We start from the raw sequence: 236,120 nt of genomic DNA, 5'->3' as shown, positions 1-236,120 counted from the left end.
GAAATCGGATAGTTGGGCGGGAAGGATCCTGAGTACTTATACTCCAAAGGATTCCATTCCCTGCTCCTACTCCCTTACTAAGTTCTGGTGATCCCTTCTAGCGGAAGGGAAGCAATACCACCGCTACCCCGCTTCTCTCTAAGCGTTAGCGGGTGCTTCCGGTTCCGAAGGCAACCACCCTTAGTCAAAGCCTTTGTAACACCTGCAGTCTTGATTGTCGCACAACCGGGACCTGCATGAATGAGCTACGCTCAGGCGTAAGCTTAATCATTGCTGTAGAGCTCTTCACTTATTGTAGACTTTCCCAGGCATAGTCCTGCCACTACCGGCGGACTTATCATGCTCAGAGGATGTAGAGGATCGCCGAGCACTCAGAGCTTCACTCTGGCTGGCCTTCTAATCATTGGCGAGGCATAGACTCGTCAATCATTGCTCCCATGAATAGATCCTCTTCCTAGCGCTCAGAATGTAGTTACTCTGACAGCTGGTAGCTAACCACACTGCCGGTACTTGCATGTCACTGTGCAACTGGCTTCTATCAATAACTCTCAGCATGTAACCGGGCCCTGTGTGTACTCATACACCAGACAGTTGAAATGGCTCCGTTACACTCTATTTTTTGCATCCATTTCTATTGACAAAGGAAACCTCAAGTGAAACGTGTGACCTAACAAGGGGAGACTCGTTTTCTCCACGCTTATCCCAGAACACTCCGTCGTCTCGGTTTCCCGCACTTTCCTGTATTACCATGCGTCCCATGATTTTCGGGGATACTTCGCATGGAACTCTCGGAGTGGCTCGTCTGCCATTCCTTACAACAATTTGTACGGTTCCCAAGAGTCTTCTGAGAGATAACCCTCCCAGGTAATCCGATATTGCACGAACTTCTTCCCACGACCAGCCTGCTGTCATTGGCTATCGGCTATTTTCTTGAGAACGTAACTGCCTTCCCCTTGAACCTCATCCGGAGGTGGAAGCAGTATAGCTCGTTGAGGGTCCAGCAGAGATATATGGAAGATATCATGAATGTTCCACTGAGTGGGTAGATTCAGCCTGTAGGACGCGACGCCAAGTTTCCCGACAACCTCAAAGGGACCCATTTTTTTTTTGGTGGTCTAGCTTATTTGAGGGTCACTTGGTTAAGATGTTGCATCGGTCCAGCATCACCTCGTCCCTAACCTTCAGTTCTGGAGCACTCATCTGTTTCTGATCATACCATTCTTTCTGCTGTGCTTGTGCCGCGCTGGACGCGTCGAAGTTGTCTAGTTTCCGTTTAAGTGAGGGCCAAGTGGAATCTGGTTGAAACCTATAGTTCGCGTAGAATGGCGATGCTTTGGTTGACTCTTGGGTGGCCGTGTTGTAGGCGTACTTGGCAAGCGGGAGTAACTCTGCCCAATCGTCCCGCTGACAGAAGCAATAGTTTTTTGATATACTGTTCTAGCGTTTGGTTGACTCTCTCAGTTTGCCCGTCAGTTTGAGGACGATATGTTTCGAATCTAGAGTCCTGATCGGAGATAATCTCCTCAGGAAGTCCATGCAGTCGCCATATCTCCCGGAGGAAGATTTGAGCAAGTTCTTCGATGGTTGCTTTGGTGATAAAGTCCATTGAAATGGAACTCCAAGGAATAGAGAGGACCTCTAAAGGTTGCAAAATCCCTTTCTTCTTGTGTGTTTGAGGCTTTAGCGCGTTGACATGTATCGCAACTCTGAACGTATTCTTCCACATCGTTGTCCATCTTTTGGCAAAGGACAGTGCCCGAAGGCGTTCTGCCGTTTTGAATTGTCCAAAGTGACCAGCAGTCTTCGAATCATGTAGGGCGCTCAGGATCTTGAGCTTCAGTTCCCGATGATTTGGAATGTACCACCTTTCCTTATAGAAGACGTGTCCGTCCTTTAAAGTCAGGTATCGGTTCACCAGATTCCCAGAGGTGTTCTCAATGGCTTTTTTCAAAGAGAGGTACTCTGGATCTAAGGCTGCTTGAGCCCAGATTTCATCCAGGAGCACCGGTGTGAGTTTGCAGATTTGGGCTGATCTTGCACATGCTGAGTTGATCATAACGATCGGGTGTTGGACAGAACCCATTATAAGTTGTCCTGGCTTAAACAAGAATTTCAGGGTCTTGATGAGCCTTACCCCCCTCTTTAAGGGCGTGGTCCCAACGCCGCGACAAGATGTCTGGTTTGGCGTTTTTAGTTTTCCAGGGCGGTATACAACTTTGAAGTCAAACTCCGCGAGGTTGGCCGCCCATCGAGCTTATCTCGGTTTCAGCGCCCCCCCCCTTTTTTTTTTTTTTTTTTTTTTTTTTTTTTTTTTTTTTTTTTTTTGCTGGTTGGTGACGACCGTGACCGTATCTTTGTAGGAACGCAGAAGGTGACTCCGGGGGTGGTGTACCTCTATGGGATTCCGGGGACAACCCCTTGGCGAACCCAGGCTGGAGGAAACCCAGAGGTGTAACGGAGGTAAAGCGAGCCCAACTCATGCCTAGGTTCGGAAATATGGGAACTGAGGATCTTATCATCCACTAACTGACCCTTGGCTGTGAGGGTAAGGGCCTTCCATTGGGCTGCCGCATCATCCCTAGAGATAGCTTCGCCAAAGGCTGCTCTGAGAGCATCCACAAAGGAATCCCAGCACTTCCATTTCTCATCTAACACCACAGACATCCCAGCTATCCGGTTGGCAGAAGCTTGGTCAATGGAGCTGTGGTAAGCCTCATACCAGTTGGCTGGGGCTTCTCCTTCCATCAGGTTACCAGCATATCGGATCCTAACCTCTTCGTAGGTAAAGAACTGGCTTTCAATGGAGAAGACATTCTCACATTGCCGATGGAGGTCCCACATTATTGCTTTGCCATTGAACTTGGCCTGAGGGTGTGCCTTTGGTTCTCGGGCCCTGGAGGCAGCGGAGGGGTGTGAGGGGGCCGGAGGTCTCATGAACTGTGTCATGGAGGCCAGGAGCTCTGTCTGCTGCTTCTCCAGCATCTTCCTGAGGTATCTCCGCCATCCTCTCCTATCTCCATACTCAGGCTCCGAATCTGAACTATCTGAGTCCCCTCCCGGGTTGGGATCGCCACCAACCGGGGGGACTATTCCATTTTGTCCACCATTACCCGCTGGTTCTGGGTTCTGGTTTTTTCTCCACCGGGGGTTTCCCTCCGGCTGGAGGTTTCCCTCCGGCTGGAGGTTTCTCCTGGGAGACTTCGCTCGTTGAAGCATGACACAATGGCACCTAACTCCTTGTCGTGAACGTCATAATTCCGTTCGGCTTGTGACATCATTTTGGAGTAAAAGACTCCTGGATACCACTTGTTGTCATCTCGGTGGAATTGGGACGGTATGCTAGATTTAGCGAAGTTGGAGGCATCGGTCTCAATCTTGGTAGCTAGCTCGGCATCAAAGTGGGCTAGTACGGGGGCGGATGGAAGGCCTCTTTCAGGACTTCGAACGCATGCTCCTATCCCTCAGACCAGGTAAACTCGGTGTCCTTGTCTCCTTCCACGGTTAGTGCCGGGTTGGTTAAAGCCGGACCGAACTCCTGCTTCGGCTAACCACGCTGATTCTCGGAACTGGAATAGGAGTTCGCTTATAAAAGCGGGGTATCCGTCGAACTAAGGAGGGTAAGAATTCTTTTCCTTCTATTCATTCTACACTCCAGGGAGTTCGATCTTTCCACACCCAACACCAAATTTATCACCTCCTTTCAGCAATAATGTTTTTCTTTATTCTATTCCTCTCTTTGTTCATTGCGATCAATTCGTCTATTGTACAAGCGTTTTTATCTAACGCTAGTCGATCTCGGCGGGGGACAAGGCTTAGATCCTCAACTGGTGCGGTTGTTACTGATCTCCTGGAGCTGGATGGTGGTAACACCATCCACGCTCGGAGAGTTGCTCGTAAAGCCGTCCGATCACGGAGTGCTATGAGGTAGGCATGATCCAGCGAGTTGTGTAACCTCTTCTTACTACCGCTAATGCTTCCACAGGCATGCTGTTCCTCGGAGTTTGGAGACCTCGACCTTCGATGGCCATTTCAACCAGGTCCCATTTCTGACTCGGGAGGATTACCGTCGTCCTTATCCCTTCTCCCAACCAGGGGACAGAAGTGTTGGTCAGGCTCGTGTCCGTGCGGCACTGATGGAGAAACGGGAACAGGTGCGGTGGATGCGGGATGAGATTGCGCGAGATGGAAGGGGAGCTGAGTGGATGCGGCAGCGAGTGGTCCAAGAAGAGGCAAGGGAGAGACAAAGACTGGCTCTCCAAGCATATTACGAGGCATGGTGGCGCCAGAAGAAAGCCAGTTATCTCCCTCTTCCGGACTCTTCCTGCCGTCATCGTGGACGAAGTAACGTTGACTTTGGTTGGGACTGGGGCCCAGATGGGGAATGGGGGCCGTTGGTCAATGGGACTATCAGGATTTTCTAGGAGCGATCCTGAATGTGGTCTCCTTTCCGAGCGAAGCTGGGCGCTATAACCCTTTGAGCGAATGTGGGCGCTATAACCCTTTGAGCGAATGTGGGCGCTATAACCCTCTGACGGATACAGTGGAGACCATAGTAAAGTGTTAGCCTCTCCCATGCCAGCCTGAGCTGAAAAAAAAAAGCTAACTGCTCGGTTATTTCAGCCTTGAAAGTGGTCCTAGGTGTTCAGGTAGGTTTTTTTCTTTCTCGTGGGGTTCTTTAAGCGAGGAGCTTAAAATTATACTGTAACGGGGGTGCCTTGAAAGGGCCGACCGTGACTTCGATCAGGTAGATAGGCAGAAAGGAATTCGACAAGCTATCCTTTCGGCTCGTTCGATGGAAAGATAGAGTTTCATTTGTTTGATCGTTATTTGTAGTCTAGAAACTTAATAACTTTAAGGGGGCTCCTCGCTGGTAAAGACTCGCTGATCCCCCCGAGACCAAGCTGGGGCAACCGAGTTCCTTTATGGAAGTTCGGCGCCCCTTCCTTCATTACCTCTTTCCTTTTTTCACTGGCCGTCCGCCTTTCAAATAATCTGGGGGCACCACCTATTTTCTATCAGGGGGGAGGAGAAGAGTTGCTACCACACCGCGGACGAATTTTCGTCCGAGTCAAATCTCGCAATCCTTGCCAAGAAAGGGTCGGGATCCTAGGAACTAGAGGAAACAGCCGACCAGACAGCAATTGCTTATTCAGAGTATTTAGAATAGATTTGGGTGTTTTTAAAGCAAAGGTTTGCTTTGGTAGTTTGGGTCGCACTCTTACTCCCCCCAAAGATGCACCGGGCTGAAACAGGAGGGTTCCGGCGGTTCGACGCTCCGGGGGTTATTTTTGGGGGTCTAAAACGTGTTTATTTTGCAGTGTTTCCTCAACTCCGCAATGCGTTCATTCAACCACCCCAAATGGACCGGAGCATCGCCAGGATCCTTTCTGACGTGGTAAAGCATATTTTCCGGGCACCGGCTGCAAAGTTATTGCGCCTCAAAGGTTGAATGCCAAGGTAGGGTAACTTATGTTTGGGGTTACCCTTCCTTATTTGGCCTGCTCGTCCTGCTGCTCTAGTTTTGGTCCAGTCGTCTAGCTTGACTTGTAAGACTTCTTGCTCGCCAGGATCTCTACCCTCTATACCAATAGAGGTAGGGGCTCATCTGCCCTTCTCTTCACCCATCGATGAAGAACCAGCTGCGGTTAACCTAGGGCCGTATGGCTTGACTGGTAGAACAGGTATTTTTGTAACAGCCCTACTGTGGCCCTGTTACACCGCTCCCTGGTTGAAAGGAAACCAAACTTGGACCAAAACTTGTCTATCAAGGACGGCCTCATCTTTTACAAGAATCGATGGTACATTCCCAAGGACAAGAAGCTCCAGATGGATATCCTGACCGATACCCATGACTCTAAGGTGGCAGGCCATTTCGGCCAGTTCAAGACATTAGAGCGGGTGAAAACTTCTTTTGGCCCAACATGGATAAAGATGTTGAGGAATATGTCCGGAGCTGTGACAGCTGCCAGAGGAATAAGACCTCAAGACATAAGAAGTTTGATATGCTCCAACCACTGGAGATACCTTATCGGCCATGGGCTTCCATCTCTATGTACTTTATTGTGGGATTACCGGAGTCAAATGGGTTTACTAAGATCTGGGTAATAGTGGACCGCTTCTCAAAGATGGCACATTACATCTCACTTCCTACACTCAATAAAACGGAAGATCTGGCTAAGTTGTTCTTGAAGGAAGTCTGGAGACTACATGGGTTACCTGATGACATAGTCTCGGACAGAGATAGCAGGTTCATCTCTCACTTTTGGCAATCTCTCATGAGCCTCCTCAATGTGAAGCTGAAGATGTCCACTTCTTTCCATCCCCAAACGGACGGCCAGACAGAAAGAGTTAATCAGACCCTGGAACATTACTTGCGAAGTTATTATTCATATCAACAGGATGACTGGGCGAACCTCTTGCCTTTGGCAGAGTATGCATATAACTCGGCGGTCTCTGAGTCTACCAAAGTATCGGCTTTCTATGCCAACTATGGATATGAACCCAGGACCAATTGGCCGGTACCATGGGAAGGTGTTGAATGGAACAATCCAGCAAGCGAGGTCATGGTATCTCAATGGGAATCTATCTGGCAGGCTATGAATGCAAGCTTGGGAAAGGCTAGACTAAGGATGGCCCGGTGGTATGATGCACATGCCCTGGCACCGCCGGAAATCAAGCCTGGAGATGAAGTTATGCTAGACCGGCGCAATGTGCAAACAAAGCGGCCATTGGGAAAATTGGATCAGAAGAAGATGGGACCCTTCAAGGTCCTAGAAGCTATTGGTACCCGTGCCTACAAGCTCTCTCTTCCCCCGCAAATGGGAATCCACCCTGTCCTCCATGTCTCTCTCCAGGAACCCTACAGAGCGCCAGCGAACTCTGAGAGAAGAGTTCCCCCCCGGAACCTGAGGAAATTGCAGGAGAACAGAACTGGATCGTCCGGGAAGTAGCTGATAGCCGAGTCAATAAGAAGAGGAGAAGGGTGGAATACCTGGTGCTATGGGAAGGTTATGAGAATAAGGACGCTACATGGGAACCCTGGGAACATCTCAGAAAGAGTGCTGAAGAAGCCCTCCGGGATTTCCATATGAGGTATCCTAGGAAGCCCAGAGACAAGAGGACTCTAGGCCAGTAGCATTTCCTTGAAGATTTCTCGTTCCCTTCCACACCAAAAGGAGTTTCTTGTTATATAGTATTGCAAAGAATAAATAGATACAGATTATAGATCTCGGAGACCAAGATCCTGGAAGAGGGGAGTAGTGTAACGGAGCCATTTCAACTGTCTGGTGTATGAGTACACACAGGGCCCGGTTACATGCTGAGAGTTATTGATAGAAGCCAGTTGCACAGTGACATGCAAGTACCGGCAGTGTGGTTAGCTACCAGCTGTCAGAGTAACTACATTCTGAGCGCTAGGAAGAGGATCTACTCATGAGAGCAATGACTAACGAGTCTGCGCCTTGCCAATGATTAGAAGGCCAGCCAGAGTGAAGCTCTGAGTGCTCGGCGATCCTCTACATTCTCTGAGCATTGGAAGCCCGCCGGTAGTGGAAGGGACTATGCCTGGGAAGTCTACAATAAGCGAAGGCTCTACAGCAATGATTAAGCTTACACCTGAGCGGCAGCTCATTCATGCAGGCCCCAGTTGTGTGGCAACAAAGGCTGCAGGTGTTACAAAGGCTTTGACTAAGGGTGGTTGCCTTCGGAACCGGAAGCACTCGCTGACGCTTAGGGAGCAGTGGGGTAGCGATGGTATTGCTTCCCTTCCGATAGAAGGCAGCACCGGAACTTAGTAAGGAAGTAGGAGCAGAGAATAGAGTCCTTTGGAGTATAAGTACTCAGGGCTATTCCCGTCCAACTGTCCGGATCCTCATCTTCGAGTAGACCATTATCGGTAGCAGAGCCCTTAAAGATTATTGAGTTCTAGCGATAGTATTTTTGAATAAATCTGCACCTGATTTCTATCTTGCACGGCCGCAACTATTCTATTGGATTCTAGCGATACATAGAAGAGAGTGCCCCCGTTACAGAGACCGCCGAGTTGTATGCATACTCTGCCAAAGGCAAGAGGTCCGCCCAGTCATCCTGTTGATATGAACAATAACTCCGCAAGTAATGTTCCAGGGTCTGATTAACTCTTTCTGTCTGGCCGTCCGTTTGGGGATGGAAAGAAGTGGACATCTTCAGCTTCACATTGAGGAGGGTCATGAGAGATTGCCAAAAGTGAGAGATGAACCTGCTATCTCTGTCCGAGACTATGTCATCAGGTAACCCATGTAGTCTCCAGACTTCCTTCAAGAACAACTTAGCCAGATCTTCCGTTTTATTGAGTGTAGGAAGTGAGATGTAATGTGCCATCTTTGAGAAGCGGTCCACTATTACCCAGATCTTAGTAAACCCATTTGACTCCGGTAATCCCACAATAAAGTACATAGAGATGGAAGCCCATGGCCGATAAGGTATCTCCAGTGGTTGGAGCATACCAAACTTCTTGTAACGGGGGCAGCCTATCTATGTATCGCTAGAATCCAATAGAATAGATGCGGCCGTGCAAGATAGAAATCAGGTGCAGATTTATTCAAAGATACTATCGCTAGAACTCAATAATCTTTAAGGGCTCTGCTACCGATAATGGTCTACTCGAAGATGAGGATCAGGTCAGTTGGGCGGGAATGATCCTGAGTACTTATACTCCAAAGGATTCTATTCTCTGCTCCTACTTCCTTACTAAGTTCCGGTGCTGCCTCCTAGTGGAAGGGAAGCAATACCATCGCTACCCCGCTTCTCTCTAAGCGTCAGCGAGTGCTTCCGATTCCGAAGGCAACCACCCTTAGTCAAAGCCTTTGTAACACCTGCAGCCTTTGTTGCCACACAACTAGGGTCCTGCATGAATGAGCTGCCGCTCAGGTGTAAGCTTAATCATTGCTGTAGAGCTTCCGCTTATTGTAGACTTCCCAGGCATAGTCTCTTCCACTGCTGGCGGACTTCCAATGCTCAGAGGATGTGGAGGATCGCTGAGCACTCAGAGCTTCACTCTGGCTAGCCCTCTAATCATTGGCGAGGCACAGACTCGTCAGTCATTGCTCCCATGAGTAGATCCTCTTCCTAGCGCTCAGAATGTAGTTACTCTGACAGTTGGTAGCTAACCACACTGCCGGTACTTGCATGTCACTGTGCAACTGGCTTCTAACAATAACTCTCAGCATGTAACCGGGCCCTGTGTGTACTCATACACCAGACAGTTGAAATGGCTCCGTTACACTACTCCCCTCTTCCAGGTTCTTGGTCTCCGAGATCTATAATCTGTATCTATTTATCTATGCAATACTATATGACAAGGAAACTTCTTTCGTGTGGAAGGGGACGAGAATGTTAAAGGAAATGCTACTGGCCTAGAGCCCTCTTATCTCTGGGCTTCTTAGGGTACCTCATATGGAAATCCCGGAGGGCTTCTTCAGCACTCTTCCTGAGATGTTCCCAGGGTTCCCATGTAGCGTCCTCATTCTCATATCCTTCCCACAGCACCAGGTATTCCACCCTTCTCCTCTTCTTATTGACTCGGCTATCAGCTACTTCCCGGACGATCCAGTTTTGTTCTCCTGTAATCTCCTCAGGTTCCGGTGGGGGAACTCTTCTCTCAGGATCTATTGGTGCTCTATAGGGTTCTAGGAGAGAGACATGGAAGACAGGGTGGATTCCCATTTGCGGGGGAAGAGAGAGCTTGTAGGCACGGGTACCAATAGCTTCTAAGACCTTGAAGGGTCCCATCTTCTTCTGATCCAATTTTCCCAATGGCCGCGTTGTTTGCACATTGCGCCGGTCTAACATAACTTCATCTCCAGGCTTCATTTCAGGGGGTGCCAGGGCATGTGCATCATACCACCGGACCATCCTTAGTCTAGCCTTTCCCAAACTTGCGTTCATAGCCTGCCAAATAGATTCCCATTGAGATACCATGACCTCGCTTGCTGGATTATTCCATTCAACACCTTCCTTTGGGGCCGGCCAGTTGGTTCTGGGTTCATATCCATAGTTGGCATAGAAAGCCGATACTTTGGTAGACTCAGAAACCGCCGAGTTATATGCATACTCTGCCAAAGGCAAGAGGTCTGCCCAGTCATCCTGTTGATATGAACAATAACTCCGCAAGTAATGCTCCAGGGTCTGGTTAACTCTTTCTGTTTGGCCGTCCGTTTGGGGATGAAAAGAAGTGGACATCTTCAGCTTCACATTGAGGAGGCTCATGAGAGATTGCCAAAAATGAGAAATGAACCTGCTATCTCTGTCCGAGACTATGTCATCAGGTAACCCATGGAGTCTCCAGACTTCCTTCAAGAACAACTTAGCCAAATCTTCCGTTTTGTTGAGTGTAGGAAGTGGGATGTAATGTGCCATCTTTGAGAAGCGGTCCACTATTACCCAGATCTTTGTAAACCCATTGGATTCCGGTAATCCCACAATAAAGTCCATAGAGATGGAAGTCCATGGCCGATAAGGTATCTCCAGTGGTTGGAGCATACCGAACTTCTTATGTCTTGAGGTCTTATTCCTCTGGCAGCTGTCGCAGCTCCGGACATATTCCTCAACATCTTTATCCATGTTGGGCCAAAAGAAGTTGTTTTTTACCCGCTCTAATGTCTTGAACTGACCGAAATGGCCCGCCACTTTAGAGTCATGGGTATCGGTCAGGATATCCATCTGGAGCTTCTTGTCTTTGGGAATATACCATCGATTCTTGTAGAAGATGAGGCCGTCCTTGACAGACAAGTTCTGGTCCAAGTTTGGTTTCCTTTCAACCAGGGAGCGGTGCAGTTCCTGCCAGATTCCATCCTCTTTAGCTGCCATACATAGGCGCTCTAAGAATGTGTTCTGCAATTGATTCACCCTGACAGCCGCTAGCTTAACAGGATCCAAAACCAATTGACCTGGCCTAAAAAACATCTGTGGCTCCGGCCGCAAGGTTTCACTCCCCTCTTCAGCGCGGTGATCCCAACGCCTTGATAGCACATCAGGTTTGCCATTCCTTTCTCCCGGTCTGTAGACAACTTTGAAATTGTAGCCTGCTAGGTCCTCAGACCATCTAGCTTGCCGCCTAGTGAGAACCTTGGTAGAGTTGAAGTACTCTAAATTCTTGTGGTCTGTGAAAACCGTGATCTCCTGCTCGCAACTCTTGAGCATATGCTCCCATTCCCGGAAAGATGCTACGATAGCTCCCATTTCCTTATCATGAATGTCATAGTTGATCTCAGCCGGGGAGAACTTCTTAGAATAGAAAGCTACCAGGTGTAGTTTCCCATCTTCCCCATACTGAGAGAGCACCGCTCCTTTGGCAAAGTCACTGGCATCAGTTTCGACCACAGTTCTTCTGCTAGGGTCAAAATGGAGAAGGATTGGAGCGCTTGTGAATAGCCTCTTGAGTTCCTCAAATGCTTGTTCACAGGCTGCGGTCCAATACCATTTCTTGTCATTTTGCAAGAGGTCGGTCAATGGTTTGCAAACTTTACTGAAGCCTTCAATGAAGCGGCGATAGAAGTTTGCAAATTCCAGGAAACCTTGCACTCCCTTAATGTTTCAGGGTACTGGCCATTCCTGAACCGCCTCCACCTTATCCTCTGACATAGATAACCCATTCTCTGAGATGTGATAGCCAAGGTATTCTACTTCTCGGACATGGAAGGATGTCTTGCTGATGGAGGCACACAGTTTTGCTTCTCTGAGCTTCTGTAGAACCTTCTCAACCAGCCTTTCATGCTCTTCCTCAGTCTCTGAGTAGATGAGGATGTCGTCGATATAGACAACCACTCCTTCATCCAGTAGTTCCTTTAGCACATCATTGTAACGGGGGTGCCTTGTAAGGGCGCGACCGTGACTTCGATCAGGTAGATAGGCAGAAAGGAATACGACAAGCTATCCTTTCGGCTCGTTCGATGGAAAGATAGAGTTTCATTTGTTTGATCGTTATTTGTAGTCTAGAAACTTAATAACTTTAAGGGGGCTCCTCGCTGGTAAAGACTCGCTGATCCCCCCGAGACCAAGCTGGGGCAACCGAGTTCCTTTATGGAAGTTCGGCGCCCCTTCCTTCATTCCCTCTTTCCTTTTTTCACTGGCCGTCCCCTTTCAAATAATCTGGGGGCACCGCCTATTTTCTATCAGGGGGGAGGAGAAGAGTTGCTACCACACCGCGGGCGAATTTTCGTCCGAGTCAAATCTCGCAATCCTTGCCAAGAAAGGGTCGGGATCCTAGGAACTAGAGGAAACAGCCGACCAGACAGCAATTGCTTATTCAGAGTATTTAGAATAGATTTGGGTGTTTTTAAAGCAAAGGTTTTGCTTTGGTCGTTTGGATCGCACTCTTACTCCCCCCGAAGATGCAAAGTTATTGCGCCTCAAAGGTTGAATGCCAAGGTAGGGTAACTTATGTTTGGGGTTACCCTTCATTATTTGGCCTGCTCGTCCTGCTGCTCTAGTTTTGGTCCAGTCGTCTAGCTTGACTTTTAAGACTTCTTGCTCGCCAGGATCTCTACCCTCTATACCAATAGAGGTAGGGGCTCATCTGCCCTTGTCTTCACCCATCGATGAAGAACCAGCTGCGGTTAACCTAGGGCCGTATGGCTTGACTGGTAGAACAGGTATTTTTTCTAACAGCCCTACTGTGGCCCTGTTACACTACTCCTCCCTCCGGTAGACTCGTCCCGAGTCTAACCTAGGGTTTTTGGTATGGTACGTTATGAGCATACAAGAAAATGTAGCTCTAATAATCATTCCATACGAACTCAATGTAATGGGGACAGCCTTTCCTCGTATCGCTAGAATCCGAGAGAAAGGATTTGGCCGTGCCAGATGGAAATCAGGAAATCGGATAGTTGGGCGGGAAGGATCCTGAGTACTTATACTCCAAAGGATTTCATTCCCTGCTCCTACTCCCTTACTAAGCTCTGGTGATCCCTTCTAGTGGAAGAGAAGCAATACCACCGCTACCCCGCTTCTCTCTAAGCGTTAGCGGGTGCTTCCAGTTCCGAAGGCAACCACCCTTAGTCAAAGCCTTTGTAACACCTGCAGTCTTGATTGTCGCACAACCGGGACCTGCATGAATGAGCTACCGCTCAGGCGTAAGCTTAATCATTGCTGTAGAGCTCTTCACTTATTGTAGACTTTCCCAGGCATAGTCCCTGCCACTACCGGCGGACTTATCATGCTCAGAGGATGTAGAGGATCGCCGAGCACTCAGAGCTTCACTCTGGCTGGCCTTCTAATCATTGGCGAGGCATAGACTCGTCAATCATTGCTCCCATGAATAGATCCTCTTCCTAGCGCTCAGAATGTAGTTACTCTGACAGCTGGTAGCTAACCACACTGCCGGTACTTGCATGTCACTGTGCAACTGGCTTCTATCAATAACTCTCAGCATGTAACCGGGCCCTGTGTGTACTCATACACCAGACAGTTGAAATGGCTCCGTTACACTTTATTTTCTGAATCCATTTCTATTGACAAAGGAAACCTCAAGTGAAACGTGTGACCTAACAAGGGGAGACTCGTTTTCTCCACGCTTATCCCAGAACACTCCGTCGTCTCGGTTTCCTGCACTTTCCTGTATTGCCATGCGTCCCGTGATTTTCGGTGATACTTCGCATGGAACTCTCAGAGTGGCTCGTCTGCCATTCCTTACAACAATTTGTACGGTTCCCAAGAGTTTTCTGAGAGATAACCCTACCAGGTAATCCGATATTGCACGAATTTCTTCCCACGACCAGCCTGCTGCCATTGGCTATCGGCTATTTTCTTGAGAACGTAACTGTCTTCCCCTTGAACCTCATCCGGAGGTGGAAGCAGTATAGCTCGTTGAGGGTCCAGCAGAGATATATGGAAGACATTATGAATGTTCCACTGAGCGGGTAGATTCAGCCTGTAGGACGCGACGCCAAGTTTCCCGACAACCTCAAAGGGACCCAATTTTTTTGGTGGTCTAGCTTGTTTGAGGGTCACTTGGTTAAGATGTTGCGTCGGTCCAGCATCACCTCGTCCCTGACCTTCAGTTCTGGAGCACTCATATGTTTCTGATCATGCCATTTTTTTGCCGTGCTTGTGCCGCGCTGGACGCGTCGAAGTTGTCTAGTTTCCGTTTAAGTGAGGGCCAAGTGGAATCTGGTTGAAACCCATAGTTCGCGTAGAACGGCGATACTTTGGTTGACTCTTGGGTGGCCGTGTTGTAGGCGTACTCGACAAGCGGGAGTAACTCTGCCCAATCGTCCTGCTGATAGAAGCAATAGTTTTTGAGATACTGTTCTAGCGTTTGGTTGACTCTCTCAGTTTGCCCGTCAGTTTGAGGACGATATGTTTCGATTCTAGAGTCCTGATCGGAGATAATCTCCTCAGGAAGTACATGCAGTCGCAATATCTTCCGGAGGAAGATTTGAACAAGTTCTTCGATGGTTGCTTTGGTGATAAAGTCCATTGAAATGGAACTCCAAGGCATAGAGAGGACCTCTAAAGGTTGCAACATCCCATACTTCTTATGTGTTTGAGGCTTTAGCGCGTTGACATGTATCGCAACTCCGAACGTATTCTTCCACATCGTTGTCCATCTTTGGCCAAAGGACAGTGCCCGAAGGCGTTCTGCCGTTTTGAATTGTCCAAAGTGACCAGCAGTCCTCGAATCATGTGGGGCACTCAGGATCTTGAGCTTCAGTTCCCGATGATTTGGAATGTACCGCCTTTCCTTATAGAAGACGTCTCCGTCCTTTAAAGTCAGGTCTCGGTTCACCAAATTCCCAGAGGTGTTCTCAATAGCTTTTTTCAAGGAAAGGTACTCTAGATCTAAGGCTGCTCGAGCCCAGATTTCATCCAGGAGCACCGGTGTGAGTTTGCAGACTTGGGCTGATCTTGCCAATGCTGAGTTGATCATAACGATCGGGTGTTGGCCAGAACCCATTATAAGTTGTCCTGGCTTAAACAAGAATTTCAGGGTCTTGATGAGCCTTACCCCCCTCTTTAAGGGCGTGGTCCCAACGCCGCGACAAGATGTCTGGTTTGGCGTTTAGTTTTCCAGGGCGGTATACAACTTTGAAGTCAAACTCCGTGAGGTTGGCCACCCATCGATTTTATCTCGGTTTCAGCGCCCCCTTTTTTTTTTTGCTATCAAAGTAGGTCAGGTTGTTTTTTTTTTTTTTTTTTTTTTTTTTTTTTTTTTTTTGATGGTCGGTGACGACCGTGACCGTATCTTTGTAGGAACGCAGAAGGTGACTCCGGGGGTGGTGTACCTCTGTGAGATTCCGGGGATAACCCCTTGGCGAACCCGGGCTGGAGGAAGCCCAGAGGTGTAACGGGGGTAAAGAGAGCCCAACTCATGCCTAGGTCCGGAAGGAGGGAACTGAGGATCTTATCATCCACTAACTGACCGTTATAGCCAGTCTTGGCTGTGAGGGTAAGGGCCTTCCATTGGGCTACCGCATCATCCCTAGAGATAGCTTCGCCAAAGGCTGCTCTGAGAGCATCCACAAAGGAATCCCAGCGCTTCCATTTCTCATCTAACACCACAGACATCCCAGCTATCCGGTTGGCAGAAGCTTGGTCAATGGAGTTGTGGTAAGCCTCATACCACTTGACCGGAGCATCTCCTTCCATCAGGTTACCAGCATATCGGAACCTAACATCGTCGGGGGTAAAGGACCGGCTTTCAATGGAGAAGACATTCTCACATTGCCGGATGAAGGTCTCCACATTGTCTGCTTTGCCATTGAACTTGGCCTGAGGGTGTACCTTGGGTTCTCGGGCGCTGGCGGCAGCGGAGGGGTGTGAGGGGGCCGGAGGTCTCATGAACTGTGTCTTGGAGGCCAGGAGCTCTCTCTGCTGCTTCTCCAGCATCTTCCTGAGGTATCTCCGCCATCGTCTCCTATCTCCATACTCAGGCTCCGAATCTGAACTATCTGAGTCCCCTCCCGGGTTGGGAGCGCCACCAACCGGGGGGCTATTCCATTTTGTCCACCATTACCCGCTGGTTCTGGGTTCTGGTTTTCTCCACCGGGGGTTTCCCTCCGGCTGGAGGTTACTCCTGGGGGACTTCGCTCGTTGAAGCATGACACAATGGCACCTAACTCCTTGTCGTGAACGTCATAATTCCGTTCGGCTTGTGACATCCTTTTGGAGTAAAAGACTCCTGGATACCACTTGTTGTCATCTCGGTGGAATTGGGACGGTATCCTAGATTTAGCGAAGTTGGAGGCATCGGTCTCAATCTTGGTAGCTAGCTCGGCATCAAAGTGGGCTAGTACGGGGGCGGATGGGAGGCCTCTTTCAGGACTTCGAACGCATGCTCGTATCCCTCAGACCAGGTAAACTCGGTGTCCTTGTCTCTTTCCACGGTTAGTGCCGGGTTCGGTTAAAGCCGGACCGAACTCCTGCTTCGGCTAACCACGCTGATTCTCGGAACTGGAATAGGAGTTCGCTTATAAAAGCGGGGTATCCGTCGAACTAAGGAGGGTAAAAATTCCTTTCCCTCTATTCATTCTACACTCCAGGAAGTTCGATCTTTCCATACCCAACACCAAATTTATCACCACTTTTCAGCAACAATGTTCTTCTTTATTCTATTCCTCTCTTTGTTCATCGCGATCAATTCGTCTATCGTACAAGCGTTGTTATCTAACGCTAGTCGATCTCGGCGGGAGGCAAGGCTTAGGTCCTCAACTGGTTCGGTAGTTACTGACCTCCTGGAGCTGGACGGTGGTAACACCATCTACGCTCGGAGAGTTGCTCGTAAAGCCGTCCGATCACGGAGTGCCATGAGGTAGGCATGATCCAGCGAGTTGTGTAACCTCTTCTTACTACCGCTAATGCTTCCACAGGCATGCTGTTCCTCGGGGTTTGGAGACCTCGACCTTCGATGGCCATTTCAACCAGGTCCCATTTCTGACTCGGGAGGATTACCGTCGTCCTTATCCCTTCTCCCAACCAGGGGACAGAAGTGTTGGTCAGGCTCGTGTCCGTGCGGCACTGATGGAGAAACGGGAACAGGTGCAGTAGATGCGGGATGAGATTGCGCGAGATGGAAGGGGAGCTGAGTGGATGCGGCAGCGAGTGGTCCAAGAAGAGGCAAGGGAGAGACAGAGACTAGCTCTCCAGGCATATTACGAGGCATGGTGGCGCCAGAAGAAAGCCAGTTATCCTCCACTTCCGGACTCTTCCTGCCGTCATCGTGGGCGGAGTAACGTTGACTTTGGTTGGGACTGGGGCCCAGATGGGGAACGGGGCCCGTTGGTCAATGGGACTATCAGGATTTTCTAGGAGCGATCCTGGATGTGGTCTCCTTTCCGAGCGAAGCTGGGCGCTATAACCCTTTGAGCGAATGTGGGCGCTATAACCCTTTGAGCGAATGTGGGCGCTATAACCCTTTGACGGATACAGTGGAGACCATAGTAAAGTGTTAGCCTCTCCCGTGCCAGCCTGAGCTGAAAAAAAAAGCTAACTGCTCGGTTTTTTCAGCATTGAAAATGGTCCTAGGTGTTCAGGTAGGTTTTTTCTTTCTCGTGGGGTTCTTTAAGCGAGGAGCTTAAAGTTATACTGTAACGGGGGTGCCTTGTAAGGGCGCGACCGTGACTTCGATCAGGTAGATAGGCAGAAAGGAATACGACAAGCTATCCTTTCGGCTCGTTCGATGGAAAGATAGAGTTTCATTTGTTTGATCGTTATTTGTAGTCTAGAAACTTAATAACTTTAAGGGGGCTCCTCGCTGGTAAAGACTCGCTGATCCCCCCGAGACCAAGCTGGGGCAACCGAGTTCCTTTATGGAAGTTCGGCGCCCCTTCCTTCATTCCCTCTTTCCTTTTTTCACTGGCCGTCCCCTTTCAAATAATCTGGGGGCACCGCCTATTTTCTATCAGGGGGGAGGAGAAGAGTTGCTACCACACCGCGGGCGAATTTTCGTCCGAGTCAAATCTCGCAATCCTTGCCAAGAAAGGGTCGGGATCCTAGGAACTAGAGGAAACAGCCGACCAGACAGCAATTGCTTATTCAGAGTATTTAGAATAGATTTGGGTGTTTTTAAAGCAAAGGTTTTGCTTTGGTCGTTTGGATCGCACTCTTACTCCCCCCGAAGATGCAAAGTTATTGCGCCTCAAAGGTTGAATGCCAAGGTAGGGTAACTTATGTTTGGGGTTACCCTTCATTATTTGGCCTGCTCGTCCTGCTGCTCTAGTTTTGGTCCAGTCGTCTAGCTTGACTTGTAAGACTTCTTGCTCGCCAGGATCTCTACCCTCTATACCAATAGAGGTAGGGGCTCATCTGCCCTTGTCTTCACCCATCGATGAAGAACCAGCTGCGGTTAACCTAGGGCCGTATGGCTTGACTGGTAGAACAGGTATTTTTTGTAACAGCCCTACTGTGGCCCTGTTACAATCATTGATCATTGCCTGGAAGGCGGAAGGGGCGTTGCATAGACCGAATGGCATCACATTGTACTGATACAGTCCATAGCGGGTTCTGAAAGCGGTTTTCCACTCATGACCTTCTGCTATCCTGATCAAGTTGAAGCCATTCTTCAGGTCTATCTTTGTGAAGATCTTGGCTTTGAACAACCTATCCCTGAGCTCACTCATGATAGGCAGCGGATACTTGTCCTTGACAGTGACCTTGTTCAACCCTCTGTAATCAACACAAATTCGCCATGTCCCATCCTTCTTAGGTATGAACAATATGGGCGCCGCTGCTGGGCTGCTAGATCTAGAGATCTTTCCTAGAGACAACTCTTTGTCCAGGTACTCTCGGAGGGCTTTCAGCTCTGGAGCGGAACATGGGTATAGTGGGCCAAATGGGGGAGCGGTACCAGGCAAGAGGTTGATCTTCAGATCATTTCGGGAGTGTGGAGGCAGCTCCTGTATCTTCTCTTGACTGAATACGTCGGCCCATTCCCTATAGCGGAGAGGTATCCTTTCAGAGATATCTCCTCCATCCTCATCATGCCATACTGAAGCGGCCAGTTGATACACTACATCTTCTTCTTCCATCAGTTGGTATGAAGAGATGAGTTCAAACTTGATCGCTGCTGGGAGACAGTTCTGCTTGCAGTAGTCACTTCGCCAGCTTATGGTATTGAGTTCCCAATTGATATCCGGGTTGTGCTTCCTTGCCCATGCAATTGGCAGGTAACCTGATATTCCTTCTTCCAAAGTAGCCACTTCCCATCGGAGTGTCTCCTTATGATCTCCCATGTTCATGTGGACTGGGTGAGTGTAATACTCTCCTCCGCCCATCATGACATCTCCTTGAGCATCATACATTGTCAGAGGTTGATCTCGCCGCACTAAGGGAACTCCATGCTTCCTGACAAAACTCTGGTTGAGGATTGCTCCTGTACAACCGGTGTCAAAGAGGAATGTCCCTTGGGCGTCTTCAACTTTGTTCTTGACCGTCCATGACAGTTCTGCTTTCAGTATTGGCCTCTTGCCATGTACTGGTAAGGATGGAAGTTTCTGTTCCATTCTTCTTCGCTTCTGTGCGAGTTCTGGGCTTGATTCTCTTTGTCTTTTCTCCATTGCTACTAGCTGCGGGCACTACTAAGATCAAAAGATCCTTTGGTTCTATTCCCAAGCAATAATATAGCAAGTGTATTGTGTGGAAGTCTGGTAGCGGGCTGGAAGTGTCTTTGTAGCAAATGTAACTTTGGCAGAGCACTTACAGACCAGCTGTTTCGGGTCATAAACCCATCCTCAGAGTGCTTGGAATCAATCAAATAGGCGAAAACACAAAAATTTATTCAAGAGAAACAAAGAAATCGAGACCCAAAAGAAAACTAGTAAACATAGACTCTAAACAGACATTTCTTACCAGATGATTTCATTGTCCGAGTCTTGCTCAGGCTGAAAGACGAAATCTTCTGTCACCTCTGGGAGTACAACAAGTGGTTCCTCTGCTACAACCGCAGCCACTTTAGCTTTCTTCTGAGGATTGGTCTTGCCATTTCCTCGTTTCCGCTTTTGTACCCTCACTGCTGCCACTCGGACTACAGTAGGTTCCCTGGACCAACAGTCGGTCCATTTGTGTCTGGACTTGCCGCACTATTGCACAAGTCAGTCTATGTACTCTACCAATAGGGAGTACCGGAAGGTCATACCTTCAAGCATACTTCTGCTTTCCTTCTTTCTTCTAGGATATCCCCCGGGATACCCTTCAGCTCCATCGCTTTGTCCTTGGAACTGGTTTCCTTCTGAGGTTTGGAGGAGCTTGCAGCTTCTCTCTTCCCCTTGGGATGCCGTTCCTTCTCAGCAGGGGGATCTCTCTTGGTCCTGGCGGGTGTTTTCTCAGCGGCTACCGTCTGGTACCTCTCATGGGTGTGTCCTAGCTCTCTTAGAGCAGCTATCCGCTCCATCAAGGACTTGGGCTTGGGGGTAAAGAGAGCCCAACTCATGCCTAGGTCCGGAAGGAGGGAACTAAGGATCTTATCATCCACTAACTGACCCTCGTAGCCAGTCTTTCACATCAGCTGAATAATACTATTCAGGAAGGAGTCTATTCCTCCCTTAGCTGTGTGGGTAAGGGTGTTCCATTGGGCTACCGCATCATCCCTAGAGATGGCTTCACCAAAGGCTGCTCTGAGAGCATCCACAAAGGAATCCCAGCGCTTCCATCTCTCATCCAACACCACAGGCATCCCAGCTACCCGGTTGGCAGAAGCTTGGTCGATAGAGTTGTGGTAAGCTTCATACCACTTGACCGGAGCATCTCCTTCCATCAGGTTGCCAGCATATCGGATCCTGACCTCTTCAGAGGTAAAGGACTGGCCCTCAATGGAGAAGACGTTCTCACATTGCCGGATGAAGGTCTCCACGTTGTCTGCTTTGCCATTGAACTTGGCCGGAGGGGGTGCTTTGGGTTCTCGGGCCCTAGAGGCAGCGGAGGGGTGTGAGGGGGCCGGAGGTCTCATGAACTGTGCCATGGAGGCCAGGAGTTCTTTCTGTTGCCTCTCCAACTTCTTCCTGAGGTACCTTCGCCATCCTCTCCTGTCACCATCCTCAGGCTCCGAGTCTGAACTGTCTGAGTCCCCTCCTGGGTTGGGAGCGCCCCCAACTGGGGGGACAATTCCATCTCCTCCACCATTACCCGCTGGTTCTGGGTTCTGGTTTTCTCCACCAGGGTTTCCTTCTGGCTGGAGGTTCCTCCTAGGTGACTCCGGGGGTGGTGAGCCTCTGTGGGATTCTGGGGATAACCCCTGGCGAACCCAGGCTGGAGGGAGCCCGGAGGGACCACTCCTGACCGGTGTCTGGGAGTAGTAATCGTCGTCTCCTATAGGTTGTCGGGGGGCCTTGCTAGGCCGCCTGCCAACGGGCTTGATGGGGCTCTCTGAGGAGGTAAAGGTGAGCCTCCAATGGCCGGTGGCATCATCAGGGGAAGTGTCCTCTGCCTGATAGACCTGACTGGAAACGCTGCAAAGGGGTTCACCCTTTGGTGGAAGGTTCTCAGGGCCGCTCTGGATGAGGCCCTGGAGTTTTGCGGAGGTGCGGGATTGGGGACAGGTGCTGGTGTAGGCATCCTGGCGATGGAGAGCCTTCCTTCATTAATGGCTCTCTGGATGTCTTCCAGGAAGTTAGGGGGCATCGCCGGGTTTGTCCATTCAATGTCCTCCATCTCATCCGCTCCTAAGTCATCTCTCTGAGCATAACTCTGGAGTTGTGCCTGGACTGAGGAGACTTGTTCTTGCATATAGCCGAAGGCATTCCGGAGCAGGACTGCCTCAGCTTCTTGTCTTTCTTGCACCAAGGCTAGCGCATTGCCGGCCTTGATGACTTCCTGTTGCAGGCTGTGCTTCAGGTAGCGCTGCAATTCCGCAAAGAAGTCCTGTAGGGTGACTTCGTCGGTATCTTGCCAGGTGGGCTCACATCCGGGGATGTAAGACTGGAGCGCCGTCCTGGGCTTGTGGATCAACTGTGTCTGTCCCTCTTGGAATTCTAAAGCTGCCGGTTGCCATTCAATCTGAAGAGGCGCTTGGGGAGCCGGGAGGGCGGACATGTTGTGAGAGGAAAGAATAATCTGAAGGTGATTTGAGCACTAAAGATTATCTGTAACGGGGGCAGCCTATCTATGTATCGCTAGAATCCAATAGAATAGATGCGGCCGTGCAAGATAGAAATCAGGTGCAGATTTATTCAAAGATACTATCGCTAGAACTCAATAATCTTTAAGGGCTCTGCTACCGATAATGGTCTACTCGAAGATGAGGATCAGGTCAGTTGGGCGGGAATGATCCTGAGTACTTATACTCCAAAGGATTCTATTCTCTGCTCCTACTTCCTTACTAAGTTCCGGTGCTACCTCCTAGTGGAAGGGAAGCAATACCATCGCTACCCCGCTTCTCTCTAAGCGTCAGCGAGTGCTTCCGATTCCGAAGGCAACCACCCTTAGTCAAAGCCTTTGTAACACCTGCAGCCTTTGTTGCCACACAACTAGGGGCCTGCATGAATGAGCTGCCGCTCAGGTGTAAGCTTAATCATTGCTGTAGAGCTTCCGCTTATTGTAGACTTCCCAGGCATAGTCTCTTCCACTGCTGGCGGACTTCCAATGCTCAGAGGATGTGGAGGATCGCTGAGCACTCAGAGCTTCACTCTGGCTAGCCTTCTAATCATTGGCGAGGCACAGACTCGTCAGTCATTGCTCCCATGAGTAGATCCTCTTCCTAGCGCTCAGAATGTAGTTACTCTGACAGTTGGTAGCTAACCACACTGCCGGTACTTGCATGTCACTGTGCAACTGGCTTCTAACAATAACTCTCAGCATGTAACCGGGCCCTGTGTGTACTCATACACCAGACAGTTGAAATGGCTCCGTTACACTTCTTATGTCTTGAGGTCTTATTCCTCTGGCAGCTGTCACAGCTCCGGACATATTCCTCAACATCTTTATCCATGTTGGGCCAAAAGAAGTTTTCACCCGCTCTAATGTCTTGAACTGGCCGAAATGGCCTGCCACCTTAGAGTCATGGGTATCGGTCAGGATATCCATCTGGAGCTTCTTGTCCTTGGGAATGTACCATCGATTCTTGTAAAAGATGAGGCCGTCCTTGATAGACAAGTTTTGGTCCAAGTTTGGTTTCCTTTCAACCAGGGAGCGGTGCAGTTCCTGCCAGATTCCATCCTCTTTAGCTACCGCACATAGGCGCTCTAAGAATGTACTCTGCAATTGATTCACCCTGACAGCCGCTAGCTTAACAGGATCCAAAACCAATTGACCTGGCCTAAAAAACATCTGTGGCTCCGGCTGCAAGGTTTCACTCCCCTCTTCAGGGCGGTGATCCCAACGCTTAGATAGCACATCAGGTTTGCCATTCTTTTCTCCCGGTCTGTAGACAACTTTGAAATTGTAACCTGCGAGGTCTTCAGACCATCTAGCTTGCCGCCTAGTGAGAACCTTGGTAGAGTTGAATTACTCTAAATTCTTGTAGTCTGTGAAAACCGTGATCTCATGCTCACAACTCTTGAGCATATGCTCCCATTCCCGGAAAGAGGCTACGATAGCTCCCATTTCCTTATCATGAATGTCATAGTTGATCTCAGCCGGGGAGAACTTCTTAGAATAGAAAGCTACCAGGTGTAGTTTCCCATCTTCCCCATACTGAGAGAGCACCGCTCCTTTGGCAAAGTCACTGGCATCAGTTTCGACCACAGTTCTTCTGCTAGGGTCAAAATGGAGAAGGATTGGAGCGCTTGTGAATAGCCTCTTGAGTTCCTCAAATGCTTGTTCACAGGCTGCGGTCCAATACCATTTCTTGTCATTTTGCAAGAGGTTGGTCAATGGTTTGCAAACTTTACTGAAGCCTTCAATGAAGCGGCGATAGAAGTTTGCAAATTCCAGGAAACCTTGCACTCCCTTAATGTTTCAGGGTACTGGCCATTCCTGAACCGCCTCCACCTTATCCTCTGACATAGATAACCCATTCTCTGAGATGTGATAGCCAAGGTATTCTACTTCTCGGACATGGAAGGATGTCTTGCTGATGGAGGCACACAGTCTTGCTTCTCTGAGCTTCTGTAGGACCTTCTCAACCAGCCTTTCATGCTCTTCCTCACTCTCCGAGTAGATGAGGATGTCGTCAATATAGACAACCACTCCTTCATCCAGTAGTTCCTTTAGCACATCATTGATCATTGCCTGGAAGGCGGAAGGGGCGTTGCATAGACCAAATGGCATCACATTATACTGATACAGTCCATAGCGGGTTCTGAAAGCGGTTTTCCACTCATGACCTTCTGCTATCCTGATCAAATTGAAGCCATTCTTCAAGTCTATCTTTGTAAAGATCTTGGCCTTGAACAACCTATCCCTGAGCTCACTCATGATAGGCAGCGGGTACTTGTCCTTGACAGTGACCTTGTTCAATCCTCTGTAATCAACACAAATTCGCCATGTTCCATCCTTCTTGGGTATGAACAATATGGGCGCCGCTGCTGGGCTGTTAGATCTGGAGATCTTACCCAAAGACAACTGTTTGTCTAGGTACTCCCGGAGGTCCTTCAATTCTGGAGCGGAACATGGGTATAGCGGGCCAAATGGGGGAGCGGTACCAGGCAAGAGATTGATCTTCAAGTCATTCCGAGAGTGCGGAGGCAGCTTCTGTATCTTCTCTTGACTGAATACATCAGCCCATTCCCTGTAGCAGAGAGGTATCCTTTCAGAGATATCTCCTCCATCCTCATCATGCCATACTGAAGCGGCCAGTTGGTACACTACATCTTCTTCTTCCATCAGTTGGTAGGGAGAGATGAGTTCAAACTTGATCGATGCTGGGAGACAATTCTGCTTGCAGTAGTCACTTCGCCAGCTTATGGTATTGAGTTCCCAATTGATATCCGGGTTGTGCTTCCTTGCCCATGCAATTGGCAGGTAACCTGATATTCCTTCTTCCAAAGTAGCCACTTCCCATCGGAGTGTCTCCTTATGATCTCCCATGTTCATGTGGACTGGGTGAGTGTAATACTCTCCTCCGCCCATCATGACATCTCCTTGAGCATCATACATTGTCAGAGGTTGATCTCGCCGCACTAAGGGAACACCATACTTCCTGACAAAACTCTTGTTCAGGATTGCTCCTGTACAACCGCTGTCAAAGAGGAATTACCCTTGGGCGTCTTCAACTTGGTTCTTGACCGTCCATAACAGTCCTGCTTTCAGTATTGGCCTCTTGCCGTGTACTGGTAACGATGGAAGCTTCTCTTCTAATCTTCTTCGCTTCTGTGCAGGTTCTGGGCTTGATTCTCTTTGTCTTTTCTCCATTGCTTAACAGTTACGGGCACTACTAAGATCAAAAGATCCTTTGGTTCTATCCCCAAGCGATGATAAAGCATGTATTTGTGGGGTAGTCTGGTAGCGGTTTGGAAGTGTCTTGTAGCAAATGTAACTTTGGCAGAGCACTTACAGACCAGCTGTTTCGTGTTATAAACCCATCCTCAGAGTGGTTGGAAACAATCAAATAGGCCGAAACACAATAATTTATTCAAGAGAAATAAAACAAGACCCCAAAGAAAACTAGTAAACAAAGACTCTAAACAGACACACTTTCTACCAGATGATTTTATTGTCCGAGTCTTGATCAGGCTGAAAAACGAAATCTCCTGTAACCTCTGGGAGTACAACAAGTGGTTCTTCTGCTATAACAGCAGCCACTTTAGCTTTCTTCTGAGGATTGGGCTTGCCATTTCCTCTTTTCCGCTTTTGTACCCTCACTGCTGCCACTCGGACAACAGTAGGTTCCCTGGACCAACAATCGGTCCATTTGTGTCTGGACTTGCCGCACTATTGCACAAGTCAGTCTATGCACTCTACCAATAGGGAGTACCGGAAGGTCATACCTTCAAGCATACTTCTGCTTTCCTTCTTTCTTCTAGAATATCCCCCGGGATACCCTTCAGTTCCACCGCTTTGTCTTTGGAACTAGCTTCCTTCTGAGGTTTGGAGGAGCTTGCAGCTTCTCTCTTCCTCTTGGAATGCCGTTCCTTCTCAGCAGGAGGATCTTTCTTGGTCCTGGCTGGTGTTTTCTCAGCTACTACCATCTGGTACCTCTCATGGGTGTGCCCTAGCTCTCTTAGAGCAGCTATCCGCTCCATCAAGGATTTTGGCTTGGGGGTAAAGAGAGCCCAACTCATGCCTAGGTCGGGAAGGAGGGAAATGAGGATCTTATCATCCACTAACTGACCCTTATAGCCAGTCTTCCACATCAGCTGAATAATGCTATTCAGGAAGGAGTCTATTCCTCCTTTGACTGTGTGGGTAAGGGCATTCCATTGGGCTAATGCATCATCCCTGGAGTTGGCTTCGCCAAAGGCTGCTCTGAGAGCATCCACAAAGAAATCCCAGCGCTTCCATCTCTCATCCAACACAACAGGCATCCCAGCTATCCGGTTGGCAGAAGCTTGGTCAATGGAGTTGTGATAAGCTTCATACCACTTGACCGGAGCATCTCCTTCCATCAGGTTGCCAGCATAACGGATCTTAACCTCTTCGGAGGTATAGGACTGGCTTTCAATGGAGAAGACATCCTCACAGTGCCGGATGAAGGTCTCCACATTGTCTGATTTGCCATTGAACTTGGCCGGAGGGGGTGCCTTGGGTTCTCGGGCCCTGGAGGCAGCGGAGGGGTGTTATGGGGCCGGAGGCCTCATTAACTGGGCCATCGAGGTGAGAAGCTCCTTCTGTTGCTTCTCTAGCTTCTTCCGGAGATATCTTCGCCATTCTCTCCTGGCTCTATCCTCAGGCTCCGAGTCTGAACTGTCTGAGTCCCCTCCCGGGTTGGGAGCACCACCAACTGGGGGGACTATTCCATTTCCTCCATCATTACCCGCTGGTTCTGGGTCCTGGTTCCCTCCACCGGGGTTTCCTTCTGGCTGGAGGTTCCTCCTAGGTGCCTCCGGGGGTGGTGAACCTCTGTGGGATTCGGGGGATAACCCCTGTCGGACGCAGGGTGGAGGAAGCCCAGAGGGTCCACTCCTAACCGGTGTTTGGGAGTAGTAATTGTCGTCTTCTACGGGTGGTCAGGGGGGCCTAGCTAGGCCACCTGCCAACGGGCTGGCTGGGGCTCTCTGAGGCAGGAGAGGTGAGCCTCCAATCGCCTATAGCATCATCAGGGGGAGAGTCCTCTGCCTGATTGACCTGACTGGAAACGCCGCAAAAGGGTTCACCCTTTGGTGGAAGGTTCTCAGGGCCGCTCTAGATGAGGCCCTGGAGTTCTGCAGAGGAGCAAGGTTAAGGACAAGTGCTGGTGTGGGCATTCTGGTGATAGAGAGCCGTCCTTCGTTGATGGCTCTCTGGATCTCCTCCAGAAAGTTAGGAGGCATGGCCGGGCTTGTCCACTCAATGTCCTCCATCTCATCCGTTCCCAAGTCATCTCTCTGGGCATAACTCTTGAGTTGTGCCTGGACTGAGGAGACTTGTTCTCGCATGTAGCCGAAGGTATCCCTGAGCAGGACTGCCTCCGCTTCTTGTCTTTCTTGCACCAAGGCTAGCGCATTGCCGGCCTTGATGACTTCCTGTTGCAGGCTGTGCTTGAGGTAGTTCTGCAATTCCGCAAAGAAGTCCTGTATGGTAACTTCGTTGGTATTTTGCCAGGTGGGCTCGGCTCCGGAGATGTAGGACTGGAGCGCCGTCCTGGGCTTGTGGATCAACTGTGTCTGACCCTCTTGGAATTCTAAGGCTGCCGGTTGCCATTCAATCTGAAGAGGCACTTGGGGAGCCGGAAGGGCGGACATGTTGTAGGAGGAAGAATAATCTGAAGGTAACTTGAGCACTTAAAGATTATCTGTTACGGGGACAGTCTTTCCACATATCGCTAGAATCAGATAGAAAGGTGTGGCCGTGCAAGATGGAAATCAGGAAATCGGATAGTTGGGCGAGAAGGATCCTGAGTACTTATACTCCAAAGGATTCCATTCCCTGCTCCTACTTCCTTACTAAGCTCTGGTGATTCCTTCTAGGGGAAGGGAAGCAATACCACCACTACCCCGCTTCTCTCTAAGTGTTAGCGGGTGCTTCCTGTTCCGAAGGCGATCACCCTTAGTCAAAGCCTTTGTAACACCTGCAGTCTTGGTTGTCGCACAACCGGGACCTGCATGAATGAGCTGCCGCTCAGGTGTAAGCTTAATCGTTGCTGTAGAGCTCTTCGCTTATTGTAGACTTTCCCATGCATAGTCCCTGCCACTACCGGCGGACTTATCAAGCTCAGAGGATGTAGAGGATCGCCGAGCACTCAGAGCTTCACTCTGGCTGGCCTTCTAGTCATTGGCGAGACATAGACTCGTCAGTCATTACTCCCATGAATATATCCTCTTCCTAGCACTCAGAATGTAGTTATTCTGACAGCTGGTAGCTAACCACACTGCCGGCACTTGCATGTCACTGTGTAACTGGCTTCTAACAATAACTCTCAGCATGTAACCGGGCCCTGTGTGTACTCATACACCAGACTGTTGAGATGGCTCCGTTACACTCCTGATGTTCTCCTGAGAAATCAAAACGGATTTTGATTCTCTGAAAACACAGGAGACCCTTTACAGAAATAGTTAAGCCTGCTGATGAGTCATCACCAGAACTTAGGAAGGAGGTAGGTGCAGGGAACAGAATTCTTTGGAGTATAAGTACTCAGGATCCTTCCCGTCCTAATATTTGACTTCTCCAGTCTTCAGAGATTGCCAATCAAGTATGCTATTCGATAGCAGAGCCTTTAAAGATTATTGAGTTCTAGCGATAGTATCTTTGAAATAATCTGCACCTGATTTCTATCTTGCATGGCCGCACCTATTCTATTGGATTCTAGCGATATATAGAAAAGGCTGTCCCCATTACACAGAGAATACAGTGGATTATTGGGCACTCAGAGCTTCACTCTAGCTGGTTTTCTATTTATTGGCGAGATACAGACTTGTCAGTCATTGCTCCCATGAATAGATCCTCTTCCTAGGGCTCAGAATATAGCTACTCTGATAGCTGGTACGTAACCACACTGCCGGTACTTGAATATCACTGTGCAACTGGCTTCTAAAAATAACTCTCGGCATGTAACTGGGCCCTGTGTGTACTCATACACCGGAGAGTTGAAATGGCTCCGTACAAACATAATAGAAACCCGATTCCAAATCCTGACTTTTCTTCTAGTTTCTGAAACCTAAACCTGAAGCGCCTAACGCTTACACTCATTCCCGAACCTAATCTTAATCCAGCAAACAAAACTGAAGCCACACTGATCTCTCATCCAACAACCCGATTCTGGAGACGTCTCGTCGGCAGGGCATGCAGCGGTGGTTGGGCCGTGATAATTACTGATGGTCAGAGCGGGGGCGGCCTTGATGGCCGCCCTGTGCGGGCATAGTTCAATTATTGGTATGGTATTGGGATGGTATTGATACAGTATCCCTCAAAATTTATTATTTTCGGCCATACAGTATCAATTCCAACTAAATATAGCACTTTATTTAACACGTCTTCATAGAAATAAACTATTCCCAACACTCTTGGTTTAACTTCGGGGCGCCTGAACTGCAAAGCATTGATTGCGCGACTGTATCAATGCTGTAAGCAGGACACCCCCGTTTCCGGTATTGTAGGCATAACGGTTAAGGGTAGTCTTGTTCCCAGATGTGCGCTGGATCGAAGCAAACACAGGCTGGGCACGAGACTAGGTTAAGGGCTATCTCTTGACATACCTCATGATATTCGGCTTGTCTGAATTAATCAATCAATCAATTCGACTTATATGGATCATCTAGTATCACTCGATTCATTGCATTACAGCTATATCTAATTAATTTTTGCCTTTTCTGACTTGATGGATTCTCCTCGTTTCCCGTATATCCTCAATACAAACATACAGGGAGTACCCGATAATTACGAATATCAGGTCCACTAGACACATTCGGAGAAAACCATGGGACCTTTCCCTCAACATTCTAACAATTCATCGATTTGAACCGGCCGACTATTAACTAAATTTCCTAAAGAACGCCTTTTTTTGCAAACTGATCCTCTCCCCGCTCCTCTCATATCCACGATAGAGAACAACATGAAATATACCGAATTATGTAATTCAAAAGGATTAGAATGTTTTTATCCTATAAATCACTCTTTTGCACCGATAAGCTAGTGATTTCGAAGGCTAATTCTCCGAGGCAAAATTGTGGAACTGCCAAATTGCAGTGGGTCCAACCCTGCAGATGGTGAAGAGGACCTGGTTGGTACTAGAAACGGCAGTTCATCAAGAAGAGTGCCTGCCATTGTAAGCGGTGGTGGTGAAGAGGGTGGTGCCGTATTTATATCGTCGCCGTAGAAAAAGCCACAGTACTCATCGTGAGCATTTCTCTCAGTGCTTACTCTCACCAGGGACGGCGGAAAAACCGAGAGAGGCTGTGGAGACGCCTCGGGAAGTTGCAGGTGCGATATCGGAATTGCAGTCTGGTTTGTCTGCACCTTAAAGAGTGCTACACGGAGGCGAAGACGAAGTGCTGTTGCTGCCGCTGCTGCTGAACTGGAGAAGGCCTCGGACACTGGAGCCTCCGGGTTGACCGATGTCTGCAATGGATAATCCGATCTCCCCGCCCGCGGGAACACCAAAGAATCTAATCGTTGCCTGCTTTCGAAACAACCTTTATCTACCTCTGCGAACCTTTCTTCTTGATATCGGTACTCCTGCCCTTCGTTTATCAATGGCTCCGAGACTGAATGGCAGAAGGACCGATCCCTCCCATCTATAGTCTATTTAATCCCTGTCAACAACTAAAGCTCCTAAAACAGCAACCCCTTGCGTCACTACGAGCACCAAAAACTTACAAGCTGTCCAAGCACTGCCGTGTCATCGTCATGAGCTGATGAACACGACAGACCTCCATCCACAACGCCATCCTCCAACCAGTGCTCAATTCCTAATCTTTTGTCGTGGGTTTCGGTATACCGGGCAGCTTTAGGTATTTGTGCGTCGTCCAGGAAGTCAATTGAGTGCTTTCCCAGCACTCTAACCTGGCCTTCTCTCCTGAGTTTTTCATGGTCAAACTCACTGTCAATTCTGCGCGGAGTGGCGGCTCGATGAGTGGAGACATTTCCATTGAGGAGGCCAAGTGCTTGGCGCCGTTGGAGACTTGCTCGTGTAGCCATCGAATCGTGAATTAACATACCGGAGAAATATCGTTTCTCGTGCGTAAAAGTAGTAGTTAAAAATAAGTAAACTGTGGAGAGATTGGTGAGACTGATGGTGTGCGAGCGACCAGCCTCGCTGGCGAGGGATGAAGAGGGATGGAAAAGTCCTGGGATTGGACCAATAAAGGATACAAGTCCATGCATGGAACAATTCAATAAGCATTCGTGACACCTATTGGGAGGCTGGACTTACGGCTGACCTCTGGGACAGCCCTAACCCTGAGAATTTATTATCCTTATTAAACCCGCACCCAACGAGATGATAAAGTACACATATGTGCATGTGCTTTACCTAGAGTACAATCCTCATTTTCGTGCTTCCACAGGAAGATCTCCATTAACTTTCAATCCGCTCTGGCTGCTCTCAAAATTTAAATAGAAATAACTCAAAACGTTCAATTCAAACAGCGGAAATTTTTAGAGTACAGAATGAAGAAAAATATAAGGAAATGAAGGACGCCATAAGAAATTATACCGATTTCGGTTACCAGCTCGACCCTTGTCTGTCGGCCAGAAAAAAATCAGCAAAGAGTTTATGTACCCGTAATTTGTTTGTTCCTTTGTTCCCACTCAAGCTTTGCTCTTCTTTTTCTCCTTCTTCTCCTTCTTGGACTTCTTCTTCTCCTTCACCTCTTCGACTTCCGCATCATCCTCTCTCCGCCTCTTCTTACTTGACTTTTCTTCTTTGTCCTCCTTGGCTTCGTTTTTCTCCTTCTTCTCCTTCTTGTCCTTCTTCTCCTTCTTATCCTTCTTGTCCTTCTTGGACTTTGGCTTGACAATGTCCTCCATTTCTTTATCAACCTCTTCTTCGTCATCATGATCAGCGTCAACATCAATTTCTGCCAAAACAGCATCCATTGCAGCTTTCTAAGCAAGTATTAGCCATAACCGAATTTCCTCTCTCGTTAATTACAGAGCATACCATGGCATCCTGGTTCTTGGTAGGGGCGGAACCGTTGGCGTAGAAATCAAGGCGCTCCTCAACCTGTTTCCTCAGAGCCTCACCGAACTTTGTTGTAGGGACATCCGAGAAACTGTCGATTCTGGAGGCAATGGAGCACTTGTTGGCCAAAAATCGGGAAATTCTTCCCTTGTTCTTGGCGCCAGCCCTACCGATGAAAGAAGAATGGTAGATGAGACCGTATTTGGGGGTGTTGCCCTTGGTTTTTAAAGCTCTGCGCCTCGTTAGAAGACAAATCATTGACCGTAACCCACCCGACTCTTAATTTTGGTAATACCTGAACAAAGCCTTCTCGGCACCAAGAATCTGCACTGTAGACGCAGGGTACTTGGAAAGGTTGGTCAAACTTCCAGCATGTGAAATCAATCTAGCACCAACAATCTCCCCGATAAGCTGCGCCAAATTAGGGGCAACGATCGCCATCTTGTCCACCAGGTATCCGTGCAAAGTTTTTCTATAGTCAGCGAGTGAAACAACCTTCTCAGCGAATGAGCAGATGTTGGTCATGTCGGCATCAGAGATGTCCTGGCCCATGGAGACCTTAGCAGCGTCAATAACTGCCTGGGCAATCTCCGCGTCGTCGTCAACGAGGGCAGCCAGTTCATGGAGACGGTCGTCAGACAGTGTCTTCTTGTCCCGGACGAAAAGAATAAGGCGGGCATATTGGTGGTTATCAGACACAATCTTGATCATTTCCGGAAAATGCCAGGAGTACCATTCCCTGTAAAATTTAACTGAGTAAGCAGGCGCTTGCTTTTGCGCCAGAATTTAAATTCTTCGGCACCAGTAAGAAAGTCCACAAACCTAACTCTCATGGCAAAAGTGTTGATATCCTTATCCAGGGTATCCAATAGCGCGATTGACTGAATAATGTGGTTGTCGTTCTTCTGGACTGAGAACTTTACCTTGGCCCTGGAATATGCGTGACCCAAACCTAGCTGAGCGCGGTCCATATCACCCTCCTGCAGCTGCTTGAGAAGCTTAGGCCCATGAAGCCTCAGCCCACGGAGCAAGTCTTGGACAACCTCGTTTGTCTCGCAATCAACACCGGGGAAAGCAGCCTTAATTGAACCAGCCAAGTTCTTATCGGTGATACCAAGAATCACCTTCTTCTTCTTCCCACCCTTGGGGAGATTGACCTCAAGGAGAGCTTTAAGGTGGTCGCTCGCGATACCCTCAGAGATGTCGTTTGCGTTCTCAAGTGCCTGCGCCGCACCTCTAATTTTCGCAATTGCGTTAACGACTATTTACAAAAAAGACACCTGCCCGGTATAATTGCCAAATTGAGCGGCAGGTTAAGAGACACTCACTGGAAGGGCGCGAAAGAGACAAGTTTGACCATCTTCCCGAATTTGGACAACTCAGTAGCAGCTTCTTGCACCTCTTTAAGGCGACTACCAATAGTCTCAGGCTGCAAAACGACCTGGTAAAGGCCGTAGCCTACCGAGGTCTCTTGGAGAAGGTAATCGACAGCAGACATTTTGGGCAATTCCGTTGTAGCAGTTTCTGTTTCGAGGCTGCTTGGAGGAATCTGAGAAGTTGGTTGGTGGGTGGAGTGGTTGCAGCGATGGATTGTCGTTGAAAGTTTAGAACTCGCTCTCGAAAATTTCAGATGGATACGCTAGCTGTTTGTGGAACTTAGGGTACAGGGTTTGATTTTGGCGGTCGGGGGGGTCTTTAGTAGTAGAGTCTAGTAGTGAACCACCACTCCTGGGAGTATCACCCAGGACCTAGGCGAGAAGAATTTATCTATTTATACTCAATTGGTCACCGCAGTTTAAGAATATTCCATTTCAGACGAATACCAAAGATGGGAAACGGAGTCTCCCTCATCATAGAGGGCTTGTGACATAACTTTTATAGTATGTCATAATATTCGCTATCATTACACATATCGCCAGCTATCGTAAAAAGTTTCGCAATAAACTGCTACCGTCATGCCTTGTCTTATACTGGGTTCAGTGCATACTTCGCCAACCAACACGAAATTCCTCTCGCCCCAGCCTAAAAGTCGTACCACCCTATCCAACAGCTTCCACTGTTGAATATTGACACTATAGTGTCTATATGTAATGGTGACCATCATATATATATTCTCCTAGGCTCGGAAGCCATATATCAACCAATGGGGTTGAATATTGGATTGAGTGATATGTCATGATTCACACCACAAAACCCTGGCCCGAGATCAGTACCGTCATATTAAGGCCTAAATCAGTAACCACGTGACACCAACGAGAATATATCGTTTTGTTTAGGGATCTATAGAATCTCAATATCATGTGTGTGCGGGTAGGCATACTGAACTATGCTGTTTACCATGTGGGCCATGCAAGTAACCAAAGTTGAATCGAGGGAAACCCATTCAGTGGGGTTTACCTATGAACCGTACTCTAGATATCCTGTAGCTCCAAAAGACAAGGCCTTAACTAGGTTATATTCAACATGAACTATTCACAAATTAGAATAGACGGACGAGAGTACTTTTATACCTCAAAGTCGGACTCACAACCACATTAGTCCGTAAACGCGGGTGCCTTGATACATGTATGTCCTATCAAGAAGCATTCCAATGGCAGCAGAATCTATGGGCACATCAATCGATCCGAAATAATCGTTAATAAAAACCACCTTTGATTCTAGTAGGATGATGGGTCAAATGCCCTTATACTTGCTTAAACCGTTAAGGCCACTATCGTTTCGTTGCATTACTCAACAAACTTTACTTACCCAATTTTAGATCGTATGAGTCTACTTTTTCCTGCAACTGTACTGTACTTTTAATATCCCAACTTCATCTCGAGATATCAAACCCACCTACAGGCTGTATTCTCAACCAGTGTGGGTCTGTGGATAGTGATCAATTAGTACCTTCGTAGCACTAAACGCAGCGCACGTACCTACATGCATCGCTCGATAGATACCTCAGGTCTAGAAAACAACAGGCTAAATATTTCGCAACGCCCAATATTGCTTACAGGCATGGTCCCACGTCACTGATTAATATAGAGCCGCAAGTCACCTCCGGGGTAGCAAGCCTCCCAGTTGGAATAAGATCGTTATCCAGCACCAATCACCGGGGGCTTCCAGCACTAAAGAGTAGAATAGCCCCATTTGATTCACAGGAAATCACTCATACATGCAGTCACCTACATGAAGATCTAGATCATCTACCCCGCACTCTCGCCATTTGGTCCGCATGATAGCTAAATCTTAGATTCTATTTCCGCCCCGCCGTGGATATTTATTATACAAAAGAACTCCGAAACCAAATACTAGATACTAGTTATACAAAAAAGAATAAGGAAATACTGCCACTTGTTTACAGTCCCTGTCGAACCTCAATCGCAGACTTTTATATCCAACACCATTCAAACAGTAAAGAAATATAACGAAAAGACCCGCCAGCCCGTCCACCCCCGAACCCGGAACCCCATGTATTTATGCAGACAAGGAAAAGAGAAAACACGATTCATAAACGAGCGACATATTGATAGACAAGGAAAAATAAAGAGAGAGTGTTTATGCGTATGCAGTTATAAGGGAAAAAAGGTGTCACGGAATTAATAAATCCTGATCCGATAACATATTAGAACAAGGGTTGTTGGATCTGGAGGGTGCTGTTACTCCGGAATACGGCACAGCACCCCACGATACCCTTCAAGTCCAGCACCATCAACAATGGGTTATAGGCACATTTCTCCGCCTTTCATGCATACACGTGAAATGGGAGAGAAAAAGTCTCGCATTCCCGTTGCCCCCATTGCTTCCGTCATCGCGACACCGCTGGCATTTTCCAGCTAACCAGATCCTCCCTTGCGCGCACCTCGTCAACCTCTCGTTCACTCATAGTGCTCCGGATACTACTTCTGCCGCTTGTTCTCCTTTCCGTAGGTGGTATAGCAAAGCTAACAATGCTTAGTGTATCACCGTCCCGCTTTCGTCGTAGATCGCTGGTACCGAGGTGTGTGTTTCCCGTGGTTGAATTCCCCCCACCGCTGCTCACAGCGCTCAACGAATCACTATCACTACCGTCCATTCCTCCCCGACTAAGCCCCCCCTCATATCTGACTGATTTGGGTTTCCCACGGAATCGTTCAGAGCGGGGGGTCCAGCCGTCACCGCCGGCAAAGATATCATCTATGCATTCCTCCGGGTTGAGTTCACCTGCCTGAAGTTGCCACGAAGCTGCGAGGGTACTGCGGTACATGTCGTGGATCGCGCTTCTGTCCCGCTTTTGAAATCTGGAAATAGAACGATCTGTACGTGATTAGGCAAGCTCAATGCTGGGGGTTGATTGCAAACTCACGTCCGGGATCTTCCACATCTCGAGCTTCTCCGATTATTCCTGCTATGCCCCCAAAAACCTGGGCGCCTTGTAATTGTGGGCTATGGCTTTCCGTCAGTATATTGGACAGGCAAAAACACTGGAGAGAACAAAGCTTACGCTATGAAATTCTCATCTCCTCCAACCTGGGTCAGCGCAACAGTGATCTAAAGGCGTCACATCCACATTAGCCATATATCGATATTTTGGGATCAAATATCGAACGACGTACCTTCAAAGTCGAATTAATCTTGCTATCCTGCATCAGATACCTCCTTGTATCCCTATGGACCTGCGTATACTCTGCCAAATTGAGCTGCACCGTCCCCAATGCAATGCGCTCCCTCGCGCCCGCATACTCCTGGCAGACCTCAAAGATGAGGAGCTGTTCCTGCAGCATCCCATTTCGCCCAATGGTCATCCGGATCTCTTCGCAGGTATGCGTGAAGTGCCATGCGACTTTATGGTCCTTTATTGTTTCCTTCGTGGTGCGCCCTCGGGCTTCGGCGCGATTTGAGCCCTGGAGGTGCCATTTGACGTAGGCTTGACCGGAAACGAGCGGGACATTGTTGAGGTCGTGAATCTGCGAAACATGTCAACTCGGGCCCCTATGTCTAAGAAACAAAATGTTTCGCCAATACTCGGGGAGTGGCCGGGGGGGTGGGTTTCTTACTTCTATAAAAAGATCGAATCTAGGCTGTTTGTAGAATAATCACATGTCAGCACTCGAAAAGAGAAAGAAAAAAATGGTTGTTAAGGACACAGTTCGAGTAGAATGGGTTTGATTTGAATGCATACCCGGCGGTTTTTTGGCACTATAATATCGTCGAATGAGAAATCCCTCGTCAGCACACCTCGTCGTAGCGATGAAGAGGACGATGAGGTGGAAGAAAAAGTGTAACTGGAGACGGGGCGGGGGGGCATGTGTGGTGCTTGTGTAGAGACCGTAGGAGACGGGGGAGACGATGATCCAGAGGAGGAGGAGGAGGAGGAGGAGGAGGATGTGGTGGAGGTTGAAGAGAGGGAGTGGGAGGAAAAAGAGGGAAATGTGGAGGAGAACTTCATACCAAATGTCTGCATTGCTGCTTGCACCTAGCGTGAGATGGTGGGGGGTGGTAGTAGAGATATAGTCAAGATCGGGCAAGAGGGGAGCAAAAAAGAGTGACCGGAGTATTGGCAACGGTCATGACATTTAAGCAAGCATGCGGGAAAGTCGAGTGAGGGAGTGAAGAGAGCTTGTTCGTATGGTATGGTATGTAGTATGGTATGGATTGTATGTATTGATCGCTTTCTACTGCCTACTCTATGTAAGTAACGGTCAGAGGGGTGTGGAGTCAAAAATAAGGGACAAGGCCCGGGGGGGGGGGGGTGGAATGGGTGAAATCCGTAAGCGGCAGCAGTTGTGATACCGGAGAGCGGATGACGGGGGGGAGGCCAAGGAGAATAAAATGGGAAATGGGGATGGGGCTACTGGTTGGGTGTGAGTGGTGGTTGGCCAGGCTGGGGTCGGGTTGGGTTGGATGGATGGATGGATGGATGGATGGATTGAATGAGCGGTGGGATGGGATTCAAGAGCTGTGATAGGCTGGGTGGGGTGTGGCTTCTTGACTGGAAACACTCTCCTCGAGGAATATATCTCTAGTGGTGTGAAGGAAAGAAGTAATTACATGTACATACAGATATACCGGAAGAGCGACACTCGACACACCCGGAAAAGTGGTGTTCCTGAATATTGCCGGGGCCGAGAGAGGAAGATCTGATCTAAAGGAGCGACTTTTGCAAGCTTCAAACGAGCGGTGTCTTGAAATATAAAAATACGAAGTGAAAAATAGAGTGGGTTGCCTCTTGTCCCGGTTGTTGGAAGGAGGGTTGGCTGGCTGAGCGAGTGTGATGCTTCCGCTTCTGCTGTTAGGTGCTGCTAGGTACTGCTGCTTGTTGCTTGGGACCAAGGGAGGAGGGTTGTGGCAGCTCCTGGGGGACCTTACAGGCTTGGGACTTGATTTCGCGGTCCTGATTCGGATCTGCAAGCAGCAGTTGCCAAGCGTGCTGACGTCCTCCTGTCCACAAGTGACCTGAACATTGTGCCACGCGTATAATTCTGCACGGCGTCCTTGGCGTGATAAGCGATGAAGCATTCGAGTCAGTCCTGGGCTTCATCCAGCAGCGACACATGCACTCAACCCATCAGGTCCCCTAAATTAATAATGTCACTATCACAACAACCATACACTCGCTTTGAGATTGAGCTTGAGGTCCTCCTCCTCCTCCTTTTCCTCCTACTCCTCCACCCTACTCGTATTCTCACTTTGTTTCATATGTAGCTAGCTAGCTGGCTGGCTGGCTGGCTAGTTAACATACCCGCGCGCAAATCAACTAACATCATCTTGCAGTTCGTTCAATGCTTGGCCAATCCCTTCTACCTGAACTTTCTCGCACATTCAAAGGTCCTCGACGATGAGCGCTTCGTAAACTACGTCGTCTATCTCGAGTACTGGCGCAAGCCCGAATATGCCAAGCTCCTGACGTCCGAATACTCCCCTCTTTTGCCGCGATCATTATCTGGTCGTCTAGCTGACACTTAGCTCCTCTAGCTACCCCGTGCACTCCCTCGCCGCTCTTACACTCCTTCAACAGCCACAGTTTCGTGCAGACATAATGAACCCGGGGGTCGCTCAGGAAATGCTCAACGACGTTGTCACTAGCATGAACCCCGAGACCGACCCCGGCCCATTGCCAACCAACGAGATCGTGGTCCAGCAGCAGCAGAATGGCAACTAGAACATTCCTTCTTTCCGCCTGACACAACTACATGAAATTATCACAAAAAAAAATGATGTGTCTAGCAGCGTAATTTATAATGCCTGGGAATATCCCGATTGACACTACTATGTTGCGATTGTGTTTGAGGCCTTTTTGCGATAGACATACCTAGCTACCTGTCGTCATTTGGACGGATATATTGATTGTTCATCAATGTTACTAGCGTGCGGTGCACGTGATCTCGTGGGACTTTCGTGTAGAGTGTCAAAAGTACCTTCCCGAGCGAGCTATCACGCCATGGGTCATAAGCTTCCACTCGAACTAAGGGGCTCGAGGGCCTGTGCATAGCAGCTGCGGTTCTTCAATGACACAGAAACATCGCCTCCCGAGCACCCCACATTTTAAAATGAAATGAAGAAACCCCCAAGATAGAATTTCGTGTTCGAGCTCGTAAGACTACAAGTAGCACGACGTCTGTTCGTCTCCTCATTTCAGCGGGATTTCACGATTTCACACAAGCCGAAGCCCCCGCAACCGGGCTTCGTGAGAAACACCACTCCGTTAAGGAAAGATCTCCATCCGCGCTCAGATGCATTGTGATAGTTCCAGAAGGACGTCCGCTAAAAATACCTCCTGCCTCATTTCTTCTCGATTCGATTGCTTTCTTTGCTCGATATCAGAGGAGTATCGTGTGGAAAGTCAAAACATGTACTCCTATTTCTTTAGTTACCACCGCAGAGTATGTTGTAGTAGTAGTAGTACTTGAGGCCAGCAAAAAACGAAATGATAATGGTTGACACCAATACACAATGAAATGATACTCATGAATGCCATGTGAATTTAAGATGGGCGTGACCCTTCCAATGCTCTCAACAGTTCAACAAAAACAAAAACAAATCAAGAAACCGCAATGTTCCGGAAGAAGCTCATTGAAAAGGTAGATAGATAACACATACGTAACGCGCACACAGGAACATATCATAAAAATAAAAGAAGTCAAAGCCAGCCCTGTTCGTAAAGTAGGCTGTAGTCTCGTATCCGTTCCCCTACTTAGCAGCAGGCTGCTCAGCAGTAGGAGTAGGCTGTACTTATCGCCTAGAGTACATACATGGTACTTTGAATTGCCATTCTATTTTGCACCACCACCACATCTGCAAATCTCAAACCAGATTAACGTCACACCCCAGGAGTTTAGTTGTTTAGAAAGAAGATGATGATACAGACCCTCCACCGCCTCCGCAACCTCCGCCGCAACCGCCTCCACACGCACTATTAAATTCTCCATGTCAGCTACTCTACTTCCAAGCTAACGCTGCAAAGAGGTTGTCGGTCGGTCGGTCGGTCGGTCAGTCAGTCAGTCAGTAACACATACCCTGCTTCCTTATCACACGCAACCTCCTTTGCATCCCAACCACCGTCAGAGTTGCAGCCACCCCAGCGGCTGGGGGCGTGCTTATGGCAGGCCGTGGTAGCAGCAGTGGTGGTGGAATTCTTCTTTGAGGGCTTCTCGGACTTGAGCTTTGTGAATATGGAGAGCATGTTTGCAGTCGGTGTATATTATAATGTAATAGTGTGGGGGATGTGGGATGGGGATGGGGAATGGAGGTGTAGAGTATATTCAGAGCTTCGTTCACTTTAAGTACTCGACTAGGTACCTGTACCTACACAGTCTACGTGGGGTATGAGCTCAAACTAGCTCATGTATGCATGCCTACATGTTTTATGGATGCGCGTATTGCCTGCCTTGCGACCAGCTGACCCCTGAGGGGAAGAGATCCATTGCTTGCAGACTTGCAGACTTGCAGACTTGCGGTGTCACTCACCCACTGCTCGTCTAACCCCCGCGCAGTCATGGACAAGCACTCAAACGAGATGTTCACGGTGAGAGACCTCAGAACTGTCTGACTGGCATACAGCACCTACAGCACCTGTGCAGTAGAGGATCGTGCTTATCATCGAGGTGCTCTTTCTGCACAACTTCACTTCACTTCTCCTGCAAGGGATGAAGCCAGCAGCCAGGAAAGTTCCGTGATGGGAGATAGGTTCTCTTACAGTTCAGAGACTCTGCACTTCCCCTTCCCAAGCCTCTCTCGCCTCCACTGCACGGCGTCTGACATCTGCCCGCTAACGCACCACGATCCCGCAAAGTGCACTGTTAATTGCAACTCCCCCAACCCACCCGCCAAGCCGCCTGCCTGCCAAGCTCTCGCTTCACCCGCAAGCAGCAGCAGCATCCCTTTCCCTTTCTCCCAGCCATCACCGACGACGACCGCAAAAGACCAGACAGACCCCAATGGCGTCCCCCCCACCACCACTCCCCATGAGCGAGCAGCAGCAGCAGAAGGAGGAGCACCAGCGCGCTATCGATCGTATCGAGAAGGAGCAGCGCGAGATCCAGGAGGACATCGGACGGAAGCGTGCAGAGAAGGCCACGCTGCAGGCGGTGCACGACAGTCTCCAGAAGAAGGAGAGCGAGAAGCAGCAGCGCCAGGGCGGAAAGAAGTGATTGATGGGCCCTGGCGGGGGCTGGAAGTGCGTTAGCATGTAGGTGCCATGCATGATTTATACTCTACCATATATACCCGGTGTTGGGATGTGGGGATGCTTATGCGGTTTGTAGTTATAGATAATGTTTGTTTCTTAATCGAATACCATTCATGCGTGGGCTTGTGTCCCTGGGCTTTGAGGAAATCATAGTATTATTGGCGTCTCATTCCGGGATATAATGCTTTAAAATTACCGTGCTTGGATATCTATGTATCTACCTGTGAATTGCCATCTTACAAGATGCAAAAATTATGTTTCTACGATCCCTCGATTGGACCCCCGCGCAAGAAACCGGTCGCCGATCATTGACCCTTACACAAATCATTGGCCTCCGACCCCAGTACTACTCCATCATCCCAAACTCCCCGCCGCCATTCCTCTCCCACCCGCCCAGCACCTCCCTCGTCTCCTCCTTGGCCCTCCTCCTCTCCACCATCCACTCCCCGCTCTTCACCCCCTCATACGTCTCCTTCCCCACCGCCCCCACCAGCGCCCTCTCCCCCAGCACCCCCGCAACAACACTAACCGCCTTCCAAACCCTCGCCTTACAAACCCTACTCGCCCCCGCCACCCCCGCCCACTGCTTCCTTCCTTGCAACACACCCCCTATCAGCGTCTCACCACCCACCCCCCGCACCCACACCGCCGTCACATTACTCCCGATAGCCTTCCCGGGCGTCGCCCGCTCCGCCTCCCTCTTTGAGCACGCAAACACTACCCCCGTCGTTCGCACCGCAAACGGGCAGAACGCATACCCGCCGCGCCACCTCCTGCCCACCAGCGGCCCCATGCGGCCGGTAGCGCTAAACGCGCGCTGGACAGCGGTTGCGGAGTATTCGGATGCGGGCAGGACGACGATAGAGGCGTAGGCGTGGCGCGGGGTGATAAGGAGGGCGGCGGGAGTAAGAAGGAGAGAGGTGCATTGGCGCAGGGAGAGCTTGTCGCTGCAGGATTTGGAGAGTGTGGGTGGTGAGTCGGCGCGGCCGGGCTTGGTGCGGACGGTGCCGAGGGAGGAGAAGTAGCCGCGGCCGCGGAGGAGGGTGGTGGTTGGTGTGGGGGAGGTGGGGTGGTGGGGGTGGTGGGGGTGGAGGTGCTTGTAGGGAGGGCCCAGGGAGTGGCGTCGGACTGGGCGGACATGGTTAGTTCCATGCTGCCGTCGCCGCCTGTGTTGCGTGAGATTTTGTACTACGAGCTTATCTTAAAAGGAGAGGGGTAATGATCGGGACGGGGGTTATTTACATGGTGCTTCGGACGAGTAGAAATGGACCTTCACATCAGAGCGGATCGTGAAGGGCTGCGGTGAGTCTTCGGTGATATCTTCAGCACTGCGCCGATGTACGAATTGGGAGATGTAGGTACTGTCGCTGGCGAGCTTGAAGCATTCTTCGATTATGAAACTATTCGTAGATAGTTATCTAGAGTTTAGTATATAGCGTAGTTATTATTATAATATAAAGACCGGTTGGGACTCACCAATTAAACGCTCTAATCGCAATAACTATACACCGCAGCACCCTCCATCAGTCTCTAGTCTCCAGTCTCCAAACCCCCCCCCCCCCCCCCCACCACCACCACCACCACCACCACCACAATGCACAAAGCACAAAGCACAGAGCGCATGAGAACTCAACTTCAGCATGGCAGTCATGCAACACCAATCCCTTCGCCAGCGGGATCTTGGAGTGCGGAAGACACTTCATCCCGGTCCTTCACAATCCCATCCTTATTAAAATCTAGATCCACCCATGATACATCCATACATCTAGGATCAGCCAGCACTCACCCCAGCGCAGCACACACAACCTCGCCCTCCCCCGTCTCCAGCACCACGCCCGACAGCGGGACCCATTCCGTAGCGTCGGGGCGGGGCTTGGGCTTGCTCTTTGCCGGGAGCGCATTGTAGGCGCTGATTACGGCGCGGGCGATTGTGTCTTCGAGCTCGCCCATGGTTGCAATTAATTAATTGGCGAGGGATTTGGCACTGGTTGCAATGATAATTTTGTCGGTATGATTAGTACCGCCGCGCTCTACCGGTGTTACAGGTTGTAAGTAGTTGGTAGAGTACAGTAGTCTGCATTTATCCTAACCCTGCCGGTGTTGGAGGGGCTTGATTAAGGGCCTTTCGGGGTGAATTAGTCATTGACATCGAGGAACTAGCCCGAGGTGCCGACGTCCAAGACTTTGGGATGGATTTAATAGCAGATGGATGGGATGGATGGGATGGATCCTGACAGCTGAGACAATTCAATTGCATATCTCATCTCTCATCTCTCATCTCTATAGCGACTGTCGGATTTGTCGAGGTTGATCAGCATCTGCTTTGCTTTACTAAACTCCCTTACAAGGTGAGTTAATATTTGCTATTATTTGCTACTATTGCTATTGGCAAGGTTGCGGTGATATCGATATCTCGGCCCAACCAGGCCCTCCCCCGCAATTTACCCCCGGCCCGTGCCCACAACACTTCCATCCACTCCTCCATCCCTCCACCTGCTAATAGTATCATTACCTCAACCCATAGTATCTCCCCAGCGCAACACCCAAAATGCCCACCTTCCAACTCACCACCACCCTTCCCTTCACCGCCTCCCAGAAGGCCACCCTCGCCGAAAACATCACAAACATCCACTGCACGCTCACCGGCGCCGACCGCGTCGCCGTGCAGGTAATCTTCCGGCACCTGGCCCCCGAGGATCACTACCACGGGGGCCTACCCACGGCTGCCGCCGTCGGAACCCTCATCTGGGTGCACACCATCTGCAAGAGCGGCCGCACGCAGGAGGCCAAGGACAGAATCATGAAGGATGTGCTGGAGATGATTGCCAAGGAGGCCGGTGTGGAGAAGCGCCAGATCCTATTCTATATGCAGGAGATTGATATTGAGAATACGTTGCAGTTCTTTGACGAGCTGAGTTTGGCGAGGAGGGAGTAGGAGGGGTGCGTGTATATATATGTGTGTGGATGGATGGATGTGGGGAGAGGTGCTTGGATGGCGGGATACCCGGGTGAGGGAGAAGGAATACCTTGTTGAATCACTATGGTGGCTAGTATAGAACAATTATTTGCCTGTGTGTGCACTCTTCTTCTTCCCTTTCGTTTTCTGAGGCACAAACCTTCCCAATGATGAACGAGTGATATTACGTGATTCAAATTCTAGTGCAGTTTATAACAAAAGCAAGGGTGTCGAACACTCTGGCGGGAAGTCATCAGGGGGGTAAACCGCCTTAATCTCTATGTATATTGATATCTTCTATCGTACCTGAATGTACGTCCACATTACATTATGATTAGATTACACGAATAATCGACATAAGTCTAGAATAAATACAAAATTGACTATAAATTAAGGGGAGGGTGAAACAAAACATATAAACATCCCATTCATTAATCTAATACAATACCCTCCCAGCCTATGAGTTTCCCAATTCAAAATGCTATATTAGCAACTTCTATAATGGCCTTGTCCTTGGTCCCTTCTGGTACGGGGATAGTAATTATCGTTGCCGCTAGTCTGTAGTCCGTTCTATACTGGCCAATATAGCCACCCTTTTGGTCCTTGATGCTCACCGAGTAGTGTTTGAGATCAGTGCCTTGGTCATGCCAGATGACAATAGTATACGTGTCCCCCACGTCTGGCCTTGCGTCATATTGGTCATGCTTATTGTGGATGGTGACCGTACGGGATGAACCATTTGTAATCTGTAGATCATAAAGTATGAGAATCTTATAGAAAGGTAATATGGATGCGTGTCGGGAAAGAATTACCTGCTTAATACTGACTTCTCGATATTCGTCATTTGCCGTTATATCACAATCGCCTTCGTCAAAATCATCTTCAACCATGACGGGTGACGCATATTGCGGTAAGATACTAGGCGCACTGCTCCGGCTCACCCCATCGTCAAGATACATCTCATAGGTCTAAAATATGGGTTTAGTTACATGTAGGCATACATCAAGTTAGGGTAAGGAACCTACATTATCTCTTCCGGGATAGACATGAATTGTTATAGGGTTTATCTTGCCATCACCAATATACTGACGAGGCTCAACTTGAGGAATAATACCACCTGAATACACGTTAACGGCTCGTCTTATTAATCAGGGAGATAACCTTGATTACCTTCTCTAATGAAAATCGGTGTGATGTAAGGGATATGAGATATTTCGCTCGAGATATGTGCATCAAAATCCAACATGGTGCCTCCTTCGATAGCTGGTTCCAATGCAACTCCCAGGCTTCCATCGATCCTTAGGTTGAATGTGTACCATTTATTCGGTGCCGGGAGGTACACGACTGTGTGCCCATGATTTAACGTATGACTGTCCATGATTGGCGCAATAAGCAGATCCCGACGAACAAGATACTGGCTGTCCAGGAAATCTTGGCACTCGTTGTAAAATGATGCATCAAGTGTATCGGTCATCAACTACATTCGCAAGTTTTGGTCAGCTTGACTGTTCCCACGCATGGTCAATTCAAACCTATCCATCTGGGGTATTATATTACCATAGACCTCGCAATTGGCAGACCATTGATCTGATTTTCGAACATCGCATCGTAAAGAAGTTGAATGAGACTATACCTAAGTTTCACATAGTATCTGCAAACAACCTCTACGGAGCGGTAGAGCCACCCTTGTTCTCTCTCAAGCTCAGGATGCTTATTTATGAAATCCGTATACGCATAAGGTTCCTAATCATGCCACACCCGTTAATACTGCTTATCTCAAACGAAAAGCCAATGATACACATGCCTGAAATAACTTTCCACCATTCTTTTTTACGTAGTGGTTCCTAAACCATGGCAGTAAAAATGCGCCAGAGTACCAACGGATGAGTAGATCCGGGTCACAAAACTTCTCATTCCCATTAGGCATGAAACCGCCGATATCGGAGCCAACAATGCTGACTCCACTGAGTCCAAGAGATAGTACTTGTGAAATTGAAATTTTCCAAAAGTCCCATGTGCTTCCATTGTCTCCCGTCCACAGCCCAGAGTAACGATGCATGCCAGCAAAACTTCCACGGCCAATGATAAAATTTCGTTTATTCCGACGTGAAGGAAGATTGTTAAGACCCTGAAATGTCGCTTTGTGAAGATTATAAGAATAAAGAGCCCAGATCTCGATTGCCGGTTGTTTTTTCAATTTGGTCGCACATATTGCGTCCGATGTTAGGTTTAAACGTGAAGGAAAGCTAAGAATAGGTCATGAGTTTTGGGGCCCAGAAAACTATAATGATTTCACCACATACCCTTTCATATCACCATACGCTGTAGCAATAGAGGGAGTTGTCATATCTTGCCAGACGAATTCAAGACCCTGGTCAAAGAGATATGCGTACTGCTCTCCCCACCACTTACGAACAACAGGATCGTTGAGGTCCGGATAGTAGCCTGCCTATAGTGCGTCATTTTGTCAACAGCTGTATCCTAACCTAGAACCTTACAACTATTTCAATGAGGTTGATAACTTACAGCACCAAGGTCACCCCCGTAACTCACTCCTCCATGATAAGGATTCTTACTATTCCAGGTTTGCTCAAAGTTGCTGTAAAAAGGTTAGTATAATATGCCACAACTATTTTTAGATCTATTTATATGGAGTGGGTTGAAACATACTAGTCATCTCCAAAGCCAGGACGCTGGTGGACATCCTTAGGGTCAATGGTAACCTTCGATCCCCCCGAGTAACAAACATATTTAACATCGGATGCTTTCCCACTCGTGCCTTGAGTATATCTATCATCCGTTACGAAGTAGCTATTACGAGGGGAAAATATTGTTAGCCCCATAAACATCTTATATGTTGGCTAGAGCAAAGATCGAGGGGTTACAAAGTACTAGTCAGGAACCAACACTTACTTCTTTGCCAATCCCTCCTTCAGGGTAGGGTAGTCATTATTGTCGGGTCCACCATTCAGACTGATTATAGGTGTGATGTTAGTACAGCATTTGAAACCACGGTGTCTTAATCCTTCAAACATTTCCTTTGGGTTAGGAAACGCTACTGGATCAATAGTAAACGTTCTGTATTGATTTTGAAAGTCGACGTCAATGTGTATCCCATCTAAAGGAATTTCGTGTGCACGATAGCTTTGAGCGGCCTGTTCAATATCGTGTTGGTTCATGTAGCCATAACCTTACGTAAATTCAGATATTAGCCAATAGATATAAATATTACTGTGAAACCAGGACCAGTGTACTTCGACACGTCCTAGTTCGCAGGATAAACTCACAGCCTTGGTGATGTCCTAAAACATACTTGGGCTTAAGCCTCGGCCTTCCAAGGATGCTGGTATAAAGCCTAAGTACATGTTAGCTCAGCGCCTAATATATCTATACCAACAGATGATATATCGATAGTACGCAATAAAATATATCTAAAACCAGATGACCACATACTTTACAACCTCTGGAATATCCTTGGCACTCATCAAATAGACATCCATCCCACCGAACCTTGTTGCAAGTTTTATACGACCTGCATTGGTTTTTGCAAAGTCAATGCAAACTTGAGAGTAATTATCGATGAATGTCGCCGTGACATTCTGATAGGACGGATTCGAATTTACATCCAAGAAATACGGATCTGAATGGTATCTAATCCCCAACCAAAATTATTGTCAGCCCTATATATGGCCGTAATAGGCAGGCATAGGTTATATCCCTAAATGATAAGTGAGTGCTTACAATGGCTCACGGTTATCAAGAGCGCCTACGTTATATGTCTGGTTATAGAGCATATTGTCGAAGTCTACAGCGTAATTGGATTAGTAAAATGGAACGGGACAGAATAAAGGCCTAGGATGAGAAGAGATCCCATAAGACTGACTGTAATAATTCATGAAAGAGGGTTTCTTCAAAAAGTTCTTTCCTCCCTGTTCCCCAAAGCCTAGAAATTCGCCGGGCCCAGCCTTCACTACGTCCAAGACTATATTTTTGACCAAAGGTTCTTCAAATTTCCAACGGAAAGTTTTCTCTGAGGTCTGCCAAACAACCTTTTCTGCTTCGCGAACTACCGAGAGAGTAGGGTGGCTTGCAGGGATTGGGTAGATATCTGGAGCAGCATGCAATCTACGAACAACCTACTAAATTCAGCAACGATAGAGGTACTATGAATGCATCTATTATAACGCACCTGGATGCGGAAAGGGTGTTTGTACAAATATATCATGGTGATCACCTTCCCATTTCTACTAGCCATGAGGTCCTCTGGCGAGTTATACCTAACGGACTATCAACAGGGACGCGATATAGAAATCAGCGGAAGTATTATAAAAATCAAAATTAAAAATCAAAACCAAGCTATTATTTACCGAGAAGATGTAATGTTTTCCATCGCCGGACATGCTAAGAGTGGTATTCCAGTAGCAGCTTTCTTCGAGATCAAGCTGGTGAGTAAGCCGAGACATATAATCCTGGACGATAGTCCTACTGTACGTATTTTGGCGATCAAAGTCAGCAAAACTAGGACTTTGTATGCATATTCAACAGACAAAGTTGAGCAACTTACGTATTTTCGTCTCTATACCCATTTAGATTTTTGACTGTGGGGTCATATCTAACTCTCCAGAGTGTAGGTCTGATGAATTGAATAACACAAATAGTTCTGTCGTCAAAAAGGAGAGCGATTCCACGTTCCAGGATAATAGGATCGGTGGGCCTTCGAGGATTTGATGAAATTTGAACTTTTTTTATCTTTGTAGGTCCGGTGAATCGCTGTGCTGACGCAAAGAAGTCCTCTGCGCGAATGAAATTGAGAGGATCATCCAAGCCTGAGACCGACATCTCCTAATATATGCACTCTATATCGATCTACTGAGAACTCCTCAAATGGTGGACTGAAAAACTTGATGCAAGTATATTGAAACTGGATGTACAGTGCTTTCAAGCAGACTCGCCGAGAATTTATAGAAAAGGGGACTGCGATTATCACTAAGGTGCCCAAGCTTAAGGGCAGGCGGATCGGAGCCCAAGGATTTGGATTTGTACGAAGTTATCAAAGATAATTCCACCAGTAGCCTCGTGTACCTGGTACAAGGATGTTTGAGCGCGTCTCCCCACACACGTGTCACATAAGGAAGCTAAACAGATCCAAAGGAAATTCTTTCATGCGAAGGCATTCGATTTGAAAGATTTAAATGGTCTAGAAGAAGCTGCCAATTCCGTGTCTGTGCCCAATCGGCTATTACGCACACTTGCTCGGTCCTGTTCAAGTTGCAAGACCTACATTCGATGCTAGACATGGCGACAAGGCTGTCTTAGTTCCTCTCCTTTCGCTTTGCAGCGTTGCCTGGATTGGATTAGACGTCAAGACTCTTGGGCTCAGACTGCCAGAAGGAGGCCCCTCACTGCTTTTATTAGCGAAACTGATTGTTTTGACCTGGATTGTGCATGCACATGCACACAGGCAGTTGGTACTCGACCAGCCGACGATACTCTAGAGCGTCGTAGCCTCGCTCATCTACATGTTACCCGAGCTAGGAAAGATTATGAGTGGAGTACCTAGGGCTACAGAAACATTGAGGGAACAACTCCTATCAAATAGTACTCTATCCCTGAGTATAGCCTCGTGTGATAGGGGTAGTAGAATTCGGTCACTGGAGAGTCGAGTGCTTTACATTAGGTAGACACTCATGACAGTGAACCATGAGCACCTCTTATGTGGCATGTGACATATACATGTATGTTTGTACATATCTACATATTGTACCTATATGTACTTGCAGATGCGCTATTCTCGTTTTTCAAAATGCTAGCCTACAATACGTCTACGACCTACGCACATGTATGTAATTATCGTATTCAAAACAGGTGACTCTGAATTACTGCTTGCCAAGGCGGCTGATTCGACCGGTATTTAAGCTTAAAAGTGATCTCGTGCGAATACAGATTTCTTCCGAGAGCCTTCTAGATACTTTCAAGATCCAGAAGCGTTGTACTGCACGTTTTTGTGTGACTTCCCGAGCCCCTTAGATGATGTGGCAACGAGATTTGGTGGCTTGGTCAATGCCTTCTATGGTGATACCGAATCGAGTGATATCTTGTGATTTGAATTATTAAAATTGCGGGTTGCACATGGTGCTAGGTATGGTGCGCCCACTCCTAAAGGTGACAAAAATCGGGCGAAAAGTCAAAGGCTTATAACTTTGCCAAAAAAGAGATTTAAAAAAATCGGTAAATAAAAAGTGTAGTACTAGTGATGAACTTTAGCTTTTATTTCCAGATTTTTGATATCTACTTTAGTTAAAAAGTTACAAGAGTTTGAAGTTGCGGATTTTTGTATGTAAAAGGCGCCAAGACTGAGCAAAGTGGGACAGTATTATACCCATTTATACCTCCTCAAAAGTGAATTGCGGCAGGAATGCAGCAAAGTGGCTAGGAATAGGCCCTCTCATTGGCCTTGGAGTTCATCTTGCAGCCACGATTGTTCCACTTCCAGATACCGCCGTGTCACCTTCAAGAGTGTGCGCACCATACATGTACAGAAGGTACCTTTTATACTAGTAATTATAAATATATTACCAACCGGCTATGATCATAATAAACCAATATAAAACGAGTCAACCGCATGCGCAGTACCCTGGAGATTCGGTACGATTGCTAGTTTATAAACCTAGTGGTACTTTACAATTAATTAGTACACCGGCCACGGTGTTGTTGGCGACGCCAGATCACGAGAAGTCATTCAGTTAAGGCCTACTAGTTGAACTGAATATATCCGCTAAACACAGTATCTACACATTAAACTCTTTATATTACAGTGCTGAGTATTGAGGCTTGGTCAGTCAGCGTTAGTAGGTGACGGTTTGTCCATATCAAGAAGTTTGATACCCGGGGGACATGTCCAACCGCAATCACGGAATATCAGAACGTTCCGTTCCGTACTGCATGTAGTAAGGTGACTATAGGCAGAAATCATTGCCCAGGCCGCGCTCGCCGCCGCATATCTGGTTGATTTACATAATTATCAAACTATGAACTACTGAAAAATAAAACATCCAAGTATTATTAATATTAGTATTCCATAAACATCTATTACGTGAGCTGTTTTCACAACCAAGCTATCATTCATTACATTAACTTACTCTTATACTGACCAGTGATACTTAGAACGTGTGAAACCATCATTATTCATTAAGTACATATATTCTTTTAAAGCCCAAACAAAGCATATATGATGTATAATATGTGTATTCTACAGGCCCAACCTGATCTGCGTTCCTCTAAACAGTCTGGCCATGTATGTATGTGCATTATGTACTCTACGTCGCCTCCAGTACAATACTTCCAAGTTATTGTCTAATATTGACAGCAACTGTTAGGCATTCGGCGGGGAAACAGCCCTCCTAGCTGATCTGACAGGTGATGTGAAGTAGATGCTTTCCTACCGCGGATCAGGGAGAGTCTGTGGAAGTGGCTGTGGTGGCGCCGGCGTTTTGGGCGCCACTGTTCTGAAACTCACCCCACTTGAGCACCCGTAAGCGAATGGATGGTGACACAGGCTAGAGGTAATACAAGGCTTGGCAACAATCTTGACCTTGGCCCATCTTCAACGTCAACGCGTTTCCCAACAGAGCTTCACAGCTTCATCTGACGATCCATCTTCTCTGACGAACCTTCCAGAAATTTTCAAAACTGCACTCAATTTCACCAATTTTTATCACTATCACAGAGAAATAGCTAAAACAGAAAAAAATTACACTCTTACACTATGTCATCGTTACAGGATCTCCTCAATCCTGTTTCGTCTGGCCCTTCGTCCCCCGTCACCACACGTCTCCCAAGCCCTCCACCTGTGCACAAATATGGACTCGCGACCAATACTCAAGAAGCTGCCAGCGCTCTAGTATTATTTGCGGATCACCATCATCGCAATTCCTTTAGTCTTCCTAATCATGAGCACGACGGTGATCGGTCTCCTGTAACCCCTATAGCGACACACCATGATTCCTCGTCTTCTGATACGGTTTCCTCCTCCCCGGTACCACCTGTTTCTCCACGTCGAGTGGCTCCTATGAGAAGCTCTGCGGTACACAAATCAAACGATTTCACCCAAATTCTTCGTGCAAGCAGCTCAGAGCGAGATGCTGATGGAGATGAGGAAGATGAAGAAATGGGCGAGGACAATGTTAAACCACAGGGCTTGACGGACTACCGTCTTTCGCCGACTCCAATGGTCCAGGAGGGCTTGCGTTCTTCGCCACCTGCGGCATCAGCATCCCCCCCACCTTCTACCGTTTCGCAAAATCTTAAAGATGTTGTTGTAACCACCAGTATTACTACCAAATCTAAGAAACGCCCATCCACAAAAAATGTCCCCGCAAAGAAGAAGGGAATTGCAAAGCCCCAAAAGAAGAAGCGGAAGGTTGACGTAGAAGAAGATGATTTGGAATCCGAGATTCCTGTAAGACCTGCTGCTTCGTCTAGGAAGAAGAAGGGCCTCGCTTCTAATCCGAGCCACGCTCAGGTCAATGGCCAGCGACCCGCCAGTATTCCACCGAGACGCGAAACTGAGTCCCCGCCGCCAACAAAATCATTACCACCTCTCCCATTATCACCCCTCCCGAAGTATAATGCCGAAGGTATGGAACTTTATTGTGTCTGCCGGAAACCTGATTCTGGAAAATGGATGATTGGTTGTGATGGCTGTGAGGATTGGTTCCACGGGGAATGCATTAATGTTGCCGAGAAAGACGGGGATTTGATTGACAAATACTTTTGTAAGCTTCGTGGCCGCGCTTCCCCCTTTATGCCCCACTAACATTGTCTAGGCCCTCGCTGCGAGGTTTCTGGTCACGGGATTACCACATGGAAACGGAAATGCCGTCTTCCTGTCTGTCGCCGCCCTGCACAAGTGGATAAACGCCCAAAACCATCAAAGTACTGCTGCGATGAACACGGCGTTCAATTCTTCAAACTTCAAACTGCTGCACAATCGTCTCGCCCCGCCATCTCATCATCTGAATTAGCCGTCGTTGCTAATGGTGTCTCTTCCGCGGCTGAGTTCCGTCGTATTGGTTACCGCATGCCAACACCACCACTATCCGACGAGAATTTCCGTGACTATCCGGAAGAGATTGAACGTCTTGTAGCAATCGCCAAGGAACGTGAGTCGTTGAAAAACCAAAGGCATCTTGTTGAGGATCGTAGGCGTTATCTTGAGTGGACACATCAGCGGGCAAAGCGCATTCATGAAGAGCTTAAAGCAGATCCAGAGGCTAGAAATGTCGGGAAAGAGATCTGCGGATATGATGAGAGATTTGCACTTGGTGAGGTTGAGTGGGCTGCATGGAGGAACTCCGACGAAGGAAAGGAAGTCTTCAAGGAAGAGAGGATACCTGGAAGGGAGGGCGTTTGTCTCAAGAAGAAGTGTGAGAAACATGGCCTATGGAGACCGCTCTTCATGGAAGAAGCCCAGCTTCATGAGAGACTGCATCAGGAGAGACTTGTCCAGCTTAGACAAGAAGAGAAAAAGATCAAGGAGCGCCAAAAGAGAAGGAGTGTAAGAGATAACCGCGAGGGAACTGTTGAGAAGTTAAAATGAAAGTAGTTGTGCGAATCGATAATAGTTAGGTCTCTTTTATCACTAGTAATTTTGGGATATTATAGTGTTTTATCATTGTATTTATAACGTTGAACGATGTTAATGGAATCATATTATGATATATATAATGACATTTGTTCACGCGTTTGTTTGGAAAATACAGTTGCAATACTAACACTGCAATTGACGGCTTATGTCCCCTGGGTTGGATTTCACTTAAGTTAAGTCATAGGGCCCACAATGTTTTTCCGTTGAGCAGCCGTGATGCTGGACTCCGAAGTAGGAAAGTTGATGCTCAGGTAGACGCAATCCTGGGGGTATGGTTAAACTGGGGTATGACTATATGTAATTTCACCTAAATTCAAGATGGAATACAGGAGAATTCCTGAGAATATGCTCTGCTATTCTTTGCAAGAATATGGAGAATCGTTTTGATTGTTAGGAGCCGCCAAGAGTGTTGTTTACTGGAAGTTCTTTTCGATTTTGTGAGGAGTTGGTCGTACCCCAGTTTAACCATACCCCTAGGATTGCGTCCACTAACAATATCCTTTGGCCGTCACTTCCTGGCGCGCCTATCACCGGGGTTAGGGTTCGAAATACAGAGAGACATGTACATGTGCGCATACCGGATGAGGCAGTAGCATTTTACCCGCTACGCCCAAGGATAACCCGAGTAATGATATCTGTACCGTCGAGATTGTAAACCCCAGCCCTTGGCAGTGAACCCTTTGTGATCGACGACTAGGTAATAAGTGCATGCTTACATGCCGTCTTTTAGCAAGTACTAGAACATGCATGTACATGTAGTTAATTATATGATGTAGATATTTACATTCCAATTGGAATTAAGCCACATACTACATTGCAATTTACGGTACTTCTAGCAGTACAGTAGCCTTAAATTGGAACTTACTACAACACCCCAATTAAATAACTACATGTAGTCTCTACCATTAGTTGGAATTAATCTCCGTTTCCAGCATTTTACCAAGCCTTTCAATTTGCATGCAATTAATGAATTAAACAAAAAGAAAAAAAGAGCCCTTCAATTGTATGTGCCCAGGTGTATAGGTATTCTCACGGAAGGAATATTCGAAATGATCGGGGTCGACTCGTAAAAGATCATGCAGCATCCTTCGATGATCATCTTAGCAGCCTTGCAGAATTATGGGAAGGCCTCGGGCCTCAATGGATGAAGAAGAATTAAATTGAGCTGTCAAGTTCATGTACAGTCCTTAGTCGATCCTGTACCTCACTCTATATGTGGCTAGCTGCTCTATGTATCCCATAATCCGGTGCTTAGATGCTGTCTATTTGACAGAATATTATAATTACTAAAAGAGGAAGGGTGGTAGCCGAATATGTGTGTGATCCAGACACAAGCCACAGCTGAAAATACGCCGCCCGAATCAATAGGCAGCTTTAACGGACTATGGGATAGTCAGACCGAATTGGCCCTACAAACCTCTAATCGTAATAGTAATAAACCTTCTCGGTTTCCATGTTTTAGATGAAGCACACGTTGTTGGCCGGCTGTTGTGTTCACTCTCTGTTTCTATTCTCAACGACGATTCGAGACGAAAATACGTAGAATGAATAAAACGTCTATTAAGAAAACCGAGAGCAACAAGATGATGGTCTGATGAACAGGAAGGTAGCTAGCTACAGTAGTTATACGGCCCTTTTCACTTCGGACACCTTTACAAAGGGATTGTCCTTTTCTGCACTGACTAATGTATGACAAATTGCTTAGCAACAAATGTGCCCAACAACGAAAACCCCTCTTCCTTCCCTGCCTTCTCTTTCCACCTGCCTCAGTACACTATCATTTATCCCAACTACCGCACCAGCAACAAAAGAAATAAGCAACAACCGTATCAGGGAGATGTCTTGTACACAGGCGCGCAAGCATAGTAAGCAAATCATAAGCACGATAGACGCAGTAATCAATACGCAGTAAGCAAAAATAAGAGATAAGAAAGAAACCCGCTTTCAACCACCCCCCTTTTTCTCAATTGATATGCCCTCCAGGCGCTTGTTTCCCCTCCATCGCGGATAAGAAATGAATGATACCGTGAAGCCCGCAGGCCCCGAAACGAAACGAACGCTTCTCGGCGCATGATTTAAACGTTTCTAGGCGCTCTACTCCTCCTCTGCCACCCTATCCTCCCCGCCAGGGAATATCACCGTCCTACTGCCCCATTCTCTGACTCCTTCCTCTTCGTCCTTCCCCAATGCCTCACACAGTCCCACGAACCTCAAGTTCCCCCGCTCTTGTCTATCCTCCTCGAATCCCAGCTATTGATCTTCTCGAGGAACGAATATCTTCAAGTCATCGAGGTGCACCCTCTCGTGAAGCCCCGTATTCTTAACCCTTGCCTACTCGCCGGTGATTAGATCGAATACCCTTCCGGTCCTTCCATGCCACGATATTTTGTCGAGTTTGTACGGACCCTCCCACTTGGCTTCAAACTTGCGGCCATGCTGTCTGTCGATTTCGAATCTGCGGAGTAAAACGAGGTCTCCCATTTGAGGCGCCTTCCATCTTGCCCTTCTTTGCTTTTGCGAGCACTTCTCCAGGGTTTTGGTTCTTACTGCCTCCCGTATCTCCTCTAATTTTGATAGCCTTTGGTGGTATGCCCATAGCTCCATTGGTTCTTCAACACTAGCACTAGCAGGTGCAGCATCTTCACCTATGCTGTCGGTGTACCGCTCAACTATCTTGACTATCGCTTCCGATATTACCGCAGAGGCTAGTTGATCCCTCGGCGTGGCGTCTAGGCGGCTCCTCCGGAGGTTGAATACAAATAGCAGTTGGCTAGGAGTATATCCGTGCGCACGTATCACGCGTGTATTTATGGCATGGGTTACCCCAGGCAACATTTCGTCCCAAACATATCGATTGGCGATTGAGGTCGCTATTAGAGTGCGTAACCCCACTACTACCAGCTGTACGTAGCGCTCAGCCAGGCCCACTGATTGGGGGTGCGACTTAGGCGCCGGGAATTGTTTGACCCCTCATCCATCTAGTAGTTGTTTGACGCTCGCGTTTACGAAGTGCGAGCCATTGTCATTGTATATGGCGCGCGGCCATCCGATGTACTTTCCGATTTCCGAGATTAGCACTACAACTGCCGCGCTATCCGCTCTCGCTACCACGCTTGTGAAGAGGTAGCGGGTAAAGTAATCGACGACGATCAAGATGTATCTGTTACCCGATCTTGATATCGGAGCGATCGGCCTGATGAAGTCCATGCCCCACAAGTCCATTGTCTGCAACTGGAATATGGGTAGTAGCGCTTGCGAAGGTTTTAATGGGCCTACCCGCTGGCATGAATCGCAAGATCGGCAGTAATATGAGGTATCGCGGTGGCGTGTCGGCCAGTAATATTTGCGGATTAGCTTCTTCAACGTGATTGACTCCGCAAAGTGTCTATGTACGTTATGCGCCCAACATAGGATTTCCTTGATGTTCCTTTTTCTGATGCAGATTGCCAATTCTCCGTTCTTTTCTCGGTATAGGAGTCCGTGCGGTCGGTCCGGCGCTTCGGGATCGACTATCACAAATCGCGCCGATTGGTATTTCAGATTCCACAGCCACCTCGCTTTATCCGTTTCTGACAGCTCGTTTCCTTCCTTCCCCGCCTTACCCGCAATCTTGCCCGCCGGCAACGTTCCCGTCAGTTTATACTCCACCATCACGCCATACCAATCATCTTCCAGCCAATCCTTCCATCCCTCTATATCCACCACCGCCACCTCTATCTCTCCGTCTCCCCGCCTCGTACTAAGCCTCGACATCCCGTCCGCTATCACATTCTGCGATCTCGGCACATGATAGATCTCCTTATCATATTCTGCCAGCTGCATTTGCCACCGCGCTATGTGTCCTTTTGCCTCGTCACCTTTCAGAACCGACAGAAGCGCTTGTTGGTCCGTGTACACCTTTATAGGGTATGGCGACCCCAAAACCAACCAGCGTACCTCACTTAGCGCCCTCACTACTGCAAGCGCTTCATGCTCCGTGGTGTGGTAGCGCGTTTCCACAGGCGCGAATGTTTTGGAAGGGAAGAGGACGATTCGCTCACTTTCCCTGTGCCGAGGTCCCGCGATGGTGCCTGGAGGTGCATCTTCCAGCTGAAACAGCACAGCACCTATGCCTAGGTTTGATGCGTCTGTGGAAAGGTGGTACTGCATGGTGGGGTCGCCTCCCCAAACGACGTTGTTGACGATGCACTCCTTGATGTGTTTGAATGACGCCTCGTGCTCTGGCTTCCAATGCAGCACTAAATCTCTGCGCGCACCTATGCTATTGATATTGCACAGTATTGCCGTCTTTAGAATCTTTGCGTGATCAGATCTTCCCGGTACCCACTGCCTCAGGTACGTGCTGATATGCAAGAAGCGCTCAAGCGCAGCCACATTGCTTGCGACTGGATAGTCCCTTATTGCCGCCACTTTATCGATCGATGGGCGGAGTCCGCCTTCCCCGCTGCCCGCAAACCCCAATAGTTTAAGGTTCCTCGACCAGAAGTGGCTCTTTGCAGGGTTGAGCCTCAGCCCCGACCAGGCGATGTGGGGGAAGAATTTCTCATGGAGAAAACGGTACTGACTATCGAATGACGTATGGGTACTGTAGTCGTCTTCCATGAAGTACTCGAATGCGGAGTCATCCCCGGAGCCTGAGATAGCCGCCTCAGCGAGCAGGGATGGTATCGGTCCCGTCAGGATGTCTTTCATTCTTGCGTATATATGCACTGCACCCGATAGTCCCATGCCCATGCGCAGATAACAAAACTGACCCAGCGGGGTGTTAAACGCGGTTTTGTAGGCGTGCTCCCTTGCGAGGGGTATGCCCCAGTACCCTATTGACGTGTCGGCCTGCCAGTAGCATTTGAATCGACTTTGTATGAGATTGTGCAAGATTGGTTCAATTCTCTTCATCGGGATATTGAACTTAATAGTCGCCTTGTTCAGCCTACAGAAGACATGGACCATCCTCAGACTATCATTCTTCCAGCGTACAAACTTTGGCTTGCTCGACCATTGCGAATTCGATACCGTCAGTATGCCCGAATCGCACATCTTCGGCAGGTTTTCCTACATCCAGGCCATTTCCTCCGCCGTGTAGAGCGGGTTGGTCGCCTTATGTGGTATTGAACCAAGGTATGTCGGGATGTAGTGCACAGCTATTCGGCATTCCGGTATATTGCCCAAGTTGTCCCCGAAGATGTCACGCCAGGTGTAGATTAACCTCTTAGCACTTGTTCTTTCGACCTCGGTTTCCGCGGCGTTGCCTATTGTAGTGCGGCATTCTTCAAACCACGCTTCTATCTCCGCATCGGTCGTGTGTGAGTCCACCTCCCTGTGGTAGCTCGTGGGCCTCTCTTTCGTCAGGTACCCTATCGTATTTATGCCGTATACGCGGTCGTCCTCATTGATCAGGTCGTAAATTTCGCCATGATGATTCTTGACCTGGCGGCGATCGTGAACCTGTGCTAGCCGCATCGTCTCGTCTTGTGCCTCTCTCTCCTCATGCTCAGCCCACAATGTTTCACATCCTTCCCCGTACCCGGTTCCGCCCCAACATTCTCCTTCTTCTTCTCCTCCGGGTTCGTTTTCCACGTCACTGCTAGGCCCCGGGCGACTAGCAGTGGGGTCCTTTTAAAGCCTCACCTAACTGCAGTGAGCTTCTCCAGGAGTCCCGAAACCCTTCATTCCATTTGGCCGCCCGCAGCTCTTCCTCGTTCCCTCCCCGCTTCGCACCCTTCTCCTCAAACTCTCTCCTCTCGAGCTCCAACTCCCACCTTTCTTGTTCATCACTCTCTCTTGATATCCTCTCGACGATGGCAGACATGGTGTCGTCTTCCTGTTCGATATCTTCCGCCATCTCGTCGTCGATTTCGATCCTCGTGGACTCAGCGCTGATGAAGATCCTCGGGGACTCCTCATGCCCGCCTCTAACTGCGGGCACCAGGAATTCGTTGCCTTTCTTATCTTTGATGACATACGTGTCCAAGCGGTAGTCTCCCCGCGCTTGGCACTGACGGAGCCATCGCCTACTTAGCAGAATCGAGTAAGATGGCGTTCTCAGCCCTGGTACAAGGTGGCAGGTAATTCGTGCAGTAACCCCCACCACATTGAGGTCGAAGGACACCACGGACGAAATTGGAGCTAGTCCCCCGTCGGCGGTCTTGATATTGAATCCCGGCCCGCGTTCTTTGCGTAGCCTCATCTCGTCCGCGATGCTCTCGGGCATGAGATTTACGACGGAGCCGGCGTCGACGAGTATTTTCTTTACTGTGAAGAAGCCAGCGGGCATCCCCGGTACTCTAACCTTCCCGTCGGTGTAGAAGTTTACGACCGGGCCCTCGTCCTCACGTGCTCTGTTTACTGCTTCGACTGCGTGGGTTTCGTCCGGCTGGGTAGTCTTCTCCTTAGGGACTCTAGCAATACGTTCTAGTACTAGGCCTTTTGCCAAATCTCTGCGGGCAGCCGGGCAAGGTCGAATAGAGCACCCCACGTGAGTCCTTCGATTTTAGTATCTCTCAACCTCTGGACCACGTCTTCGGGGATAACCCCTTTCATCATCCGAATGGGCCGCTTAGACTCGGATGGTTTTGGTGTCTGCCTGGAGCTCATGCCGGGGGCTTGGTACGCCTTAGCTTTGCCTTTGCCCTTGTCGGGAGCGGCAGCAGCATTACCCATCTCCTCATCTTCCTCTTCGACCCTCGCCTTCCTCTTGCTCGCGGGTCCTTCCGCTCTACTGCTCCACCTCCCAAACGCTTCCTCACTATCCTTCTTTTCCACCTCATCAGCGTCAAACTACTCAACCAAGCTCGCCTCAGGCACCCTGATGCCGCCAACCTCTCTGTCTCCCGCACACACCTCTACCGCATTTGCACCCGCCGATGCCGCGTTTCCCTATTGCGCTGTGCGTACATCTCCCCCTGGGGCGCCTCTGGGCCTGATCCCGAGTGGTACCAGGTTTGCACCCTGCGCTACTGTGTATTGCCCACCGGTGGTTTGATTTGGGGTAGCCCCTGGGGGCCCGACTGAAGGCTCAACTGTGCGCGTATCTTCTCGATTTGATCCTCACCTACTCGGCGTCTAACCTCCTGCTGTTCCATGATTGATAGTGGAGGGTTTATGCATTCGGGGCTGTAGTGTCCTGTCTGACCACACCGGAAGCACGTGACGACTGGTCTGGCGTCGTTCTGAATAGTGTGCCTCCTCGGCATGTACCCCGTGGGCGGGTAGCTTTGCTGTCCCGTCGCCGCATAGTGCGGGGGTCCCATTGCGTGTGGGTTCAGGAGTTGCGCTTGATTAAACGTGGACATCGAATTCCCATAGCCGCTCGGGTACTGGGTGCTGCCCATAACTGGCGCTTGGTTGTTCGGCTGCCTCGGGTGACCGTAATATCCACGGTTTACCGCGAAGACCTCCGTCTCTCGGGTTGCGGGTGGGATATCGTAGGGGTTATTGTATTGCTGCTGTGTAGAGAGTCTCTCTACTAATCTTCGCAGGTTGGCAACCTCGCCGGTGAGTGTATCTTCTTTCTCTTTACGCTCTTTCTCCACCATCTCTTGCGCCTTCTTCTCTTCCACGAGGGCCTTATTTGCCTTCCTCTCCTTCTCTAATGCCTCCCTAATCTTGCTGCCTCCTACCCTCCTCTTGCTCTCCTTTCCCACCTCACTGAATTCCTCCGAGTCTGAGCACTCTTCGCTGTCGCTCGTGTCGTCATCACTACTCTCGCTGCCACTGCGATGCCCACTTAGCTCCCTGGTGCCGGTGGCGAGCACCTTCTTTGCCACCTCAATGGCTTGTGATAGGGTGTAGTCGTCGTTGATGTCGAACTTCCCCAGGCTGAGGAAGTTACACCGGGTTTGCTCGCGGGCCAGGCCCACGTAGAACCTTCTACTGGCAGACTTGTGGAGGTCAGACGCTATCGGGAGGTCAATGTTAACCCTCTCCCTCTTGCGTATGTATTGTTTTAGTGTGAGCTTCCCTTGCTTGAGATTGGTGACTGCGTTCTCGGCACGTCTTTGCCTTTCATCCCTCTTGCTCTTGTTGTTAAATCTCTTCTTGAGGGCTTCGGTGAGTTCACTCCACGAGGAGGCTACCTCTTCGTTTTGTCTTTCCAGCCATCTGGCCGCCTTTCCGCGGAGATTCGCACTGAGGATTGCCACTCTGGCAGCGTCTCTTCTTCCGGCGGCACAGAGCTTCTCTTTAGGCTCAAAATTGAGGATCAAGGATTCGATGAAGGCTTCGACTCTTTCTCCAGTGCGTCCACTGAAGGTCCTGGCCGGTACTGATTCGACGAAGATAGAGGCCATTTCATTTTCAGAACTAGAGGAGGAGGGTGCTTGGTTTGTAGTGAAGAAAGGTCTGTCTAAGATGGAATTCCCTGGCTTATGAGCTCTTCGGGAGGGGGTGCTGTTCGTGCTTGGTAAGGCAGTGGCTTCAATGGAGTCCGCCTGTGGATGGACCATCTGCCTGATATTACGTATAGTTGTTCGGGTATGATACCTCCGTCGGTTCGACCTTGACAATGTAGGTGCGGGGATTCGTTTGGTTGATGACACTTTTGGCAATTTTGAGCGAGATCTGGAGGTTTCGTTTGCTTTGATGATGCGGTGAGCAGTGAGGCTGATTCCATTTGCTTCGGGGATGCGGGCGATGAGGTTGTATGCAGGTACTGTGATGAGACTGCAAACAACAAAACGCCAATCACCCTTCTTTTTTTTTTTTTTGAGGAGTGCAGAGAACGAAGGGGTCATGTAACGGTGATATTATGTTCCGGCTCGGTTGATAAATGAGATCGTGATGAGAAGGTATTGCGCAGTCGAACTAGGATTTGAAATGAGATTTCTGTTATGTTCTTTTGGTTTCTGTTACTCGGAGGATTAGTCATCAACGGACCAGGAGCTAGATATATAAGGGGGCATTGTCTCGTATCTTTTCATGTTTTCCTTTCTTCCCTTTACTCTCTCACGCAACCTCCTGTACTTACTCCACAAATACTACTTTTGTTGCACGTCTCGTCATAGGGTCCAACTGGTTGTCGTACCAAGTCGAACCACCCTATAGTTCACAGTTAAGGATACCTATTGCTACGTCTTGCCTCGGTTGTATTCCTTGGCACCATAGTCTCTACGCCCATAGACCCCCGTTACAGGTCACTATAACGGGGCTACTATCAGACCATTATAATAATACCTGTTCTACCAGTCAAAGCCATACAGCCCTAGGGCAACCGCAGCTTGTTCTTCATCGACGGGTGAAGACAAGGGCAGGTGAGCCCCTACCTCTATTGGTATGGAGGGTAGGGATCTTAGCGAGCAACTAGCCCCATGAGTCAAAACAGGCGATTGAATAAAACTAGAACAGAAGAACAAGCATGCCAATAGGAAGGGTAACCCCTAACATAAGTTACCCTACCTTGGTGGTCGACCTTTGAGGTGCAATAACATTGCAACCGATGTCCGGAAAATATGCTTTAGCACGTCAGAAAGGATCCTGGCGGCGCTCCGGTCAATTTGGGATAATCTAATGAACGCGTTGCGGATGTAACGGGGGCAGCCTCTTCTAAGTATCGCTAGAATCCAATAGAATAGATTCGGCCGTGCAAGATAGAAATCAGGTGCAGATTTATTCAAAGATACTATCGCTAGAACTCAATAATCTTTAAGGGCTCTGCTACCGATGATGGTCAAGATGAGGATCCGGACAGTTGCGCGGGAATGATCCTGAGTACTTATACTCCAAAGGACTCTATTCTCTGTTCCTACTTCCTTACTAAGTTCCGGTGCTGCCTTCTAGCGGAGGGGAAGCAATACCATCGCTACCCCGCTTCTCTCTAAGCGTCAGTGAGTGCTTCCGGTTCCGAAGGCAACCACCCTTAGTCAAAGCCTTTGCAACACCTGCAGCCTTTGTTGCCACACAACTGGGGCCTGCATGAATGAGCTACCGCTCAGGCGTAAGCTTAATCATTGCTGTAGAGCTTTCGCTTATTGTAGACTTCCCAGGCATAGTCCCTTCCACTACCGGCGGACTTCCAATGCTCAGAGGATGTAGAGGATCGCCGAGCACTCAGAGCTTCACTCTGGCCGGCCTTTTAATCATTGGCGAGGCGCAGACTCGTCAGTCATTGCTCCCATGAGTAGATCCTCCTCCTAGCGCTCAGAGTGTAGTTACTCCGACAGCTGGTAGCTAACCACACTGCCGGCACTTGCATGTCACTGTGCAACTGGCTTCTAACAATAACTCTCAGCATGTAACCGGGCCCTGTGTGTACTCATACACCAGACAGTTGAATTGGCTCCGTTACAGCGGAGTTGAGGAAACACTGCAAAATAAACACGTTTTAGACACCAAAAATAACCTCCGGAGCGTCAAACCGCCAGAACCCTCCTGTTTCAGCCCGGTGCATTTTTGGGGAGTAGGAGTACTACCCAAGCTACTAAAGCAAACCTCACTTTACAAATAAAACAAATTGAATAAGCAATTGCTACCTGGTCGGTCGTTTCCGCTAGTTCTTAGGACCCTGACCCGCTCTTGGCAGAGATTGCGTGATTTGACTCGGGCGGAAGTTCGTCCGAGGTGTGGTAGCAACTCCTCTCGCCCCTAATAGGAAATAGTCGCTGTGCCCCCGACTACTGACAGGTAGTCTGCCCGTCAGAAACAAAAGAACCTGAGCAAGGGAACCGAACTTCTATAAAGAACTCGGTAATGCCCCAGGTTGGCCTCTCATAATTATCGGATCTTTACAAAGCGAGAAGACCCCTTAAAGTTATTAAGTTTCTAGACTACAAATAACGATCAAACAAAAACAAACTCTATCTTTCTGTCGAACGGGTCCCATCATAACTCGTTCGCACTCTTTATCATTTCTACCTGATCGAAGTCACGGTCATGCCCCATCATAGCACCCCCATTACAGTCACCATGTTGTTGGCCGGCTGTTGTTTTCACTCTCTGTTTCTATTCTCAACGACGATTCGAGACGAAAATACGTAGAATGAATAAAACAACTATTAAGAAAACCGAGAGCAACAAAATGATGGTCTGATGAACAGGAAGGTAGCTAGCTACAGTAGTTATACGGCCCTTTTCACTTCGGACACCTTTACAAAGGGATTGTCCTTTTCTGCACTGACTAATGTATAAATTGCTTAGCAACAAATGTGCCCAACAACGTATATGCTTGATCGAGACAACCCTAATATTTTCTCTTTTGGTTTCATACTAGACTTGACTTTAATGGTTCATTCTCAGGAGAGCTCTCAGCGCACGGCCCACTAACCCAAACATTTAATTACGCATTCCCTAGTCTGACACGGTACCAGATTAAACGTTAAATTTTCTTCCTGTTTTCTAGATCTAAAAATACTCAAAAATGCATCTGACCTGCTTATCTTATCGGATCTCCGCGTGTAGCGTCGCCCCGCTCGGAATATTCCTTTGATTAAGGGGTGTTACCTTGGCTGATCAATTCTCCATAGAACGAATGTGCAGGAGCAAGATGTCTTAACTGTATCCCAAAGATCACTAATCGAGCACATAGCCAGCAAACTCACTTCAACATCCCAGGTTCTTGAGTCAATTTACAGAGTCTGGTAGAATTATTGCGAAAGTGGGTTTCCGTGACCCGATAGTCCCATTGGCTCTTGAAACGACCTTTGCTGTGAGCACGGACCAAGAAATCCACTCCTTTAGCGCTGACTTTCGCATTAATTCTACCAGACTCTGTATGGCAGTCTGCCAAACACATCAATGGTTACAAGGAGTCCCCAAACTGGCCAAATCTTTGATGACGGATTGGCTATAGGATGCACGTGTCGATTACGACGCTTTTTCTAGATTTTTTCAACACGTAAGGTACACGTATAAGTAGGAAGTAGTATGGACAAGTTTGAGGCTCCACCTCCTTGGCAACTCCTTTTCTTGATAACAACTCATCAGAAAATCTCAATTCCCATTAAAACATTCTGCAGCAACCGATTTACCAGAATAAAGAACTTCTTGGTTTATTTGCGCAGAATATTACATGCCTAGGCATTACTTATACTGTTGAAACCGACGACACAAAGTCGCAATGAGTTTTCTTGCGAGTCTTCCATCCCCTGGTTTACCCTTTCGGTCTCCCGGCCTACCGCCAATTGGATTCAACGCTGCCAAGGCATATGCCAATGGTTCAGGATCCCCAGCATCTGCTGTACTACTTCTGGGACTCAATTTTTTGTGCTCAGTATGGAAAATTGACCAGCACTCGCTATTCGCGTCAGCACTAACATGGGGGATAATATGGGGTGTCTGTACAAGGGTTAAGGCTAGGCGGTATTCGGGAACCGAAACGGGACGTCGAAAAGCATATAGTATTAGTGGTGGGGGCGGATGGTCTGGTGGAGGAATTCCAATAATGTTGGCGGGGAGTATACTACTTGCAGGTATCTGCGAAAGCGCTAGCGGTGTTGAGAGTCCTTGGTTGAAGGTTTGTGAAATGTCTTTCGTTAGTAATGTGCGCTCGAGGTGCTGATTAAGGATCCATAAAAATTAAAGGCAGGTATTCCTTCAGCGGCATATTTCATACGATCTTCCTGGAAAATTGATAATGCCAACGGATTACCGCTCCGCGGGATGAGAAGGGTTATGGTGCTAGTCATGATGGCTTCAGCAGTAGCTTTACAACCGGCATTTGTGAGCAGTTCTGTATTGGCACTTGGTGTTTGTAGCGCTGTATTTTCAGCCTTAGCATTGGTATTACTGGAGCGAAGTCTGGTAGAATTGTCAGATGTTTCTGGGGTGCCCAATTCGAACTCTACAGGGAGCTTTGGCCCCTGGAGAAACTGTGCATTGATTGGGAAGGATTTGGGGATGTATTTGTCCCTTGGGTTTTTGGGGGCAAGTCTCACGCTCGAACGGTTTCCCTTGAGAATCTTGGGGCACATGGGCGTATATTTTGAAGAAGGTGTAATCTTATTGGCATTGAAGCTGGTTGTTATATCTGCGCTGGGCGCCGCTCAATGGGCTCTTACACTGTTTGTGGTGAGTACTGCTATTCTTCATCTGATCTGGGATGAAATCACTAATTTATCAGGTGATGAGATACTCCGCTGTCAGTGTAGGGTTTCTAGAATTAACTACGACGCTCCTGATGGGAATATTTTCGGTATTCTCGGGGATAAGGCTTCTCGGCACGGTTGGTGCTTTCGTCGGGATGTCTGGCTACTTCACTGCAAAACCTGGCACCGAGCGTGCAGCTATCCTCTCGCAGCTATTCCGCACACGTTCAGCGCAACTTGTGACGACCCTTGTATTTGTTCTCACTGCTCTGGTGATGTGGGGGTTTGCGTACTTTAGCCAAAACATTGGAATGTTTCCGAAAACACCCAGTGCATCGGTGCATGTGCATGTACTTAACTCCGGGCATCCAATTCCAAAGCTTATCCAAGATGCTGAGGCACGCTACAAGCAAATGCAAGAAAGCCAATCAAACTCGCTTTCAGAGGCCGTCATGGAGTATCGGCGACGCTATAATATGAATCCTCCACCAGGCTTTGATAAGTGGTACGAATATGCGAAGAACAGAGACTCCATCATAATAGATAACTACGACACCATATATCACTCGCTCAAACCTTTCTGGGGGCTTCCACCACAAGAAATTAGGAAACGCGCTAGGGAAGCTATAGGTTTCAACGACCCCATCGGACTCCATGATAATAAGCTTCTGCATGCATCTATCCGAAATGGTGCTATCAACGTTGGCGGACAGGGCCCAGATTGGCAAAAAGAGGCAACTCAGCTCATGATAGAGAAGTTTGTCACTTTCTTACCAGATATGGAACTTGGCTTCAATATACACGATGAGCCGCGAATTGTTGTTCCGAGCGACATGTTGACCCAGTACCTCGACCGCGCAGACACCGTGTTGTCCAGAATCAAGAGCTCCGATCCTCTCAGCGATGATTTCACACCATTACCAGCCGAGGAGCGCGGATCGGTACCGGACTTTCCTCGAACTCTGTTCAATGTTTTTGCCCATCAACCCACTTGGAATGGAGCTCAAATGTCCTGCCCAGCTGATTCACCTGCCAAATCGATTGATATTGACGTCAAAGACGACATTGATCGATTTTCAGTCCAGCCACTTGGGTTCATTACCAACACAACAGAAGCGTCAGATATCTGCCTATCCCCTAGTCTTCAGAGTCGCCATGGTTTCTTCGACCGTCCCAACGCATTTAACGTCGCGCATCAACTTATTCCTGTCTTTTCTCAAAGCAAGCCCTCCTCTTTTAATGACATCTTGTACCCATCTCCCTGGTATTGGGCCGGTAGGGTTGAATACGACGACGCAAAAGACATAGATTGGGACCAAAAACATTCAAATCTCTACTGGAGAGGTTCTACCACCGGTGGATTCTCCCGCAATGGGGGTTGGAAGCGTCAACATCGCCAACATACCGTCACAGTTATAAATAAGAATGAAACCGCCAAAATCTTGGTCCAAGAACATCACGGTGTGTCAGGTGATTGGAGCGTCCGCGAAGTGAAACGAGAGAGCTTGGCAGGCCTATTTGACGTCCGCTTCTCCCATGTGGGCCAATGCGATGCGAAGGACTGCGACGATCAGCGTGAGTTCTTTGACATCGCGCCCAAGGCCGATCAAGACGATGCATGGCAATGGAAATATCTCCTTGATATGGATGGCAACGCTTTCTCAGGACGATATTACGCATTCCTTGAAAGCAACAGTGCCGTATTCAAACAGGCGATATTCCGTGAGTGGCACGAAGAGTGGATTGTGCCCTGGGTGCATTACGTTCCTGTTTCGATGGATCTCGAGGAGATTGCAGAGATGATGAGGTACTTTGAGATGGAGCAGGAAGGAAAACGAGCCATTCAAAAGATTGCGCAGGAGGGCAGGAAGTGGGCAAAGGCGGTGTTAAGGAAAGAAGATTTTGAAGTTTGGTTCTTCAGGCTGTTGTTAGAGTAAGTCGGGCTAGCTCCATCCTTGAAAAATCAGCGGCTAACAAATGGTATCCAGATATGGAAGAGTCATAGATGACAACCGGGAGACGATTGGGTTTCTAGGCTAAAAAGTGTAAACGTCAAAGGAGGTATAGACAAGGGAGAATGGTTAATGACAACTTTTCTTTTGGATCATGATTATATTACTTACCTGGGAGGGGTTTAAAGGATTATACCTACAAAGCGCTTTTAGAAAAAGAGTAGAAGACTGGGAGAAGGGGGCGTTCATTTTGCATAGGTGTCAACGGTCTTAGCTGGCAGTCTTATAGCACCTACTCAGTAATATCTAACTATAATGTATCGTCGTTTTTCTTTTGGATGTATCAAAGCTCCGGGAGGATCTCGAGCCCGGCGGTGTTTTTACCCCCTTTAATGCATTAGGTCCTATACACAAATGCATCTAGTTGAGTTCCCTCGGGCCTATTTTTGATCTTTATCATGATACCAGATGTATAGAAACTGTTTATTCTCTTGAGCAAAGAGAAAACCTCCGAGATCAAGGATTTGGGTTTCTCTGGGGGAAACCCCTTTAAACAAAGACTCGTTCGTCGCCAAAGTGCACGATTGGAGCATGCTCCAGTCTCGTAGAGACAATACGGAGGGCAGCCACTTGGTAGTAAATGAAAGGAATCTTGGAATGTAGCTCAATAAACATGAATTTATATTAATCACACCAACTACACTTGAATGACATTTGATGCCAGGTGGATGGGGGCGCGGCGGCGTGGGACGGGCCAGGGAGTTTTATTGCGGGCCCTTTATGGTTGTACTTGGCTTCATAGCCCGCAGGAACCCCCACGGCGCAGCGGAAAAGTCCAGGCCTAGGGTGTAGTTCAATTGCTGAAATGCCTGACCTACACAATCATGACCGGTCACTCGCTCGGTTGACTTGCCCAGCATTTCCTGTGGGCTAGCCTAGGACTTTTTTTTTCATTAATTACATGCAGGCTAGCCTAGGACCTTCACCGTGCTAGTATGATTTTTCGGAGGTCTTCCCCGAAAAGCTCCGGCCGGAGGAAGGGAGAGAGCTTAATCTCCTGAAAGATGATCCGGCTTTAGGGGAAATATCGATATCTAAGGGAAAGCTTGACGAAATCCGCACTAAGTGTCTCTAATCGACCCCTCATCGCCCTGGTCGCTGCATGAGGAGTAGATGAATCTGTGAAATCGAGGAGTCTTAGATATCTATAGCTCTTGAGATGAACGGGCTATATCGTACTCAATTAGACCTCCTTGGATTTATAGACATTCAAGGAAGGTCCTACTGTCTGAGTAGCTAGCCCACCGCCTTGTGTCTCTGATTGGAAGTAGTGTGCCTGTTCGAAGTCAATATCTGGCCCCCCCATCCGGTCCTCGGATGGGAGAGATTGAAGGTACGTACCTGGAAATTTACCTCTATCAGTACTTAGAGCTGTTATGTAGGCATACTAATAAGCCTCTGAGGAAGTCCGGGTGAGGGATACTTGCTCTAGTTTGGTTCTTCCGTTCATCCGACTCTCCATTCCGGGAAGATGTTAAGCTGTTGTGAGAATTACAAAAGTATCGTACGGTAGCTTCTTTTCTCCGGGAGGGAATGAGGGAGTGGAAAGAACCTGTAAGATATGGGCACCGGCATATCGATTCGATACAAGGCTAGGACAACGGTGTACCCGACCCTTAAATAGGTTCTTCTGTTGTAGTGGTATGGAAGAGGTGGTTGCTTGCATCGGGATAGAGAATCTCTGTAGCTGGCCATTGTCTCTATGAAAAATCTGGCCGAACTGTGGAGAAACATGCGGCGTACATGTAGTTGACAACGTGTCAGTTGTAGAGAGTGGTGGATCACCAACTATCACTCATGTAGTCCACTTCACGCTAAACAAACACGGCTAGCTACCGAGCCCATATAACAGAAATTTAGCTTTCCTCAGGTAGCTCTACATGTAGATCTATGTCCTCTGAGTATTAGAATACAGTCATTTTGATTACACGACAAGAGCGATACTGCAAGATGCCTTAGGGCCGATAAACTTTCCATCCTTTTCGGAAGTAAAATTTACTGCCTCTCACTTTGGGCTTGGCCGTCGAATGGGATATCATCTCATATATATCCAGGGCTAGAAAGTTATTTTATTGACTCAGAAAACTCCGCAAATCTTTCTGACAGCGATAAATGTCCAAGTTCTGGTAACTGACATGTACTTTGTATCCATGATCCAAAGACACCTTAGCACATTTGCACCACCCCCTAAACCAACCTAATTAGCTAACTCAATTCGTGAGTGCCTAGAGTTATTACTCAGTTTTACAATCAGCGAAAAGCCAGATCTTGGTATTCTTCCCCATCTATATAAAACAATATTCTCCCACCACTTCTCTTTTCCTCCTTACACTGCGTTGATCTTCAGGTAACTCGACTGAAATTTATTTTCCTTTTGGGAGCAGTTATCATTATGCTTTTGCCCTACCCCTAAAATTAGGGTTAGGATTGTAATTAGAACAATTTTCGATTGGTTTTTTCAATAGGTTTTTTCAATTAATTGATTCCCTCTCGTTCTCTCTTATACCCCTCTTTTTTGTGCGCCCCTCCTTAAATACATGTACGCATGCTAACTTTACTTCAATGTAGCATGATTGTAACCCATGATTATGTAGTATTCCGTACGTATATAGACGCCGACATTCTAATGACCCTATCCAGTCCGCCCAACCTCTTCGCCGTAGCGCTAGCCTTTTACGAACCTAACGCGACGGACATGTTTTTATTTGTTCTTGGTTCTATGCGCCACGTTCTAGAGGACATCTATTATAAACCAGATGTCATGCTCCGGTCACTGCTTAGGTTATGATTATCGGGACATTAAATTCTCTTTACTTAAGGTCATGTCAACGAACTCGAATACCTCCATTCCGAGTCCCCGCGACGTTACCCCCAGCGCGCCGGGTGGAAAGCAGTGAGAGACTTGACTGCCGAGCTTTGACAGTCTTTTTTCAGCAAAAATATCTTTAATTGTTTATTACGACATAGGTAGGGTGCTCAGAGTGGCTGCGTTACTTTTTACCTCCGTTTTTTCGGCAACGTACATGACAGCGAACACTGGCTGTGCAGTTCTTAGGTCATGTTATATCACTCGTACAAACGTCCGTTACATAATTGTGGTGTGGTTTTTTTTTTTTTTTGTTTAATTCATTAATTGCATGCAAATTGTGGTGTGGTTAGTTGGCTTTTGCGGTTTCAAACTACGACGAGAATATCTAATTCCGGCCTTATATATAGCAAGTGTTATTTCTTGTGTAGTAGTGATTTAGCTTCGACCAGCTAACGCACCACATCTGTGGTTTCGTATTCGGCATCTATACCAGACCATCAAGACGCAATATATTATTTTATACGGAAAAAGTCTAAAATTACACAGTTTTCGGTAGGCGTGCTCTACAATAACACATGAACGCAAGATGACACAGTTCGGTATAATCCAAAACGAATACATCAATTAGTATAAGTACGTATTGGCTAAACAATAATAATATCGAAGGATCAGGGTTCAAGTTCAATCTTCATCTTGGCACACTGCCAAGCTAGCTCAAGTATCACTTCGGGCACAGCATCAACTATGGGCGGGTGGTCTAGTGGATAGACTGCTCGTCAGGTGAGACACCGAGAGTACCCAGGATACAACCAATCACACATAAGGTCCTGGGTTCAAACCAGGGGTGGGGGTAGCAGTCGTAAATGTCTAAATAAGTCGCTGTAGTACCTTTTGTAGATTTATAGAACGCTTTGATATTTTTTTCTTCTCTTTTTTTACTTGTAGTGACAGCGAACTGTGTCTTTTTGCATCATGTGTTATTTCGGAGCACGTATACCGAAAACTGTGTCATTTTAGGCCTTTCCGTATCTTATATAGGATACCCAGTCCCACGAAGGATCAGTGCTACAAACAAGCAGCATTGATCAGAGTCAATGTTTACTAATTATACCCAAAGTGCAGGCTTAAGGACGACATCTCATGTGCAACAATTGATAACTTTAACCAACCCCACCCAAAAGCCCCATAGATACATGTAGCTAGATCTGCTGTTACTCGTACCACGAACCAGAAACCATGTTGATGGAGGTCACTGTCTCTAATTATACTCAAAGTACAAACACTGTAAAATTAGTGGTACCTAGCTAATTCAACCAACCAGAAAAAAGCAAAACCCATTCTATTCAAAGTTCTATCCATAAACATAACTAAAGTTCCACAAGACAATCACCCACGCGACAAACTAGCAGCCATGATGAGAGTCATTACATGTATTTACTAATTATACACAAAGTGTAAAAAACATTTCACGTGCAAATGGTAGAATTGATGGTTAAGACCAACTAAGCCAATCAATTGAAATGACTAGAATTCTATGTAAAAACGTCCAAGGTCTTACGAACCAGTCAAGTCATTATTTCCTTATTTATACTCAAGATGTAAGGCAAGGTTTTCACGTGAAACAAATGACAGGCAAATTTTATCTTTTCGTGGGCAGTTGAACTGCTTAAATTCGATCACATTCTCTTTATTAACAAGAAAGAAATAGTGATGCTAGTACTACTAATACTCCTATAGAGGGCTACTTCGGTTGAAAGATAATCCGAATGAAGACTAATCCGAATGAAATAAAAAGATTAGAGGGCTAAGAAAAAGAGAAAAAAGAGAACAACGCCTTATGACCAGTGTAGTAAGAAGAATGAATACAAATACAAATGCCGAGTTCCCAAATAAGACCCCTAAACCAAATGAAGAAAAAAGAAAAGAGATATACCTGAAGTAATATTTACTTCTTGAAAACCGTGGCCACATGTCCTCACCCAACTTTTGGTGTCCGCCAAGAGAGTCGAAAAAAAAAACCCCCCCATCAAAAAAAAAGAAATATAAACCCGAATTGAAACCTATCCAGTAAGAAAAGATAAAAGAAGAAAAAAAATGTAACATTAATGTGTATGTGGTTAAACCCTCAGTTCAAACCCATTCGCCATAGCCCAATTCCTACCACCCAAATCGATGCTGCTAAAAGACGGATCGTTATCCCACTCCACTTCCTGCAACAAATCGTCTACCATATTGGCCCCGTCCCCAAAGTGGTTCCAATCCTCAAAACTTCCACCCATGCCTTCAATAACTCCCTCAAAACCTTCAGGACCAGACGACCCCGGGGTGTATGCGGGGGTAACAATGGCAGGGTTCATAGTTGACAGATATAAAACCCCCTCCCGGACACCGCCAAAGCACTGCCCTACCACATCCGGAGACATAGAAGAGCTCTCCCATGGATTGGTGCTTGGGGGAGTAGGAAGTTGTTCGTTTGCATTCCCTTCCTTTAGCTGAGATTTAGAATTCGGGGTAGGTTTTCCGCCCGGCGTCTTGGCGTTAGACAATTGTGGTGTCTTGAGTGCAGCTGGAGACCTTGCAGGAGCAGGAGTGAGCCCGGAACCTCTATTAATGGGCGTTGTGCTAAGAAGCGGTGTTGATCCGGGCTTGATCTGCGGCGTTGAAGCAGCTTTCGTCGGCATATCATCCTTCATGATCTCATCAGGTCTTCCTTTGGGCTTTCCATCGCTATCGAGACATAAAGCTTCCCGGGCCGAACTCAAAAGGTAACCTAGTGGGTTCTCTATCTTATGCTTGTTCCTTCTCTCTTCCTCCACTAATCTTTGCCTTTCCCTTTCATGCCACTTCTGGTGCTCCTCCAGCTCTTCCTTTGTTTCGAATTCCTTCACACCACTACCGCAATTCACCAGGGGACATTTGTGAAGCAACTTCGGGGCCTCTTTCACCTTTATGGCCTCTGGCTCAACCTCCCGCTGTCTCTTCTTTCGGATAGGAAGCTTCAGATCTTCAGGACCAAACTTTCCTGGAATCATTGTCGGCGGGCTTCCGTCTGGTGACATTGATCCTAGTGGATTGGCTTGCCCGGTTATTTGTTGGGTTTTCTGCGATTGAATAGATCGCGATCTTTCTAGCGCTAACTTTTGGGTGTGTTGCTCAAGATTGCTAGCACTAAGGGGGTTTGGCGGGGACTGGGGGTTAGGAACCTGAAGCTGTGCCCGGCCCTGCATTTGTGGCTGAGGATGAGCTGGCTGCTGCTGTTGCTGCTGGGCCTGCTGCTGGGCCTGCTGCTGGGCCTGCTGCTGGGCCTGCTGTTGCTGCCTTTGCTGCTGCTGCTGAGCCTGCTGCTGCCTTTGCTGCTGCTGCAACTGTTGCTGTTGCTGTAACTGCTGCTGTTGTTGGAGTTGTTGAAGCTGCAGTTGCTGAGCGTGTTGCTGGGCCTGCTGTTGGGCCTGTTGTTGGGCCTGCTGTTGGGCCTGCTGTTGAGCTTGCTGTTGAGCTTGCTGGCTTGCTGTTGAGCTTGCTGTTGAGCTTGCTGTTGAGCTTGCTGTTGTTGTTGGGCCTGTTGAGCCAGCTGGGCCTGTTGCTGTTGAGGAGTAGATATACGAGGTCCAGGTCCGGTAAGCGTCAAATTAGGAATAGGAATAGTAAATCTATGTGCCTCGATTTGAAGATCCTTTGCCTTTTTCTCGTCCCTGCTCACCAATTGTGCCATGTTCTGTTTCACGAAACCAAAACACTTAGCCAAAGACGCCCTCGCTTCGGCCAGTTGTGCCATGTTGATGGTAAAAGCTTCTTTAGGCTCCCCGTTTTGTTGATATTGCGATGTAAGCAAGTTTTTCTAGGCGATATATTAGTTAAAAGAAGACACATGACCAAGATCAGCGGAAAATACCGTTTTTATCAGCGACCTCGTGTCAACAGCTTTTCCACCCAACAAAACAAACATCGGCAACAACTGCGTCATACGCTGTATCATGCTCTTTGTATTTACTTCACACAGCTGCTGGCGAAGGCGTTCCTTCTCCTCTTTCTGAAGTGCTAGTATCGGCCGGCCCTCGTGACTACCCCTTTCATCCATGAGCATTTTGGTAAGATTGGCGATCATAGTTTTCTGTTCCATAGCATGCTTCGCATCTAACTGCTGTTGATCAGGATTCTGTTTCACAGTGGGAGATTGCTGTGTTGACGAAGGGGCAGCGTTTGGTCTCTGTCCCTGTACTGCCGGGTTTGCAAACTGTGACTGCTGGGGAGACTGCTGGACTGTACGTGCAACAGGAAGTTGTTGGTTGGTCTGTTGCGGCGCCGGTCGTTGATCAAGAAGAACAACTTCTTCGCTCGTATCCCTTTCCCTTTTCAACTTCTTTGCAGCCGACGGCGAGTCAGAACCGGCTGATTGCATAGGTCGAGCAACAGCAGGCGGCTGTGGAGCAGGCGCCTGGGGAGCAGCATTCTGCTGCGCTGCCGCCGCCCTTTGTGCCATCATCCTACGTTCCTGATGTTGTCTGATGGCAAAAAGCTGTTGGCTTTGCTGAGGGTTAAGTTTTCCTTGCTGAGCTAATATTTGGAGTTGTTGAAATTGGGCCATCGTCATACCGGCAAGTGGGTGCTGGACAGGAGTTTGGCCCGCTGGATGTGGGGCAGAAGGCTTCTGCGCAACAGCTGGAACAGTGGGGGCGCCCTGGGATTGGGGAGGCTGAGATATAGGAAGCTGCTGCTGTTGCTGCTGCTGCTGCTGTTGTTGTTGTTGTTGCTGCTGCTGCTGCTGCTGCTGTTGTTGCTGCCGCATCTGTGCCTGGATGTGGGCTTGCATCTGAGCCTGTTGCGCCTGGATTTGCTGCTGCACGTGTTGTTTCTGCGCTTGTTGCTGCTGCTGCTGGAGCTGTTGCTGTTGGAGCTGCTGTTGCTGAAGTTGTTGAAGTTGGAACTGAGCGTGTTGAGCTTGCTGGGCTTGTTGAGCCTGCTGCTGCTGAGCCTGCTGTGGGACCTGCTGCTGGCCTGGCTGCTGCTGAGAAGCGCCTTGAGCCTGCTGCTGCTGTTGTTGTAATCTCTTTACCATCTGGGCTCTGACTATCATCTGGTAGTGCTGAGCTTGCTTCGTCCGTATAGACTCAATATAATGTGGAGGAGCATTGGCCAACGTGAGATAATTTTTGACTTGACCCCATGTTGTGTACTGTGCAGGGATTGAGTTACCTAGCTGTCCTAACATGGGTCTTGGAAACGGCTTAGTATCCATCAGAGCCACCCGCTCATCGGTCAAGACCATATCCGGATTGAGAACTGGTATGCCTGGGACCTTAGCCTGCGCATTTGCTGCAGGCGGAACACCAGTTGGCTGTTGAGCTGGCCCTTGCTGCGCAGGGTTTTGTGCCATTTGTTGCATCTGAGGCTGGGATCCTGGCATTTGTTGAGCAGGTTGGCCTGGTCGTGACATAGCACCGACCGGTGGCTGAAAGTTGGGCTGCTGGGCTTTTCCACCTTCTCGCTTGTTAAGATGTTCCTGATACCTCGCTTTAACAAGTGCAAGTGCTTCGGTGGATTTACCTTCGGGAATAGCTCCTGGACCAACCATGGTAGGCCGCTGCTGGTTCATAAGTGGCTGCATGGGAAACTGCTGTGGATGGCCTGGTTGCTGGGCGGCTGGGTTAGGTGTGCGCTGAAGGCCAGGCGCGTTACCCTGGTTTGGGGACGCACTAGGAGCCTTCGCTGCTTGTCCCACGCCCACACCAACGTTCTGGAGCGTTTGTCCCGGAGAACCTTGAAACTGCGCAGCCTTTTATGGAAAATTGTCAGTTTCTTCAAATTAACGTGCCATTAGGTGACCTGGAAGGAACACACCTGTAAGCGGGCATTTTGCAATGCAGCATTCCGTCTTAGTTGCTCTGCCTGTGCCTGCGCCTGCGCTTGTGTCTGCGGACTAGAATTCCTCATACCAGGACCAGCGGAAAACTGGGGATTGTTTTGTGAGACCGGGACAACTTCATCGCCGGTATCCGCCCTCTGCTTTGCGTCGGCCTGTTGGGCTTGGTAGCTCTCTGCGGTGGTGAGGAGGGATGGATTCCTCATCACTTGCGCTACCCCCCCAGGCATAAGATTGGCGGGCATTGGCCGGGCCTGTTGCCCTGCGGCACCTTGGGCCATCTGCTGTTGTTGTTGCTGCTGTTGCTGCTGTTGCTGCTGTCGATCCTGCAACATTTTCTGCCTATAGAGATTCATGGCCTGCTGCCTCAGAAAAGCCTGGGCCGGTTCCATATTCCACTTTGCGGCAAGCTCTCGGATGTCCGGATTCGGGTTTTGGTTCATATTTGATAACATGGCCGCACCCACTTTCTGGGCTATTGAGGCCATCAAATTACTTATTATGCGATTCTGGTCTGCCAGTTGAGGATTAATTGGGGGGCGCTGCTGCTGCTGTTGCTGCTGCTGCTGCAGCCCAAGCATCATGCCCTGTTGCTGCTGTTGCTGAGCTTGCTGCAACTGCAGCTGCTGCTGTTGTTGCACCTGTTGCTGCTGTTGAATCTGTTGCTGGATCTGTTGTTGCTGGGCCTGTTGCTGCTGAAGCTGCTGAAGCTGCTGCTGCTGCTGGAGGCTGTGGCCCTGCTGCTGCTGGTGAAGTTGCTGGGCTTGTTGGGCTTGCTGTTGCTGGGCCTGCTGCTGACGCTGCTGTAGGATCTGCTGCTGTTGCTGAATGGTCAACTGCTGTCCGTCTGGCATGCCCGGAATCTTTTGCAGAGGATTAAATGGCATCCCTGGCTGGTTGTTTCGCATCTTCAGTTCTTCGGCAGCCATCTGTCTCCGTCTCGATTCCCGGATCTGGAGAAGTTTTGATCGGCACTGTATTCGGTAGTCTTCCTACGAAAAAAAAGGGCAGAAGGAGTTAACAACCGAATCTGACGTCACTATTCTAAAATACGCCCTAAGACGCTTGGGGCGATGATAATCCCGTGAGGAAATAAGCTAGACGGAAGCGTACCTTATCTACTGCTTTATCATATGTTGCCTGTTCGAAGGTTGTTGCGATCTTTATAGCGTGTTCTTGCTCTACGTCGGTCCGTACCAGTCGTAATGACGAGGCGCTGTTTATGTCATGAACTTCTTAGCCCTCACGATCCAGGGAAAACGCAAGAAGAAGAAAGAGAACGAGGATATCCGGGGAGAACAGGTCACACCTCTCCCCCCTCCCTCCAAAGAAAGAGGCAAGAGAGTGCGCCCCCCCCCCCCCCCCCAAACCCCCCCCCCCAAAGCTCCCAAAAAGAAAAAAGAAAAGAAATAGAATGGAATTAATCAAAGGCGCAGCAAAGCGGAAGGGAGAGAAAAAAAAAGAAAGAGAAAGAGAAAAAAAAGTCTATACATTTGAAGGATAGTATTCGCACGCTCGTTAGGCGTCATCTCTTGCTGCCACCCCTGTGGGTTCCATTTCGACTTGAGCTCGTGTAGCACAATCTGCGAGAGCCTACTATTCTCCTGCCCTCCCGGCATTCCCCCTCCTGCTCCTCCGCCGCCCCCAGCTACTCCTCCGCCCATTCTTACGCCGCCAAATCCGCCGGCTCCTTGGCCGTTCATGTGTCGCGTAATGCTTTGTTGCTTCTCCTGCGATCGTCGCCGTTGTCGTCGTTGAACCGACTCAGCTTGTTACAGTGACACTGGAACTTTTTAGTTGTTACTCTTTGGTAATGATATGATATCGTTTTTCTTTTCTCCTCGCGCGCGTCAGAAAAAAATAGTTGTTTAGAAAATAAGGTTGTGAATAATGTTAAAGTGGGAAAACGTTTTGCTGATGGTTTGACTATAGTAGTAGTAGAAGTGACAAAACTCCCTGTAATCAGAGGCAAGCAGTCCAGCAGCAATGAGTGGTCAGTTAGCCCCCAAACACCCCCGTTCTCTTCACACTCAAGCAACTGCAATCCCCACAGAAGCAAACGAACATAAGCCGTTGTTGCGTGAATCCCTTCTCCGTCTTATTCCTTCCTGCGTTGCGTTTCCTTTTGTTCCCCCCAAGTACCCCGTGCTGCGAAAAGCGAATAGTATAGTTAATGGGGGTAGTAGGTGATGTGGGTGGATGGGAAGTTGCAATGCAAAAAAAGTCACCCTAGGTGCCCCGTCGTAGTCAAGTTATAACAGATGGTAGTAGGGAGGGGGGAGCGGTGGGTGGTTATATGGCTGACTGGCTGGGCTGGGCTGGCTGCTGCTGCTGCAGTTGTTTCGCCAGGTTCGAGGATCGGATCGGAGACTAGGGTTGTTGAGGAGGGAGGGTGGGGTGTGTGTGGTGGGTGTGGTGGACAGGTATCGCACAACAGCAGGTACAATTAGGTCACAGGCACTGATCGCTCTGCAGCAAAAAAACGAAGTCCTAAACTGCTTACCTACCCACTTAGGGATGTAGGTCTCGCGAATTCAATGAGAGAGAGGGGGGTCAGGACCGGAATAAACTGGACTGGCACTGGCAGAGGAGAAGAAAAGAAAACAAATGACACTGAGCCCCCGAGGCAATGATACCTATGGCACGTATGTGTATGTACCTACGTAGGGATTGACGGCAATGACACCCACAGCTTGAACAGAGGAAAAGATGAAGTAGAAGCTCTACGCTGCTGTTACTACACACACAAAGGAACGAGAGAAATGGGGGAAAGGCAAGGCAGAAAAGCGAGTGTGAGGTGGGTGAGTGTGAGGTAGTGGTGCCGGTATTAGAGAGTACCTCCCTTCTAGAGATAGAGAGACGCCAGATTGATTTTCGCGGGTAAAGGAGTGTACGTTCAAGTTGTTCACTTTTTCAACGGGAAGGGGATCCCAGAATGAAAGAAAAAAAAGAACAAGAGTCCAGGAGGAGGGAGGTCAGGTCAGCCAGGGAAGGGAAGGGGTGATCAAAAAAAAAAGCCATGACCACCAGTACGTCCTAAGCAGGCCTACAGGCTACAGTAAACTCTGGAGTCTCTACATACAGCATACATGCTCCTACTCCTCCTACTCCAGCTCCCACCTACACATACCTACTTACCTGAGCTACACACAGGTTTCAATCCTTTATTTCACTACTTCCCTGGCGGCCCTGGTCCGTCTATCTGTCTCGTAGACTGCTTGTCTGTGTCCGCCCATCTATCTGGTTGGGAATGCGGAGTGGATGGGGCAGCCACAAAATCCCTGGCCTGGCTATTTCGGTTTCGTCGGGGGGCAGAGGGCAGAGGGGGGTGGAGGTCGCCATCTTACTGGCCCATGTCCGTCTTCGGTAAGTGATCCAAATAACGTCTCCTAGTGACATCCTGGTCCGCTGCCAAACCTGATGCATCCACCAGGGCCCAAAAGATCCGTTAGCGCCACCACCCATCCGTAAGGCGCACTCGCACTCGCTCACTCACAAACTCAACCCCTAGTGCAAGTAGTGTTACAGCGAGCAGCGACTCGACTGTAGATGCTTTGCGGCTCCAACAACCAACTCGGTACAATCAATAGGCATACCGCCTGGGTGACCTTCCCTCCAGCTACCCTGACAGACAGACAGCTACGTAGGTAGTGGTGACCCTCTGGCTGATCATGACGGGGGAACAGAAATAAAAGAAAGGGAAAAAAAAAAGCAAGAAGAGCAAATAATAAAATAAAAATATCTGATTTGCTTCGCACCACTCAACCTTCTCTTCTCTCCCAATCAGGACTGCTAATAGCAGATCATTGTTTGGCACCCGCGCCGTAGAAAAGAGTAAACTGGCACGCGCATCGCGCACACTCCCCCTACCTTGGGGTAAAAGCCCTTTTTTCTTTTTTTTCCTTTTTTTTATCTTTTTTTTATCTTTTTTGGGGGGGGAACGCCAGTGCCAGTATTATGGTGGTGGTGGTCGTCTTGTCTCGTCTCGCCCTCCCCTACCTAACCTGCCAGCCAGATCCCATAGATCCTGTTGAGCACTGATCATCTTTGTGATTTGATTTTCTTTCCCTTCTTCGGGATATGGGGTAGGGGAGGGAAGGGAAGGGAAGGGAAGGGAAGGGAGGGAAGGGAAAGGTCCTAATAACGGCGGCGGCGGCGCGCGCGCGGTACGGTACGGTGGTTATGACCAGAAGAAATATCTCCGGGTTTGACATAAAACTGGTGATGGTTAGACAAGACAGACGGATGGCCAGGATGGGATGGTCATGGCACACACACACACAGACAGACGAGTAATCGATTGATCCGGTTGTTATTTCGACTCTTCTTTTCGAAAAAAAGAGCGCGCACAGGAAATGGAGTCAACCTAGATCCTGGAGAGAACTCTTTTCTGGAGGATTGAAGAGAGATCACTCATAGAGTAGGTTCTCTACTACCTATTGTAGTAGCAATCATAGACGCATTCCTCCTACGCCTTTGAGAACACACATTCACACATTCACTCACTCGCCCAAGGCACCCATCCCATCCCATTCCCAATTCTCGCCCATCCCATCCCATTCCCCCAGTCAGTCAGTTCGGTCAGTTCAGTCAGTCACCTCTGTAGAACTCCCTCCTCCTCTCCATAGCCAATATCCCCATCTCCCCACCAAAACCGGGCGCAACCAACCACCTCCGTCAGTCCCTCCAGTTCACTCACTCACTCACACTTCACTCACACTCACTTCTTGACCCAGACCTAACCAGGCATGGGTACATACCCGTCCGTAGAGTACATGTAGCTACAGTAGGCCAAACTGGGTTTGGGGGGGGCGTGGACTTGACACATCCGGCCCACCTACTCTACCACTCATCCACAAGGCACCCTCTCTTACTCTTGCGTAGGAATATAACTTACAGAAATAAAAACAAACCCTAACCCACTAATCAACGTGCGCTGCGCGGAAGAGGGAGTTGGTGATATTGGCTCCAGCAACCCGTCGTTTGTCACGCGATCGCACGGCGGGCGATACACGTATCGATGTGCAGTTACATAGCCAGAAAAAAATATGTGACTGACCCAAGTCTACCTATGCTGCCTAGCTACGCTGTCTACGCTACAGAGAGAGGGAGGAGATAGCACGTGCGGACCATTGACTCGTTCGCTGAGATGATTTGGGGGGTGAGAGGGAGAAAAAAAAAAGTGATGGACGGGCGAGGTCCATCGCAGCCAATTGTGAGAGCGCAAACCCGAAACGCGGTGATGTGGGTGCGTTATCGCCCCATGGCTTGTTGCGATGATATGACGGAGGAGGAGGAGGAGGAGGAGGGTGGAAGAGCGAACTGACTGAGCGGAGATTAGGGTGGGATGGGAACAAGGTAGCGGTTACTCATCCAGCGGTGCTCTTCTCTCTACTCAGGCAAGGATGGAAAGGAAGGGAACGCCTGCCAGCTGAGGGAATCATGGTCATGATTCGGAATAGGGTTTGAACCTTGGGTAAAATGTGGTGGTGGTGGATAGTGGGGGATTGATGATTGAGGTGCGTTGCCAGGATTGGGGGGATTGCATAAATAGATGCATAGATGAGATTAGATTAGATGGATTGCATCGTGGGATATCTGCATCGCGCATCCGCAGGATCTACGACGAGCTAGATCTATGCAGTTCGGATTCTTATATTCTCATGAGAGATAGATGGACAGGGGGCTACACTGCAATATTGGGGGGCCGGAATGCTCTAGGGTAGTGATGGGGATATATACGGGCAGCACCGTAAGTACAGTACCAGCAGCGTAGCTACATACATGATGTAGCTAGAGACTAAGCGCCCATCTAAATACTCTCTTCTCGTACGCAACACAGAACCAGCCAGCCCTGGTCATGAGTATCATCACCATCATCATCATCATCACTACCACCTCATATTCCCCATCCCATCCCAACTCTACACAGACACCCTACACAGACGCCCCCCACACGTCACACCCTCTGTCCAATATCCCACCGCACTCGTAGCAGCAAGCAGCACGTGCCCTCGCACCCTCACAGGGCATCACTCGGTCCACAGCCTTCTCTTCTCATCCCACCCCACCCCCTCTGCCCTACCACTACTGCTACTACCACCGCCTCACCCCCTTAGCGCGCAGTGGCACAGACAGCCTCCAACCCTCCCCCTCCCCCCTCCCCCGCTACGCTACCCGCGCGGAACACCCCGGCTAAACCATACACGTGCACGCCCTGCTTGGTTGGCGAAACGAAACCTTGCGCGCCGTTTGGGAGCGAAAGCTTATTTAGCCGGGTCTGTGTTTTTCACCGGTGGGTTGGCTGTGACGTGACTCTCGCTAGTTGTACCTATATACTGTACCTACTGTGTTCTGTGTAAATGGTAGAACAGAAGCGGAATACCCAAGAGAAGAGAAGCTCTGTAGAGGTATGTAGAGAAGAGTAAAAAAAAAAAACCTACGTGGAACCACTCCACCGCCGTGATAGCGGGCCCGCTTCAAGGCAAGGAAAGACAGCATGGCGCCGGATGAATTGGAAGAAACGAGCTGTCTGTTCCAGAGGCTTAATTCTGGACCAATACTAGTCTCTACCTCTCTCCCCGTCGAAAACAAAGGCTATGGTAGCTAATAGGGAGGCTTCAACCCGTAGAGTAGGGCCAGAGTAGAGTACTCTGGGGACCCTGTGCATGGAAGACTCCTCACTAGCTACAACTCCAATTCGCCGTTTCGAACCCCGACGGAAACAATAGAACTAGAGTACTCTAGATGCACAATATCGATGCATACTGCGCGCCATACATTGAAACCCCTTCTTCTCGCAAAAAGCAAAATTCCCGTGATGAGCAGGATACATGTAACTGCCCTCTGCGCTCCGCATGCAGCAGCGGCCATAGCGGTATTCTCTGACACTGGTTGGCCGCTGGTTTTTCACCATCGTTGATCCAACGTTTGAGAACCGCTGGTAGTGGTGGTGGTGGTGGTGCTAGAACAATGGATGGATGGTTGTAATGCGTAATTGGGGAGTGGTGAGGTGGAGAAGGGGGCAGACGCGCGAGTGATATGTTATGATCTACAACCCCCGTTTCCTTCCAACGCAGCCCACCCGCGCGCCTCCCCTCTTCGATCCGTAGCAAGAAAAAAATAAAGGAAGGGGAAAAAGGAAGGAAAAAGCAAACCTCCGACCACCACCACACCTTCCCGAACCAGTAATCACGCCCCATGCCCATCCATCCCATCCTCCGAGACAAACATGTTCCAAGACAGAGTCAGAGACACAATCCATACACTCCATAATCTAAACACACAAAAAAACAAAACAAAACAAAAGAATAGGTACATGTGTAGATAGGGAAATCTAGAATGTGTGCGTGAGTATAGGATGGTCTAGGCGTCAACGTCCCGGAGAATTCTCTTGAGCGAGGCTAGAGGGGTGCAGTGGCGCTCGGACATTGAGGAGGCAGTGGTGGTGGAGAAAAGAACGGGGGGGTCTAGAATTCTGAACCGGGGGTTTGGGTGCATGTTGGGCATGGGGTGGGAGATTGGGTTTTGGGGATAGGAGATTGGGGATCTTGACGAGTTAAGAGTGAATGGAGGGGTTTATCTTATTTTTAGATGTTTCTTAATCTCTGGGACGGATTGTGGGCTGTGAGTGTGAGGCATGGGCCGTCACTCGGCTGGTCTAGGTGTATGTATCATGCGTGGTCACTTATGGCGCTGGGAGCTGTAAAACAAGCCGTTCGGCCATGTTAAATTGGGCCCTTTGCAGGCTCATGTATAATCACTCGAAACCACAAGAACATGCGTGTAACCGGTTGTATTATATTTACTTTCGCTACAAGTACCTACTCAAAATCCAATAAACCCAGTTCTGACAACTCACTATTCGCTTGAGATGTTCAAACTATAAAGAAACATCTACTCCCAGGTATATCTTCCATCCGCCTGTGCCACGCTCGTCAAAATAACCGACCAAAATGCAGTCACATCACAGCTCCTCGGGATCTTCACAAGAGTCTCAACCAGCTCTCCCGGTGCTCCCAATTGCTCTCCACGAACCTCATTGACCTCCTGGTTTCTGGGCCTCTTGAGCGTCCTTCCGACTTGATCGTCGTCGTTGCACGATACATGCACACGAACTGTCTCAATATCCCACGAAATCTCGTCAGTAGGCAGGATTGCTGCAAGAGCGACTGGGTCATGTAGTGGTGGCCCGTCGGTAATACCAAACACTTCGACATAGGTCTTGGAGAAGAACGTGAGAAGATCGTGGAGCATCTGGCGGAGGTTTGATGGCTTCTTAGTCATGTCGCCGTCGGGGTATAGAAGGGCCTCGAGAATGTGTGGACCAGCGAGGACGGTGTGTGTCAGGTCGAGCGGTGCAAGTGTTATCCTCCCGGAAAGCAGAGGATTCGAGAATATCGATTGGGCGGATTCAGGATCACACTGGGAGTATGGTTAGAAGCTGTCGGATTAAGATAGGGCTGATACATACGTAAATGTTAAACTCAGCGCATTTCGTGATGTTACCCTTTGAGTCGCTACGCTCTCCAAAGGCACCTCCCATAATTGAAACCTCTTTGATATGCCCTACCGTCTCCGGGAACGTCGCGAAGCACAATGCAACATTCGTCAATGTTCCTGTCGCAACGATCACACAAGTGCCTTTTGGCGTCTTCATGATCGCATTGTACATCGCCAACACCGCATTCTCCGGCTGTACCTTGATATCCGCCGGGGGTTTTGGAAGGAGAGTTGTTCCGTCGATACCAGAGTCGCCATGAATATCCGGGGCGTGGACAGCAGGGCGCATAAAGGGTTTGCACGAGCCGGAGTAGACCGGAATATCGGTGCGGCCGATGGCGGTGAGGAGAGAAAGGGTGTTGATTGTTACCTTGGGGATGGAGGCATTCCCGTGAACGGTGGAGATCTGGTAGATTTAGCTACTGCGTTATAAAGAGTGGAATTGGGTATATTTTACCCCCAGGAGATCGAAGCTTGGGTGCTCTGCGGCGAGAATAATGGCAAACGCGTCCTGAATGGTTGATATATGAGTTTTTGTTTCTAATGGGACATTTTACGGCCAGCTAGGGAGTGAATTTGATTGAGATAAGGTGTATATTTACATCGTGACCTGGGGAGGGCAGTATTGTCAGATTATCTCGCAGCAACAAGCTTAAGAGATATGTGCATGGGGGGAACTAACCGGGATCGCAGTCTAGCCAAAGGGGAGTTCTCGTAGTCATGGCGAGAGGGCAATTGCAGAGACAGGTAAGTGTTCAGTATAGTAGAAGCAATTAATGGATGCAATTGTTTACAAGGTCACAGGGGAAGTTGAATTGGACTGAGTGGAGAGGGAAGTAAGATAAGCCAAGAGGGGAGAAGATGCCACGAAGCTGGATAAGGGCGAGTTTAAGTAGATACGGGGATCGATGTATGTAGCTTGGGCAACTCACTCACTCCCACTATCTCTAGATCTCAGCTATCTATTCTACAGTTTCCCCGCACCCAAAACGGTCCTAATCCTCTTCCCTTCCGGTGGGGTCATAATTCTGTGTGTATGGATGAGGTCGGACATGCGCCTATCAGGTTTGTTTCATCTGCAGAATCCCTGGACTCACTCGCTCACTCAGGCAGGGTCCTCTCAGCTTCAGCCCACCGTCTGCACTACTAGACGATCTTGGCCCCACGTGGCTCTGCCCATCACCGACACACACACGGCAGCAGCGACAGCAGCTGAAGGGTGCACGATGAGGAATGCTAGCTGATATGTAAGTAAGCTGGGCGTGTGATGGCGTCTATCGATCACAATTACACTAATTGCACTTCAATACTTAGCTGCGTCACACGTTTTGATCGTTGATACTGCATCCAAAAGTACCTATATATCCAGATAGTTGAAACAAAACACCACAGTAATGTTCGGGGGGAAAACATTCTACAATTGCTCTCTATATCAGAGCCCCAGGGCTTCAAAGCTCCCTTGTAGCACCGTACTACATACAGAACCTTCACATGTATATACATGTGCATCTCCTGCAGGTCCCTTGCCCAACGTTCCACGCCTCCCAAAGGCTGGGCTTTGCAATTATTTACAACCATCCGCCCCGCCCTTACTAATCCTTGCCCCCTTCCCTCACCGGCCCAGCAATTCGGATATCCGCCAGCGATCACGTAAAAGCCCTTCTCTCTCCGTAGCCCTTCTTTGCATCTGCACTACTTGCACTGCAAAAACAATGCTCGGTTACACCTACAAAGACCTCTCGCAAACCGAGAAGCACCACCGCCGCAACGCGCTCGACGCACTCGGCCACCACGTGGTGCTGTCGCAACTGGCGGTTGCGCTGTGCGCATATGTCTACAGGCGGCTCTTTTGCACGCGGCAGAAACGCGGTCAGAAAGGCTTCTTGAGGAGGCTGGAGTGGAGGCTCACGAGGCCATTGTCGTGGGAGGACCCGGAGTCAAGATCGGTGGGGGATTTTGTGGTATGCGTGGGATGGCTGGTGTGGATGCTGTGGTTGGTGCGTAGAGACGCGGGCGACGGTACGTATGCTGCTAGAGTGATAAACAATGATTCTGTTTTTTCTTTCTGGACTCGTACGAGGGGAGACCTGATATTTATTGGGCTTGTTTTTCTTTTCCTTCTACCAAATACGACTGGATTAAAAAAGAAACAATCCCGATACCTGGATAGTTGGTAGAGCGGAAGCTTCCGAAATGGGCATCGACGAGCCGAATTATTAGGCCCCCCAAATGGGCTAAGAGCTAGTTTCACTAGTTGGATGTAAGCCCAAATAGGCTTTCATACAGGCTGTATGCCAAAAATCTCTATCAGTAATTTCGAAAGATCATTTGGGATCTGATCTGATTAGACACCAATTTTACCCGGTAATCATATCAGATCCCAATTGATCTTTGGCTATTGATTGCTCATATCCAAACCTCTTTATTATCTAAAGCCTCGAACTATAATAATAATTATAAAACCCATAAGCTAACAAACCCAACAGACTACCTACACTTTACCAAGGCCTTTGGCATGGCCGCCTCTGCAAACTTCCCAGCCCTTATCCTCCTCTCCATGAAGAGGAGTCCGCTGCGGTACATATTCTCCGTCTCCTATGAGGGCAAAATCAATTATCTCCACCAAGGACTTGCAAAGATAATCTACATGCTCCTCTGTACGCATATGGCCCTGTATCTAAAGTTCTTCTGGGACACAAGCCGCATGAAGACGCGTCTACTCGAGTTTGACGTCATGTGTGGTGTTGTTGGGTTCGTTTCCATGGTAGGTCACGCATTGTCAATGATAGCTGGGTTGATCATACTGTCCATGATAGAATTTCTAATTAACTCTACGCAGACTGTTCTAAGTACACTGGCATACCCGTGGGCGCGAACCCACTACTATCGGGTCTTCCTCATCTCTCACATTGTTCTCTCGGCCGTCCTTCTCCCCCTATTCTACCTCCACGTCACCCATCTCCGCACTTACATCCTGATTACTGCATCTCTCCTTATCTATGACCGTGTCCACCGGTACATCGGAACCATCCCCGTTACCGCCACAATAACTCTCCCCACACCCTCCACCCTCCATATGACACTGACACTCCCCGCAACCTCCCGCCACGCCCCCACCCCCGTCTCCCATCTCATTCTATACATCCCCAGAATCACCACCCGCCTCGCCTCAAACCCGTTCACTGTCGCCTCCTCAGCTCCAACCTCCCTAACCATCATTTCCCGTGTCCGCAGTACCACCACAAAACACCTTGCCACCCTCGCCGCCGACAAGACGCTACAGCTGCCCGCGCACATCGACGCCTTCTACGGCGACAGCCCTTCCCTCGCCACGCTCGCGGATAACTTCGACCGTGTCGTTGTTATCGCAGGTGGAGTCGGCGGGGCATGGGCCGTACCGTGGGTGCGGCATCTGGCACGTGAGGGCGCGCTCGAGAGGTGTGTGTTTGTGTGGGCTGTAAGGAGCATCGGGGACGTACAGTGGGCAGTGGAAAGCGAAGGTACGCAGGGAAGGGTTGTGGCAGGTAAGGTGGAACTATTCGTGACGGGTGAAAGAGAGGGGGAGGGCGAAGAGGGCGAGGAAGGTGTTGAGATGAGGGATCGGTTGCTCGGAGGATGGGAGGGGAGGGAGGAGGTTATGACACAGGTTACGGCGTGGGGGATCTCGAGGGATAGGGTGTATTTTGAGAGGCCGGATGTGGATATGTTGATCGAAGATGCCGGGAAGGGTGGCAGGAGGAGTGTCGCGGTGTTGGCTTGTGGGCCGTGGGCGTTGGGGGCGAGGGTGAGGAGAGTAGTTGGGGAGAAGGTGCTGAGAGGAGATGCGGCCTGGGTACACGTCGAGGAATTTGCGAGGTAGGCCTTGATGGCTTGTTTGTTTGTTTGTTATTATAGAGTTTCATTTTTTACATTTTTTACATTTTTTCATTGGCTTCTTTTAGATAGTTGAATTAGTTAAAATAGTAAGTGGGTTTTAATAATCAATTTATATATCATTCGCTTGCACATGAACCATTGTCCTTAATTGTAGTTGGGTGTTTTTCGCTTTGAGTGCAGTTACAAATAATGACTTGGGCCATGGTCGCTGGTTTGGTGTGCGAGCGATAATGGATCGTTCGTGAGGGGTTATGTATTTTGAACTTATTGTTTTTGGCCTACTTCAACAGTTTGGCTTAGTTGCAATTGGATTACTTAGCTTTAATTATCTCCTTGAGTAGAATTCGTTCTAGTTGAAATATTGTCGTGTGGACCTTTGAGTATAAATAGATAAATAATGACTTGTGCGCCATGATCGTTCGTAGGGCGTTGAGTGTTTTTATAGTATATAGGATTTGAAGTAAATCATTTTTAGTCTTTTTCAGGTGGTCGCGAATTAGTTTAGACCATTCCTCTTTTTGTCTATTAGAGTGCTCGAATCACAGTTTATCACTCGTGGACTAGTGCCGCCTCCGACAAGCCTTTTTTCTAACGATAACCCCGCAACACCACAAATGTCAACAAAGCCCTAGGTTTCATGGCTGAAACTGTGAAATAAAGGGAAAGAAAATAAGTTCAGCTTCAGGGTGTTCTTTCTCTAATTTTCTGATATCCTTCACTCCACCTCTGGGGGCTGCACTCAAAGAGGAAGGTTGGCTGCCATTGACTGGATAAACTACCTAATACACCCCCTAGAACACCAGTTATGAATCATGGAGTTTTCCAAATGATCTTGACAGATGTAAATCATTAAATTTACAACTGTCATTGTTTTTTATTATATATTAATAGTAAATTTGTGAGATCTTTATTGTACTTACTGATTGCCAATAATCCTATGTAACACTAACACTGACGTTACGCAGTTGACCGTAGTTACTACGGTGATCAGTTCATTGTTTACACTGTATGGAACGCTGTAGACTCTACGGTATTCTTTTCACCGTTTATGTTATACTGTAGACCGTAGTAACTACGGTCTACTTCTGATTGCTTACATTGTATGCAACAACATAGGCTCTGTGATGTTATTTTCACTGTTGGTGTAGTATGGAACACTGTAGTCTCTACAGTGTTGAATTAGTTAGAGTTAGTTAGTTAGAGCTAGTCAGAGTTAGGTTTTTGATGCATGTGCTGGTTGCCATACATGACACCCTAGATATATATGAGAAAACGCAGTCGCATTTTACTCTTTCGCCGTTTGTTTAATTGCGTTTTGAGTATGGTTAGCGAAATAATGACTTCAGTTTTTCGTGAGACATTAAGTGCATGTTCCTACGTGGGCGATAAATGGGCAAATATTAGTTAGTTCAATTGCATTTAGTCATATTAGTTGACTTTTGTTTTGTTATTCGGTAAAAAAATAATTTCGTTTTGAGTATAATTCGAGATCATGGCTTACATCATGACCTATGTTTTGTCGTGTGTGTGAAGGCCGATAACTAGCCGGATGTTGAGAATCAACCAGTGATCGATCATAATTTTGGAGGAGGAACATGTTGTGGAGGTGGTGGTGGTGTGGGCATGGTAATGGGGACGAGGGTGGTGTGAGAGAAGGTGCTGGGAGAGGGCGCGGCGGAACCAGTCTGGTCATTTTGCGAGGAAATTTGAGTATATTGCTATTTATATATACAGCCACTCTGCAAAAGTGTTCGTGATTCCGAGACATTTCTCCATATGTAACCGCGGCGGGCCATCAAGAACCCCCAAGAGAAGACCTTCCCAGTGACCAATGGCGCCCAAGTTAATGAAGAATAAGATCAATGACCTATCCTATTTTTATATATAGTCACGAACTATATTATATATTTCTCGTTGTTTTGAATCTCAGCTTTAATAACATCAGTATTACGGGTGCGCCACACTGCGCACCGACATTAAAACTATATCACGAACACTTTTGCTGAGTGGCTGTATGTTTCCAGTATGATTGTTTTATAGTTGAATTGATTACATGAGTTTAAATCTGTGCGCTGGATCAAAGGAAACACAGGCTGGGCACGAGACTAAGGACCTTTCCGTATTGTACCTGGGTTCCCGTCACACTACATCACTCGAAGCACAAACTCAACCCTAGCCCCTGCTAGCTACCAGCTAGCCCACCAAACAGAGTTCTCCCAGCTACAATCCCATAGCACGTGTAAATGTCTACAGGATCTTTCCTAGCCCTCTTCTTTCTATATACCGGAAGGCTAAGATATCATATCTCCGCCTCCCATTGTCGGGGCCGCGGGCTCGGGGGACTACTATCGGAGCTCGTATTTACGGGCGTAGCCGGTCACTCACCTTCATAAAGATAGGAAGCCTTCTTACAAGGGACAGTAAGTCCACGGGCGTAAAAATGTAAACGCCTTCTCCACCGATCTCTTACCAGTCGCCCCCAGTGCCCCTTTATCGGTCCGAATACTGAGCTGCCTCGTTAATGTTTGGGGTGCCTTGGTGCGGATATAGCGGAGTTTAAGGAGGAGTTCCGCACCTCGCGCCATTAAACAGTCTCTATATAGATTTAGATGGCTTGTACTTACCATGAATATCGAGCAAAGGCCCAGAGAACTGGAATCGAGAAGCGCCATTAGTAGGTCATAGCACTTTGTAGAGAGTTTGTTCTCTTAAGTTAATATCCAGGGTCTGATGGTATGGGCCCATGGTGCGAATTTGAGATTGGGGATGGGCGTGGGATAGTTGACTGAGGGGCTTGACGGTAATGACTAGAATGTCCTAATGCTCTATTTCCTCAAGACCTCAAATCTCTGTTGGAATAGTCGTTGACTACTCATATATTATCCTATCTTATTGTCCCTTGTTGTCTTATTTCTTTGGCTTGCTGAACTGCGTCCTTTTCACTTCTGCCTTGTAATACACTGAATATCATTCTCATTAGTCACGACAACAATCTCTACATAGACTCCTCAGATCCATTATCCCCTCGCACGTTGACCAGAGCGATAAAGAATCTGGCAGAGAGTCCCAGCGGGCCTCTCACCTGGAGATGGAAAGCCCTCTAACCTGTAGTTCGTTGATCTGTGGAAGTCAAGACGTGAGATACATTTCTTCCCCGCTTCAACAAACCCTATCTAATCCCACCCCGCATTAACACATATGCTAACCAGCTACGCCATTGTATGTCTACACTCACGTTAGTATTTAGGGCGTCTTGATCTCCATACATGGAGTCTATTGGCAGGGTTCTTGGAGGCGAAATCTACACCTACCTTACCCACTTCTACAGATCTACATACCTGACATGCGCTCGCCTTGCATGTCGACTAAAAACACTTGGAGAGTATTTACTAAGGATGAACTGTTATGACTGGTGCGGGGTTTACTGTACAAAAACCATTAGGAACATGTGGATACTATCGAATACTTGGATAAGGACGCTGACTAGACCCGTTGTGCATTGGTGTTGGAGCTTCACATGTTTAGGGTGAGGTTGGTATGGGAGTGGAATGTGCATCAACTTCCTTAGCTGGAGGTGTGAAGATTAGTGGTTAAGTGATTGCACTCCATTCTCAGGCGTGTGTGAAGTGCATGCAAAGAGTGGTGAGATGGGCAAAGCGTAGTTGCAGTAGGATGGATCATCAACCTCCCTCACAAATCTTAACTCGCCCAACCAGCCGGGCACTAAAGCTCTCCAGAATGCGCCGATCCATCGCACCACCAATTGCAAAGAAAGACGTAAGATAAAAGAAAAAACGCATCGAACTTACGGTCTCCATCACAGCACCCCACCACCCGGGGAGGCCGGGGGTCAAAACACCGCAAAACCTCATCTCACGACCTCCCTCGGAGCCAATAACTACAGGCAAAACTACATCTGCAATGCAATACCCATCATCCGGATCCAAATCCACCGACAGGTAAGATACCGGAACCCACGAAAACGATGAAGATGCAAACCCCGCACTATGTATCTCGACAAAATCTTCAAGATGATGAATTCTTTCTTTCCCGACTGAGCTAAAACAGGCAGCAGCAGCGGGGTTGGTCGTGGTATCGTATCCTATTCGTGAATAGGCAGAGAAATTGTCGTATGCCGGATAAGAAACGTACATGCATGGTACATGCACATATGCCATGCGAGGATCACCCGCTTAGAGTGTGTTTGTCGTGTTTGAGGTGCTTGAGTCATGATATTGATATCATGTATCTCTCTATCTCATGTGGCTTGTGAAAGCCCAAGACCATGCTATCTTACGAAACAACTCGGGGACGCTGAGGAGGTTACGGTACCGTGTAAACAATCCAACTACCCACGGCTAAAGCATGTTCTCGACGAACAACCCGCTACAGGCAAGGCATTACTCGTGAAGATCTCCACGACAGCCAATTCACAAGGTTGATCATAAATTATCACAACTTCACAACAACGGCACTTCACAACCCATCACTCGCCAAACCATCCATAGTACCTCAGTAACCAGTGAGGGTCGCTTACATAACAGCTCATTAGTTAGTTACCGCCTCAACCGCACACCACCGGCGCTAACACTTCTCCCCACAAACCAAACCTGGGCCCCAGAATGCAGATCTCTAAAGGCTGGGTGAGGACTCGGAAGGGTAGCGGTGGGTTAGGTGTTCCCCTGTCAACTATCCACAGCAGCCCAGACAAGGCCAGGCCCGTGCGTCTATCAATCTGTCTGGTTCCCCGCCGGCGCCGATGCATTCGCTGAGAACCTATCCCCCACAGAGTGCGAGCCATGGCACGCATAAACACCAACAACTTTCTTTCGCCAGACTCCAGACTGTACATTCCAGACTGCACACTCCAGACTCTCGACTCCAGACTCTGGACAAAAACAAAGGTCCCTCTGCACCCAGACTTTCCAACAAACCAAGATGCGCAATCGCTCCAGAACCGCACCTTGAGAATCTAGCCCTGAACCACCTGTCAGAACCAAATTAACGCAACCCACACACCTGCCCACCTGCCCACCTGCACACCACCTGCACACGTGACTGTTCTGGCAGTAAAACGGGGGCCGAGAGCCTAATCCTAATAAATTTACACCTAGTAATTGAGTGGAAAAGTCCGTGGTCGAGAATTTTAGCGAGTGTTTCTCCGAAATTGCGACAGAGATGATCGTCCACCTACACCCAGCAGAGTAAGAATTGTGAATGGCCAAGGCTGTCAAATTGGGGTTTTGCCAAGAACACCTTATTAGCGTTGCTAGGGTCGAGAACTACTCGTGTTTTCACAGCGTTTGTGAACACAACCGGCATTACATACACACAAAAAATAGCCCAGACAACCTTTTTGTATGGCATGCAATAGCGGTGGTGTTCACAAACGCTATGAATAGACGAGTACTAAGGAGCATGGTGATTGAACATGGTGATTGAGCACTGAACAGGAGTGAGCTCTAGTTGAGGCTCTGAAGCTCTGAGGCTCTGAGGCTCTGGGTCTGGGGTGCATGAAGATTTTAAAGTCAACGATAGATGTCTAGAGACTTGAGGGCTAGAATTTAGAGTTTCGCTCGACTGTTCTGCTGCTCTCTAGCTCAGACTCGCTTGAGGTTCCTGCTCGGTTTATCCCTTGGTCTGTTCCCGCGAATCACGACGATTGTTTAAAGCACTACTCGATTGAGGATTTTTGCGTGACGAGTGGAGACAATTTTGCACCGCCGACAGCCGCTTTCAGCTAGACAGTAGATTTTGTGTGGTGAGCCACGAATTGCCACAAGTCCTGAATACAGACGAAAGGATCTTGCTGTCAACTTAAGGTTAGGTTTGCACATCAATCACAATTCTGAAGATGTCACGTTTTGATCAATTGAGGCACCAGTTTTGTAATGGTAAACAAAGATAAAGTTTAATTTGAAGTAAAATAGAACGAATGATATGCAGCTAATAGTTCCAAGGGTACAAGTATACAGTTTTTTTTATTATCAAAAAATGCTCCCCAAAAACGCCAAACCAAGAAGTGAAAATAAAAATAAAAAGATAAACTTTTATCGAAACAAAAAGAAGTCTATCACCAAGAATGAAGCAGCACATCCCCAAGTACTGCTCTGTGGTCGCTGGCATAAACACCATCGTCAAATCGACTCTCTAGCACGCCATAGTCCTCCACCGTCCATGGCGCATCCCCCATCATCACCCCTCCTCTCTCAATCTTTTTCCCCATCCCGCTCAAGAAGAGGAAATCGATCCTCTTCGGTCCCACATCCTCCTCGTACCCAAACCCTGTGAATGTGTTTTCGTGCCCATATCTCAACCGCTCATCCAAATAATCCCTCAAGTCCGACACGGGTGATCCCGAGGCATTCAGCACCGAGTAAGCCTCCTCGTTCGGCTCGGAGTTGAAATCCCCCGCAAGGAAGGTGGGGAAGGCCGCCTTCTCGACTTGCGCAATAATCATTTTTGCCGCGTTTTTACGCGAGACCGAGCCCTGGTCGTCGAGATGGGTGTTCATAGCCATCACTGAGGTGCCCGTCTCATTGTTTGTAAACTCGCCAATGGTCAGGACGCGGATACTCGCTGCATCCCAGCTCTTTGACGGTACTGTTGGTGTCTCAGACAGCCAAATTGTTTTCCAGAAATTGAGCCTCCAGACCTTGGGGCGATATAGGATGGGCGCGTATTCGCCGGCCTCGGCACCATCGTCCCGGCCGACCCCTATGTACGCCCACTCACCAGGAGTGGTAGCATTGAGGGAGCCGAGAATGTCGAGGAGCTGCGAGTGGAGGACTTCTTGCAGGCAAATGAATGAGGCAGGAATGTAGCGAGTGTGTAGCTTGAGCGAGTTGACCACGTATGGGAGTCGAACAGGCCACTTTTCCTCACCACGGAATGGGCTGGTGGTGGCATAACGGATGTTATGGGTGATAAGACGGATTGGTACGTCTGAGGAAGAAGTCCCTGATATTTGCATATTGCGAATCTGACAAATGGATAATGTAGTTCGGTGCAGTGTGGTGGAGGATTGTTTGTTGTTGCGGGGGAGGGTGGGTTGTTGTGAATTATGGAGGGATATATAGGTATGGTTGTTGAGTAATTAACAACCGATACGGATCCGAATAAATGAGTGTTTTCCACCATCCATGGGCCAAGCTTTTACTTGGACTGTCAAAAAAGTGTTACAGTTACAATAAATATTGCTTCAATCATCGGAATCCTCCAACTCTGTAGTAGAGATGTCTGGATTTCTCGAGAGCCTCCTCTTGTAACTTCATCCTGGCCTCAGTCTTTTTGAATGCTTTGCGTTCAAGGTGCTTGTCCGGGGTGCATGCGAGAATAAACAATCCAAAGATAGACATTTTTATTGGGTGGTTGAGTGTTTGCTGAGGAATTAGAATTGTTTGTAATTGGAATTGTTTGCAATTGATCTGGCGGATGGCTGATGATGAGTGTGGGGATGTGAAGTTGAGAATGGAACTCGGGGGAGGTATATGGCATTTATGGATTCTTCTTCTTCTAGGCCCCTCTGTGAGAATAAGCTCGAACCGGATATGTAATACGATTCGAGAGTCGCATATCCGGCGGGGGCGCGCGGGCCAACGGTGTTGGATGGGCCGAAAGCGGTCGCGGTCGGGGTTAACTAACAAACTATGCACGATTGATAATTGACGATCCAATGGATACGGCCTTCAACCAACCCAACCTCCATTCTGCGCATGTTTCTGCATTATTCCCCCTCTCTTCTAACTTCCCCACTTCTTCCTTCACAAGAAGAAGTCTATCGGTCAATGTTGAAGTCTCAAACGACGCAGGGCGTCCAGAGCCTCAGGCACAAAGTCATCATAACGCTACTAACAGGGGCTTGTAGACCACTGGATTCTGATGAATCTCCAATCTCTTCATCGTGTTCTTTTCTTTTTTTTTCGAGGCCCCCAGCACAGCCGGAGGTGTTTGACATCCACCTTTTCCCCAATGACCTAGAACCCCGAGATGATACTCTATCTCCAAAAGGTATGGTGGTGTGGGCCCTGAATACGATTCAGACCACCCTGTGCAACGTGCAGACACACGATCTTTGGGCTAGACGCACCCTGACGTGGGTTGTGTTGGCCAGCCAAAGAACTGACGACTCGAGAGACTAAGCGAAGAAGACGCCAGGCGCATCCTGGGCACACTCCGTACATGGTCGGAACATCGAAGCGGAAGATGCTGCTTTGGATCAATTGTCCAATGTCTAAGAAAATATCTGGATGTTTCACCATGCAGTCATATTTAGAAGAGCGACCTGGGGGCAAATAGTAAAGTCCCCAGATACACTACTCGTAGGTAGAGAGCAATGGGCACCACTGATGTCATGACTCAATATTCGTCTTCTGAAGAGAGTTCTGTGCGCACAAAATCTCTCTCCCAAAACAGTACTCAGCATACGGCTGCTTATGTGCTTTAAACATCGTGACGCAAAAGCAACTTGGAGCCTATGGAACAACACCCATTCGTGCCTAAATAGATATGTAAGCCATCGAAATATGCCATGCACGTTAATCAGAATTTTTCCCTCATCCCGAATGGATTATCTTCGTCAACTTAGCCGAAACGTCCGAATAGCGGTTTAGGGTTCGGAGTTTACGCTGGTTGGTTGCCGGACCCGACCGTTTTATTTGTATCGATCATGGTTTATCATTCGGCGCATTCGACGCGCAGATATATCATTAATTGTGCCCTGAATTATGCCCTGGAGCGTTTCCGAACCACAATCCATCCCGATATAATAGATGACGACAAGATCCAGGTGCCTGCGTTTGTGTGGGCCAGTAAAAGTCTTTGTGCGTAGTAATTCGTACTCAGGTGCGTACGGTACGTATGAATTGTACAGTATAAACAGCCTACCAAAGTTCAGGGCCCAATCGTAGCATTCTTCCAGAAGCCCCAAAGAGCCTCTCTCGTCTATTACCTGGTACCAGGTGCCTGGGTGGTACTACGAAAAGAATAAGATTTGGCCAGTATCTGCCCAAATGCTGGTACCGATCTACGAGGCTGAGCCTCTGTGCCCGAATGAAGGCCCTTATTCAAAACGTTAGTCCTGCCTTGTGCATTGCAACGGTTCCAAATGGAGCATTAATGTGCATCTTTTCGTCTGATGTTCTTACAGGATAGTACCAACCTCCTTGTTTCAAATTCCCCGATTTGCTTCCCCTCACTCCATCTCTCTACACAGCCCTCCTTTATCGTATGGTCAGTCGCTGAGGCTCTTCGGATGCCCCTCCGGTCCCTTCTCGTGGTACTGTTGTTCGTGCAGCTAGTAATGAATGACAGTGGTTTTGAAAAGAAGACCAGAAATTGTTACACAACAAAAACATCTGGTCTTGCGTCATCCTAAGTACTGTGGCTACGAAGCTTTGGCTAGCAAGGTGATACAGGCAGCTACTAAGCTGGACATATACAGGTATGAGAACTTCTCAACAACACTGTGGAATATGAAACACAAGAGTTCTGAAAACACGCACAGGATCGGAACTATAGCTATACCACAGCCTCTACGCGCACACAGCGCGAATTCTGACAGGTTTGCTGTACGCCGCCTGTCTACGTACAACATTGATATCGAAGCTGCAAATACAACAAAGATTTATTCATGGCTGTTCTGTTACACCGTCGTCTGGACCGGTCCAGGCACACTCATCCCTACCGTTTTCCTTTTTCCAAGTCTACTGATGTCCATCGGTACCCCTGCAGCTGCAGTGGAAAAAGGTTTCCTACGGCGGATTTTATTTTATGCTTTTTGAGGCTCTCGTCACAAACTCCTCGAATCATGGTTTCTGGGTGCGCCAAGAATACACTTCAGTGTCTTACAAACGTGCAGTACCGAGAAACGTCAGAACGTCACTTCACTTTCGTACCAAGGTTCCATGCTCTGCCTACATGGTTTCCTCTTTAGTCAGGTAGTTCTAGTGTGCGCAGTAAATAATTATTTGACAGGTACGTCTGTTTCTATTCATAAGCATAAGTAAATACAGCTACACAGCTTGTAGCATAAAAACGCGCAGTGGTGCACGTGCACGCCAGCTGGTTGACAATCGATTTGGAATGTTGTACTGACCTACATACTCTGACAGACACCGGTACATGTAAACTCACAACAACAGTAGAGGCAGAGGCAGAGGCAGAGGCAGAGGCAGAGGCAGAGGCAGAGGCAGGAGCAGGAGCAGAAGCAGAAGCAGAAGCAGAAGCAGAAGCAGAAGCAGAAGCAGAAGCAGAAGCAGAAGCAGAAGCAGAAGCAGAAGCAGAAGCACTGCTTCAAACCAGACACTGCAACTAGCTAATTCTCTCTCGTGAGAGGGTAGGTTCAAGCTCTAGCATCTAGCCATACATTATGGCGCAATAAAGGGACAGCACGAAAAAAAAAAAACGCCCGCTGGAGCTGAACATCTAGCTGCACTGCATCAGATCAATGCTATTGTGGCGATAATAGAGAGGGAGGGGATGAAGCTGCTGAATCTGCCGACACCTACCATTATGCGCCTACTACGTCTTTGTCACCGCTACGCTGGCAGTTTCACAATGGGATTGATATTTAGCTAGCTAGCTAGCGACCTTCCATTGTATGTACGTGAAGTACGGCATTGTGCAAGTACAATGATGTAAGGAACTGGTCTTCTAGAGTGAAAAGTCGCTGCATCATGGAAGGTCCATGTTCTGTTATTGCTCAAGATCGACGCATAGGCGCATATCGCGATTCAAAACAAGCCTAAGACAGCATCGATAGGGTGGGGAAATTTTTTTATTTTTTTGCACAGCCTCTATTATTGTTTATTTTTTTTCAGCCGCCATTGGAGGACGATGACCTCGGATGAGAGAGGGAACTCGATGGTGGAGAGGTACACGTTTACGTCGCGTTGATCATTGCAGACAAAGCTCGTAGGTACTGGGGGTCCGGCCCTCAAATACCAACAAATACAATGAAACGAGGTCTCTATTGTTATCTATTATTACACTCGCCAAATCAAACGCAAAGAGAAATATTCGGATAAACTATTAACTGGAGAGCCCGGGGTATCGGAAACATCTTAGCCCTGGTTGAAACAACTCGACGTCCAATTATCGATATGGTAACAATCTTCATTACCATAGACTGAGCTCAGCGCATCTGAAACAGAACCTGCTTTCATAATGCAGGTACCTCATAGGCTGCATATCGGCTTTGCTTTTTATTTTTTTCTTGGTGATATGCCGTCAGCACGGTAGTTAATCTTTTTAAACAAAGTCCAAACAAATGTTTATCCACGGCCACCAGAGAAGGACTTTTTTCCCCTTTACAACTACAAGGCATATCAGTACTTGGGAACTTTGATACGGCTTAATTAACGTACGATTCTAATTTTAAGCCAGGCAGTTCCATCAACCAACGTATTTCTGCATTCCGTGGCTTGGTAGTGGTCACCTTAATATATCAATCTCAGCTGGAGTTGGATTTTTGGGCTAGCGGGGAACGAACACTGAAATTAGACAGAGCAAGAGAAGAATTTTTCTGTCTAGGATTTGTGCTGTAACTGCCCTCGGTATCTCCTTGATACATGTTTGATACTTGTGCGCGCCAGAGGAGAATCGGGCCAGCCAAGTCATGACATATCACCCGCACCAGGGGTCCATACTATAGAAATCACTTTCCTCGAAAAACGGAGGTGGAACACTGCGGGGTACGCCTTTTGCCCCTAAAACGAGCAGAGTTACAATACTTACTAACTTTACCCAGTTCTTGGAAGTCCTTTGTTGCCATCATGGAAACTCTCCATAGATACTGCTATTAATTCAAGCCTTTGGCCATGGCTAATAGGTAAAAGCGTCGACATGGTGGGCTAAATGGTGTTCCCCAAGGGCCTCCAGCATCTGGAATCAAATCCTAACTTGTATAATACGAGGCTCTCTCCAAAACTCTCAAGGGAAGCAAAAAGGCAGAATTCATGTTTCAGTGATATCCCCTTACAAGACATAAAACAGTTGCAATTCGTTAACCAGTACACAGCCATACCGTCTCTCTACTAACACTCTAATTTTAAGGGCCGAAGATGTGTTATAATAAAGCTACTCTGTGCTCGGAAGTCATTTACTGCTATGTGGGCGCTCTCTATAGATAGTTCTACTAATGCAAGGGTCATAGGTGAAACCGTCGATCTGGGCTAAATAATATTCCAGAACATCTAAACAAAATTATGGTTCGCATAATGCGAGGCCCCCCCCCCCAAAAAAAAAGTCCTCAAAGAAAGAAAGAGGCAGAACCCTCGTTTCAGTGATACATGTATCTACCTACGAGACATAAAATCTCCTTACGGGGCATAAAACGGCTGCGACTAGCTAGTTAGTAACTACGTGTACTCAGCCATACCATCCCTTTCCTGATACTCTAGTCTCAAGGACAGAAGATGTGTTATCATGCCAACTTAACCTCTGAAGCTGGTTGTAAAAAAGTCCTCCTCTCTCCCCGAAAGCTAAATTAGTTAAATAATAGGCACAAGTAGTAATTGCTTTTTAAGCATGAAAAAAGGAACCGTTTTTTCTTCTTCCTGTCTGCCCCACACCCGGACTAGCGGGACACATGCAGTCATTGGCGTGCCACTGCAAGTTTTCAGCTCCAAAGATTTCATCTTTTGATATGGTTATTACCAATCTTGAATTTCGCTTTGTTCGGACTTGGTAATAGGGTTCTTTGCGAGACTGCTACGTATTTTCAGCCCCACGCGCAATCGGGGATGAGACAATACAGTAGAGTAATTGTTGATGACGCTTTTTTCTGTTGAGGTTGCGATACAAGCCGGGTGCGAAAAATTTCTTCGCACCGAAAGTCAAGAGTTACGAAAAATGCAATGGGCGACTCCAGATCCAACCAGGTGTAGCATCGTAGCTAGAGATTAAGAAATTTGTAGTGGATTCAGCTCCTATATCTTTTTGCGTATTGTGCTCAAGAATCGAAAGGAGGCAGAAGAAGAGGAAGTTTCGTGCGCCTGCCAGACACCGAGAATTTTTTTAAAGAAAAAAAAAAGTTTGATTGGCCTAAGCCACAACATTACAGTTAAAGTTCACGCTAGATATCCGCCAAAAAAAGCTTAATTGCTCTTGGAACTAGCTAGAGCCACTGCTGCCTACACTATTCTGCGTATTGTGGAGCATGTCACTCGGGAGTATTGGAGTACCAATGTCAACGTCGGCGGCATGTATGGGCTTGCAATTGTGAAAAGGCACCTGTATGTTCAGTTGCAAGGGCCTTTGTCCCCAGCTTCTGTGTTATGGTAGCGGCTTAGCTAGTCTCAATTCGTCTCAACATCGCTCTATTTTAGCTGACTGCTCATCACTGGTACCTGATATCCCTTCTTGTTTTTTAAATCCTGTTACTAGCTAGTACCTTTTTTAGTTAGTCTGATAAACATTCTCCAGAATAAGTAAACTGTAACTCAATTCGTCAAGAGAGTTTGAGTAGTACCGTAATAATTCTCAAATTGGGAGCTTATCAGTAGGTTAATTAGCCCAATTGATATTGATCAAGGACAGGTAACCAACTCCATGCATGTACTAACTGTAGACAACGGAACTCTAAGAAGAGGATAGGAACACACCAACTAGTTACATGTAGCTATATATCGGGCAAGAGAGACTACACTTATACCCCTCTTATCAACCAATCAAGCCTACTATCCTCGAGAAATCTACTTTATTTGTATGGATATGATACAGTACACTATTATTTACGTAAATACTTGCCCTCAAATTATTTAATAACCAAATATGAAATGGATTACCCTCACCGGCCAGCGCGCATAAAAATTCTGCTATGGCCTGTGGCTGGTAGAGTGAGGATCGTGAGTATCAATTCCTCTTATTCAGCGGCAAATATAGTACAGCAAGTCTTGTAGCTGACAGTCGTCGAGTCCATTAAATACCACAAAAGATTGCCATTGGTTGGTCTTTGTGTATTCCTGTATATATTCCCACAAACAGGCGAACCATCAATCCTACAGCTACAGCCATCTGACGATTCTGCATGCTCCTCGACCGTATTCGGTCCCAAGCGAATTTAAGGATATTGTTTCCCCGTAAGGCGCTGTCACAGCTGTTTGTTTCTGCATGCACGCAGGGGCTATCCCTGCAGGATGACATACCGAGGAATCTCAAAGTCGTGATGCAACCGTACTACGTAGCACATTCACTAACTTGGCCAGCTATATAAGAACCGACTGTTTCCAGGAACACAGCTCGTCGCCCAACGCCAATTCCTCCCCACATCACCATAGCGAGTTACCGATCTCGGCGCAAAGCAGAAGCAGAAACAAAAATAGGATGGACCCCATAACCGTCATCCGCTATGCCTTCCTCTTCAATTCCGCTGCCGTAAGAAGCCCAGCTACCACTGCCAAAACCAAAGACCAAAAACCTGTAACTAACACGCATATATACACAGATAATAGTCGCGAAATACACCCCCGCCCTCAGCCGGCGCTTCATTGCCTACGGTGTCTCCGCCGAACCCATCCCCGAAGGTTACAAAGAAAAGCGGCCCCCGCCATCCGACACCCCCGTCTCGCAGTTTCTCGACGCCGCGGCCGAGACCAAGACGCCGCACAGCTGGTTCACGCACTTCTACTACGTTTGTTTCGCCTGTAACCTTTTCTGGGCGTGGCAGATCGTCACGCACGGGAGTGTCTACCAGCTGTTGAGCAGCTACATCACGCCGGCGGCGGCAGCAGGAGTCAGTGAGAATGGGAGAAAAGAGGTGGTGGGACAGACGATACACCAGGTAGTGCTCACGTGGCTGTGCTTCATGATCCAGGCGTCGAGGAGGATATATGAGTGTCTTTATATCCAGAAGCCGGGGGCGTCGAAGATGTGGGTGGGGCATTATGCGATTGGGATATGGTTCTATCTAACCATGAGCATCGCGATCTGGATTGAAGGGACCGGTTAGTATTCCTTTTATTCACTGGTGGTATAGTATAGCGTTCGCTGACTGGCGTTCACAAACCTCCACAGCGGCGATTAACAAATTCAACTTCACGCCCATGAACTTATATAACCTCGTCGGGCCACCATCCTTAAAGTCCCTCTTCGGGATAATCCTCTTCCTCCTCGGCTCTGGAATCCAGCATGACACTCACGTCTATCTCGCCACCCTCAAAAAGTACACCCTCCCCACGGGACCCTTCTTCGACTCGCTGCTCTGCCCGCACTATGCCGCCGAGTGCCTCATCTATCTCGCGCTCTCACTCCTGTCGGCGCCCCGAGGAGTGGGAATGCCAGTGAATGGAACAGTGCTCGCGGGGCTGGTGTTTGTGGTGGTGAATTTGGGGTGCTCGAGCTTGTCGACGAGGGAGTGGTATATACAGAAGTTTGGAAGGCATTCAGTGGAGCGTGAGTTTTTACCCGTTATCTTTCTTGCATTGCCGTGTCTAAGGAGCTTTTACTGATGTATGGATGATGGTGAAGACCGGTATAATATGATCCCATGGCTGTTTTAGGCAGTATCTTGTGTTTCATGGCTTGAATCTAGGCCACCCTGTAGGCGATATCTTGTGTTTGACAACCGTGAATATATATCAAAAGTCGGAAGGCTCTTGGTCAATGACTGGGGTTGCTGATACTTTTATTTTTATTTTGTTTAATTCATTAATTGCATGGTTGCTGATACTTAATGCAAGTAGTAATAATTTTTTTGTGTTTGTGGATTGACATTTAAAAGGAGCCACATATGCCAACCAAAACCATCCATGTATATGCACATGACAGTATTCATTGTCAATAACAGAAATTACCCGAGTAAACTGAATATAAGTATCTAATGCCGCAACTTTTAGTGCTGATGGAAAACTTCATTTTTCCACCCACTCCTGCAGCTGGCTGGCTGTAATACCTCCTCTCCGTCTTCACAACATATTTACTCAAGCCTTTATGAATTATAAACATATATTCCGTCTTGAATTCTCAATAAATAGCCTTGCAAAACGTTGCCTTGTGAATTTTCGGTACTGTCCATCGGATTTACAATATTCTATACAGCGTAGAGCGGGCGACACTGGAACGTTCAATAGATCTTGTGGTTCCTATCACCGGGACTATTGTATCAAGCGCCCAAAGCCCCCCACCCCTCATCCATACGCCTATATATCGTGAAACTCTTCAGGTACCGGGAGGAAATCAAGCTAGCGCCGGGCTTCTTGTATTAGCCCAGACCTCTACGGTCATGGAGAAGTATACGGCTGGTCTAAGTTATTAATTTTGCGTGGTCGAGAGGCTGGTACTTATATGCTGGACCGGACTTGTAGCCCTTCACATACTAAATACTGGGTATTTATCATCTTCGGTAGTAGCGGTGATACTTGAGGTAATATCCCCTACGGTCCTGTAAACTAGAGGTTTCAAGGTAGAGATTACTCTACAGCTTTGTTCAATTGATTATGTTATCCATATACCAGCGTTTCCGACTCTTGGCCGGAGTGGGGATATGACATGAATAGCATAACATGTAGCTGTCGCTTTGCCAATTTCAACATAAAGCTCGTGGGAAGCCCATAGAACTTTCCATGGCTCAAAAATTATGTTTCCCCATGTTACTCAATTAACTCATAAAACAGAATTGGTACCAATGCCCGACTAACTGAAACAAACACTCTAGAAGGGAGGGTATAACAGAAACGAAGGGAAAAGAAAGACCCCCCGAAACTTGGCCAAGCATAAGTCTTAAAATACACATTGAATACTTAGTATCTATATTTATATACCTCTTGTTAGATGGTATAATTATATAAGACGCATTAACGCTTGAAAAGCGAATTTCCAAGATTAAATTTGGCCACTTTGAGGACATCTCTATATGTCAAGCTTGTCCTGATCTGCCGGTCATATCGACCATCAGCAAAGAGGTCCTTTTCCCCTAGAAGATCCCAATTGGCCACAGTTTCAGGGCCAAGATTCTCGTCTGCTGTTTGTTGCGCGATTCCGTGCAGATGAGCTGTGTACATGTCATCCGTAGTTACTAAAAGACTGTGGCAAGAAAAACAATTAGATTAGCTAAATTATCCTAGAGGAGTTCGCCGAGCTGCTCGTAGGGGATGGCTACGGGACTAGGGTTCACCGTACCTTCTTGGCTCCTGCAAAATTCCAAATTTTGCTTCACCCAGACCTTCTTCGCTCTTCTCAAACACTTCTAAAACAATCGGCGCTCCCAAGCTCACAGTTGCCACCATTGGGTGATAGGCTGGACCATCTTCATGGGCCATGATTCCTTCTCCGGGCTTGTACTCATTCACCAGGACATGGTTTGGCTGTTTATGAGGGGAATTGTCCCAAATACCCAATTCTTGCATGCGGGGAATTATTGGCAATTCAAGCCAGGAAGGAAGCGGCTCGGCAAGAAGAATGTTTGATTTTGACAGAGCGCTGGGCCAGGTTTGGAGACGACGATGGGTGAGAATTGTCCATTTTGGCTTTGGGGCGGAGGCGATCTAAAATTTTGGGTTAGTGCAATGCGGGGTGCAGCGTCTACAGTGCCAGGGAAGATGGACAAGGTGTACGTACTTGTGAGAGCAGCTGTGACTCTTCAGAAGGGCTAATGAAGTTTGGTATGTAGTAAGTTGTCTTTGGTAGTGATGGTACCAGAGCGGTGTCTGGTGGTGTTCTTGAAGCTCCCATCGTGAGTTTAGGATGTGTTTTATTTATTTCCTCTTTCCGGTGTGTGGGGGGAATGGGGATGCATCTAAACCGCGGGAGGGGCCGCTGGAGTGACGTTTTGATCCTATCGGATTATGTATCATTACCACGACCCCACATTATCAGGGTTCGGTTTGCAGGGGCAGCTTGCGAATTGTACCTACCCTGAAGGGCCGTACATGCTTCTTTGCAGGATAAAAGAAATATTTGCTTGTCCCTCCAGGTACAAAGATGATCTGCCTCCTGAAGGTATGTGCTTGCGAGATTCTCGATCCCTAGCAGAGCAAATTTGCTCACATCCTCTCCTCTCGGGAACGTGCTTTCATTGCAGGGTTTCTTTCGGTTATAATTGACGAACCCCACGCGCTTCAAAAAGAGAGCTGTTTGTTTCTGCTCGCCGTGCCGGCAGATAGACTCAAATGCTTTCCGCACGCGTTTGCCGGATGTTTGACGATACCCCACCGTTTTTCTCCAGAGCAGCTCAGCCGCCGGCAACATTCTCTAATAAATATGTGAAATCGTTCAGCCGAGGATCCTGGTACCGGACAACAGCCTCATGTTTCTGTGGTTAGACTTGGGTCAAGAAATTACAGGAGACGATGGGGTTTACATAATACGCCAGCTAAGTGGTATAGCTCTCTGAGGTACATGTAGGTAGGTAGCTGGGAATAGAGAAAAACACCCAGAGGAAGAGGAGCAAATAAGGGCCCGTCATCATATCTCAAGTCCTGGAAAGCTAGAAAAATAGGACGGCATAATTAATAATTCGGAGGAACTGGATCCAGAGATTCGGAGATGAGAATACCGCCATGAAGGAGCTTAGAAAGAAACTCAGCGAGGTCTTCTGGTGAAGTACATGTAGACAGATACCAATAACTGCATTTATGCTTTCCCGCATTATATGTAGCTTGTAAACTCAAAAAATTAAGGTACATGTTTGAGTATTCTGTGGCTTTATAGATCTGAACACAGTACCCATAATAATTATATTTATAAACACTGAGATTCATTTCAATAGCAATTGCTTGATTCCTTTGACTTTCATACTTATGGTCGCTGAGAACGGTAGCATGTACCAAATACTACCTCCCCAGAGTAAATGCCGTACGCTGCGCAATGCTTCCAAGTCCAGTCATGTTTCCACTAGAGAACTAAGTCACCGCACTATTCCACCCACAATTCAGAGGATGACAAGGTGCCATCCTATGTTAATTGTTGCGACGATAAGTGACGTTGGTTGCGATAAAGTGTTGTTGTGGTCGTTGTTGTGGCTCAACACCCGATAAGGGCTTACCCTACCCCTTGCGACTGTCTTTATGTGTGGCTTTGCAGTCGCGCACACAGCGGCGCGCCCACTCACAGTCACCCATCGTCAACCTCACTCACGGAACCTTTCCCACAGACGACAATCAACATCAACAACAGCATTCCGACGACGACAAACCCGTTCCGGATAACCCTCCCCCTCCGACGTCAATACCTCTCGTTACTCGCCAAACCACACACTAGCAAGAATGTCCCAATTCGAGCCCGTGGTGAGTCTAAACTACCCATTCCGGAGCTATCAGCTTCTTCGAATTTTTGCCATTTGGGTGGTGGAGATGATAGAGCGAGCTGGGATTATGTGGCAGGGTAGCGAGGGAACTACGGTGTAGCAGTTGCGCTAATGGGTGGGAATTTGCGCATAGGTCGTTATCGATGGCAAGGGACATCTCCTTGGTCGTCTGGCCAGTATTGTGGCCAAGCAGCTTCTTGAAGGCCAAAAGATCGTTGTTGTGAGATGCGAGGACCTCAACATCTCAGGCGAGTTCTTCAGGAACAAGCGTACGTTACTAGCTTCTTCTTTTATGCAGTTTCCCGGCAAAGGGTAAATGATAGTTTTCAAGATGAAGGGCTCAACTAATATCTTAATCTTCTACCCGTATAGTTAAGTACCACGCATACCTCAGGAAGGGTAACAGGTTCAACCCTACCCGCGGTCCCTTCCACTTCCGCGCTCCTTCCCGCATTTTCTACAAGACCGTTCGTGGCATGATCTCGCACAAGACCGCCCGTGGACAAGCCGCTCTCGAGCGCCTTAAGGTTTTCGAGGGTATCCCTCCCCCATACGACACCAAGAAGCGCCTCGTCGTTCCCCAAGCCCTGAGGATCTTGAGGCTGAAGCCCGGAAGGAAGTACTGCACAGTCGGAAGACTGAGCACGGAGGTTGGCTGGAAATACGATGATGTTGTCAAGAGGTCAGTGAACTCGAAATCTACGATTCTGGAGGAGGGATATAGAAAACGGGCATTTTGGGAATATAAGACTGATTATTGGATGTGCACAGGCTCGAGGAGAAGAGAAAGGTCAAGTCCAAGGCTTACTACGCCAGGAAGTTGGCTCTCGCCAAGAGGCTGGGCGAGGCACAGAAGAACACCGCTACCAACAAGGAGGAATTGGCGGCCCTCGGGTACTAGACGTGTCGCATATGTGTACTCCCTTAAATACGACGCGAATCGATTCCAAAAGTTCCCAGTTTACGAAAATCCGCAAACAAATTTTCTCATTCTTTTTTTTCGCACGTTTGGCTTTTTTTTTAGGTCTCTTCTGCTGAGGGCATAGGCAGGAATAGAAGGGACTGTCAAAAAAATAAAAGTAGTTACAAGGTTCTAGGGATTCGGTGGGTTTGTGTTGCGGGGGTTATATTTGCTCTCTCTTCTGGGTACTCGGCGATTTTTTTTCTTTTTTTCTTTTTTTCCTTGTGGGTATCATGGTGCGTATTAAGAGTCATGGGCAAAGAGGGTTTTGTGAATATCATCAGCTCTTCCAAACAAATGAAACCACCTGACCCGGAATAATTGGTTTGTTCGATTTGTAGCGATGGGGTTTAGAGGTTAGAGGGGACTCTGCTAGGTCTGAGCTGAGCTTTGTGAGCTGAGCTGTGCTACTACCCAAGCTGGTCTTGTGATTTCTTGATTTCTTATAGGCTGGTATTAATTTTATTTGATTCTCTCTTCTCCGTCCTGGTGTCTCCATAAATTCACCATCACAATCGATAACTCGGTCTAAATAAGGGAAGGTTCACAAGAAGGGAAATGCTAAAATGTCTTATAATCTTAAGTGTGCATTGTTTGTCTATACTTATATCGATTAGAAAAAAACTTTTGTCCGGAAAATCATTACGCCGAGACACCATAATAATAACCATTAGGAACCCTTCCTCGCCGTGTTCTAAATTGTTGACACTCAGTTCTCCTTCCATTTGTGACCGCATGTAACGCACTAATATTACATCATAAACGTCAGCGCACATCTGGTAGAATTGGACGACAATAACCCCCACCTTGAAGAACGCCGTCATCGGCTCATCAGCGCTTCTAATTTGCACCATGTAGAAGTATGCCTTTGTTCCTGTACAGTCCTCGCTCGGGCATTGCGCTGCGGTGAGTGAAAGAAAGCAAACACGTCAGTAAATCCGATGTTTCATAACTCCCGATAACTCGAGGTTTTCGGCCTGTCGGCGCGGTGGCCGATTGGGTGACGGAGGGAGTATCAGTCATACCTTCTGTCTGGTCAACGTTATCCCAAGCGCCCTCTCCGCCCATAACATCGTCGACTTCCTTCCGCTTCATGGGCTTGCGCTCATAGTATTTTCGCGTGAGGATGAATTGGTATGGGCAAGTGCGACACTCGAGACGATTGGTACCGGTTTCTGGGGATCGCGAAACCTATTGTGACTGTTAGAAATTATGAGTCTGATTCGATACCCAGAACGAGAGAACACATGGGTATGGACACAAGATAGGGGTAACGCAAGTACCGTAAGCGAGTTGGAGCATTGAGGGCAGAATAGCAACATCGCGACACCAATGTTGTCAGCTCGAGTTTCTTAACAGCTTCCGTCAGTCAGAGTTGGGAAAGAAAAAAAAGCTCCCAGGATCCATTAATGCCAAGCTTTATACAACCCTAACCCCGTATCACTGCCCCACCACTAGCGTGATACGCGCCGCGCTTGTCCACAGTTCACTCCTGATTACCTAGAGTAACGCGGCCAAAGCAAGCTCTCCTCCTTTTCTGTTCCGCTCTCCTCCGGTTTTGCATCAAACACTTTCTCGAGCTCCATTTTCCTACCAACCTACATCAAAACACTCGGAATTCTTGCAGTCATGGCTGGAACTACTACTGCACACGAGGACGAGGTATGTGGCTTCCCCTCCCTCCCTCCCACAAAGCCGTTGTTGTGAGGCGGGGGTTGCTCCCTGGCTTTTTGGTCCCTAGGTTTCGGTTCCTGAATTTCGTCACTAATAAGGATTGAACAACCATCCAGGGTGCATCGCCGAAAGAACTTCTCCTCGAGGCTGCCCGCCGGAACAACGTGGACCTTCTCGAGGAAGTCCTCGGAAATAAAAAAGTAGATGCTGATTTCCTCAATCACTCTACCGATGGAGTTGGAAATACTGCCTTACATATGGCTGCGCAGCACGGATCCTGTTAGTTACTATGACCCTTCACCCTTCCCCTCCTTTACCCCTCGTTTAATAGGTTCTAATAGCTTTTTCTCTCTAGTGGAAGTACTAGACCATCTTCTCGACCAAGAGGGCCTCGAGGTAGACCCCATAAACCGCATGGAACAAGAGACCCCACTCCACAAGGCAGTGCAGTACGCGAACAAGGAAAAGGAGCACGGCGTGGATGTTGTGGAGATGTTGATTGATGCTGGTGCCGATCCCAGGTTCGTTGCCTGTCATACCGTACCCCTGCATTCTGTGCCGCATTTATTTTTAACTTCACTTGGGGGGAGGCGGGGGGAAAGAGTTACTGTTCCGGACTTGAGGCTGACAATGGTTGGATAAAACAGGATACGAAACAAACAAAAGCAACGACCAATAGACATTGTGGATCCCCGAGACACAAAGCTCAGGGAAATTCTACAGAGGGCGGAATACGCTATGACTGTCGGGAACGACGTTGTAGATGATGACGATAACGACGGCCCAGCATCAGACTCGGACTAAACTTATTATATTCATAATAAGGAGGTGTGTTTCCTGGTGCACAGTTGTTTTTGTTTTTATTTCCTTTTTATGGGCTTGTATTTTTTTTATTTCAAAGCCTGTTTTCGGTCTTTCGTTAGGTCTATTTTTACCACGCTAGAGATTTCGTATATCACGAGTGGGAGTATGTTTTAGTTTTGTTTGCTCAATTTTCTCCATTGTTTCCTACTCCTCCGGGGTGATATCATGCCGTATTAAGAAATTCCGCCTGCTCCTTCTCGTCTTAGAGCTTTAAACCGTGGACTCAGTATATGGAGCTCCAACTAGAAGTTTGAATGTTGTATGGATATCTGTGATGTTTCAGTCAAGTTAGAAGCTTCTAGATTTCTGTGTTTAACTATAAATTGTTCTCCATAGAGATTGTTTACTAATACTAGCTTCCACTTTTAATTTTATTCCTAAAGGAATAGAAAACCGGAAGTATGATGCTCTAGCTAACATGAGGTCTTAGAAAAGGGCCACAAATACAATTATGAATGCTAAAGCTCACAAGACTACTGAGTACCGTCTTTGACAGTGAGAGGGAGAACTATTGTACTAGAAATAGGGTTAGTATGGCTGGTTGAGCCAATAGGACTCCTAAATAATCTTACCACAGGCCGTATCATTTCCTTTATATTATGTAATCTAGCTAACTTTATCAGTAGTAATTATTATCGAGTGATAATCCATGAACATTAGCTATTTCAACCGTTAGTATGCTACACACAGGACGGAAACATCTCCTCTATCCGTTTAATCCTTTGGATCCCCTGCCCACTAGGAATGATTGCACAGTCTTTGCCAAAGGCACATCATGCATATTAGATGATGCGGACTAGTGGCCTTTGCCTTTATCGATGTTTGTCCATTTAGACCCCTAGCCCAAAACAACCACTGCATCAGTGTCGAGATGATAGCTTCCTTCACCTAGTAATAGGAACGCATGGGTAAGCAGACTTGTGAATCTCCTAACTTACCAGACTTTAAAGAGAGATGGATTCGTCGCCGGGGGATACGTCTAGTCCCTTTACCCCCAATGTTATCGTGAGGTAAAACTCATATTTGACCTCTAGAAACCACAAAATGGTCCGGATTAAGCGGAGAGCTGGATGAAACTCCACCATACAGCCCACGATAATTCATACATACTTTGACCACCTGCATACCAGAGTCTGTTTAATCATTCATGGGATAATCTAACGAGATTTCATTGGAGCTTTGATGTCCGGTCCCGGTATCGAGAGCATGGTTTGTGTAGAAACATTTTTTGCCCTACAGATGTTTCGCTAGCCAGCACCAATGCGTTTATTTTTCTGGTAGCACTGTACCGGGCAGAAAAGTCCGGGCGCCAGGCGGTGTGCATTTTATCTTGTTTGTTAATAAATACGCGTTGTCACTTGGATTGCTTGAAAGAGAGCGGAATAAGAGGATATTTCGAAAGCTATCGGGTAGCATGTTCAACTTTTTGTGTTAGCCAGCTCTTCTCGCTCATATCACCCCGGAGAATACGCACGAGATATGATGTTTCCTAGATGAATCTGTCGGGTCTATACTTCTGTGGGTGCGCTTGGAGAGGTAGGAGTTTTGCAGTTGTCTCGCTCCCATTGGCCCTCAAGGAGGTTCTGCCTATGAACACTGCAATTAACGGGAGCTTGGAGAATTCTAGTTTCACTGCCAGTGGCTTATCAGCGACGCATATAGGGGTAGGCGGGCTACAATAGCCATGCATGAGTAGAGTTTCAGTGTTGGAGAGATCGATTTCCTAGGCCGCCCCGGAGGTCCGTCAGTCTAATTCTTCACGCGTGCACCAGCAGGATTTAATGAGCCAGCTATTTGATTCCAACTGTTCTACACTACCCATTAGACTATTTAGCAAGCCACGAAGACCTATGCTTCGCGAGTGCCTGGTCAAAACGGCCTATCTGTTCATTTGTGTACTACTGCGGCCGAGGGGCCTGTCGAAGAGGGAAGAAGACACACTAACAGGCGCCTCATATCGTTTAACAAACCAAAAGTTATCACCCCACATTAACGTAATGGTCCCAAATATCAGGGAAATTTACGGACGAAAATTATCCTATACTTTAGATATGAACTTTTTCGATGCTTATCAACCCATCGAGTGATAATCCATGACTACCCTACCACCCTACCACCCCACCACCCCAGTCATCCCGCGATAACATACCCGCGATAAGGCCGTGCGTGCGTCCAAGACACTCTCGCTTTCTCTCCTTATTTCCCCTCAAATCTCCACTATGGATGGATATCATTCACTTTGACAGCTGTTAATTATCCCGTTCGATGCACAACGGGATGAGTGTTAATTTTGTAGGTCTCAGCCACCCGTCAGTTGTATTTTTGGTAGTACAGTAAATACATCACAATTACAATATCGTATAGATAAGTAGTGCTTTAGTGGGAGGCTAGCTGGGACTCCTTACGTTCTAGCTAAGGTACTGTATGTACCCTTGAGCCTCCCCTCCTTTCTTGTTTACTCGGTTACAACACCACTCACAAAACATCACTCGCTCTTCCTCCCTTCCTTCCTTCCTTCCTTCCCTCTCCGCGGCCACCCCACCAGACACACACAAAGCCACCGAAACATACAACATCTTCCCAAAGCCAGGAATCCCCGTCTCACCCGCCGATCCTCCAGGCTAGCTACTCTACCGAGCAAGCCACCCATGTCATACCATACTATATCTGAAACACCCCAAGCCCCTACTCCTTAAATATTGACCGGTGAGTTACATAGCTAGAGTAAAGTGTAATCTACAATATCATTCCTCGCAGGGAGGCAGGGATGGTGATTGATACTGGGGTTAGGGATCAGTGGGTAGAGCTGTGGAAACTAGAGACTAACGGTCACAACCAGGGTACTGTATATTACGTATATGGCGCTTTATTAATATCTGGGGTTTTTAGACCGTGAGCCGGTTTATGGGAGCGTAGTGAGGTCGGTCGGCTGAGGTCAGCCCAGTTGATCTCGTGAGGCCGGCTCAGTCGGGCAGGCAAGCTCAGTCTGGTTTGCATGTTCGCTCAGTCAGGCGAGGTCAACTCAGTCTGCGCATATCCAGCACTCCGTTGTATAGAGTTAGCTTAGTCGGACGAAGTTAACTCAGTCAGGAGGAGTACAAGATCAGTCCGTTTTCCATGTTGGCTCAGCCGGACAAAGTCAACTCAGTCCATCTTGAAGGTGGACTCAGTTGGATGGGTCAAGATTGTAAACTGACCCTTGACGAGGTTAACTCAGTCCAGTATAAATGTCGACTAAGTCGGATGGATAAGCTTAGTTGCGCACACCTCAAGCTCAATCGGATAGATAAGCTCAAGTTCAGTTTGGGAGATAAGCTCTGTCAGACGAGGCCAGATGAGTGTCTAAATCAGCTTAACTAAACGACAGCCAGATCAGTCAGATGGGGCCAACTCAGTCGAGTAGAAAAACTCAGCCGAGTAGAAAAACTCAGCCGGACAGTCAAACTAAGTCGACTATAGGAGCTCAGTCTAACAGAGAAAGCTCAGCCAAACAGTTAAACTCATCCCAGGCCCAGGCCCTACCAGCTCAGTCGGACCCAAACCGCAAGCACTTTCGCAGGCTCAGTTGGGCGGGTAAGAAGACCAGTTCAGTTTGGGTCGTATGTAAATATATTGAATTAGTCTGGCAGATAAGCTTATTTGGACGGTAGCGGTCTCGGTTTATAAACTGACTTAGCCGGACGGGAAGGCTCAGTTGGGTGGACCAGATCAGTCGGACAGATATACTTAGTTGGACAGGTACATTCAGTTGGACTGATACAAGCTCGGTTTATAAACCAACCAGGCAATTGCAAATTCAGTCAAACCAAGGTCAGTCGAATTAAATGAACTCAATAGATTGGATACATGTACAATCAACTTCATTGGCCTGCATCAACTCTGGGTCAGTTGAGCTTAGGTCAACCACACCCTCGTCTGTCCATTGGCCAAGGTCAAGAACGCAAAACACGACAGCTGCTGCTGCCAGACTGTCCGGTCCATCACATCCAATCAAACCCCATAACATCCCGCAGAAATATTTATTTATGAGTAGAGTAGATAGAGTACACATCCGCCCCCCGCCCCCCCCCCCCCCCCCCTCTCCCCGTCCCCTTGTCCCCTTGTCCCCTTGTCCCCTGTCCCCTCTCCTCTCTCCCTCTATATTCAATTCCAAAAAGGTATATATATATATATAATATATGCTCGCAACACAATCATAGCACACCCATCATAACGCGTCATAAAACCTCCAACTCCCCTCTCCTGGATCCCGCGCCATCGTAACTATGCATGCATAAAAATAACTAAGACGCAAAAAAAACAATCAAGAACCAACTGCAAAAAAGACCAAGCGCAAAAGAAAAACAAGCACAAAGCAATTGAGGTATAGAGAGATAGTTTACCGCCCAGTCCAGTCCCGGTCACCAGACAAATAAAATAAAAAAATGAAAAGCCCGCTCCAGCAAAAATGAACAAGACGATGATGACAATGACGATAACGATGATGATGCCAAAAATGCTCCCAAGAGGAAAAAAATAAGCCAACACTAGCTTTTTCAGAAGTAAAGGAGTATGATAAGTATGTAGTAGTTGTAGTAGTAGTAATAGTAGTAGTAGTAGTAGTAGTAGTAGTAGTAGTAGTAGTAGTAGTAGTAGTAGTAGTAGTAGTAGTAGTAGTAGTAGTAGTAGTAGTAGTAGTTGTAGTAGTAGCGGTTGCAGTGATAGTAGTAGAGTAGTAGCAGTACTAGTAGTAGTAGTGTTGTTGTAGTAGTAATAGTAGTAATAGTAGTAGTAAGTAGTAGTAGTTGCAGTTGTAGTGGTTGTCTCCCCTACATTTAAAGAGTAACGTCCGCCAAAAATAAAATAAAAGAATAGAAGGGAAAAAACAAACACGAACCCACCCATGATGACGAGATACCAAGAAAAATTGGCTTAAAGGGGAAAAAGAAAACCACAGTACATAACGCAATTGAAAACCCTTTGATAAACCCCCCCCCCCCCTCGAGGGGGAACAACGACCAATAAATAGTCAACAAAAAAGGAAATCCACGGTATCATGTACACATACGTAACATTTGCTCAAAAAAAAAAAAAAAAAGAAACATCACCCCATCCCCCCCGCGATCCAAACAGACATAATAAGTATGAGAAGGATGGCAACCCCAACCGACCAACCGCAAACCAAATAGAACCAGACCCTCAAACAAAAAAAAAAAAAAAGATGAGAAAAAAGCCAAGCGATAAAAACTTAACAAGAAAAAGCGCCAAAAACACCCGCCCAGTTTTATGTTTCAATTAGAAGTAGTAGAAGCAGCATTTGTCGCGTTAAGAGGGGGGCGGCATAGATACTGTGAGTTGGGAAGAAAGAGGTGAAGGCGAGGAAGAAACATGAGATTGGTTGTTGTATTGGAGCGAAGACGATGTCAATGGTGTGCCAAATAATCGCTGCAATCTCTGGGCCATTTCCTCCTTCGTAATGGTAGGTGCAGAAGTGGGAGTAGTTGGCCCGTCCCCATTGACCTTCATAGGGGTTACAAGGACAGAACAGCTTAAATCTACGTCGACAGTGCGGATTGTTTGGCTTGCGAGATTGTCGTACTTGTGGTCTTCCTGAATGATGGTGCGGAGGTCGTCAACCTATTCCATAGAAGATTAGCATGATCGTCCTAATTCCCGGACGGTTTACATACCTTCATCCAAAAGACAGGAGACATCTTCAAGAATTTTTCCCTCTCCTCCCTACGTGATTTCTCCAATTCTTCAATCGAACGGTGACCGCTGAGATGTACACTCTCACAAAGCATGACCGAAAGGACTGACCACATCCTCGACCGATGCTGGTCATTAACTTCAAGTCTACGAATGTCAGGGTCTGGAGATTGATTTATTAGCGCAAGACAAAAGCTGCAAGAAGAAGAGTGCAACGTACAACTCGAAAACTGAAGGTCAGTACTTCCAAGCACTAAAGCTGCTTGCACATTCAAAATGTACTGCTGCGGCTTTTGTGGCCCACAACCATTCATACCCGGTTTGACCGGAGTCGAGCCCGCAGTTGACTGAGGAGGAAGCACCGCAGAGTATAAAGGCATAAACCTTGAGCTCTCGACAGGTGTATTGCCGTTCTCCATCTCTCTAAGTGCGAAAGGCAGTGCCCTTTTCCTCGCAAGCTCACGCTGCTCCTCGTCCTCAATTCGTTTACGCTCTGCCTCCAGCGCAAGCTGCTGCTGTAGTTGCTCGGCCTCTCGTCGAACTAAGGCCTCTTTCTCAGCTCGCTCAATTTCTTGGCGCCTACGAGCCTCCTCTTCAGCAAGCTTCCGCTCAGCCTCTGCTGCACGACGCTGATTCTCAGCTGCTTCTAGACGCTGTTTTTCGGCTTCCTCTTTGCGGCGTTGTTCCTCGGCAAGCTTCTTCTGTAGTACTTCCTGCTCGCGGCGTATGGCCTCTTCACGTTTGCGGGTTTCCTCTGCTTGCCGGATTTCCTCTGCTTGCCGGATTTCCTCTGCTTGCCGGATTTCCTCTTCGCGGCGTTTCCTCTCGGCTTCGCGCTCTTTGATCTCGCGTTCTCTGGCCTCGCGTTCCCTAGCCTCACGCTCTCTTGCCTCACGCTCCTCGCGCTCTTTTGCTTCCCGCTCTTTTGCTTCCCGCTCGGCAGCTTGCCGTCGGGCTAGTTCTCGTGCAGCAGCCTCCTCCCTCTCCCTGGCCTCCCTGGCCTCCCTTTCCTCCTGTTCCCTTTCCTCTCTCTCTCGGAGCTCCTTCTCCCGTCTCTCTTTTTCCTCTCGCTGTCGGCGGACTTCTAGCTCGCGGTCAATGACTTGATCCTCGCTGGCCCGTTTCGACTCTTCACGTGCCTTCCGGAGGATTGACTCAAGCTCCTTTCTAAGAGCCTCCTGGCGTCTCTGTTCTTTCGACTCCTCCTGGCGCTTCTGTTCTTTTGACTCCGCGCGGCGCTTCGCCTCCTCTTTCTCGCCTCTCGCCCGTTGCCTCTTTTCACGTTCACGCCGATCACGCTCTGTATCTTCCCGTTCCCGTAAGATACGCTGACGCTGATCTTCCTTTTCCGAAGCTTCAGTAGTCGATACAGATTGCCGTCTGCCATCGGGGGAATCGCGCCTTGTTTGGGGTGGCTTCCGAGATTTGCCCTCCTCCTTCACAGTTACCCGTTTAAGCGTGCTGTCACTGTCATATTTCTCTTGCTTGTCGACAAGTTTTCGTTGTTTCCTGGGCTCTTCCTTTTCTAGTTTTCGGCCAGAGTCAGAGTGAGCTGTGGGCGAGCGTGTCCTATCCCGCTTGCCGCCCAGTTGAGGCTTTTTATCTTTAGAAGAGGGGATATTATCCGGTCTCAGAAGATTTGAATCGTCGTTTCTGGCTTTATGTGTAGCTCGCTCAGTAGCTGAATCTGACATTCGAGTATCTTCCGATCCCATCCTTAATTTCCTCGAAATAATAGGCTTTTGTTCTACCCGGATGGTTTCTTCCATTGCAGAGTTTGCCCTGTGCTTTTTAGTGGAATTTTTGGCAGGAGGTTTCTCTTTTGAATCAAGATCACTTTCTGGGGGGACTGATCTTGTTGGCTCCTGTGATGAACGGGCCAATGATTCCTCGGCCAAATCCTTCCCAGAAATCAGACGTCGTTTTTTCTTCGCAACTGGAGGGGCAAGTGAGTCCGATTCGCTGCGTTTCCCCTTTTTGGAACGGTTTTTGGGTGGTCCTAAAGGCTCGGCAGATACTTCCTCCTGATCCGAAACAGCGGTCGTGTCTTCATATTTTGCCGGGTTTGCGGAAGTGGATGACCATCTAGATGGGCCCGTAGATGCGGATCGTCGGGGGGTATTTGCCGATGCGAGGGTCGAGTTTGGTCTCCGCGATCCAGATGACGTACCTTTGGTGTCATTAAGCTTTTTTGGCTTAGGTGATGTATTCCTGTAATTTTCTGGTGAGTGTCCGCGGCGAGAAGCCTTCTCTATTTTACCACTACCCGCCTTGTCATAAGCCTCCTGCAACATGTTAACCTCATCTTGCCAGAGATCCCCTTCTCGCTCCCGTGCAATATCCATGTATGATTTCCCCTTATGGTCCAGTCTTCTCGGGTTCACCCCATTTGCCAACAGATAGTTTAAAACAGTCAGGTTACCTCGACCGATAGCTGCGAGCATGGGTGTTTCCTCCACCGCCGGCATTGAATTATCCCTCGTCTTTCGATGGCCCTGGGACGACCCAGGCTCGGGATCCACTATTGTGTCACCATACGCCAAGAGTAGACTAACTGTATCAGCGTGACCGCCTTTAATAGCCCCAATTAAACACTCAGTATCCGGCTTAGTTCCCCGCTCCAGTAATGCGTGTACCATCTGTTGATCCCCCTCACGGGCTTTTTCCCTTAATTTCTGCAGCCCGTTTTTCCCGGGATCTAGCCAGAGCAGATCTTTCCTGCTCTGTTCGGTCCGAGCATTCCGTCGGCGGACTCCGGTGGGAATGCTTGGTGCTGGTGGGGATTGGTGTACTGGACTGGCTACTGAAGGATCACGGGAGGAATGGCTGTCGGCAGCGACGCTAGCCCGTGCGGTCTCATCGTCAGAGGGGCGTTGTTTCCGCAACTCGCTGATTGCAGCCTTGAGCAACCCTTCGATTTCTTCAAAAACCTCCTCTGTTTCACGGTTGGATTCATTGGCGTCCATGGCTGTCTGGCCTTGCTTATTCCTTTTTCGTGGATTTGCACCCAACTCAAGAAGGTATCTAACAACCTCGGTATGTCCATTGTCCACCGCATCCAGCAGTGGTGTATCCTGTTCAATTTTGGATGGCTGATCGATTTGTGCACCATTTTTGATGAGAATTTTGGCCACCTCCAAGTGACCATGTAAACACGCCTCATGTAGGGGCTGGTACCCCGCATTATCTTCTGCATTCAAGAATTCTTTACCCGCATTCAAGATAGCCTCAACCTCCGCAACATCCCCCGTTGGCAGGCTCTGTGGAGATGTGTCCGGCCGGCTGTATCTCGTTTTGGTTTGTGGGAAGTGCTCATTGGTGAGCCAGGAGTTCGGACGGATTGGGGTCTTCGTGATCGGGGAACTGAGGAGGGTGAATTGTCTCGCGACGAAGAGGACGATATGTCGCCACGGTTGGTAAGTAGGGGCGCAGGCAACTTTCTATGCTTCTGCGTCCTCTGCCCTGCGTGAGCCTTCTCTCTGCTTCGTGTACTCTTTATGGGGCTGCCGAGAGGCTGGGGAGAAATTGGGGGAGATGATTTAATACGATGATTGGGGGGTGATGAATCCATCAGACTTCTTCTTCTTTTCCTAGATCTCAGTCGGCTCTGACGAGTCTCTTCCCGGTCCGAGTTATCTCCTTCGGACGCAGAAGAACCACCATGCACCTTCGGCTTCTGATGGCCTGTGCCGTGTTTGGCACGACGACGCATGGGATGTGAAGGTGAATTGGGACGGGAAGATCGTGATGGGGCGGAACTCAAGTCGGAAGAGTATTCTTCATCACGGTCTTCTTCTTTGAGACGGCGTTTGGCGGGACCCGTCCGTAATGGTCTTGTTCGTCGAGGTCGTTCTTGATCAACTGGAGGACGTACTTCTGAGCCCCGTCTCCGACGACCGCGTTCATATTCACTGATTTCATCGTCATTTTTTCGCGTATTGGGGGCCACCTCGATTGATTGCAAGACGACAGTCTCTGCCTCCGAATCGCCCCCACCGTTATTTCGAGGAGACTTTGATGGCGACACGGTTGGGAACGGAGGGCGGTGGTGTTGGAGTTTCTGATGCTGTTGTTTCTGTTTTTGTAGACGGTTGTTTTGGTGTTGTTGGGATTGTTGTAAATGGTTGTGATGATTTTGTTGTTTATTTTGCTGCAAGTGGAGTGGTAAAGGTGTGGTCGTAACCTGTTGTTGTGGAAGACCAGGGGAAGAGGACATTATGATCGCAGGCAGTGGCGATGGAAGACCTTCATCGCTATGAGAGCGCGGGGCGGCTAGGGAAAGCAGCGTCGTATTGTAGTCACTTCCCACTATCTGGGGGAGGCAGGCAGGGAAAGTGGGAAGAATATTTAATTTTAATTGTATAATTTGGTTAATTATTGAGTGAATGAGAGCGAGTTACCGTCTCCACCAGGCGACGGGGGTGGTGGGAGGGGGGTGAGAGCGAGTGAAGGGAACCAGAGAGGGAGAGGGAGAGGGAAGGAATCGAGAGTGGAGTGTGGATTGAAGGGAGAGACGGGAAGCGAAGGTGTGTGGTGTGGAATGGAAGAGGAGGAGGAAAGAGCGGAAGACGAGTGGACGGGTGGACGGGTTTGGGGGGGGGGGGATGTGTACGGAATAACTGGAATCACAATATGTATTGGTTTAGTTAACTTATGTATGCCAGGTAGGCAGGACAGGACAGGACAGGCCGGGAAGACTCGAGTGAGTTACAACTTTGCAGGCAGGCAGGCAGGAGAAGCAGCAAAAGCAGTTGGGGGGTTATGTCTGGGGGGCGACGGGAATAATCGTTGGTTTGTGGAGTTTGAGGTCCAGAAAAGTGGATCAGTTACTCCCACACAGTACCACGACAGGGAAGGAAATTCAACTTCCCCTTGTATTAGTCCACTCCCTTACGTCCCCTCTTTCTTTCTCCCTCTTTTTCTACCTCCTCTTTCTCGAAAGCCTTTCTTTCCCATCTTCCTCACTAACTCTCACGCACCCCCCCCCCCCCTATTATTGTGCTTCCTCTCCTGCTTCGTGCTTGCTTGCCTGCCCGTTCTTCACTCACACGCTCACTTGCGGATTCCTCCACTTCTCAACCAAACCAAGGCACCCAATAACTATCCTGGCACCAAATCTTCCCGTATCTAGCAGGTCCTTGCCCCAATCGGCTGCCTGAGGGCCTGCCTCGGTATGTTCATTGGGCAATTGGGGCATAATGCATGTATGGATGCACCTGTTTTCCTTTTCCTTTTTTTCTTTTTTCCCTCTTTCTTACGACTGTCCTTTTTTGTTTTGTGGGTTATCGCTTTCTTCTTCCGCTGCTTCTATCGGTCTTCCTGCTTTTAAGTTATGTCTCATGAGTGAGCGGAGTGAGTGAAGTGCTCGAAGTGCGGGTGCGTATGTAGGCTGTATGTGTGCAAAGTGTGTAAGAGGGAGTGTGTGTCCTCCCGAGAGTAGTTGGTGTGGTAGGACTGGCACTGGACCGGGGGGGCGGAGGCAGAGGCAGAAGAATGACGCCTCTTCCTGGCGGTCGCCAGAGAACACATAGCTTATTTTCCCATGCACACAGAAACAATCTTTATCTTTCCTCTTACTTACACATAGGATGTAGGTACTCTGCTTGATTGCGGCTGAGAGACTCCAGGCACATCAAGGTGTGTAAGAAGCAGAAACAGAAGAAGTACCCACCCATGAGTATGTGATCAGAGGTAGGTATATACATGTAGGTGTTACATTACGCGGGCCCTGTCTGATTGATTGAACTCAACTCGATGCAGTTTCCCCCCGTTTCCTCTCTACCATCCACTCTCTCTGGCCTTTAATTCTCTCCTCTTATTGGGGAACCTCATTAACTTGAAAACTTTACCGGATTAATGATGATGACGGCTTGAGAGAGCACTTATCTACTCTACACCCGGGTCGCCGGCAAATTAGCTTTTTCCTCACTGAGTCTCTCGATCATCTGCTAAAGTCGAAGATGTATCATATGTAGCATTACCCACCCTGTAGTGCCACCGCAAATTGGTAGAGTAGCAATCCGTGAGAAGCAAGCTTGCTTAACTGCTGGCTGGCTTGCCACGATCGACGCGGTGCGTGCAGTTGCAGTAGATAACTACTACATAGTGTGAAAAGGTGGAAGAGACTCTAACACCAACACTCCCCCCGCCCACTCACTTTTCTCAGGGCTAAATAACCTTACTCCAACCGCACGTGTATACCCCACAAAGCCCTCGAGAGAGAGAGAGAGAGGCAAAGTTCGATGGCAGCCAGCAGAGCCTCGAGTTTCAAGCTTCGCTGGCAATTGAACGTTTTGTTTACGGAAATTTCCCCCACTCGCGCAGGAGCCTCAAAGCTTGGCGCGTCGGTTAACGGGAGGAGGATATCCGTGTACGTACCAGTAGGTACTGAAGTTTAAAGCTAGGTCTTCGAGGGGAAGCTAGACGAAGGTCATTGAATGTCACTCGATCATTACCACTGGGGCTCTTCTTCTCATTGTTCCTTTTTCTCCTAATGCTAGCACATCATGTCGTGCCTATCGATCAATACCACCACATGCAGCCCGACCTAGCACCATGAACCTACGCTTAATTTCTAAACAGCTGATTTCGTAATTCATAGAAAAGCAACATATATTTCTAAACAAGTCAGGAGCTCTGGTTTGGGGAATTGGTGGTCGCGCCTAACTTAAAACTAAGTTCTTCGCCAATATGTTGTTGGTCTGGACTTGATTGGACTATTTGTTATCGATCTCCGTTCATTATATTGAATTATCCTTCATTCTCCTTGACCCTGTTTCTGTGTCGAGTAGTGGATAAACAAGTACAAAGACGTTCTACGACACACCGTAGGGCGGGAACGTGTAGTGTAGTACAGCGAGTGATATCGCATGATGCATGCTTGGTAACTGAGGAATGGCTTAGATGGATCATTTCAAATCCGTAAGCTGACCCACACAATTTTTAATCTGACTACACAGAAGCCTCCCAATTTACTCTCTGACATGCAGTACCGTACTCCACATGCATACCCGACCTAATCACACGGTGTACCTAAGAGTTGGGATAAGCTCAAACATACCTATTTCATTTCGAGACTTCTAGAGCACTCTCTACCTTACCTCAATATCCCCACCCAATCATGAAGTACCGACTGAAACGAGTGATTTCCTATGACGACAATCAGGCCTCCTCCAGGTCACGTGCCCACCAAGGAAGATAAACAAGAAACAATGACGCAATCATTTCCCGTCCCCCATATCCAGATGTCCGGAATTCAGGAATGCTCAAATCATACTTGCTCCAAAGACTTCGAATCAATTGATAAAAACAAAAAACGCTAAACCAAAATGCCACCACGCGGACCCCAAATTCCACTCCTCAAGCGGGCAGCTATCCTGACGCTGCACTGGCATGCAGAAAAGAGCTGGATTGAGATCTCGACCATTCTAAGAGTCCATCCGGATACGGCGAGAAAGATATGTATTCGCGCAAAGGTATCTCCTTTTTTGGAAAAGGGGAAGATGGAAATGAGTTGGAGTGGTGGTTGAAATGGGTTATTTTATAACTAGGAGAGAGCTACGGATCCGAATGATTTCGATGATGTTCTGCTACACTTGGAAGATGCGGAGCGACCTGGGAGACCGCCGAAGAATACAAAGGAGGGCGAGATGGAGGGTGTGGAGAAAGAAGACGAGGTGGTGGAGAGCAGTGAGGTGGGTATCAAGAGTACTGGTGAGAGTGATAAGTTGGTGCAGGTCGAGTGATATTTTATGTAGTGAAACGTGGGATAGGTGGCTTAGGATTGTGGGGGTGAAGAGGAAGGCGGGGAATTGGGGTAGGCCGGTCCTGAGAAGAGCTTTGGGGGTTCTATTAGCATGTTACTTATGAAAAATTGTATAAGCTTGATTTTAGTTAACTAGTCCCGTTAAAGAAGATTTAATAGGTCTTATAATTACATAACAATTGCAAAGCTCTACTTTAAGGCGTTGGCTCTCTCATTTGGTTTCTTTAAGCAAGGCCTCCGAGCACTTGCTTTACAAGCAACCCTATGAGAAGCAACGTACTGTATTCTCGAGGATCTGGCCAGTGATGATGTTAAAGTCCATGGGCTGATTGCGTATTTATATAATTTAAGGAAATAACCAAGCGACAAGACCTCGAAGCCACGAAGTTCTAAGAGCCCAATATTAATAGATACTGTTTATATATATTATTCTAAGGACGACGGATATCGAATAAAATATTTAGGAGTTTGGAGCATTTGACGACGAGTCTACCATATTTGTTAATGATAACTTGAACCTATGTAAGCTAAAGAATAATCTTACGTTACTGTACTTAGAACAGTTTCATTTGGTTTTTGGGTATTCTGAGTGTAGAATACCTCGAGTAAAGTTGAATCAGAAGAATCAGAGTGAATGTAGTCCCGATGTTGCTTCTTTGGCACTAGTACTCTATATAGTAAGTGGAATTCTATCATTCCCCGCTCATAATGTCTGTTTGAGTATCTTCATAAGATGTCTTCTTCCCTGCCTGAAAAAAAGAGGAAACAAGATCTAGAAGGAAGTTCACCCATGAGTTAAAAACCGTTGTAAAAGTCGAAAGGCAAGCAAGGGTGAATGTTGTCCAGCTTAATGCGTAAAATGTGACCGGCAGTATCTACGTTAAACGTTTGCATCCTTCGGTCGGACGTGGCGGTTGGTGAATTAAAAAGAGACCAAGAATACATGTAGAGTACTGATAATGACAACTACATGTAGTAGGTACATGTAGCTACAATCACTCTATGCATGTAGTTAGTGGCATGTGGTAATAAAGCTGTTACTAAGCTGTCGTGGATCATCATGCAACCTTCAGAGAACAACAACCTCTCTACCTTGCCTGCGCAATAACAGACCCCACCCCCACTCAGCTGAACCCCTCCCTTGGTCTTGCCTCATGGCTGTCACCTCAGGAGTCTTTTCAGCGCTCTGTCTGGCCTCGCTAGCCGGTACGGTACTGCTACTACAACGCTTTTTCTTACCACTACGCTCAACCCCGGAATACTTGCTTGTTTCTACCTTTCTACCGCTGTTTATCTCGTCATCTATCGTGGTACTGGTGCCTATCGATCTTGCCTCTTCATCCGCTGGCGATTCGGGATCACGAGGTAGGTTTATCCCCTCTTTCTCATATTAGAAGTAGATTACTCAAGTAGAGAATAGGTATTGTGCTTCCCGAAGGGTTGCTTCTTGTAGCATGGCGAGTATCGTACTGGCTCTGCTTCGTGCTCACATGGTACCCAACTTCTATCTCCCAGAACAGACCTAGTGAGAGCTACAACTGACAAGTTTACAGGGCCGTCCTTCCTATTCTCCAGTCCTACAGTAACTCCGGCCACCGTTCCCCGCGTAACCGTTTCATCGAAGCCCTTCGCGAAAATGCAAGATACCAGCTTATGATGCTTGCTATCGGAGGTGTCGGCCTCATCTATGTCTTCATAACATCTGGGATTCATATCGAGTCCCTCAAAGGTCTCGTAATGGCCCTGTCTTACTGTTATGCTCTCGCCATCGCTATCTTCCTTATGGGTCATGGCCTCGTCGCAATCCCACGGAATCTCATGCGGAATGCAAGTATCCCAGGAAAGCTAAAGAGCTTACAGACTGCAGCACCTAGAGCATATGATAAGCTTTTAGATGCGACCAATAATCTTGAGGATATTGAACAGGAGGTTTTGGCAGTGCGTAAAAGAAAGAATGGGTCTGCCCTGGAGTTTCAACAATGGATTGAGGAACTGGGTGATATCGCGCAGCTTCCAGAGTCTTCGTTACCACCCCCAGGGGGAAGCAACATTGTTGGGGGAAGGAGGGGTGGAGCTCCCCCGGTGATCACAGAGCAATATCTAGCAGGCCTAACCCAACGCTTGAAAGTTGCCATACACAAGCGGCAACGCTTCAACGCTGAATGGCAAGCTCTTGTCCAGTCTGCCTCTGACTGCCAGGAGATGCTCGACTCCGCACGAACCAAGCGCTTGGCCTTCACGAAACACTTCGCATCTCCGACAGTGTTTGACAAAATCTCCATACTCAATCCTTACACAAGACACATCTTCCACTACCACATTCTGCCGCAGGTCCGCCGCATCCTCTCGGTTTTTCTTTCGCTTGCCTCAGCCTGTATAATCTGGTCTGAGATTACCCATGCCACAGCCCCAAGACTCTCAGTAATCAATTATACCGTAGTTCATCACCCTGAATCTCCTCACGGAAAGGTTGGCTTTGCTGGACAATGTATCGCCGCAGCATGGATCGCTTATATGTGTGCATGCGCATACTCCTCCCTTACTACGGTTAAGGTATGGGGAAACTATGCACTTGTTAAGCGAATGACATCAGGCTCATCTGCGTGTTTCTATGCCTCCTACGCCGCCCGGCTCACCGTACCGTTAGCTTATAATTTTACGGGATTACTGCTCCCAGCCGTAGCAAAGGACACTGTCTTTTTTGGCTTTTTGGGAAAGCTCATTACTCTCACACCACTTGGAGAGGGATTCGATGGTTTTTTCCCGGTGCTGATTCTACTGCCAGTTGCAGCCACAGGATTCAATGTGTACGGTTGGATCAAGACCACATTTGGCCTCGGAGATGTCTTGGCGGACGACGAAGATGATGAGGATGGGCTTGGAGGGTGGAGGGAAGGGCGAGATTTGATAGATCGGGAGCTCCAGGGTGAGGTTGGGAGGGGCGGGACAATCGCACGGGCAGCTGCCGCCAGCAGACTGGGCGGCAGAGCAGGAGGGTCAAGTTCAGGCCTTGGACCAGAAGCTCAGCGCACAGGCCGAACAGGCCCCATTAGGTTGAGAGATGATGATGGGGATAACTTGGATACTGTACCCGAAGAAGGATTTTTCGGGGGTTTTATGCATAGAGTTAAGAACACTGTCGAGACGCTGGATGCACCACAGTGGATGAAGGACTTTGATGGCGTTAAGAAGCCGAAGTGGCTCGGCGGCAATGCAGGGAGTAGTAGGGGTGGTTATGGTAGTGCTATCAGAGGAAGGGGTGGCGCGAGTAGACCAAGGTGGAGTGCGGGTGGTTGGGACGACGAGAGCGATGGGTTGTTAGGTGGGGAATAAACTTGCATTTCGATCATTGACAGGCGTTTTATTATTGTTTCCATTCGGTTTTGTGGGTTATTTCTTCTTGTTAATGGCATTGGCTAGAAATTTGGTTGGTTTGGCACACGTTTTAGAGGTCTTCTCAGTCTTCTTTTGTTATAATCATATTATATTGTCAGGTTTCAGGCGGCAATATTATTTATGACAGTAAAGCGTATTGTGGAGATGTGAGGCGGGTTAGCGTGAGATATACACACGGTGAGATGCTCCCAAAACTTTACATATTTAAAAAGCGATGGGGCACATTGTGGCAGAATTATCAGGAATTTAAGTTTTAGCTGCCTTCAAAATGTCTTGCTATGGTCTTGTTCTAGCAATATCTGGAAAATAGCCAAGGCGTCTGAGACCTAACGGTCCTTTACTTGGGGCGATTAATGTTTTGAACAGGAGGCCGGATTTACTGTTCAGGTTGTTCAATTACTCCAAAAACACCATCCTAAGGTCCAGCCCAAACCGAAACAGAAACCCCCCAAATATCACCCGGGAACTACAATCACAAGCAAGCAGAACGTGATTCGTTAGGACCCCAATCCATTAGATTGATGATTGCCCCATATGCCACTTTTGATTTTTTTGCTTGTACATTTGAAGCCCGGAAAGGAAAAAAAGAGGAAAACTGAAACAATTGGATTTCGTTTAGTGACCAGCTCTCCTGGACTCGGCGATAACGCGCTGGAGTTCGTCGACCTTTCTCTTGGCACGGCCGAAGGTACCGAGCTATATGAGAACAAACATGTCAGCCAAACCAGATACTGGATAATAGCAGGAGGTTTTCGAGACGCACTCTCTTCTTCGCGAGCTTACGGGCACGCTTGTCCTTAGAGTTGCGGAGCAACTCAATAACACGCTTCTCGTATGGGGCAAGTCTGTTGGAGCACACGAGTAGTTAGCTATACCCCATTCCGGATCGCAAAATAACCCGATCTTATTGTAATCTTGATTGAGAGGTGTATGTACCCAGCAACTTCCTTCACGACCTCACGGACGAAAGCGGTGCGCTTGGAAAGAACACCCTTTCTGCGGGAAGCACGGGGCTTGGACTCACGGAGAGTGACTCCGCTGTATCCCTTGTTGATGCCGTAGGCGAGACCTTTTCACAATTCCACCACTCGAGTCAGCATATCTGTTTTTGTTTGACCGGCCGTAGGGTTGAGCGGTAGGATTGGATAGCCGTACCTGACTTAGCTACTGCCATGGTTAGTTGTTCGATGGATGGGTTATCGAAATCGTCAAGTATACGTAGGGAGAGAGGGGGGTGAATTGATTTTGTTGGAGTTGAGAAAGCGTCGTGCAGTGTGCGGAGTTGCGCCAAGACGTTCCGCCCTACACAAATTCGTTGTGGGAGAAAAAAGTGACGGGCTAAGGAGTCAGGGTTCGTGCCCTGACTACAGGGCCCACCCACACAGTCAACACAAGGGGGGAAATTCCGAAATGTTTCTTTCCTTTCGTCAAGGAACTCTTCGAGGACGGTTAAAGACATATCCCCCATCTCTCTTTCTTTCTAGAGTTCTTTCTAGAGTCCATTAAACAAAAATCATCATGGTGAGCTGCCTGTATTTATTGCTCTACAAAATGACATAAATATTGGCCAATTTTGCTAACTTTCATCCCATCTAGTCTGACGCAGGAGAAGAAGTAATACCTTGAACCATCCTGATACATTATCCCGAATCCCGTGTCTAACAGCCCTCACCGAATAGGTCCCTCAAGTTGAGGCCGCCGAGGAAATTGAAGTTCCCGCCGATGCCTCCGCCGGCAAAAGTCAGATGTCCGTCGAGGACTCCCTCAAGGGTGTTCTCAAGCACGCCCTCATCCACGATGGTCTTGCCCGTGGTCTCCGTGAGGCCTCCAAGGCCCTTGACCGCCGCCAGGCCCACATGTGTGTCTTGAACGAGAACTGCGAGGAGGAGCCATACAAGAAGCTCGTTGAGGCTCTCTGTGCCGAGCACAAGATTCCCCTCATCAAGGTCGCTGATGGAAAGAAGCTCGGAGAGTGGGCTGGACTTTGTGGGTTCTCCCGTCGTAAAAACGTATTGGTTTCTTGAATCTTGGGCTAATTCTGGTGATAGGCGTCCTTGACCGTGAGGGTAACGCCCGCAAGGTTGTTAACTGCTCTTGCGTTGTTGTCCGCGACTGGGGTGAAGAGTCCATGGAGCGCAACATCCTCCTTGAGTACTTCCAGACCAGGTAGACAATAAAAAAACTGGGTATTGCTTTTTACCAACGGGCTTGGATTGATGGGCGTTAGGGTCATTTTTAAATGTAACTAACTATCATGAAAAATACATCTGGGAAGGGCGTATGAAACAAAAAAAAGGTTTTTTTTCTCAATTATTTAATTGCATTTTCTATGAAATGACTTGTGAAGTGTGTTTGATCGTAAAAACTTGTATATCCAATTACCAACCTGCCAATTAGTAGGGAAAAAAAGAGCAATTCATTACGTCATTGAATCTTCACTAGAACTGTACTACTACTATTGCGGAATTACTCAGGTGATCCGTAGCCATCCCCTTACAATTTTCTAATCATGAGTTATCACTCGATGGGTACCAGTTACTAGCGTCACCCTATCTCATTACCGTAACCAAATAAAGCACTTCGTCATCCGCTTCGGGAGGTGTTAGGTTGATAACCTGTTATATAAACATTAGGTTTCCAGCCTCCTCTCTATGTAGCTTACATATATTCCCTAGACTAGATATACAACTATCGTATGAGAACTTCGAGTCGAATAGTCTTAAGACGTATCGTTGGGTGCCTGTGTCTACATAATGTACATATCTGTCTTCTACCGGTAGTGTTTCAGCGAGCTACGAAGGCAATTTTACACTCAACCCTTTTCATACGATAGACCTAGAACGAAGTTTAGTTTTGGGTTGTAGAAACTATTAATACTAGGGGTACATTTAGACATTGTTTCTTCTTTTATTAGTGCAGTACTATTAAGGAAGTTCTCAAGCTGTGGGGAAAATTCCTGTGTGTACCTTTAATGATCTAGTGGATACTTGAAATACACAAGAATAGGTATAAACCTATTAATTAACCAGTGAAGCCAAGGTCCTAGGGTGAGGCTACATGTATGGTACCTTTTATGTTTTGTTCTTTGATAAATGTTGGTATATAGCTTTGATAATTGCTTCTGTGGAGCCCCAGGGGGTTTTAGGGGAACCACAAGGCCTAGGAACACATCGAGGGAGCGGGTTAATGAGGGACCGGCCATCAGCAACTGCATTCTTTGGGACGAATCAATCCAGTATTACGTAGCGCCTACATAGCTGCATAGCTTTGTTTTGAAATTTTCCCGGTATACATGCTCGATCAATTATCTAGTTTTATATGAAATGCCCATAGAAAGTCATGGCTTCTAGAACATGCATCTAGAGTTCAATGGATCAATCAATCAACCAACCAACAATCTTAGGTTCTGGTAGATGCTTAATTATAAGCCAGACGAGTAATGATTCTTGATACGTATCTCTACCATAGCACGTGAAGAGAGAAAAGCACCCAGAGCCTGAAATTTAAGGTAACCACCTATACGCAATGTTTCAATTAAAAAAGCTTATATTAAACTCAAAAGATAATTTGTTAACTCAGCAATGACCTCACATGCTAATGCTGACAAAAGGACACTATTCTAATCTATCGATAAGCGTTGTCTCCTCCAACTCTATGCAATCTCCCTATCAGCATACTGAGCATCGGCGGACGATCAGGATATCATCATCATCATAATATCCTCGCCTCAACGCTCATCTGCAGCCCGGGTAAAAGCCCCCAAAACCAACCCCGCACTTTCCGGGATGTGAGGATGGATGGGTGCAGTGATAGCGGGGCACTGATCACGGCCGATAAGATGATAAGGTTGGCTATAGTAGCCAAAGTCGGAAGCATCCCAATAACCCGTTTCAAATCCCTTAGATGGAGAATAGCATTATCACATGCTGACACAGTGCCGAACCAGGTTTGGCCCTGGTTGGAGGAGCTGCTTGGAGCCATATTTTTGGAGTTTATAGTCTATCCCAGGTTTAAATTCACGGAAGGTTTGTTTGCTCCCCTGGTACCACGTATAGAAGGCTGGTTTTAAGTTGAGATGTTTGCCCCCAGGTCTCAATTCAGACATATCTTTGTTTTTTGCACCGCGTGGATGACGGCTAATCCATTGGCGATAGAAACAAATCAATAAGTCTGGGATCTATTCTCAGGAGCGTAGGCCTCAGGCCCGAGAGGGCATCGAGCGGTATGGTGTGTTTCGATAAGTAACTCTTGGAGGCTGTCACGCCCGCAGGGCCGGATTAGTTTATGCAAGGGATCGTGGGGGCCAATATTATACCAACCAACCGACCCTATTACCTCTTAAAATAGCGATAAATATTTTCATAACAGGGCGGAATACCTACACTGCGTTTACGCCGCAGTACGGTGACATTATTCCAGAGACTGAGTGGAGTATTCCCATTGTTGCAGACTCAAGGATTAGAAAAGCAGCATCTGAGAAGAGACACCCGCAGTTTAACGGCGTTACTGCGATATTGGACTAAACGGGGGTAGTAATCCCAATCACGTTTTTGGTACTGTATGTACATAGTCGTTGCAGGGTTTCAACTACAAGGTTTGACTACATACAGTACGCAAAAACAAGGCGCAATTACTACAATACAGTAGTACTACTGCATCACCGGATTAAAGCCGTATTTAAGAGGATTTTCTGTAATGCTCCCGCGCCATTGAACTATTCGGGAAATACGGTAGCGAACACAACCGCCTGTATATGTATGTTCATGTACATACCAGCAGGAAACATATCACTCATCGCTCACATGTACACCATTAAGTACATCTCAACAAACATTTTTCGCATCCGGAGTCATCCAATCTTTTGAAACCAACTAGCACTAGGAATTCTTCGGTGACAGTTATATGTTCTCCAACTGCCGGATATTAATCACTTGAGGAGTTTTATGCACGGTGGTGCTGGCAGGCGAGAAGTTTAGAGTGGGAAAAGCATCAGACAAACTTTAGTGTCTATGCCAGTGTAGATGGATTCAAGCTTTCTCTGTCCTATCAGAGGCATGTTCCTGGGAGAGGGGCAATAAAAGAGGGGTAAAAAGTGACGTTTTAGCGCCCTGGAAATGGATTTGAGTTCCAGAAGGAAGAGGGTTGTGAAAGGGGAGAAGAAAAATAGCTTGGTAAGTACTCCTCTACTAGAAATTTTTTCAGATTCAGTAGGTGAGGTGAGGTTAGATATGTGCTCAAAGTGACTTGACCAATGGCGTTACAGGTGCATGTGTACACACATACATGTAAGCTTAGTACCGAGATCTTGCGCGGCGGGCACGATCCCCGATGTCTTTCACATAAGCCCCTCCCCACTGTCTCCACGCGGACTTTGTTGATAGGTACCATAGGAGACAAAATCCGATAGAAATTTGAGAGCATGTTCCTATGGGTTTAAGCCATGGTGTTAGCAGTGCGTGTGCTGTCAATATTAGATGCTGTTCACCACCGTTAAAGGTGTGACGTCGGTTTCCGGTGGGTGTTGTATGTAGCTGAGATTTTGGTTATCGCCCTGAAACGTCGCGGGGGTTACCCTGTGAACATCTCCTATCCCTGGCTGTGGTTGTTGCTGGTTGGACGGATGGGATAATCATTAGAAATGACATGAATCTTAGCAGGTACATGTAGGTACTTTACGCACGCAGGTGACTTTTTTCAGTAGCGCCGCCTTGGAGGAGTTAAAAGCAAAATCCCGGCGGAAGGACCAACATTGCAGAACGAATAACTTGAAGTTGGGCCTTGCATTTAGCTCTAACTAGAGTAACTGAGATGTGTGTGTGGCACACGATTTGGATTTCGGCAGGGGATGGTGCTCCCGCGGCTGAGACAAATACAGTAAGGGAATGACACCCGCGACGCTCTCTATGACAGAAATGAAAAGTTGCTTGTTCCCTGGAGTGTAGATATCGCCCATCGCTTTCTTGCTTAAAAATAAATCCTTAGAGCCTCTGAGGCGCTTGTGTTGAGCACCGAGCGCTTCCTCCTGGCGTTGTAGGATGTAGTTGCCCTTGGCTGTGTGTAGTGACAGTAGATAGTGCTCCTTCCATGCGTCCTTCTAGGTACTCAATGTAGGTACATGTGCCTACTCTACTCGCGGCAGGCAAAAAGTACCGGACAATGCAAGTTTTGTCTCTGGGCTTTTTTTGCAGTAGTTCACGCCTAGCACGCGCACCCATTGGTGAACCAAAAACCTGCATTGTCCGGTACTTTTTGCCTGCCCCGAGTACCTGTTATCCAGCCACCCCGCCCCTTAGTGGCCCCCCCTTCCCCTTCCATTCCAATCTCATCCATTCTTATCCAGTCCTGCTCTTTTGCTTTCTTCTCACTCTCACGAGCTTGTATTCAGTTGGTTATTCTCGTTGCTACTACCGTCAACATCAACATCACGATCCTCAGCCATCACCAAACTGTACCTATCACGAAGCTAGTATTCGTCGCCGTGCTGCCCGCTCCCCGCTGAAGCCTGATAGGTACTCGTTGAACTTGGATAGCAAGTACCTACAGTAACTCACTGATAACGTACTGAGCGTGCTACCGTTATTGATATCGACACACACACCACACACACCCTCACTTTCTCTCGCTCTGCTCGTTGCCCCCTCTCTTGTTCCACCTAAATAGTTACCTCACTCACCTATTCACATCCCACCACTTGACTCTGTCCTATCCCCTCATCCCCGCCTGTTGCTGCCCGCCCCTCGGTCCTGGTTCTCTTCTTCCTCCTCCTCCGCCGCCTGCTTCTACAACACGTGCTCCAATATTCACCCCACGGTGATGCTTGCGTATGCTTTTTAATCGGACTCCTAAATTACCCTAGTGCCAGCCAGATTCCAAACGGCCCCACGTCGCCGCCTCTTTAAGCTCCAAGCGCAACCCTAACCCCTGCTGCTTTGATTTCTTCCCCCGCTCCCTCCCACGCTTTATATTATTTACATCACCACCCGTCCCTACGGACACCACAAGCCCCGAGAAGTAATCACCAAAGACTAACATATTCTTCTACCTCTTGCGACCAACTTCCCCCCTTCACTCTTTTCTCTATTCTCTCCTTTCCTCCCCCTTCTCTCCTGATCTTCTCTCCTCCTCCTCCTCTATCCTCTATCCCGATGGCTCGTTCGCGCCCAGAGCCGGTTATTGTGTCGGCATCTACTAGTTCCAGTAGCAGCAGTAGCCCAGAACACTTTACCTGCAACGACGATGGTAGCAACGACTTCGTTATGGTACCCGACGACAACGTCTCCCTGGCTGCGTTAACTGAATTTCGTAACATGACTGTGTCCCCAACCGACAAGTTAACTGTTACGCACAAACAATTGAGCCATCAAAACATTCAACATGTTTCCTCCACTCCCCCCGTCTACCGATTACCCCCAGAGCTCCTTATCGCCATCTTCTCCAAGGTTTCGTCGGTGGTGGATCTGAGGTCATGCATGCTAGTTTCGAGGCAGTGGGCAAACTGTAGCGTCGAGCTCCTGTGGCATCGCCCCTCGTTTGACGAGTTCATCAAGTACCAGAACATGGTAAAGGCTGTTGAAGACGTTAACGCCACTTACAAATACGCGCAGCTGATCAAGCGACTTAATCTCACTACTATCGCTGGAAAAATCAGTGATGGAAGCATGGAGCCCCTGGTCAAGTGTACAAAGTTGGAACGGCTGACCCTCACCAACTGTTTGCACCTTACCGATTTGCCGCTACAAAAAATATTCGATAATAATCCTCGGATCCAAGCCCTCGATTTGTCGCAACTCCATAGCATTACGGATAACGCGCTGTTGGCCGTGGCCAAAAACTGCCCACGCCTTCAAGGTCTAAATATTGCTGGGTGTAAGCGTGTGACAGACGCATCTCTGATCCCGTTGTCGGAAAGATGTAAATCGTTGCGAAGGGTAAGAAAGTTAGCTCGCAAACTCTTATCGCACTAATGCTAACTTATTTAAGCTTAAACTTAACGAGTGTAACTTCATCACAAATGCTGCAGTAGCCTCACTAGCCGCGCATTGCTCCCAACTTCTAGAAATCGACCTTTACAAATGCCACAATATCACCGATGAAGCTATAGGCCATCTATTCACACAATTGCGCCAGCTCCGAGAACTACGATTAGCTTATTGTGATCTCCTGACCGACGATGCTTTCCTCCAGCTACCAACGCGGACTTACGATTTTCTACGCATTCTGGATCTCACTGGTTGTGAGCTCCTCACAGACGAGGCAGTTAATAAAATCGTGACAGCTGCGCCCCGCCTGCGCAATCTGGTCCTGGCGAAATGTAGGAATATCACAGACAAAGCCGTGACCCACAGTGTCATCAAGCTTGGGAAGAATCTGCACTATTTGCACCTTGGCCACTGCCAGCATTTGACAGATAGGGCTGTACAGACGCTAGTCCGCTACTGTAATAGGATAAGGTACATCGATCTCGCATGTTGCACACACCTGACCGATCAGAGTGTGAGCCACCTTGCGGGTCTTCCGAAGTTACGGAGAATTGGGTTGGTCAAATGCCAAAATATTACGGATTACTCAATCCAAACATTGTTGAAGGGGAGCAAGGATATGCCGTGTCCGTTGGAAAGAGTGCATCTTTCTTACTGCACCAATCTGACTGTCGATGTGAGTGAACGGAGAAATTCGGTTAATTGGAAATAACCCGAGGATTTATTGCTGACAAATTTGATTTCAGGGCATCCACGAACTTATCACCAACTGCCAAAGGCTAACCCATCTGAGTTTGACTGGAGTGGATGTCTTTTACCGTAGGAAGGACTTCACACAGTTCTGCAGGCCACCACCTGATGAATTCAACGAGCACCAACGGGAAGTCTTGTAAGTAACCTTTACTTTTTATCTCCCCCGAAGTTTCGGGGACTATGGGCCATTAACTAATATTTCTCCTTACAGCTGTGTTTTCAGTGGCAGCGGCGTTGGCAAGCTACGGAACTATCTCAACGCACAAAAAGCACACTCGGAGGGAACACCAAACCTGGATCAGAATTACTACGTGGATGATGAGGATAATCAAGATATGGATGAGGAATTGGAAGAGGTTGATTAACGCGTTTCTGAACCTTCTAACGCAAATCCTGGGGGCAATATTTCACTTTAAGTTTATTTTCGTAAAGGGAATTACCAATATGATTGGAAATGGAATGGTGGGGGTAGCGAAAGGGCAAAAAAATGCTAGCTCGCTGGAAACATTTTCATAATTAATGTGAAAGTAGGGGTTGTGGGTAAAATATGGGCGAAGGTGTTTGGGAGCCTGGATTAGATGTCTGGCTTTTTCATTTCTTTTCTTTATATACTCTTTTTTTTTGTCTCCTTCATAGGGTTCGGGTCATTATTTCTTGTTTTATCATTTTCTTTCCAGCTATTTGGTCTGTTTTTTTTTTCTCCCTCCCCCGCTCTTCACTTTCCTCTAATATTATTTATCTTCCCCTTTTTTTGTGAGCGCCCTTAAACTTTTTTTTTGCTCGGTCTATAGTATCGCTTTTATGTATATCCGGCTTCTTTGAATGTTCGGATGGCAAGCATCAACTTGGTAGTTCTAAATCTCATATATGAGTGGAGGGAGGGAATGCATCATTATTTATCACTCGCCCCATCATTGACCCAATCAGTGATGATGTCATTCATTGGTGAAAAAAAGTCGGTGACGGTTGCTGTTCACAGTTACATACACGCAACTTCCTATGTACTAGTACCTCCTGCCCTGCGAGTGCTAGTTGGTGATTAGGGTAATTATCTAGACTTATTACCTAGACTGAGGTAGGGTATGTATTAGGATCAACACTGACGTGCGTTTCTAGACTGAGTATTAACAAAAAAAAAGGAAGTAGACAAATTAAACAAACACCATTATAGTTCAACATAGGCTTTCATCTGATTTCGCCTTCTCATTCTTACTGTATGATTGCCCTTGGACATGCAAAATAAACGCATAATAAAGGAAAGAAGAAAATAAGAGCCCAGAGTACCGACCAGGATATTTAAAAGATAAAAAAATATGATAAAAAACTATTCCCATCTCTACAACCCATATATATGTAGCTCTTCCATAAATTCCGCCTGGAATGCCTTACAGGCCTCTCTTACAATTCAGAAAATAAACATTCGCTCATTCCGCTTCAAATAATAATAAAAAAAAATCTATGCGGCATTACACTTCATACCTAACTCAATTCAACTCTATATCGTTCAGTATATTTGGCCTGGTATTTCAACCACATTAATCCTTCCTCCCTGGCCCCACCACTGTCTCGACCATCTCCAATCCCGCAAGGCTAGGATAACGCTTCGCGAAGCTTTTCTGCCAGTCCTCGTCCGATAGATTGATACCACCATCTTCGGCAACGCCGCCGTTCGCCACTGTTCTGGGGGGAAGTTGTGGTGCAGATGTACCTACACTTCCACCGCCAGTTCCAGAAACTCGCAATTTATTCGGTTTCGGGGGTGGAGGTGGGCGTGGCGAAGGCTGCCCTGAGCCTGTAGATGCTGATGGTATAATTGTTGGTGGCGCAGCCTTCCTGGAAGAGATAGATGAAGCAACGGTAATAGTTGCACTACCAGATGAAGTACCAGTTCGGTAGCTAACACTTCCTCGATGGTGTCCATCCGTTTGTGGGTTTTCCGTGGGGTTTGATTTTGTTCGACTCAAGGTATCCAATTGTTGTTGTTGTTGCGGGGCGTTAGTGTACCGACCATATCCCTCTGCGGTTTTAGGGGGTGGGACGCGGTTTTCACTAAGAAGCGCTTTGACCTTGTTCTGGATCGAGTTTGCCCTATTTCTCGAGGTCGTAGGCTTGCCGCCCGCATCTCGCTCCGCGAGCTGTCTCTTGTATTCTGCAGCTGCTGCTGCCACCCGCCTCTCTTCCTGTGAGAGTCGTCGCTTCTCAAGCTCTCGTTTCATTTCCGGCGGTACGTCCTGGCTACTAACTTCCCAGTAATCATCCAAGTCTAATATATCTTGACTATCAGTAATTACGGGCATTGCCCCACGCTCGGGACTTGGCGCCCTCTCTGGATTTTGGTCTTGCGACGACCCAGTATTGTTACGCTCGAACCTACGAAATGCATCCCCAAATTTTCCGGCCAAAAGACCTTTGGAGCTGGGGAGTGATATAGAGGGCATGCTAGCACGCTTAACATGTTTCGCGACAAAATTGCCACTTGTACCTCTCTTTTCTGGCTTCACATCTGATTCGAGTTCTATTGCTTTTAGGTAGTCCACGTTCGACTCAATATTTACGGACCTTTGTGAGTTTATAGATTGACCAGTGATGCTTTGCTGAACCGTATATCCTCCACTCGGAGGCTGCATGCTACTGGTCCCCTGGGTTGTCGCAGAATCCAAATCCCGAAGGAATTCTAAATTGGACTCAACGAAAACACTAGTGGGACGCTGTTTAGAATTTACGGAGGCCGAACGAGGTGGCGGGTTGGGATTTCCAGCTTCGAGTGTTGATGCTGAGCGAGAGTACTCGAGTGAGGGCCGCGAAGAATTTGGTGTTCGAGACACGGTGGGAGTGTGTGTTGCTGACCGACCAACCTCTAGAAGTGTTGTCGGTCTCTGTTGCTTCAACCGTGACACTGCAGGAGAAGATCCCTGTGATTCAAAGGCCTGCTCCTGTAATTTGCTGTTGGTACGCAGCATAGGGAACTCTCGGGGAGAAGGTGATCTAGAGGAGGATGATTCCGGAGAAGTCATAGTTCCCGTAGAAACCATCACTGGCCGAGTAGGTTGAGGTTCAAGGAGAACTGGCCATCCAGACATTCCATGCCCTGTTACTGGCCGGGATGCACTTTGATACTGTTTTGAACCAGTTGGTGCTTTCTGGGCGGGTTGTGGGGCTGCTGAAGCAAACGCATCATCTGCCAGCTTCTCAGTTAATCGAGTGCTAAGATCTTTCTTTCCAGGATCTGAAGTTGACGGCAACAGTCCCTCCACAAATTCAAACTTGTTTCCGGAATCGTGAAGTAGATTAAATTGCTCTACGCTTGGGAACCTTGATGCAGAATCATTCATACTAAAAGGACTCGTATTTTGATCAAGGGCAGAAAACGGATCACTTGACGTTGAACGAATTTTGGGTGATGGGTCGGGTATAGTTGGCCTTGTTCTTGAAGTACCCGGAGAGTGTGCGACGGGCCCGTCTTTGGTCGGCCTACCACGGCGCATTGGCGTGATATCTGGAAGTGGTTGTGGCTGTGGTGGGGGAGGAGACTGGTAGGCAACAATACTAGGAGGAGATTGAATTGTGGGAGATACTTGCGGTTCCACAGGCGATTTTTGTGCTGAAAGTTCTGAATAAATCTGATAAGTGTCAACTGTGATGCTTGATACCAATCTTTCGAGAAACATACATCTTTGATCGGCACTTGCTTTCCACGCATCGAACAGACTTCCCGGACTACCTGGTAAATGTTGGGTCGCTGCTGAGGAGCCTCTCGCAACATCCATGCTGATACCGTCAGTAGAAACTACGGGGAAGCGAAATGGCTAGACACCCACCAATAAGTTTTTTGATACGATCCGAGAACGGAGGATACGAAGGAAACTTGAAGGAGGCATTCAAAATAGCGAGTGTTCCTTGCTCCTCAAAAGGCGTCGTATAATAACAAAGCTTGTATAAAAGCACGCCCAAGGCCCATATATCCGACTTCTCGTCAATAGGTAGTTTTCGGTACACATCAACCATTTCCGGTGATCGATATTGAAGTGTCGTATGTTTCTGAATATCCTCTTCCACCAGTCGACATTCTACAACAGTCTGTGCGGCAGGTTTTACTGGAGCACATGATCCAAAATCACAAAGTTTGTACCCTCGATGTGACCCTATCAAAACGTTCTCGACCTTTAAATCTCGGTGAAGAAGGGGAGGCTGAAGGTAGTGCATGCAGGCGACCCCTTCCGCTACGTCGTCAAAAATTTTAAGGATCTCGGGTTCCGTGAGTCGGTTCTGGAGCCTGGTATTCATAAAATCGATCAAACCCCCTCCTATTCACATATTGTCAGTGCAGCCATTTTTTGAAACGATCTTTAACTGCCTCATACCCGAACAAAATTCCATCAATAGAAATACCTCATATCCACCACCCTTCAAATGAGACGCATGCGAGTCAATATATGTAACGATGTGTCGATGACCTTTTAGCCGTTTCTAAGAGTTCCCAAAATTCAGATATGAAATAAGACGCTCAGAGAGACTGGAACGAACCATTGTCTCAACTTCTGTCCTCATACTCGTAAGGGCCTCCTTATCCGGAACGGCGACTCGCTTCAATACCGCCACATCCAATCCATCGACTGGACGTGAAAGCTTGACCAAGTAAACATGAGCAAAACCGCCTAAGAAGTTGAATCAATGTCAGCGTAGGGTCAAATGCAAGCAATGCAGATGGAAAACTACTACTAGCCTTCAGATAAATACCGCTCTATAGTGCACTTGTGGGCGCCAACTGTTATTAACGTTCCCGGAAGAAAGGTCCCAGGTGGGGCGTTTGGGACAGGTATCGAGGGAGCATGATAAGTCTGCGGATACTGAGCAGGGTGATGACCGTAACTCGGCGCAGCCATAGAAGGGTACCGGGATTGAGTATCTGCTAAAGAGCCAATCGCGGAGGGGGCCAACGAAGCTGCAGAGAAGCAGCAGCAGTCAGGATAGCAAGAAAAAGAGGGGGTAGGTTGCTCTCCGTTTGGTCAGTAGTCGGGAAACGAGACGAAGGGGTATGTCTCGGTATGCAGCTCTATTTGAAAAGAAGGGTTTCGGGGGTCGTTTTTTGGAGGAGGTGATGAGGATGAGCGGGGGATTATCTTCAGAGTATACCCTGGTGTCGAGATGGAGATGACGAGGTGGGGGGGGGGGGGCAGTTGCTGTATATGGGAGGGGATAGGTGTGAAGTTGAATGGGGGGATGAATGGTTGTGGAGATTTGGTTTGATCTGATGATGAGTTGAGGTCTCTCCTTGTAGACGTTAGGTGCAGTTGGGAGAAGTCACTGATCTACCTCCTCGACCTAGGTACGTACATGCGGAGGTTTCAACGGATGAGGTGGTCGTTGCTAGCCGGTGACCCTAGACAGTTCTGAGAATGCTCACAGACAGCGAGCGCGAGGCAACTCCTTCTCTAGAGTATTATTGTACATATTGTTAACATCCTGTACTAATTTGTTGGTAGAGTACATGACTTTCATATTGCGTTCTAATTTATCAATCCCCCCAGATCTTTGAATCGAGATCGAGGAAGACGATAGGCTTTGCAGAATACTGGAGTGCTTCAATCTCTACTTGACACTATTGGAATGTCGACGCGTTTTATCCGTAAGTCGAATAAAAACTATGTATCGTGAAAATGCATATTTCTTAAGCGAATCACATCTTGACATACGAATCTACAGGCATACGTGTGGTTAGGTTGACGGGCATAGAGTACCAAGTTGATACGGGGTGTGAGTAGAGATTATTCTGTTTGGTGGGCGAAAATCCTAGACTTCCTGGATCCCTACCAAGGTTGCCTGTGGAGAGTAATGTCGTTGCTAAGTCATCCTACGAGCAATACGCAGTCAAGAGACCCCTCATCACACCTCCCCTCGTCATCTACAATATGTATACTACAGTGTTTCACATCAGAGTCAGTCGTGAGGTGCCTGTCAAATCCAGCGGTCAGCCGCAAAATATCAATCGAGATGAGTCGTCAAACCCCAATCTCTGGATATGTTGAAATCACATGACGAAATCCTTAGACTTTCAAGGAGGGAATTGAATGTAACCTATTGCTCGAATAGCTACATCATTTCCTCGACGTTGAAACACAAATGCACTGTATCGAGGACAGATATCACCAAGAGCAGGAGCGTTTCCCCGGCTCCCAGACTGAACTCGGCACAAACTGTTCTTCCCTCGCTTTCGAATCCCTCCCCAAAGCAAGGCTGGCTGCAGCCAGTGTGCATGAAGCCATTCCAATACGGTGCTAGCGTCTCTTGGCACTATGCCGGGGTCTAACGCGAGGCCAGTACGTTAAAAGGGGAGGCGGTAACCCCCAGAAAGCTCTGAAATGGAGTGTTCAAAGCTCCCCGCAGCAGCAACGCCGTCTTTGGAGCTGTGATTTTCCTCGTCCTTATTTTTGCATTTTTTGCTTTTTCCATTTCCGCCATCCGTCCCCCCCCACCTGGAAAAGCAACGTTCCTAGCTTCAACTAGCGGCGCGTTACCCCTAGTCTGCCAAGCATCACTGCAAAAACACCAAACAGAGCCCCCTTAAAAACCGACCGCTGTCCCCGCTCACCCGCCCGTTCAAACATTTACCCATACCCCCTCGTCGAACTGCTGTACCTGCTGCTTGCTTGCCAACCCGACCAACCACCGACCTCTACGGCTTCGACAGTTGTTGTCGCTCTCGGGACCTCACTTTGATTGGTGTGTTCATCTGCGTGTGTGAGTGGTGTGTATGCGTGTGTGTTTGAACCCACCACCGTATCTGATCTCCCGTTCGCGCGCCCCTTCCTCTTTCCCGCCCACGGGTTTAATAAAGTAAACAATAATAATAGTCTTCCTTCTTTGTCTAGCTCGCCTTCACATCGCGCCAAGGGATATTTGTTCTTTATTTGCGACCACCCATTTCAACCAGTCTGTCCCCTCACCCACACTTTTTTGCCCTTCCCACTATGGGCGTTGTTGCTTAGAACATGTCCAGGTAAGCATTTCCTATCCACTGGCCCCACACGTGATTTCTCACAACGCCTGCTGCATCATCAGCAGACTACGTGATTGATTATGATGAATGAATGATTCATGATTCATGGCGCCCCGTCCTTCAGATCATGATGATGGTGCTGCTGCTGCTACTGCTGCTGCTATTGTCTATCTACATGCCGGAGACTAACGAGTCCATCCTTGTGATTGCGTGCCCTACAGATTAGACAGACTTGTAACGTGAGTGAAATCCTGCTCCCAGTGTTCCTGTTGTGTTTCATTGCACCACCATCTATCGCAGAGCCTCACCCTTTGCTTTTTGTCGTTTAACCTTCCCCAAAGCTTGTTTTGAACTGTTTCTAACGGATGTGCTTTTTGTCAATATAGGCTACTCGACTCTGGGTCGAGTCAGCTCGTGCGAAATACCGCCGCTGCCCAACTTGCCGATATCCAGAAAGCCCATCCTGATGAATTATTCAACTTACTCAACAGGGTTGTCCCATTCTTAAGATCAAGGAACTGGGATACTCGACTCGCAGCAAATAGGGCGATCTCTGGGATTGTTGAAAATGCGGAAAAATGGGATCCCAACGCTCTAGATGATCCTATAAAGTCTGAGGTTAAAGAAGAAGAGCATGGAAGCCTAATTGCCGAAACAGCTTTAATCAAGTTGGAGAATGGTGCCGCCGCTGCTGCTAGTGCAGATGACTTGCTGACATTCGACACTCTTGATATAACGGCGGTCATTAAGAACGGAAAGAAACTACTTGGGAGCTCAGGAAAAGAGTATGACTTTTCTCTGGCTGATCTAGATCCAGCGGAGCGTCTAGCGGCGCAGAAGAGAAATGTAACGGCAAGATTGGGCCTAGGAGGTGAATATATTGAAGATGAGATTGTTACCGAGAAGGATTTTGCGGCAACAGGGCACTCAGTACAAACACCACGGATTGATACTTCTGTTGGAGGAGTTTTCCGTGCACCTATGGCTTCGCCAGCCATCCAAACAACAATGATGGCAATGTCCCCTGATGGCCCAAGTAATACGCCGCAAACCCCAACGGATGAAGGCGCATCAGCACTTAGCAAAAGGCAACAAAATATGTTGAAAAGAAAAGCTAAAGCAAATGCCAAGAATCATGCGAATAAAGTTCGCGTGGTAGATCTAGGGTCATCAGCCCGAAGGATGAGCATGGATGTTGTGCCACAAACCCCCATTGAGGCCAATACTCCGCATCCAGTGAAGCAACAAGATGCTGCCAATGGGACTGTTGTTGTTCCCGATTACTTTTCCTTGGATACAAAGAACCCTCCGGATGATACTAAAATTATTGTTGAGCATAAGGGCCCTGCAGCCCCGCCATCTCCAATAATTCAAACTTCCGGAGAGGTGTTCGAATGGCCGTTCGAGCGTCTTTGTGAAATTCTCCTCGTAGACCTGTTCGATCCTAATTGGGAAATCAGGCATGGTGCTGCTATGGGTATTCGGCAAGTTGTGAGGGTGCATGGAAATGGTGCAGGGAGGGAGAGAGGTAAAACTCGTAAAGAGAATGATGTTCTCAATCAGAAATGGCTAGATGATCTAGCGTGTCGATTGTGCTGTGTTTTCATGTTGGATCGTTTTGGCGACTATGTCTCCGATACCGTACGTTTTCTCAAATTCTTACCCACCTTCTGTATCGCTAAGAATATCTTTTAGGTGGTCGCCCCGATCCGTGAAACTACATCGCAGACAATGGGTGCACTTTTGTGTCATCTTCCACCAGCCTCGGTTCATTCTGTATACCGGATTTTGTACCGACTCGTTATGCAAGAGGACCTCAATCTCACTAATCCTGTATGGGAGGTCTGCCATGGTGGTATGCTCGGGTTAAAATATCTCGTTGCCGTTCGTACGGACCTGCTAGTGCAAGATACAGAGCTCCTAGATGGAGTAGTTAGGGCTGTCATGCGGGGGTTGGCGGATCATGATGACGATGTTAGGGCCGTCAGTGCAGCTACTCTCATTCCTATTGCCTCTGAATTCATTAATTTGCGTCCTGCAGCGGTAGATGGCTTAATCAACGTTGTCTGGGAATGTCTTTCGCACCTCAAAGATGATCTCAGTGCGAGTACAGGCTCGGTCATGGATTTGTTGGCGAAACTATGCTCGTTCCCGCAAGTTCTAGAAGCTATGAGAATGAAGGCTTCTACAGATCCATCGTAAGCTCTCACCAATCACATTTTTACCCCTTATTTATTCTGAAGTAGCGCTTTATTAATCTTTTAATAGACAATCGTTTGCCTTACTGGTGCCCCGACTTTATCCCTTCTTGCGTCATACAATTACCAGCGTTCGGGCTGCGGTACTACGTGCTCTCTTGACCTTCTTGAATATTCAAGGTGATGGAACGAAAGGATGGGTTGAGGGCAAAATCTTGCGACTAATTTTCCAGAATTTATTGGTTGAAAGAGTCGAGGTAAAATACTTCACATCATCTCTGTCATTCTAAACTAACTTTTATTAGTCTGTCTTATCATTGTCTCTACAAGTTTGGATGGCGCTGACGGAAGAGCTCGCCCGGGATGATCCTCACCGGTTTGCCACCGAGTTTGGAATGCATCTTGACCCACTAATTTCGCTATTAACCACACCTATTGGTGTATCACGCCACCCCCATCCTATGGACCCGTCTCTGTTCATTAGACCATCAGGGCAGACACTGGTTCTACCTGGACTAATGAGAGGACCTTCACCGGCCCAACCTCCACCCGCTGCCACAGAACCGGCAGCCAAAAGACGTCGTAAGAGTGAAAAGAAAGAAGAGCCAATTGTATCGGCACATAATGTTGATGGTCATATGATTCAAGGCGATGTTGACCTAGTTGGTGTGGAGACAATTATCAAAACAAAGATTGCTGGTGCAAAGGCCTTGGGTAAAGCCATGAGCCTTTGGCCAAAGGAGGAAGCCTTATCTACATTCCATTCCAGGATTGTCACATGTCTTCAATCTCAGTTTTCTTCCACGGAGCTTGTCACAGCCATGATTATCGAGGAGTACGCAAAAGAGACGAGTGAAATGACGGATCTCAAAGCAGCATTCTTAGAAGCGTTATCCAATCTTCTCAACTCCGAGCGGCCATCTTGCTACCGTGACTTGGCCTCGTACGTGCATATCGTTCAGGCACAGTGTCGTTCATTACTTAACGCCTTCCGGGATATCGGTCGTGTTTCCGCATCTAAAATTCCAAGCATTGCTGCGGTCTGTCAAGGAGACCCAGAAGCTGGTCCGGATGCATTTAGTATTGAAAAGGCAGAAAAGATAGTCGGGGAAGAGTTTACCCGTCTCAAGCGTGCGCTCCTCCCAACGCAAAAGTTAATGTCTTCTCAAGCACTTGCAGACGCCAGAGCAAGCGCTGTAGCAGCTATCGAAGATACCAAAGTAGCGAAGGCGCAGCGCGACGTCCGGGTTTTGGCGGCTGCTGCTGGTGCATATATTGCTTCTGGACAATTGCCGAAGAAGCTCAACCCGGTCGTTCACGGTGTTATGGAAAGCGTCAAGTTAGAAGAAAACCTCGATTTACAGCGGCGTTCAGCTCAAGCAATTGCCTCACTTGTGGGCCTGTGTTCAAGAAGTGGGCGTGCTGCGGTGGCAGATAAGCTCACTAAGAATCTCAACTCTTTCCTCTGCGTAGACACCTCAGAAGTCCCCATGTTCCACCAAAATGAGACACTAGAGGAGAACATTTTGTCCTTGAGGAAAGAGGAAGATCGCAAAGACCATGCTGATCAGGCAGCCTTCGAAAGGGAAGCTAGGGAAGCAAGGATTAAAAGGCGTGGTGCCAAAGAGGCACTGGAACAATTGGCACAGACTTTCGGTGCTTCCTTATTTGATGCTGTACCGAAACTACGGGATTGTATCGAGGCGCCCTTGCATGCTGCTTTTGATGGCGACCTTCCAAGTAATATCAAAGATCCCAACGTCACTCTTGGACAAGAGGTTGTTGACGGTCTTTCAACGATCCGGGCCTTACTTCCTAAGTTCCACCCTGATCTTTACCCATCAATTATCAGTCTCTTTCCTTTAATCATAAGAGCCCTCCAGTCAAATTATTCGGTACTCCGTTACGCTGCCGCCAAATGCTTTGCTACAATATGCAGTGTGATTACTATTGAGGGAATGACTACCTTGGTTGAAAAGGTTTTGCCAAACTTTGCAAATGCTCATGAGCTGCGCTATCGTCAAGGGGCTATTGAATGTGTCTATCATTTGATCCACGTAATGGAGACTGACATTCTTCCATACGTTGTATTCTTGATCGTTCCGGTGTTGGGAAGAATGAGCGACTCAGACAATGATGTTCGCCTCATTTCCACGACCACTTTTGCAACCCTGGTCAAATTGGTGCCACTAGAGGTGTGTAGTTTCGTTTTATCCAACTTTTGAATGTAGTCACTGATTATTTCAATCTTTCTAGGCCGGTATTCCTGACCCCCCCGGGCTTTCCGAGGAACTGTTGAAAGGACGTGATAGGGAGCGGAAGTTTATATCGCAAATGCTCGACGTACACAAAGTCGAACCTTTTGAACTTCCAGTCGCCATCAAGGCTTCATTGAGATCTTACCAGCAGGAGGGTGTCAATTGGCTGGCTTTCTTAAACAAATACCACCTGCATGGTATCTTGTGTGATGGTCAGTGCCTACCCCAGACTGATGAAGAAACCTAAGATAAGCTTTTGCTGACTTGACATAGATATGGGTCTTGGAAAGACACTACAAACGATTTGTATCATTGCTAGTGATCACTATCTACGAGCACAAGACTTCGAGAAGACGGGTGCCATCGAAAATCGTCGTTTGCCATCACTCATTGTCTGCCCTCCAACCCTGTCAGGGCATTGGATGCAGGAGATCAACCAGTTTGCGCCTTTCCTTACTGCCTTGTGCTATATTGGAAATCCAGCAGAGCGTGCGCGTGTCCGTGCACAGCTTGGAACAACAGATATCGTCATTACCTCATACGATATATGCAGGAATGATATTGAGAACATTGGTTCTTTCAGCTGGAACTATTGCGTCCTTGACGAAGGGCACATCATTAAGAATTCCAAGGCGAAGCTTACCCAGGCGGTTAAAAGGATATCTGCGAACCATCGCCTTATCTTATCAGGAACGCCAATTCAGAATAATGTCCTTGAGCTATGGTCTCTATTTGATTTCTTGATGCCTGGTTTCCTTGGCACTGAAAAAGTCTTTTTGGACCGATTCGCTAAACCGATTGCAGCTAGTCGAAATAGTAAGAGCAATTCAAAAGAACAGGAAGCTGGTGCCCTTGCTATTGAGGCACTGCATAAACAAGTGTTACCATTCTTACTTAGAAGACTGAAGGAAGAAGTGCTGGATGATCTACCTCCAAAAATCATTCAGAACTATTACTGCGACCTCAGCGAGCTGCAAAAGAAGCTGTATGACGACTTTGCGAAAAAACAATCGAAACAGATTGCGGGGGCAGTTGCAGCGGAAGGAGATAAACAGGCCAAGCAGCACATCTTCCAGGCTTTACAGTACATGCGGAAGCTATGCAATTCTCCAGCTTTAGTCCTCAATGAAAAGCACCCCCAGTTTGAGAAGCTTAATCGTCAACTAATCAGAGACAAATCACATATCCGAGATCCTATTCATGCGCCAAAGTTGGGAGCTTTGCGCGACTTACTTGTGGATTGCGGAATCGGGATCGACAGTGTCAATAATGGAGGTGAAATTCCGGCCGAGGCGACTGCTATTAGCCAACATCGCGCATTGATATTCTGCCAGTTGAAAGAGATGTTGGATATTGTGGAGAATGACGTCCTGAAGAAACTACTGCCAACTGTGTCATATTTGAGAATGGATGGTGGTACCGAGGCAAGAAAAAGGCAAGATATTGTCACCAAATTTAATGGAGATCCATCCATCGATGTCTTGCTTTTGACTACTCACGTTGGTGGTCTGGGTCTCAATTTAACTGGAGCGGATACTGTTATATTTGTGGAACATGACTGGAACCCTCAGAAGGATATGCAGGCTATGGATCGTGCGCATCGTATTGGGCAAAAGAAAGTGGTAAATGTGTATAGATTGGTGACACGAAGCACGTTGGAGGAGAAGATTATGAGGTATGTTTTATTCATTCTCTTTATATTATAAGTACTAACATTGGAATACAGTCTTCAACGATTCAAATTGGATGTTGCATCGACAGTTGTAAATCAACAGAATGCTGGTCTAGCTACCATGGAAACAGACCAAATTCTCGATCTCTTTAATGTTGGTGATACAGGAGCCATACAAAAAGAGGCTGCCGAAGAAGATATGGTGGATATCAATGGGCAGGTTATCAAGAAGGGTAATAAAGGCGTGTTGGATGACCTCGGGGAACTATGGGACGATTCCCAATACACCGACGAATACGATCTCAACAACTTCATCGCAACCTTGCAGGCGTAAAGATAAAGAATCAGACGCTGGAATCATTTCTTTTCCTTTATGGATTTTAACTATATTTTCTCTATTTTTCATGTCTGAGGTTCGAAATACTGTATATTTAAACATCGCCATCATCATCAGAAGAAAAGAAAAGAAAGGAGGTGGATATCAACAAAACGGTGAATCGGTCACTTGGGCAAAAAACACCTATATTGGTGGTTTCTGAATTCTCTGGCACAGTTACCGATCTATCATAAATGGAGGAACGAAACGAGAAAGACCACCCCCCCCCCAAAAAAAAAAAAAGAAAAAGCGAAGCAGTGATAGATTGGGTTGTTAAAGAACACAGGGAGTCAATTCAATGGGTAGAAGGAGGTAATAGGAGCAATGGGGCGTTGGTTTTTTCTTTTTCTTTTCCTATTTTTTGCCGTCTCATGACTCTGGGTTATATTTGATTTTTTTTATTTTTTTTATCGATTTTGAGAGAAGGGAAATTACTGAGGCCCTTCTTTTCTTTCTCCCACTTTTGGGAATGTGGTATGCAGGCAAGTATTATGATGAGGCAGGGATGTTACGCAAGAAAAAAAGCAATTTTCCGCTAGTTAATAATGGATTCACGCATAATGTAACTACATGTACATGTACTTCTAATCCTTCGGTGACTGTCACGGTCTCTAAGAGAAAAACATATTTTCTGTCGCAATAAGAGATATCCATAAACGTTCGTTGATTATGAATAATATTGTACTCACCCTGCCATTCATCCCGATTTCATTTCATCCGCAGTCTTGCTTGATAACCTTAGTATTTTGGCATCAAGTGCGAGGCATGGCTTCAAGATTAAGTTAGGTGGCGATCACAACCAGGAGGACTAGCTTTCTGGACCACGGACCAATCAAGGTTTCTCTTTTGGCCTCCTCACTTTAATGATCGCTGAATAGTCCAATGTGGTTACCAGACTGATATTAGCTCAGCCGATGCCCTCAACAACTGAAGGAGAATAGTACGCATCTTGATTGGTTACTCGTATCTGTTGAGAGTTCTCAGGGGATTTGTTGCCCTGCTAGCTTATTCTCGTGGGTGTTGCCTTGAAGGAAGTCCTGGCGTTCGCCTTGATTGGTGGTTTAGACTGCACCGCTAAATAGCGTATCTCCAGACTGCAGGTCAATGATAGAATGCCCGGATTATACCATGGCTCAGAATAACGTCAAAACATACATTTCTGAGGCGTCCGATAGCAGTTTAAGTAAATGTTCATCAGCGCTTACAGTTGCATTGTGTGACGCCAGGGCTGTTGGTAGTCACGCTATCGCCTAATTACCGACCGAGTGACCGGGTGTGACAGTGACAGGTCCCAACCTGGAGTTGCCCACATGATCAGCTGGAGGCTATCCAGGTTTTAAATATGACGCGGTCATACATGGTCGTCGAACTGCCGTTTATTCCTTTACTTTTGCTAGTAGGTATATGTACGTACTGCAGTAGGAGAATGTCTGAGGGAAGTTTTCTCCTGCTTGGGGCGTAATAGTCGCCTTGCAGGGGATAAGTGGTTCCGCGTGAAGAGGAGGAAGATGAGCAGGGGCATCGAATATGAAAACTAAGATGAGGGCACAGCCATCACCACATCGCCTCTATATATTTCTCATGGCTGATGTTTACTATTGTTTAGATGTCGCTATATTGAGAGATATGTATGGCTGCACGCCCTATATACGTACATCAAGATCAGATGCAGGGGAGAGGTGCCCCATATTTTCCAAAGGCGAAGCTTCGTTCCGGCGTGCCTGCATACGCACGTACCCAAGCGACCGATTAATCAATCAGGCAGGCAGGCACTCTGCAACCACCACACGTGGATCATGATGTGTGCACATGGGCATGTTAGCTTCTGTATGAACCTCATCCCCCTCATCCCCATCACCCCCCCCTCAACCCCCCCATCACCCCCCCCCCCCCTTTTCCCTCCCCCACCACCAAACTTCGCGTCTTCTAGAAGGGGTCCACCAGATTCAGCCTTCTGACTATGACGCACAGCCAATTTTCTTCAAGACATAAAAGTTAAATACATCTTGCTGAGAAGAGCGCACACGACCCAAATGACCCATTCATGGAATTATTACTATTCCTTCTGCAACAAACAAAAGGGGCCAAGCCTTGCAAAATTGAGAACATTCCGAGCTGCGTTGCGTCATAAATATGCGCGCTCTCTTGACCCGGGGTTCATCAGGTACTATTTTTTCTTGTATTACACGACCTGTGACCATTGTTTTGGACAGAAACATATCATGAGGTTTAAAGTTTGGTGCTGAGCCCCCGCCAGAGGCCACTCATTCGGTTCGGACCAGAGAAGGGACGGAATAGCTACAAATACCGATGAGTTCTCATACCTGTTGTGAGGTACGGTCAATATCAGCTAAGTCATTGCCGTCCTGTGGGAATCTACGATATATAAACTTGGAAGGTAGGTCGTTATCCCCCACTGATCATCCCACACGTCCAATAACACTACTTACTCAATATCCTCCAACCAGTACTAGCTTTACACTTGAGAATCGCGGGATCTACGTCCCTAAGCTTACCTTCAGAATGAGGTACACCAATAGCGCCGCCCACAGCTACGCTCCCCAACCCAGCAGCGATCCATACCGCTACGCCTATCCCTCATCAGGAGGATCAGGACAAGTCTACACCCCTGTTCAGCGCAGCCCAAGCAAGCGTGACGCCCCTCTCTTCTCCGTCAAGCAAGACCTTGCTTACAACCGCTACCACACGCACCACTTCACGCCCAAAGACGCATACCCGCCGCACTCGCGCACCTTCGCAGAGTATAACGCACGCTACAATGAGCGCGAGCGCGAGCAGAAGGTACGCAGGAAGTCGTCGCGGAAGCGGAAGTCTATGCCTGTCCCTCCGCCGCCTCCGCCTCCGGTGCAGATATACTGTGATAAGCCGAGGCATAGCAGTAGGCGCAGGTCAGCGAGCCCGCAGGTAGAGTCGATGTTTTACATGGGTACCGAGAATCACCCGCCCATGTTTCGGTCGAAGAGGTCGAGGAATCCGTATTCGCCGTCGCCGTCGCCACCACCGGCTTGGCTTGGTGGGGATGGGTCGCGGCGGGATAAGATGGCGAGATCGCCTAGTAATTATGGCGGTGGTGGTAGCGGGCATGGTGAGGGCAGGCTGAGGCGTGTAGCGAGGTTTTTGTTTGGGTCTTGGTGATTGGGTGTGAATTTTTTCTTTTTGATCGAATTCGAGTGCGTGTTTTTCTTTTGTTAGGGCTGAACGAATTGTAATAGGTATATTTCCTCTCTCTCTCTTTTGTTTTTAGGGGTGGCGTTGAATCTGTCTTGTTTCGGGTTACACTGCTCTCTTCGTTTCTTTTTCTTTTTATTTATCCGGATTACTTACTTGTACGTTCTTGTTAGCTAAGGTCTGGGGTCGGAAAGGGTGGATATAAATTGCGTGGCAGAGCCACCCAGCTGGGAGGATGGACATCAAATTGCACGGCAGAACCAACTACAATGGGTCGCTTGATTTTTGATTTAAACCATTTCTTGTCATATTTATTTTCTTTTGTCGCTTTTATGAGTCTTATGAAGATGTAACGGTAGTAAGAATATAACGTGTTTTTTGTTTTTTAAAATGTGTTTTTCTGCGATTTCAAGTTGGCCAGTGGATCACATAATATCACTCGAGTGCGATAGCTATCAAGCTTGCACGCATAAACCGCAGTGCACCCTGTACTAGCTGAGGTACTGCGGTCTAGCCTCTTATTGGTCCATGCAGGGCTAGGGTTATCGTGGGTGTGGTGTCAAAAGGCTATTTGGACAGGTGTGCGCACAAGAAAGCGGTGCTCCCATGAGAAGGACCTTCGCTTATACCAAACCATAACTGGTTGAAGTAATCACCGATACAGCCAGCACAAAACACCCTCACAAGGTACCCATCCGCTATAGGTATATCGTACTGTACCATCGTATCCTCTGGCCTTTGGAATATGCTCTAGAAATATATAAGCATTGTGATGGGTACGTAGTTCGAAACCATAGGAACTCGAGCCCTTCTAGAGTTGAAGATCTTGGTCACATTAATCTCTAGTTGTACTCTGGGTAGAAGCTTAAAGATCTTATGGCACCCTAATCTCATGGGACTTCAATACCATGCGGTGCCCCACCTGACGTTTAGTCCGAGCACCAGCCTGGAAAACTCGGCCCAGGAAAGCGGCCCAGCACTTAATCCATTGCGAGGGAAAATACACATATCTCTTTCCTCTACGCAATTGGTCTTGGGTCCGTGGAACGGTGGGCACCCTCAGTGCTTCACTCACAAAATAAGATGGTTACTCTATGTAGAGAATCGATAGGAAGAAGACCTAGGGTATTAGAGACAGTTCCGCGATAATTGCAGCTCTTTGGGAGAAATCTTTGAGTGACTTCTGAGCATGCAACCGGCCTCTTGTACCATACCTATCTTCCCTGGCGACTCGTTTCGACACCAATCTTTCATCCGAGAAAAGATGTACGGTCATCTCATCCCCAGGCGTGGGAAAAAGGTTTGGGGGTCTGGATATACGCCCTATAGACACCGTCCATCTTGGGGTCAAAAGCCCCAAAGTTAATCCTCATGCAAGGCAACGACATCATTGCCTCGTGAGATACGCTCCGCAGCAGCTAGCTGAGGTTAGCCCAGACCCGCTAAGAACATCAGGCCCGATCGGTACTACTAGCTTAGTCTCGTGCACATCCCATCCAAGCGGTCGGGGGGGCTGGGGAGGAGCCTGCTACTGGCTACATGTAGTTGGCGGGTTTAAGGTTCTGGGGAAACCTTAATATGGTGTAACTATAATGACGGGAGATATCGACGACGATCTGCCAATGCCACTCGATCCTCGCGTGCATGGATTTGCAGAGAACCACTTCTTTCCTACGGCTAAGGGCTAACTATATACGTATAGGCCCAACATTCTATAAGTTTCTTACTGTCTCATACCTGTAGCCGGTCACCTAAATGGCCATATGGACCATTTGGGTTCCGCTGTAGTTATCTTGCGGGAAATGACACACTGATGTTGGGATCGGGAGAATCGATTCACCTAAAGATTTGCACGGGAAAAATAGAGAACCTTCGAAAGTGGTGGGGTTATACACTTTTCATATTCACTAGATAAGGTCACAGATAAGGTCACGAGCCGGATCCCATTATTTTTGACAACACACGTCTCTATTTCTCAGGTCGGCCACAAACCTACACATATCTACCGTTTGGACACACTAGGAAAAGTTATATTATCGTGGAAAATGGTATATACGCACTAAGCGCACGTCATTTTAACATTAACCCACCCAATTCAGAAATACCTCAACCCAGACTCGTTGATCAAAGTCCAGTTCTTCAAAGAAACTGACTGGGGCCCAAACAAAGCATCGGCAATTTGGCCGCCATTGAGATTGGTGGTTAGAGCAAATACTAGGATTTTACGCCAAGACAAATATACAGTCGAGTGATATTATATGATGATGCTTGGCTGGGATGATTGATTGATTTTTTTTTTTTTTGTTTAATTCATTAATTGCATGTAAATGATTGATTGATTGATTAATTGATTGATTGATTAATAACTCACCCAGCTTTGGCTTGCACTTCGAATTCATATGAGCCACGTAGTTCTTAGTAGATCAGGATACAATTTGACTAAATCCAGAGGGTGGCAACATTATCTTCTTAGATATTATGCTTGATATATCGACGTCTCCGATTTTGCAGCACGAATAGCTGGCTTCATTTGTATCACAGACGTTTCTTACGGGGAAGATGCCTCTTCCTCTACAGTCTAAATTCGTCGGCAAAGCAAAGAGAGAGAAAAATGCAATTAATGAATTAAACAAAAAAAGAGAGAGAAAAAGAAAAACAAGGACTCGATGATGTTCGTTATCAGAAATCGTTTCAATTACCTGATATGTGTTTTGCAAAAAAAAAAAAAAAAAAAAAGATTATACAATCCCCCCCGCATGGTGTCCGTCCGGGGGCGAGTGTTAACCGTTAGGCCACACTCGCCATGTGTGTTGTTAGCCTGAAGTCGTATATCAGTGCCAAGGTTACCGGATGTGCCAAAGACTACTAAGCTAGCCCGGTGCTGCAGAAACCTCCCTAGCCCTATTCGGCAGATTTAAGAACTTTATGCTCTTAACACTTTCTATGTACGGCCGATCGGCGACGTACATCATACTATGTATCCTTTAATCTCAAGAGATTTCTATGTTGATGACAATCATACAGTATTACAATTACATGTAGTACCCCTACCACCCCAAACTGGCTTCCTGAACCTTGGATTTGGTTTGGCGGTTCCTCTTTCCCTCGGGAGGTGAAAAAGATGCTCTGGTTGGGGTTTGAACCCAAATCTCCCTACGATTTTATAAGTTTTTAATGTTTTTGGTGAGGGCATGCTGACCAATTGCACTACCAGAGCTTGAATATATATGTGTTTAGGCGGTTTATGACCTGAGTGCCAGTATTGGAGGACAGAATGAGAGGATTTATGGGGGTGGAAATTTTCGGTATGCAAGTGGGGAAAGGAAGCCTGTGTTGTGCTATGAAGAGTATCTTTGAGGTCGTTTCTAGTTTCATATATGTGATACTTTGCGGATCTTTTAAGCTCCCAGAGTCACCTTACTTTTAGGTTTCTTCGGGATTAGAAGAGGAGACGGGTGGCTACAAGTAGATCTAGCCTATGTTCTCTTCTTTGCTTGCGCGGGTTGAGGAGGGTTTAATTCCGGGCCAACTGTCAGGCGAACTTGGGTAATAGATAATGACCAAACATTACATAGGTAAACTAGGAGATCTAGAATTGCACTACGTTCTTTACCTTGGTTTGTTCACGTTCCTGCGGCTGGTTATTCGCAATCTGTCCGGGTATACGATCAACCAGATTCTACATGTGGGATGAGCCCGTTGATGTGGCTATTTAGTTTAGTTTGGCCCACGAGGCATTGACGCTCGGGGCCTCTTCCTCGAGGGAGCTCAAGGCATGGGGGTCAACGAGGCGAGTATGCTCGAGGCAAACCCTCGTGCCAGTATTCGAGAGTTTGCGATGTAGACCTAGGTTGCTGCACTGCCACACGCAGCGCAATAAGGAGGGGGAAGAAGAGTGGTGGGAGAACATGGCCTTATATAGCGCTGGGGTATAATACCAGGATCTGGTTTTTCGCCAATTGCAGAATTTTTTCGCCGACTATGAGCCGGCTAGAAGTTCTAGATATACCTAGATGAGTCAGTCTGTAGTTGTAGAAGAGTTTTTAGCCATCCACTACAACTTGGATATTTGTTGTTGTCAAAAAAGGTATATATCTGTCTCGAATATTCGCTCCATTAATGTGCCAAGAAATCTCCCGAGTGATTGGTTGTGATTGTAGCTTAGTTAAGCGTGAATTCTATAAAATACTTGTCCTTGAGTTTGTAGTAGTATGGACGTAGACTGATGTGTTGAATAGTGAGGAAGAACACGCAGGCACCTCACGGGGGCACGGAATATCATTCATGGGCGAATCAACCATGCTGTTATCTGTAAGAGACTTCTTCTACCCAGCGGCGGTAGCTACTAGCAGCGACGTCAGCTAATAGGTTAAAGCGCCCTCCTTTGAAACAATATAGTAAGTCCCTCCTGTTACTCACTCTTTCTTTCCCACTTGTAATTTTGAATTCTGCAATGTCTTATTGATCCATATTTTCGAATAAAGGTTCCCAATTGAAACGTAGGGAAAGCCTCTTTGACGACGACGATGTCATTGTACGTTGGTGAACTTTTTTCGTGAGTCGTTGCAACAGTGTTGGCCTTCTCCGCCTGTGTTTCTGACTGGAACGAGGACATTGGGGAGCGGGGGGCACTCGAGAGGCTGCTGAATAATGGGTCTAGCGAGAGTGCAGCTGCTGATCTAATAAGTCAGTACTATCATCCCCCTATGACCGGGAGCTGTCCGAAGCCCAAAAATATCAGTGGACAGCCGGACCTGATATAGAGGAACATAAGGAGGCCATCTCCAAGGCCGGACTGAAAGAAACATCGTCTTAGCCCCGGAGGCGGGAAAATAGATCTATTAGCGTCATATTTATACGGCTTGTCGCAATAGGCGGCGGATTACAAACAAGTCACACAACCATCGAACTTCCAATCACCTAGTCTTCTCGGGCTTCATCTTCCTGAATCTAGCCATTGCGCATCGAAGTGGTGAATCAGTTAGTGTTAGGCACAGGCGTGAACTTTGGCTTGAGTATTGGAGAAGAATGCCAGCCGAAATGTTCGAAAAGCTCGTGATGCCGAGAAATAGGTTGTAATCCCACGAGACTGTCTGTAAATCTTGTTGATGTCCGATCGTATTTAGTAACACAATATCTTAAGATTCAAGTAAACGTTTTATATCGCATGGCATTCCGCTACCACTCCAGGCTAATCTTGCTATATTTCGATACGTGGTTTGATTAGAGAACACCCTATCTAGGGAGATCAGTGCGGGTTCTTACCAGAAGAATCTATATCTGAATTATCTTCTTCTCTTCAAGACAGAGACCACTCTCACCATATCATCTTCTCTGGTTTTGTCACTGCCGTACATCAAAGAAGCAAGATTTCGCGGTCGCGAGGTGGCTCTATTAGTCACTCGGTACATAGAAAAAAACTGCATCGACTTACGCCGGCTGTTTACCTTTTATATTATATGCTTATGAGGACGGAAACCTTCGGATAAACGGCTGAGGTCTTATGCCCTACCTCCAGAGGAATAAATTCATGGTGCAGTAGTCGGACAACCCTCTTCCTCAGTCGACCTCTCATATAAATACAGCGGCACCAACTGAGACCCTCAATTATATATCGTAATGTCTCAACCCCCTCTGAGGTGGGAATTGAGCCTAGGACATTCCGACATATGCCACTAAGCTACACTAGGTAGCGATGGCTATACATTTAAATTCAAAATTTCATGTTAAAGCAAACACATAAAGTTTCCCCCTACATCCCAAAGATTATCGACGTTCTTCTTCCAACCAATTCCAGCTGCCTGAAGGTTGCGAGAGATTATCTACTTGGGGGGGAGGTGGGGGTAGATCACAAGACTATGGTAATATCGTCGAGAGTGCCAAGCATCGCAATCAGAGAGAAGAGCAGAGTAGGCTATCCTTCTGGCAACAAACCTGACGGTCAAATCATATCATTGTCTAACCTAAAAGCTATAATTGAAGCTTTATGTCGGAATTCGATATGTCCGGTTCATTATCCTTGGGCTTGGAACTCTTAGATAGGGTCCCCTAGAAAGAGGGAGTGAGGACGGTTAATTTGACGCAGGGCTGAACGATACACAGAGAAATAGATTGGGCGTGGCTGCTAGGACCTTAGTTTTAGTTTATTTGCTCGCCCTCGTCTGAACCTGGTGCCAAGCCGTCCTTCTGAAGATATGTTAAAGTTCCGCTTGGTATCCCTTGCTATCCTGCGCAAAATCCTCATTCTTGGCCATGCTATTGAGTTGCGATCGTATTACTCGGGATCTGATATGCAGGGTCTAAGTCACAGAGAATTTTGAAGTATGTAGACATAAACTAGGAGGTATTGCCAAACGAGGCTATACTTGCCTGCCCCGAGTAATTTGTACTATCTGGAATTATTCTTCGTCTGTTCGTGGCGGATGTTTGAGTGTAGAAACAGCACTTAAGACACGTCGCCTGTGCTGTTGTCAAGCACAGCGTGCGAGTGACAAGTTATGTTCGAATGGTAGTGTCACGGTTGTTGTTCCCGTGTAAGGTAAAAACATGTATCTATGCACAACATCCTGGGGGCATTAACCTGCGAGTCCAGCTCATGAAACCTGGATCCCCAAGAAAGTGACGATCATCAGCGGGTTATATTACCCCACACTCTTCCCCGGTACTATGCTTCTGACATTTCCTGCAAGAAGCAGTTTCAATGCGAGTCAACTTTCCTGTTTATGAAGGCATTAATCGATGTAGTGGCTTGGTCAAGCTGAACATGTGCCCGTGTTACACAACATGCAGAAACCAAATGACAACCGAAAAGGAAACCGCCCACATGGGACTCTTTTGAACCCCATGCTGTATTTGGGGAATGTCAGTTGCAGAAAGGCATCTAGTTTCTCGTTCGGCAAGATAGGAAAATAGTTTTAACCTATCAAGCGAAGCCTTTCATTAGTGTGAGTACGCAGTTTGAGACAGGGGATGTTTAGTATCAAGCTTATTTTGCCCTCTGACGGAGATCCATAAAAAGCTCCGCATGATTGCGGCGTAGATAGAACAAATCGAAATGTAGGTACCAACCGCTTCCCACGCCCCCAGGAGTCAGCCAGCCTACAAACGGAGAATGCAAAGAGAGAACCTTTGGTATTCTGAATTTGTAGAAATATTTGCACATTCCCAGAGATCGAGAGTATCCCCTCCTCCTCCTCTTCCTCCTCCAGTACCACCAAAAGCATGGTGTAGTACCAACAGAGACTATTGGGTTTCGCTTATAATATGTAGGTAACCGCGGCTGCGAGCTGAAAAACCAGGCTCACCAGTGCTTGCGGAGAGGAATGAGGATCTCCTACGGCGGGGCATCGGTGGAGGGATTTACTAAAGTCACATGCAAGGGTTGGGAAAGGCAACAACTGCAGCACGCGCCCCACCACCACCATCACCGCAAAACCCTGTCGTGGGGCCCCACCGCTAGTTAAGTACTGGCCGTCGTACTCGTGTCTTGATGTCCCTGCGCAGTAAAGTGGAATGCTGCTCCCATCTGTATTAGAACGCTTGACCTCCTCCTTATCTTCTCTCTTCTATCAATCAACACCTCCTTCCTCCTTCTCACACCCTTCACTTGACTCATCATCATCATCACAAACGTCTGTAGTTCTAGTGGCAACACCAACCCAAACATCAACCCATTATAATACGAGAATGCACATGGAATCGAAAACAGCAGAACCGATGAACGGCCATAGTAACGGTAACGGTAAAAGTACCTCAGATCCTCGGAGTGCGGACAACTTAGCAGCAGCTGGGTACAAGCGGGCTTGGTCGGCGGAGAAGGAAAAAGTAATAAGGCGCTGGTCTATGGAGGATCTCGACGATAGCTAACCTCTGGACAGATCCTCCTTGAACCTTATGACCACTTGCTCAAGCACCCAGGAAAGGACATCCGTCACCAGCTTCTGGTGGCTTTCAATACCTGGCTTAAGGTTCCTGATGCTTCGCTAGAGATCATAAGCAAAGTCGTGGCTATGTTGCACACAGCTTCACTCTTGTAAGCTACTAATCAACCATCCCTGGCTTCCCCTTGAAGGCTAACAACATGAGGGTTGCAGAGTCGACGATGTCGAGGACAGCTCGAACCTTCGTCGCGGTGTCCCCGTAGCTCATAGTATCTTCGGAGTAGCTCAAACAATCAACTCTGCCAATTACGTGTACTTTTGTGCGTTGGATGAGCTGTCAAAGCTTAATAACCCGAATGTTCTCAAGATATTTACAGAAGAGCTCCTGAACCTTCACCGCGGACAGGGGATGGACCTCTTTTGGAGGGATTCGTTGACAACGCCATCAGAGGATGATTACTTAGAGATGGTCAGCAACAGTCAGTTCCCCCCCCCCTTTTTTCTTTCTTTCTACCTTTACACTTTCTATCGATACTGATTTCTGAGGTTAGAAACTGGCGGCCTCTTCCGTCTTGCTGTGAAACTTATGCAGTCTGAGAGTGCCTCTACTGAGGATTACGTCCCTCTTGTCAATTTGATGGGGCTCATCTACCAGATTCGTGACGACTACATAAATCTTCAATGCGACAAGGTATAAAAATCTCCTTGGCAATGTATTCTTTCGGGTTAAAACTAATATATTCTAGTATGCAAAACACAAAGGATTTGCCGAGGACTTGACGGAAGGGAAGTTTTCGTTTCCAATTATCCATGCGATACGCACAGACGAGTCGAATCGGCAACTCCTAAACATTCTGAAACAACACACGAAGGACTATGACGTCAAGTTGTACGCGGTTAAGTACATGGAAAAGACCGGAAGCTTCGATTATACGCGCAAAGTGCTTTATGGGTTGCACAAAAAAGCAAACGCGATGCTAGAAGAACGCGGGGGTAACCCCTTACTAACAGGGATTTTGAGCAAGATGATGATTGACGAGCAAGAGCCCGTATCACCAATCTCTTGAAAATTCACATGTCTGTACGCTTATTGTTGTTGTCCTGCATCCTTATCGTCTCCTTTCTTTGCATTCCTCTCGTTTTCGGTCTCGCTCTGGGTTGGGCATTTCTGGGGTCGGTGGATTTTGGGTTTGTTGGAGTTTTTGAGTTTTTCGATTTTCTTTCTTTTACCTTTGGAATAACGGTTTTTTGTTTATTGGGTTTTTGTTTCTAGGCTGGGGCTGCTCTCGCTTCATTTGACCTACCTATCTACCATTCATCATCTGCGTAGCATGGTTGCTTGCACTCTACCTGCATTGCATCGGTATCATGTACTCTATATCTAAAAATCACATTTATCAAGTGAGTTTAGCACATACTCAAATGTCTCGACCACCTCATGTTTGGGAGCCATAAGCGCATTGAATTGTAGATAGCTACTATAAAAAGACACAGAAAATCCCTAACCCTCCGGTCGATGGAATATTCCGGTAGCAATCTACCCGCCGGCATGGAAAATCTCCGAGGCCGAGCCCGAACTCCCGGGCTCCGGGCACTATTTCTCCGCCGGAGCTGAAAGGGGGGTTACTCTAGAAACTGAAAAATCACGGACCTGCTAAAAATAGTCGCAATACGTCTTTCCCGCTCATTGACATTGACAAGGGTTGTAGTATAGTTGTCTAGAGCGGCCTCACACAGATTCGATATCACATACTCCTTTGACCATCACAATAGTTGAATTACGGTCTATGTACTCGCGATATAAGGAGGGGGGGGGGGGGGAACTTGCTCAAAATAGAAAAAGCCATTTAATCAACGCCCCCTGGCACGGCACGCCATTCCTATTATGTGAGATCTAACGGTCATTTCCATACTATGGATACCTACATGTAGTAAACACTTTTTTTTTACTTTTTTTTATTTTTTTTTAATTACTCTTTATTGAACCTCGACATCCACGCCAGTAGTAGTAGTAGTAGTAACATGCAAGCAAAGATAAAACAAACCAGAGGGGGAAAAAATAGGATGGTGGGTGAGAATTGCCGGATTTATAGTAGACGAGAGGGAAGGAAAGAGGAGAAAAGGGCCCATCCAGATTTTTTTGTGACAACTTTGTAGAGAGAAAAAGGATGGAAAAAAAGAGATAATGCGGTGGAAAAAAAGGATACAGAAAAAAAAAAAAAAAAAACACCAAAGAAGATGAGGAACGACACGGAAGAAGAATTGGAAGAATTGGAAGAAGAAAAATAGTCTTCCTGAAAAGAGGAAGAAGAAAGAAAAGCATTGAAAATCATGACGGATAGAAACACATGAAGCCTTTTATCACCCCACCCCACCGAGCGAGAAGCCCAGTGAAAAAAAAAAAAGGCCAAGTAAGACAGAAAATACTCATTTCCACCCATTTCCACTCCTCCACCCCTCCCCCCATCCCCCTTCCTACTCTCCCCCACAAACAACCACCTAATCACCCCCCTTCCCCGCCGTCTGATTGAGCGACTTCTGCGCAGCCAGCGCGGCTATCTTCTGGTGGTATCCGGGGGCCGGGTTGAACTTGCGGACGGTGCGGATGTCGTCGGCGGCGTAGCCGGGGATGCGGATGTTCCAGTTGCGCTCGAGGATGATCTGGATGTCCTTGATGTCGAGCATGTCGGAGCCGCGCAGCTTGGCCATCTTGCAGGCCGTCGTGGCGATGTTGTCGATGAACTCGTCGACGAGCTCGAGGATGGACTGTGGCTGTGTTAGTGGTAATGATTGGGAGGAGGGTAGATGACGTAAGCAGAGGGAGGGAGGGAGGGAGGGAGTGATAGTTATAGGGGGTGGATATGATATGATGGGATGGGATGGGATGGATGCTGGGCGGGAGTGATGGATGGATGGGGGGAGATGGACAGCAGCATTTAGCCAGCCATAGCACAAAAATGCAGAATAACAGATAACGATAGCCATCAAAAAATGACGAAAAAAAAAAAAAAAAAAAAAAGAAAAGAAAAGAAAAGCCAACACTAACCTCCTCCACATCCGGATCCAGCTTCTCCTCAGGATCAATCTGCTTGACCAACTCCTCCAGCTTCCTCTTGCTCAGCAGGCCCATTCCGCCCTCATCAAACTCGAAAGCCGGCTGCTTAATGAGCGCAGGCGTACTCATCATCTGATTCCCGGACGAGTTCATCCCGCCCGAGAGCGTGGGTCGAGCAGGCGGCATGACAACAGGCTGCGGCGGCACGACAGCAAGGCTCTTTGGAATGTTCGGGTGGGGGCCCTGTCCGGTTCCGGCGCGCGTGGGGAGGGCGGCGTCGCTGCGCGGGGTGAGGGATGGGTGTGGCGCTGCTACTGTGGGGGAGGCAGTCGATGCGGAGGATGCGGGCTGGAGACGCTGTTGCTGCTGTTGTTGTTGCTGCTGCGATGGTTGTTGTTGTTGTGGTTGTTGTGGTTGTTGTGGTTGTTGTTGCTGTTGGGAGGTTGCAGAGACGGGGGTGCCGGCGGCGGTGGGGGGGCGGGCGGGTTGGACGGAGCCGGCGCGGGGCGCGGGGGAGTTGGGTTGTGTGCTGGATTGGGCTGGGGGGACGGATGCGCGTTGCTGTTGCGAGGGGGGCGGTTGCTGTTGCTGCTGTTGTTGTTGCGCAGTGGCGGGCTGTGGGATTGGGGGGCGGACAACGGTTTGGGCTTGTGCCTGTTGGGGAAGGTGTTGGCCGGCTGCTGCTGCTGCTGCTGCTGCTGCTTGTTGCTGCTGCTGGAGAGGTGGCTGCTGCTGGGCTGCGGGGGACATGGTGGCTCGATTGGCACCGGCCGGGCCTGGGGGAGAGTCGGCTCTTGCGGCGGGAGGCACAATGTGCTGCTGCTGCTGGGAATTGGCTGCTGCCACTGCACCACCGGGGTTCTGCTGCTGCTGCTGCTGGGGATGATGGTTCTGCGGGTTCTGCTGGATGTTGTTTGCAATGTTTGCCTGCTGCTGCTGCTGCTGTTGTTGCGCCATCGCCGCCGCCTGCTGCTGTTGCTGTTGCTGATTCACGGTATGCGCCTCCGGGACCACGCCTTGCTGAACGGGTTTCTGCATGGCCATCTGGCCCTGCTGCCCTTGCTGTCCCTGAACCTGTCCCTGACCCTGTCCCTGCTGCTGTCCCGCCGCCGCCGCCCGCTGCTGCTGCAACAACATCTGCTGCTGCTGCTGCTGTAGTTGCGCCTGCTGCTGCTGCTGCTGCTGGTGCAGCTTCTGCTCGGCCAGCATCTTCTGCTGCTGCCCAAACTTGTTGATGACGTCCTTAAAGTGCTGAAAGTGCTGCGTGTTCTCAGCGATGCGCACCTGGAACTCGCGCTGCTGCTCGGGCGTCACACCGGGCTGCTGCGACTGTTGCGTGAACAGCTGGATCTGGTTGCGCGCCGCATTCATCTTGTGCGCCACCTGCGTGAGCTTTGTCTGGATCTCGGTGCGCCAGTGGTCCGCCTCGGTGGGTTTGACACCAGGCGGGGGGATCCACGTCGAGCGCGCGTTGGGGCCCATGATGTTGGCGAGCGTGGTTTGGCCGGCGGCGGCGGCGGCGTTGGCGATGCCGCCCTGCTGTTGGGGCTGGAAGTTGTTTTGCTGCTGCTGCTGTTGCTGTTGCTGTTGCTGCTGCTGCTGCTGCTGCTGCTGAGCGGCTTGCTGTTGGGCGGCGGCCTGCTGCTGCGCGGCTTGTTGCTGCGCGCGGACGGCGTTGCGGAGCTTGTTGACAATGGTGTCGTAGCGGGCTTGGGCGGCCTGGGCTTCGACGGTACCGTTCTTGGCTTCGACGACCATGCGCAGGTTGTCGAGGCCCGTCATGTATTTCTGCTTTGTCTCCTCGGTCATGTTGACCTGGGCGTTGAGGAGCTGCTGGAGCTGGGCGCGGCGTTGGGCGGCGAGGACCATGGGGGTTGGGGCGGACATTGCGGTGGTGGTTGGGGTGGTGGTTGTGGTGGGGGGAGTGAGTTTGGGGTGCTTGGACGCGGGGGTAATGGTGATGTCGGGGATTGTGGTGGAGGGTTTGCGTTTCCTGTCAGTGGTGGGTGGTGCGGACATCCACTGACTGCTGGCGAGGGATGGGGATGGGGATGGGGAGATCTAGATGCTGGATCTGAGGGAGGGGGGGGGGGGTATGTGTGTTGATTGATTGATTGATGTAGCGGTGGGTGGTTATGGTGGTGGTGGTGGTGATGTGCCGTTTGTCACGGACGTTGAAGTAGGAGCTGGCGGAGGGTGGGCGATGAACGAAGGGGGGGCCGTGGGGGGAGGGGACGAGGGGGGCTGGCAGATAGTTAGACAGACTCTCTGATGCTTGAAATATATCAACTGCACTGACTGACTGGTCCTCTGATGAAGATGTATGCCCGAGGTCAGTGCCGTTTGCCTTTATATATTGATGATGATGATGAGAGCGAGTGCCGCTGTTCTGGAACGCGTCTGTGGGCGTTCGCGGTGGTGCCGTCGTCGGTTGACGTTCAGCAGCAGCGGAGGTGCAGCAGCTCGTTGAACGCAGGCAGGGCTGATTTGGTTGTTGCTTGGTCGTGTATGTACTGATGACTATGCCCAGGGAGGAGCAGCAGCACAGAGAGAGAGACGCTGGGTCAAGAGAGCAAGAGGGCAAGAGATAGAGATAGATCAACTATCGATCAATCAATGTGTGCGGAGAGAGGTGGAGAGAAAGAAAGAAAGAAAGAATTGGCCCAAGCCGAGTGATGGCACGGTGAGCACGCTCGGTATATATTTTTCACAAGTATTCATTCAATCAGGTATTCAAGTATACATACAATACAGATCAAAGATCAAAGTCCTCTGAGGCAGATGGACCGACTCTCTGCAGCTGTGTGTTCAGCAGTGCAATTCACACTCTTCTCTTCTCTCTTCGCTTCTCTTCTTCTTTCTCCACGGTCGGCGGCTCTGTTGGTTGCCAGCCAGCAGCGACACACGCACATAGCAACCGTGAGAGAGAGAGACAGCTGTCCCACTAAACCTCAACCTCGATCTCTCTCACACACTCTTCCCCTCCAAACACAAGCACTCTTCAACTCCATCGCAAACATCAGCAATCTCAGAAACACCAATTCAATTAACCTCCGCCCTCACAGCTCACCTAAATACACACAATCAACACCATGGATCCATTCTCAAGCGAAGGAGGTCCCACCCCCCATCCCCATCCCCATCCCCTCCCTCCCCTCCACCCACAAACACCCCACTAACCCCCACCAGAGCTCCTCGCCATGCACACCGCCTTCTTCAGCGGCCAGTACCAAGCCGTGCTCGACAGCGACACCAGCACCCTCTCCGCCTCCAACGCCCTCCCCGCCCGCATCTACGCCCTCCGCTCCCGCATCGCACTCGGTGATGCCCCCTCCGTCATCTCCGAGCTCGAGTCCGAGACCGACACGCCCGACCTCGCTGCCGTCAAGGCTTTTGCCGAGTACACCACCGGCGCCAAGGAGTCTGCCACCGCGGCCATCGAGGGCCTTGTCGAGTCCGCAGCTGACAACGCTACGGTCCAGGTCATTGGCGCCATTGTCCTCCAGAGCGAGGGACGGAGCGACGAGGCGCTGGCGCTGCTGAGTAACCATGTCAACAGTCTAGAAGCGTGAGTCCCACCACCAACCCCCCACACCACCAGCACATTCTCAGAAGGGGAGGGCGCCGCGGGGGCAACTGCTGATGCATGTGATAGTGTCGCCCTCACCGTCCAGATCCGTCTCTCGCAGAACCGCACCGACCTGGCGCTCAAAGAAGTGCAGATGGCCAAACGCTGGGCGCAAGACAGCCTCCTCGTCAACCTCGCCGAGTCCTACCTCGGCCTCCGCATTGGTGGTGAAAAGTACCAGTCGGCCTACTACGTCTTCGAGGAGCTTGCGCAGGCGCCGTCGTCGTCGTCGTGCCGCACGCTCGTGGGACAGGCCGTGGCGGAGCTGCACCTGGGCCGGCTGGAGGAGGCGGAGGTTGCGCTGCAGCAGGCGCTCGACAAGAAGGGCGATGATGCGGACGCGCTGGCGAATATGCTGGTGCTGGCGACGATCGCGGGGAAGGAGGGGGAGGAGTGGAGGGCGAGGCTGGAGGCGACGGAGGGCGCGGAGGCGCATCCGTTTTTGAGGGAGTTGAGGGAGAAGGAGGAGTTGTTTGAGAGGGCGGCGGGGAAGTATTCGGCGAAGGTGGGGGCGTAGAGGGGTGGTTGGGGTGGTTTGTGCGGGAGGGGGGTATAGAGGAGTTTGAATAATTTGCGTTCTGTGGATGCTTGTTGCTACCTCGTGAATGAGATGTAGAGATGGTAATTACGGAATGGATGTGCTGGCTGCTTTTGCTCATACATTACACCGACGGCTGTGCATGGACACATGTGTGCGTAGCGTGATCAATATAGACATGGCTTCACGCCACAGCGTGCTCCCGAACTACCCAGCTGATATCACGGCCGCCCCCTGTGGTGTGTATCTTCTGCCATCTTATCGTAGTGTACAGAACCTCGAGACCCAGTCACGAACCATCACTCGGTGGTCAAATGTCTTGGCAATGTAGGGACGCGCTCCGTAGGCCGCTTGCACCGGCGGCCCAAATTAAGCCAGAGGCATGAAATAAGCCCGATCATGTGTTGTTTCAGCACTTGTGGGCGTTTGCATATCCCAAGATACATGTAGATAGACCAAAAAAAAAAAAAAAAGAAATCCGACTATCGGCACTTTCTATGAGAAACGCTGCGCGGGGCGGTGTTCTCGCGGTGGGTGCAGGTGCAGGTGTAGAGGTGCGGGTGATATATGGTAGCTCTCGAAGGATGTCTCTAGTACTGGCTATTATTGATATAGAGCTTTTTTACTTTTTACTTGTAGCAGCAGCAGCAGCAGTAGTAGTAGTAGGGGTGGTGGTATCGCCTTGTAATTCCCATGCCAGCGTATCAAGTTTGGCACTGCCTGAAAAATCCAAGCTCCCTTGAATCTAGCTACTAGCAAAGACGCAAAGTCCTCGGGTCACGTGTAGGCTATTTTCTAGCACCATGATGAGAGAACTAAGGTTGAGACTCACGGGACCCGGAGACTTTGCGTCTTTGCTAGTAGCTAGGCCCTCGTGATGTAACCAAGAGCTGTACACCAGCCTCCCTCCCCCGGTTGTCGTCCGTACGTCCTAGCTATCATGTTCGCTCGATCATCTGCCCCTTTGGGGTGTTTGTTGGCAGATGTATATCTGCATATTCCTCGTGATGTTGGACCACGCCCGGGGCGGTGCTCTCGCGGTGCAGGTGTATATGTGCGAGTGATATATGTAGCGCACTCTCGAAGTAAGAGATCGATTTAGATATGGCCGTTTTTGGTATATGGTGTTTTTTTTTTTTTTTTTTTTTTTTTTTTGCTTACTTTGTATAGTTAGTGGTAGTACTAGCGGTATAAGCATTGCACACTGCTTGACACTGGCTGGAAACACAAGCTTTCTAGGCCTTGGTGGGCGCAGGGTGTGGTGTGTAGAGTGCACCAAGTGTCGTCCAATAAATTTAGGGTAACACATCATTCAGCGCTCCTCTAAGAGGGCAGAGACCTCTCATTCTCGATCGTTCCTATTAATTGCCTCACTTTGTGAATGTGGGCAGAGCGCTCTTTTGGTGTGTTCCTGTGGGGCTGTAGACTCAGTGATGATTGTTGTTGATTGGGATGTAGAGCACACGCGACTTGACAGGAGGGAAGGGAATAAAAAGAAAGTAAAGTACATGGAGGTTAAGGAGAGGAATGGCGGTGGTGGCGCGTGGGAGGGCGGTCGCGGAAAGCCCCCCTTCAATTGGACGCGGCTGGACGCTAGCGCTAATGATTGTTATCGTTATCGTGTTAGGCAGTTTATATTAGCGTGTTGGGAATAACATGGGGCGTGTGATGTTACAGCTGTATTTTTATTTATTTTATTCTGCGTTCTTTCTTTGTGCTTGACATTCTGACCTTGAGGATCAGATCTTAAAGTAGCTAGCTACCTTGGTTCCTAATCTCTAGTACTATAATAGCTATCGATTTCGAAGTGTAAGGAGCAAATATCGGTGGCCGGAGGGCGAGCATTAGTCGAACTACAAGACCAAATCTCAAGGTGAAGTACTGAGACATCTTAACCCCGTACGTCAATTGACAAGTGGCGTTTCTTTAATTCCCTTAAGCTCTAGCTGGGGGACTACTATTTCTTCCTCTCTTTAGTTACACTCTATATTTGAACGGCTTAAGAGCTTTGACTCAAGCCTCTCTTCTTCAGGCACTTGCTGCACGTATCTGGCAGACGCACATGGTTTAATCTTGCCCCCGCTATTATTGCAATTAGTTGTCACGTACAGGTCTTCTTTGAATCATCTCTTTCGAAAATTCGTTTCGTCCGGTTGGCTGGCCGAGGTTTATGATTGCAGAGAAAGCTAGCTAGCTAGATATGTTATCCACCCCGCCTTCCTAACCCCACCATGTGTCCCTTCGCTATATCTATTCGTCTCCCTTGGCCACGGTCCGTCATGAGAGCGGCAAGCCTCGATCACAGCCCATCACTCATATGTCTCGGCGCGCCAAGGTGCCAAGATAATCCCAGGTCCTGCCAGACCACTAACACCACCACAACCTTCGCCCTCTTCTTCTTCCCCCAAATCTTCCCCACATGCAACGTCTTGATGCACCGCATTGTATTATGGGGGAACACATCGATCCATGATAGTGTTGATCCGTGATTTTTTTTTTTTGGCTTCCGGGGTCACTGCGAAGAAACAAAATCTTTAGTTCTTCCTCACGTTGGGCATGAGGAATCCCCGAGGATGATAAAATGCACGGTATGGCTACCCCGTCACTGGCTACCTGTGTGTCGCAAATCAGGTAAACAGGGCTCTCATACGTTGGTAAAGTATACAGCCCCCTATCCTCCCTCCCTCCTTCCTCTCAAAACCAGACAGTCAACAGGCCTACAAACAGCGAAGGGAAAACTGGTATAAATCCATACATATACCCCGAGACGCAGCTAAAAGAGCCGCATCTCACATTAGCAGCACCTCGACCGTAGTGGCAAGAATAAAGACGCCCAAAGCCACAAGTCAACTCGCCCACTCATCCTACTACATGTACGAGTGAAGAAGGCATGCTGAACTAGCATTACATGCAAAAAAATAAAAAAAGCACCTCGACAACGATAATAGCCAGTACCTTTTCCCCAGTATTGCAAGCGAGTGCGTCACCAGAGATCACTAACCGCCAAGGCTTGGTCATCGAGTGATTTTCCATGATTAAATCCTAGTAAGGACGGGCAGTAGATGGCTGGCTCCAGGCTAACTCAAAGGTCTATTCAAGCTGGACTGAGCCCACTATGTTACAAATATGGGCGGAAAACACAGCAGTCGATCAGAAAGAATACAGGACAAAACCTCTACATTCGTATCCCATAATAATCATCAGGGCCCTTTTCCGGGGACCCGCCAGCTAGCTATGCACATGGTATTCTAGAAAGAAACCGCTCCACTCTAGTCCGCTCCGTTCATTACATGGCTCCCGCAAACCCAAAAAAGAAAATCCGCAATAAAATAAAAATACATATCTTTTTACCCACCCAAACAGCGTTACCACTACGACTTCTCCTTCTCCAACGCCGCCTGCGCCTGCTTCCACCGATGCGCCTCTTGCAGCAGCTTGAGCATCCCCGCATTGGCTTGCTCGTCGGCCGGGAAGATGTAGTCCATGTACTCCTCGTAGCTGTCGTCGTCGAGCTTTCTCCTCTTCTTGACCTTGCGCGGCATCTGTTCCTCCACCTTCTTGATGTCTTCCGGTGTGCCGTGTGTGTTTTCGAACGATTTCCAGGCGTTGAGAAGGACAACCCGCTGTTGGTTTAAGTTAGTATAGGTACCAGTGTTGAGTTTAGTATGGAATGGGGGAAATACCTCTTCTTTGAGATCCTTTGCTTTGAGACTCTTGTAGGCCCGCTCAAACACACCCCTGGCACGGGCCTTTGCCTCATCACTGACCACATCGTTGCCCTCGGCATCTTCCTCGCCGCCCTCATCTGCATTGATCTCAAAGTGTGCATACGAGATCCAGACCTTGACATGGTCCGTCTTCTGCAGCAGCCTCTCAAACAGATCCCGCGTCCGACCAAACTCCCCGCTCTCCTCCTCAAAGTCAATGTAGCTCTTCCACAGCAGTTCTGGCATGTCCAGGCTCTCCTCCTCAACCGCCAGTTCAAAGATGGCACGTACTCGGTCGTCGTCCTCGAGCGCCATCTCCAGCTCCGCGTAGCGGATCCATGTCTGTGCGTTCGTTGGCGAGAACTTGATGTGGTTCTCATACAGGGTGCGGCAGCGCGAAAACTCATGAAGACGGGTTTCGAGGGCGATGTAGCCCTTGAAGAGTTTGTCTTTTGGACATTTCCCGAGCGCGTTGCCGAGCATCTTGCGTGCGGCGGTGAGGTTGCCGTGTCGAACCTCAAAGTGTGCTTTGAGGAGCCAAATCTTTGCAAAGGTGAACTGCTTGTGGGGTATTAATTTGAGGCATTCGTCGTAAATCTGGCGGGTGCGGTCAATGTCTTGGCCCTCCATTTCTTCCCATAACGCGTAGAAGATCCAGAGGTAGATGTACCGCCGCCAGTGGCGCTTCTCTTTTGTGGGGGGGATGTTTGCGATGGCACGCTCGTAGACGTCACGGACGCGATCTTTGTCGCCAAGAGTCTCCTCCAAGCGGGCATAGTCGAACCAGACATCGTAATTCTTGGGGTTCTCTTTAATCTGCTCCTCGTACTGCACTCGGCGTTTTGAGAGAATGACGTTCTCGACGCCCTCACGCTCACCAAACTGTTTCTCAAAGGTCGTGTAGCTCTTGTGCAGCTGCTGAGACTTGCTCCGTGGCAGGCGGTCAAGGGCGTACTTGTATATGACTCTCGCGCGCTCAAACTCCTTCAGCTTTGCCTCGTACTTGGCGAACGCAATAAACAGCCTCTCGTCCATAAACTCATCCCCAAGAGTCTCCACAGCCAGATTGTATACCTCCCGCACATTATCCTCATTGCCGTACTCCTCTTCGAACCGTGCCCACTTGATCCAGTTCTTCGCATCCGGGTGCACCACCGTAAACCTCTGAAACACCGCCCTTGCCCTTGCCCACTCCCCATACCGCTTCTCAAGCTTGATATACGCGCTCCAGGCTGCCTCCTCCGGCTCCCAGCTCATCCAACGTTCAAACACCTGCCTAGTACCGGGGATGTTGCCAAGCGTCTCCTCCATGTACACATATTTATACCACAGCTTATCGACCCTAGGCAGAATACTGACTGCACGATCTAGCAAGTTGCGGGCGTGATTGATATTACGGGTCTTCATCTCAGCCTCAATGTATCGCAGCCATAGCACGACGGACTTGCTGTCGACGTCGAGAGCACGCTCGAAGATAGAACGCGCACGGGCATATTCCTTCTGATCGAGTTCCCATTGTGCATATCGCATCCAGTTGTTCATGTTAATACGGTTCCGGCGGACATAGTCCTCGAATTCCTTGCGCTTGCGGCCTTGGAACTCGTGCAGCTCTTCCAAATCATCGAAGCGTTGGGAGGGGGCTTGCAGGCCCTGTTCTTGCCGCTCGAAGGCTTCGCGAAGGATTTGCTCAGCACTATAGGGGCACTATTAGCTCTATGGACATTCGGGGGAGCTGTGGGCTCACTTACCTGATTTGCTGGGCGCTAGCTCCCTTGTTTTTAACACGAGGTGGGCCGCGTGAGGACTCCATGGTGAATTATAGCGAGAATGTACGTGTAAACCGATTATTATTAGGTGTAGCTGTATTTAAGTATTAGGGTGACCGGGAGCCACGTCCACGATGTTGGGCAGTGGTTTCGAAGTGAAGTTGTAGTAGACAAGACGTGCCTCTGCAATCTGTTCAATGTATCAGGGCGGCCGGGTTACCGAGGACCACCGTTACCCGCCTCGTCGGTGATTCCCCCACACGACAATATCGGATTTGGGATATCAGAATTCGACCCCTCCATTGAGGCGCTTCAATTGACATAGGAAAACCATGTTTGCTTGTCGCTCGCGGTCTGGCCTGGCACGGCTTCAGGTCCTCCACAGGGTATAATTTTACAAGCAAAATCTCGTCTGGAATAACTTAATTGACGTTCTTTGCGCCTAGGTTCCGGTACTATCCCGAACGAAATTTTCTACCATAGCTCCTCTGCGACAGGCAGCTGCTCCCGCCGAAGAGTACCCTCCACCCACCACTTTCCGCCCAGAGTCTCGCACCCAGCATACACTGACGCTTTACTTTAAATCTATGTAGTGCCGCCTCCCCCGAAGTCCCCGCAGGCACCCGCCTCCCGCTCTCCCTCCAAGCTATCTACTATGAACCATTCCGCCGGCAACCCACAATGGGGCTCCCTGTCTGCGACCTCCAGCTACGTTCCTACTCCGTGCGAAATCTAGAGTTTATGTGCGACTTTGCCCTCCGCGCTGCCTACTACTGCCATCTCCCCGCCTCGGGCCCCGTGCCATTGCCGAGAAAGACGGAAAGGTGGACTGTTCCAAGAGGACATTTCGTACACAAGAAAAGTCAGGAGAACTACGAGAGAGTTACATATAAGAGGTTGATTCAGATCAAGGATGGCCACCCCGAGACAGTGGAGTTGTGGCTGGCGTTCCTCAGGAAGCACCAGTACTATGGTGTGGGTATGAAGGCAAATATGTACGGTTTTGATGAGCTCGGTACGTTTCCTCCCCGGAAGAGAGCTTATGGTGTTAGGGATTGACCATATGGTGTAGGTGTGGGTAAACGTATGGGTGTGTCCCTTGAGACCATCAAGGACGTTGCCCGCCCCAAGTGGTCACACTTCGGATCCCGTAAGAGTTTCGAGACCGCTGAGAAGGCAAGGCAGTTGCTTGAAAGCCCAGAGTATAAATCTCTATCACATGAGGATGCTTTGAAAGAGTTTACCGAGGAAGAGCATATCCAGAAAGCAGCAAAGAGCATTCTAGAAGATCCAAGATACCATAAGCACGTAGAGGAAACAAAGAAGGAAGCGCCACAGGAAGAGAAGGTAGTAGAGCAAGTTGTGATGGACAAGATCATGACTGAGGAGGAGCAGGTTCAGGCCCAGGCAGTTGAGGAATCTTTAGAGAAGGCAGAGGAGTTTGCGGAGGTATCACCAAAGGTTGATGGCTTAGCACAGGCAGAGGGGATATCAAAGATCGAAGTCGAAGAAGTTCCGCAGGTTTTGGAAACTCTAAGGGAGGAGGAGGCGCCGTTCAAGGTGGAAGAGACTCTCAAGGTGGAGGCAGCTGTAGTTGCTGCAAAGCCAATTCCTACAGAGACTCCCGAACCCGCCCCAGAAGTCAAGGCAGCACCTCCAGTCGAGGAAGCCCCCGTAGCCGCCTCAGTCCCAGAGGTAGAACCCGTTGAATCTATCCTCAAGGCCACCGCAGAGGAACCAGTAGAGGCACAAGCTGCACCAATCACACCCACTGCAACCGCCGAGGTACAAGCTATGGAACCCACACCCATCGATCCTACGCCCAAGGTAGAAGAGGAGGCACTTATACCCATCCTCGAGACCAAGGCCGAAGCGCCCGTAGAAGCAGTGCCCTCCACCCTGAACCAACACCAGAGCCCGTGAAAGCTGAGCCTTCGGTCGTGGCACCGGTTGATGTCCCCGTATCTACAATGTCCGAGACTGGGACGCCAGTGAAGACTACTCAAGCCCCTGCCTCAGCGGACTCGCCAGTCGTTGAGAAGATCATCACAGAGGCAAAGGAGACAAAAGAAGAAGTGAAAGAAGTGAAAGAGGAGAGTGTTCCTCCTCAAGTAACTGAGATCAAGGCTGAGGAGGTAACTGAAGCTAAGGCAGCTAGTATAGAGGAGGTAAAGGAGGTAAAGGAGACCAAAGAGGAAGTAAAGGTAGAGGGCGAGAAGCCGAAAGAAGGTTAGAGAAATAGGTAGGTGTGTAAAATATAAGAAAGAAGATTTATTTCTAGTGTAGATATATTCAATGCGTTTCGTGCATGGTTGTAGGATGGGGCCTTGGGGGCAAGTGACGATACATTCGTTTCCGGAGCCTAAAACATGGATACCATATCAAGATTCCTCATTGTATACATATCTTTCCCTTTCCTTATCTGTGGAGTGTTGCCATAACCCGGTGGGCCAGTTTTAACAGCCCCAAAAGCTATTAAAAGGAAGAGAGAAAACCCGGTTGATTAGCAACCTTTGAGGTCTGGTTAGTATATGGTTATAGAACCCGAGCACGGTATTCTCTATGCTCAATATCGTGTCTAGTACCGATCTGCTCTATGGAACGGAAGAGAAAAAAAAATCGCAAATAGACAACGTTGGTTGATCAATTTACCTAAACCCTAAAATCTAGCCCCCTCCCCCCATGGCCACCTTTGACTCACACTAAAAGTCATCCTGGTGAGGTAAGCTTTAGATTATCTTTCATCACCGTCCAGTAAATTTATCTTCCCTCATTTTATCCTCACAATCCATCTACTGCGCTAACTCAATACCACAAATCAAGCCCATTACAAACTCCTCGTTTTATCATTCGCCAATTCAGGCGCTTTTTTGCGACAGATTTTCCCCTGCCTAGATTGGGACACGAAAAAAACCCCTCGCGTTGAAGGAGATATCCAATTCGCTCCCAAAAACAGGCTAAATGAATCATCGAGTGATCACCCATGATTCAAAGTACTCCTCACAAGAACCGAAAAGAGTTAAAGAGTGCCGGACAATAAGCGCAAGAAAGGGGAGGGTTAAATATAAGGATTAGAAAGTGTTTGAAATCAGCCTTTATATTCAAAAATAAGCTCCGAGACGGCACGGGCCTCCGTATTCCACCAAGAAAGTACAGGAACTATATGTACCCGTGTTTTTGGCTCCACTTTGATCGTCTCGTAATTCTTGCACCCGTATTAATTCAGGTGACTGGTTCTGTCGCATCCCTGTTTTTGTATCGTTGCTGATGGTACTTTTGGATTCTACTGACATCTCGGGCCCCGCCGTTATGGTTTTACTGAACCTAGTGGAGAAGTGAGGAACCAACTATTTGAGGCTACATGCATGTGGTAACACAAGTGTTTGTACCGGGATGGCCACTCTCAGATATGCGATGATTCATAACGGTCATCTAAACCTACGGGACTAGGGATCAAGATTTCATAGGCTAAGAGCATTCGAGTGATTCTGTATGATTCGGAATATTAACTCCAGGCGCCACCCTGAGAAAATCCGGTGAAGCCAATTTGGTGTTAGGGGGGTAGAGATCCGGTAAATTAGACCTGTACGTCGGGCTCTTTGCCTTCTTTGGCTATTACCATCGATCGTATCATGACCTCGTCTTTTGTCAGCCCCTTAACATTATATACTTCTCCCGGGTTCACGCCGATCATCTGCTTGTCTGATATTAAATACTGCACGTCTTTATGCAGCAAAACTCAGCTGACCGCCAATATATCTTTTGAGAGCGCCACACGCAAGGAATCCCCACAATGGTGATGAGACAGATTGCCAAGGGAACTAGGTATGGTATATGTAAGTATATATCAGAGGCGTAGAGCCAGAGTCTATAATACACATAGGTATATTAATTGTCCCTGCGTGCCTCTATATGAGAGCGTAGAACATTCGGGATGCCTCTGCTTCAGTAGGTTCCACTGCATGCCCCTCGGCATCGCATCTACGACGTGTCGTTAATATCGCTTCCATGTTTGTCAAGGATGTTGGTGTTAGAGTAGGCACGGAGAAGCTTATCATGCAAGTGTAAAGGAGATTTAGCGGTAGGGCAGACTTGGCTTAAGATTCACCCTTTTAAGCTATGTTGAAAATTGTGATATCTGATGTGGCCCCTAAATCCGTTTCATGATTCGTCACTCGATTCCTCATCTCATAACTATCCACTTCAAATTTTGTAACATGCTTTCCAATTGGCTGGTAGGAACCTCCGTGAATTTTGTACAGATTGCGTGTATGCGAGCTCAAGGCACTGCGCCGTAAAGGAGTTGATTAGGGAGTTTTTGTACCCGCAGAAACTACAGCACAGATCCTACGTGGTTGAAGTATAGCTGCAGTTTGTACGGCAGGGATGGACTAAAATGCCCTAATAAATTCAACTAGTTTTGTAGGTTCCCATGCCCAGGGATCAGCTACAGTACAGTGTGCATATGGCGATAATGATATTGTGGTACGACGGCATTCTCTATGCGTATGTATATAGTAGAAAGTAGGACTACGCCCTAAAACGTGCGTAGTGCGTATAGGTTTAATTATTATTCAATGCCGGAGATAGTTTTCCGGCCTCGTAAGTGTAACTAATCTCGCGCAAATAAACCATTAACAGATTCTACACAGGCCATGAAAGGGGGGAGCGTATGGATCAGACGTGACGTGGTTCACCTGCTTTCGTCTCTATTCATCAGCAAAACGAATCAGAAAAGTAACAGGAACGTCACTCAGACAGGTGCCAGGGCTGTAAAGTACATGTGCATAGTCTAAATACCTAGAGTACTCCACCAGTTTCGCACTGGAACAGGCCATTTTCAACGCAGGGTGTTCCAAAGTAAGGTTGCATGGTAGTTACAGGGGGACATTGGAAACTGGTGGATTGTGTAGCCTCAAGTTTCTCTTCCCCATGAGCGACTTGTTGATTGGAACGAACAAGCCTAGACTAGGCCGTTGTTTTTCGATCAATACCGACAATTTGTAATCTGCAAGTTATGCATACGTATGTATACTCGGGGCAGGTAAAAAGTACCGGACAATGCAGGTTTTTGGTTCACCAATGGGCGCGCATGCTAGACGTGAACTACTGCAAAAAAAGCCCAGAGACAAAACTTGCATTGTCCGGTACTTTTTGCCTGCCCGAGTATGGACTTCCTTCTCTTCGGGAGCCTACGAATAGTAACCGAGGAGGCATTGCTTTTTCAGATAAATTGTAGGCCAACCCTGGCAGCTGATATGTTGCCTTACGGGGTTTAGCGAGTAACGAAGGATCGCCATATCCCTGAACGGCCAGGAGTTGATTGAACGCAGCATGTGGGTACGGGGCCCTAGGGAGTTTTTGAGTCCCTCGAACTGAAACGTTTTCCGGCGTGCATCTCGGGCCTCGGGACAGGTCAGGGTATAGGTAAGTACTCTACGGGTTTGTGTGGAGGGAGGGAACGTTACGCAACCTGTCACGAATTACAGCGGTGGTGTGCTGGTGGGCTCTAGACCAGGTTTCTGCGTGCCGTGGGGGCAGTGGGCAAGAGAGGAGGACCCTCGGACGAAACAGCACCTTCCTGGGGTCCCTTTCGTGCTGCTTTCGTGCTTCCCTAGCGCGTTGGGCTAGCGCATTCGTCTCCTTAAGCCTTAACCGCGAACAATCCCATTATCCTGGGCCCCCATTACGTCTGCAGTCGCCAAATGAAGGTTCCTTGATATCGTGCATTTGTCAACTGTGGCATCAATTGAGCACAAAATCCTCTATTATATCCTCAGAAAAGCGTCTGAGCTGTGCAATTCCTGATCCTTTTCATCTCTCTCAGCTCAGAATTGCTCCCCCCAATCTCAACAACCTCATACACCTTGCACAAGCCCGGCCCAAGATTACGGAATACGACCGACTACTGATTCAGGAGGTGAGGTGAGGTGGACCCAGAGCACAATCGAGTCAAGCAGCTGCAGAAGAGGCGCATCTCCGCTCGGTAGGGTGGAAGGAGATTCGGGCCATCACACCAAAAAGTTTAGGGGAACGGCAGAAGTGGTGAGGTTGGGGAAACTCCGGCAGTTTAAACCCCTCCAACCTGAGTGCAAAATCCGGTGGACTAGCCGAGCAAGAAGATTCATAACGACGTTGCACAATTGCTCCCCTCCCCCGTCCCAATTGTGTATGCACAGGAAACGTACATACAGGAAGCAGGAACCGGAAACTCTGTCATGACATCGTTTTCGTCACAATTCACTATCAATCACGGGCAGAGAAACTCGATTCAATCGAAAGCTTTATCCCACTCTTGCAAGATCTGCGAGAAAGAAACTTGAGGCGAGACCTTTTACTTCGCAGTCCCCAGTGCTACTGCATCATTTCGGTCATTTGTCAAACCTCAAGGTCCTCCACAGCTGCCTAATTAGTGACACCTGCATCTTTTCAACCGGGAAATTAAGCCACGAAAATAAAGCCTCAAGTAGAAGAAGAAAAAAGAAAGAAAGAATAAAGCAGAAAAAGTCGCAAAAATCACGGAGCTCCCGCAGAGGTACCCAGGTGCTGCTCTTCCTCCGATCCGATAATCGCTCACCGGCTCCGAGGTTTTCAGATAAAACGTAATACCGGTCAGTTATACCTCCCCTCCGGAACAACCCCAAGTCCCGGAACTCCCGGCCCGATATACTGGAACGAACTCGCAAAACCGGTATATCAAATAAGTGAGCCTTTATTGTACCCACAGAAAAATTACTTTCTAGAACGTGCAGGCTTTTACATACATACGCCACGACTTCTAGCGAACGGCGTTTGACCATAGCGCATAGACGAGGGATCGAGGACGGAAGGGGGGATCGTTTGTGACTGTTCCCAAAAAGTCGTGAGCAACGTTTGGTAGTACGTCAAATTTTGGTGTTATTCCTTTTTTGCTCATCCCATCGGAGCCAACAGTTGGCCAGTCGTAAGGCTTATCACTGCAACCTGCAGTAATTCCAAGTCTTGTTTGCCAGTCTAGTGTGTGGGACCAACTCCTTATTCTCGTTATTAATTGTTTTTTCAACGTCCTTTTTCTGTTTCTCTTGCCTTAGTCTGCTTTGATAGCAGCCCAAAAAAAAGTGGGTCAGACCTGTGAACGAATAAGCGGAGAGTAAGTGAAAGGGTGACCTTGCGGCCCCCTCAGTTGTGGAAAGATCTGCGACCAAGCTATTAAGCTAGCCATCTCCGAGACAGGGTCGTAGCTGGGAAATTCCGAAGACAGTAAAGCTCTTCCTTGAAACGTGGAGAAGACTAAGGTCGTTCTTGGGAACTGGGTCTGGGCTCAGGAAAATATTAGAGCTGACTTTGCATAAGTATATACAGCTCCCGCAGATATCACGCACAACCCCTCCGAAGGATTTCTTACTACAGCAACACCAACGACACTATCTCCCTAGAACCCCCTAAAAAAACGGCAACACGCGATTTGTGACTGGAAGTGGCAGTCACCATAAGAATCACTTATCCCGTATTCTGACCGTCGATACTTCTACGTAGCGAGAGATATTACCAGTGTTACCCTGCAAGGCTGTCGACGGATGGTTGCGCCCTGGAAACAGAAAGGAACGGGATATCGATAATAGGGAACGGAATGGACTTTGGTGGCGTCAATATATCAGGGGAGACTGCTTATGGACAGAGCACGACATTAGGAAATCCAGCACGCGATGATTATCAGTTCACGGAACAGCGACAGAAAGACACTGCCCAGCAACAAAGAGAGGAGGACAAGTATATGTTTGATACTGTTGTGGTTGGGGATATAAAACCTAGAGGGGGTCAAGGACGGACGTCGACTTTAAGTTCAGCCGGAAAGATGGAGGCTAGGCACGGGGGTATTGACGGGATTGGTGGTGATGGTCTCCAGGGACATGCAGTAGATATGACGGCTATTTCCGATGATATGCTACCGGTTAATATGGTCGGTCAGGGTTATACATTGGACAGTGGACATATGAATGTGGATGATGAGATGGGCGAAGGTGCTGGTCGAGAGGGGAGTGAGGATGCACTTTCAGGAGGACCAGAGGGGACACATGGTATACTGAAAATTAATATGGATGAAAGTCAAGGGCAAACTACTGCATGGAGTGAGACTAAGACAAAGGTTTGTCCATCGTATACAATTCCAGCCTCATTATCTAATTTTTGCTCCTGCTACTTGGACTCTTTAAAATGGTAAACTGATAAGAATTTCAGGCTGGAAAAGAGAGGAAAAGACTTCCGCTTGCATGTATTGCTTGTCGCCGCAAGAAGATACGCTGCTCTGGCGAAAAACCTACATGCCGACATTGTCTTCGTTCACGCACACCATGTGTCTACAAACAATCAACACGGAAAGCTGCTCCCCGTACCGATTACATGGCAATGCTTGATCGTCGGCTGAAAAGAATGGAAGAGAGACTGATAAAGAACGTACCAAAAGAAGAGGTTAGTAGTGTACTTTCTGTGACCGGGAGATCCGTTGTTAGGCCTAGCCTATCTACCAACAGCGCCAGGTCAGGGCCAATGGGGAAGAAAAGAACAGCCGGTGCCGCGTTTGGAAACGAATTAGAGACGTGGGCCCGTTCTGAAAACCCGATCAAACACCGTGCTGGAGGTCTGGGAGATCTATCAACCATAAAGCAAGCAGACTCAGATGATGGCTCTCAAGCACTGCCGTCTAAAGAGATCCAAGAACATCTGGTAGAGACATTTTTCGAATTTATATATGGGCAGCCTTATTACTTACTACATAAACCATCATTCATGAGACGATTAAGGTAATCCTATATCTTGTCCATCTCCCTCCGAGTCTTATCAGTGCTAAACATTATCTAGGAATGGAACTGCGCCGCCGGTATTAGTTTTAGCAATATGCGCTATTTCGGCAAGATTCTCCAAGCACCCCGCTGTACGTCATGATCCGCCATTTTTGGCTGGTGAGAGTTTTGCTACAGAGGCGCGGCAATTGGTACTAAAAAACTTCGATAATCCAAATATTACTAATGTTACTGTTTGTACACTGCTCTGTCTTCATGAATTTGGCACATGCCAAGGAGGTAGGAGTTGGGCATTTGGAGGAATGGCAACACGAATGGCACACGCTTTACAATTACATAGGGAAATTAATAATGATCCCATTGGGAAGGCTTCAGGAACGTCGAGATCAGATTGTCTCTCCGAGGAAGGGGCACCGGGGAACAATATGTCTTTTGTCGACAGAGAAATTCGAAGACGCTGTATGTGGGCTTGTTACGTGATGGACAGATTTACTTCATCCGGCACGGAAAGGCCTTGCTTAATATCAGAATCAGAAATCGAAATCCAACTTCCATCTCACGACAGAAATCTCGAGCTTGATATACCAACAATTACGGAACGATTGGATGGTAGTGTTAACGTTCGTAATTTGAAGGATCTCGCGCTCGGGGAAAATAATATAGTGGATAATATGGGTGTTGGAGCATATATTGTCAGGGTAGTATCGTTGTATGGCAGAGTTGCAAAATATTTCAACCAGGTAAGCATCATGTTTCCTCGATTTTTGCGTATCTTTGCCACGATATCATCAACGTTCGCGTTGGAATTGATCCCCATAGGTGAAGTCATGCGATTTGATACTATGTCGCTTGAAATACATAACATATCACGCGCATAGGACGAATTTTCGTTTTTACAGAAATATTATGGATCTTTCCCCTTCCCCACTGTGATATTCGGGGGTGCTTATGGAAATATGCACTCTTGGCAAAAATAAATAAACATTCATTGACATTGGCTGTTAGGGTGGAATAGAACGTGATGCACGTCGTGTTTGGGATTCCAATTCCGAATTTCTTGGTCTTGCCGCCGAGGCAGACCGCTTTGCAAATACTTTGCCCGAGCGACTACATTACACAACTGAAAACGTAGAAGCCCATATAACTGAGCGAATCTTCTGTCAGTTCATATTTGTGCATCTTTCCTATCATCAGATCAGGCTTTTTCTTCATAAATCCGCTATACCACCAGCGCCTGATGAGGTTCCGGGCATGCCAAGAGAATTCGTAAAATCCGCGAGCGATATAACAGTTGACGCGGCTACGCAAATCGCCAAGATTTTGGAGGATGTTGAGGAGCGTGGCGCTGTGGTTGCTGCGCCTTTCATGGGGTACTGCGCATTCAGTTCTGCCTTGATTCACCTAGGGAGAATGTTTACTACAGAAAATAATGCACAGATCGAGGCAAAAAGATATATGGAAGTCTGCCTTAGATTCCTATTGAATATCAGACAATACTGGGGACTGTTTTGCTATATAACAGACAACCTAAAGCGAACATATCGCAAGTTCTCAGAGGCTGCTGCCAAAGGCTCTTCATTATCAGGGTTATCAAATCATCGGGAAACTGGACAGGTGTTACAATATGGGGATTGGTTTCAGAAATACCCACAAGGGGTATCAGCTAGCGATTACGCAAGGAATACAAAGAAAGAGAGGACCAGCCAAGAAGTCGATAATTCTTCTGGAGATGCAATTTTTAGTCAAAGATCCAATCTTCAAACTGCAGAAGAATATTTTGCAAAATTAGGATCAAGAAGCCAAAGGAGCACGCCATCAGTGCCACCCCTTTCCAAACGTCAAACACAATCTCATGCTCGCGCCTCGCCGGCGCATGGGTCGTCATCGATGCATAGCGCCTCCCCGCAGTCAGTGCATCATAGTCAATCACCCGTAGTATATCAGTCTCCGACAACGCAGCAGTCTCCGGTTATGGGCGTATCTCCTCCGGTCATGGTACCTACACCGCCTATGGTTTCTGGACACGGAAACATTGATTTGAAGTTGGACCCGCAGCTGCTAAATCCCACCATGCTTCGTCGTCCATCGGATACCTCTTCGGTTAATTTTGAGCAATCTGCCCAGCATCACCCCCCAATGTCATCGCTGGTTCCAAATATTTCATCGCCGGTCTCGTTTTCGAATTACCCCGTAATATCCCGGACATCCGCAGCCACCGTCAGTCCAATCTCGACAGGGATGCACGCTTCCCAGCAACAAGATTATTTTTATGATTTATATCCAGGGGGATCTGATCCGTCGACAATGGCAGCGGCTACGGGCCCGCTTGGTACTGGTATATGGACGGGACTTGACCCGCACATCAACCTTACGGAGTTCCACGATCAAGCCAGTAGCGCATGGTTCCTACCCTTTAATTCGTGCCCTCCAGGCTACGAGGCTCGAGGCGCGGGGATGCTGAATATGAACATGTTGAGCGGCGACGGAGGAGGAGGAGGGGACGGGGCAGGCGGTGGAAATGAGGGCGGGGGAGATGGAGGAAACGGGGGTGGGGTGCCGCATATGATATCTCCAAGTGGTGGACATGCTGGACCGGGCGCTCCCCCCAGTGCAACCGCATATCACGATAGTGTACGATGATAAAAGAGGAAATTGCCTCAATTCTCAATATGCCTTTTTTAATTCCTCCATGATGCTAGAAACTGGTGTGTCAGGTGACTTAAAACACTATGGGAAGATGCAGATGGCTGCAGGAGAGCGTGCGTGCAGGAGTTGCACGAACCAACGGAACTGCAGCTCCGTGGTATTTGTAGATGGAGCTAATGCAGCCTTTCCAGAGTGTTTCAAGTCACCTGACACACCAATTCGCTACCGGCAGCTCAGGGGTCTTTTTTCCATGATTATTCGTCAGCGGTTAATCTTGGAAGGGGACTTGAAGGACATTCCAATAAAAACAAAAAATATCGGGGGCCTGGCAGAAGCAAAGAAAAAAAAATGGGGCGTGGGTTGTACGAATAATATTATGTGGGATTGCAATATGTACCTCTTGAGTTTCCTGTAATAGAAACCAGTCGGTGGTCCGTACGTTATCCGAGAGGGCAAGTAGGAGGAGGATCAACATCCACAATCGCGATGATAGTACGATGGAAGCGGAGAGGACTCTAGATCCGAAGAACGAGATCATAATTTCAATTTTGTATTTTATATGTGTGTTCCATGATATCGGGGGTGTATTCTGGTGTTTTCAGGTGGGTTTGTTTGATTGCGAAAGGGTTATGACAACTAGATATGGAAAGCGGTCGGCTGTACTTACAGAAGAGAATGAAGAAGCGGTGAGAGAGGAGGGGTGGACGGGAGGGGTTATTTCTTCTAAGAATATTACACCACCACGATACGTAACTGTGCAGTACTACAATGCCTTCGTTTCGTGTGTGTACCTACCTCTACTCTGTTTATTTTTCGGCGGTGTGTTTCTCTGCGATGCATCGAAGGTGGTGGTGGGAAATGTTCATCTAAACGAGTAAGCGCCGCTGCGCTGCGGGGGAATATGTATCTCGTTTCCCGGATATAACCATTCGAGGTTGTGGGACGTCGTCCGTCAATCGTTGCCTTGCTGCTTTTCCCTTTCTTCCCCAAAAACCCTTGCAATTACCGGGGTAGAGAGCAAAATGTTTCGTTTCTGTAGGTGTCTTTCCAGGTCAGCGTCGGTTTCTGGATGCCTATTGGGGGTCGGATACCAGAGTGACTTGTGCCTTGTATTACCTACCCTACATGAATATGTGCACAAAGTAACTTCCTCCTTCATGCATTAATTATTCTACTCTACAGAACAGTTACCTACCTAGAGTGCTCTATCTCTGCTCTTCTCGTTTCTACTCTGCCTACAAACCTGCCTACCTGCCTGACTAGCTACCCTAAAGCTGGGGGCCTGGAGGGCAGCGTCTGTACATGCCTAACTAAACCGCCTACATCCCTCTCCTCCTCCCCCACCCCCCCCCCCCCCAAACCGCCCAAACACCAAACACCATACGGGTATCTCGAGTCCATGTATCACCATCACAAGAACACAAAAAAGAAATGAGAAAAAAAAGTAGAGAGCGTGCAGGGACCCAGGCTGCGGGCATCATTCGCTTGCGCATCTAGTTCCGTCGCTTGTGTGTCCGTGTGCACCGTGTGTTTTCCCTTATCGCGAACAAGACGAGATCCAGAATCGACATTGTGCTAGCTCCGCGATAAGGAAAAGCAGGCAGTAAAGCAAGCTTAAGCAAGCATCCACGCCTATTTTACCCCTCACCACCACGCCTACTTTTCTACGAACAGCAACGGCAACCAGCAACAGCAGGCAACTCGAGGAGCAACAACAACAACAACACGAAGTGCAGGCCTTGAACGGACGGGTTTGTTCGTCGTCCTCCTCGCCAGCTGATCTCGTACATTAAGCTCTTCTAACAGGAAACCACATGGCCCACACACACATCCACGGATGCTGCACAAAGCTCCCGATCTGGCACCTCCAACAAGTACTGCCTGCAACTGCACTTCGTTTCGTGTTCGTGAAGTGAAAGATGGAGAATAAGAAAAGGAAAAAAAGAAAAAAGAAAAAAAAAGAACTAGAGAAACGGAAAGCAAAGAAGTAATAATAAAAAAACAAGTAATATCTAACTAGCAAGGAGGGCTCTAACGAGAGACATTCTCCACATAGACCACATAGACCACCTAAACCTAGCATAAAGTGCGAGCGGAAAAAGTAAAGGGTAAACAAAAAGAAAAGTTACGCGCCCAGATTATCTGAGACGCTTCTTTCTCCCATGTCACGACGGGGGAGACGGCCAAGCACGTAATAATATGGCGTAGGCTTGCCTGCAAAACACCTAACCTAAACCCATCGGTCGATCTGTTGATATGTAACGCACAGACCGGTTATCCTTCGATAAACATTCCAAGTCCATATGACGATGATCTAAGGGTCCACCACGGTTAGGTATCAAAACAGGCCTTTGCGGGATGTGCCGATCCGTCCGTCGGTCTGCGCGTGGATCATTTTCTGCCTACTTTTCTTTTTCACCGGTCATGATTGACGGGTTTTGATGCCTGATTGTTTTTTCTTCCCCTCCCCCCATTTTTCTTCCCCTCCCCAACCTAAATGGGCCGTCTGCAGAGAACTTACTGCAGACAACGTGCTGCAGATGTGGGTAAGGAACAATCAGTTTCAATAAACAATGGGATTTTTTCCCCCGTGCCCAGCAAAATACACGTTCATCCATGGTCTGGACTATAATGCGCACCCGCATTGCGCACCGCACGGCCGCCGGTTAACGTTCATGTAGGTGTGTTTGAGAATGAGGGAATATTATTCAACTTGAGTGGAATACTTGCCTTACGGGTTCTTTTAGGTACATAGGTATTCCACAAATAACCACTACAGAAATGTAGATGGGTTTTCAATTCGATAAGTGGGTTTTGCGTACGCAGGAATGCGCATTTATTATCACTAGATATCGGCGCCGGAGTCGGCCGGTTAACTGCGGTGATGCTCCAATATTATTGTAAAGGCTACTGCTGCAACCATACCTGGTGCGAATCGATCAACCGAAACACACCGGACATGTCAGTTAATATGTAGCTAAATTCGTAAAACATTCTAGTGCCAGCATATACGCCTTTCAAATTTCTCTAAAAAATTGATACTTGTTCTCCGGCCTTTTGTTCCTTTGCTACCCAGCTTGAGAAACGGTAGTGTGAAATTGCCTACTTGGGCTTGGTCTCCATTAACGAATTATTTGAAAGTCAAATGCCAGATTCGGGAACATAATCCCGCGACAACGACGACGACAATGTCCAAGGTGACAAATAAATTATATCAGTTGTAATCTGTCAAGGTCGCCGGGGGCGAAATTCTGAAGAAATGTGAAGTCGGCTGTTCTCGTATATACATGTATGTATGTAGTCCACTCAGGTTTTAGGTGCTAGCCTCCAGCTTGTATTACCAATATCTTGGAAAAGAGGCCTGTCAATATTTGTTTATGGATTTTTCCCCACGGCGCTAGTCAAAACATACCACCACCACCTCATAAGGGAGGGTGGATGGATGGAATGAATGTGGTTGTGCAAGATTAAGATGCGGTTCGATTCCAAGGCATTCGATCTCTCATGCTATCTAACATGGTGGTGGTCTGCCGGTAACACTTGGATCTGGATCCTAGATCCTTGGTCCATCTGGTAGATTTATTATCAACCATATTAAATTAACCGACTGATACCCAGCTCGTTAGATTAGATAGCTCATATAATTGTTGCGTTCACACAGCGATACGTGTGTGTTTTGTTGTTGGATTCTGATACGGGCGACCGTTGAGAGCTGGCCAGCTAAGTAAGGTAGGGTAGACATTTTGAATTGTTGTACGCTCTTGAACCCTCAGTGAAAAAAAAAATGAGATCGACAACGTTTATGTGTTTTTTTTTTGCCTTCTCCCTGGCGGTGAGACTAATAATAGGCTAGGTTTCGTTTGTGCGTGTTTTCGGTAGAAGTAGAATATTCTACTACCTACGTGTGGTGGTGTGTGTGTGTTTGCGTGCCCTGTGGGGGTTTCTTTTTTTCTTCCCTGCCCGTCCAGCTTGGACTTGCACGATGTATGTTGGGAAAAACATCGGACGAAGCAAAACCAGAACGTGTACAATTCGTGGCTATGGAGGCTAGTGTGTGCATATTGTCAACGTGGCTAATGCATCTCAACAATACATGCGGTGGCGCAGGAAAGGAGAGGCGGCAGGGCGAGCTGGCCAAGAGTCTGGCACTGTACCTGAAGTTCCTGAACATCCCTGAACAGCTGAAAACAAGACTTTCCGTCAGGGGAAAAGCTCGGAGAATTAAATGGAAGGCGACAAGACAGGTAGATACGGATTCGAATGCGGGGCAACAGGGTGGAAAGATTGGGCAAGATTACCACATATCGTAATTGATCGTATCTCGATGAGGCGCAGACTTGCAGGAGGGAAGTGCAGCGGTTAGCTGTAACGCGAATATCGATTGGAGTAATAACAGAATTGATTGATATCAAAGTCTTTGTCATTCTGCAGGTCCTAGTGGGTGGTTGAATGAAGCGATGGATGTGTGGGTGGAGCAGTTGATGTGATGTGATGTGAAGAGACGGATGGATGCAAGACGATGACCTGGCCAGGAGAGTCCTGTAGTTACAGCAACGACTTTAATTTGCAGTGTACATTGCGATATATCGATAGGCCTGGAGGTGTCGATAAGGTTTTGTGAAGGAAAGTACGATGGGTCAGGAACTCGTCCGTGCTTTTTTATTTTATTTTTATTTATTGAATTCACGGAACGGCCTCGCTTACACTTATCTCAGTAGAGTTTACAATTTTTCTTTCTGTCGCCTCTAACTAGTAGGATACTCAGCACAGAACGGCCATGATCGTACTGTAGAGAAGAAGGAAGTTGAGGCGGAGGTGCTGGAGGCGGAGGTGTACGCGGTGGAGGTGATCAAGAGCCGGGACGATCACTTTTTCTGTTACAGCTAGCTATTTTCAACCTAACCATGCGCTTGCGCAATCCAAGTCTTGATGTTTGAGGATTTTTAGAAGCAGTCAGGAGTAGAGTATGATAGTCCGAGTGAGTAGATGTGCATGATAGATACATACCATGTACCATAACTACAGGCAATATTACAATATTACCTGTCTACTAACAACCTACCACCGCTTTCCCCTCTGTCTGCCTACATGTACTTACTGGGACATGCCTAGCTATATATTGCATAATGTCAGTCGAGTGTTTACTGAGGTCCATGGATTTCAGCTGTCATGGACATGGATAATTTGCACTTCGCAGTCCGAGGACACCCCCGACGAGCATGACCGTTTTATCACAACATGAAACGACACTAAATAACAGAGCACGGATCACAAGGTGACGGCGGTTGAGAAACTTGGAATTGGGAATTCTTCGGGCTACCGCCCCAGGTCGTTAACACCGCTTCCTCGGTTCTGCAATGGATCGGTCGGCCTGCAGGAGACCCTTCATGCATTGCATTTGCCCCCGAGGCCTCTTGTTAGGCTCCGCCCTCGTGTTCCTTCTCTTTCCCTCTCTGTCACTCTCCCGGTTTCGACATTGCTGCCGAATTCATCTCGTTCCTTGGTTCTAGAGTAGGGTTTTTTGTTTTTTTATGTTCCCCTCACTCTCGACCCCCGCCCCTGGCCTCGACGGCGGCGGCAGCAGCAACAACAGCAGCAGCATTAATATTATGCTATGAGAAAATAACCTTGAAATGTGTAAGACGACATGATGATGATGGTGATGATGTATATCGTAGCCTTTCGTACCTAACCTGCCACAGTCACATCACAACAGTCACACTTCTGTTACATCTGCACTTCTACTTAATTTTGCCTACAGATGCTTTGCTTCCTCGGTATGTCACGCGAGGTACGGCTGCGGGGAGAGGGTTCCTTATGTACGTTTCAATTGGACGTATGCGGCGTTGAGCTGCGCAGGAACGAGTTCTGAGCTGACACGCCGTCAACCAGTCCCAGTCATCCAGACAAGGCTGTTTTTATTTTTTCTTTTCTTCTTGCGACATCCTCCAGCTGGGTAAGCCATTCCATTCGCCACTATGACGACGGTTGTCCAAATCTTCATGTTCCGTACCTTAGAGCTAGAGGAATCATTTCCATTTTACTACTGCTCGCATCGAGTCACGGACCGAGGCTGTGGCTGTGGCTGTAGTAGAGTCTAAGATTATCGGTCCACTGCTGATGATGGCTACTCCTCCTGACTGATGCTAATGCTGCTGCTCCTGGTTGCTGCTGCTCCTGCTGCTTCTGTTGATTGCGGTGCTCCACTATGCTGTGTGATAGGTATGGCCAGTCCGGATTATTCGCAAGCCGAATTAATCAGTCCTCGCGCTCTTAGATGCACAACCGCGCTATCCCGTTTAGGCGACAATGTTTGGCAGGGGTGATCGACTTAGGAAATGTAACCCAATCATCTACAAATCTTCACCTCCTCCAAACAAGTGGCACATCAAACAAAAAAATTACTCCAGCGAATCCCATTCCAGAATTGCCACGCCCGAGCTACACTACTCAGCTGAAAAAAACGCTCTAAGGCCCCGAATGGCCAGAGTACAAGGATGCAGTTCCCAGAAAAAAGAATAACGATAATATGATTTCAGCCTAGCTAGACGTATCCAGCCACCATATTCCAGTGGGAAGGAGACGACACTCAAATCTACAGGCCAGACCTCGAAATTGATGGGCGTTCGGTCAAAGCATGGCCGAATTATTGAGTCGTTCCTCAAGCATGAAGCAGGACAATGCAAATGTCCTCCTGCAGATGTCTTGCTCATCACAAGGGTTCTATCACCTCTCCCCGTAATACGCGTAAGTACCACCAATGCCATTCCTCCGGATATCTTGCCCACCACCCTCCCCCTCCTGAGTACTTTCCTCCGCCTTTTCGAGTTTTAGCAGCGCTGAAAATTGCATGCTTTCGCAGCTCCCAATACGCAGGAACCAGATATGGGACTAATCTGGACCTGCAAGGTACCCTCCGCCAAATGAAAAAGAAAAAATCGGTTCCCAATGACAGGCGGCGAACGATGAGGCAATATAGCATTTGAGATCCTCTTCGGGGAAGGATACGGAAATATACAGTGAGAGGAAGGATGTCCGCCTAGCTCGCCGCCGCCCCCGGCAGCTTAACGGCTTTCGCGGCCCTCCCTCTCTCTTGGGGAAGGAACCATGGGCGAGTAATATTGTCCACCAATGGACGGATATTTCTTCACATGCGACATGAAGGGATGATCCAGTGCCATTACCCCGGGGTTTCCATGGTCTCAGAGTGGTGAGAGATCATCTCGGAGCTCATTTTTTATGCATTTAATCTTTATTTTTAAATTTAAATCATCACATTTTTTGTGGTGTGGTTACTGGCCATGGAAAGGGAAGAAAAGAACTTGTTTTTTATCATACTATTACGGGTTACCGTATCTATTAATCTTTTTATGGATTTTAATTCTTATTATCCCATTTTTGACTTACTATTGTCTTTATGGACAAGTCCGAGAATTGGGGGGTAATAACGGGGCCCGCCCACACTTGCACAAAGAGGAGTTGCAGGATAGTGAGGGGTTCATATTGTATGGCCCAAAAAACCGATGGGGGAGGTAATCAAAGTGGGGTTTTTCTGGGAGCGAGTGGGCACGGAGCAAGGGTTGACCTTACTTGCACTATCAAAAGGTAGAGAGAGGCAGAGAGAGATACATACTCTAGAGAGAAGAGGGCTAAGAAGAGGGGAGAGACAGAGACGATGAGGTATCCGGACTCGAGAGTAGAGTCAGAAAAATCTCGAAAGTGAGTAGTACCCAAGCTGGAGCTACCGCGGGACGCATCGCTCCCACCACCACCACACACTTTGGAATAAATGCTCATCCATGCTGTCCACCACTCAAAGTTTTATCCACCCCTCCACCAAATCACTATCAACAGCACCTGCCCCGGGATCCCCCCAGCCTCTGCGTGGTCCGTGAGTCTCGATAACTTGAAGTTTATAAAGTAGGATTTCCCACCCTCCCGGATCGCACTCCCCTTCCCTTCTCGGCTCCTTTCACTCTCTCTGCCTCGATCTCCCCCTCCTCCTCCTTCTACTACTACTACTCCTCCTCCTCTTCAACTTCGTCATAGTCCCGACATTCTGTCTACACTCTTTGTTGTTTTTGCTATATTGTCTTTCTTTTTTAGTCTCGGCTTTTTCCACTAAGCCTTCCCCTCCTTCCACTTATACTTACTCACCTCCGCCCCCTCTTCTACTCACCCTTCTTCTACTCCTCTTCTTCCTCAATACTATACTCATCCTATCCTTCCTCCTCAACCCTAACCAACATCTTACTCTCTCACATCACCTCACACCACAACATTTCTCAACAACTTAATTCTCCAACTGGCCTGGAGTCATTATACTACTCTAACATATTGATTACGGACTACAACAACTACCACTAGTCGTTCATTTATCTATATGTCGAGAATGCCTGCTCTTCTACTGCCAGATACAGCAGCGCCCTTTGCCCCCCGCTCGCCTCCCACCGTTGTACTGAATACAACAGTTGATCCATGGTTGACCGCCACACTGAAACGGATTAATCGTATCAAGCGTCCCCTCAACAGCGTTCCTCAGCACATGAAATGTTTAATTGAAACTCTCTCACAAATCTCAGCGATCTGGAATCTCTGCAGTCTCATGGTAGCACGTGCGCCCGAAGCAGAAATCGAAAGACATGAACACCCCTTGCTGGACGCTATCTACCGGTACCAACTCATCCATATCAAGGCATATGTTGTCCATATCGACCTGGTCCTCTCAAACGAAATCGCCTTTAAGCTTTCACAGGACACGATAAAGGATCTTATTCAATATCACCAGGATGTATTTCTTGTGGATCAGGCGGCGACAACCTGGCACTGGACTGACAAGGATACGCAAATGAAGAGACTGCATGAGGAATTTGTCCAAACTGTCAACAAATTCGTGTATCGAACGGATGCAGTTGCGCTGGAAGGCATGGAAGATGACGGCGCTGGTGAACTTCTCTGCGGGCGGAGCGATGATGTCAGGAACCTCGTGATGGGGTTTTTTCTACCCTTGTTGCCGCCTCCACCCAGAATCGTGGATGTTGTTCGTGCCCCTCCTCCCCTGCTTCCTAGCTCGCCTGGGACTACAAATTGGTGGTCGCCAACCCCGCCCGCTCCGCCGCCATCACTACCACCGCCTCCTCCAGTTGAGGCTTGGAAGATACTACCATCCAGCCCCGATACAGACAGTCCACCCACGTCAAACTCAACAATGTATCCGTCGATCTGGGGGAATATGGGTATGTCGGATATGTCCAGCATGAGCTCACCCACAACGCACCAGCAGCAGCAACAACAGCAGCAACAGCAACAGCACCAGCAACAGCAGCATCAGCATCAGCATCAGCATCAGCAACAGCAGCAGCAATATTCTCAGCCGCCTTCGCACCAACTGCCCTTGACACCTCTTCCGCTTCCGCTTCCGAGCTTGTTGGCCCAACAGTGCAGCACTGGGAGTGGTTTTGGCGGTTTCGGTTGGGATAGGTACCAAGAATATGCAACAACCATGTGACTGCCGGGCGCGCTAGGGAAGTCTGAGGCAAGATCACCGGCGGAGGAGGAGAGAAGTTTCTAAGGATGGTTGGGGCTGGCATTCACGAGACTGGAAGAGATACGACAACAGCGATGAGACATGAACAGGGCCTTATCAGCACTTTTCTTTCAAATTGTTTAATCGGTTATACAGGGAGGAGTTTTGCGAGCGATCGCAGGGATGGAAATGGTCGGAACCACAATACCGAGCGACGATACACACATACACAACACTGAACACTTGTACTATCATTGGGCGGTCAAATCTGATTTTTTTGTTTGGGCTTTTTTCCTTACGTTTATTCTCATTTTAGCGATCGGTTGGGTGGCGGTCGGCGGTCAAGCGTTGTCTTTTTTTCCCCGTTTTTTTTTTTCCCTTTTTCCCTTTGTACAATGTCTTGTTTATTCGTTTATCCTTTTTTGATTTATTAGCAAGCGTAGCGTTGACTTTTTTTGGTTTGATTAATGCTTTTTCTTGTTTTATTATCATCGCGGGTGGTTTGCAATTTTGAGGTTTTATTAAGACGGTCGCAGCAATGCCGGAAAACAAAAAAAAAGAAAAGAGAATATGGGGCAAGAGTCGATTACTGGAGAATCGGGGCTTGACTATCTTTGTATCTTTTGTATTTCTCTTTTTCTCCTTTGTAGTTTATTTAGTTTCTGATCCTTTTACGCCTGGGCTTGATCAGTTGTTTCGTTTTCTTCATATTTTGGTACATCTACCATTCTTTTTATTTGTCAATCAATTTGTCAATTTTCTTCATTTCATTCATTCATTCTTTCTAGGGAAGGCAATACTTAGGGTAGGCAAGCAATCTGGATTACGGGAGGCCGGTGGGAAGGGTGGCATAGCGTGGATTTTTCTCTTTCATTGGGATATATATCAGGATGTGGTCATTTCCTTTTTCGTTTTTTCTTCGCTTCTCGCACTCGTTTTTGCACATATTTAGCTATTTACTCTTTTTTCGCGATCAAGCCATGGCTAGTACAGTTTCAAGTATTAAGAAACCGTTCCTTTAGGGTTTTCCGTATTTGGATTTTTTTTCACGTCAAGTGTGAATTCTCGTGAACGAACATATTGGGTACACATAGTATATACAGAGAGCTCGGGGGGGGGGGGGGGCATTTTTTCCACTTTTGCTTTTAGCTCGGAGATAACAAGCTCGAGAGGGGGGAGATCGAGGGTTAGAAAGAATTTACTTGGATCATGGACCTCACGAAGATCCAGAATCGAAGGGGGGGCCGGGGGTGGAGCGGGGGTTGGATGGGTCGATGGAATGGGATGGGATGGATAGGATCTGAGGAACTGGGTTTTACGTCTTTTTCTTCTTTACTACGATTTCCTGTTTCCTGATATCCTCTATCTCGGTCTACCTCTTTCGCCCCTGGCTTACAGATTTTCCGGGCCCCGCCTTTCTCTTTTCTAAGCTTTAATTTCCTTTCTGGCCAGTCAGTGACGGTATTGGGGGTTTCTTGTATAATCAACTGGTGATCCCATCTAACCAATATGGCCATCCAGTCAGATAGCTAGTAAGCTAGGCTAGTTATCCCCTTTTTCCCCTCTCTCTCTTCCCCCCTCTCACAGCAATAAAGTGGGAATATTGTGCTTTTCTTTTCTCCTCTTGCAATATTCCGCTACTTCTCACTTGATCTCATTCCGCATGATAAATGGGGGCGGAAAAAAAGTCTGAAGAAAGTAACCTACACTCGGTCCTCCTCCTCGACGCAATGTGAATCGCGCACATATGCTTGTTCATGATTGAGAAGGTAGGTGATTAATATCTCCTCAACTACATACAAAGCCTAGTAGTATGATGTACATACACGCCGCCCACCCCCCGCCGGTTTATCATCCACATGACCTGATCCTCCCTTCTCTTCCCTCCCTCCCTTGATCACTCTCCCTCGAGCTCCGTCCCGGCCTGTGCTTTGTCTTGGTTTTTGCTTTTCCTGTTCTTTTCTTGCCAGTACCACTTCCTTTGTTTTTTTCTGGGGGTAGTGCTTTGCCTTGACTTGATTCTCCTTAGGCCGGTACGGTACGGAATGTTTCTGTTTCTGATCACGACTTCTTTTTTTTTGCCTTGGCCTTGGCCTGGTTTGGCAGCATGGCCTGACCTGACCTAGCTTTTGAAATGAAAAGAAAATAAAAAATAAAAAAAGAGGATTAAACACAGTACCCGCCGGGCTCTTCACAACAGGCCACCTCGTGACCGCACGGGGTACTACAGGAGGAGCCATTATTCAGATCGGCCTACATACCCCAAAGAAACAAGGGTGTGAGGGGTTGAGGAGGAACTGGCACAGGTACAGATAGATACAGGTACAGATACTGATACAGATACAGACAGGTACGCAGTTAACGGCGGAACAACTAACAGCTATCTACCCTGTCCAAGTGTCATATCATGTCAGCGGGCCCTGCCAGCCAGTCATTACATGATATAGACAGAGGTAGGGTCGAGGTACATGTAATGCGTACCTAAGTAAGTATCTATATAATCATAACTACATCAGTTCGATTCCCAATGGAAATCCCGTGTCTGCCCTTCACAAGTGCAAGAAGGTACTTACCTGCACCCACCCTCTGTTTCAAAGCAGTAGCAGGCAGCTCGTGATCGGAGGGGGGGGGGGGGGCTATATTACAAAAAGACCGTTGCAGCGTACATACATACGGTACCGGGATCATGGGCGTCAAGAGGGAAGAGGAATAAGAATAGGGCTAGCTAGGCTAACTAGGTAGAGAAGCTGATCATGGATTATGACTCGCAGAGTTTAAAAAAATCGAAAAACCACAACACAACCCACAACACAGCACACCCCGGAAAGTGATGGGGGGTGAGTTAGGTGAAGTACATACACAGGCTTCGCTTCGGATGAAACCGAATAGTTAGCCATGTGGGATGAGCTATTGGCATATGTTCTGAAAGGGAACCCCACAATCGCTGCGGGGGGGCCCCCAGCTAGCTGCTAGGCTTTAGATAAACATATTGCAGGATTCCCGGGGTCTGGATAGATTGTCCATGGAATAAGGCAGGGGGCCCTGAGAGGATCCGGGAGTGAAGAAGTGGAACATGTAAGCTAGCTATGTAGCTCTTCGAGAGTGGAAGTGAAGTCGTCGAAGTAGTGGAGAAGCACGAGAAAGAGAGCAGGGGCAAAAGGCTGAGGTCAGGTTGATGATCGTCTATCTTTCGGTTTCTCACCCCCGGCCATTTCCCCCCCTGGTACGGAGGCTAAATGGAGTGGGAATAGGTGGCCGGTTAATGTACCAGTCTTGTGTGGAGTACAGTTTTTTTGTTTTTCATATATTCTATTGGTCTGGAACGATTCCTCTCTTCTGACAGGCCCAGCACCCGATAACGAAATGCTATCCATTCAAACGAGTTATAAATATAAACCAAAATCTATGAACGCCAGAACAAAACGAGAAGGATCTCTCCACGTGCACAAACCCATGGACCAGTCCCACACATGCTATTCAGCACAGTGTACCAGCCACGCATGACCGTACGTACATGCATTTCCCTAGCCAGCAGCCCAGACAGAGGAAAAATAAATAAATAACAGTGCAGATAAAGAAACAACGAGGTTGGGAAAGTACGAAGTATCTTGCGCATATGTATGTAGAGCAAAGAATACGTACGTACGTCCCCCCTGGACCTTCTTTGCTCCCCAAACGCAAGCGCAAGATAGAGAGTGAGGAAAAGATTACAAAAAATAACAAGAAAAAAAGGTCAGTACGTCAATCATATCAGTTGATCGATCAGTTCCACCCAATAACGCCTTCCCCAAGCAGAACACTCAAGCCCTCAGGATCCCCATCAGATTCAGATCCCTCGTCATATAGATCAGAAGCACGAGCACGAACACGAGCAGCAGCAGCAGCAGCAGCAGTAGCAGTAGTAGTCATAGAAACTACTCTTCCAATAATGCCTTCCTCGCCAACCCCAAGATCAAGCCGTCGGTCAAGTATCACCGATCCGGCGGTTTTCTCCGCGGACGGGAACATGAGGTCTACACTGTGAAGTATTCGGCCTGCTGATGCAACGCTTGAAGACAGGTCGCCGAACTGACTGTTCAAAAGAGTTAGATCGGGCAAAAAAAATATATTTCATATCATGTACTAGTTGTGTTTACATATGCATCCGTGCGAAGTGTTTAAGGTCTGCCCTGCCGGATGTAACCGGCTGACGGAGGCGGCGGAGAATGAGGGCAACAAAACTTACTGGATCCTAAGCTTGCAGCAGGGCAGCTGCGGGCGCTCAAATTCGTAGGTCAGAATAGTAGGGTCCGAGTGGCCGGCCCCGTTCTTAAACTGGAGGAGACAGCTGAAAGAGTTTGTGCCGGTTGGATGGATTCGGGCGACTACATTACACAAAAAACGGGAGTTTATTAGTAAAGATTTAATCCGGTTTACTTGACAAGACGAAGCTCTATCTGTCTTATGTATAAGAAGAAGCCACCGAACTTACCTGCACCGCCGAAAGATGTCCTTGACGACTGGCCTTGACACATGACTGTTTATTTTCGGCAACGGGGTTTGATATTCGGCTTGTTACTATTCGCTGAAGCTACAAAGAAGCTAGGGATAACGTCGTATTGCAATTGGTGGAAATTTTCAATGAGAATCCGAGATATTTGACTTTATGAGAAGAGAATCAGCATTTTTATACTGCTGGTGCTTTCAATACAGCCATCCGGCTGGTTGCGTATGTTGTATGTATATATGAGGTTTGCGCGCGTTGAATTGAGCAGATTTGAGTACCTTGATGGATTACCTTGGTGGGTACAAAGCTATGTACCTCACAAATATATTCAGCCTCGGCAACAAGTATATCTGTTTCATATTATATATACACTTGTATTCCGAGTAATAAGGCTTTCGAGATAGGTGTTGAAGGTTTCGCCGCCGAGTCTTAAAGCAAAGACATTGATTGATTGATTAGTAGAAGAGGATCGAGGAAGAGAAGAAGAGGCTTGAGCAAAAGGCTCTCAGGAATGACCTCCTTGATAGGGAATGATCATCACTTGAGGATAATTTAGAGTTGTGGAACGACACCAGTAGCTGCTGCTACATACAACCGTACCTGGCCGTGAAGCTACATGATCTTGCTAGCTGTGCCTAGCTAGAGCAGGTGGATGGAGCAGCAGGTGGAGGAGCAAAGACCAATCGTGAAGATCAATGGAGAGAAGGAAACCCAAGGCTATTTTGTATAGTTTTGAAAAGGACACTATGGTCTCAAGATCTGAGCCAGTTGGCCACAGAGAAAATCTGCTCAGTCTGCACTCGTGCTCGTGGTACGTTCCACGAGTCTCCCGTCCTAGCGTCCCAGCTACTGCAAGGGTAAGGCCACAATACTCTATCCCTTAGGGAGAGCTAGAGTAAGCTCAGGCCAAGGGTACATGTAGGCACACATAGCTGTACCTACAGTTGATGATCATCAGCATCATGCCTAAAAAAATCCTCAATATCGATCTAATATCCCTCAACCATCTCCATAACCATCTCCTTGCTGCGTAATCATCCATCTCTCCCTCGCAGAGTGAGGTGGCACCAAAAACCTAACCCTGTTAAGCGGGCTATCTTTGCTTTTTCTTGCCGGAGCGCGCGAGACATCGTGGGGCACGGGGTATAAGACGAACCACATATATCACCGTTAATACTTCGAAACGGGAAAATTAACAAACTAGGATCGCCAATTGTTTGGTTTGGTAATTTTTTCCCGCGATCCGATAAGTCGTCATCTTTTTTTACTCGTTTTGTTTCATACTCCCCTAGTACCATGGGCTTGGGAAATAATGCAAGTTGGATGATACATAGAAATGAAACATCGAAGGTATGGTGTCCCATCAACACCTCATTACAAAGACACTGAAATTACCACAGCTGCTGCGGCCACTTCCACAAAACGTCAATCACATGAAAAATACAGCAAAAACCGATTGTAATTCCAACCATATCAAAACTCTCATCCCTACCCAATTTCCAGCATCACAGGGATCGAGATACAAAGATTGATATTTTTTTCCAACAAAATAAAAAAAATCTTATTCAAATTTATTCCGTTCCAACGTTTCCCTTTCTTGGTAGAGAATACGAGACGAACTAGAATTTCGACGGGTTTTAAATTACTCCAAGCCAACTTAAAGCTTGAATATGACCTTCTGGACCTGCATCTTGTCGAAAATCTCATACCCCTCCTCCGCCTGCGAGAGCGGCATGATCTTATCCGCCATGAACCTAGAACACGAGCCGTTTCAACACCTAACCGCCCGGAGGAAGGTCTAGAAGAGAAATAAAAAAGAAAGCTTACCCCAGTAAATGCGACTTCTGCTTCAACAGTTCCAACGCCTCCGGAAATACCGCCCTAACGGGACACCTTCCAAACTGTATTCTCACATTCTTATTGTACGCCTCGTTCCCCGAAAACGGTATCTGTTTCACAGCTCACGGAGATGATCAGTATTGTCCACCCCAATGTCCCCACCATTCGGTATATCTTTCCCTCCCAGATACTACTCACCTCCCCATTATGCACACCCACACTACTAATCACACCCCATGGCCTCATCACGTCATACGCGGTCCTGAGGGCTGGACTCATTCCCACCACTTCAATTACTACATCCGCGCCGCGTCCCTCCGTGGCCTCCAGGATACGCCGCTTCATCCCCTCCCCGTCGGTCATGAAGTTGAGCGGCTCGGCGCCGAGGGACTCTGCAAGCGCCAGACGAGACGGTACAGAGTCAATGGCGAAGATGTGTTTGGGTTTCATGGAGACCGCGGCTATGAGCGCGCAGAGGCCGACGGGGCCGCAGCCAATCAGTACCACGGTGGTTTCTGAGCGCTGGGCGGGCGTGAGTTGAGAGAGGCCATTGGAGGCGGCGAAGTAGCCACTACAAGAAGATATCAGTATTGATGTTTCTAACTGCTGGTAGCTATACTTGCTATGGAGAATGGAGGAGGTTACGTTGGGAACTATATGATAGTTAGTTTACGATGGTCTCGAGGATTGAAATATGGCGCGCGAGAGAATCTTACAATATCCGCCATTAACACCAACGTCTCCTCTGGGATCTCTTGCGGTGCCAGAAACAGAGTTCCATCCGCCATAGGACATCGCACCTATTCAACAAACACCTGCAATTAGCCTCTCTCTCTCCCCCTCTCTCCCCAGCACACAATTTTGGGAACCTTACATATTCCGCCTGCGCGCCATCCAGCTTGGGACAGCCGAACAACAATGACTTCTCGCATCTGGAGGTCTGCCCTTGCTTGCAGTAGAAGCATTCCAAGCTAGGCAATCAGCTTGCTAGCTCATCATAATACGTACAGGTGAAGGACTTACCATGAAGCTGTAAACGGCGCAACGACCTTATCTCCCCTCTTAAAATCCTTCACACCTGGCCCAACCTCTACAATTTCTCCCGTGAACTCATGGCCCTGTAAAGAGTTGGTTAGCTGGTTACTGGACAGCAATTGGGCGGGTTGTGTGACTGACCATGATGAATCCAGTCCCGCTGGGTTGGTGGCCTCGGAATACATGCAACTCGCTATACGTCCCATCTCAGTTCTACCCTCATCGCCATAGAGAGCACTGGAGATTGCTACTAACCTCCCGCACAGCGCCGTGTATGAGACCTTGATAATCACATCTGTTGAATCCACAATCGTTGGGATCGGCCGGTCCTCAACAGCAATCTTATGAGGTCCCTTGAAGACCACTGCTTTCATAGTTCCAGTCATTTTTGTAGGTGGGCGTGTAGTTATTTGAAGCTAATTGTTTGATCTAGGAAGCTATGAACACCATTGGCAGTGATGGGATGTGGTCCCACTTTATAAACATACTCGGGGAATTGGAGTACATTCCTGGCCAGGAATGTGGGGTAAAATGGACCAACAGCCTCGGAAATAGCACCTCCTCCACAGATGGGCTCCGGGGGACCGAGGCGACCGGCTTCTTTGTTAGATGTTAGGCACTGCACTACTTTACTGAGTCTGCTCCACTGCCGTGCCTGGGCAAAAGTAAGCTGGGCAAGTTGGGCCATGGCATATCTAGGGAAACATGCAGTGGTTCTACTACATCATTTACTGCCGTGTGGCAACAGCCGAGGTTAACACCGAGTAAAAGATGCTTTTGGAATATCTGCAACAATACAGTGACTCCCCATATACTGCCAGTAGGAAATAAAGGACGGCAATAATAATAGGTAAATGCTGACGGCGGGGTATGATTTTACCGTATCTACCCCACACAGATCGTCTGGGGGGTTGGTTACACACAGCATGCAGTGGCGCATGTAGCAACCGATGAATTACATTAACTAGTGTGCTCTGCGTACTAAAAATCTCCGACAGGCTCGGCCCGCAGTACAATTTTGAGCATGAGGGTTTTGAGCGGGGGAAGCTTGATGTTTACCGAAAAATAAGGACGGCTATGTGGATGTATAAGGAACGGAGCTGGCTTGCAGTCTTGCCTTGATAACAGAGACCGTGCAAGTACTGTATCTACTACCTGCCAAGGATTAGTAATATTAGTAGCTAGCACCAGGACCATCCAATATTAGATTCTCCCTCTGTAAAAGTATCAAGAAATACGAATAACTCTTTGATATACAAACACCCGCCTAATATAAGAACAAGAGTTGTGGTTGTTTATAAATTCATCCCACTTCGTTTGGATCACTGGGTATCACTCGTTTATATATCTTGGCACTCGTCATCAGAGGAATTAAGCTTTGGCCGGGGATTGGGAAATACCTGTATGGTGAGTAGTCGTTGATGGAATAAGATCGTCTGGTATTTTATACCACGACTTATAAGGAAACGACTGGGCTTAAGGTAAACCCTAGAAGCCTCAATCGTTTCAAGCAAGATGCGATGTCCATGAACCAGTCCAGACAACTTACACAGTCTTAGACCCTTTTCTATTCTATAACTCCAAACCCCGCAGCGACAAAGAAACCATGATATTATGGACAAGATCGCCGCTGTGCGGATTGCTTTAGGCCACACTTCTTCCCTCAGAAAGTAAAAATAGACCGAATTACCCATGAGTACAATTTTCACAACAGTTGACACAACACGCTAAATAATTAGCGCAGCTAATATAGAAATAGCTAGCGCCCCTTAGTGCTGCAGGGTTATGTGTTTTGTTTATGTATTCTTTGCGGTTTGAATGGGGTGGATTGGTCATAGATTATCACTCGATTATCTTTCTTGGCTTTGGCCTCATCTTACGGCTATTAGGGGGTGGTTTTTTGCGTGACATAGCTTACGTAACGCGAAGATATAAACTGCTGTAAGAGAAGCGAGGCCCTCAAAGGAGGGGACAGAAGGAAACCACGAGACCCGAAGAAGAGAGGATACCCTCTCGGCTCCTCGGATTGCGCCCAAGATGTGGGTAGGGGAAGATGGGAAGGGAGTGGGGAAGTAAGGTAAGTATAATCTCCTTTTGCATTAGAGGAGGGAGACATGGAGGTGGAAGAGTTGGCACAGATCCCTCCGCATGGATCTAGAGAAGATGGTAGAAATGGGCCCCGGGGGGGGGGGGGGGGGGGTCCCTTCTCGAAACAGATCCAGTAGAAGGGAAAGTCCCTCTGTATATAGGGCGAGGAAAGATGAAGCAGATTAGGGAACTCTCCACGGAGAAGCGGGGATACAGCAGATGACAAAACTAGGGAGGAGAGGCACAGTCTTCTCCGTGGGAGAAGACGAATAAAGTGCATATTGGTGGAGTGCTCTTGGAACCTGATTGTCTAAATTTAATACCTACAAACAGAGTCCCGACATGAAAGCCAGCTGCGGTATGCAAGATGCCCCTCTTTCTCCCTCTAAGCCACCCAGCCAGCGGGCGTATCAATACTAGTACCCCCCGCGTCTCCCAAGCCCAGCTTAGTAGCTCATGTGGGTGAGCATCGGCGAAGGGTTAGGGGTTACGCTCCATCTTGGCGCACCGCCAAGCTTAAGTACCACTTCCCACGCAGAACCCAACATGGGCGGGTGGTCTAGTGGTTAGACTGCTCGCCGGGTTAGACACCGCGTGTTTGATCCCAGGACCTTTGGTGACACACCAAAGGTCCTGGGTTCGAACCAGGGGTGGGGGTAGTAACGAGCCGGGCGTCGTTGCAGTACCTTTTGTTCTTTTTTTGTATAAACTGGAGAAGAAAATAAGTCTTTATTTTTTTATTTCTCGGGGAGGAAGGAGGGGTGGCTGGGGTGTGTATCATGGATTATCACTCGAAGTGATTTGATCCGTCGAGTGTGGGGAACTCGATACTCTGGGAAAGCAGTTTACCACTTCCCTCTATAGCGTGGATGGTTGAGCATCGACATTGAAGGAAGAAAACCTGAGAAGCGACTCTCACACGGCGTGGGTGGGGTTATAGAACGTCGGCTGGGGAACAATGCCAAGATATTAAGCTAGTGGGAGCGGCGCTAGCCCTCAATGTTGATGCGGAGAGTTCCTTCCCACCACTCATGAAATATCACTCGGCTTGGCTAACTATATCCATGTGGCTTGTAGAACAATGATACATTTTGCCATTCAAGTACCACACACCACTTCAGCAGAGGAACTACTTAACCTTGGTAAAGATAACTGGATGGGAACACGTAGACAGAGGTCGTCTTTTCAGATTTCTTCTCCGTAATCCGACATTCACCCGGAGAAGCTAACTGGCCTTAAGTGTCACAGCACCATCACGGGCTGGGGCAGATAATTTTCTTGGAGATGTGATTTATGGAGCTGAAAGTGCAGCAAGTATTGCCATTTGCGTAACCGGTCAGTTCAGTGGCACTCCGCATGAGCCTAGATAAGTGGTTACACTACCCAAGCCCCAGTGAAGGACATAACCCCCATGCAAGGGCCAGCTAAAGAGAAGAGAAGAGCCAGGTCTGGCCACAAAGTGGCGCGACAGCTGCTGCGTAACGTAGTATCCGTCCATCTAGCTGCACGATGATGGCATCTAGCAGCAGCCAACCCGGGAGTTGTCTGGAAGGAGGTCGTGAGATCGATACCCGAGTGAAATACCGGGGAAGTGGGCCTGTAACCTGCCGAGACGAGTGAGGGAGTAACACGGTCGTACAAAGAGGCTGGAGATTATAGATTCCCGTTGCCTTTTTCGATTATCCTTCTGAGGTTGCTGTGGGTTTGTAAAGGGGAGTCTATGTCGACATATTCTGGGATGAAAATATGTCAGCGCCCCTACAGTGGCGCTAGCCACACACATGAGACATTGTCACTAATAAAGATACATGGGAAATGATCATTGACCTATATTTTCCACGATGGACATACAAACAAGTAACGATGGCATACAGGGCTATTCACAATGGCGGGGTTTGGGTGGTGCAAAGGCTCTTTTTATTTTTATTCGGCGCATCTATGGAAAAGACCCTGGAGTTCTCAGCAAGAAGGATAATACCATTACGCACAAGTCTTTCTTTCTGTTCTTACCTTTCTATTTCTTTTCCCCCTCCCCTCCGGGCTTGGGGTGGTGCTGCCCTCCAGTATGTCCTTCATACTGATCTGCCCGCTGCCCCTCGGTAGTGGCTTTGGCTGGTTCTCGCTCGCCTTCCATCCAATCTATTCCTCATCAGCATCAAACCACAACCGCAACGGCAAACAGAGCACTCACCATATAAATAATCCTAAACGTCGCCGGCAGCGTCCCATCCTCATTCCCATGCAACTCCCTATAAATCGCCTGCGCCGCGACCAACACATCCCTCCCCACCGGCCCCTCCTTCCTCCCAAGCACCGCATTCCCCTCCCCCATCGCGCCCAGATCCGCCATGAGCGCAAACACATCCGGATACCCCACCACAATATCGTCCACATCCACCGTCAGCAGCGTGAAGCCCGCCGTCTGCAGCAGCCCGCCCACATCGCGCACGTCCGCCAGCGGGCTCACGCGCGGGCTCACCCCGCCCAGCCGCTCCGACTCGGCCAGCTGCAGCGACGTGCGCAGCTCAAACAGCGTGTCGCCGCCCACCATCGCCGCCACGAACGGCGCGTCGGGCTTCAGCAGGTGGCGCACCTGCGAGAGCGCGCCCGGGAGATCGTTGATCCACTGCATGCTCAGGCTGCTGACCACGGCGTCGAGGCTGCTCTCGGCGAATGGCAGTGGCGACTCTTCGTCGGCCACGATGCGCTCGATGCTTAGTTCTGTGTTCCACGGCGCGTCGGCGTCGCGGTGGAGTAGCGCTGGTGACATGTCGGTGCAGATCAGGTGCGAGATGCGTGATGCGACGGGGGCGGGCTCGTCGGGCCGGGGCTTGGTGAGGGAGCGGGCGATGTGGCAGGCGCCGGCGCCGAGGTCGAGGACGCGCGGGAGCGGCCGGTTGATTAGCTCTTGGGGAGTCAGTGTTTTATTCTCCCCCGGCGGCAGGAGGAGCGGTGGGGGTGGGGGGGGGGGGAAGGGGAGGCAGGCGTACGAGGATGCGCTCAACAAGGCGGTCAGCGACTTCATCCTTGAGATAGTCCACATTCCTACTCGCCTCCTTATTTGCAGCAGCACGGTCGCGCTGCAGCCGCTTGACGGCGCGATTAAAGACCTGGAAGGTCGGTGGTGCGTTCGGATTCGACGCTGTAGCTAGAAAGCGGCGCTGCGACAGGCGGGCAGGGAGGAGGTGTCTTGCATGTGCCGGTGCCATTGTGGTGGAGGTGGAGGTGGTGGAGGTGGAGGTGGTGGTGGAGGTGGTGGTGGAGGTGGTGGAGGTGGTGGAGGTTATAGAAACTGCGGGCGAGCTTTGGCGGGGAGGAATATGGAGATATCAATGATTGTCACGTGCTGGGTGGAGATCGGTTTAGGGTTTGATTGTCACATCCGGCCTAGCTCCCTTCTGCAGTGGTGGATGGTGGGGTAATGATAAGGCGTGCACCTTTCTTTCCCTGCCCTGCGCGCGTCCCTGATCTCATGATAGCGATCCCAGCTGAGCGGTGTGTGTGTGCGGGGAGATGGGGGAGGGGGGGGGGGGGTGATTCATTTTGCGCAATCTGGTGATGTGCAACTTGCACATGGCGTCTAAATAACTCTACTTGATGCTACTGCTGCAGATCAGCCTTACCTGCCCTGGCCTGGCCTTACTGCTCTATGTAGAAATACAATACCGCCAAAACTCGAATAATTCGTTATCTCCTGACAGGGCTTTATCTCCGTATTTGGGCTCGGCGGACCGAAAAAGGGCATATATGTGCGGATCGTAATGCATGATCCACAGAGGCTTCTAGAAATCAGTTGCACTTTCAAAAGGGACCCGTTCAAGAACTTCTGTTCCCGCTGAGGATCTATCAAGTGAGTCCGTTCAAAAACCGCTATGGAGAAGTCTTCAACTAATGTTTTGCATCCGTTGTCTTCTAAAATACAAAATACCAAACCCGGCCCGAAACCAAAACCCATTCAACAACGAAAGTTGACAACAAAGGACTTGAAGACGATAGTACGACCTGAGAGGAGTTGGAGTCAAAAGCAAAAAATCCGAGTGTTGGTCTTCCTTAGCCATCACCGTATCCCTTTAAGCAATGGGGAATACAGAAGGCCGACCCAACAGGAGGCATCAGATGTATATGGTGTACCTCAAACAACTATTAGCGAGTGGGTGAGGAAGCAAGGGGGTATTGAGAAACTTGGTGGCACGAGTATTATACGAAGTGCCCGTACTCTTGAGGGAGTGATATGTAGGTGGCCTGAACTTGAAAGCCGTCTATATAATCTGTTCCTAGAGAAGCGAGCAGTAGGACAACCTATCCGCCGTGGTTGGTTCAGGTTACACGCCAATGTTCTATTTAGAGAGATTTATCCTAACGCTAGTACCTCCATTTTCCGATTTTCGAATGGATGGTTTGAAGCGTTCCTAGGCCGGTACCGCATTAGTCTTCGGTGCATAACTAAGAAAGCTCAAAAGGTACCTGAAGACTATAGACGGCTTATAGTCAGTTGGCTTCAATTCAACCGGCGTAACTCTCAACTTCTTGGGGGTTCATGGATGGAGACTGTTCTAAATAGAGAACTTGGCCGTTTCCAGCTCAGCAATATCTGCAACCTCGATGAAACGCCTCTACCCTTCGAGTATCTTAGCGGTAAAACGTATAATCCAGTCGGTGATCGTACAGTTTGGGTAAAAGAAACAAGGAATGGTTGGGACAAGCGGCAAGCTAGTCTGGTATTATGCATCTTTGCAGACGGGGTGAATAGAATTCCTCCTATGATCATCTTTCACGGTAAAGGCATAAGTCAACGTTTAATCAACGAATCCAAAGAGTACCATCCGGGTGTGATTGTAGAGTTTAATCAAGAAGCATATATTACAGACACTTTATTCCTCAAATACATTGACACCTACTTATTACCAGCACTAGAAGGTAGGCCATCGTTATTCGCTCTCGATATGTGTAAATCCCACAAAACTACGGCAGTACTCGATAAGCTACATCAAAACAATATTGTACCCAGCATAATTCCAGCCGGGTGCACTAGCTTAGTGCAACCCCTTGATGTCTCCATCAACAAACCGTTAAAAGACAAAATCCGGGATTTGACAGACGAAGCGATCATTGAACACAGTTCCACTTTTGAGAAATGGACTACAGCACAAAGACGTGTTCTCACTACATGGTGTGTAGGCGATGCGTGGTATGGGTTCTGTATTGAAAAACAACAGTTAGTAAAAAAAGTATTTAGGAAGGTTGGGCTATCACTCCCGGTTGATGGCAGTGCAGATCACGAACTTGACATCAAAGGGTTCGCTGGTCTTGAAATAGGTGACTGTAGAAGGTCTTATACTAATACAGTAAAAGAATGTACATATGCGGAAGTTAGTAGACAGTATGATGATAGTGAAGCCATTGAATTCATTGCGGATGGGGAATAACATGTACCTACATACATTGATCAGCTATAAAGATCGTCATTTATACCCTTTTTCGGTCCGCCGAGCCTAGATGCGGAGATAACGAATTATTCGAGTTTTGGCGGTACTTACAGTACCGCCGACTGATCGACCGCCCACTCTACTGCGCCATATACCTGTGATATTGCACTTTGTACCACCCACCATAACCACCACAACAGCCTTACAGCCTTACAGCACTCAGCTACCTACCTACCTAGCTAGGCAGCAGCAGCAGAGAACACGCATAATATGTCAATAGTGATAGATATCGGTGTAATATAAAAAAAATTATATATAGCATTTGATAAATCTTTTTTATCCCTCATTCACTACAACCCACAGCCCACATGCACAACCTGAGTCGAAAGAAAAAAACGTTCAAAATCCTTACAGTACCCCCCCCCCCCCCAATACCGCCGGGTGGGGGGGCTCTATATATTCAATAAAATAAAAATAAAAAAAGGGAATTCCCTATGTGCATACCGCGCACAAAAAACACAGAAACACAGAAACGCAAAAGTGAAGAAGTGAAGAAGTAGAAGAAGGAGAGAAAGAAAGAAAAAGAATGCCGCAATCAACCGTAAAAGTGTATATTTACGATTCCACAACAATAACGACTCGAGGCAGAGAGATCGAGAGGGGGGGGGGGGGGGGGAGGCATCAAACGCTCGGAACCCCAACAACATCTCTAATCTGCGGCTGAGTCTTGAGCGCCCAAACATACACGATGCACCACTGCACCATCGACACGATCCACCCCGTCAACTGCACCAAGTCAGCACTCACTCACTCACCCCCCAACCAAAGCCAAAACAAAGGGCAAAAAACCCAAAGGGCAAAAGAAAAAAAAACATACCTTCTCCCTCCACGTATGAAAGTACACCCCCGTCATCAACAACATCCACCACCACACGGCCAACAACCCCACCACACCCCCGTCCGCCACCCCCTCCACCCACGCACCCCACGCAGCACCGGCATCACCTCACTCCACAGAAACAAACTCGCATGCGTCAGCAGGAACGTATGCCCACTCAGATCATGGCCGCCGCGCCACCGCCCGCCCGCCAGCTTACACGCCGCGCTCGTCGCGGCAAGCACCTTCTCGCCCAGCACCTCCTTCACGGCGCCGGGGTCGCGCATGACGGCGCGGCACGCCCCGCCCGTGAGCGTGAAGGTGCGGTCCATGATTGGCGCGCCAAAGAACCACTGCGTGACGGCCACCCACCAGAGTGTGGCGAGGGCGTAGCGCAGCAGGGCTTGTGGCCGCGAGGGGGAGCGCAGCCGCGTGAGGTGCAGGGCAAAGACGAGGGTGGTCCAGAGCCAGCCGTATTTGACGAAGAAGATGTTTGCAAAGTTGGATTTGCGCGAGAAGTAGGAGTCGGTTGAGGCGGTGTCGGGGGAGAGGGTGCTGTAGACGGAGCCGAGGAGAAGGGTGGCGGGGTAGACGGATGCGGTGAAGAGGTCGATGCCTGTGGGGATGAGGGAGCGCCATGCTGGCGGGGGTGGGGGGTGGTGTTGTAGCCGTTGGGCTCGCTGTGGCCGTTGGAATCGTTGTATCCGTTGGAGTCGTGTTTCTCCTTGGGCAGGTGCGGGGCGGAGGGCGTGGGGGGCGGGGGGTCCATGGTTGTTTGTATTCTATGCTGCTATATTGCTATGCTGGGGCCGTGGGCATGAACGGTGATCTCTACGGCTGTGTTATACTGCTGATGCTGTAGATGCGTAGCTGCGTAGACGAAGGTGTAGATGTAGATGTGCGGTGAGTTGGAATTGATGGAGAGGTCAGAAGGGGATGATGACCTCTATCAGTCCTCAGTCAGTCAGTCAGTCTGTCTGTCTGTCTGCTCAGTCGTCGTCGAGGTCACGTCAAGCTTGGTATTGACGAACGAAGAAAGACACCACGGGGAACCTTACGTCAGGGGCTGTGGCTTGAGTCAGAGACAACCAACCAGGCTGTCTGTGGCGGTGCGTTACACGAACCGGGCACCGAACAGCACGGCCCCACGTTCTAGAATGCTACCCAATCAACCAATCAATATAAACCCCCCAACCAGCCCAGCTAGGTAGCTACCTAGCTACTATGGCTAGCCGTGTGTGGAGAGGATAGGATATCAATTTATCCCAGAGATCCACCCAAGCAAAGGGAGGAAGATGGGTGTGGGGGGGGGAAAGGGAGGGAGGGATCGTTCCAAGATCGTGCTCCGATACAGAAGCACAGTTCAGTACGTACATTCGTCGGGTACTTGGTCCATACCTCGCGAGTAACTACTCCCTATCACTCAGTACTCAGTCTGTCACTCGCACGCTCACTCGCTCACTCTGCCGTGACGGTGTACATACTCTAAGTCTAGAGGACGCCCTTTTAAAAGGCTCTTCTTCGCGCTGCACCACACAGTAAACTGCTCCCAGCCAGACCCCCAGATCCCGTTCGTTCTCTTCTCCCGCTGCTGCTGCGACAGACAGACAACGTGGTTCCTCTGTCTACATGTACCTACCTACACAGCTTCTAGACTTCAATTCCACTCTGCCCAGGAGTCCTCGTAGCCAGAGCTAGCTAGCTGTATCCCGATCATTACCAACAATCTACAAATAACAATTCCAAATCTCCCCCGCTCCCCTCTCTTTTTTATTAGTGCGTGCATTGTTGGAAGCCCCCCCCCCCCCCCCCCAAGGGCCAAAGAACCGCACACCATTCGGTATTGCCGTTGTTGCTCCACGATAGGCGCAGACGACAAGAGAGTTTACGCTGCGCCTCCCCAGAAAAAAAAAAAAAAAAAAAAGCAAGAAGCCCTGCATTCTATGCGCCAACCAACTAGAGTAGATGACGAAGAGATGATTGGGCGTCCTTGAGAATAGCCGGCAGCGTGTCTATAAACATTCGCAATGCCCATCATGTTCTGTTAAAATAAACGAGAAACTATCATTGACCTTGGCGCGCGCGCACATCAACAAGTCGACATCAACACAAGTATTTATTTGCATATCATCATCATAGAATCATTTCCCCCCGTGAGAAACCTGAAGCATACATCATATATAATCTACATTGCTTCCTACCGCTATTGGCCGACATCGATCCTCCTCCTGCCCTGATTATTTACTTAGGTCTCTCTTCCCCTTAAACGCTTCACCGAAACCGTTAGCGCAGTGACGTTTACTTTTTTCTCTGGCCGGTAACGATACCGATACGGAAAAACCCTTCTTCACAACGCTCCCTTCCCTTCCCCTGCCGTTGATCGATTAGGAGTGACCGACACCCCCGGTAGCAATAATAATAATAATACCCCCGACTTACCTGTATCACGTCCTATCCTACCTCCTCATAACCTCACAACCCCCCCCCCCCCCCACAACCAACCCCATCCACCCTATCATTCACTCATACTTCTACTGAAAATCTATCTTTAAATCCGAAACTTTATTTTTTTTTCTTCTACCCTATTTCACGCACTTTACCCTTGTGCGCGCGTGCGATAGCCAGACGTACTCACCCCGGCCCCCCTTCACAACAAACATGTCAAATCTCGCCGTAATACCGCGGACGCTCCGGCACTGCCGCAGTTCACCACTCGTCACAGCACGGCCCGGAGCCGTCCTGGCAGCACGTCGATTCCCGCAGCTGCAGCAGCAGAATAGATGGCTGGCCTCTAACACTGGCGCTGTAACAGGAGGTGGGAGTGACTACCAGCTCGGCCCCGCAAACACTGTACAGCCGCAGCCCGGCACCCAAGTTGTTGGCGCGATTAATGATAGTGGTAGAGGTGGTAGTGGGAGTGGCGGTGGTGATGGTGGTGGGAGCAGTGGGAGCAGTGGGAGCAGTGGGAGCAGTGGGAGCGGTGGGAACGGTGGGAACGGTGGGAGCGGCGGACAGAAACATAAAGGACATGATTGGAGCGGTACGGCGTGGAAGGTCTTTGAGGCCGCGGCAACCACAGGAATGAGTCTGGGTGTTTTGGGTGAGTGGGATATAGATGGTGGAGCGAATGGTATGGGGGCGGTTTTACTGACAGAGCGGATCGATCGACTACAGACTCGCAGGATACGGCTACCACAGGTACTACAAGAGTATCGTGCTCCAGAAGATTGATAACGCGTTCAACCTGGGCCATGACCCAGCACTGAGTATGGCAACGGCGTGCGCAGACAAGGATGATGAACAACCTTGGTAATATATTGAGATATCCTATTCCCACCTTGAAGCGGGCTAACAAGCCCGGCCATAGGATCGTGCTCCCGCAGCAGAAAAAGATCAACAGGATCATAGGCGGTGACCCACGCGGACGCTATTACCTCCTCGTCGGAGAAAAGGTGAGACGCGCCCCAGCCCCCAGAAACCCCACATTTCGCCGGGACCTCCCTCCGGTGAGATATAAAAAACTATGCAACTAACACATGTGCCCCAGGGGACCGGAAAAACATCCATGCTCCTCGCGGCCATGCACAAAGTCGAAGGCGATTCCTGCTCCATGATGGAAGCCCACGCCGACCCCGAAATTTTCCGTCTGCGCCTCGGAAAGGCCCTCGATTTCGAATTCCACGAGGACTATATCGGCTCCCTCTTCTCCATCCGCGGGCCCCGCGACACCACCGCTCTCCTCGACATTGAGCGCGCGCTCAACAAGCTTGAGAAGGTGGCCATCAACCGGCGCAAGGCCGAGGGTGAAAAGTCAAAGCCGCTGGTCATGATCATAAACAGCATGCATCTGCTGCGCAATGACGAGAACGGGCGAGACTTGCTGGAGCTTCTGCAGCAGAAGGCGGAGGCATGGGCGGCGAGTCAGCTGATCACGATGATATTGAACAGTGATGATTACTGGGTGTATGAGAGGCTGAAGCAGTACGGGTCGCGGATGGAGCTGATCTCGGTCAAGGATCTACCGAGATCGCAGGCGATCGCGGCACTCAAGAATTATAGGATGAAATATAGGAAGGAGGAGCCGCCGAAGCAGGATATCCTCGAGCAGGTGTATGATCTTGTCGGCGGGCGTCTTGCCTTTCTGAATAAGGTTGCTAGGAACGCGATATGATTGCAAAGTGCAAAGAAATCTGCCAGGACGAGAAGACGTGGCTGTTGAACAAGTGTGGTCTGCTTGGGATGGACATGGACGATGATGTGATGGACCAGCAGAAGTTTGCGTCCTCAGCCATGGTGCTTGTGAGGCATTTGGTGGAGAAGGAGAAGGAGGACGCGAAGAAGGCGGAGAACGCTGGACATGATCATGGAATACATGGGCATAAGCTGCCGGAGTTGGAGCTGTATAAAGCCAGGAGGTCATGACAAGGGCCGAGTTTATCGAAGAGTTTGACCACATCAACATCTTCACCATCGACTGCGACAGCAAGGTTAGGGCCGATAGCGTACCCATGATGAATGCGTTTAGAGAGGTGGTGGCCGAAGAGGGATTTGATGAGTACTTGGAAGATACGCTGCAGAGAATCAGTGATATCGAGAGTTTGGGCAGAACGAGGGAGATCACAATAAAGGTAAGACTGAACCCCAATTTGGTATTATACAACTATGCGAGACCGGGGACTGACCTGGGTTATTTTAGGATCTTTGGCATGGCGGGAAGTACAATATGACGGTTAAGAACCATAAGGGCCAAACTGAAAAGACCATTTCCTGGGACGTGACACCCGGTGACAGAGACGCGGAAAAATCGGATGATTAGTTCTCTGGTTAACTTGATTTCTATCTCGCCGACAAGCTCGCGGCGGTTGTAAATATATCCCTCCCACCTGCACATACCACGCATTTGGAGAAACTGGTTCTGTTTCTTGTATTATCTTTCCCGGCTTACATTTTATTTTTATTTCCGTACGGCACTCACTGGACTCTGGCTGTCCATTTTCCTTTTTCCATTTATCATATATATCAAAATACCTGGGGCGCTTTGATTGTTTTTTTTTATTCTCCTGATTTGATTTGGAACCATGGATAGTCTACCCGATCCAGAAATTTCCTTTGTCCTTTGTTATCTGCATTGCGACGGTATGGTGGTGGCTGTCATCGGTCTTTTTATATCTTTCCTTTATTTTTATTTTGTCTAGGGTTCTTTTTTTGTCTTGTACTCTACTTTAGAGGTGGTTGGCGGTGATAAGTAGACACCGCAGTATTGGCTATCAAATTTATCGACTTAGAGCCCGGACGGACGGTGTAGGAGTTAATTCGACGGGGGTGTCTTTGGTGTTGATTCCATGAGGAGGTTTCGGAGGGGACAGCCTTAAATACTCCCCTAGCTTCCCTTAGTGCCATGCTGTTATCACGTTTCGCCACGATATCCTTAACCTCTTTTACACACATAATATAACTACATACATGTAGGCAGAAGCTGAGAGATTTTTTACTTAAACTAAGTATATTTCTACTCATCAATTGTAAGATATCTACAGCCTTGAAATGAGATAGACACTACACTGTTGGTTGGTTACCAGCGGTCCCAGATTCTCCTGGCCTAGTCGTTACGCCCCAAACATGTTGCTTCAGGATGTATCACTCGGCCGCCAAGACATCTTCGTTGCAGCCCATAGCGACCTAGAATAGAACTCAACTTCTCGCGAATGAAGTTTATAATCCGCTTCTTTGAGTAAACAGATTTAGAGAAACGAAGGCTATATTTCTTTTCGCAATTGAACAACTTTGACGGCTGTCATCGTGGTTGTAATTAGTGCTAACAGTACCATAGGATGATAGAGGGTTTTTAGCTTTTTAGCTGTACGAATTGGACAAAACACGCGCTCCCGATTGGTTGAACAGTGCATGGGTTTCTGTTCAGAGTGCTCGAATTCGTTCAGCTAAAATCCTCTAATGTCAATGCTCGCCCTCTAAGCACTATAATACTGAGTACTCTGGTCGTAAGAAAACAAACTGGTATGCCATTTGTCAGTAAGGTGTTTTTATTATTAGAAGTATCGTACAACAGTGCAGTTTTTATAATTTCTACAAGAACTCCGATCCAAACTAGAGCCATAGCTTCGATTTTACTTTCTATCTTTACTTCAGCAAGAGAGACCTTCTCTATCTATGGTTATGATGATATCCAGCGGTGTAATTTGTATAAACAATTGCTGTTGAGTTGAACTCAGTACTCACCGAGTCTTCTTCTCTGGTTCATCCTGAATAGGCAGCTAGAGGCTTCTCCGAGTGAAATGGTTCAATTAGGAATGGGCCGCAGTTAATCTTTGCCGATAAGTTATGGCTTTGATGAGGCAGAATTCTAGAAGATATTGATGTTATTTATTGTCCGACGCATATCAGTTGACGTCTTGCGCAATTGCCTGCAGGTGCAGTATGTATGCATTGACGACTCGCATCCCATCCACGAAATCTGTAGGGTACCGTACCTACTCTAAGTAGAGTAGAGTATGGCACACCCCCAATTTTTGGTGGGGCAACTCAAAAAGATCCGGATCCCCGTTTTGGTTTTTCCCGCTTTTGGATCCCCGCTGTGCTCGCCGGGCAATTGAATTACCGAACTCTCGGTAATTCTCGCGGGGGAGAGGAGAAGAGAGCCGGATGTTTTTTTTTTCCTTGGTGCATCTTTCGCCCGACCATGGCCCTAAAAAGTGTGCGAAAAAAAAAGTCTTTGGAAGGTTGCCATGCATGGATGGGTGTTGCCGGTTGCCCCACAGAACGGAAAAAAAAAAAAAATCTCACTTCTATCATCATCTCAACACCCCTCGTCATCCATCCCGAGGAAACCTTTTTTTTCAAAACATTCACGAGGCAAACAATAGATTTTTGTTTTTCTTCGAATTTCCTTTTTTTCTTAATTTTTCCCCCTTACTTCACCCACCAGACGGCTCTGATAAGCTTCAGTTAGTCGCTTGTTTGTGGAAAGAATCTCATCCGGTCGTGCCATTCCTGGTTTACTGTAAATTTGACAACCATCAGTCATCATGGCTCCCTCAAAGGATCCCGTTGCTGAGATTCGTGAGTATTCTTTTATTCTATGACTTTTGAAAATAAGATATAGATTATGCCTGACAAATTGGGGGTGCCTGTGCTAATTGTGGGGATGTTGTCATCATTGCGGGATAGAAAATGAAGTCGCCAACGAGACCACTGCTGAAGTTATCCAGCAGGAGACCGAAAATGTTCAGGAGGAGGCCGCGGCGGAGGAGCAGTCTCAGGATTGTAAGATTCCAACCTCCTATTCGTGATTGAAATATCTCTCCCCATCACTCAATTGCTCGCCAAGTTTGTGGGGTTCATAGAGTGTCAAGTTCAAGTGGGGGTGCTAGGCATTGTGCACGGATGATACTTCTCTTTTCAATAGGGTATTTTCTTGCAAGATTGCTAATTTTGCGATGACGGTAGTGTTTCAATTAACGGTTAAGCTTCCGCACAAGCCTCATAAGATCAACATCATGGTACGTCATTGACATTTGGGCTCAAGAGATTTATCACTCCCAAATATTATATTTACAAAGATTCCTAACTGCGAATGCTTCTATTATCGTTCAGGTCTCCCCCTCAGAGCAAGTCCAGGATATCCGACAGACTATTGTTGAGCTCCCAGGGACATTCCAATACACTTGCTTCCATCTTGAACACAATGGCACCAGAATCAGCGACTTCGTTGAGCTCACCGATGTCCCTGGCATTGGGCCCGACTCTGAGCTCGTTCTCGTTGAGGACCCATACACCGAAAAGGAGGCTAGGATGCATATTCTGCGGATACGGGAATTGATCGGTGCAGCTGCCCCCCGTGTAGACGTTGTTCACGGCATCCAGGCAGGGCTTTCTCTATTCGACGGGCTCAGCCAAGGCGAAGATGCGCAGGATGCAAAGGGCAAGAAGGCCGAGGACGCTCGTCACCCAATGTCCGACTACGATTTCGATGCTCCGGCTTCTCTAGACCACTTTCTCCCTAAAGTCGACCCTACCCCTCCACTAAAGTGCATTAAGGGTATGTGCCTTTCATCGTGGAACCCTCCACCACACAACCTTAGACAGCGCGGCCACCTCTTGTACCTTCAGGTAACCACAAATGAGGGAGAGCAATTCCAGATTTCCGCCCATGTTTCTGGGTTCTACGTAAACAAATGCACAAACAACAAGTTTGACCCTACACCAAAGACTTCCCCGAAGTTGCAAAGCGCCCATTCGCTCATCACCCTCTTGAGCATGATTTCCCCATCTTTTGAGAAGGATTTCGCTACGTTTCAAGAGTGGAACAGCCGTAAGGACCCATTAATCACATACCCTCCCACCAATGCCATCCCAGCTTCTCCGTGGTTGGTTCCGGGGCAAAACACATCCAGCCACCAGGCCGACCAAGCCCGCCCACAAGAGACATACCTCATCTCAGGAACCGAGAGCGGCGACTCCCTCCGCGATTTCAACGAGGAGTTCCAGTCGACCCGTGAACTGCCCCGTGAGACCGTCCAGGACCGTGTTTTCCGCGAGCGCCTTCTCTCAAAGTTGTTCGCCGACTATACAGATGCTGCCGTCCGCGGCGCAGTTGCGATCGCAAGGGGAGAGCTTGCGCCATTGAACCCAACGGAAGGAAGGGATGCGCAGATCTACGTCCATAACAACATCTTCTTCTCCCACGGTAGTGATGGAGTCGGCACTTTTGCCAGCGAGGGTGGTGATGAGGCAGCAAGAGTTGCGACTGGAAAGGATGTTATGGGTGTTAAGGCTGTTAATGGACTCGACATCCCCGGCCTGCAGACCCCCGGAACTGTTGTTGTTGACTACATGGGACGCCGATTGGTGGCCCAGAGCATTGTTCCCGGTATCTTCCGCCCCAGGGAAGAGGGACAGTCGCAGATCGATTACGGTGGTGTAGAGGGTAAGGACGTTGTTGCGTCTAATGAGATCTTTGTCCCGTTGTTTGAGAAGATGAGCCAGGCTATGCGGGTGAAGAAGCACACTGTTTGGGATAAGGAGCAGAAGAGCCATGAGCTTGTCGCTTCCGTGGAGACCAAGGGATTGTTGGGAACTGATGGAAGGAAATACGTGCTCGATTTGTACAGGATTACCCCGTTGGATATCGACTTTATTGAAAAGTATTGGAAGGGCGTTGAGGGCGTTACTGAGGGTGGCTACCCGCACAGAATGGCCGTACTGAGGCCGGAGCTTGTGGAGGCTTTCTGGAAGGTGAAGATGAGAGAGTATGTCTCAGCAGAGTTGGAGAAGCGAAAGAAGACCAAGGAAGATGCTACCGCAGTTGAGGGAGCCGCCAAGGAAGAGGCCAAGCAGGAGGCCAAGGAGCCATCTGGAGAGGCTGCAAAGGAGGAGGCCAAGGAGGAGACTCCCGTAGAGGGCGAGGTCAGTGACCGGAATGCAAGAAATGATCAAAATCAAGGCTAACGGACATAAGCAGGCCGCCAAGGAAGGCGAGGAGGAATCCAAGGAGGTTGCGGAGAAGAAGCCCGAGGAGGCTCAGGAAACCATTGACATCTCTGGTTTTGACTTCGCGCTTAACCCTGATGTCATGTCCGGACAGGTTCCCCAGACCGATGAGGAGAAGGCGCAGATGGAGAAGGATGAGAAGGATGTCCGAGACGCATGCGCATTCTTGCAGGAGAAGATCATCCCACGCCTGGTATACCCCCAAATACACGACCATCAAAATCCCACTGCTAATCTTCCATAGATTGAGGACCTCAAGGAAGGCGAGGTCGGCTCCCCCATGGACGGTCACTCGCTCACCCGCCTTATGCACAAGCGCGGTATCAACGTCCGCTACCTTGGAACTATTGCCAAGCTCGCGCTTGAACAGGGCAACAAGCTTATCTCTATCCAAATCATTTCCATCCAGGAAATGGTTGCTAGAGCTTGCAAGTACATTCTCAACGGTCTCCTCCGTGGCCTGCCTAACCCTCTTGCACCTTTCTGCATTTCTCACTTCCTCAACTGCCTTCTCGGAGCTGAGCACAACCCTAACCCTAAGGTTGTTAAGGATGATGGTCTATGGAAATTGTACCATGATGCCGATTTCAGCTTTGAGCAGCTTAACATCCAGGATCTCCGTGCCTCAATTGAGAAGGAGGTTCAGAAGAGGTACCGCTTTGAACTTGAGGCAGGATGGGAAACCAAGATTAAGCCTCTCCAAATGCTCCGTGAAATTGCTCTCAAGTTGGGTCTTCAGATGAGAATTAAAGACTACCAGTTTGGCTCCGTAAAGGAAGGCGAGGCTGCTAAGCCTAAAGAGGAGCCTACTCCTACAAATGGCAATGGAAAGTCTGGCAAGGGCAAGAAGAAGTCTCCCGCAGCATCGGTTGCCGACTTTACTGAGGTTTCGAAGAGTGGATCAACCTTCGAGCCTGATGACTTGATGAACATTGTCCCAATTGTTAAAGACTCTGCGTCCAAGAGCCAGTTGGCTGAGGAGGCCCTTGAAGCCGGCCGTATCTCTCTCATCCAGGACCACAAGGACATTGGTCAGGAATTGCTTCTTGAGTCGCTCTCTCTACATGAGCAAATCTATGGAGTTTTGCACCCTGAGGTCGCCCGTGTATACAACACTCTCTCAATGCTGTACTACCAGCTCGATGAGAAGGCCGCTGCCGTAGAGCTTGCAAGGAAGGCAGTCATTGTTTCTGAGCGCACTCTTGGTGTCGATTCAGCAGAGACTATCCTCAACTACCTCAACTTGGGATTGTTCGAGCATGCCAGCGGTAACACTAAGACCGCTCTGGCCTACATCAAGCACGCCTTTGGATTCTGGAGAGTCATCTATGGCGATTCCCACCCAGACTCTGTCACCACCATGAACAATGTCGCTGTCATGCTCCAAGCTCTCAAGTACTACACCGATTCCCGCAAGTGGTTCGAGGCATCACTCAAGGTCTGCGAAAACATCTTCGGAAAGTCTTCACCGCACACTGCCACTCTTTGCTTCCAGCTTGCCCAAGCTCTTGCCCTCGACAACGACTCCAAGGGTGCTGTCAGCAAGATGCGTGATGCCTACAACGTCTTCCTCGCACAGCTCGGACCTAAGGACCGCAACACAAAGGAGGCTGAGAACTGGCTCGAGCAACTCACACAGAACGCTGTGACTCTTGCGAGACAGGCGAAGGATCTTCAGGAACGCCGCAAACGTATGTTGCAGATGACACCACGCGTCACGATGTCTGCAAAGCCCCAGCCACAGGTTGGCCAGAGCTCTCTGGGGATGCCGGAATCGACCACCACCGCGACCAGCAGGTCAGGAATGGACTCGAGGAGTATTGACGATTTGTTGAAGTTCATTGAGGGTTCTGAGGGCCCGAAGCAGAAGAAGAGACAGGGCAAGACCAACCCTAAGAGGCGCGGGGGTGGTGGAGGCAGTGCTTCTAGAACATGATAAGTAGCTTTTTCTTTTATTTCGATATCTTTCATCTATGTTATTTTCTTTGCTCGGCGAAACCAAAATAAATCTTTCTTTTGTTTTGTTTTTCTTTAATCGGATCTGATGGATGGTGACGGATGGGTTTTGACTGTATATTTTATTTCTTTACGGATAAAAGTTGCAAAACGAAAAGCATGCTTTAACGGAGGGGGGAAATTTATACGGGACCGTTCGTTGGGCTTGTAAGTTCTTGTCCACTGTAGGAAACTCTCTGTATGGGTGAGAATTTACAGGGCAATTGATTTTTTATGTTTTCTGTTGGTTTTCTGTTTCCCTTTTTTTGTTTCTTGTTTCTTGTTTCTTATCCCTTTCGAGTTGATTTTGGCATCTCTTCTCAACCCGCTTTCCTACTGTAAATAGATGTACAAAAAGTTATCATACTAGGGAATTTGAAGAGGGAGACAATACGGGAAAATATCTACCGACAGAGGTGCAGATCCAGCAGTAGTAACTCCATTTGAAATACGGATGGTATCAATTGGGACGCGTATCCGAGACCTCCTTTCTTTCTCGAGAGCCGTGTAAAAGTTTTTTTGATGACTTTACATCTCTTGCAATTGATTGCGCATGCGCTGTACAGGGAGGAGATGTAGATGTATTTCTAACCGCCCATATTCACTCTTCCAGAACGTCCATCGCTCGCACAGCTCTCCTTCCCCCCCTTGAGATCAATTTGCCAAGGGTATCGTTTAGGCATAGGCATAGCTACTGTAGATAGCTCTAGAAAGTAGCTTCCTTCCCTTCAGCTTCAGCTTCAGCTACAGCTTCGAAAAATTACCTGTTGTATACAGTCGACGAGTAGCTGCCGTACCGCGTATACTCCACAAGCCCAGCCAGGGTAGGGGTTCCGTTCGTTCGTTCGTTCGTTCGCTCGCTGTGCCACCCGAATTGCAGTCTCCGTCGTCGGTCTGTCCATCTAGCGACTTTCCTGTTTTGCACATGCACGGACAGACGCTCTCGTCTCCGGTCCCTGAGAAGGACTGGTGAAACCCATTTCATCACGGCCGACGCCGGAGAGAACTTAGAGAAGTGGTAAACTACATGATCATGCAGGCACCGTAAAAAAAAAAAAAAAAAGTTCCGCTTGGATCCGTTCAAAGCAGCTACTATATTGCATGCACGCGCGGGGGGCGGTCGTGTCGTCGGTTGGTTCCCCGGTAAAATCCCTAGAAACTAGAGTGGAGGTTGAATTCAGGTACCACCGTACCACAGATGAATATGGAGAAATCAGCAAGGGCGATCAGGAACGGCATATGGAGCACATGATCCAGGGGAACCTAAGTGGCTGCGCTGGCAGATAGATAGAGTAGGTGATTATGAGATGAGATGGGATATTGTTTTTGTTTTTGAATCCAGTAGGATCCTCGGCCCCGATGGGACAATCTGCCTGAGGGGCAGATCTATTCTATCGTTACCAGGTATATGGACGTTGGAAGTAACTTTTATTTTTGTTGCCTCTCGATCTCGCAACACATGCAATTGAAACTTGAAACCCCATTGGATTGCCACATGTATGTAGGGTAGGGTACACGGTCTTCCCTATCTCATATCATGATCTTAACGAAACGAAATAACGGTCGCTTCAGATTGCACCTGCAAAGGGGGCTCGGTGCATGATAGATGCCTATCAAAAACCCACAATACACCCACACAGATATAAAAAGTGTGGCTGCAGAGAGGGGCGGCATACTGGGCGTAATTTAACGTGTTGATGATGCAGGGGAAGCTCTATCACACCGCTCCGCTCACCTGGCACTGGGACTTGGCGGCTTTTTGGTTGCTGTTTAGCGCTGCTATGTATGTACCTCTCAAGTACCTGTATGGATGGGCAACAATAACGAGTTCTATTTCTGCTCTTTTGTTTGGACAAGGGACCAAATTGCCCGTATCCTTAGGGTCTGCTTCCAATCTCGGCTTCCATGTTTTTTTCCTCAGTGTATAGCTCGTAGTTGAAGGTACTTCATGTACCCTACTCAAAAATAGAGTAGAATGGCAGGCAAGAGCTAGAGAGGAACCTCGAAGCAGGCAGGCAGGTGTGAAAGGAAACCTTGGTATTGTTCAGGGTATTCAGCGAGGTCCTCAGCACGGACGAGGGGCTCTTCCCGAAATTGTTCAAGAGTGTGCCTGATACTTGTTGATCTAGGAGGTGAATAGATGAACCAACTGCGCACAGCGTGGATGTTCATTAAGGATGGACATTAAACTACTCCCGGAATGGAAACATCCCCCTTTCTCACCAAGAGCCCACCAAGAACCCATGTCGGCGGGCACGTTGGAGAGACACTGTGAATTGGTGGAGTTGTGTAGTGTGCAGAGAATGGTATAAGGAGCCGCTGTTTCCCCCTCCATAAATGACTTCCTTTCTTCTTTACCCACAGCATCCTATCTTGCATAGTCATTCATTCCAGTCGCTCTTTTAGCACACACGATCATTACCACGTTCTTTCGCACCTTATCCTACTTAATTACCACTTCACTTTTTTAAAGAATCTATTTACCTTTTTAAAGAACCAAATCAATAAACATGCGTTTCTCCGCCATTGCCGTTTCCGCCGCCGTCTTCGGTGTTGCCATGGCTGTCCCCGCCGTTGTCTACGAGACTGAGGTCGTCACCATCACCTCTTGCGCTCCCGAGAAGACCAACTGCCCGGCTCGTGCTACCGCCACCTCCGCCGAGGTTGTCCCGACCGTTGCCCCCGTCGAGTCCGTCCCGGTCTACACCTCGGCCCCGGTCGCCTCCTCCCCAGCTGTCGAGCCTGTCGCATCTGTCCCAGCTGCCGGATCATCTGCCCCAGTTGAGTCCGTCACCATCCCGGCCAGCTCCACCGTCGCTGCCGTTGAGACCCCCGCTGTCAGCTCCCCAGCTGCCGGAACCGGCTCTGTCTCTGCCCCGGCTGCTGTCCCCACCTCTGCCACCGGAACCGTCAAGGCCCACGAGTCAATTCCTCCCGTTCCCTTGAGCACTGGTGTCTACTCATGGACCCCCTCAGCCTCTGCTGGCCTTCCTTCAGCTGCCCTCAACACCTCAACCCCGGTTGTTCCTTCATCTCCTAGCGCCAGCGCTGTCCAGGACACCTTCGAGGGCGCTGCTGCCGCCAAGGGCTTCTCCTTCGCTGCTGTGGCCCTCGCCGCCGCTGCCTACGTCCTTGTTTAAAGAGATAGAGAGCTTTTTTCCGTCTACCGTTCTGACGATGGATTGATGACTTTTCTTCTGTAGCATAGCAAGAGATGACTGGAAAAAAAATACACTTTTTTTTAGTCCTGCCTGGTGTAATCTCTAATTCTATATTTTTCATGTGGCGGCGTTGTACTTCATTGTTTTCCTCCCCCTAGGTGGGAAGTGGTGGCGTGTTTGTACATGTGTTCTTTTTTATTTTTCTCTAGATTCTTTTTGTGAAAGGGTTTTTTTTATAGGTTGCTGGTGTAGTTCGGTGGAAATCATAAACTTTATCAAACTATTAGAGCCTGTACCTACCTGCTTGCTTGTGGCTGTGAATAAGCATATCCTCCTGTGGAGTGAATTGTTTTACCAACTTGATGTTGACCAATTGATTGATTAACTCTGTGAATAGGGAGCTTAAGGAACTGCTTAGCTAGTTGCCAGAGATATCCGCTGTACTAGCAACTACTAGCAAGCAACTGATTGATCGCCCGACAAGTTCCCAGTCCGGCGCGTGCCGTTTGTTTGAGGTTTACTAGCCGGATCCCAGTCGGTGTGCCTTAATATCGAACCCTTGTTGTTACGCGTCACCGTTTATCACTCTTGGCGAAGGACGGGTAAGGACAACAGCGGATTGGCGTGTCACGTTTGGAAGGTGCATCCTGAGCAATGGCGATTCGCAAAGGGTCCCAGGACCGAATCTCGGGGCATTGGAGCGTATGGGTACTCGATTGTGTGTATATGTGCTCAAGGGATGGGGAAACACAGGCCTGGCCAGCTTGGTTGTTGTTGTGCGATGGGAGTGCATATGTTCGATTTCCTCTCGTAAACAAAACGGATCCACGACCCGGATCCTCCGTCAAGGGTGGTGGTGCCTCCAGAATTACTGATGATGAGAGAAACTGGCCCCAGGGGCGCATATCCAGCCAATTCTTTGGAAGCAGTCTGGAAAAAAAATTTGCAAAGTCAGCAAAATCAACAGGACACAGCGTTAAACGTCCTGCAAAGTAAGCAAAGTGTACTTGGGAATACGGATACTAAAGCCATACCAATTATAAACCGAGATGAAAAAGTGGTGATCACTGATCAAAATGGACAAATCAATTAATGTATTACCTCAGGGTGAGCACTTCATGGTGATGCCTTTCTGGTCCTTCTCCCGGTGCCTTTCCTCTATGATGACCTCTCGATTCTGATGTTGCTTCAACCATTGAGATGCCCTTTTTTGTGATGATGTTGATGAGTTGTACTACATTTCATCGGGCCCATGGATTAAGACTTTCGGAATCAGACCTCCTTAAGCTTAGATGCCTCTGCGTTGCAAAGAAGAGATCTCTCCTGAGATTTCACCGTGCATATGATGTTTGCTCGAAGGTATTTCAGAAACGCGTAGCAGTCATGATGTATAGGTATACGTAGCTCATCAAACGAAACAGAATACATATACGCAAGCCTCCACTAATCCCCACGGGCCATATGGGCCACCTAATCAATCAAGCCCAAGTCATGTGATGTAAAAGCCACAGCCTGAAACATCATATCCTCTGTAGAAACACATATGCACATACATGTATGCATTGCGCAACAAGGCCTCGAGAATGTGCCTACATGAACGATTGGGGAGGTGGAGCTTATCTCACCACGAACCTCACTCAGCACTACCAGTCCCTTCCACACAGCTCCAAAACAAGCTTATCGCCAAATTTGATAATGGTTTTGTGTGATTTTACAATCACCGGCAGTCAGTTTCGTGTGGTCCATGCACGAGCTGCCGAGACGAGACGACTGAAAGATTCCCGTGCCTTAATTAAGTAAGCTCTAGACCTAGGTCCTTTTCTACTTTCAACTCCGAAATCTCCAAAAGGTCCTCCCCTTCACAAGCTGCCCTCCCCACGTCCCCACCCCCTCCAGCCAGCCGAGGAGTTACAAGCCGAGCAGTTTGTGTTCCCCGGGCGCGCGCGTGCGTGCGTGGTGATCAGGTTATAAAACTTTTCACGGGAAGCTAGGCCATGGCCATGAGCCAACCATAGCTACATATATGTATACGAGACCTCTAGGTAGGTTTTTCAAACATTTTGTGCGGAACTATTGGGCGGGGGGTGGTAGATTAGTTAGTGATACGCGGGTGTGGGGGTACGTTACCTTCTTAACTTTTCGTTGTTAGCTGAGATCAGCGTTACAACAAAAATGAAGTGCCCTCTTTTTTTTTTTTTTTTTTCCTCGTACGTCGTCGGTGAGGAATTATGTATTAGCTGACACTAAAAGCAAAAAAAAAAAAAAAGGGTTTAAGTGCGCGTCGAGTGATATCTCATGCTTCTCATTCATGGCCACTCACTGCCGCTTAATTACAATATTATATCCAGTTCCTAGTTTGACCAAAAAGTATGGTACGTATTAACACATATCTATCAGAGTAATGAGCGTGTAGATCACATACAAGTGGTTACCTATCTACAACAATAAACTGCGTATCTGCAATTACCCCCCCACCTCCACCCCCCCCCCCCCCCGGGGGGGGGGGGGGGGGTGTGCAGCGGGTGAAAAAACGAAACAATGTCCACAACCGGTGATTAAATAGTATCTTATATCTACACATTACTACAGCTAACTATAATATTTATATTACATATCTCCGAAGCTTGAAACTGGATGTAATGCGGTCCTCTCATTTGGGTGGGAGGGGGGGCCAAATCCCACATTTCTCTGGGGTCGAGAATGTTCTTGATCTCAGAGACGAGATAGGACGGCTGTGTGCATATGTACATAGGATCGTTGAATGCGGTGAGCACCCGGGCGGAAGCAGTTGCAATCTAAATATACAAATCTAGGTAGTTATGGGCGTTGGACGTGGATTGGCTGTATATGTAGTTGAAAAGAGAATACGAGATTGAAGGTCAACTCATTTACAGTAGTGTAAAGTTATATAGCCCATGATGATAACCCCAAATAGGTTTAAGATGAGTTCAGGCAGTCGACTTTCAGCTGGATCTGTCGCGGAGCATAATGGGATTTAATCGACGGCAATTTTGACCAAAGAGGGGAGAATACATTGATCTCAAGACGCTTTATTCCTATTATTCAAGACGAAAGGTCCAAGGCAGTGACATGTAGGTAGACAAATTTCCTTTGAGATAACGATCACAGGTTATCACTCGGACAGTAAATGACTGCGTGACATTGTAGTAGTAAGCGCCCTGTAAACGCCCTCACACCCCTTGAGAAAGATCCAACAACAGACTGCCACAAAAACAAGATCACCCACCTCGGCGCTTCTAGAAAAGCCAATCATCTTCTCCTGCTATGAAATATGATGTTCTCGTCCCGGAGGTCGTTCTACGCATTACCAATCGCCGGAATGACATAGTTCCGTGATTGATAGTTTGAAACCGAACTCTCCGCGGGAGATCATCTATGTAGTAATCCTGGAGTACATGTGCGTACATGAACGGGATGTTTACCAAAACCGGGTGGGTGGGGGTTAGGGTTAATTCAGTATGCATATTCCACTCTGGTATGAGTTCCACCAGTGCATGGTGAATGAATACGCATCACGAAGCACCGCCCCCCACTCCTCCCGGGCCTGCCTCAAACGGCTATCGTCGTGGAAAGGATGGAGTTTTCGTGGGACGAGTTGTAAGTCCAGGAAGAAGAGATTTACTGGGCTGGTCACGGGTTATTCGCCACCGCCATGCCTGCACCCCGCTCTCTTTTTTATTTATTTGATTTAATATTTTGTCGTAACGGCGATGACAGCAGCGAGTTATTTTGAGGCGTCTAATATAACTCCACTTCTACCCCCACAAGCCTGAAGATTTTTTTTGATGAGAAAAACCACGACAGTAGCCGAGAGCTTTGGCTGTTGGGGGTTGATCTCGCACAAGGCTACCACCAATTTAAGACTTTTTGCAACGATACGCAATCCCGCGCAAATTTTCAAAGGGGAATAGCCTTGTTTCTCAAAATATATCAGACTCAAAAACATGTTTGTCCAATTAAAGCGGTATCAAGATGTATCATGGCATTTACCAGAGCCAGGACGACCGTGCATGAATCCTTGTGTAGATAGATGTAAGTCAGTTGAATGATAGGCGGCCTATTCTTCCGTTTCTTTCTTTCTTTTCTTCTTTTTTTTATAAAGCGGAACATTTAGAGTTTCATTGGAAGTTTACGTATTAACCGTTTGGGCGTTGCCGGTCTTTCCTTACCCTGGGTCGTGGGGAGGGCCCTTGACGAAGAAGCGGGTTACCTAATCGTCAGACTCAAACCTGTATTCTCGGGCTGATCTCATGGATGATAAGCTTTTATTGCTGAAGGCAGGTGTGCGGTCGAATGTAGGCCTCCTCTCTTGCCTTTTCTGGAGCATGCAACTCTAAATATGCGAGCGAGGTAACACGTGCGAAGTGCGGCCAACAAGAAGGCTCTGGATCCCCCCACGAAGCAATTGAGAGTATATGGAGATTGACGTGTAGCTAGAAGCAATCAGGCTCTAGGTAGATAGGCGGAAACAATGATAGTAGCTCAACTGCGAATTTGTGATTGGAGCTCCAGTTCATGAACACTGATTTGAAGATGATGATGAAGAGAAAGCAAATGATGATGGGGTGGGGTGCGTATACCGTGTGGAGTAGGACACTGTGAAGGGTTGGTTAAGGGTATGTGTCACAAACGATCTACTAACATAGAGTTGTCAGAGGAATACTCCAATCAGAATTAATCCATACCCGCTCCTCGAGGTTAACCCCGAGAGTCGGAGTATCAACAGTACCTGAGAAGCCAATCCTTCATGAGAGGAATGTAGCCTACAGCTACATGCCGGCAGATACTTTGATTTGTTCAATTGCATGGGGATTCTTGAACATGAACCGCGGGGGTGTCAGGTAGGCAGACAAACAAATAAACATGTTTCCTTTCCTTTCCTTTCCTTTCCTGCCTTTCCTTTCTTTTTTCTTCTGCCCCCCCCCCCCCCAAAAAAAAAAAAAAATAATACGTGAATGACATGCTAACGTGAAAAACCAACCAGTAATTCTGCTCTCTGTTCATTCTACATGAACAGCTGATCATGCTATATCCCGTTGGGATACGCTTTTGAATAGTAAAGTTCATTGGCAATTCTCACAACTCTCTCCGTTGGGCGTCTGTGCAGTATCATGTCCAACGCAGGTTATGTTAGGGCTCGGCTCATTCAACTCCTACCCTCTAATTTCAGATAGTCATGTTTTTTAGATATCTATCCGCTCGAAAATACCGGTGGAGCGGGAGGCGAGTACGGCTGTGGGCTAGACCTGTATATTGCGGTCAACATAAATGCCGACAGTGGGGTGTTACCTGGTAGTCACACGAAATCACTCGCCGTGTAGTAACCCCATCGGCCCAACATGTCACCCCACAAGCCGAGGCCAATGGATGAATACGTCACAAAGGCCGGGTTTTCTGTTGGTAGCCAGCCGACAACTAGCACAAAGCTTCACCCTTTCTAGACATTTCACTACCCCCAAACTCTTGCGGAAGCAAAAGAAAATAAAGACTATTTCTTTTGCAAGGACAGGGAAGCGAGGGGGGGAAACTCGCGGTACGAAAGGAGGTGAACGGACGGTACGGGAGGACAATTCGAAGGTGTGCCGGCTGACGTGCAGGTCTTTCTTCTTTCTTTTTTGCTTCTATGTTTCTTCCCTTCATCCCTTTGACCATCTCTCGCGCGTATGAGATAGGTACCTTCTTTGCAGCCACCGAGACATCCAACAATGAGGATTATGGGACCCCTTGCGCCTTCTCTTGGACGAGAGATCGGGTGTGGTGGGTGTTTATCGTACTGATCGGATTAGATCGGACTTTTAAACTGGACGGAAAGACCATGTGGCCAGGCGAAGTTTAATGTTACTATTTTCTTTTCTTTCTGCCCTGAAGAGCTACAGGTCAAGTGCCCGCTGACTACTGCTTTATATCGGAATCTCTAATGATTTGCCATGATCATTCAGCTAGACAGTTCGGGAACTGAAATAATTAACATAGAGTAGTTTGAAGATGATGTCATCGGGGCTTCTAACTGCCACCCATCTAACTATATCGGTCCTAGATCTAAGGTTTTGTGTTAATTGATTCCTTCCTAGTCGGATCCAAGGTGGGCGACAATTGAAATCCGACGACGAGCTGGCCAGAATTCAGATGAATTGGGGTTATACCAGTCGAGGTCGTCATACAAATACGTACTCGTACTACATCTCTGCATTGTATTGGCCCCCCTCGTCCAGCGCCCCACGCCGTTTTACACCCGTTGTTTGCTTGTGGGTACATGTAGTTTAAGGATCAGGCTATTTATCTTCAGATAAGATGGTATGCCCCATTTGGTTTCTATCCCTGTGGCAACCCGTTAAACTCCCACGCACTGGTCTCAAGGATCGGGGAATCGCAGAGCGCACATACGCAAGTGAGGGTACCCCCAAACAATTATCCGAGTCCTTCTTTCCTCCTTATTCTAGGACCGGGTATCCGAGTGAACATTATTCTAATTCCAATTCCAATCTGACACGAACAGGATCGAAGCAATGGTACACTTGGTATAATTTCTGTCCAAAATATAACCTACATGTATCCAAATAGTAGTTGGATGCCGATAATTTCGACAAATGAGATCAAGCAGTTGTTTGCATATGCGTCCCGGAGACATTTCTGTGTATGCGCGAGCCAATTGGCCCAAGATATGACTACAGTCTTTCACCTAGGACAAAGCTGGATACACCAAAGACTCAAGGAACTTCATCGCGCTCTATGTGAGTAGAATGTACGAGATCCCACGGCACATATTTTCATCCCCTTCACAGATCCTGCCCAAAGCACACCCTTCATTTCCTTCGTCTACGTTTCTTTTTGCACGTTTCTCTTATTCCAAGTAATATAGAGTATATAGCCGTTTCTAACCACCAAGTCGCGTGCTCTAGAAAGTCGACATGAAGCTCGCTTTTGAGAACTTCCGACTTTCTCCCCGTTGCTCGTAATCTCATCCCTGACCGGACCCTAACAAGGTTCCAACGTCAACAACCCCCATTTTTTTCCCCCCTACTAATCCAACGGCGTCCCTTGAAGATCCCCCACACAACACAACAATTCTAGTCGGTAACCGTTTTCAGTTAGAGGTGCAAGGTCCAAACTTTCCCCAGCAAGCCGACTGGCGGAGCGGGCGAACCACCCACTGGTGAATAAATAAATTATTATTTGAGCCACCCCCCCCCAAGAAAAAAAAGAATATGGGGTGAGAAAGATAGATCCAACGACGGAAACGAAGATTCTAGGGGTCTCATATCTAGGTGCCTACCAGCGCACACGCCGATACGTTAGGAGAATTACAGTGCGGTTTTAGTAATCAATCAATCTCCACGATGTATCTGGCGGGTATGCTACTCTAAAAGTGGGCTCCCCATGTACGTATGTACGATGGGACAACTCTGTTGAATCGAGCATTCGGTTGCATGCATTCATTTCTGCGGCCACGCGAGAACTGGGAGGGACTCCTTGTGGATTGTGTTGTAGGGGGGGAGGGGGCATGCAGAGACAAGCACCTATTTGAGATTGAGGTTGATTTGGTGATCCCAAAAGTAACCCAATTGTTTCCATAGTGGTAGTTGCGCCAGTCGATCATAGGTTGATTCGTACTCTTAGCAACTGTTGATTCGCACAGTCCATGTACCACCGTTTTTCCTTTTCCTTCTACCTACGGGATATTTTTTTCCTGCTCACCTCCCGAACAAAGGAATCCAGCCAGGATGAAGAGAGAAGGGAACGGAAGAGAGAGAGGGGGGGGGGGGGGGGGTGGAGAAAGAGGGAGATCATGGATGGGGGACCTCTCCCCCAATCTTTCTTTTCCCTTATCGCAGCCAATCCAATACGGCAGTTTGTGGGAAAAGGGAAGGAGACCGCACCCCCCCAAGTACCATTATGTATGTATATGTAGGTACCTAGAGTATTCTCTCATGTAGGTAGGTACTTCACCTCGAACTTATGTAACCTAACCTTCCACGTACGTACGCATCGAGGGAAGGAGAGATCATAACGACTTGATCTAATCTGAGATCCTTCCCGGGCCCGCCTCTTGGCTGCCAGAGATGTTTACATCATTAGGCAGGTTGGAGATTGGTTATTTGGGGGTGTCGGGTTGGGGAAATGGGTTAGGTTACATGTAACTAGTTAGTTGGGTCTGGATACTGTGTAGAGAGACGAGCCCACAGCGAAGAAAGGAAGTGGAAGCAAAAAAGCAAAAGTCGAGCCCGACAAACTCAGGTTTTAACGTGGGATGAGTCCTCCTAGGTACTCTATGTACTCTCGCCGCTCCCTTGCCTTAGCTAGCCCCATCCTGAGCTTCTGTCTCGTTCTTGTTTTTTTTCTCACTGCTCTTTTCTGTGGTCGCCCCACGGGTCATCCCGTTACGGTGGTGGGTGGTTGTGCGCATGGGGGTCACTCCCACATTCTTTTACGACATTCCGAATAGCAGGCGGAAAAGAAATAAAACAGCCCGAGGGGGGGTCCAGTCCAGTTTCTGGCTGGTCTTTTTCTTTGCTTCTACTGCATGATGAATAATATTCATACTCTCGGCTTATGGGATTTGCATTTTGTCGCCCCACCATCATCTACATAGAGTATGTGACATTTTTCCCCACGCTAGGATAGATGATGCTGTAGTACTCGCGGCAGGCATGAAGAACCTGAACATAAAAACGCGCTAGCAGGGGTCAAGTGGTTGACCAGAAAAACGATGTTCAGGTTC

General features: G+C 48.2%; 53 protein-coding genes across 53 annotated transcripts; 26 read left to right on the top strand and 27 right to left on the bottom strand.

Annotated features, from left to right (window-relative positions):
* Positions 1 to 1,131: 1,131 nt before the first annotated feature.
* Positions 1,132 to 2,056, bottom strand: LAJ45_11030 (uncharacterized protein; the record flags this gene model as incomplete). The annotated part of the gene is made up of 2 exons (XM_046120543.1): positions 1,132 to 1,404; positions 1,454 to 2,056. The coding sequence occupies 2 exons, from the start codon at positions 2,054 to 2,056 to the stop codon at positions 1,132 to 1,134; spliced, it is 876 nt and encodes a 291-aa protein (XP_045966314.1).
* An 11,991-nt stretch (positions 2,057 to 14,047) lies between these two features.
* On the bottom strand, positions 14,048 to 14,932 carry LAJ45_11029 (uncharacterized protein; the record flags this gene model as incomplete). The annotated part of the gene is made up of 1 exon (XM_046120542.1): positions 14,048 to 14,932. One exon carries the CDS (start codon positions 14,930 to 14,932, stop codon positions 14,048 to 14,050), a length of 885 nt encoding a protein of 294 aa, XP_045966313.1.
* A 15,176-nt stretch (positions 14,933 to 30,108) lies between these two features.
* Positions 30,109 to 31,116, bottom strand: LAJ45_11028 (uncharacterized protein; the record flags this gene model as incomplete). The annotated part of the gene is made up of 2 exons (XM_046120541.1): positions 30,109 to 30,720; positions 30,796 to 31,116. The coding sequence occupies 2 exons, from the start codon at positions 31,114 to 31,116 to the stop codon at positions 30,109 to 30,111; spliced, it is 933 nt and encodes a 310-aa protein (XP_045966312.1).
* Positions 31,117 to 31,728: 612 nt separating this feature from the next.
* On the bottom strand, positions 31,729 to 33,599 carry LAJ45_11027 (uncharacterized protein; the record flags this gene model as incomplete). Its single annotated transcript, XM_046120540.1, has 5 exons — positions 31,729 to 32,025; positions 32,081 to 32,333; positions 32,397 to 32,840; positions 32,924 to 33,337; positions 33,430 to 33,599. The coding sequence occupies 5 exons, from the start codon at positions 33,597 to 33,599 to the stop codon at positions 31,729 to 31,731; spliced, it is 1,578 nt and encodes a 525-aa protein (XP_045966311.1).
* A 2,292-nt stretch (positions 33,600 to 35,891) lies between these two features.
* On the bottom strand, positions 35,892 to 37,526 carry LAJ45_11026 (uncharacterized protein; the record flags this gene model as incomplete). The annotated part of the gene is made up of 7 exons (XM_046120539.1): positions 35,892 to 36,379; positions 36,429 to 36,508; positions 36,567 to 36,613; positions 36,679 to 37,029; positions 37,120 to 37,143; positions 37,245 to 37,261; positions 37,514 to 37,526. The coding sequence occupies 7 exons, from the start codon at positions 37,524 to 37,526 to the stop codon at positions 35,892 to 35,894; spliced, it is 1,020 nt and encodes a 339-aa protein (XP_045966310.1).
* Positions 37,527 to 38,650: 1,124 nt separating this feature from the next.
* On the top strand, positions 38,651 to 39,224 carry LAJ45_11025 (uncharacterized protein; the record flags this gene model as incomplete). Its single annotated transcript, XM_046120538.1, has 3 exons — positions 38,651 to 38,698; positions 38,837 to 38,970; positions 39,038 to 39,224. The coding sequence occupies 3 exons, from the start codon at positions 38,651 to 38,653 to the stop codon at positions 39,222 to 39,224; spliced, it is 369 nt and encodes a 122-aa protein (XP_045966309.1).
* Positions 39,225 to 40,335: 1,111 nt separating this feature from the next.
* On the bottom strand, positions 40,336 to 40,745 carry LAJ45_11024 (uncharacterized protein; the record flags this gene model as incomplete). Its single annotated transcript, XM_046120537.1, has 3 exons — positions 40,336 to 40,357; positions 40,431 to 40,475; positions 40,579 to 40,745. The coding sequence occupies 3 exons, from the start codon at positions 40,743 to 40,745 to the stop codon at positions 40,336 to 40,338; spliced, it is 234 nt and encodes a 77-aa protein (XP_045966308.1).
* A 754-nt stretch (positions 40,746 to 41,499) lies between these two features.
* Positions 41,500 to 41,712, top strand: LAJ45_11023 (uncharacterized protein; the record flags this gene model as incomplete). Its single annotated transcript, XM_046120536.1, has 1 exon — positions 41,500 to 41,712. The coding sequence occupies one exon, from the start codon at positions 41,500 to 41,502 to the stop codon at positions 41,710 to 41,712; it is 213 nt and encodes a 70-aa protein (XP_045966307.1).
* Positions 41,713 to 42,096: 384 nt separating this feature from the next.
* Positions 42,097 to 43,700, bottom strand: LAJ45_11022 (uncharacterized protein; the record flags this gene model as incomplete). Its single annotated transcript, XM_046120535.1, has 6 exons — positions 42,097 to 42,697; positions 42,754 to 42,916; positions 42,993 to 43,150; positions 43,227 to 43,251; positions 43,351 to 43,460; positions 43,537 to 43,700. The coding sequence occupies 6 exons, from the start codon at positions 43,698 to 43,700 to the stop codon at positions 42,097 to 42,099; spliced, it is 1,221 nt and encodes a 406-aa protein (XP_045966306.1).
* Positions 43,701 to 43,743: 43 nt separating this feature from the next.
* On the top strand, positions 43,744 to 44,685 carry LAJ45_11021 (uncharacterized protein; the record flags this gene model as incomplete). Its single annotated transcript, XM_046120534.1, has 3 exons — positions 43,744 to 43,758; positions 43,988 to 44,098; positions 44,275 to 44,685. The coding sequence occupies 3 exons, from the start codon at positions 43,744 to 43,746 to the stop codon at positions 44,683 to 44,685; spliced, it is 537 nt and encodes a 178-aa protein (XP_045966305.1).
* Positions 44,686 to 45,179: 494 nt separating this feature from the next.
* On the bottom strand, positions 45,180 to 49,545 carry LAJ45_11020 (uncharacterized protein; the record flags this gene model as incomplete). The annotated part of the gene is made up of 17 exons (XM_046120533.1): positions 45,180 to 45,452; positions 45,519 to 45,674; positions 45,732 to 45,823; positions 45,877 to 46,183; positions 46,264 to 46,449; positions 46,511 to 46,952; positions 47,010 to 47,155; positions 47,233 to 47,305; positions 47,377 to 47,517; positions 47,620 to 47,896; positions 47,994 to 48,061; positions 48,160 to 48,357; positions 48,448 to 48,511; positions 48,590 to 48,842; positions 48,896 to 48,991; positions 49,074 to 49,191; positions 49,271 to 49,545. The coding sequence occupies 17 exons, from the start codon at positions 49,543 to 49,545 to the stop codon at positions 45,180 to 45,182; spliced, it is 3,165 nt and encodes a 1,054-aa protein (XP_045966304.1).
* Positions 49,546 to 52,471: 2,926 nt separating this feature from the next.
* LAJ45_11019 (uncharacterized protein) lies at positions 52,472 to 54,304 on the top strand (the record flags this gene model as incomplete). Its single annotated transcript, XM_046120532.1, has 3 exons — positions 52,472 to 53,164; positions 53,228 to 53,480; positions 53,532 to 54,304. 3 exons carry the CDS (start codon positions 52,472 to 52,474, stop codon positions 54,302 to 54,304), a joined length of 1,719 nt encoding a protein of 572 aa, XP_045966303.1.
* Positions 54,305 to 56,683: 2,379 nt separating this feature from the next.
* On the bottom strand, positions 56,684 to 57,187 carry LAJ45_11018 (uncharacterized protein; the record flags this gene model as incomplete). The annotated part of the gene is made up of 1 exon (XM_046120531.1): positions 56,684 to 57,187. The coding sequence occupies one exon, from the start codon at positions 57,185 to 57,187 to the stop codon at positions 56,684 to 56,686; it is 504 nt and encodes a 167-aa protein (XP_045966302.1).
* Positions 57,188 to 57,322: 135 nt separating this feature from the next.
* On the bottom strand, positions 57,323 to 59,389 carry LAJ45_11017 (uncharacterized protein; the record flags this gene model as incomplete). Its single annotated transcript, XM_046120530.1, has 1 exon — positions 57,323 to 59,389. The coding sequence occupies one exon, from the start codon at positions 59,387 to 59,389 to the stop codon at positions 57,323 to 57,325; it is 2,067 nt and encodes a 688-aa protein (XP_045966301.1).
* A 15-nt stretch (positions 59,390 to 59,404) lies between these two features.
* Positions 59,405 to 62,640, bottom strand: LAJ45_11016 (uncharacterized protein; the record flags this gene model as incomplete). The annotated part of the gene is made up of 4 exons (XM_046120529.1): positions 59,405 to 59,936; positions 60,016 to 60,789; positions 60,858 to 61,105; positions 61,324 to 62,640. 4 exons carry the CDS (start codon positions 62,638 to 62,640, stop codon positions 59,405 to 59,407), a joined length of 2,871 nt encoding a protein of 956 aa, XP_045966300.1.
* Positions 62,641 to 66,401: 3,761 nt separating this feature from the next.
* LAJ45_11015 (uncharacterized protein) lies at positions 66,402 to 69,408 on the top strand (the record flags this gene model as incomplete). The annotated part of the gene is made up of 4 exons (XM_046120528.1): positions 66,402 to 66,797; positions 66,866 to 67,351; positions 67,404 to 69,301; positions 69,357 to 69,408. The coding sequence occupies 4 exons, from the start codon at positions 66,402 to 66,404 to the stop codon at positions 69,406 to 69,408; spliced, it is 2,832 nt and encodes a 943-aa protein (XP_045966299.1).
* A 987-nt stretch (positions 69,409 to 70,395) lies between these two features.
* LAJ45_11014 (uncharacterized protein) lies at positions 70,396 to 70,842 on the bottom strand (the record flags this gene model as incomplete). Its single annotated transcript, XM_046120527.1, has 3 exons — positions 70,396 to 70,548; positions 70,606 to 70,656; positions 70,804 to 70,842. 3 exons carry the CDS (start codon positions 70,840 to 70,842, stop codon positions 70,396 to 70,398), a joined length of 243 nt encoding a protein of 80 aa, XP_045966298.1.
* Positions 70,843 to 74,306: 3,464 nt separating this feature from the next.
* LAJ45_11013 (uncharacterized protein) lies at positions 74,307 to 79,752 on the bottom strand (the record flags this gene model as incomplete). The annotated part of the gene is made up of 7 exons (XM_046120526.1): positions 74,307 to 75,697; positions 75,793 to 76,027; positions 76,082 to 77,667; positions 77,734 to 77,962; positions 78,028 to 79,002; positions 79,163 to 79,265; positions 79,541 to 79,752. The coding sequence occupies 7 exons, from the start codon at positions 79,750 to 79,752 to the stop codon at positions 74,307 to 74,309; spliced, it is 4,731 nt and encodes a 1,576-aa protein (XP_045966297.1).
* Positions 79,753 to 85,945: 6,193 nt separating this feature from the next.
* Positions 85,946 to 87,273, bottom strand: LAJ45_11012 (uncharacterized protein; the record flags this gene model as incomplete). Its single annotated transcript, XM_046120525.1, has 5 exons — positions 85,946 to 86,473; positions 86,523 to 86,957; positions 87,009 to 87,062; positions 87,154 to 87,161; positions 87,234 to 87,273. 5 exons carry the CDS (start codon positions 87,271 to 87,273, stop codon positions 85,946 to 85,948), a joined length of 1,065 nt encoding a protein of 354 aa, XP_045966296.1.
* Positions 87,274 to 88,263: 990 nt separating this feature from the next.
* On the top strand, positions 88,264 to 90,410 carry LAJ45_11011 (uncharacterized protein; the record flags this gene model as incomplete). The annotated part of the gene is made up of 3 exons (XM_046120524.1): positions 88,264 to 88,570; positions 89,038 to 89,315; positions 89,391 to 90,410. The coding sequence occupies 3 exons, from the start codon at positions 88,264 to 88,266 to the stop codon at positions 90,408 to 90,410; spliced, it is 1,605 nt and encodes a 534-aa protein (XP_045966295.1).
* A 6,090-nt stretch (positions 90,411 to 96,500) lies between these two features.
* LAJ45_11010 (uncharacterized protein) lies at positions 96,501 to 97,400 on the bottom strand (the record flags this gene model as incomplete). Its single annotated transcript, XM_046120523.1, has 1 exon — positions 96,501 to 97,400. The coding sequence occupies one exon, from the start codon at positions 97,398 to 97,400 to the stop codon at positions 96,501 to 96,503; it is 900 nt and encodes a 299-aa protein (XP_045966294.1).
* A 2,835-nt stretch (positions 97,401 to 100,235) lies between these two features.
* On the top strand, positions 100,236 to 100,746 carry LAJ45_11009 (uncharacterized protein; the record flags this gene model as incomplete). Its single annotated transcript, XM_046120522.1, has 2 exons — positions 100,236 to 100,319; positions 100,573 to 100,746. The coding sequence occupies 2 exons, from the start codon at positions 100,236 to 100,238 to the stop codon at positions 100,744 to 100,746; spliced, it is 258 nt and encodes an 85-aa protein (XP_045966293.1).
* A 4,006-nt stretch (positions 100,747 to 104,752) lies between these two features.
* LAJ45_11008 (uncharacterized protein) lies at positions 104,753 to 105,927 on the top strand (the record flags this gene model as incomplete). The annotated part of the gene is made up of 4 exons (XM_046120521.1): positions 104,753 to 104,803; positions 104,874 to 105,372; positions 105,443 to 105,820; positions 105,896 to 105,927. The coding sequence occupies 4 exons, from the start codon at positions 104,753 to 104,755 to the stop codon at positions 105,925 to 105,927; spliced, it is 960 nt and encodes a 319-aa protein (XP_045966292.1).
* A 1,293-nt stretch (positions 105,928 to 107,220) lies between these two features.
* On the bottom strand, positions 107,221 to 108,296 carry LAJ45_11007 (uncharacterized protein; the record flags this gene model as incomplete). Its single annotated transcript, XM_046120520.1, has 4 exons — positions 107,221 to 107,449; positions 107,546 to 107,910; positions 107,984 to 108,200; positions 108,280 to 108,296. The coding sequence occupies 4 exons, from the start codon at positions 108,294 to 108,296 to the stop codon at positions 107,221 to 107,223; spliced, it is 828 nt and encodes a 275-aa protein (XP_045966291.1).
* A 1,333-nt stretch (positions 108,297 to 109,629) lies between these two features.
* On the top strand, positions 109,630 to 110,571 carry LAJ45_11006 (uncharacterized protein; the record flags this gene model as incomplete). Its single annotated transcript, XM_046120519.1, has 4 exons — positions 109,630 to 109,650; positions 109,804 to 109,939; positions 110,043 to 110,352; positions 110,442 to 110,571. The coding sequence occupies 4 exons, from the start codon at positions 109,630 to 109,632 to the stop codon at positions 110,569 to 110,571; spliced, it is 597 nt and encodes a 198-aa protein (XP_045966290.1).
* A 769-nt stretch (positions 110,572 to 111,340) lies between these two features.
* On the bottom strand, positions 111,341 to 111,953 carry LAJ45_11005 (uncharacterized protein; the record flags this gene model as incomplete). Its single annotated transcript, XM_046120518.1, has 4 exons — positions 111,341 to 111,376; positions 111,438 to 111,532; positions 111,657 to 111,822; positions 111,915 to 111,953. 4 exons carry the CDS (start codon positions 111,951 to 111,953, stop codon positions 111,341 to 111,343), a joined length of 336 nt encoding a protein of 111 aa, XP_045966289.1.
* Positions 111,954 to 112,260: 307 nt separating this feature from the next.
* On the top strand, positions 112,261 to 113,662 carry LAJ45_11004 (uncharacterized protein; the record flags this gene model as incomplete). Its single annotated transcript, XM_046120517.1, has 6 exons — positions 112,261 to 112,293; positions 112,422 to 112,584; positions 112,661 to 112,826; positions 112,953 to 113,064; positions 113,131 to 113,133; positions 113,600 to 113,662. The coding sequence occupies 6 exons, from the start codon at positions 112,261 to 112,263 to the stop codon at positions 113,660 to 113,662; spliced, it is 540 nt and encodes a 179-aa protein (XP_045966288.1).
* A 4,811-nt stretch (positions 113,663 to 118,473) lies between these two features.
* LAJ45_11003 (uncharacterized protein) lies at positions 118,474 to 123,073 on the bottom strand (the record flags this gene model as incomplete). Its single annotated transcript, XM_046120516.1, has 4 exons — positions 118,474 to 118,785; positions 118,839 to 119,020; positions 119,078 to 122,293; positions 122,350 to 123,073. The coding sequence occupies 4 exons, from the start codon at positions 123,071 to 123,073 to the stop codon at positions 118,474 to 118,476; spliced, it is 4,434 nt and encodes a 1,477-aa protein (XP_045966287.1).
* A 3,112-nt stretch (positions 123,074 to 126,185) lies between these two features.
* Positions 126,186 to 126,602, top strand: LAJ45_11002 (uncharacterized protein; the record flags this gene model as incomplete). The annotated part of the gene is made up of 2 exons (XM_046120515.1): positions 126,186 to 126,332; positions 126,408 to 126,602. 2 exons carry the CDS (start codon positions 126,186 to 126,188, stop codon positions 126,600 to 126,602), a joined length of 342 nt encoding a protein of 113 aa, XP_045966286.1.
* Positions 126,603 to 127,776: 1,174 nt separating this feature from the next.
* Positions 127,777 to 129,955, top strand: LAJ45_11001 (uncharacterized protein; the record flags this gene model as incomplete). The annotated part of the gene is made up of 3 exons (XM_046120514.1): positions 127,777 to 127,987; positions 128,043 to 128,115; positions 128,176 to 129,955. The coding sequence occupies 3 exons, from the start codon at positions 127,777 to 127,779 to the stop codon at positions 129,953 to 129,955; spliced, it is 2,064 nt and encodes a 687-aa protein (XP_045966285.1).
* A 678-nt stretch (positions 129,956 to 130,633) lies between these two features.
* On the bottom strand, positions 130,634 to 131,192 carry LAJ45_11000 (uncharacterized protein; the record flags this gene model as incomplete). The annotated part of the gene is made up of 4 exons (XM_046120513.1): positions 130,634 to 130,714; positions 130,782 to 130,863; positions 130,955 to 131,087; positions 131,174 to 131,192. The coding sequence occupies 4 exons, from the start codon at positions 131,190 to 131,192 to the stop codon at positions 130,634 to 130,636; spliced, it is 315 nt and encodes a 104-aa protein (XP_045966284.1).
* A 344-nt stretch (positions 131,193 to 131,536) lies between these two features.
* On the top strand, positions 131,537 to 132,188 carry LAJ45_10999 (uncharacterized protein; the record flags this gene model as incomplete). The annotated part of the gene is made up of 4 exons (XM_046120512.1): positions 131,537 to 131,539; positions 131,615 to 131,632; positions 131,698 to 132,004; positions 132,067 to 132,188. The coding sequence occupies 4 exons, from the start codon at positions 131,537 to 131,539 to the stop codon at positions 132,186 to 132,188; spliced, it is 450 nt and encodes a 149-aa protein (XP_045966283.1).
* A 4,975-nt stretch (positions 132,189 to 137,163) lies between these two features.
* LAJ45_10998 (uncharacterized protein) lies at positions 137,164 to 139,115 on the top strand (the record flags this gene model as incomplete). Its single annotated transcript, XM_046120511.1, has 4 exons — positions 137,164 to 137,946; positions 137,999 to 138,673; positions 138,744 to 138,886; positions 138,962 to 139,115. 4 exons carry the CDS (start codon positions 137,164 to 137,166, stop codon positions 139,113 to 139,115), a joined length of 1,755 nt encoding a protein of 584 aa, XP_045966282.1.
* Positions 139,116 to 140,285: 1,170 nt separating this feature from the next.
* Positions 140,286 to 143,633, bottom strand: LAJ45_10997 (uncharacterized protein; the record flags this gene model as incomplete). Its single annotated transcript, XM_046120510.1, has 6 exons — positions 140,286 to 142,370; positions 142,421 to 142,518; positions 142,569 to 143,054; positions 143,112 to 143,217; positions 143,275 to 143,405; positions 143,474 to 143,633. 6 exons carry the CDS (start codon positions 143,631 to 143,633, stop codon positions 140,286 to 140,288), a joined length of 3,066 nt encoding a protein of 1,021 aa, XP_045966281.1.
* A 2,106-nt stretch (positions 143,634 to 145,739) lies between these two features.
* Positions 145,740 to 152,209, top strand: LAJ45_10996 (uncharacterized protein; the record flags this gene model as incomplete). The annotated part of the gene is made up of 9 exons (XM_046120509.1): positions 145,740 to 145,747; positions 145,969 to 145,986; positions 146,134 to 147,388; positions 147,443 to 147,945; positions 148,016 to 148,202; positions 148,251 to 150,140; positions 150,202 to 150,415; positions 150,477 to 151,878; positions 151,930 to 152,209. 9 exons carry the CDS (start codon positions 145,740 to 145,742, stop codon positions 152,207 to 152,209), a joined length of 5,757 nt encoding a protein of 1,918 aa, XP_045966280.1.
* Positions 152,210 to 154,284: 2,075 nt separating this feature from the next.
* On the top strand, positions 154,285 to 155,407 carry LAJ45_10995 (uncharacterized protein; the record flags this gene model as incomplete). The annotated part of the gene is made up of 4 exons (XM_046120508.1): positions 154,285 to 154,415; positions 154,509 to 154,522; positions 154,607 to 154,649; positions 154,720 to 155,407. 4 exons carry the CDS (start codon positions 154,285 to 154,287, stop codon positions 155,405 to 155,407), a joined length of 876 nt encoding a protein of 291 aa, XP_045966279.1.
* Positions 155,408 to 163,126: 7,719 nt separating this feature from the next.
* LAJ45_10994 (uncharacterized protein) lies at positions 163,127 to 164,387 on the top strand (the record flags this gene model as incomplete). Its single annotated transcript, XM_046120507.1, has 5 exons — positions 163,127 to 163,264; positions 163,318 to 163,472; positions 163,534 to 163,799; positions 163,872 to 164,011; positions 164,067 to 164,387. 5 exons carry the CDS (start codon positions 163,127 to 163,129, stop codon positions 164,385 to 164,387), a joined length of 1,020 nt encoding a protein of 339 aa, XP_045966278.1.
* Positions 164,388 to 165,819: 1,432 nt separating this feature from the next.
* LAJ45_10993 (uncharacterized protein) lies at positions 165,820 to 168,394 on the bottom strand (the record flags this gene model as incomplete). The annotated part of the gene is made up of 2 exons (XM_046120506.1): positions 165,820 to 166,086; positions 166,367 to 168,394. The coding sequence occupies 2 exons, from the start codon at positions 168,392 to 168,394 to the stop codon at positions 165,820 to 165,822; spliced, it is 2,295 nt and encodes a 764-aa protein (XP_045966277.1).
* Positions 168,395 to 169,467: 1,073 nt separating this feature from the next.
* LAJ45_10992 (uncharacterized protein) lies at positions 169,468 to 170,520 on the top strand (the record flags this gene model as incomplete). Its single annotated transcript, XM_046120505.1, has 3 exons — positions 169,468 to 169,492; positions 169,565 to 169,943; positions 170,031 to 170,520. 3 exons carry the CDS (start codon positions 169,468 to 169,470, stop codon positions 170,518 to 170,520), a joined length of 894 nt encoding a protein of 297 aa, XP_045966276.1.
* Positions 170,521 to 173,912: 3,392 nt separating this feature from the next.
* On the bottom strand, positions 173,913 to 176,058 carry LAJ45_10991 (uncharacterized protein; the record flags this gene model as incomplete). The annotated part of the gene is made up of 3 exons (XM_046120504.1): positions 173,913 to 174,164; positions 174,225 to 175,941; positions 175,997 to 176,058. 3 exons carry the CDS (start codon positions 176,056 to 176,058, stop codon positions 173,913 to 173,915), a joined length of 2,031 nt encoding a protein of 676 aa, XP_045966275.1.
* Positions 176,059 to 176,346: 288 nt separating this feature from the next.
* On the top strand, positions 176,347 to 177,937 carry LAJ45_10990 (uncharacterized protein; the record flags this gene model as incomplete). The annotated part of the gene is made up of 4 exons (XM_046120503.1): positions 176,347 to 176,400; positions 176,461 to 176,531; positions 176,608 to 177,029; positions 177,087 to 177,937. The coding sequence occupies 4 exons, from the start codon at positions 176,347 to 176,349 to the stop codon at positions 177,935 to 177,937; spliced, it is 1,398 nt and encodes a 465-aa protein (XP_045966274.1).
* A 47-nt stretch (positions 177,938 to 177,984) lies between these two features.
* LAJ45_10989 (uncharacterized protein) lies at positions 177,985 to 178,657 on the top strand (the record flags this gene model as incomplete). The annotated part of the gene is made up of 3 exons (XM_046120502.1): positions 177,985 to 178,243; positions 178,522 to 178,537; positions 178,597 to 178,657. The coding sequence occupies 3 exons, from the start codon at positions 177,985 to 177,987 to the stop codon at positions 178,655 to 178,657; spliced, it is 336 nt and encodes a 111-aa protein (XP_045966273.1).
* A 4,966-nt stretch (positions 178,658 to 183,623) lies between these two features.
* Positions 183,624 to 187,434, top strand: LAJ45_10988 (uncharacterized protein; the record flags this gene model as incomplete). The annotated part of the gene is made up of 4 exons (XM_046120501.1): positions 183,624 to 184,139; positions 184,232 to 184,794; positions 184,853 to 185,534; positions 185,800 to 187,434. 4 exons carry the CDS (start codon positions 183,624 to 183,626, stop codon positions 187,432 to 187,434), a joined length of 3,396 nt encoding a protein of 1,131 aa, XP_045966272.1.
* Positions 187,435 to 194,963: 7,529 nt separating this feature from the next.
* Positions 194,964 to 195,335, top strand: LAJ45_10987 (uncharacterized protein; the record flags this gene model as incomplete). The annotated part of the gene is made up of 3 exons (XM_046120500.1): positions 194,964 to 195,045; positions 195,111 to 195,159; positions 195,260 to 195,335. The coding sequence occupies 3 exons, from the start codon at positions 194,964 to 194,966 to the stop codon at positions 195,333 to 195,335; spliced, it is 207 nt and encodes a 68-aa protein (XP_045966271.1).
* A 497-nt stretch (positions 195,336 to 195,832) lies between these two features.
* On the top strand, positions 195,833 to 196,948 carry LAJ45_10986 (uncharacterized protein; the record flags this gene model as incomplete). The annotated part of the gene is made up of 1 exon (XM_046120499.1): positions 195,833 to 196,948. The coding sequence occupies one exon, from the start codon at positions 195,833 to 195,835 to the stop codon at positions 196,946 to 196,948; it is 1,116 nt and encodes a 371-aa protein (XP_045966270.1).
* A 3,763-nt stretch (positions 196,949 to 200,711) lies between these two features.
* On the bottom strand, positions 200,712 to 201,480 carry LAJ45_10985 (uncharacterized protein; the record flags this gene model as incomplete). Its single annotated transcript, XM_046120498.1, has 4 exons — positions 200,712 to 200,765; positions 200,834 to 201,038; positions 201,192 to 201,330; positions 201,438 to 201,480. 4 exons carry the CDS (start codon positions 201,478 to 201,480, stop codon positions 200,712 to 200,714), a joined length of 441 nt encoding a protein of 146 aa, XP_045966269.1.
* A 1,629-nt stretch (positions 201,481 to 203,109) lies between these two features.
* On the bottom strand, positions 203,110 to 204,712 carry LAJ45_10984 (uncharacterized protein; the record flags this gene model as incomplete). The annotated part of the gene is made up of 9 exons (XM_046120497.1): positions 203,110 to 203,206; positions 203,280 to 203,401; positions 203,490 to 203,862; positions 203,937 to 203,944; positions 204,008 to 204,091; positions 204,166 to 204,262; positions 204,315 to 204,409; positions 204,468 to 204,519; positions 204,582 to 204,712. The coding sequence occupies 9 exons, from the start codon at positions 204,710 to 204,712 to the stop codon at positions 203,110 to 203,112; spliced, it is 1,059 nt and encodes a 352-aa protein (XP_045966268.1).
* A 3,625-nt stretch (positions 204,713 to 208,337) lies between these two features.
* On the bottom strand, positions 208,338 to 209,623 carry LAJ45_10983 (uncharacterized protein; the record flags this gene model as incomplete). Its single annotated transcript, XM_046120496.1, has 4 exons — positions 208,338 to 208,364; positions 208,425 to 208,553; positions 208,606 to 209,319; positions 209,405 to 209,623. 4 exons carry the CDS (start codon positions 209,621 to 209,623, stop codon positions 208,338 to 208,340), a joined length of 1,089 nt encoding a protein of 362 aa, XP_045966267.1.
* Positions 209,624 to 212,549: 2,926 nt separating this feature from the next.
* Positions 212,550 to 214,113, bottom strand: LAJ45_10982 (uncharacterized protein; the record flags this gene model as incomplete). Its single annotated transcript, XM_046120495.1, has 4 exons — positions 212,550 to 212,626; positions 212,718 to 212,810; positions 212,866 to 213,357; positions 214,092 to 214,113. 4 exons carry the CDS (start codon positions 214,111 to 214,113, stop codon positions 212,550 to 212,552), a joined length of 684 nt encoding a protein of 227 aa, XP_045966266.1.
* A 1,262-nt stretch (positions 214,114 to 215,375) lies between these two features.
* On the top strand, positions 215,376 to 217,533 carry LAJ45_10981 (uncharacterized protein; the record flags this gene model as incomplete). The annotated part of the gene is made up of 7 exons (XM_046120494.1): positions 215,376 to 215,847; positions 215,900 to 216,026; positions 216,085 to 216,169; positions 216,265 to 216,867; positions 216,915 to 217,117; positions 217,201 to 217,345; positions 217,414 to 217,533. The coding sequence occupies 7 exons, from the start codon at positions 215,376 to 215,378 to the stop codon at positions 217,531 to 217,533; spliced, it is 1,755 nt and encodes a 584-aa protein (XP_045966265.1).
* Positions 217,534 to 219,760: 2,227 nt separating this feature from the next.
* On the top strand, positions 219,761 to 224,160 carry LAJ45_10980 (uncharacterized protein; the record flags this gene model as incomplete). The annotated part of the gene is made up of 6 exons (XM_046120493.1): positions 219,761 to 219,794; positions 219,903 to 219,998; positions 220,182 to 220,234; positions 220,329 to 222,140; positions 222,196 to 222,417; positions 222,469 to 224,160. 6 exons carry the CDS (start codon positions 219,761 to 219,763, stop codon positions 224,158 to 224,160), a joined length of 3,909 nt encoding a protein of 1,302 aa, XP_045966264.1.
* Positions 224,161 to 226,729: 2,569 nt separating this feature from the next.
* LAJ45_10979 (uncharacterized protein) lies at positions 226,730 to 227,359 on the top strand (the record flags this gene model as incomplete). Its single annotated transcript, XM_046120492.1, has 1 exon — positions 226,730 to 227,359. One exon carries the CDS (start codon positions 226,730 to 226,732, stop codon positions 227,357 to 227,359), a length of 630 nt encoding a protein of 209 aa, XP_045966263.1.
* Positions 227,360 to 227,952: 593 nt separating this feature from the next.
* Positions 227,953 to 228,576, bottom strand: LAJ45_10978 (uncharacterized protein; the record flags this gene model as incomplete). The annotated part of the gene is made up of 2 exons (XM_046120491.1): positions 227,953 to 228,310; positions 228,482 to 228,576. The coding sequence occupies 2 exons, from the start codon at positions 228,574 to 228,576 to the stop codon at positions 227,953 to 227,955; spliced, it is 453 nt and encodes a 150-aa protein (XP_045966262.1).
* Positions 228,577 to 236,120: the final 7,544 nt, after the last annotated feature.

Source organism: Morchella importuna (genome assembly GCF_003444635.1).
Source record: "Morchella importuna strain M04M26 chromosome Unknown Morimp01GS054, whole genome shotgun sequence".
NCBI classification, from domain to species: Eukaryota; Fungi; Ascomycota; class Pezizomycetes; order Pezizales; family Morchellaceae; genus Morchella; species Morchella importuna.
This window is presented reverse-complemented; position numbering and strand designations above follow the sequence as displayed.